At 40.4% G+C, this 230,390-nt stretch overlaps 2 protein-coding genes across 3 annotated transcripts; one reads left to right on the top strand and one right to left on the bottom strand.

Annotated features, from left to right (window-relative positions):
• Positions 1–9,663: 9,663 nt before the first annotated feature.
• On the bottom strand, positions 9,664–58,506 carry riok1 (RIO kinase 1 (yeast)). Of its 2 annotated transcripts, none has more exons than XM_072570803.1 (17): positions 58,357–58,506; positions 47,080–47,260; positions 45,628–45,715; positions 42,580–42,649; positions 40,796–40,838; positions 39,746–39,838; positions 32,623–32,735; positions 30,121–30,201; positions 28,045–28,131; positions 25,194–25,331; positions 23,153–23,256; positions 20,708–20,814; positions 16,570–16,635; positions 15,482–15,601; positions 13,920–13,973; positions 13,333–13,476; positions 9,664–12,236 (listed from the first exon to the last, which is right to left on the bottom strand). In XM_072570803.1, exons 1-17 carry the CDS (start codon positions 58,458–58,460, stop codon positions 12,123–12,125), a joined length of 1,707 nt encoding a protein of 568 aa, XP_072426904.1. In that variant the 5' UTR covers positions 58,461–58,506; the 3' UTR covers positions 9,664–12,122. The 2 variants fall into 2 exon arrangements, with proteins under 2 accessions (XP_072426904.1, XP_072426905.1); XM_072570804.1 differs by having other exon boundaries at positions 58,330–58,444.
• Positions 58,507–59,603: 1,097 nt separating this feature from the next.
• Positions 59,604–181,916, top strand: LOC140476759 (uncharacterized). Its single transcript, XM_072569565.1, has 24 exons — positions 59,604–59,706; positions 60,182–60,264; positions 65,710–65,912; positions 71,246–71,381; positions 79,467–79,546; positions 87,335–87,544; positions 92,515–93,327; positions 99,650–99,931; positions 113,819–113,941; positions 115,622–115,771; positions 120,289–120,408; positions 124,927–124,998; positions 125,752–125,856; positions 130,638–130,708; positions 134,496–134,567; positions 137,072–137,175; positions 145,057–145,253; positions 148,003–148,066; positions 149,362–149,435; positions 154,098–154,199; positions 157,021–157,125; positions 164,746–164,816; positions 165,787–165,858; positions 181,823–181,916. Exons 1-23 carry the CDS (start codon positions 59,636–59,638, stop codon positions 165,854–165,856), a joined length of 3,378 nt encoding a protein of 1,125 aa, XP_072425666.1. The 5' UTR covers positions 59,604–59,635; the 3' UTR covers positions 165,857–165,858; positions 181,823–181,916.
• The last annotated feature ends 48,474 nt before the right edge of the window (positions 181,917–230,390 follow it).

The raw sequence follows: 230,390 nt of genomic DNA, 5'->3' as shown, positions 1-230,390 counted from the left end.
AACGGATACAATAAATGATATTAGTGGATGTGCAAGTAAAACTTTGATGGATGTGGAAGGCTCCTTTAGGACCTTGGATAGAGGTGAGGGAGGAGGTGTGGGCACAGGTTTTACAGTTCCTGCGGTGGCAGGGGAAAGTGCCAGGATTGGAGGGTGGGTTGTTTGGGGGCGTGGACCTGACCAGGTAGTCGCGGAGGGAACAGTCTTTGCGGAAGGCGGAAAGGGGTGGGGAGGGAAATATATACCTGGTAGTGGGGTCTGTTTGGAGGTGGCGGAAATGTCAGCGGATGATTTGGTTTATGCGAAGGTTGGTAGGGTGGAAGGTGAACACCAGGGGCGTTCTGTCCTTGTTACAGTTGGAGGGGTGGGGTCTGAGGGCGGAGGTGCAGGATGTAGACGAGATGCGTTGGAGGGCATACTTAACCACATGGGAAGGGAAATTGTGGTCTCTAAAGAAGGAGGCCATCTGGTGTGTTCTGTGGTGGAACTGGTCCTCCTGGGAGCAGATCCAGCGGAGGCGGAGGAATTGGGAATACGGGATGGCATTTTTGCAAGAGGTAGGGTGGGAAGAGGTATAATCCAGGTAGCTGTGGGAGTCAGTGGGTTTGTAAAAAATGTCAGTGTCAAGTCGGTCGTCATTAATGGAGATGGAGAGGTCCAGGAAGGGGAGGGAGGTGTCAGAGATGGTCCAGATAAATTTAAGGTCAGGGTGGAATGTGTTGGTGAAGTTGATGAATTTCTCAACCTCCTCGTGGGAGCACGAGGTGGCGCCGATGCAGTCATCAATGTAGAAGAGGAAGAGGTGGGGAGTGGTGCCGGTGTAATTGCGGAAGATCAACTGTTCTACGTAGCCAACAAAGAGACAGGCATAGCTGGGGCCCATACGTGTGCCCATGGCTACCCATTTGGTCTGGAGGAAGTGGGAGGATTCAAAGGAGAAATTGTTAAGGGGGAGGATCAGTTCAGCCAAACAAATGAGAGTGTCGGTGGAAGGGTGCTGTTGGGGACGTCTGGAGAGGAAAAAACGGAGGGCTTGGAGGCCCTGGTCATGGCGGATGGAGGTGTAGAGGGATTGGATATCCATGGTGAAGATGAGGCGTTGGGGGCCAGGGAAACGGAAGTCTTGGAGGAGGTGGAGGGCGTGGGTGGTGTCTCGAACGTATGTGGGGAGTTCCTGGACTAGGGAGGATAGGACAGTGTTGAGGTAGGTAGAGATGAGTTCAGTGGGGCAGGAGCATGCTGAGACAATGGGTCGGCCAGGGTGGTCAGGCTTGTGGATCTTGGGAAGGAGGTAGAACCGGGCGGTGCAGAGTTCCCGGACTTTGAGGTTGGAAGCTGTGGGTGGGAGATTTCCTGAGGTGATGAGGTTCTGTATGGTCTGGGAGATGATGGTTTGGTAATGGGGGTGGGGGTCTAGGGGGCAGTAGGAAGAGGTGTCCTCGAGTTGATGTTTGGCTTCAGCGGTGTAGAGGTCAGTGCGCCAGACTTACCACTGCGCCCCCTTTATCCGCTAGCTTGATGGTGAGGTTGGGATTGGAGCAGAGGGATTGAAGGGCTACGCGTTGTGAGGGTGAGAGGTTGGAGTGGGGGATGGAGGTAGACAGGTTGAGGCGGTTAATGTCCCAGCGGCAGTTGGAAACAAAGAGGTCGAGGGCAGGTAATAGGCCAGCGCGGGGTGTCCATGTGGAAGCAGTGTGTTGGAGGTGGGTGAAGGGGTCCTCGGAAGGTGGGCGGAGTCCTGATTGTGAAAGTAAGCTCGGAGGTGGAGGCGACGGAAGAATTGTTTGACGTTACAGCGTGTATTAAATTCATTGATGCGTGGACAGAGGGGGATGAAGGTGAGTCCTTTGCTGAGGACTGCTCTTTCGTCCTCAGTGAGGGGGAGGTCTGGGGGGATGGTGAAAACTCGGCAGGGCTGGGAGCTGGGATCTGGTGTGGGTGTAGAGCTGGGAGTGGGGCGGAACCTGTAACTGGAGTGGGTGTGATGGTGGGGGGAATGGGGGTGGAGTCATGAGCAGGGGTAGTGTTCCCCTTGGGTTTCTGGGGGGTGGGGATAGTGACAGTGGGGTCTGTGGGAGGCATGTCAGCAGAATGCAGGTGAGTGACACTGGTGGGGGTGGAAGTGGTGGTGACCACGGCAGTAGGGAGGTCGGAAGTCGCTGAGCATGTGGCATCAGCGATGATGTGAAGGGCAGAAGTGATGTCAGGTGTGATGCATGAGGAATTGTGAGGGGTGGAAGTGGTTGTGGGAGTGGCCATGATGGGGGCAGAAGTGACATCATCAATCAGCGTGGGGGTGGTAGCTGCATCAGCTGCATGGCTAATGGTGGAATAGGTTCCAGGGCCAGGGGAATCTTCTGGAATGTTTGAGGAGCGCTGGTTATGGAGTTACCTCGTTTCGCTGTAGTAGTCATTGAGTCAATTTCAGAAGTGTGAGCCCCCAAAGCAAACTACTTTCCTGCATTAATTAATTAGGCAAGTTGCAAAATCCATTAAAAAAATCAATCAGTGCAGCACAAATAACTTGTCGGGTCTGTGGGTGTTCAATACCATTTACCTAATGACTGATCAGATTAGGAATACAGGGTTTGACTTATTCAACCAGGATCTCATGGAGGGAGAATGGGTAATCATTTCTTTTTTACTGTACTTTGGATTGAATCATGCTGAGCACTAGAACATGAATGCACAAGCATGCAATGTTAAGGCATGCAGTTTTCATGATCTCATTTGGCTGTGTTTGCATTCTGAACCGCACCTGCTTAGGGAGGGGCTGAGAAAGGATCAGATGTCACCTACTGAAGAGAAAAAGAAGTCCAGGGGTGTGTCACTGCCAGACTGACTCACAGAACAAATCAATCGCTTGCAATTGAGGGTATATTTGGTCCAAGATCAGATTGGATGATGAGTAAAGAAAGATGTTTATCTCATGCGCATCTTTCACAATTCGGTTGCCACCCTTTCAGTGAGTCAGATGAGAAATGAAAAAGACCGATTCTGTTCTATAACTTATTTACCGAACAAACCGGTTTCTTCCTTAGGGCAAAAGCTGAGGCTTTATAAGCAGCTTCCAGTCTACAAAACCTTTGCTCAGCAAACAAGCTGAAACTATTCTAAGTTATAAATCACACAACACCAGGTTATAGTCCAACAGGTTTATTTGGAAGCACTAGCTTTCGGAGCACTGTTCCTATTCTAGGTGATAGCTCCAGTTCACTGGCCGAATACTTGCCTCTATTGTTGGTTCAAGCCCTATTGCAGAGATCTAAGTATATAATCAATGTTATCATTCCCAGTGTAGTGTTGCAAAGTGTTGCACTGTTGGAGGGCTGTGATTAATTTGATGAGAGGTTAAACTGAGGTCTGATTTTTCTCTCAGTTGGACCTAAAAAAATCCCATTGCACTACACAAGTCAGAGCTAGGGAGTTCCCTGGCAGCTGTAATATTATGTATCAACCAATATTATTCAAAAAAAGACCCAGAAATTTGCTAGGTCAAAGTGAGGACTGCAGCTGCTGGAGAGTCAGAGTTGAATAGTGTGGTGCTGGAAAAGCACAGCAAGTCAGGCAGCATCCAAGGAGCAGGAGAGTCGATGTATCGGGCATAAGTCCTTCATCAGGAATATGGGGGGATGGATGGGAGCAGAGCGATAAATAGAGGGGTGGGAGCTGGAGGTTGGGCTGGGGGCGGGGAATTGTAGCTGGGAAGGCGTTAGGTGGATGCACGTGGGGAGTAATAGTGATAGGTTGGTGGGCAGGGTGGAGCAGATAGGTGAGAAGGAACAGGTCAGACAGTTCAAGAGGGAGGGTTGGATCTGGGCTGAGGTGGGGAGGAGGAGGAGATTTGGAAACTAGTGAAGTCGATGTTGATGCCGTGTGGTTGAAGGATCCCAGGATGGAAGATGAGGCGTTCTTCCTCCAGTTGTCGGATGACATTGATTTGCCTCTTGTTAGACCCATGGCCCACCAACCCACCCTCCACACCCGGCAACTTCCCTTGCTGCTGCAAAAGGTATAAAACCTGCACCCACAAACTCCCCACCCACCCACTTCCCACACCCCACCCCTCCCCCCACCTCCATCCAAGGCCCCAAAGGATCTTTTCATATCTGGCAGAGACTTTTCTGCACATCCAACCACCTCATCTATTGTGTCCTTTGCTCTCAATATGGTCTCCTCAACATCAGGGAGACAGGGCAGCAACTCATGGAGTGTTTCAGGGAACTTCTCTGGGACACATGCACCAACCAACCCCACCGTCCTGTGGCTGACCAGTTCAACTCACCCTCCCACTCCACCAAGAACATGCAATTCCTCGGCCTTCTCCACCACCAAATCCAAGCCACCTGACAACTGGAGAAAGAATGCCTCATCTTCTGCCTTGGGACCCTTCAACCACCTAACATCAATATTGACTTCACTAGTTTCTAAATTTCCCTTCCCCCACCTCATCCCAGATCCAACCCTCCAACTGGGCACCGTCCTCTTGACCTGAACTACCTGTCCATCTTTCTTCTCACTTATCTGCTCCATCCTCTCCACTGATTTATCACTATTACCCTCCGCCTACATCCACCTAACGCCTTCCCAGCTATCTTCGCCCCAGTTCCAACCCCCATCCCGTCATTTATCTCTCTGACCCCTTCCCCTTCCACACTCCTGATGAAGGGCTAATGCTCAACCATTGTCTCTCCTGCTCCTCCAATGCTGCCTGACCTGCTGTACTTTTCCAATGCCGCACTTTTCGACTCAGAAGTTTGCTTCCAAGCCAGATGTGCAGACTCATAAATTGTCCCAGTTTGATACACATGGTTAAAAAGAAACAGCTACAAATGGCTTGATTTTTATTCTGGAAGGTAGGTTTATGCTAGACAGCCCTTCCACACCCACGGCTCCACAAACCCTCCCCCCCACCACCACTTTTTACCTGCCCCACCCAAAAATAGGTCAGAGGCAGCCACATGGACTATTGAGTGCTGAGGCAGGTGGGTTAACAGGCTCACATCAATTCAGTTCAGTTGGAATGAGAAAACATTTGTCCCACTAGACCTTACCCCTTATATCACCTTACCGCCCCCCAAAGCCCTATGCCAGCTCATGACTCCATGCCCCTCTTTCCCTTCATGCCAAACTATGCCCTTGGATCTACCCTACTGTCCCTTATAGTCCCAATTGCAACAGTGTCAAATAATGCCAATGCATGACCCCCAACCCATACTCATAATACCTTGTGGCTGTATGCTACCTTAATGCTACCTTAATGCTACCTTAATGCAAACACAACACATAATCACAATCTTTTTCCATTCGGCTCTCCATGCCAACCTATTCAATATCCACCATGGATACACCTCTGAAATCATGTTGAGATATGATAATGTATGATAAGTATGATAAGTATTTACGATACTTATCTGTAGTAGCTGTAGATAGTTTCAAAAACTCTGATTTAAAAAAAAATTATTCCAGATACATAAGCTCTTATAAAAGCAGCTGTATTTATAACCCCACATCAAAGATAGCTATTTTTAAAATAATCTCTCAGAGGTGTCAACCCAACTTTGAACCCACAGATCCCTCTGTTAATGATCGGTCACAGAAGCAGCCACTTTGGTAAAAGGATGTGACAGCAGAGTGTTTCTCCAATGGAGAATGTTTTTGGAGTTCTGAGGTGTAGAGGGATCTAGGTGTTCTTGTGTAAGATGTTATCTGCAGGTTCAACACATAATCAAGAAGGCTAATGGGATACAATCCTTTATTACGAGAGGCATTACACCTGCAAGAAGCAGCAATAACGCTGTCTGGAATAACCTGTTAAGGGACAGAGACAAGCTATTATACAGGAATTGAAGGCCATTGGCCATGCCTAAGACAAGAAGCTACATAAACAAAATTGTTTTAACAATTGCTTGATAACTGGCTGCCTTATGCCACAAAGAGCAAAGAATTTATAGTCCCTCGCAGGACTGGAGGGTTTGATTTATAAGGAGAGGCTGGATAGTCTGTGGCTTATTCCGCTGGAGTGTAGGAAACCAAGGGGTGACCTTATAGAGGTTTATAAAATCATGAGGTGGATAAATAAGGTGAATACTCAAGGTCTTTCCCCAGGCAGGAGAGTCTGAAACTAGAGGGCATTGGTTCAAGCTGAGGGGGAAAGATTTAAAATGGATCTGAGGAGCAACCTTTTCACACAGAGGGTGGTGTGTCGAGAGGAAGTGGTAGAGGAGGATACAATTGCAGCATTTAAAAGAAATTTTGACAGCTACATGGATAAGGAAGATTTAGAGGGATACGGGTCAAAGGCAGGCAAATGGGACTAGTTCAGTTGAGGGAACCTGGTTGACATGGACGAGTTGGGCCGAAGGGCCTGTTTCAATGCTGTATGACTCTACGGCACTATAATTTCCCTGCAGAAGAATTTAAGGAGTTAATTGCAGGAAAGTTGTGTCTTCAGACAGTCAATATCAACTCTGACTAGGAACAGGGAAGCTAGTTCTGATAAGAAGGCAGGATGCAGACTTGATGGTTCCGAGGAGTAGTCACTATTGTGAATGAAAATATCTATGGGATCATCAATAATGTCAGACCACAAACTTGAAGGAAGAAAAATTGTTTAAAATTCAACTCCAGTTTTCTTCAGCAGCAGAACATTGAAGAACACCACTGCATAAGGATTGAACCCTGGACACATCCACAGACAGATACTGTTGGTTGGAATCATAGCTAAATTCCACCATTCATCACATAATAGCCAAGATCGGTTGTGAGGCTTTACTTGCTCACTTGAGAGGTCTTATTTTGGTTATTGCTACATGCAATAAAGTTAAATAATTGTTTCAGTATTTGACTGTCTGTGAAATTTCTTAATGAGAATTTGACTTCAAGTAGCTTGTGATAACTTACAACACAGGGTACAGGGGAGTCTACATTTCAAATAGAGTGTTTGGCCTCCTTATTTAAGGAAAGATGTAAATACGTTCTAGGCAATTCAGAGCACGTTTACTGCATTGATATCTTGAATAAATGGGTTGTCTTCTGAGGATAGGTTGGAAAGGCTGGGTGTGGTTCCACCGGAGTTTAAAAGAGTGAGAGAGAGGACAAGATACTGAATCATCTTAACAAAGTAGATGTGGTAAGGAGGTTTCCTCTCATGGATCAGTCTCGAACTAGGGGACACTGCTTCAACAATAGGGGTTGTCTGTTTAGGACAGAGATCATTTGGAAAAGATAAACCCTGCCCTTTGTGACTCCCCTTACTTCTAAACCAAGACCTAATCCAAGGTACCCAATTCTACCACACTTGAAAACATGTCTGTAAATCTAGGCTGTCATCTCATTCCTACTCTAAGCTCAATTTGTTCACCAAAGTCAATCACTGATCACTTGCAAAGCCCTTTACATTTTTTCTTTATGGTGTGGCCCTTCCTTCATTTGATCAATGTTAATTGTGATTTTAACCTTAGAGTCCCAGAGTCTGGTATTTGCCCAAACCACCAACTCCAAATCTCTTAACTTCTTCCAGACTTTCTTTAAAACTTACCTACTTTATCCAACTTTCACAAAAGGTGTAGATCTAGAAATATCTAACTCAACACTGCCACATTGTGGCCTCATATATTGTTGCAATCTACATCTACACACTATTCCCTTAATTATATCCTGAAATGTATAGCTATTTAGTTTCTTCCCAATACCTAATACATGGACAAGACACTTATAAAGGAATGAAAAAGCAATCTGTTCCAGATATGGAACCAGCTAATTTTTTTTGTCATAATCAGGAGTAGTACTTCCTTGGTGATTCAAAAGGCTGGTGCTGAGGTGGAAGGGTTGGAAGGAAAGTCATAGCAAGACTTTTTTCAAAATTGTCAAATTAAATGGAAAGTTGCTGAAAATATGAACATTGAGTTTAATCTGAAAGTGCTACAAAATAGGTGGCATTAATTCATAAAAAAAATGAAGAACTGCAGGTGCTGGAAATCTGAAACAAGTGTTGGAAAAACTCAATATGTCCGGCAGCATCTGTGGAGAGAAAAACAAATTTAACGTTTCAAGTCCAGTGGCACTTTGCTGTCCAGTAACCCTGTTCTGTAGGGTTGTCCCAGCTCAGCTAACCCATTCTCTATTGTTTACAGTTCCCTTAGCACCTAATCAGCATTTACTTGTTCCCTAGTTTACCACTAATCTTTTTGTCTGCTTCCTCTTTTTCTCTCTGGACAACCCCTCTATCTCTACGTCTTACTCCTATAGACTCAGCGAGACATACATTTGGAATTTCAGAGGTTTGGGCTAAGACAACTGAAGGTATAGCTACAACTAACAGGAGCAATGCATATTAGGTGTGCTCAACAGGACAGAATTAGAGGAGTGCAAATATTTTAAAAGTTTGTTGGGCTGGAGGAGATTACAGAGACATAATGGAGCAATTTAAAAAACAAGCATGGGAATTTTAAAATCATGACACTTCTTAAGCTCCAATATATGTCAGAGAACAGGACTTGGCTGAGTTAAGACATGGACTGCAGGATTTTAAATGACTTTATATTTAAGGGAGAATGTAGGACAGCAAAAGTAATAAACAAGGTTTTCAGCAAATTAGCTAATGTCGGGCAAAGTTTGGTCTTATGCTGATATAATAACCAGCCTTAGTGATGGCACAAATATGTAGTTGAGAGCCATTGCAGGTCAAAAAAAAAGTTGTTTTTTATTCATTCATTTGTGGGTGTCACTGGCTGGCCAGCATTTATTGCCTGTGCCTAGTTGTCCTTGAAGTGGTGGTGGTGATCTGCCTTCTTAAACCACTGCAGTCCTCCTTGCCTCTGTTGACCCACAATGCCGACTAGGGAGGGAATTGCAGGATATTGACCCAGTGACAGTGAAATATTTTCAAGTCAGGACGGCGAGTGGCTTGTAGGGAAACTTGAAGGTGGTGGTGTTCCCATATATCTGCTGCCCTTCTCCTCCTAGATGTAAGTGGTTGTGGGTTTGCAAGATGCTGTGAGGATCTTTGGTGAATTTCTGCAGTGCATCTTGTAGATAGTACACAATGCTGTTACTAAGCTTCAGTAGTGGAGGGAATGCTGTCAAGCTTCTTAAATTGCAAACAGTCTGATTTAATCTCAGCTGAAAAATGTGTTGCTGGAAAAGCGCAGGTCAGGCAGCATCCAAGGAGTGGGAGAATCAACATTTTGGACATAAGCCCTTCTTCAGGATTTAATCTCGGTTTCAGGGAAAGGGATGGAGTTGTCCATAGTTCAGTTGATTAATAGTGGCAACTTACCAATGGCTATCAATCTAACATCGACATTAAACCCATCCCACCCCAATTTACCTGCAGATCAGAGCTGCTGCCACAGACCACACTTTAGAGGCTTTCCCTCAATATGATAGATTGGAAACTGTGGATTAGAGAACACTTATATACTAACTCCACTCCTCTTGTGAAAGCTGGAATATGAATGAAAATACTGAATGCCAGATAAACAATCTGATTAATTTAGCAACAGTAGAGCTGAAAGAAATTAGAGTGAAATAGAGCAGAGTGCTTTTAGTGCACAAGTGAACCTTAACAACATCACTGAGGACTAGCCTTATTTGTTATAAGTGTTTGATAGCTTGCAGTGTTCAACTTAGCATTATTTTGGTTAAAACACATTCTATAAATAAGTTCTTCACAAATTTTATTTGATATTCACTGGCATGTTACAGTTGTCATAGTTACACTGTCTTCACAGAGACAAGTGTACAAACACTTTAGGTGCGAGCCAAACTAGTCCAATTGTAAGTAAAGAGGATGTCGTGAACTGTGAAAACAAAGTTTTTGGACACCATAGATCTGGAGAATTTATTATAATTTTGTACAATCACTTGTACAATCAGTACTTTTCACTATAAAACAATAAGACATAAGTCATTTCTAATAAATAAAGGAGACAGATACTTTGGTATTAAGTCTATATTTTGTGCAAGCATTTGTTCACTACTGTATACAAATAAGCACAATTGCAAATTCATTAATTGAGAATTAACATCCTATATTATACATAAACAGCAAACAGTCAACTCTGTTTATAAACATTTGAATTGCAGCTTGTACTTCAAAAGTCAAATAAATTTGTTGTTTCTACAAATACACAGAAGAACAAGATTTACCAAACCATATTGAAAACTCTTCCAGAGTTATAACTGGGAATTTTGCTGAGGAAGTGAACAATTATTCAACATTATTGAGATCAATGTGTTTTAAAAGTGCATGAAGCAAAAAGATGTGGAAAGAACATGCTTTTAATTTGGAGTAACATTAAAGCACTAGACATTCCAGGGGAAAGAATAACAGTCAAATGTAGCATAAATAAACTCTTCCCCCATTTCTAAAGAACATGCATTAATATCCAAATAGCAATTTCCCATTAGAATTTTTAATATTCCAACCATAATTTTTAATATTCCAACCATTATTCTTAAGGTCCCCTGAATGTAGGTGTCAATTTGTGTTGTACTTTAGAAAATTCAGTTCTCTTAACCAATTTCCTTCAAAAACTGAATTTAAACTTATTAAGTTAATTTGATTTTTTGAATGAGTCAGTAATTCCCTCAGTTTGGACTTAATTTGAACCCAACTCTCCCTACTACAGTGAAACTTCTAAATTCTGCTTCTTGCAATCTGCATTCCAGTTCTTTAAGTTTATTTTTGATCAAAGATGTTGTCTAATAAATATCCTTGATTTTTAATGTAACACAAGTTTTGGGGAAGTACATTCAACAGGCACCAATTGTTTAGGGTAATACTGTGCTACTTAAACATTACTATCAAAAAGATATTAAGTTCTGACAGCAGAGGCCTTTCATAATAATTCCAACAAGTCTGTTCAGTTTCATATTTATTTTATTTGTACATACATAATGAAAGGGCAGACTGCAAAGAAAGTATTAAGTCTGGATAAAATAAGTATTGCTCATTTGGTCACACATCAAGAAAATGTTTCTTTAAGTTGCTGATTAGGATAAGGTGGTAATGGTTCAAATTGGGAAAAGGTAAGGTTAGGACAGCTATTAGAATATTTTTTCTTAAATAAAGAATAATCAAATGTGGAGTTGACTTCAAAATACAGTTGTGGAGAAGGCAATTAGGCACTTCAGTACGGGGAGTTGGAGGATTTTCCTGAATGGATGAAACAAGGGAGTTGATTTTTTTTGTGGAGAATTTAGAGGATCGGAGGGCATTACCAGCCAACAAAGCGTTCTGCTACCAATGTACCACTTTTGAGTTATTTTGAAGAGGGCTGCATGAAGAGAGGTAACTGCCACGCATGCCAGCAGCAGGTAGCTAAGTAAACTGCCTACTGAGGGGAGTAATAAGAGCTTTCTCCGACTTTCCCTGATACATAGCATATGAGTCTCCAACTGAGGCCAAAGCCCAGACAATGAACAGAGCTGGCCTCTTGCCAGTTATCATTGCTGCATTGAATTTAAATTCACCCCACCCTGGTAACTGCTAGAGGGCCATAACTGCAGCTGCAGATCATGCTAGAGGGTTTTCCATTCTACAAATAATGTCTGACAGCTGTAGCCACTTATTATTTAATCTATAGGATGGCACCATCTACTAGATAATTTCATACCATTGTGGTCAATGTTTATGGCAGCTATTGCACAAACACTTGCATTTACATTGTGATCCAAACAAGGGTCAGACAGCAACCGAACAACCCTTCCATAAAACCAAGTCTGATGGTGGAGCTGCCAATCGTCAAATATTACACAGCTTTCTGTAGGTGCTGTCAGATCTGTTGAGTTTCTCCAGCGCTTTGTTCTTATTTCAGTAATAGCAGTATTTTACTTTTATATTACTTTCTGTGGACTTTCCTGACATCATTAATTGACTGGGCCTCCCAAAGATAGTGCCTTAGTTTGCATGCTCTCCAAAATCTCCTTATGGATCAAGCTGCTGGCATTTGTGTTCCCAAACAGCGTTTCATCCCAAAGGCACAATCGGTACTTGGCATTAACAATTCTGCTCAAGATGAATCAAATGGACTTCCTCATTTAATAAGTTGGTATTAAAGTTGTTGGTGACCAGAGTATTTTGATTGTTAACCATTTACAAAGCACAATTCAAATTTCTATGATTTCCCTTTCTTCATTTTGGCAACCTTCTCTTTCCTTTTTTTGACATGCTTGGGTACTTTGTTTCTTCGTTTTTCTCGCTGTGCTTCTTTAACCAGTCTTTTTCTGTCCTGTAAACAGATTATACATGTCTGAACAATGTTATATAAGTGCAGATGGAGTAAGTTTATTTTTTTCAATGTATTCTGTGTTACATAACTAAGTTGATTTTTTACAATGACTCATTTTGAGCAGTGATAACTACATTGACATAAGTTATAATTTCAGGAATAAAAGTTTACTGCCAAAAAAAATGCAATAACCATAAAAGTTAACACTTCAGTAGTTTCAGTATTCATTGAAACCAAGTAAACCTGTCATTGTTCACAGGTGATCAGGGACCTGGCTCCAGAATTTACTTTCGTTTGGCTCGAGAATGTGACTGACACGTGATTAGACGTAAAGGGAAAGGATAAAGTCTATTAAGCCTATTTCAATTATTCATTGGTGCAATGTCACATCACCCAGTCATTAATGCTAACAAACCCAGCCAACCACCCAAACCTTAGATTCTTTGGTCTCCATGACAGCAGCCACACTTTTCTCAATGGATACGGACGGAATTGGGATAGAATCCAATTATTCCAGGTAACGCTTTGCGTCTTCTCTATAAATTTCCATATAACACCATCTCGTCTACAGCCTTTGACAAAGGGTCAGTTAAACTTGAAATGTCAGCTCTTTTCTCTCCTTACAGATGCTGCCAGACCTGCTGAGATTTTCCAGCATTTTCTCTTTTGGCTTCAGATTCCAGCATCTGCAGTAATTTGCTTTTTTTTAAAAAAGTCTACAGCCTTGGTCAATCTAGGCTGAATTCCACCCTGTCTCTAATAATTAAAAAGTCTGGATTTCACCTTTACCTCCTAACAGTATCAGCTGGCATTAATGGTAAATAAAAGCAACAAATAACCAAGCAACAGTTATTCAAGGTACCTAAATTCTGGTCGGCAAAATTTTACTTTGCACACATACATACAGTGCACATCAGCTAAGAAATGTAATGTGTAGCACTTAACCAAACAAGCACAGCAAAACTCATCTTCAGTTTGAAACTTGAATAATAAAATTATTTTCTGTATCTTAAATGCTAGTTCATCGATAAAAATGCTAAACATTCTCTTTCACTGTATGATTTCTAAAGGAATCTGATTTCAAATGAAAACAAACCTTTTTGTTAGTTTCACTTTCCTGCACATGGTCTTTAGGATGAATCCTTTCTCCTTCTTCAGAGCCAAGCTCGGAGTCAGAGCTATCATTATCAGAATTAGATTTTCCATCACTTTCTTGCAAATTCTCAAGAAGGGCAGGTACCTGATATAAATAAAAATGGATTAATAGAAAATAACCTTCCAGCCAAAATCTATTAAATAAATTCACAGAAGAAGTCAATTAGCAGATACATTCATTAGTTGCTGCAGTTAAATGTACAATGATCATTCAATTTATCTGATGTGGTTTTCCTCGAAAACAGGGAAAGATCTTAACAAGATTAAATATCTTGTCTCAATCAATCTCAATCGATTTAATCAGCACAAATCCACTTGTATTATTTATTTAATGGCCTTTCTGAAATGTTGTCCTTCCATACAATAAATATTTTGCCCAAATCAAGTTTGGACAAACCCCTTTATAACCAGGACTTCCTTAACCTTCTCTACTAAGTTAAGCCAGATCCTAGATCTTTTAAAAAAACTGGTAGGCATACAAGGTTCTTTACTCTGAATATATTTGACATTATAGGTGACAAATCTTACCTGTTGCACACCACTCAAGTCTTTCTTCATTCCTGTCACTGTCTGATACAGAATCTACACAAAAATAAAAGTTCAGTTTTGTGATTTTAAGTCTATTAGTGTAACACAATTGTAAATATGATGGTTTTTTGATAATATAATAAAGATTGGGTATAGAGCTATGTATAAAGCATTTTTTCATTTTCAATATATTGGCATTTATAACAGGCATATTTGAAAACATTAAAATCTGTATAACTAGCACTGAAGAAAAATAGTGTGCACATTACACTATTAGCTTAGAATTACTTGACAACAATTCATAGGTGACAAAGCATGTTTCTACAGGACATAGGAATTTTACACTTGCATTTTCTTAGGTTAACGTGGAGAAAGATTCAGTTTGCAATGGACACTCTAATGCTTTGCTTGATGCTGATATAGGTAGCTGAAGTAGCATCACCATCCCTCAGTTAAGACTATTCAAAACATGCACATATGGATGTATATACACATAAAACCATACTTGCTACACAATGAAAAGGTAAATTGCTAGCTGTTGACTGTTTCTGAGGCTGGATGTAAAACTCGTTTTGTTGCATTCCTTATACATAATCTATTCATCTCCATACTCAAAATGCTGAGAGGCATTAAGTATTTTTTGCCTCAGTAGCAATGGAACTAATTCTTTTTACCATTCACCTAAATTACAGTTGCCCAAAATTGTGTTTGCAGGGTTATTAGTGAAGATTTCTATTAATCTATTGGCTGATTTGATGTAGCAGCTTTTATTCAGTATCTGTGGTATTCATGAAGAGAACAAGAAAAATGAGATTCTTCAACCAATTAAGCTGAATTGTCCCAAGTGAAAAGGAGATTGTAAAGAAGCAAATAAAGAAAGGAAACATATTGACCTAAATGATTGCACAGGAAGTGAAAAAGAAGATTGGACCGTACAGATAGAAAGCAGACATTTATAAAAAAGAATTTGCAACATTAAATTTTGAGGAAAAGTACCTCCAAGTGTAAAATTATTTTGTCAGTGCTGCAGAGATTGTTTAAGAAGTTTGATCCTTTATTACTCTGAACAATTCTATTGACGTGAGTACACTAATTCTATTTCTTTAATGTCTTTAGTATGGAAGTAGAGAATAAGTGACACAAGTTCATGCTAGGACAGTGATTTCAGAGCTAAGTCTATCAGCAAGTACTGCAAAAATTAATCGAGTGTATCGGAATCTGCGGAAATCTACATTTAACTATGCACATGTTAATATCAAAAACTGTTGAAATTAAACTTTCCTAAAAAACTAGGCCAGTGTATTAACACATAGCCAAGAGAAGCAAACACTTGCAGTGCTCCAGCTGAAAAAAACTGTAACAATAACAATCCATTAGAAGAATAGTTTCTTAGGGGTAGGAAATGGATTATCTTTTTCTTAAAAAATGCACGAATTCCTACAGGTACACACGAGGATAAGGCTAACATTTTCCCGGAGCACTCTTTTAATTAGCAGTTTAAAAAAAACTACAAAACTTTCATGCAAAACATCCCAAAAGCAAAGACGTAGGCGACTACTCACATTGTCATGCTGTAAATCTGCAGTCATAGCTTCTTCCTTGAGCTTCATCATTATGTCAACATCCCGTTCATAATGTTTCACTTCATTCAGTGTCCTGGGTATGTAGGCGTTTTTGAACACCTATGGAAACAGCAAAGAGCGTATTTACAAACCACTGATCAGAATGCACAGGAATTATCCAAATCAATATCAAATTAAGAGTTTGTTTTTGTCAGATTGCATTATTCTACTTCTCCCCATCCCACTACAGTATACAATAGCCAGAAAGAATGCTTAGCCTAGAAACCAAAATATTGAGAATTCGATTCAATGCTCCTTTTAAGAAAAAAATGCTTATTTTATTGATTGTGTATGCGCTTTTTTGCGTAAAATAATTCAGTTTAATCAAAAGATAGTACTTCCACCTTTGAATCTGAAAGTTGTACAAGGCCCACTTCATACACGGAGCATATAGTTCTAGTATTTTGGGACCGCTGTATTATTAGAAATCCCGTCTTTCAAATGAAATTCTATAATACAAAATCGGAGTTTTGATTGACACTGCAAGAAACTGGTATTTTGCAACACTTCAAATTTGAGGTATCTTACTATGTGCAAACTGGCTGATATGCTTCTCTATGTGAGAACGTTAATGAGACTTCAAATAGTAATTCATTAAACATGAAATTCTTTGAGATTTTCCAGAATGAAGATCTGACGTTTCTCTGAGGAAGAGTGAATTGAGGTGCCTTCCTCCATGAACTCTTACTCTACTTCATTTACAAGTTTAAAGCTGATTGTGATTGTACTTAACTACAACTGTAGTAATAGTGAAGTATGCTAAAATAGAAATGAGGAATAGTAGAATTTAAATACATTACCAATTAATCACAATGATTACCTTTTTTAATTGAAGCTAAAATATATGCTCATTTGTATGAAATCATCTTGTCTAGATACAGTAACATCTCAATCATTTGCGTTTGTCTAACTTATTCAACAATTTGTATGTCAGGAAGTGCTCAAAGATAAACTATAATTGTACTGGAGGTGCATTAGAAAAGATCTGCAAGAGAAAGCCAAACAACATCACAACAGGGGATTCTTACCTCTTCATCTACTTGGTCCTGGTTGGATCGTTCTTCTTCTGATCTTTCTGCAGCTATTTCCATTGCCTAATTATCAGAGGTATAACAGTGCTTTTGTTAAAATACATAATTTTTTTCCTGCTCAAAAGATTACATTTTTGTTCTTGAATGTTATTGTGCAGCACATCACTTTGCTCAGGAACATTATTCATGATTGAAGGATTTTGCATCAATAATGATTTAAATGTCAACTTCTGTGCTATAAAAAAGTTAACTGACTGATTAATCACTTCAGTAATCAATAATTAGAATATATAATGTATCTAATTCTCGACTTTTTCTGTAATTCATAGCAAATAGAGAAGCTGGTATTGTTTGTCTTGAATGGGGACATTTAATAGAACTGTTCAAAACAGAGGAACTTTGAAAGTATAGCTAGAGAGAAACTACTTTTACTGGTAAGAAGGTCAACAATGAGAAGACATAAATTTAAAATATGTGGCAAAACTGCCAGAGGGAAAAGGGGGGAGTTTTTTCTAAACTGTGAGCTATGAAAGTCTGGAATAGACTGCCAAAAAGGGTGGTAAGAATGGTAATTTTCAAAACAGAAATGTTAAAAAAAAATTACTGTACGTTTTCTTATGACCAAGTTATGGGACTAAATGAATAGCTTTATCAGAGAGCTGGCACAGGCAAGGTGACCCAGACTGCCTCTTTCTATGCTGTTTGAGTTTAACGTTAGAAACAAATGACACAGATATTAAATATGTATTTCTTGAAGTGTTCCATTTTACTTAATATTACAAAATGTTACAAAATGTGTATTTATAGCATAAGAAATTCTTCGTATTAATTCTCAACTCTTAATATTTGATAGGATTCATGTAGTCACTGAGCTCAATGCCTCCATGACGACACGTTCAACAGTTGCCACATATACATTAAATATTGAAAAGCTACTCAATGGGCAGTAAACAACAATTAAGTCATTACTGACTAGGTTTTACTGCCGATGGAAATTTCCATAAAGTTCTAAGCATTACAATACTTTTAGTCAATCAAATCTTTATTTTATTGATTATGGAACTCAAAGGGAAATAAAACTGAGCTAAATGTTCAAGCTGTACAAAATACAAATTGCTGTATTCTGATAACAGTGTAAAAATTCAACATGTGACAAGTATGCTCGACTGTGGTTAGTGTAGTGACTGACAGTAGCTTAGAGTATATTCCCAAAGAACAGGTTAGGTGATGTGAAGTGTGTCTACTTCAACGCTAGGAACATCTGGAATAAGGTGGGTGAACTTGCAGCATATGTTAGTACCTGCGACTTTGATGCTGTGGCCATTTTGGAGACATGGATAGAGCAGGGACAGGAATGGTTGTTGCAGGTTCTGGGGTTTAGATGTTTCACTAAGAATAGGGAAAGTGGTAAAAGAGGAGAAAGTGTGGCATTGTTAGTCAAGGAGCGTATTACAGTAGCAGAAAGGACGTTTGATGAGGACTCATCTACTGAGGTAGCATGGGCTGAGGTTAGAAGCAGGAAAGGAGGTCAGCCTGTTGGAAGTTTTCTGTAGGCCTCTGAAATGTTCCAGTGATGCAGAGGAAAGGATTGCAAAGATGATCCTGGATAGGAGCTAAAGTAACAGGGTAGTTGTTATGGGGGACTTTAACTCTCCAAATATTGACTGGAAATCCTACAGTTCGAGAACCTTAAATGGGTTAGTTTTTGTCCAATGTGTGCAGGAGGGTTTCCTGACACATTGCAGATAGGCCAACAAGAGGAGAGGCCACAATGGATTTGGTACTGGGTGATGAACCGGGCCAGTTGTTATATTTGGAGGTAGGTGAGCACTTTAATGATAACAATTCGGTTACGTTTACTTTAGCGATGGAAAGGGATAGGTATATACTGCAGGGCAAGAATTATAGCTGGGGAAAGGCAATTATGATGTTATTAGGCAAGATTTAAGATGCATAGGATGGGGAAGGAAACTGCAGGGGATGGGCACAATTAAAATGTGGAGCTTGTTCAAGGAACAGCTACTGCATGTCCTTGATAAGTATGTACCTGTTGGGCAGGGAGGAAGTGGTCGAGTGAAGGAACCGTCGTTTACTAAAGAAGCTGAATCTCTTGCTAAGAGGAAGAAGGAAGCTTATGTAAAGATGAGACGAGAAGGCTCAGTTAGGGCAGTTGAGTATTACAAGTTACCCGGAAAGGACCTAAAGAGAGAGCTAAAAAGAGCCAGGAGGGGACATCAGAAGTCTTTGGCAGGTAGGATCAAGGAAAACTCTAAAGTTTTCTACAGCTATGTCAGAAGTAAAAGAATGACTAGACTAAGACTGAGGCCTGTCAAGGACAGTAGTGGAAAGTTGTGCATGGAGTCCGAAGAGATAGGAGAGGTGCTAAATGAACATTTTTCGTCAGTATTCATACAGGAAAAAGACAATGTCATTGAGGAGAATACTGAGATACAGGCTATTAGACTAGATGGGATTGAGGTTCAGAAGGAGGTGGTGTTAGAAATTCTGGAAAGTGTGACAAGAGATAAGTCCACTGGGCTGGACGAGATTTATCCTAGGATTTTCTGGGAAGCTAGGAAGGAGATTGCAGAGCCTTTGGCTTTGATCATTATAGTGTCATTGTTTACAGAAATAGAGCCAGAAGACTGAAGGATAGCAAATTTTGTCCCTTATTCAAGGGAAGTAAAAACAACCCTGGTAATTATAGACTTGCGAGTCTTACTTTGGTTGTGGGTAAAGTGTCGGAAAGGATTATAAGAGATAGGATTTCTAATCATCTGGAAAGGAATAATTTGACTAGGGAAAGTCAACAGTTTTGTGAAGGGTAGATTGTGCCTCACAAACCTTATTGAGTTCTTTGTGAAGGCGATCAAACAGGTGAATGAGGGTAAAGCGGCTGATGTGGTATATATGGATTTCAGTAAAGCATTTGATAAGGTTCCCCACGGTAGGCTATTGCAGAAAATACTGAGTCATGGGATTGAGGGTGATTTAGTGGTTTGAACCTGAAATTGGCTAGCTGAAAGAAGACACAGGGTGGTGGTTGATGGTAAAAGTTCATCCTGGAGTTCAGTTAAGAGTGGTGTACCACAAGGATCTGGTTTGGAGCCACTGCTGTTTGTCATTTTTATAAATGACTTGGATGAGGGCATAGAGGAATGGGCTAAGTAAATTTGCAGACGACACTAAAGTTGGTGAAGTTGTGGACAGAAGGATGTTACAGGTTACAGAGGGACATAGATAAGTTACAGTGCTCCAGAGTTTTGGAGCCATGAGGTCATGTTGCAGTCGAGCAAAAGTCTGGTGCGGCCAAACTTGGAGGATTGCATACAGTTTGGATCACCCCATTATAGGAAAGATGTGGAAGCACTGGAAAGGGTTCAGATGAGATTTACCAGGATGTTGCCTGGTAAGGAGGGAAGGTCTTATGAGGAAAGGTTGAGGGTCTTGAGGATGTTTTTGTTCAGAGAAGAAGGTTAAGAGGTGACTTAATAGAGACATGCAGGATGATCAGAGGATTAGATAGGGTTAACAGTGAGAGCCTTTTTCTTCTGATGGTGATGGCTAGCATGAGGGGACATACCTTTAAAACTGAGGGGTGATAGATATAGGAGATGTCAAGGTAGTTTCTTTACTCAGGAGAATAGTAAGGGCATGGAATGCCCTGCCTGCAACAGTAGTAGACTTGCCAACTTTAAGGGCAGTTAAGTGGTCATTGGATAAATATACAGATGATAATGGAATAGTTTAGGTGAGATGGGCTTCAGATTGTTGCACCGACCTGTGAAACCATCGAAGGCCGAAGGGCCTGTATGAAGCTGGAATGTTCTATTTTCTAGGTGGATTGGCCATGCTAAATTGCTCATAGTGTCCAAGGATATGCACACTAGGTGCATTAGCCATGGGAAATTCAGGGATAGGGTAGAGGGGTGGGTCTGGGTGGGATGCTTTTGGAGGGTCAGTATGGTGTCAATAGGCTAAATGGCCTGCTTCCACACTATAGGGATTCTATGAGGTATGTACATGTCATATCACAACAATCAGCACTGATTAAAGATTAAACTTCTTTTCTGGATCTTATTGCTTAAAAAAATATCATTTCATTTCATGGAAGTACAAATGTATAAAACCCTACCTTCTGAAGATAAGCATCAAGATTATCTTCCATAATTGAAGGGTCAGTGACAAATTCAAAAAGTTCTCGCACAGTCATCACAGCAACACCATGTTTACGAAAAAATTCTATCAAAAAAGGAAGCAATGACGAACATCACAATAATTAGGGAAATCACACAAAATTCAGAACTCATCAAGAAATTTAAAGTTTCAACAAGTAATTCCAAACATCTAGGAAGTCGGCTTTAAATTTCACATAACTGCCATTTCCCTGCACATCTAACAAATAAAGTTGATTGTATTCAGTGAATTATTAGATGAAGATGTGTTAAAAAAAACACAAGGTTTAAGTGAAATAATGAATTATTTTAATTAAAATAATAATTAAAGATAATCATAGAGATGTACAGCATGGAAACAGACCCTTCGGTCCAACCTGTCCATGCCGACCAGATATCCCAACCCAATCTAGTCCCACGTGCCAGCACCCAGCCCATATCCCTCCAAACCCTTCCTATTCATATACTCATCCAATTGCTTCTTAAATGTGGGCGGCACGGTGGCACAGTGGTTAGCACTGCTGCCTCACAGCGCCAGAGACCCGGGTTCAATTCCCGCCTCAGGCGACTGACTGTGTGGAGTTTGCACGTTCTCCCCGTGTCTGCGTGGGTTTCCTCCGGGTGCTCCGGTTTCCTCCCACACTCCAAAGATGTGCAGGTCAGGTGAATTGGCCAGGCTAAATTGCCCGTAGTGTTAGGTAAGGGGTAGATGTAGATGTAGGGGTATGGGTGGGTTACGCTTCGGCGGGGCGGTGTGGACTTGTTGGGCCGAAGGGCCTGTTTCCACACTGTAAGTAATCTAATCTAATCTAATCTAATCTAATCTAATCTAATCTAAAAAATGTTGCAATTGTACCAGCCTCCACCACATCCTCTGGCAGCTCATTCCATACATGCACCACCCTCTGTGTGAAAAAGTTGCCCCTTAGGTCTCTTTCATATCTTTCCCTTCTCACCCTAAACCTATGCCCTCCAGTTCTGGACTCCCCGACCCCAGAAAAAAGACTTTGCCTATTTACCCTATCCATGCCCTTCATGATTTTATAAGGATGATAAGGTCATCCCTCAGCCTCCGATGCTCCAGGGAAAACAGCCCCAGCCTGTTCAGCCCCTCCCTATAGCTCAAATCCTCCAACCCGGCAACATTCTTGTAAATCTTTTCTGAACCCTTTCAAGTTTCACAACATAATTATTCACTTAGAAATTACTAAAGTAGCAACAATGTGAATGCGAACATATGGTAAATTTTAAATTTTCATTTAACTTTTGCAACAGACAGAGTTAAAAATGCAGAGACAAATTAATAAATAATGAAATAATATAACCATAAAAATTCTACAGATATCCCAACCCAATGTATGGAATGAGCTGCCAGAGGATGTGGTGGAGGCTGGTACAATTGCAACATTTAAGAAGCAATTGGATGAGTATATGAATAGGAAGGGTTTGGAGGGATATGGGCTGGGTGCTGGCACGTGGGACTAGATTGGGTTGGGATATCTGGTCGGCATGGACAGGTTGGACCGAAGGGTCTGTTTCCATGCTGTACATCTCTATGATTATCTTTAATTATTATTTTAATTAAAATAATTCATTATTTCACTTAAACCTTGTGTCTTATAAAAAAGATTAACCTGGTTATGAACATGAAAATAGCTAGTTAACTGGACAGACTTTGTTTAAAATCTTATTTCGAGTCAATATCAAAAACATTTTTGAGAAATAGACAACTTTAACATTAATTTTTGTGTCAACCTTTTCATGAGATGAGGGCATTGCAAGCATGTGTTTCCTATTATTGCCACTGCCCTTAAACTGAGTGGCTTGCTAGGCTACGTCAGAGGGTAACTACAAGTCAACTGCATTGCTGTGGGTATGGAATCATATGCAGGCCACACCAGATGGCAGGTTTATTTCCTGAGAAAGATATTAAAATGGGTGTTTACCACAATCAATGGTAGTTTCGTGGTCACCATTAGAGATCAGTTTTCAAATCCAGATTTATAAAAAAATTGCACATAAATTCCATCAGATGCTAATGCGATATTTGAATTCAGGTCCTCAGAGCATTAGCTTTGTCCTCTACATTATTAGCCTAATAATATTACCACTAATTCTCTGAATAACATCAATGAGCAATGTGGCAAATTTACACAAGTAAATCGCAAAAGAGTTAATGTGCGGCACTAGGGACAAGAAATCGGGGGCAATTTGCAGCGCATTCTTAATGTATACAACAGTAATTTACTTGTTCTTGCACACAATTCTAATGTAAGTTATGTCTTGGTTTACACATTTTAACTTGCTTAAATATGACAGATTTATTAAACAACTATTTATCATTTTCAATGACTTAGCAAGGAAGTATTTGAGCAAAACAAAAATAACTGCAACTTTTGACTCACCATTGACATTGAGACAGTCTTTTCGGAGAAACTCCAAGGCACATGGATGATCATGTTCCACTGACTGTGATACATCAATTATATAAACTCCCCCATCGTGGTACCTGAAGAATAGCAGAAAAATACAGCGTAAACAAATAATCTGCTTTCTCAAAGATTTAGCTTCATTTAGGACTATACCAAGACTTCCAGGTAAACGGGATCTTGATCAGGTGGGTCAATGGGCTGAAGAGTGGCAGATGGAGTGTAATTTAGATAAATGAGGTGCAGCATTTTGGAAAGGCAAGTCAGGGCAGGATTATACACTTAACGGGGAGTGTTATAGAAGAAAAAAAAAGAGACCTTGGAATGCAGGTTCAAGGTTCCTTGAAAGTGGAGTTGCAGGTAGATAGGATAGTGAAGGTGTTTGGTGTGCTTGCCTTTATTGGTCACAGCACTGAGTATAGGAATTGAGGGGCTGTACAGGAAACTGGTTAGGCCACTTTTGGAATATTGTGTGCAATTCTGGTCTCCCTCCTAAGGAAGGATGTCGTGAAAATTGAAAGGGCTCAAAAAAGATTTACAAGAATGTTGTGAGGATTGGACGGTTTGAGCTATACAGAAAAACCGAATAGCTGTTTTACTTGGAGCATCAGAGGTTAAGGGATAATCTTTCAGAGGTTTATAAAATCATAAGGGGCATGGATTGGGTAAATAAACAAGGTATTTTCCCTGGGGTGGAGGAGTCCAAAACCAGAGGGTATAGGTTTAGGGTGAAAGGGAAAAGATTTTAAAAAGGGACCTAAGGGGCATTTTTGTTTCCACACAGAGGGTGGTGCGTGTATGGAATTAGCTGCCAGACTAAGTGGTGAAGACTGGTACAATTACAACATTTAAAAGGCATTTGGAAGGGTATATGAATAGGAAGGATATGGGCCAAGTGCTGGCAAATGGGCCTAGATTAAGTTGGGATATCTGGTCGGCATGGACAAGTTGGAACGAAGGGTCCGTTTCTGTGCTGTACATCTCTATGACTCTAAAGTTGTGAAAAATTAGTAATTCTGAAATGAATTTTAGCATATATACAGCAAACAATGCAAAAATAGTTTCATCTGTCACTATGTGCATGATACTACAGTAAATTGCACTTGACTGCTTGTTTAATATTGATGTGAAACATATCGACATTTCACTTTTAGAGGATGGTGCAGTATCTAATAAGGTTTGGAAGCACTTGTGAAAATGCAGAAAAATGATTTACTAAAAGTTATAATTATCATGAAAGGCTGGACAGTTGGGGCTATGTCTTTGTGGCAGGGAGATAAATATTTTAATTTGTGGAAGTTCCAAAACTAAGGTTCATATACATAAGATAGTGATAAATATATTATTAAGTAAAACATTAAGTACCCAGAGTGATTGCCAGATACTGAAACAAAAACATACAATTAAAGGCCATAAGCAGGCTAAGGCAGGAAATAGATTTACATGGTTCATTGTGAATAATTTCCCCAAGTTTCACTACTTCAAGGTCTTCTATTTATACTATGCTTTTGTCCAATGACATTAAATATTTGATTACTACGTAAAAATCAACAGTCATACCTCACTCTCCAGCATCAACGGTACTTAAAATTACCTCTGAAAAAGCTTTAATTGTTCACATCTATATATTCTTCTTTATTTCTAAGTCAATTTTTAAAATTGATTAAACCCATTGAAATATCTGGCTATATTTTCCCTAAAACATAATAAAGTAATGGCTGTTCTAGTTGTTATATGTTTCAAAACATTTCTGCAACCATTGGTCCAAACCTTTAAACATTAAGTCTAACATTTACCAAATTACATGCTGGTCATGTCTATTACAGGATAGCTAACTGCTTTAGTAAACAGGTAACCTGATAACAATGCACTTTATAAAATGTTTTAAATGTGGGAAACAACGCTTTGCATGGTAGGGGCAGGGGTAAGTCAATACAAATCAACAGAAATCATAAAGGAACAAATGCATTAGAAACCTTCACCACTTTGAAAATTCAATAGAAAGACATTTATTTACAGCATATTAAATTCACTGAGATCAGCATGAACCAGTTTGGCATCTTTGTATATTCTTCGCATGTACTGAATAACAAACAGGTATAGTTCACGGGCCTTGGATTCTGACAAATGAGCATTCTTCAGCAAAGGTGCCGGCCTAAAGAATAAAAGGGAATACAGTTTAAGCATAGTCTTTCACAATTTCTTCATAAGCTGTGTGAAGAAACTTTGAAAATTCAAAGTGAAATCTGATGTACAGAAAATAATGAACCTACACTGGACACTGTTTACTCCAAAATCACTTAACTCCAGATAGATACCTGCAAAATATTTTTGAGAGCAGTTTCTAAGCAGACCCTCTTTAAAAGTAAGCTTCTTGTACGAAATGAAACAAAAGGCATATAATTTTCTTATACAAATAGAAAGTCTGATTGAGCATCCAACATATAGTGAGTCTGAATGTCATGATCAACAGGAAAACAAAAGACCAGTGCTCATAGATATTTAGACTCTGGGGTGTGTTCAAGCAAGTAATTTATGAAGAATGTTCAATGATTTGATTAGTCTTCATTTAGACATAATTTAATTAGGTTTTAGAATTGTCTTTCAATACTGCAAAGTTTTATTCTGCAATTCACAATGATTTTTCTTCCCTTTTTAAAGAAGGTTGTAATATGAGAGATTTTATGTCAATTAAAGTTTATCTTACAGAACATAGGTCATAAAAGAATATTCTCCTAAGGCATCGAATCCTTTCTGGATAAGTCAAAATATTGCAGATGCTTTAAATGTGAAGAAAAAAATGCTAGAGAAACTCAGCAGGGTTGGCAACATAAGCAGTGAGAGAAACAGTTAGTGCTTCTGTTCTTCACTTTAGAAGTAGTCATATTGGACTCAAAACATTAACTCTCATTTTACAGTCCACAGATGCTGCTAGAACTGCTCAGTGTCTCCAGCGCTTTTTGTTTGTAGACTTCACTGGAGTTGTTCCATTATGCTGGCCAATCTATGATTGAACAATGGGTGGAGGAAATTCTTCAACAAGTAGAGGCAGCATAAATGAGCTTAATCTAAATCTCATCTTGACCAACTATTACTAACGTTTAACAAGCACAAGTACACTGTATTGAAATGCCTCACAGACCGAAGCTAATAATAGCACACTGTTGCCACCGAGGCTGAAATATCTTGCCAAGATTGAAAGAAAAGCTTGAACTTTCTGGATTTGTGCATTTTAGGTCCTCACTGAATAAATTAACTTTGGAGGGGTTGAAGGTGAAATTGGAGTGCTGAATGACAAATAGATGAATTATTCTTATGTCAAATACTCAAATAAATTATTCACATTATTTATTCTTACAACTAATTTAAGGGTGGCTTATAAATAAGGATCTGGCAAATTACGAATAAAGGTTTTTACAAGAATTTTAGAACAGTACGAAAATGAGAAATAGTAAAGAAGAAACTGAGGGAGAAAATGTCTATCCAAGAATATAAATTTTGCTAAAAAAGGGGATGGCCCTTTAGCCACATAAATTAGTTCCTTTTTGAAAGATCAACATCTCATACTCTCTTTCACAAACTATTCCTAAACATCCACTGAATTTCCCTTTGAATCTACACATTTTGTTTCACACCACCAGTAGTGCGAAAATGTTCTGATCACATTTTAAATACTTAATTAATTTCATCATTGAGTGGGACTTTTTGCACCTTATTCACCAAACTATTAACTCAGTCAGATAATCTCCCAAAATGGTTACTCCTAATTACCTCTAGAATCCATCCTTAGCCTATTTCTGATTCTCACAAAAACCATCCAAAGACAAAAACAAGGTCAGGTTTCATGTATACACTGCAACATAAAGTTCTATCTCTCAACCTTTCTACTACCTTTACTGTCTTTTATCTTTGATACAATCTCCATTCTTTTGCAATCAATTCCATCATCATCCCCAAACACACTCAGGTTGAATAAGACCATTTTCAATCTCAGCATGTTTGACCCCAGCTGAGCTTGCAATCCCTCTGTTACACAAATAAAATTTATCACTCAGTAATATCACATTTCTCCACCCAAACCTCAACCTATTTGCTGCTAAATCCCTCATTCATGCCATTTTTATCTTCCAACTTATCTATTTCAAAAGTTTCTTGGCCTGATTCCAGGCTTCTGCCCTCAATACACCTCCAGTTCATCTAAACACAACATCCTAATGAACAGAGCCTTCAGCTCAAATCTGCTAGCTAACTGAAGCTGACTTTCAAATCACACCTTTTAAAACTTGCAATGTTCAAACTCCTCCATGACTTTGCTTCTACCTACCTCCCCAACATTCTTTGGCCCTATGATTCTCCAAGAACTCTGCCCACTTCCAAAATCTCATCATTGGTGACCCAGCAGTCTAGAATTCCTTGCATATATCCTCTGCTTCTTCACCCCTGCCTCCTCCTCAAAAACATTCTTTAAAGTCGATCTCTTGCACTAATCTTTAATTACCTGTATTGCTAGACGTCAATTTTTTTCTGACTATATTACTGCGAAGTGCCATTCTTGCAATGAACTTGTGACTGCAATTACTAAATCCTTTACCATGCCCTGTTTTGAATAATCTTGGTATTTCCTTTCAAATCAATGTAGATTCATTATGTTCAAAGTGCTTCTCATACATACTCGCATACACAAAAGGAGGCTGAAATGAACAACTTCTACACAAAATCAAGGCTTCAAGAGCATGAGCCAGGAAGCATACAATTGCCTCCAGATTATATAATTATATCGTGCAACTTCCAGGTCTTTTCGCCCTTTAACCACTTTAGCTTTCAGAATATTTATTAAGTATTATTTTGAATAACACAAAAAAACTTACATGTCATCTTTACCAATAAAACCCATAACAAGCACATGGCTCCTGAGCATGATCGGTTCTGGACATGGTATTGCTGCTGTTTGCAACCTATGTCCAAAATAAGCAAAATGATATTATCATTGTAAACTATATGAGCTGATAAATCTGTAATGCTATCAGACAGATATTTAGTAAGCTTTCATTTTAACAGATAATAAATCTATTGGTTTTAAGCAGGTTTTATGCAGATGCATTCAAGCGCTCTCATGCTAGATTATTAGTTAAGAAAATATGAAATTTTGACACTTGTGGCCCAGAGGTCTAGAATGTCAACATTCTTGTAATCTCTTCATTCGGATTTAAAATAATTCTTTCTGACATCCAACCAAGAATTGATTGTGTGACAAATAAGTAAGTCTTTCCTTTAGGACTAAGAATTATAGGTATTCTAATCAAGCTGTTCCAAGATGTTATGACACACCTCTGTAGCAGCTTGGACTTGAATCCAAGTCTTTTGGCCCAGAGATGGGGAGCCATTCAATATGTCACAACAGTCCCAGGTTGAGAAGTACCTAATTTCTTATTTTCCATCAACAAAATCACATGCCATTTTAGCAGCAAACAATTTTTTTAGCCAAAATTAGTTGATCTGACTGAAAGCGCTGTATAAAGAGGGAGTCAAATCATTCAATTCAACCACCTTTTCAATATTTTTTTCAAATATGTTATTTATTTGGCTCCAGTTACATGGAAAATATTTAACAGAATTCTTTGAAATCAAGAGAGCCTATAGCATGAGAAATTCAGTCAAACAAAAGGAGCTTCTTTAGTTGAAGGTAAAAGAACCTCTAAAGAGAAATAACTGAGATCAGTTTATCACAACAGTTGTTAACAGCTTGGGGAGCTACATAATCTTAATCAGCTGCTTAAAAGATAAATGTCATGTTACCATTTCATTCATTGGTTTGTTAAATTAGACTGTGACAAGGGCCAAATCAGTGTTTTCTGTCACAGTCTGAAGACACCAAAGATCACCAAAGGGAGATACCATAATAGTAGCCAAAATAAATTGGAACATTGTGTTTTTAATCATGGACTTGCTATAAATTCAGTGCATTGCCCAGGCAGTGAAAACACCAACAAACCAAATGCGATACAGAAACCAAAACTAAACCCAAGGTTGAAAACAAAACCGTTGTAAGTATTACTCAGTTTAAAAAAAGATTCATGAGAGCAAACAAAACTTTACAGGACTTAAATTGCGAGTCTTAAAAATGAATTGGAGGTAATCTACCTGCTAAATTGACCAATTCTATAACACAAATACCACTAAGACTTCTAAAAATGTTCTAGGTCACTACTCAAAAGTGCAGAAGTTCCACTCCTTAGCTAGACAATACTCACCCCTAAATCATATTTATCTTACTGCTGCCCGGGTCCATAATGTGTGCTGTTACATTGCTTAAATAGTAATGTAAATATGCTCTAAAATATTGAATAAGACAAACTTTTAGTGACCATCGAAATTTGCTCCAAAAATAGCGGTTGCTACTTTGAAAGAGTTTCTCAGATGAACTGCTGGTCTGACTGTTTTGGATTCTGCCCATCATATGGAGGCATAACTAGAACACATGAACAATGTGGAGTGCTGATCGCTTAAGCTACTGTGTTTGTAATAAATCAGTATATGTTAACATTCTTGCTGCTGATTGGTGAACTGGGCAGAACTGATGGTAGTGAGTTTCTTGAGTAAGAGTGGCCAGATGTCATAAATATCACTGTGTCTTGGGGATCAGTATGGTTTGGTACATTTCCAAGGCCTTCCTGTCATGACTTGTAGGTCAGTGTCTATCAGTATAATAGAGGAGATAAAGCTCAAACTAGACCATTGGACTTCATGGTTAACAATGGACCATGCAGATGCACCAACATTAGAAAAGAAGCAATATCATGAAGAAAACGTGTAAAACTGTTCTAACTTCAACATCTAACAACTTAGCCACAAAAAAGCATGACATCACTTATTATCTAATACATGACTAAGGTTCACTTCTATATTAATATAGCCAAGTAAACTAAAAAATACTAACAACATACCTGATTAAATTTCTCATCTCCTTTTCTGCCCATGTCCTCACCATTTTCCTTGGATTTCCTTTGCAATATCCATGGCGGAATCTGGAAAATAATTATTGTTCTGATCAATTTTTGCTGGTTTTAAAAGCATTCCAAATGAAACAAATCTGCTGATGGAAAAAATACATTGTTTTTAGAAAAATTGGTAAATCAATTTCTCTCGTTCGGCTATATTTTCATTTTATAATAAATGATGGCAATCATTTTGCGAATTTTAAAACAAGGACACTAGAATGAAATACATAAAGCGTATTATTATGAATAGTGAATATCAAGCTTAGAAATGGGGTTACTTTAAATAGCGAAAATGCATTGGATCTGTAGATTATTACAAGTAGTTCACAGAAATATTACATGTCTTACCACTTGGATTCAAAATGAACCGCGCAGTACAGGGAAGCATTTTACAAGGAGGACTGTAAAGTTAATTTATTTACTTATTTTTAAACCAATATTGCTGACAATTTTTATTACTTCATTCATAACTTTGTCACCACTAGACTCAACCAATCCAATACTGGAGGCCGACAAAAATTCTGCTTTCAACCTGCAGTAAATCCCATTCCACTATGCTCAATGATTTCTGTTGGCTGACTATGTTGGCTTCCACACAAGCAATGCAATTTGAAAAATTTCATTCTTTGCTTTCAAATTCCTCCAGTCATCTGACAACTTCTAAAATTTCCACCAATGACACGGTGATTCAATGGTTAGCATGCTGCATCACAGCACCAGGAATCTGGGTTCAATCCCACCCATGGGCAACTGCCTGTGTGAAGTTTGTACATTCTCCCCATGTCTGCATGGGTTTTCAGCAAAAGCTCTGGTTTCCTCCCACAGTTCAAAGATGTGTAGGTTAGGTGAATTAAATGGTCTGTTGGGTCCAGAGATACACAGACTAGGTGGATTAGCCATAGTAAATGTGGGGGGTCACAGGGACAAAGGTAGGTGGCTAGGTCTGGGTGGGATGCGCTTTGGAATGTCAGTGCAGATATAATGGGCCAAATAGCCCCTTTCTATACTGTAGGAATTCTATGAACTCCACGCCCTTCCCAGGTATTTGTTCTCCTTGGTCTTCTTGCGCTTTTTCAGTTATAATGACTTCACACCCTGGCTGTGGTTTTGTTGCCTCAGATCCAAGCTCTGAATTCTCTCTTTATACCACTTTGTTTCTCAAAGAGGTGGTTGTTGACTTCAGGAGGACACAGAGTGACCACTCTCCGCTGGACATCAACAGTTCTTCTGTGGAGATCAAGAAGAGCACAAAATCTCTTGGTGTACGCCTGGCAGACAATTTCACTTGGTCCCTCAACACCAGCTCCATAGCCAAGAAAGCCCAGCAGCGTCTCTACTTTCCGCATAAGTTGAGGAAAGCCCATCTCCCAGCCCCCATCCTCATCACATTCTACAGAGGGTTTATTGAGTACTCCGAGCTGCTGCATCACTGCCTGGTTCAGTAATTGCACCACCTCAGATCAAAAGACCCTACAACGGATAGCGAGGACAGCCGAGAAGATCATGAGGGTCTCTCTCTTCCCTCCATTACAGACATTTATTCCATACGCTGCATCCATAAGGCGAAAAGCATTGTGGAAGACCCTACACACCCCTCACTCAAACCCTTCTTCTTTCTGCCATCTGGAGCATTCCGTCTCTCACAGCCAGACTATGCAACAGTTTCTTCCCCTGGTCCATCAGGCTCCTTAATCCAGTATGATCAGACTCTATTCCATCTGAAAGTCTTTGCATGACTTCAAATTGCTGCTAGAACAATGTTTTATTTATTATTTATTTTTTTATTGCACTGTAATTTGTACACCACTGTGCCAGTTGTCTTGACGTATCAGGAATTACTATGCTGTCTTGCGTGTTTTGCACTTCACGCCACCCTGCGTATGATTGTGTAGTTTGTGTTATCCATGTAGCTTCTTGGTCCTGGAGGAACGTTGTCTCATTTTTACTAGATCTGTTGTATATGGTAGAAATGACAAATACAACTACTCTTGACTCTAATGAACTTTCCTCCTTTAGAATGCTTCATAAAACCAATTTGACTTAAGCTTTTGGTCACTAGTCCTAATATCTCATAATATGGCTTGGTTGTTTTGTTTTGCTCGATAATGTACATCTGAAGTATCATGTGATGTTTCACTACATTAAAATCACTTTCTGTCTTGGCTGTTGTTACATTCGGAAAGTCTATGACTAATTCATTCAATTAAAATCAGTTCCTCCAACTTTTTTTTGATGTTCCTTACCAGTAGTTTGTGTGCAACAACATTTTCTTTGGGAATTGTTCTATATATTTTTGTATATGCAGAAATGTCTGCAAATTATGAATTGTTACATATGACTGAGGGAACATGTACATTCTTCCTGCTTTCACTGTTGATAAATCATAGATGCTGTACCTAACAATTAAGAAATTTAATACAGAAATAGTTACATTTCTGAAAGCCTTACCTGAATTCACCACTAACATATTTGTCACGATCTTTAAAAATTAAGATTGAAGTTTTGTAGATCTTTATTGCTCTGCTTTCTCCAGTATTTGTTGTTGCATGATATACATTTGCCTGTTAGTAAGCAGAGATAAAATTGAACTGTTGAAGGAGGCTTGAAAGAACAATATAATGGGTTCTCTGATCAAGATTGGAAAACATATTTTTGACCAAATTTTTAAAAATCCACTTACCTTCCTCTGGTTTCTCTGAAAAATCAGTTAGAGGCTCCTTCCCAACCGATTTACTCTAGGAATTTTTGGGCAGAAATTCACACCCTCTTTTATACTGTCTTCTGTATTCTGATAAGTTATGCTTAAGCATTTCAAAGCTTCTCATTATGTTTGTTTGAGTGTCTGAATGATTGGGTAAATGTAGATAGTGGGTAGATGTGCCAGTTGATAGGGTGACAGAGGAACTGAATGTTTGGGTGACAGCTGGGTACAGTGTCAGAGGTTAGGGTGGCTAAGATGGTGAAGTGGGTATTTGAGAGTGGGAAGGAGTATTGTAGTTATTCAGGAGTTAAAACTGGTTTGGATCAGTTGGTTGGTTGGTCTGAATGAATGAGTAAATGTAGATAGTGTAGTCTAACATTTCCTGGGTTACTATCCAGATAAGTAAGTTGGAATCCTTGGAGCTCCCTGATTCTTTTTTCAGAATGGAGACATTTTCAGAGGAATTGGACTCCGGGTAATTAACCTGCAGTCACTAGGTTGTTACTTTCAAAGGGTCCCAAAACATATCAAGGATATAGCCAATCTCCAACTATCTGGAAACCAAAAGATCTGGACTAATAATATGGTTAAAAGATACATAAACATGCAATCTTTTCAGAAAAACTGGGACTATAATATCCCATATTTTAGTTAAATGCTAATACTGGAGGGAAAAGATCAGCCCTTTTCACCAGGGTGTTCATTTATAAAAGAGAATTAATTTATTCATATAAACATATTTAAAAATCATTAATTTTTGGCACAAATTTAAAATAGGAGGAGAAAGAGAGGACTGCAGATGCTGGAGATCAGAGCTGAAAATGTGTTGCTGGAAAAGTGCAGCAGGTCAGGCAGCATCCAAGGAACAGGAGAATCGACATTTCGGGCATAAGCCCTTCTTCAGGATTCCTGCCTGACCTGCTACGCTTTTCCAGCAACACATTTTCAGCACAAATTTAAAATAGGCATGCTAATATTCTATACTAAACGATGCAAATCGAAAGATTATCCTACTACAATGATCAGCCTTGTCATCCTTGCAAGGGCAAGGTGCAAGTAGGAAATGAATTGGAAGAATATATAGCTCTAATTGATGAGATTTTCAAAAAGAGCGGTCATGCTCCTTTGAGGATGAAAGAGGAAGATGGCAAGCTTCTGGAGCCTTGGAAAATGGAAGATGTTGTAAATTAAGTAAAAAAGAAAAAGGAAGCATATGTAAGGTTTAGGAAACAGATTTCAAACAAGGCCCTTGATGAACAGAAAGAAATTAGAAAGAAACTAGAGGGGGCACACAATGACTTGACTAGTAAGATTAAGGAGAATCCCAGGAATTTTATACATATATTAGGAGCAAGAGGGTAACTAGGGAAGGGTAGGTTTACTCAAGAACAAAGAAGGGAATTTATGTATGGAGTCAGAGAAAGTGGGTGAGGTCCTTAATGAGCACTTCGCATTTGTATTCACTGAGAAAGACATAGATAGTGATAGGTTTAGAGAGGAGCCTGTTGATATTCCAAGGCATGTTGATATTAAGGTGGTGGTGGTGTTGGGTGTCTTGAAAAACATTAAAGTAGTTGAGGCCCCAGGGCCTGATGGGATCTATCCCAGGATACCGAAGGAGGCAAGGAAGGAAATTGCTGGCACCTTGACAGAAATCTTTGTATCCTTTTTAGCCACAGGAAAAGTCCCAGAAAACTGAAGAATTGCCAATATTATTCCTTTGTTCAAGAATGGCAACAGAGATAATCTGGGAAATTATAGGCTGGTGAGCCTTACATCAGCTGTAGGGAAAATATTGGAGAAGACTCTTATGACAAGATTTACTTGCATTTGGAGAAGAATAGACTTATTGTGGAAGTCAGCATGGCTTAATGTGGGGGACGTCTTGTTTCGAGTTTTTGAAAAAGTGATGAAGATGATTGATGAGGATAAGGCAGTGGATGTTGTCTACATGAACTTTACTAAAGAATTTGACAAGGTCTCTCAAGGTAGATTGTCCAGAAGATCAAATCCCATGGAATCCATAGTGAGTTGCCAAATTGGATACAAAACTGGCTTGTGCATAGAAGATAGAGGGTAATTGTGAAAGGGTGTTTTTTCTGACTGGAAGTTAGTGACCAATGGTGTTCTACAAGGATCAGAGCTCGGACCTCTGTTGTTATATATAAATGATTTAGATGAAAAGGTCAGAGGTCTGATTAGTAAGTTTGCAGATGAATGAAAATTGAAGGTGTTTTGGACAGTGAAGAAGGATATCAAAGAATGTAGCAAGATATACATCAGCTGGAAAGTCGAGCAGATAAATGGCAGATAGCGTTTAATCCAGACGAGTGTGAGACGATGCATTTTGGAGGACAAATGCAAGAGGAATGTATACTATAAATGCAGGGTCCTTAGGAGCACTGATATACAGAGGGATCTTTGGGATTCAAGTCCATAACTCCAGAAAATGGCAACATAAGTGGATAAAGTGGTAAAGAAGGCATACAGCATGCTTTCCAATGTGTGGGACATTGAGCATAAAAGTTGAGATGTCATGTTGCAACTGTACAAGATTTTGGTCAGGCCACATTGGGAGTGTTGTGCGCAGTTCTGCTTGCTGCACTACAGGAAGGATGTGGAGGCTTTCAAGAGGGTGCAGAAGAGGTTTACCAACATGTTGTCTGGATTGGAGTGTGCTAACTATAAGGAGGCATTGGATAAACTTGAATTGTTTTCGCAAGAGAATTGGAAGATGAGGAGCAACCTGAAAGAAGTATATAAAATTGAGAGGTATGGATAAGATAAGATTCTGTTTCCCAGGGTGGAAATGTCAATACTAGGGGGTAGAGGTTTAAGGTGAGCAGGGGAAAGTTTGAAGGAGATGTGCAAGGAAAGTTTTTGTTTTACACAGAAGGGTAGTTGTTGTCTGGAACATGCTGCCAGGGGAGGTGGCAGAAGCAGATATGACAGCAAACTTTCAAAGTTATTCAAATAGACACACAAAGCAGGATATGGACATGTGCAGGCAGATAGGATTAGCTCAGAATAGCATCACGATCAGCACAGATGTGGTGGGCTGAAGAGCCTGTTTCTAAGCTGTACTGTTCTACATATAAAGGGGCAAAGGCAGAGAAAATGGGAAAAAGGCAAGTACAGAAAGAGAGTGATGACAGGAAGCTTTAGGAGAACTGAGGGATTTCTGTATGCAAATTCTACCTCAAAAAGATCTGTAACCTTACTTAAAATGAGGGTGAGGAAGTGTTTAGATTAGATAAAGGTTCCAATTTGAGAAATGGCCAATTTCATCTTGATGATGGAAACAAAATCACACTGTTATCCTGTAGGGTGAAGTATTCCAGTTATATTTCAATGTTCTGTTGAGGTTTCACTGCAGGTACACTAGCTTATTTCCTGTTCTATGGATAAGTTTTCATTTCCTCTACCCTGACCATAGAAATCTCATTAGCACATTACATTTTGTTTGTTGCCAATACTTTTAACTTGTCAACAAATAGTGAATTGAAAGACTTCACTATCACTTTAAGACCATGCTACTCAGTATTACTGTTGTGTTGTGTTGCGTTCTTTACATTTTTCTTGGAGTTGGCATTTGGCCATGGCAAACCATGATGCCTCATCATCCATTCTTAAAGTTAATTTCATCACTTCTTATCCAATTCCAACATCTTGCTTTATATTTTCTTATCCTTTGCAATTTGAAAAGTAGATATTTCAATTTCTGCTTATCCCATATCATTCCAAAGGTGTGAATAACCTTTTTCTTCAGGTGGCCCCATCCCATGACTATGATCATAATACCATCTAAAGGGAAGACTGGCTTAGGGGTGTTGGGAAAACTATCATATAGAGCAGGACACGGAAAATGCTGGGATCACTCAGGAGATCCGACAATGATGGTGAAGAGAAAAATAAAAGTTAAAATTTCAACCAATGACCCTTCAGCATAAATCGTGAAAGCTCACAAATTTAATTTCTCTCTCCACAGATGTTGCTTGATCAGCCAAGCATTGAAAATTTGTTTTTAACTTGAGATTTCTAGCATTTGCACTATTTTGATTTTACAGATAAATACATACACAGTAGATAGGACTAAATGTTATATGTTTTTGTAATTCTACCATGTACTTGTGATATTTAAATTCTGAAGTTTACACTAAGACTTGATGGATTGAAAGAATGAAACATAAACTATTACACATGGAAAGAAGCAGCAATAGCTCTGTATGTAATAAACTATTAAGGGATAATGAATATTTTGCATCAGTATTTACTGCGGAAAAGCATATGGAAGATATAGACTGTAGGGAAATGGATGGTGACATCTTGCAAAATGTCCAGATTACAGAGGAAGTGCTGGATGTCTTGAAATGGTTAAAAGGTGGATAAATCCCCAGGACCTGATCAGGTGGACCCGAGAACTCTGTGGGAAACCAGAGAAGTAATTGCTGGGCCTTTTGCTGAGATATTTGTATCATCGATAGTCACAGGTGAGGTGCCAGAAGACTGGAGGTTGGCAAACGTGGAGCCACTGTTTAAGATGTGTGGTAAAGACAAGCCAGACCGGTGAGCCTGACCTCAGTGGTGGGCAAGTTGTTGGAGGGAATCCTGAGGGACAGGATGTACATGTATTTGGAAAGGCAAGGACTGATTCGGGATAGTCAACATGGCTTTGTGCGTGGGAAATCATGTCTCACAAACTTGATTAGGTTTTTTGAAGAAGTAACAAAGAGGATTGATGAGGGCAGAGCAGTGGATATGATCTAGATGGACTTCAGTAAGGAGTTCGACAAGGTTCCCCATGGGAGACTGATTAGCAAGGTTAGATCTCAAGGAATACAGGGAGAACTAGCCATTTGGATACAGAACTGGCTTAAAGGTAGAAAACAGAGGGTGGTGGTGGAAGGTTTGTTTTTCAGACTAGAGGCCTGTGACCAGTGGAGTGCCACAAGGATTGGTGCTGGGTCATCTACTTTTTGTCATTTACATAAATGATTTGGATGCGCGCATAAGAGGTACAGTTAGTAAGTTTGCAGATGACACCAAAATTGGAGGTGTAAGTGGACAGCGAAGAGGATTAACTCAGATTACAACAGGATCTGGACCAGATGGGCCAATGGGCTGAGAAGTGGCAGATGGAGTTTAATTCAGATAAATGCGAGGTGCTGCATTTTGGGAAAGCAAATCTTAGCAGGACTTATACACTTAATGGTAAGGTCCTAGGGAGTGTTGCAGAACAAAGAGACTTTGGAGTGCAGGTTCAGAGCTCCTTGAAAGTGGAGTCGCAGGTAGATAGGATAGTGAAGAAGGCGTTTGGTATGCTTTCCTTCATTGGTCAGAGTATTGAGCACAGGAGTTGGGAGGTCATGTTGCATGGGACACTGGTTAGGCCACTGTTGGAATATTGTGTGCAATTCTGGTCTCCTTCCTATCAGAAAGATGTTGTGAAACTTGCAAAGGTTCAGAAAAGATTTACAAGGATGTTGCCAGGGTTGGAGGATTTGAGCTACAGGGAGAGGCTGAACAGGCTGAGGCTGTTTTCCCTGGAGTGTCAGAGGCTGAGGGGTGACCTTGTAGAGGTTTACAAAATTATGAGGGGCATGGATAGGATAAATAGACAAAGTCTTTTCCCTGGGGTCGGGGAGTCCAGAACTAGAGGGCATAGGTTTAGGGGGAGAGGGGAAAGATATAAAAGAGACCTAAGCGGCAACTTTTTCATGCAGAGGGTAATACGTATATGGAATGAGCTGTCAGAGGCTGTGGTGGAGGCTGGTATAATTGCAATATTTAAGAGGCATTTGGATGGGTATATAAATAGGAAGGGTTTGGAGGGAACTGGGCCAGGTGCTGGCAGGTGGGACTAGATTGGGTTGGGATATCTGGTCGGCATGGACCGATTGGACTGAAGGCTCTGTTTCCATGCTGGACATCTCTATGACTCTAAACATATGCAGGAATTGAGAGCAATTAGCTACATCTGGGAAAAAGAGGGAGGCGAAGCTACATGAACAAAATTGTTTTGACATGCGCTTGATAACTGGCTGCTCTATTGCCACAAGGATGATTGATTGCTCTGCACAAGAATTTAAGGAGTTAACTGCAGGAAAGCTGTGTTTTCAACCAGACAGACAGTCAATGCTAAATGTAACAAGGAAGCTACTTCTGTTAAGGCGGCAAGCTACAAACATGCAATAATTTGGAAGAAAGAAACATCAAATAATATCATATCATGGACCTGAAGAATGAAAAACTCTATTAGAATCCAACACCAGAACTCCCATTTCAGCAAAACCCTGGAGAACAACTCTGCGTAAGGATCAAACCCTGGACACATCCAGAGTTTCTTTCATCCAAATTATTGTTTGTAGCTTGCTTTATCATCAGGAGTAGCTTCCTTGTTCCTTGTTACACTTGGCATTGACAGCCTGGTTGAAGATGAAGGGCTTATGCCCGAAACATCGACTCTCTTGCTTCTCGGATGCTGCCTGACCTGCTGTGCTTTCCCAGCACCACACACTCGAGTCTGGTTAAAGACACAGCTTTCCTGCAGTTAACTCCTTCAATTCCACTATTAATCAGGTAATAGCTAAGTTTAGTTAAAAGGCTTGATTTGCTTACTTGAGTGTTCTTATTTTGATTGCTACATGTCAAAAAGTTTGAAAACATCATTTCAGTACTTGATTGTCTGTGAGATTTCTTAAGAAGTAGCCGAACTGAAGGTAACTTGTCATCATTTGCCTACAACATGCTTTTGGAATACTAGTTATAGTTTTAAAATCAAATAATCCAAGCCAGTGATCTATTGATAGACGACATAGTGACATATTTATCATTCTTAAGTGATTTTCATCACTCTCCTCAAAGGATTACCTCCTTGCCTGTACTGATACATCCATGGATTTGAGATATCACTCCTCTGCTCAGCATTTTAAACAAGATCATTCGGGTTCGTGGATCCAAAACCTAAGAATTAATAAAATCATAAGTGATGCACCAAGTACCTGTATACACTAAATGTAATCTCTCCAAAGATGCACACCTGTAACGTTCATCACAATGAATGAAGAGGGAAATGGAAACTTAAAAAATTATGATCTCTATAAAGATCAGAAAAATCTCTGCTGCCACAACAGACAAAATACTACAAATTAAATATTTTATCATACAGCTCATACTTTCAAACACATAATAACATCTCAAATTTCATATCTTCTAGCTCTTTCTTCAAGTATTTTACATTTATCAGGAATCTAATTCTAGCTACATAAACAATGTGTTTTATACCAATTGAAAAGAAAACCTGTCTTTTATTGCTACTGCTGCTTAAAAATGACCAGACATTTCTGTTTTAACAAAACAAAATTTGTATGTGGCAGATTAAGATAGTCAGAAAAATAATTGTGAAGCTAATTTTCTGCCACAATATTACTTAATAATATTCATGCATCTATACTGGAGCTCATAAGCTATATTATATGTGATACTAAACAAAGGAATACAAAAAAAATTATAAATACTCAATATGTGAAGTGTCTAAATTTGTTTAATATCTTAAAGGCGCTCTATAAAGTTATATTTATGAAAAATCTTTAGCATATATCTTTTTAAAGCATTGTTTTTAATTTACTGAAACTCCACTTACCAATACCACATACATACTGAATACCGAGGAACCTCAATTACCTGGCATTCAATTATCTGAATTTCGGATTATCCGGCAAGATCACAAGGTCCCAATGCTTGGCTAAACTCAGTTATCCAGCATTTGATTATCCGAATATTCAATTATCCAACAAAATACTCCCCGCCCGTGTCGTTCGGATAATCGAGGTTCCTGTACAAGCAATCATTGCTAATATACGTAATTTCCCTGATCCACTCAAACACATTTGCATCTTGAATTAATATACTAATCATTACCTGCTCCACAGTGGCTCGGTCAGATTTATCTTTAACCCGAAACCTAAAAAATAAATTGTCAAAAATAAAGGACTAGCGTAAACACACTCCATTTCAGAAGTGCTAAGTAACATTTGAAATAAAACCAGCAGCGGACACAACAAAAAAAAGCACACGGTCGACATTAAAGAAAAGGGAAATATTCTATTAACTGCCTTAACCAACTTACCATGTGAGGCTGCCTTCTGGGATCTGTGACATACATTCCAAGGATCCTCTACACTTTATTTTAAGTATCCTACCATTTATTCTATATTCTTTCCCCTCATCAGACTTTCAAATGCAATAGCACACATAGCTCCAGACTGAACTCCATTTGCTATTTTCCACCAGCTTCAGTGGACAGATATCCTCAGCTTTATTCTTCTCTCCTAGCTACATGGATAATCTTTGTGTCATGTTTGCTACGTTTAAGTCTAAATCTAGCTACATGCCACAAAATGCAAAGTGCTAAATGTAAAATCCCTCAAGATAGCTTTTCAATCACAAAAACATTTGTGAATCATAAATTACATATAGCTATTAAAACACTGAGCTAGATTCTGGTGGAAGGGAGCAACTGGTGGCCAGCCATACAGATTAAAAGTGCAAGTACACCTGCAAAATTAAAAATATTATGGTAGATTATGCTGCAAGTATAAACTTGTAATGGTATGGGAAGAGTAAAAGGACATTGAGAAGATGGTGGCCTAATAGGTGAGTAATCCACAGGCCTGTGCTAACATTCTGCCAAACTACATCAGAATTCCAGCTGGTGAAATTTGAATTCAATAAAAACTTGGAGTTAAAATGCTGGCCGAATAGTGACCACAGTTTATTGTCGTAAAAACCCATCTGGCACAAGGAAGAAAATTGCTGTCCTTACCCTGTCCAGCCTACATGTGACTCCAGACGCACAGCAATGTGGTTGACATTTAATTGAGTAATAAATGCTGGCCTAGACAGCGATGCCAACATTCCGTCGACAAAACAAAGTGAACAAAAGGATAAATAGCGTATTTCCTTAAATAGTTAGGTTAAAAGGGATTGAGAAATAAACAGGAAGATCCAAAAATGTTTAACTAAAGTGAACAAGTATCATTTCAAGATAGGCATCTCAGTAGAGGTCTTTTTTGGCATTACCTCGAAACAGAAAAAAGTGCTGGGAATCCTTGACTATAAAGATTACAGAAGTTCAATTGGAAAACTCACCCTAAGTTCTTGAGCAAGGACTAACAATATAGTTATATCTGCACTTCACAGAATCAGAGAGCAAATTAAAATTAAAAACCAAGTCCACTTAGTTGTCTATTTTTCTTGTTTTATTTCCCTCCCATATTATTTCTTGCTTTCCCAAGGTACTGGCTTACTTTTGCTGTTCAATGCAAAAACAGCATCACAGCCAACCCTAACATTGACATATTTGCTGTTCCAGCAGGAGTCAATGGACAGCAACCAGAAGTAGGAACCCTGGCTGATTCACCCATCCTAAATTATCTGGCTTTAAGATTAATTATAGCAAACAGATTGTTGCTCCATTTGACATTACCTAACTCATCACAAAGTCATGACTAAACCTGAAATCAGAGGAAATAGCTGCAGTACCCTTGGAATAAACCCAGTCACCATTGGAATGACCTTTCTTTCTCTATCAATAACTGCAGCTTAACGGGAATAGCTACTTAAAACACACAATATATTTGCATATGTAAAAATTGCACAATCTGAGAATTACCTTGAAATTTCAAATACTTATTTTTACTTACATGTCTGTATGCTTCTGTCTTGATTTTTCAGTTACTCTGTTTATCACAGAGTCATCAAAATTTAGTTTATCTAACAAAAAGTCAAAAGATCAGAAATGGGCCTGTATGCAAGATAACTTTGTACTCATTATAAAATATATGTTATTGTAATGATGGTAAAGTGCAGATGCACTATAGCTTTGAGGTACTTCTTGCTCACCTAACAACATGCACTATTATTAAAAACTGATTAGTCTTGAAAGTTTACTATTCCTTAAGATTTACAATATTATATATAAAGTCCTCAACTTAAGTCATTTTGTTTAACATGGGGCCTGTAACCTCATTAAACACCGCAGGATTCATTTTAACATAGTTTCCATTGTGGGATTTATTTTAATGCAGTTTCCCTGCACAAACCAATTGGTTTCTTTCTGCTTCCTACAGCAGCCTCTGCTCACTCCTCCACCTCCCAGTTGCGGTGCTTCCTGACCTCTTACCACTCAGCTGTGGCCTCTTTTCCATTCCTGACTTCCTAGTTGTGGCCTCTGTCCATGACCCAGGCTGAACCATGTACCGCTGGACTTGCGTTCCAGAATACAATACAAATTCAACATGCAGCTGGAACTCCAATGCAGTGGAGATAAGACTCCTGACTGTTTAAAAGTGCTGGACTTAGGTGTATAATCCACTTTTAAAAAAAAGATTTTCAAAGCTGCTTCTGCCCCACAGTGCTTCTTCTAAGTCTTTGTTCACAACAAGGGTTCAGGAGGGAGAAGTGGTGAGTGGAAGCATCGAAACAAAATGATTGTAAAAGCCCCAGCACTTCTGAACCATTGAGACCTGAACTTCCACAACTTCTGAACTCAAGCTACACACTGAATCTGGATGTTGAATGGGAAAGTAGCAAGACAGTGGGTTGAGAAGGGAAAGGGCAAAATTCAGTGGGTTGTTGGTGACTGAGGCATGCTGCTGGTGGTGGGATGAAAGTGATGAAGAGATGAGAGGATCAACAATTTAGTAGGTCAAGAGGCAAGGAGGATCTACAGCAACTAGATGGTTTGGAGCAGGATCACTGGTGAGAAGGAAGTACAGTTAACTTTGTTTTAACTGGGTCGTTATGCACTGGCAATCTTGATAAACCAGCAAAAATTATATATCTGAAATACTGGAAGTGTAACAGTGATGCATATACTCTTTATGTTAAAATTAGTGTGGGTTTTTACGCTGATTTTGTGGACCTCTTGATCAACCAACACACTCCTGGTTCCATAAGTAATGGCTAATAAATGGTTTGATGTAATTATACTTTAAGTAGCAAATTGCATTTTTCTTTCATATTTTGAAACTTATTTAAATATTACTTAATTTACCAATGTACGAATTTAGTAATACAAATCTTTCAATTTAGCGGATATTACACTTTCATTTTTTTGGGATGAGGAAGATCCTAAAGAACCCAACTACAATTTTAAAATGGGAACTGATATTTGCTTAAAGTTCATATTCTCAGGAACATGACCACAACTTTAAGTGAGGGCTTATCTTACTTTGCAATTGCTCATTCGGTGCATAATAATGAAATAGTTGAATCTTTTCAGCTATTCTCCCCTAGCTGGCCACACAAACTGCATTTCAACCACACTAATGCTAGGTTTAAAATGCAACTTTTCAAACAATCATAAGCATAGACTTGCATCCTATCAATCTTTAACACGTTGCAATAAGTTTGCAGATGACACAAAGATAGGTAGAGGGACAAGTAGTGTTCAGGAAGCAGACAGCTGTTAAAGGACTTGGACAGGCTATGAGAGTGGGCAAAGAAGTGGCAGATGGAATATAATGTGAGAAAGTGGGAGGTTATTGCCTTTGGTAGGAAGAGTAGAGGCATAGGTTATTTTTTAAATGGGGAAAGGCTTTAGAAATTTCAAGTACAAAGAGACTTGGGAGTCCTAATTCAGGATTCGCTCTAGGGTAACATGTATGTTCAATTAGCAGTTAGGAAGGCAAATTCAATGTTAGCATTTATTTCAAGTGGACTAGAATACAAGACGAGAGATATACTGCTGAGGCTGTATAAGGTTTTGGTCAGATCGTATTTAGAATATTGTGTGCAGTTTTGGGATCTGTTTTGAAAGAAGACTGTACTGGCCAACGAGGTGGTCCAAAGGTGGTTTAGGAGAATAATCTCAGGAATGAAGGGCTTGTCATTTGAGGAGCGGTTGAGGTCTCTGGGTCTGTACTCAATGGAGTTTAGAAGGATGGGGGTTGGGGGGGGGGGGGGGGGGGGGGGTGAAATCTGTACTGAGGGGCCTGATAGAGTGGGTGTAGGGAAGATGTTTCCACTAATAGGACAGACTAGGACCCAAAGGCATAGCCTCAAAGGAAAGTAAAGGGACTACCTTTTAGAACTGAGATGAGGATAAATTTCTTCAATCAATCAGAGAGTGATTAATCTGTGGAACTCATTGCCACAGAAGCTGTAGAGGCAAAGTCACTGAAGGTATTTAAGATAGAGACAGATAAGTTCTTGATTGGTAAGGGGATCAAGGGCTATGAGATGAGGTAAGAAGAATGGGGTTGAGAAACATATCAACCATAACTGAATGACAGGACAAATTCAATGGGCCAAATGGTTTACTTCTGCTTTAAAATCTTATGGTCTTATGGTAACGTATTGTGATATAATAACTGGAATGCTAAATAGTTTTAGTTAACACATAATGAAACAATAAAGTGTAAAAAAAAAACAAATTGAAACACTGGGCTCACATTATTGAATTTGAATGTAATTTGATTTCATTGTTCAAAAGTTCATTCTTATGTAAAATGAAGCAAAAAATGTCAGTAATATTACAAAATAACTTGCTATCTTCAGTATTAACATGATTTATTAGCCCTCTATATTTCTTTGGCAACTAATTTGCATTCTGAAAGTTATAAAGCTCTGCAAATCCTGCTCATTTAGGTATTTAATTGATGACTTAAAATATCAAACATAATATTATAATAATAGTTTTATCAGACTGTTTTCACAACTTGGAACTCGCCCTGCACCAATAAACCTACCAAGATTAATTTTATGTTCAAACTTTCTCAGAACCTTGTCCGTTGGAGTGGACATCTTTGCTGAATTACAAGAAATTTGTCGATTTGCCTGAAAGGACAAAATTGCAGAAGAAACTATGAAGCACATTCTGCCTCAGACTTAAAATTAAGCAAAAGAGCAGACCTTTATAATATGTTGATATTAAGCAAGTATAACAGAACATAAGAAAATGTCTATTAACAAAATTCAATCTATAAAATTAGTATGGGAAAAATAATTCACTATTGCTGGAGACTAAAATTAAACAAATGTCTGCTTGTTTTTTTTTACAAAGATGTAAATACATTTTGCATTGTTTAATTACCAAAAAAAATTATGATTTGCTTTCAGAACAAGGTTTATTTCAATTTATTGTTTTAATCTCTATGAAATTTATCACGGTCCCACATTTGGAGAATTCAATAACAAAACGTGCTCTTGGCAAAATCAGCCTGCTATTACATTCTGGATTAATGGCATCACTGAATATGGTGAGCACCCCAGAAAATAGAATTTACTCAGAATAGTTCAAATTTGATAGTTGTTATAAACTCTAAGTTTTGAAATAGGTGGAGTAGTCTATGCAGCCCTGTGAACCATCAAACGTTATTCTAGATCTCGGCTGATTCCCTAACTCAACGTCGTTTTCCTGTGCTATCCTTTTATCGTTGATGCCATTAATATCTAGAAACCTATTGTATCGACCTCTGTCTTGAAACTACTCAATGCTCAAATTTTGCACAACGCTCTGGGGTACAGAATTCCAAGAGTTCCCAAAACTAATCTCCAAATGAATAAATATTTCATCTCAGTCCTAAATTACTTGCCATCCAGAGACTGTTTCTTCCCACTCCTGACCAACTTCTGAAACTCAGCCAGGGAAACATTCTTTTTACATTTTCTGTCTATCTCCATTAAATTCTCTAAGTTTCTTGAGATCTCATCTCATTCTTTTAAATTCTAGAGGATAGCCTCTTTTCCTCAAACTCCCTGAAGTCCCACCATCACAAGTATCGGTCTGGCAAACTTATGCTCACTTCCACCTTGCCAAGTGAATTCTTCTTTCCTTAGGCAAGGGGACCAAAACTGTATACTATACACCAAATACAGTCTCACCAAGGTTTTATACAATTGAAGAAAAACATCTTTGCTTTTGTACACGATAAAAACAAATGAACAATTTGTAATTGCTAGCTGAAAGCACCTGCACGTTAGCTTTCAGTGAGTCACAAGCAAAGACATCCAGGTCCCTTTATACATCAAAATTCCCCAATCACTCACCATTTAAGAAAAACTTTGCACCTCTGATATCCCATCATGCAACCTCACACTTAGCCACTTCATATGCCCCATCTGCCTATGTGCCTTTCATTTTAACTGTAAGCAAAGAAATAAATTCAACACTGATTGAAATTGCAAAGCACTATATTTACCTGCTGGTTGTAACCCCTGGAAGCAGTGTAGCGCTTGGTGAGGTCTCCATCACAATCATTCCAGTCCCATTCTTCACCATCATCACTCGCAATATAATGTTCCTCTTCCTCCGAGTTACTCAGATATAAACTGTTGACTTTTCGTGCTGCCTGTTGTGTTTGCTCAGGACAGCCACAATCACTAAACAAGAGCTTGCATTTGTCACAATGCCTTTAACATAGTAAAACACCTCATGATGCTGAGAACAAACTTTTATCATCAACAAAATTTATCACTGTGCCACATAAGATGATATTAGGTAGATAAAGTGCCACAAGCTTGGTCAAAGATTTAAGGAACGCTTTAATGTGAAATAGAAAGGCACAGAGTCTAAGGAGGGAATTCCAGAGTTTATGGTCTAGACACAGTTGGGAACATTGGTGCTAGAGGTGGAAGGATAAAAAGAGAGATATACAAGACATCAAAATTGAGAGGAGTGCAGTGCTCTTGAATGGTTTTAATGTTTACTATTACAATGGCAAGAAGAGATGAGGGCACGAATGAATTTTAAAACAAGGTTGTGAATATAAAAAATTTTAATCTTGCCTAATGACTGCCTCCGGAGGACAAAAAACACATGCGTGATAGCTATACAGAACACAGAGTTGGGATGCATGTAGTATTAATTTCAGCAGCTAAAATGAGGCAATGGCAGCACTGGATGCTGTTACATAGGTGGAAGTAAATGTTCTTTATATATTTATTGAAAAATGTTTACTCTTTTACAAAAAACAAAAATTTGTAAAATTACAAAAATACAGAAAAGTAGAAATAATACATTATATTACATCAATGTTAACAATAAACTACCTATTCAAGATACAATTGTCTCATATTTATTTGATTTAACCAGTGAAAATAAACTTAAATGAAATAGCAAAATTAAATTACGTTACATTATACTACTTCCCTTGCTGCACCTCCACCGAAGCTCCTGTCCACGGGAGCAAACATTACTATACTCGTATTTACTAGGCCTCCTCCCCCTTGGGCCCCCGAACCTTCGCGGCTATATAAAGGCCCTAACCAGTACAGCTGATAGATCCATGTCTACGTAATTTAAAAACGGCCATCACGTCTTATAAAATTGCTCCGTTCCATGGTGCACCTACTTGTCAAATAATCTTGGGCACGTGCTCCATCACAAGTATGCGCCACCCCACAAGACTCTGAGGTTTTCTGATATCCAGTTCATGAGAATGTTCTTCCTCGCACAGTGTGTAAGAATGTTAAAAACCTCTTCCCTTGCTCACCCAGAGAGGGCAGGTCCAGTAGCCTCAAAAGAAGGGATACCAGATCTGCCTTAAGTTCAGTTCCTAGGATCTTCTCCAGCGCATTCACTATGGCACCCCAATATCCGCCAATCTTGTAGCAAGACAAAAAGCAATGCATGAGGGTGCCTTTGTTGATTTTACATTTGGGACATTCTGGAGAAGATGCTTTCTTAAACTTTGCTAAATTCTCTGGTGCCATATGGGCCCTGTGGAGGATCTTCAATCGCATAGCTTGTGCTTTATTGCATATTGAAATTTTCTTTACATTCCCTCATATATCCTCTCATGTTTCCGATGAAATTTCTTGCCCTAACTCCTTACTCCAGATCCCATGGCGTTCCCCATCTGCAGATAGTATATAGTACTAACCAAAAGAGCGCCCCCGACCAGAGCACTCTTCTCTATATCCCACTTGTAGGGCTGAGCCAAGAGTGTGGACTTCTTCTGTAAAGAATCCCTAACTTGGAAGTATCGAAAAAGGTCCCAGTCAGAAACCCCATATCTCTGGCTTAACTGGTTGAAAGACATCAAGACCGCTCTCTCAAATAAATCTCCCATACAGGAGATTCCTTTACCCTACCATGCTCTAAAGCCAGAGTCCATTGACCCCAGTCTAAATCCTGGGGCTCCCACTAATGAGGAGAAGGCAAAGTCTTATGCAAATTGCCCGGATCCTCCCTGATTATCCTCCATGCTTTCACCGTATTTAAGATAATCAGGCTCTCACAGTACCCAGCCACAGACCTCATCTTGTCCATAATCAGTAAGGTTATTCCCCCTCGGTACAAGTCTATTATTTCAGTGAGTTCACAAATTCTTTTGCTTTTTCCACCGAGTCGAAGTTATAGACAAATCCCCCATAATTAAAACACAGTACTGCCAGATACCTCAGAGAATACTGAATATTTAAGTCTCTTAATTTTTTTCTTATCATCAAAAGCTTCCCTCTTCTTAATTATGGCCCCAGCCTCTAGTATATAAAAGTTTGAGAATAATGTTTTTTCAAGACATTATTCTCAACCCTTTACATACTAGAGGCTGTGAGTCACTTCCCAGTCTTCTGGATGTTTTTTATTATTAACTGCTTTCCTTTATCGTGCTGGAATCGAACTAGGACCGGCCAGGGGGCACTGATCCGAGCCGGACCAGCGCATCGCGATCCGGTGGGCTGGCTCCACATTCACCCAGTTGGCCCTCGAAAGTTCAGATCTGCCTCTTTTAAGTTCTCCATCGTGGTCTCCGACGCTGCGGTCTTTTGCTTGACCGCTTCTACATGTCGATCCAATAACCGAATCTCCTTTTCATGCTTTTCAGAATGGCAGACTTTGGTTCCAGCACCGTTTCAATTTTTTTTTTTTTACAGAGTTTTGCAAACTCCAAGAGTAGATGGTGCTGCTTCCCTGAGCTTAAAGGCGCTGCAGGTGTACTCGAGATAGTAGGGACTACCCTGCCTGCAGTGCTCCTCTTGCTCCCTTTCCTTTATTTGCCTTCATTTTGACTCCAAAGTCTCCAAATCCAAATGAAAACGGTTCTCGGTGTTCTGCTTGCTTTACACTGACAATTTCTCTGAGGGGGTGATGCTAGAAGCCCACCTCACCTGGGGTATGGCACAGAGCCCAACCCAGAGAGTTTTCAGACTGCCAGCATCTTGAATCTCCATAAATGGGCTTTATAATGGTGTGTGTGTGTGTTTGGATCACAAATCAAACTGATTAAAAGTATTAACAATTTTCAAGATAAAAATCGGCTAAATATAATTCCATGAGACTGCAATGCAGTACTCAGGATCATAACACCAGATACAGGGAAACATGCACATATTAAATAAATACCTTAATTTTCTATAAGAAACCTCCCAGCCCAATCATATTGCTCTGACAGAACTAAACTACCAAAAATATAACAACTATTTTCTCAATTTTATTGATTAGAGGTAGATACATTCACTCGATTGTACATTGAATTATCTTGAAATTTGGTCTTTTGTTCAATAAGCTGTTTGCAAGAGCTTAAATAGCTTTCCTGTACTCAATATTTGAATTTAACACCTCAATAAGTTGTCCTGTTTATACTGGCAGACAACTCTGCTCATGGATGAACAGAGACACTAGAGGAGGAGCGTACATTTAAAAAAATGCATTAAAGCAGAAAGAGATGCCAAGGCAATTGTATATAGGTGGGTTAATCTAGCTAACTACAGTATTGTGAAATTCACATCAGAACCAAACCAGCTCTCACAAACAAATATGTCTTCTGACAAGATGATCTTTGTCTGCTTATGGAATTTGTACATTCAAAATTTATATTTCGTATTTTATTTTCACATAAAGGACACAATAATGTAAGAAATAAGTGAAAGAGTAGGGTATATGGCCCCTTGATTCTGCTTCACAATTTAATATGATCAAGGCTAATCTAATTGCAACCACAAATCTGCATTCCCACTTGCACTGACAATCTTTTACTCCTTTGTTGACCAAAAGTCTATCTACCTCTGACTTAAAATATTTAAGAACTGCTTCCACCAACTTTTTAAGAACAGTTCCAAAGACTCATGGCCATCAGGCTGTTCTTGACTCATCTGTTTTAAATGGGTAAGCTTTGACTTTCATACACTGACCCCCATAGTTCTCGATTCTCCCCTCAAAAGAAGCATCCTCCCAAATCTACTTTGTCAAGATCCGCCTCCTCCCTCACCAGGATCTGTTTCAAATAAGCGGATTGCTATTATTCTAAATGCAACAAATATAAGTTTAGTCTGTCCAACCTGAGAAACGCATTCATCTCAAACTGCACCCCCTCATCTCCAATATTAGTCTAGTTAATCATCATTGCCTGCCTCCAAAGCAAGATTCCTTAAATAAGGTGAAAATACTGTATCCAGATGTGGTCTCGTCACTATCCTGTATCATTGAAACATATTCTCTTTTTGTATTCAATTCTGTTCATGATAAATTGTATTACTTTTCTATCTGATTTGGTTTATTGCATGCTGTACGTGATTAATTAACAAGGATACCCAGATCCCTCTGCAATCTTTCAACATTTAGATAAATGCTTCTTTGTCATTCTTAGAATTGGTCTTCCAAGGAGCATCCCACCCAGATCCACTTCCACTATCCCCCCAAACACTATCCCTGTAACCCTGCATTTCCCATGGCTAATACTTGCACGTCCTGGACGCTATGAGGCAATTTATCATAGCCAATCCACCTAACCCATCTTTGGACTATGGGAGAAAACACAGGCAGTTACAGGAGAACATGTAAACTCCACATGAATAGTCACCAGAGGCTGGAATTGAACCCGCATCCACGGTGATTTGAGGCAGTCATGCTAACTGTGCCACGATGCCAAAATGAGCAATTTCACAGTTTCCCACGTTAGATTCCACTTACCTCATCTCTGCCCACGTCTTTTGTGTCATTATGTCTTCAGAAATTGTGTTTCTATGTATCTTTGTTGTCAGCAAATTTGGCAGCCAAATTCACTGTCCTTTCATCTAATCATTTATATAAATTGTAAACAGTTGAGGTCCCAGTATTGGACCCTCCGGCACACCACTGATGATTTTTGCTGATCCTAAAAAGACCCATTTATGCCTACTTGATTCTGGTTAATCAGTTAACCTTCAGTTCATGCCAATATTTTGTGTTGTACACCATGAACTTGCATTTTCTGCAATAACCTTTCTGGAATAACATTATCAAATGCCATCTGGAAAAGTAAAGTCCATCCTCCATTTCCCCATTATCTACACTAAAAGCTGCCTGCTCAAAAAACATCAATAAATAACTTAAACACGATTTCCTTTTCACAAAACCTTTTTGCTCTGTCTGGTTACCTTGAACTTGTCGAAGTGCCATAGAGTCATAGAGATGTACTGCATACAAACAGACCCTTCGGTCCAACCCGTCCATACCGACAAGATATCCCAACCCAATTTAGTCCCACCTGCGAACACCCGGCCCATGTCCCTCCAAACCCTCCATATTCATATACCCATCCAAATGCCTCTTAAATGTTGCAATTGTACCAGCCTCCACCACTTCCTCTGGCAGCTCATTCCATACACGTACCACCCTCTGTGTGAAAACGTTGCCCCTTAGATCTTTTTTATACCTTTCCCCTCTCACCATAAATCAGCCCCAGCCTGTTCAGCCTCTCCCCAAAGCTCAAATCCTCCAACCCTGGCAACATTCTAGTAAATCTTTTCTGAACCCTTTCAAGTTTCACAACATCTAGGAGACCAGAATAGCACCTAAAATTTCCTCATGACAGATATTAAGTGAATTGGTTCGTAATGTCTTGCTGTCTCTACGCCTTTTATATAAAAGAGCAAGAATCACTGTGTTACTCAAATTAACCAAATCAAGGAAAAATCAAAATCACTGCATTAACTACCTCACTAAGTGCTTCCTTAAATAACCTAAGATGAAGTCTGTCAGGATTAGGGCACTCATCAATTTTAACAATTTATTCAGTATCTCTTAATTTCCTTAGTATTCAAAAATCTATTGATCTACTTCTTTGAATATTTTAAATGACTGGCCTCTACAGTCGACTTCTATGAAAATTCCAAAGATTCAAAAACCTCTTAAGACATTTCTCTGGTTCTCATTTCAAATTTCTGACTCTTATTCTGAGATTACGCCAAATTCAACGCAAAGAAACATCATCACAAGAGGTTTGATAAAGTGTCTATTAAGAAATTTGTGTTTCAATTAGATCAACTCATTCTTATAAATTCCAGGCGATATAGGCTCAATCTAAACATTTTTTTTAAACAGATAAATCTCATCCTACGAACCAGACTGGTGTAAACTCTTCCCTAGTCAAAGGAAGTCAAAATGTACACAGCAATTCAAGTGCGATCTCACTGAGGCCCTCCCATAAATTGCTAAGTGCCTCTCATTGTGAGCAGCAATCACTCATTTTGATTTAAAAAATAAAGCTGCTTTTATGCATTTCATCTTTAGATTTCAACCCTTTGTATTTAGATTCTGTGCATTATGGTAATATTTCAGTTTAGAGATGTTCCTTGATGGCTTAGTCCAGAAATGTATTACACAGTGGAAACTTGATTCTTACTAGCCAATCAAGTCCTGATTTTTTCCAGAATTTACAGATCTTGGCAAATAGTTAATTAGAAGAATCGAGAAGACAAAACAAAATCAATGAAAAAAAAAACAAACAAAAATAGAATGCAAAATTCAAAATACAATATTGCAAATGCAACATTTCATTTCTTCAGAACTGAAGGAAAATAGAAATGCATGGGGTTTATGCCATTGAAATGGGGAAATGGAATGAAAAACAAACATATATAGCCACATAAATCACATATCAGATGTCTTCTTTAACCTCAACTAAAGATATCCACTACCAAAGTTGACAAAACCTTCAACTGTGTGCAGCCAATTCCTGCCTTTCTTTTAACACTTCTGCTCTCACCAACTCATCTCTCATAGAACAGCAATCGGATTCCCCTTGTCCTTCACTTTTCACCTCAACAGCATACACATTAAAAATATTCTCTTCAGCCATTAGGCTTTTTTCAGCCTTCTGAATATTGCTTAAAATGATTGAATAATCTGTTTCAATGTGCTGAATTGAATGTTGTTGGGCATTGCCCTCCACAACTCAATAACTACTCACGATTTTAGAGATCATTTGTAGCTCAGATTTTCGGTCAGGTTCTAAGTTTGCTCACTGAACTGGTAGATTTGTTCTTAGACATTTCATCACCATGCTAGGTAACATCAGTGAGCCACCGATGAAGCGCTGGTGTTCTGTCCTGCTTGTTATGTGTGTGTGTCTTGGTCTGTTGTGGTGGGTGATATCACTTCCAGACCCCATTTACCAACCTCTCAGAAAAAGAATTGGAAGAGGTATCACCCACCACAACTGACCAAGACACATAAATAGCAAGCAGGACAGAACACTAGAACTTCATTGGAGGCTCACTGATGATGTTACCTAGCATGGTGACGAAATTTCTGAGAATAAATCTATCAGCGCAGGAGTAAAAGTATAACCTTAGCTGCAAAAACCTTCTCTAAAATTGCAAAATCCTATGGGTGCAATACACTCAAATTAGCCCAAAGATGGGAAACCAATACCATCTGACTGAGCACCACCTGCCAACAACTGTACTTCCTACAGGAATACCTCAGGAAACAGGCATTACCACAATGTGTCAAATACAAACCAATCTCACCACCCCATAAGCCAGAAGAACAGCAGAACAGAAAGGCCGCAGGATTCTACGAGAAATGACAAATGATGCCCACAACCAGCTCCACAAATATGATCAAGACACTTCGCGCCAATAAACGCTGCACACTAATGCTGCTGACCAGAAATGGACAAGTACGTTAGAACGAGCCATCAACACTGAACAACAGCAGACCAAGACAAAGAAAAGACTAGCCCTACAAGAAAAACTGGCACAGCAATAACATGGACAATTCAGAGACTTGAATAAAGAACCGTTGGATTGACCACTCAAATACATGGAAAAAGCCGTCCTAGTACGAGGGATGAACTTCAATCACAGGAACGCAGACAAAAAGGACTTCCTAACAGCATTTGAACCCACCCTGAAAGATAACGGACTTACAAAAGAAATCCAGCAGGCCATCAGACAGACAGTAACACCAACACTAAGCAGAAAGGTAGAAGGGAACACCCTCAACCCACAGGAAAGGAATACCTTGGAAGGACTCAGAAAAGGCAGGAATATTGTAATCCTACTGGCAGACAAGGGGCACCTGACCGTCATCCTGAACAGAACACAATACATTGAAAAAGCAAACACACTTCTCACATTTACCAATACCTACTGACAGGTGGCGATGACCCAACTCCACAGCAAACTCTGAGGAAACTACACAAGACAGGTGAAATTAACAAGACAGACTTCCCAAAAGAATGAAATCTGATGGATCCAACATGCCCGTTTCTATGGATTATCAAACGTACCTAAACATGGGGATCCCCCCTCAGACCCATAGTCTCACTTCCTGGTACACTGACATACAGACTAGCAAAGGAACTACAACGCAAACTGAAACACCTAGGAGAATACTTAGGCCACTCCATCCACTCCATCCAAGAATTCCTTAACATCAAAGACACCAAGGTAGAGGACGATGAGGTCATGGTTTCCTTCGATGTGACAGCCCTATTCACATCAATATACATCACTCTAGCCAAAGAAAATCTGGCCTCACTGTTAGACAAACCAAGGACACAAACACCTGACAGCAACAACTCCTTCAGCAAGGACAGCATCCTCAAACTAGAAGATCTAAGCCTCACAACCCACATCATCTTCAAAGATACGATTTAAAAACAAATCAACGGGATACCCATGAGATTACAAATATCAGGATTCTTAGCAGAAGCAGTCATGCAGAGGTTAGAATGACCAGGCCTTCCCATGATCCCGCCCAAGCTTTTGGTCCGCTATGGGGATGACACCTTTGACATCATGAAACGCAACAAATTAGAAGAAACCCACAAACACATAAACAACGTCCTTACTGTTATAAAGTTCAGCAAAGAGGAAGAGAACAATAACAGTAGAATGAAAAACCCATGGAGAGTGGGAAGTCACACACTCTGATCAGATACTCAACTACAGGAGCAATCAGGAAAAAGTGAGGACTGCAGATGCTGGAGTACCAGAGTTGAAAAATGTAGTGCTGGAAAAACACAGCAGGCCAGGCAGCATTCGAGGAGGAGAATTGACATTTAGGGCATAAGCCCTTCTTCAGGAAGGGCTTATGCCCGAAATGTCGATTCTCCTGCTCCTCGGATGCTGCCTGGCCTGCTGTGTTTTTCCAGCACCACATTTTTCAAATACAGGAGCAATCAACCCAACACCCAGAAACAGAGCTGTATCAGGACATAACTTAAACTAGCCAAAAACAGTACAGCATCCAGTAATAAGAGAAGCCAAGGAAAAACATCCACACAGTGTATTCAGGAACAATGGGTACTCAGTAAGCACAGTCTGCTGATTCCTACACTGCAGACCTAAATAAAAGACACAATACGCCCAGAGACTCTAGCCACCCTGCCATACATTAAAGGTATCTCAGAGATGGTGATCAGACTACTCTGGCCCCTAGGCATCATGGGAGCCCACAAACCTCCCACAACACTGAAACAGGTCCTGATGAATCTAAAGAACCTCATACCAACAACCAGCAGAACAAATGCCATATACAAAATACCCTCCAAGGACTGCAACAAACATTACATTGGACAGACCAGCAGGAAGCTCGCCACCAGGATACATGAGCACCAACTAACCACCAAAAGACATGATCAACTATCACTAGTACCCATACACGTGGACAAAGAGGACACCAGTTCAACTGGGACAATACATCCATCCTGGGACAGGCTAAACAAAGACACACGTGGGAATTCCTGGAGACATGGCATTCAAAACGAAACTCTTAACCACCATATCGATTTGAACCCAACTTACCAACCTCTCAGAAAAAGAACCAGAAGTGATATCACCCACCACAACAGACCAAGACACATAAATAGAAAGCGGAACAGAACACCAGTACTTCGTCGGAGGCTCACCGATGATGTTATCTAGCATGGTAATGAACCGTCTGAGAACAAATCTACCAAGTCAATGAGCAAATGTACAACCTCAATAACTATTTAGCTAATGAATTTGAGGGCTCATGCAAACCTTTTACACTGTAAAGAATTAACACATTGTGCCTAGACAACACAGAATCTACAGGACTGCATTCAACAGAATAAACAACAAAGCTCCAGCAGGATAAGCAGAGAAACATGCAGAGTTGACCATCCATGTGACCATACTAGTGGAGTACCCTAGGACTGTAGCTAGATAATCACATACAGGGTCAACTTTAACAGAACACAAACTAGCCTCACTTTATGTGACAGCACACCATACTTGACATAAGCATTCACAGGAACCACACCTGGCAGGGCTCCTGAGGGATTGCATCAGAGAGGCACAACAGAGGGGGGGCAGAGAGCATGTGGAGGGCATACACAGGAGGGAAGGAGAGAAAGCAAAGAATGGCATCCACTGGGAAAGAGAAAGTGGAAGAGGGACACAGCACCCAGAGGTGGGGGCCTCTATAGGGAAAGGAGCACAGCACCCAGAGGTGGGGGCCGCTCGCTGGGAGAGGGGCAGACCACGCAGAGGTGGGGGCCTCCATAGGGAAAGGAGCACAGCACCCAGAGGTGGGGGCCTCCATAGGGAAAGGAGCACAGCACCCAGAGGTGGGGGCCTCCATAGGGAAAGGAGCACAGCACCCAGAGGTGGGGGCCTCCATAGGGAAAGGAGCACAGCACCCAGAGGTGGGGGCCTCCATAGGGAAAGGAGCACAGCACCCAGAGGTGGGGGCCTCCATAGGGAAAGGAGCACAGCACCCAGAGGTGGGGGCCTCCATAGGGAAAGGAGCACAGCACCCAGAGGTGGGGGCCTCCATAGGGAAAGGAGCACAGCACCCAGAGGTGGGGGCCTCCATAGGGAAAGGAGCACAGCACCCAGAGGTGGGGGCCGCTATAGGGAAAGGAGCACAGCACCCAGAGGTGGGGGCCGCTATAGGGAAAGGAGCACAGCACCCAGAGGTGGGGGCCGCTATAGGGAAAGGAGCACAGCACCCAGAGGTGGGGGCCTCCATAGGGAAAGGAGCACAGCACCCAGAGGTGGGGGCCTCCATAGGGAAAGGAGCACAGCACCCAGAGGTGGGGGCCGCTATAGGGAAAGGAGCACAGCACCCAGAGGTGGAGGCCGCTATAGGGAAAGGAGCACAGCACCCAGAGGTGGGGGCCGCTCGCTGGGAGAGGAACAGAGCACCCGGGACCTGGAGAAAGTGATCAATAAAAGATATTAATCCATGAACGGCGCGTCTCTGGTCTAACCTGTCCCGACAGCCGATTGCTGGTTACCTGGGCTCGGTATCCGCATCATCAAACTGCCCGGGGAGCGGGGAACTGTCCCTGGAGCAGCTCGAGCCCCTCAACAGGGAACCATCAGAGCACGAGGCGGCCATGTCTATGGCAGCTGCCCCGCTCCAAACTGCACCACATCACTAACCCGCAAACAAACGCGATTTCGAAACGCAGACCGCCACCCACCTGATCGTGACGGCAGGAGTTTAACCCCTGAACACGACCAGCTGTCCTTTTCCATCCCGATCAGCAATAATCGGAATTTTTGAAAGAATCTTTTCTTCTTTCTAACATAAAACATTTCTTGATTCAGTGTGAATTGACAGAGGAAAACGAATAAACGAAACTAATTTCGTAATTGGTACTGTATAGGAAACAGCGCCTAGTTTTAAATCTGGTAACATTTCCACTTCAAACAAAAATAGAAAATGCTGGAGAAACCTCGTTCCGAAGGGTCATTGGACTCGAAACAAGGTTATCAGAGTTTCTCCAGCATTTGTTTTTGTTTGTTTTCAGACTGCCAGCACGCGCAGTTGTTTTATATATTCCATTTTCTTTATTCTTATTTCAAACCCGACCAATATTTTAGATCTTCTACTTGTAAATCCTACAACTCAGCTCGAAGTAAAAACTTCACGTCTGCTTAACTTGCTAAAACGATTGATTAACTTTATTGACTACGGGTTGAAAAACAGTTTAAAATCTGAATTCCTGAGCGGTTGGGTGCAGGTACGCAGAAAGGAAAAACCAACTAGGCGAAAGTGAGGGCTGCAAATGCTGGAAAACAGAGTCGAGAGTGTGGTCAGGAACGATGAAGGACTGCCGATTCTCTTGCTCCTCGGGTGCTGCCTGACCTACTGTGCTTTTCCAACACCACACTCTCGTCGCAGAGGGAAGTTGTTCGCTTTCACTTTTCTAACAGGTCTCTTTTTGGATAGACTATGGAGATCCTTTTTATTTGGGTTACGTTTCCTACCAAAGAAAAGCTTGTTTCGGACAATGGTATGCGTTATGTTGTAAATAACGTTTAGGTAATACAGGTGAGGTTCTGGACACATAGGTAACCAAACATGACTCGCAACCCGCGCTCTTCACGCACAATGTTGCCAATCAGGTGACATCACGGAATACCGAGAGTGTAACAAGGATGCCTCCATTGTGGCGTCACAAACGTTAGGTGACGTCGCTGGGTCTGAGCCGCGTGCCGCGCGCAGGGCGGGGGATGATCGCAGTTGTGCATTGATCAGCTGTTGTTAGAGGTGCATGAATTGTGCAGATGGACAAAAATACTTGGTCCTCCTCCCTCTGTTCGACTGAATGCGGCAACATCAAGGTTAATAGCAAACGGTGAGCATTTTCCATTTGAAACGGGAGGGGCAAATGAGAAAAAAAAGATAGTCTTCCCCTCCCCGGTGCAGTGCGATTGGATGCGCCTCTTTGCTTCGCTAAGGGTACTCCGACTGTGCGTGCTGTGAGATCCTGGAAAGTCCTCCTGAGTGGCTTGGTTGGTCTGCCTTTTCTGAGATCTCACACCCCACCTCTGACAATGTGGCTTCCTTCCACATTGCAAAAGTCAGGCTGAATTGGAAGCAGACGGTGGGTGAAGATGCACAATTCCTGGTTTAGAGGACAATGTGATGCTGAAAATCTGCCTTTAAATGTGTTTTGAAATTTAATACTGGTTTGAATAAAACCACCACTATTAAATGGCAGTTTATACCTTCTTTACTTGCTTGATTTCATAAAACTTTGAAAAAAAAATCCCACGACCCTTGTCAACTTGCCTGTGCAACTGTTTTTGAAAATTACCTTTTTTCCTTAGTGCTAATGAAATGCTGAGTGGAGAGACCACCAATAACATTGCAGAACAAAAGTCACGTGAGATGTATATTGGCTTTGCCGAGGGTAAGTCTTTCTCATGATTCAACAGACAGGAGTAACTTATCTTGCTTTGCAGTTTGCTTGTAAAACACATCTCCATGTCAGTGGTGTTTGAGCAAATCTTTTACTCATTCTTTCTGTTGACAGTACATGCCATGGACAGAATGAGACTAAAACAGTGATAGCATAACTGATACCAAAATGTTGAGAGCCAGCTGTTAAAATCAGCATGAAAGTGGCCTGGTGGTGACTTGTACTCTTTCTGGAAACCATCCTTAGTTTCTAGTTTTCCTGCTGTGATATCGCTATGATGTGGAGGTACCCGTGTTGTACTGGGGTTAAGAATATTGCTTTTAAAATAAAACACTGCTCCAGGCTAACTTGATACCTATGGCTTATATTCTTAAAATTTACTTGAGACAAATCTCAATAAACCATAGTCAAGAAAGAACACACTGTACTCACTATTGTAGATTTATAGATTAGATTAGATTTTCTGCAGTGTGGAAACAGTGCTACACTTAAATAACTGCATTTACTTCAATACATCCAGGTTGGTTAAAGTGATGCCAGTATTTCAGAAAGGTGGTATGAGATGGGGGAGATACTAAATGAGTATTTTGCATGGAGAAGGACATGGAAGATATAGAATGTGGGGAAATAGATGGCAACATCTTGAAAAATATCCATATTACAGAGGAGGAGGAGAAGGTGCTGGATGTCTTGAAATGCATAAAAGTGGATAAATCCCCAGGACCTGATTAGGTGTACGCTAGAACTCTGTGGGAAGCTAAGGAAGTGATCGTTGGGCCCCTGTTGAGATATTTGTATCAACGACAGTCACAGGTGAGGTGCTGGAAGACTGGAGGTTGGCAAATGTGATGCCACTATTTACGCAAGGTGGTAAGGACAAGCCATGAAACTAGAGACTGGTCAGCCTGACGTCGGTGGTGAGCAGGTTGTTGGAGGGAATCCTGAGGGTCAGGATTTACATGTATTTGGAAAGGCAAAGACTGATTAGGGATAGTCAGCATGGCTTTGTGCATGGGAGATCATGTTTCACAAACTTGATTGAGTTTTTTGAAAAAGTGACAGAGGGTTGATGAGGGCAGAGCAGTGGACGTGATCTATATGGACTTCAATAAGGTGTTCGACAAGGTTCTCCATGAAACACTGATTAGCAAGGTTAGATCTCATAGAAGGTGGAGAAAGTGAGGACTGCAGATGCTGGAGATCAGAGCTAAAAATGTGTTGCTAGAAATGCGCAGGTCAGGCAGCATCCAAGGAACAGGAGAATTGACGTTTCGGGCCTGAGCCCTTCTTCGGGAATGAAGAAAGTGTGTCCAGCAGGCTAAGATAAAAGGTAGGGAGGAGGGACTTGGGGGAGGGGTGTTGGAAATGCGATAGGTGGAAGGAGGTCAAGGTGAGGGTGATAGGCCGGAGTGGGGGTGGGGGGCGGAGAGGTCAGGAAGAAGATTGCAGGTTAGGAAGGCGGTGCTGAGTTCGAGGGATTTGACTGAGACAAGTTGGGGGGAGGGGAAATGAGGAAACTGGAGAAACCTGAGTTCATCCCTTGTGGTTGGAGGGTTCCTAGGCGGAAGGTGAGGCGCTCTTCCTCCAACTGTCGTGTTGCTATGGTCTGGCGATTGAGGAGTCCGCAGGTCCTTGGTGGAGTGGGAGGGGGAGTTGAAGTGTTGAGCCACGAGGTGGTTGGGTTGGTTGGTCCAGGTGTCCCAGAGGTGTTCTCTGAAACTTTCCGCAAGTAGACGGCCTGTCTCCCCAATATAGAGGAGGCCACATCGGGTGCAGCGGATGCAATAAATGATGTGTGTGGAGGTGCAGGTGAATTTGTGGCGGATATGGAAGGATCCCTTGGGATCTTGGAGGGAAGTAAGGGGGGGCAGGGGGAGGTGTGGGCACAAATTTTACATTTCTTGCAGTTGCAGGGGAAGGTGCCGGGAGTGGAGGTTGGGTTGGTGGGGGGTGTGGACCTGACGAGGGAGTCACGGAGGGAGTGGTCTTTTCGGAACGCTGATAGGGGAGGGGAGGGGAGGGAAATATATCCCTGGTGGTGGTGTCCGTTTGGAGGTGGAATCTCATAGAATACAGGGAGAACTAGCTATTTGAATACAGGACTGGCTCAAAGGTAGAAGGGTGGTGGTGGAGGGTTGCTTTTCAGAGTGGAGGCATGTAAGCAGTGGAGTGCTACAAGGATCGATGCTGGATCCATTATAATTCTGGTCTCCCTCCTATCGGAAAAATGTTGTGAAAATTGAAAGGGTTCAGAAAAGATTTACAAGGATATTGCCAGGGTTGGAGGATTTGAGCTATAGGGAGAGGCTGAATAGGCTTGGGCTGTTTTCCCTGGAGTGTCTGAGGCTGAGGGGTGACCTTATAGAGGTTTATAAGATCATGAGCTGTCCCATTATAAACTCTTATTTTCTCTCATTTGCTATTTCTCCCTAACGGTTTCACGCCAATTGTACTGTCTTCAGATCACAGCAATAATGTTCCGGTGATTCCCTGGAGCACCACATATGCCATTAGAATTCCACTGGCAATCTGACAAAAAGGTTTATGCAAATTGGATTTCTGCTGCTCATAAAGTTATAGCAAAAGAGTGGTTACAGCTCAGAGGAAAATCTGAGGCTCATTTGCTTATGGAGTGATCCAAAGTAAATTTGTCAGGCATAAACCCCACTGGTGAGGCCACATGCAACCCCCTTGTGGAACCAGCATGCCTCGCTTTTGTCAGAACACCAACTGTTACTATACACTGAATCTCCGGAGTGAGAGTACTAATTTCGTGAATTGTCAGCACTGACTTTATCCAATTCTCTCCTTCACCTCGGCGCCTCCCCCCCCCCCCCCCCCCCCAACCCAGCTTTACCTGCTCCTAGTAAGGGTGCATTTATTTGAAAGGGAGGAAGGATTTGTGGTAGACAGTGGTTGTGTAACCATCTTGACATAGTTGTTGCAGTGGGAAATCAGAAGAAGCCTTCAGAAATTTGAAGTCATTGCAAATATAAAAGAAAAGGTGGGGGAGGAAGAGTGCCCAATGTCTTTTAAATTTGTTTGGAACAAAGAAAATAATGATGAAAGATAATGCAAAATCTTCTTGAGTCATGGCAAGGATTTTTATATACTTTAACACTGCCATCTGCCACTGGAGATAATAGGTCAAAAGAGCTCAAGGTCAAGATATACAGTTTAAACTACAGTTAATAGAAGCTGAGGTTATTAATGAAGCTACTTATACATGCACAAGATAACTGTTAATAAGTATGATTCATCATATTATTGTGAATGTATAATTTTTCATTTAACTGTGTTTAAAGCCTTATTTTAAATTTCTGGAATTTCTGCGTTTGAGAAAATACCAAATTTTAAAAATGCTTTTTTTGAGCTGTTAGAATTGCTTGGTTACTCTTCAGTTTTTCTAACTAATATAGGTACATACCTTGAAGATTTATTCTCTTGGATTCCATCAGCTAGAGGAAGCTTTGGATAGATTAAACTTTTATATCAGTCAGTCTCTTAAGCATAAGTAACATAACTTAATGTATTTCAGTAAATTTTACTGTGTTTACGAATGTGTAATGCAGAAGCATGATAAGAACATTGCATGCAATATCTTGACATGTTCAGGCACGCACTGCAAAAAAATTACTCAGCCACAGAGCAGACTCAATGGGCCGAATGGCTCATTGTGCTCCTATATCTTATCTTACAGCAGCGAAGTGCTTTGTTTGATTGTTATTTAACTTAACCTGATACTTGTTCTCAGCCTTTAGTAAAGTTCCCAACTGTATACTGATAATTGAACAGCAGGGTGCAGTGCACAATACACATAGGAATTTGAATGTCAGCAATAGAGCTATGTGCAGCAACCTTAAAATGGATCAAAGTGAATGCATTGAGTTCAGTCAGTATGTCACCAAGCGTGCCAGTATTTATTAACAAAGTAAAATTGATCATTGCTGAGTGTAGGCTAAAACGTTATTTGTTTCAGTGATAGAATATTTTTGCATTTTTAAATACTCAGCAGTGTCAAGCATTCCCAGATTAGAAATGGCACAGACCAGATGCAGAGTAAATTGCATCTATTCTATTTATTCCCTAGTTCAAATAAGCTCCCCCATCACACTATATAGTTTTCGATAGTAATTACAGCACAGTGACTTGCAATTTACAATTTACTGAATTTTGCAATTTACTGAAATCAGTCCATGCTGATGTTTAGGTTTTCACATAGTGTCCTCCCATCTTCCTTCAACTAGTCCCACCATCATTATTCCCTTGTTTTCTGCTTCATGTTTATCTAGATTCCTCTTAGATGTGTCTGTTCTGGGTGTCTCAACCCTTCCTTGTGGTGGCAGGTTTTACACTCCAAACACATTTGTTTAAAAAAAATCTTTCTGCGGAATTACCGATCAAATTTATCATTGACTGTCTTAAATTTGGTGGGGGCCAGTTGGCTCAATGGCTAAACGGATCAGGTTAACAGCTACAGCCTGGAATTTGATTCCTATTCAGTTAAAGTTCAGTCAGGGCCCGTGCCATTGGTCTGTCCATAGTTAAAATGAAACCAAGGCATCTTAGCTCTGGCTCAGTGAATAATTACAAAGAACCTGCCTGTGAGCAGAAAATGCAAGAAGAATTTTATATTTATGCCACTTGGTTCTGGTTCCATTCACTGATAGTTCTTGGTCTATCCTATCAAAACATCTGTATATACTGGAGCAGAAAATCAAACTGACAGCAACTTCTGCTTTAACCATGCATACATGAATGCCTGAACCCGCTGTCAGTTTCAGAGTTTTAAATGCTGCCAGTTGCACCATCGTTACAGCCACAAAATCAGTGCCTTCAGTTCTTTGTCTGTTTTACAATTGAAATAACCCCCTCTCCCAGCCATAACAATGCTGGAAGGCATGAAAATCCCAATTGGTGTTGCTATGGCAGCTTGACATAAAGTACAATAGGTCGCCTCAATCCATAATTTACACAGCATTCTAATTCAACTGTTCGTCCATTTTACCTAAAACAAGTATGTCGCAACTACTTCTGGTGTGAAATTCAATGTGATGGAGGAGATTTGGGAATTAGTAGTTCCTGAAAGTATTCCTGCCAAAGTCCATTTACGTAATAGCCAGAAACTGATGCAACTTGACTGGAAAATCAAGGCCATGGCATTTTAAATGAACCCATGCGTAAGAGAGAGGACGCAATAAATGTGGCACTCATAGGAATGAATGATAATTTAGGAAAAGATGTGATAAGGACTAAAGATTATGTATACAATGTAGACTTTCAGGAAGGTTTAGACTGGAAATTTTAAGGGAGCATCAAATCACTGTATACAATTTTTTTTTGTACGTATTGTTAGGCACATTTGGATTTAAAATATATTTTGAAGGAAAATGCTATGCGCAAACATGACCTATTGTGTGTATTATACTTTTCTAGAAATTTTCCTGCAATTGGGAATGAGTGATGAAAAAGTTCACAACTGGAGTCGTAATATGGATAACTTAGAAATAAAAGGAACTGGTCACAGCCAATATCAGTTTGACAGCATTTCACCATTGGATACCAGTTCAATAAGCAACACAAAAGATGAACTTTCATTTGTAACTGAAATTATCAGTGGATCATCAGATTTATCACAGGTGAGAAAAGTTACCTCAGATAGAGGTAACCTAAATGAAGGAGCCACAACTGATACGTAATATTTATTAGTTATTTTCCACGGGTCAGGTTGACTGGATTCATGAATGCAAATGTGTAAACATTATGGGCAGAATTTTAAGTGAGAATAAGGGAAGTTGATTGAATGGTGGTGTGCCTGAACCCTGCCATCTCTCACCTTTGCCTAAGTTAAGTTCTGTGGAGGAAGACCACGTTCCACCTTCCCACACAGCTGCTAATTGAGGCCCTTAAGTCAATTATTGACAGCTGCAATTATTTTGACTCCAGACAAGATGAGAAAGCATTGTTGGAGTGAATGATTAATCAGTGGAGGCAGACTCTGATTGGTGGTCTGTATTGAGTGGGAACTCCATCAGCATTAACTTCACTATGATTGAGGTATTGGACATAGGGCAAGAGAGGTGACCATTTGAAGACATTCCACTCCCGAATGACCTCCCAACTCCTAGACTCTGCTCTAACCAATAAATGAAAGCATAACAAATGCCTTCTTCACTGTACATTTTACCTGCGACTCCATTTTCAAGGAACAATAAGCCTGCTCTCCAAGGTCTCTTTGTTCAGCAACACTCCCCAGGACCTTACCATTAAGTGTATAAGTCCTGACCTGATTGGCCTTTCCAAAATGCAGCACCTTGCATTTATCTAGATTAAACTCCATCTGCCATTCCTCAGCCCATTGGCCCATCTGATCAAGGTCCCATTGTATTCTGAGGTAACTTTCTTCTCTGTCCCCCATACCTCCAATTTACGAACTATGTCTCCTACGTCCAAATCATTTATATCAATGACAAAAAGTCACGTTGCTATACACGACATTCATTAGGCCACTTTTGGAATAGTGTATGGAGTTCTGGTCTCCATCCTATAGGAAGGATGTTGTGAAACTTGAAAGGGTTTGAGCTATAGGGAGGTGCTGAACAGACTGGGGCAATCTTTCCAGGAGCATCGGAGGCTGAAGGATAGACAAGTTCTTAAGATTTAAATGGGACTTAAGAGGCAACTTTTTCATAAAGAGGTTGGTGAGTGTATGGAATAAGCTGCCAGATGAAGTGGTGGAGGCTGGTACAATTACAACATTTAAGAGACATGTGGATGGGTAAGTGAATAGGAAGGATTTAGAGGAATATGGGGCAAGTGTTGACAAATGGGATTAGATTAATTTAGGATATTTGATCGGCATGGACGAGTTGGACCAGAGGGTCTGTTTCCATGCTTTACATCTCTATGACTGTGCTGGCAGGTGGGACTAGATTGGGTTGGGATATCCGGTCGGCATGGACGGGTTGGACTGAAGGATCTGTTTCAGTGCTGTACATCTCTATGACTCATTGACTGCATCTTAAGAGACCTCATGTAAAAACTTTTTTCTTTTCAATGTGATCCAACATCCTAGCAATCATGGTGGGAGGGTGGGGTTGGGGGGGGGGTGGGAAGTGGGGGTGGGAATGTTATACCAGCAGAAGCTAAGACTGTAGTCTCACTATTGAGTTCTGGGTCTGTTGACCTCTGATTGGCCAGCAGCTCTTTATTTCTGGGATCTCCTTGTCCTGATCTTGGTAGAAAGCTCACCAACAGCCAATAAGGTGCTAGATTGCCAGAAGCTTTACCACTCTGGCTAAGTCCAGGTTTCCCTCCTTCAATCTCCTGTTTCCTGACATGGTCCAAAAATTTGAAGATCCATCTGCATTGCAAATGGTGTATGGATTTTATTGCACAGTTCCTTGAGTAAGACACATTGATATCACTGGCTGGACTTTCATATGGTTCTGGAACCCAACGTCCAAATGCATCTTAACTGAAGGTATCCTAATGGGTATGTGAGCTTGACATAATTAGGGATGCTGATGGCCTGGCACCAGCAGCAGAGAGAGACACTCAGCCACTGGGGACTATTGCTACCTTGCTGAAGACAACAGGCAGCTCCTGAAAGAGCTATCAGCATCAAGGCCTGTGGCAGAACATGAATAGGAAATGCTATAGTAAAAAGCAATAATCCAGTATAGGACACATGAAGGCACAAAGAGGATTCTAAACTTTCAAATAAACCTATTTTACAGCAAGCTGGACAGTTGCTACTGTCCCAACCTTCCCAGCCCATTAGCAGGCTTCTAAAGGAACTAATGGGCTGTTAATTAAATTAATTCATTTAATTAAATCAGTTCGATTCAGCGTCGACTTTGTACAGCCCTTACTTTCAAAATTGCAGACATCAAGTCACCAAAATCAAAGAACTAATTCTGGGATTATGATTTTCAAACGACCACATGCATTGTGTCATGACTGCATTGATAATTCAGCCATACCTCCTTTGCATTATGTCTTTAAAATATTGTTTTTTTAAAAAATGATTATCCCTAGTCTGTTTTTAAGGAGAGTGTAACGAAGTTTTCCTTTTGGAAAATATGTAATCCAGTTTAAGTTCATGAACCTGTTGGCCATTTCTCTGTGATCTGATAGGTCCTTAATAGAAGCCAACACGGAGGCCATATTTTCTGTGATATTATAATACTTCTACAAAAATGAAAACTGCTGGCAAAAATCAGCAGGTCTGGCAGCATCTGTGGGAAGAAAGCAAAATTAATGTTTTGAGTTCAGTGATTGACAGATCTCTTCATCTTGAAGACCATAAAATAGTACAATATAAAATAGCTGTCTATAAATATGAGCAAACATTTGCATATTGGATTTTAAAAATTATTACTCATGCCTCCTTTTATGAGATCTCATTTGTAAGTGTGGGTGTTCATATGTCAGATCATTGTAAATCAGGGATTTGCTGTATTATCTTTTAATTATGTAACTTAAGCAGTAGTTATGTAATGAACTAACCTTTTCTTTTTAAACCAAAAACCTGTGCTGCTTATTTTTTTGTTATGACCAGGTGAGAATGGGTGAATCAGCTCCTTTCTTTTCAACATCTCTGGCTGGCTACAACAAAGATTATCGCCCTTTTTAGCATGAAGCTATAAGTTATGTCAATTAAAATAATTTCTAACATAACAGCAAGAAGACAATCAAAAGGTTGTCTTGCATTAAGTAAGAAAACTAGTAAAGATAAACATCAAGCATATGATCTTCGGGCAGTAACGCACACGCATGCGCACAATACAAAAAGGAAAATGATCTGAGACCATTGTTGTTTTGTTGGTTTCTAGACCATTAGGAAGGAATATTGCAGTTCTTGGTGTGCTGATGTTTAATTTTAATTTGTACTTGTGCTGGTTATGTTTTTGTTTTGAGAGGCAGAGGATTCACTGCCTGTGTTCAGCACAGCACCCTTAATTTCATCTCCTCTGCCAAAACATCTTGAAACACAAGATTAGTTATACATTTCAATATCTTGAGTTCATTGTCTCCGAACTTGATAGTTGCAGTTGATATTTTTATTCCGAAGTTTGGATGTTCTCAGAGATGTCAATCGATGTAGTGTCTGTTCATGCCTCCCTGGAAAAGATTGATTGGCTTACTTATCTCTGGATAAAACACTACTTTCAAACCAGACTGCCTTTTGTATATTCCATGTTGCTTTCATGAAACTGGCAAAATCTACGTGATGAAGTGGTTGCTAAGTTATTTCAAGTCAGTGTTGTGGTCCTTTTTTTAAAATTTTTTTCATTCCGTGAAACTCTCAGATTAAATTGGGTGATAGCATTCAAAGCTCAGTGGTTTGAAATGGGTGAATTATAATGTGATGAATGACAGTAAATAACGTCAGGACCATATGCCAGAAATATCCTCAAAAGTTTCTGTGAACTAGGAATTTACATAAACTCAAACTGTCCCTTTTTAATTCTAGCGTTTTGTCATATATATATATATATATATTAAAAATATCATGACAAAATTGAAACACTAGAATTAAAAGGGGATTAAATTAGTTCACAGAAACTTTGAGGACATTTCTGGCTTGTGATTCTGACATTATTTACTGTCATTCATCGCATTCTGATTAACCCATTTTCTTTCCAATATATAGTGGCTATCAGTATATCATAGTGAAAATTAATAATTTTCAGATTCAGTATGTGCTATGGTGATTTATTTAATACTGAGATGTACAGCTATTTTAGTGCCTAAATGTACATGTAGAATAACATTGAATCTGGAATGAATTTTCTGACTATGTAGTTCAAGTACAAATCGTTTTAAAGATTTTGTGGACTTTAGGCGTGGAAGCATTTCATTTTATTGCAGAGGAATGAGGCCAATTTATTCCATTTCAACAAAGATTCAGTTGACACGAATTCAAGAAGTTAGAAACCTCTGCTACATGATTTGTTTAATGTTTGCTTGTTTATTTCCTTCCCTCCTCCTCCCGAGGGTATTGGAATTGAATTTGGTCTATGCAGCACATATTCTTCAGCGGTGATTGGATTGCCAAGATCCCATTGTGACAAGCTGAAACCATGCACAATTTCTGGCTAAAGGTTCACAGCTGCCTTATAGTGTAAAGACATCATAATGCATTCTTCACCCATGCTTGAAATTGATTTGACCGTTCACCTCCCCAACAGTTATCAGCACTGTCGTGTGAATAGACTTCAGATTTTGAGCTGCTTTTTGCTTGACATGTATAATGTGACTATTGTGTGTTTGAGGTCAATAATGGAAACCATGAGCTTCTTCATTCATGCACAGACAATGCACTGGGTGTTTACTGGCCCAGAAATAGGCATGTCTTAATTTCCAGGTGGTTAGGTCTTCTGATTCCTGCCAGACAGCCACTGAATCTTTTGGCTGATGACCCTTTCTGTGTATGCCCTTAGTTAGTGTTGATCAATAAAATATTTGTCAACAATGCTGGTTTACGACCTTCTAATCCATAGCACTTTGAGGTCAACTATTACACCAATCCTACTGTAGGTCTGAAATCATTTTACCGTAGGCTGGGAATTCAGCAAAGACCATGTATTGGTTTGCTTGAGTTATTTGCTAAATAACCACAGTTAACAGCTAAAATTCTTTTCAATTAACAAAAATATGTAAAAATATTAAATGTCCTTGTGGGTATCTAAGCAACATACAAATGTTAATTTAAATGTACCAGATGTTTAGCGAGGTAAGTAATTTCATGCATGTTTAACAAAACTATCAACATCATGGTATGCTTTCTGACAGGTCTTTTCACAATATTGTTTATTTCAACTTTAGTGAATGAAATAATATGAAGCAAAATTTCATTGTCAATGAAGTGTGTAGGAATGTTTGTTGATTACTGGCTGTCCTTGTACTTAATCTATGATTTGCAATACTGGTGCACATACTACCTTCTGTTTGGGTTTCAAACCAGGATGAAATGAATAGTAATAGCTACCCAGAGGAAAAGAGGAAAGCAGAATGTGGTAGTAGTCTTCTCTGTTTGGATGCTTTGGAAGAATTTTCGCAAAATCTGGATTTATCATCTCTTTCTGAGACCTTTTCCTGTGGTAAGTTTTCTTAGCATCCAGATTCTCATTGCATGAAAGAACACCTTAGTTTTTCAATAAATGTAGAATCCCTACAATGCTGACCAAAAGTGTGGCATGGAATTGAGCCATGTGAACTACACAGCCCTCATATTTGATCCCTAGAGTGTTAAGTAGTCACCACCTTGTAGAGTTGAGGGAATACTGGTCCCTGCATTAGGAGGTAAGATGGAAAATATTGCCTGGGGCTTCCTACTGTTGATCAGCTCCTGAGCAAAGTACATGTAAAGCAAATGATCAGGTTCAATGGTGATGTTGAGTATTGCCACGTTGCCCACCAGCATTTACTTTCCAGAAAATGTTACTTCAGCAAGAGTCTATAGGGAGGGAAGAATGGGAGAAAATTGGTATTTTTGTTAAAACTCCCTGTCGAAATCAATGGAACTGACAGCTCGTGAACCCCCTGGGCCTAATAAGCTATGTCCCAGGAGAAGAACTTCTTAAGGTAATGAGTTGGTTGTCATCTTCTGTAGATTCTGGATCAATCTTGGCACATTGAAGAATCGAAAATGTAGGTGCGCTATTTTTAAAAAAAACATGGGAAGAGAGAGGACCATGACTTGTTCTGGATGTAAGTTTGATTGCTGAGCTGGAAGGTTTGCTTTCAGACGTTTCATCACCATACTAGGGAGCATCAACAGTGAACTTCCAGATGAAGCACTGGCGGTATGGCCCACTTTCTATTTATGTGTTTAGGTTTTCTTGAGTTGGTTATGTCATTTCCTGTGGTGATGTCATTTCCTGTTTTTTTTACTCTGGTGGTAAATGGGATCCAAGTCGATGTTTGTTGATAGTGTTCTGATTGGCATGCCATGCTTCTAGAAACTTGTGTCTCTCTGTTTGGCTTGTCCTAGGATGGATGTGTTGCCTCAGTCAAAGTGGTGTCCTTTCTCATCTGTATATAAGGGTACCAGTGAGAATGGGTCATGTCTTTTTGTGGCTAGTTGATGTTCATGTATCCTGGTGGCTAGTTTCCTGCCTGTTTGTCCAATGTAGTGTTCATGTACAAAATACCTTGCAAGAACTGAAATTACAATTGTTTTGCTTGTCTGCATAGGGTCTTTCAAGTTTATTAGCTGCTATTTTAATGTGTTGGTGGGTTTGTGGGCTACCATGATACCAAGAGGCCTGAGCAGTCTGGTAGTCATTTCCAAGATGTCTTTGATGTAGGTGAGAGTGGCTAGGGTTTCTGGACGTGTTCTGGACAACACGCAGACAAGATGTCTAGAAACCCTAGCCACTCTCCCCTACATCAAAGACATCTTGGAAATGACTACCAAACTGCTCAGACCTTGTGACCACAAACCCACCAACACACTAAAAAAGAGCTCATGAACTTGAAAGACCCTATACAGACAGCAAGCAAAACTAATATCACTTACAAAATACCTTGCAAGAACTGTAACAAACACTACATTGGACAAACTGGCAGGAAACTAGCTACTAGGATACATGAACATCAACTAGCCACAAAAAGACATGACCCACTCTCACTAGTATCCTTACATACAGATGAGGAAGGATACCATTTCGACTGGGACAACACCTCCATCCTAGGACAAGCCAAACAGAGACTAACACACGAGAATTCCTAGAAGCATGGCATTCCAACCGAAACTCTGTCAACAGACTTGGATCCCATTTACCACCCCTGAGAAAAAGAACAAGAAGTGATGTCTCTGCAGGAAAAGACGTCATCACCGGAAATGACATCACCAACCAAGGAAACCTAAATACATAAATAGAAAGCAGGCCGTGCCACCAGTGCTTCATCTGGAGGCTCACTGATGATGTTACCTAGTATGGTGATGAAATGTCTAAAAACGAACCTTCCAGCTCAGTGAGGAAACCTGCATCCAGAACCTCAACCTGAGCTACAAATCTTCGCAAAACTCACTACCCATGACTTGTAGACCGATTTTAGCCTGCTATCTGTAGTCAGGAAAATGGAGCCTATTGTAAAGGATGTTATATCAGGACACTGAGAAACTATCTGTGGGATTACACACCGTCAGCATGGATTTTTAAAAGGGAAGTAGTCTTTGACAAAACATACTGGAGTTTTCTTTTTTGTGGATGTCACTGTTAAAAACAGATCAGGAAGAACCAGAGGATGTATTATATTTGGATTTCCGAATGCTTTGGATGATAAGTTCCACAAGAGGTTATTGTGCAAAATCCAAGCACGTGGGATTGGTGGTAATATACTGCCACTGATTGAGAACTGATTAGCAACTAGGAAACACAGTAGGGATAAATTGGTTGCTTTCAAAGTGGAAAGCAGTGACAAGTCAAGTACTGCAGGAATCAGTGGTTAGGCTCTTGTTTGCTGCTACAAAGCTAGTTGTGATTGAGGAGGATGCAAAGAGACTTCAAGGCAATTTAGACAAGTTGAATGAATGGTAGACACAGCAGAATGAGAATAAATGTGAGGTTGCCTCCTTCGTAGGAAAAAAATGGCAGAGTATTATTTAAATGGTGATAGATTGTGAAATGTTATGCATAAAGGGACTTGGTTGTCCTTGATATTGAAAGCAAGCAGTTAAGATTGTAAATGGTGTATTGGCCTTCATTACAAGAGGATACAAAGTAAGGAAGTTTTACTGTGGCTGTACAAAGCAATGATAGGACTACACCTCAAGTGCTGTGCACAATTTTAATTTCTTTAAGGAAATAATATATTTGCTATGGAGAGAGTGCAGTGAAGGCTCACCAGCGAGATTCCTGTTATAGGAGGTTTGTCCTGTGTGGAGAGACTGGTTGACTAGACCTGCATTTAAATGAGCTGAGAGGGATCTCATTGACATGCATGAAATTCTGACAGGACTGGATATGCTAGACACAGGGATGATTTCCCTTGGCCAGAGACCCTCCGGATTTGTGATAAGCCATTTTGTACTGAGATGAGGAGGCAGTTCTTCTGAAAGTGTGAACCTGTGGAATTTTGTACCACAGAAAACTCGGGAGGTCAAGTCATTAAATATATTTAAGAAAGTGGTAGACTTTCTAGAAGCTAAAGGTGTCAGAGGGTATGTGAAGAGAGTGAGAGTAATGTGTTGCAATAGAGGATCATCGCAATCATGTTGGATGGCAGTGTGGGCTCAAAAGGTTGGTAGGCCTATTCCTGCTTCGATGTTTTATGTTTCCCAACTCATGAATATTGGTAACTTGGCAAAGGTACTGTGTGTGTTGATCATGTCCCAAAATAAACTAATCACACTTGCCTGTGTTTGGCCCAGATCCCTCCAAACCTTTCCTATTCCAACTTTTAAATGTTGTAACTGTATTTGCAGCCACTACTTCCTCTGGCAGTTCATTCCACACATGAACCATTTTTATTTTTAAAAAAGTTGTCTGTCATGTCTTTTTAAAATCTTTTTCTCCTCTCACCTTAAAAGTATGCCCTCTAGTTTTGAATTCCCCCACCCTGGGAAAAGAGTATTGTCACTTACCTTATCTATGCCACTTATGATTTTATAAAGTTCAGTAAGATCACCCCTCAACCTCCTTCACTCCAGTCCAGAAAAGTCCCAGCTTATTTTTATAACACAAACCCTCCATTCCTTTGAACATCCTGGTAAATCTTTTCTGGACCCTCTCGAGTTTTGAAAGATTCTCCCTCTAACATGACGACCAGAACAGCACACAGCATTCCAGAAGAGGCCTCACCCATGTCCTTTATAACCACAACATGATGTTCCAATCCCTATAAATGTGAAGTGCTGCATTGTGAAAAAGCAAATCAGGGCAGGACTTATAGGATCCTGGGGAGACCTGCTGAACAGCAATCTTGGAGTGCAGTCTCATAACTCCTTGAAAGTGGAGTCATCTAGATAGGATAGTGGAGAAGGAGTTTGATATACTTGCCTTTATTGGTCAGTGCATTGAGTATAGGAGTTGGGAGGTCATTTGAGGCCATATTGAACAGTGGTTAGGCCACTTTTGGAATACTGTGTAGTTCTGGTCTCCCTAATCTAGGAAGGATGTTGTGAAACTTGAAAGGGTTCAGAAAGGTTTACAAAGGTTGCCAGGGTTGGAGGGTTTGAGCTATAAGCAGAGGCTGAACAGGCTTGGGCTACTTTACCTGGAGCTTCGGAGGTTGAAGGATGACCTATAGTGGTTTATAAACTCATGAAGGGCATGGATAGGTTAAATAGACAAGGCCTTTTCCCTAGGGAAGTCTGAAACTAGAGGGCGTAGGTTTAAGGTAAGAAGGGAAAGATTTAAAAGGGATCTTAAAGAGCAACTTTAAATGCAGTGGGTGATGGCTGTATTGACAGAGTTGTCAGGGGAAATGGTAGAGGCTGGTACAATTACGTTTAAAAGGCTTCTGGATGTAAACATGAATAGGAATGGTTTAGAGGGATATAGGCCAAATGCTGGCAAATGGGACTAGATTTATTTAGGATATCTGGTCGGCATGGACGAGTTGGACCGAAGAGTCTGTTTCTGTGCTGGACATCTCCTTGATTCTACACTTGATGCACTGACCGACGAAGGCAAACATGCCAAATGCTGCCTTCACCACCCTACCTCCCTAGGACTCTCCTTTCAAAGGAGCTATGCCCCAGCACCCTTATGTTTCATTGTTTGCCAACACTCCCCATGGGCTCTGCATTAACTGTAGGCAAACTAGTCGAGCCTTGGTTTGCCTTCCAAAATGCAGCACCTCGCATTTAACTCCATTTAGCACTCCTCAGCCCACTGGCCCCATATATTTAAGTTCCTGTTGTACAGAGAGTTAATCTTCTCTATCCATTATACCACCTATTTTGGTGTCATCTGCAAACTTGCTAACCATACCTCCCATATTCAAATCCAAATTATATAAGTGACAAAGCAGTGGACCCAGCACTGATTCTTGTGGCACACTGCTGGTCAAGCCTTCAGTTCAAAATGCAATCCTGTACTACCGCTCTCGGTCTCCTAGTTGTTATTAATTCCAAAGTGCAGAAATCTGCACGTGCAAAGTAATTGTATTAATGTGCTTTACATAATGGTGAAATTATTAGACATAAAATATGTCTTGCATCACATACATCTTTGTGGATAAAGAAATACTGTCAAACCTTTATGTCTTACTCTCATCAGGACAGCCAAAAAGAGAAAGTCTTATAGGGATCGGAATGAAACGGGTTATGGAAGCCTAGGAGAAACTCACGAGAAGTTTAATGAGGCCAATCTCTATTTCAGGAACAACTCTGCATTTTTCATTCTTCTCCATTCATACAACTGTCTGAAGCTATGTGTGCATAAGTTCAGCTGTGTGTAAAGCAGTGGTCACCTATGACTTGTTTAAATTCGCCCAAGATGGTTCACTGCAAATTACTTGAATAATACCCTTGGCACAGGTTACCAGCAACTGACTAGCACTTGTATTGCACAGCTGACTGCTCAATATTATTCATGAGCTGCATCTCTTTTTTTTTAAAAAAAAATGCATTCTTTCCACACATTGGGCCTAGTCCTAGATGGCAAGTTCCAATGAGTCAAACTTGCCAAACAAAGGCATGATGTGAGAAATGCTTACCCCCAACTCATGGTTTACTCTCATCACCGCTGAAATAACTCCACAGAGGCCAGTATCCCATCATTAGCTCACCCTTTATTTACATATGAATAATCCTTGACTGTAGTATTGCTTCATTCAGAGTCTGGTACCAGAGTGTCAGTATCTCTGACACTCTAACCTTTTTTTATATGTCAGCCAAGCCTCCCTGAATGTCCAGATTAACAGCCTTACTCGGGAAACTCTTATTATGTCCAGCTGGCTGACCTCACTACAATCACCATATCATGTTCTTCCACTTTATCATTAGAATTTTGTTGTTCACCCAGGGCATATTCATAGAGATCCTGGTGTAAATGCCATGAGGTGACTTTGTTTTTGCTCAGTATGAATGATGATGCCTAGTGTACTATTAACTTTTCCTCAACTGCTGATGTCCTCCTGCCTGGGTTGTCTAACATGCAGCCGCTGGGCCAGAATCCAACCTGCTATGTGTCTCTATCTGACTCATGGGCTTGCTGTTAAAAATACAAGTAAATGGAAGTGAGGGATCTATGAAGAATTGCCCTTGCAATCACAGGCCATTTCTCTCCCATATTTGCTGTTGATAAAGCTCACCAGTAAGTAAGAGGTATAGAATATGTCATTGGAGGAGCAGCAAGCACAGGGTGAATAGCTTTTCTTTTGCTTTTCATAGCCATGGTGCATTCTGTCTCAATGTTTGGCAGTACTGTCCCTCGCCTCAACCCCTAAAGGAACATGAGTGAGCTGGGGAGGCTTCAAGGAATCAGTCAGAACAACTGCAGCGCCCGCCCAGGCAGTTTAAATTTAAATAAGGTGCATCTTGCCACCTTCAATTCCTCCCCTGTTGTAAAATGTCCAATCTTAATGGATCCAGGGACCATGAGCAAGATTTAAGTTCTTGCAACTGCTTCAATAACAATGAGCTAACTTGGGTAATAGTCAGTTGTTTTTCCTTTCTGCTTAACATTGCAACTTTTTATTTTAATGGCTAAAAAAAGGAGAAACACAGATTTAAAGATGGATTACATTCACGTTTTTTTCAAACAAACAAAAACCAAATGGGGAGAAAAGAATATCACCAACTTTGAGCTTTTCATATGCGAAGCTTTCATTGTTATTATTAGTAAGCAGAATGCAAAGCATAATCCCATTCACAGCAGACAAGAAATTTATGTTATCAAGATGGGCAGCACAGTGGCACATTAGTTAGCACAGCTGCTTCACAGCGCCAAGGACCCAGGTTCAATTCCAGCCTCGTGTGACTGTGTGGAGTTTGCATATTCTCGCCGTGTCTGTGTGGGTTTTCTCTGGATGCTCCACAATCCAAACCTGTGCAGGTTAGGTGGATTGGCTATGCTAAGTTGCCCATAGTGTTCAAGGATGTGTAGGTTGGGTGCATTTGTTAGAGGTAAATATAGGGTACAGGAATGGATCTGGGAGGGTTAGTCTTTGGAGGGCCGGTGTGGACTTGTTAGGCTGAAGGCCCTGTTTCCACAGTGGAGGAATTCTAATTCTAATTCCAAAGATATGCCAATATATTAGTGCATAGGTATCCAAGAAAACCATTTTGTCACCATTTCTTGCATTGCACCTCATTATTAGTGAGAACATTCTTCTGATTGAAAACTTTTGCTTTCAATCTGTTACTTGTTGCATCATAACATCTATCAGCACCTTCATATACAGCATAGTAAATTAGGCTTTCAAAACTGCAGGCAGAGCTATAATTCTTCTTTTGGTCTGGTGCTCAGCTGACAACTTCCATGACTTCATAAATGTTTTGAAAATTGTGAAAGCAATATCAAAGGTAAGATTGTGATAAGGGTGAAGGGAAGATGGCAGCTGGGAAATTTAGCATGATTTGCACCCTCATTGAATTTCCTGAGGGTAAGTGATGCTGCACATTTACCTGCATTTGATGCGGTTAAGGAACATCATGGGGAAGACACCGTGCCCATGGCACTGCTTGCTCCAATAAACTGACATTTACCTTGGGGGACAGTGAGGTCTGCAGCTGCAGGAGATCAAAGTTGAGCGTGTTGCTGGAAAAGCACAGCAGGTCGGGCAGCATCCGAGGAGCAGGAGAATCAACGTTTCAGGCTGGTGTCCTTTATCAGGAAAGTTATTTGCTGATTCCTGATGAAGTGCTCCTTCCCAAAACGTCGATTCTCCTGCTCCTCCGATACTGCCTGACCTGCTGTGCTTTTCCAGCAACACATGCTCAACATTTATTTATCTTAGACCAGCATATTTCTCCCCTTACCCTTTTTTTGTCACAAATGTGTTTTTTACAAGTTGACTGCAGGAAGTGGTATTCCACACAGCTTTAATTGCTGGCTATTATACCTAACCAGAAATAAGTTTATTATTTTTTTTTAAAATGAAAGTTATTTGTCTGCTGAAGAACGACTGATGATGGAGCTTTAAAGTCAGGCTCCATAATGAACTTCTGTACCTTTTGAAGGTTATGTGAAGAGTATGCCATGTTGGCTTATTTTTGTTTTTATTCTTAGAAAGTGATACTGAAGAATCCATAATAAAGGAGGAAGACTTTAGCTCAGAAAAGAAGACTGGTAATGCTGCTGGCGAGGAGGTCAGTTGAAGATGTTGCATAGGTTTGACCTGTTATTAAAATAAAATCGCTATTATAGACTGTTGGTACATTGCTAAACACAAGACTGTAAAATCTACATGACTCCTGTAAATCATCAACCGATCGATGGTTGTTGGTGAGAGACATACAATGTTTAAAGTGTACCTTCACCTTCCATCTCACTCAAATCAGAGCTAAATTCAAATTTTGTGATCATCACCCTTTGGTCGGTTTCCCTGGAATTTCTCAATTTTACTTACATGATTTAAGGATGCTACAGGATCTGACCAGCTACTTTGTAGCAATCCGTGGCTGATTGTGTCTAATAAGAATGTACAAATCCCTAGAAAGTGCAACAATACAGTTTCTAGAAAGGCAGTGAATGTACCTGGGCTGACACTTGATTCAGTGTAGAAATGGAGAGAAAAATCTCTAAAAATTGTGACTTCGTGTGACCTTTTCTGGTTTTTCAGCCGCATCTTGTTAGTTTTCTCTTGCAGCTTTGCTATCAGATAGGTTTCCTGTCACCTACATTGTACAAATGATGCTATAAAAATAGCCTTGCGTTGGGCTAAAATTGTTATCAGGCCCCAGCTTCTACATTTCTGTTAGTTCTTCCTTTGGTTTGTTTGGAAGTTGACAAAGATAAATTGCTGTTGGATGGAAGCAAGGCAAGCTGGAGATGGTAAATCACCATGTGTGATTTTTAAAATCTGCTTTTCAGTACTGGATGGGTTTAAGCTCCACCCCAGTGCTCAAAATTCTTAGATTGATTTGTTACTGGTGCCAGGTGATTAAGCACTTGCTATAGTGAGTTGAAATTGTGCTGTTGTTCGCTCTTATCAATGCTCTGTCAGTCTGTCCTCAATTTAACTTGTCGCAGATGTGCTAAATTTCCTTTATCAGCTGACAATGAAGAGAGTTCAGTGTTTCACTGCAGTCTCTCCCAAAATGACTCCTAATATGGTGAGGGGAGATTCACCTTTTTTTTAACATCAAAGAAAAGCTGTAGAATTTTAGTTGAAGTAAAAGAGGTAATTTCATTACTCTCCTGTCTGCTTTTCTGTTAAGGTTGCAGTAGAAAGAAAAATGCATCACTTGGAGGCAGAAAAAGAATTGTCCTTTTTGTTTCCCTTTGATTTCCATGGTTATATTATGTGTGTTTCAATAGCTAACATGATTTAGGGTAAAGCAAGGCCAAAAACACTAATTCCTACTTTCTGTGTTTACTGCTCAGTTAAGAGGTTTACCAGAGTTTGTATGTTATGTTGTTCCAACAATTAGAAAGAGTCAAGAGTCCATTGTCTTTACTCCCTTTCCCCCTCCCAAACCAATCCTTTCTGACAAGCCAACAATTTTGGCTTCAATTTGGAGAACTTTTTCCCAGCTGTTCTATCAGTTTTACAGTAGTAGAAACGCGCAGACTAACTTGAAAGAGTTACCTATTAATGTCTAGTAAAACTCTGGAGTTAAAAACTGGTCTTGAGTTGACCATGGAAACACTGTTGTCTGTTGTAAAAACCCATTTGGTCCACTTATATCCTTTTAGGGAAAGAAATTTGTCATTGTTATCTGGTCTGTCCTGGCCTACATATGACTCCAGACCCACAGCAATGCGATTGACTCTGACTCTGACTCTGAATTGCCCACCTGGGATAGGCAATAAATGCTGGTGTAGTTAGTGACATCCCATGAATGATTAAAAAAAAAGTACAGCACAGGAATAGGCCCTTTGGCCTGGCATTACTGTGCTGACCAAGATGCCGTTCTAATCTAATCCTATTAGCTTGCACATGGTCCATATCCCTCTATTCCCTGCCTGTTCATGTGTCTGTCTAAATGTCTGTGAAACATTGCTATCATATCTGTTTTTACCACCTCCCCTGGCAGCGCGTTCCAGGAACCTACCACCCTCTGTGTAAAAGAAGTTGCATCGCATATCCCCTTTAAACTTTCTCCTTCTTAGCTCAAACCTGTGCCCCTGAGTATTTGTCATTTCACCCTGGGACAAAAAGATTCTGATTATCCACCCTATCCGTGCTGCTCACAATTTTATCAGGTGACCCTTGAGCCTCTGCCGCTCTTGAGAAAGTAGTCCAAGTTTGTCCAACCATTCAATCTAGCTAATATACTCTCATCTATGTAACTTTCTGGCAAGGCCCCCTCCCCCCTCTGCTAAGCCCTTTGCACCCTCTCAAAAGCTTCCATATCTTCCTTATAGTGTGGCGAACAGAACTTCACACAGCACCTCAAATGTGGCCTAACTGAAGTTTTATACTGCTGCAACATGACTTTCCAATTTTTTACACTCCGTTCCCCAATCATTGAAGGCAAGCATGTCATCTGCCTTTCTGTACCACTTATGTTGCCATTTTTACGGACCTATGGACTTGCACCCCAAGTGTATATCACCTCTGTATATCAGTGCCTACAAAGTTCCTACCATTTTCTGTATACTTTGCTCTTGCATTTGACCTCCAAAGTGCATCACCTCACACTCGTCTGGATTAAATTTGTCTGCTATTTCTCCACCCAACTTTCCAATTGATCTATATCCTGCTGTATCCTTTGACAACATTCCTCACTATCCACAACCTCTACAATTTTCATGTTGTCTGGGAACTTACTAATAAGACCACTGACATTTTCATCTAAATCATTTACAATATATATTTATATATCAGAGATCCCAGGATCGATCCTTGCGGAACAGCATTGGTCACAGACCTCCAGTCAGCAAAATGTCCTTCAGCAATTACCACCTATCTTTTGTAACCAAGCCAATTTTTGTTAACCAAATTACCAACTCACCATGGATTCCATTATGAATGAATATCTTCTGGAGTAGCCTATGATGAGGAACATTGTTGAATTTAGTAAAGTCCATGTAGACATTTTCCATCAATGTACCTTCCTCAGTAATCTTAGTCACTTCCTCAAAAGACTCAATCAGATTTATGAGACAAGACCTCCCTGAGTTCAATGCCATGCTGACTATCCCTAATAAGCCCATTCTTTTCCAATTATAATATTTGGAGCCATAACTACTGGTTGAAATTGTTATTTAGGATGAATGAAACTGAATAAACAATGGCTGTGTACATCACCCTTGATAATTTAAGAGTACAGGATAGAGCCTTTCAGATTTAGATTAGTTTTGTTTAATCCATTATTTTCCTTTAGTGATTTACTATTTAAACCACTGAAATTGTATTTCATCATAGCTAAGATCAACAGTGAGTGTAAGAAACGCAGATTATAATCCCACATCAGGGAGTGCAGTGATAATGTGTCTACTTCTGGACAAGTAGGCCTGAGTTCAAGTGGGGTGGCATGGTGACTCAATGGTTAACACTACTGCCTCACGGTGCCAGGGACCCAGGTTCGATTCCAGCCTCAGGCAACTGTCTGTGTGGAGTTTGTACATACTTCCCTGTGTTTGTGTGGGTTTCCTCTGGGTGCTCTGATTTCCTCCCACAGTCTAAAGACATGCAGGTTAGGTGAATCAGCCATACTAAATTGTCTGTAGTGTTCAGGGATGTACAGGTTAGGTTAGATGCATGAGTCAAGGGAAATGTCGGGTCATGGGCCTTGGTGGGGTATTCTTGGAAGGGGTGATGTGGACTTGTTGGGCTGAAGTGCCTGTTTCCACACTAGGAATTCTAATTCTAAAAAAGTCTCACTTTCTCTGGAGGTGTGCTGATATTTCTGAACAAGTTGTTTAGGAAATATCTGCAATCCCATGTTTGTGGGTTTATTCTTCAAACTATGAATGATCAACATTCATTAATTACTAATCAAAATTAATTAATTAATTGAAATGGGAGGGGAGGGTGAGGAACTGTTGACAGCTTACGTAGGGAAATGAGGTCTGGAATCAAAGCTATTGCCGATATTCTTAATTATTCCTAATGTGATTTTCAGTAATGCAAATACATTAGTTCCTGAGCTTTCATTAATTAGAATCCCTCAGGGTCCTATAGCTTGGTAGGTTTTGTCCATATGGAGCAATTCCAAATTTTGAAATTAATTTTAAAAATAGCTAATGTGTGAGATTATAATTTAGTTGACAATTTAGTGCTGAATGAAGAACAGTTTTGTGCTTGTGACTTCTGTCTCTATAGGATATAGGGTTGTCTGCGTCCCCACATAGGGGAGAAAACAACTCCAAAGGGCCCAACAGATATAGTCTTGCGCCAAGGATTAAAGGGCTTTTGGGGGGGCTAAAATCTATAGTGATGTGGCAATTGTGAAGTGCCATTAACTCCTGTTTGTTTAAGAAGATATAGAACATGGCATCTTTGTACTGTCTGCTCATTGACTACCTGAAGAAGTCATGTAAATCAGCTTAGACATTGCTAATGTGATTGTTTCAGGGGAGTTTTCATCTGATGAGCTACCAGGTAGCCAGGTGCACTGAGGGCAAGGGAACATGTGAGATCTGCAGATATCTTCTGCGGTTAGCTTGACTGAGGACTTGGGGATGCTTAGAGTATTGCTGCTGGGTCTATGCAACAAAATGTTTGGTGCATTGGGAAGCCTTCTGGGAATGCCTGTGGACAGGGTCAGGGAACATGGAGGTATCTGGTTTCAACACAGTACAGGACTTGCACGCAATTTATTGGATTAGTGGTATTAGGTTTGTGCTAAATTGAAGGACTGAAGGGCTTCTTCTGTCTTTATGACTCTATAATTTTGTGCTTATCTTTCCCGACAGGGAGATGGTAACTATCTCCATTTTCACACTGTGGATCCAGCTGTCGGTCATTGTTGGCTAATGCTCCAGTTTTCATTGCAACACAAGCAACAGCCACCCAAAATCTGTCTGTCTGCTCTGGTGGAAATTTATACAGCAGTTGGTTTGTTGTCTTGCAGTGAAACCCCTTGCTGCTGTCAGTATGGCTATGGATAAGTATGCAAACTGGTTGGCTGTGTGCCTCTGCAATTTACCAATCTCTGCCCTACAGCGGTGGCAGTGAGTGCATGGAACAGGAGCCTACTAGGATGACAGTATTCATCTTGCCCACTGCCCATGCTGTTGCCTGGAGCCAGCCATAGAATCTTAAAGCATGGAGACAGACCATTCGGCCAACTAGTCCACGCCAATCCTGTTCCCAAACTAAACTCGTCCTATCTGCCTGCTTTCAGCCCACAATCCTCCAAACCTTTCATATACTTGATACAACACATCATCCTCCACCACCTACAGTCAGATTCTACCACCAGAGATATATTTCCCTCCCCACCCCATCTGCATTCTGCAGAGACCACTCCCTCCATAACTCCCTCATTAGGTCCACACCCCCACCAGAACACCCTCCACTCCCGGCATCTTCCCTTGCCACTTCAAAAGGTGTAAAACTTGTGCCCACATCTCCCGCCTCACCTCCATCCAAGGCCCCAAAAGATCTAGCAGAGTTTTTCCTGCACATCCAAACACCATCTCTAATGTGTCCGTTGCTCTCGATGTGGTCTCATCTACATTGGGGAGACAGGATGCCAACTCGCAGAATGTTTCAGCGAACATCTCTGGGACACTTGCACCAACAACCTCACTAGGTAAAAACAATGACTGCAGATGCTGGAAACCAGATTTTGGATTAGTGGTACTGGAAGTGCACAGCAGTTCAGGCAGCATCCGAGGAGCAGTAAAATCGACGTTTCGGGCAAAAGCCCTTCATCAGGCTTTTGCCCGAAACGTCAATTTTGCTGCTCCTCGATTGCTGCCTGAACTGCCGTGCTCTTCCAGCACCACTAATCCAACAACCTCGCTGCCCTGTGGCTGACCAGTTCAACTCCCTCGCCAACTCTACCAAGAACCGGCCCCGCCGGTGTCGGACAAGGCCCTGGTGGAGCGCCGAGAAGACGATCAAACTTGACTATCTACAGGAAGTAAAAGTCATAACAAGGTTTCCGTAGGTGAACCTGCGGAAGGATAATTATCGGCTGGGGGTACGCCCGTTTCCGGTTCACCTTGTCTCGCGGGGGTGGTTTCGGGGCCAGCAGGAGAGCTCGTCAGGGTAACAAGCCCTGCAGCCGTGGTCACCGCCAAACCCCCCCCAACTGTTGGGCACCTACCTGCGCGGGCAGGAGGACACTTTCCGATTGCAAATCTCCGTTTTGCCGAGTCCACCCCGAACACTTGCGGGCGGGCGGGTGCGCATTGACCTTCGTCACAAGGGCCAAAACCCATTCCACTGTCTCGTCAGCAGTGCCGACCAGTCTGTGATCGACAAAGGGAGGGTTGCCTCCACTGCCAAATCCTAGTCACCTGACGCCTGGAGGGAGAATGCCTCATCTTCTACCTTGGGACCCTCCAACCATGGCATCAGTGTTGATTTTCACCAGTTTTCTCATTTCCCCTCTCTTCACGTCATCCCAGATCCAACTCAGCACCACCCTCTTGAACTGTCTTACTTGTCATTCTCCCCTCCAACCTATCCACTCCACCCTCTATTCCGACCTATCACTATCATACCCCACTACATCTGCCTGTTGCCTTCCCAGCTACCTTCCCCCCCCCCCCCGCCAAGAGCCTCAAACCCCCTCCTTATTTATCTCTCAGTGCATACACATGCACATACACGCACACTGAAGAGGTTATCCCCAAAATGCCGACTCTCCTGCTCCTCAGATGCTGCTTGACTTGCTGTGCTTTTACAGAACTGCACTTTGCAACACTATCGATGTACTTACCTAAATGTCTTTTAAACCGAAACTGCATCCACCATCTCCTCTGGTGGTTCATTCCACACACTAGCCACTGTCTGTGTCAAAACAAAGTTGGCCTTCATCCTTTTTAAATCTTCCTCCTCTCACCTCAGAAATATGACCCCTAATTTTTAACTCCTCCACAAGGAATAGTATAATTAGTTAACATTTGTAAAAATTGTGAAATTACAGTTATAGATTTGGTTTATAATGGCTGTTTTCTAACTTTTGTTTTATTTCTCTATTGTGTCCAAGTGGATGTAGTGGTCATGAGTGAATAGGACTGCATTGATGAAAGGGGATTTGGGTTGTGCCTATAGGTGTCTCACTGGAACTATAGCCAGGCTAGAAATGGACACTTACATTGCTGCCTTTGTTCTTCTGTCCTCTCCCCTCCCCTTCCAAAACTACTTTTTCCTCCTCCCTCTTCGAACAGGCTGGTCACACTTTGTTCATTCTCCTGGTCATGCTCTACACTATGAGAAGGTGTACTTCATGCATTTGTGTCTGGAAACAACTACTTGTTGCAGAAGCTTTGAGATCAGCAAAAAAAGTACTTTATCACCTTCCCTCTAATGCCCTTTCACTTTTCAAATTTGAAACAACTAAGGGAAACACCAGAAAATGTAAAACTTTAACAAACTCCAGAAGAGCTCAACCAACAACAGACCGAAGTAGCAGATGATCCATTTAAATCATGCTGTTGGAGAGGTGGAGTCCTTCCTGCTTTTCTGAAGCAAGTTCTCTTCAGCCATGCCAGCTTAAGGGAAAGCATTAGTTGAACCTTTTGAGCTGCACTGTAGCAGTGCTGACGTCAATTGGCATTGCCCACTAATCGACATCATGACCTAATACCCACTACCAGGACTATGCTCAGCATACATCATATTGTGTTGTGTGTATTGTGTGTGCCTTGGGTGTCACTGGGAACTCTAGAGGACAGTCACCATATCGAAAAATTGAACACTACAGATTTTGCTCTTTGTAATCTCTGGTTCCCAAATAAGCAGCACTCTGTGTAATTATATGCTAATGCCAGTATTGATTTTATTTTTTGAAATGTGGTTTTGCTTTTAGAAGACCAGTGCTGTCAGAGACGATGAGCCAAATAAAGGATCACAAGAACTTATTCCAGCAGGCACTGTAAATTCACAGATGCAGCAGCAACATGATAATGTGACAAAACAGCTCAATCATGTCAAAGCTTTAATGCAAGCAAATCAATTATTGACAGAGGGACTTCGAAATAAGTTGCTTCAGATCTGGTGCCATGTGCCTAAAAATGAAGTAAGATGTTCATTTATAGTTGCTTTTCCTTATTTTCATTTTATCGAAGCAATTTTTAAAAAATTCATGTGATATAGGTTTGTTAGCTGGTCCAGAATTTATTGCCTATTGAGGCAAAGTGAACAAACAGGTGTGAATATTCAATTCACAATCGACTATCCCAATGTATTGAGAATACTACAGTAAATGTAACATAAAATAATGTCTACATTACATACACAATTACTGCTGGTAGGACTTGTATCATAGTAATAGCCCATCTATTCAACCCATCTGATCAGTCCTGGTATTTATGCTTCTGGGCATGATCATGGACCTCCTCCTATCTACTTAGACATCAACTTATCACCAATCTTTAAATTTGTTTCTCCCTTACAGACTTAACCTAGCTTCCTCTAAGAGATTCCTTTTGTTCTCCTCAATCGCTCCTTGTAGTGACAATTTCCAAACTGTCACCACTGTGAGTGAAGAAACCTCTGCTGAATGCCCTATTCGATTGATTGATTTGATGTGTCTTGTATTAGTGGGTCTTAGTTTTAAACTCCCCCACTAATGGTAAGATTGTACAAAATTTAATCCAAGTTGACCGGGACCTGTCCTGCCAGTTGTGGAACCAGACCCCTATCACCTTCACTGGATAAAGCCTACTGTATCACATACTTATCAGACACTCAGATCCCAAAGGAGAGATTTTTCTGGTGTCAAGGGCCTTGAGGGAACATGTCTTGGTTACATCATCTGCTGTTAGTTAGAGATTAGGTTATAGTCCAACAGGTTTGTTTGGAAATACAAGCTTTTGGAGCATTGCTCCTTCATCAGGTAGCTAGTGGTGTAGGGTCATAGGACACAGAATTTATAGCAAAAGATAATAGTGTCATACTCAAATGTGATATATTGAATAAACCTGGATTGCTGTGAAGTGTTTAGTCTTTTAGAATGAGTTGCAGGTTTTGATTCATTAGTACGTAAATCCCAGAAAGACTTAACAGCACTCTAGGCTTGTTCAATATATCGCATCAGTGTATGACACTATGATCTTTTGCTATAAGTTCTGTATCCTTTGATCCTGCCTCACTTACTACCTGACGAAGGAGCTGTGCTCCAAAAGCTTGTACTTCAAAATAAACCTGTTGGACTGTAACCTGGTGTTGTGTGATTTTTAACTTTGTCCACCCCAGTCCAACACCAGCACCTTCACATTATAGTCAGAGATTGGGAGCTCTCCTTTGTAGAAAGTGCTGACAGCTGCCAGAACCCCAGGATCAGTGAGTGCCCTCAGGCCAGAAGTAAATGAGTGTAGATTTGTAACTGCAGATTCGAGGGTGTCTCTGACTCACAGTAACCAGAGATAAGAACAGGGGCTGATTCTGATTGACCTCCCCATTTTGAGGTACTGAATGAAGAAGCCCCTTTCTCTCAAAGAGCACTCAAAGAAACCCAATGAGGGCTTGATTTCGAGCCTGCTGTTGGAGGTTTCTGTTGGAGAGGTTTGGAAGGTGCTGTCGAAGGAGCCTTGGTGTTTTGCTGCACTGCATCTTGTGGATTGTATACATTGTCACTGTATGTTGATAGTAAAGGGAGTGGATGTCGAGGGTGGCACATGGGGTGCATGAATCTCTAAATGTTAGTATGCAAATACAACCAATAACTCGGAAAGCTCATTGAACATCATTGTTTATTGGAAGGGGATTGAACACAAAGGGAGTTTATGTTTCAATCATATAAAGTATTTGGGAGAGCACAGCTGGAGTACTGTGCACAATAATAGTCTTTTTACTCAAAGAATAATGTGAATGCATTCAGAGTAGTTCATTGAAGACTTAGAGTAGTACCAGGTATGGGCGAATCATTTTATGAAGAAAGGTTCAACAGACTAGGCTTATATTAGGTACGAGGTGATTTGATCGTGAGGGGTCTTAATGGGGTAGATGTGGAAAGATTTTTTTTCTTCTTTTGGGAGAGTCTAGAACTTGTTACAGTTTTAAAAAGAAAAATACACATAGAGTCATAGAGATGTACAGCATGGAAACAGACCCTTTGGTCCAACCTGTCCATGATGACCAGATATCCCAACCCAATCTAGTCCCACCTGCCAGCACCCGGCCCATATCCCACCAAACCCTTCCTATTCATATACCCATCCAAATGCCTCTTAAATGTTGCAATTGTACCAGCCTCCACCACATCCTCAGGCAGCTCATTCCATATATGTACCACCCTCTGCGTGAAAAAGTTGCCCCTTAGGTCTCTTTTATATCTTTCCCCTCTAGTTCTGGACTCCCCAATCCCGGGGAAAAGACTTTGCCTATTTATCCTATCCATGCCCCTCATAATTTTGTAAACCTCTATAAGGTCACCCCTCAGCCTCCGATGCTCCAGAGAAAACAGCCCCAGCCTGTTTGCCTCTCCCTGTAGCTCAGATCCTCCAACCCTGGCAACATCCTTGTAAATCTTTTCTGAACCCTTTCAAGTTTCACAACATCTTTCTGATAGGAAGGAGACCAGAATTGCACGTAATATTCCAACAGTGGCCTAACCAATGTCCTGTACAGCCGCAACATGACCTCCCAACTCCTGTACTCAGTACTCTGACCAATAAAGGAAAGCATACCAAACTCCTCCTCCACTATCCTATCTACCTGCGACTCTACTTTCAAGGAGCTATGAACTTGCACTCCAAGGTCTCTTTGTTCAGCAACACTCCCTAGGACCTTACCATGAAGTGTATAAGTCCTGTTAAGATTTGCTTTCCCAAAATGCAGCACCTCGCATTTATCTGAATTAAACTCCATCTGCCACTTCTCAGCCCATTGGCCCATCTGGTCCAGATCCTGTTTTAATCTGAGTTAACCCTCTTCGCTATCCACTGCACCTCCAATTTTAGTGTCTTCTGCAAACTTACTAACTGTACCTCTTATGCTTGCATCCAGATCATTTATGTAAATGACAAAAAGTAGAGGACCCAGCACCGATCCTTGTGGCACACCACTGGTCACAGGCCTCCAGTCTGAAAAACAACCCTCCACCACCACCCTCTGTCTTCTACCTTTGAGCCAGTTCTGTATCCAAATGGCTAGTTCTCCCTGTATTCCATGAGATCTAACCTTGCTAATCAGTCTGCCATGGGGAACCTTGTCGAACGCCTTACTGAAGTCCATATAGATCACATCTACTGCTCAGCCTTATCAATCTTCTTTGTTACTTCATCGAAAACCTCAATCAAGTTTGTGAGACATGATTTTCCACGCACAAAGCCATGTTGACTATCCCTAATCAGTCCTTGCCTTTCCCCATGCATGTACATCCTGTCTCTCAGGATTCCCTCCAGTTGCCTACCACTGACATCAAGCTCACCGGTCTATAGTTCCTTGGCTTGTCCTTACCACCCTTCTTAAACAATGGCACCTCGTTTGCCAACCTCCAGTCTTCTGGCACCTCACCTGTGACTATCGATGATACAAATATCTCCGTAAGAGGCCCAGCAATCACTTCTCTAGCTTCCCACAGAGTTCTCGGGTACACCTGATCAGATGGTGGGGATTTATCCACCTTTTACCGTTTCAAGACATCTAGCACTTCCTCCTCTGTAATCTGGACATTTTGCAAGATGTCACCATCTATTTCCCTGCTGTCTATATCTTCCATATCCTTTTCCACAGTAAATACTGATGCAAAATATTCATTTAGTATCTCCCCCATTTTCTGTGGCTCCACACAAAGTCTGCCTTGCTGATCTTTGAGGGGCCCTATTCTCTCCCTAGTTACCCTTTTGTCCTTAATATATTTGTAAAACCCTTTGGATTCTCCTTAATTCTATTTGCCAAAGTCCATTTAAGACAGAGATAAATTTTTCACAGATGGTTATGAGTCTTCAAAACTCTCGTTAAAAGGTGTTGAATATTTTTAAATCAGAGGTACATAGGTTCTTGATAAGCAAGGTGTGAAAGTTTGTCAGGGGTAGGTGGGAGAATCTGGAATGACCAGATGAGCCATTATTTGTTGAACGGCAGAGCAAGCTTGGGGGGCCAAGTGGCTTGCTCCCTGTTATTAATTTGTGTGATCTCTTCATCTGCCCTTTTGAAGTCCTTGATAATGTTAAAGACTAGGCAAGTACATAAATTGGTTAAAAAGTTGAAAGTTGTAGGGGACTTGTCATTTCGTATATGAAATTGGGAGACAAGTTGATAAAATTCCAAATAAATCGCTGGAGGTGCTGGGTTCAATTCCCACCTGTCTGTGTGGAGTTTGCACATTCTCCCTGTGTCTGTGTGGGTTTCCTCCGGGTGCTTCGGTTTCCTCCCACAATCCAAAGATGTGCAGGTCAGGTGAATTGGCCATGCTAAATTGCCCACAGTGTTAGGTGTGTTAGTCAGGGGTAAATATAGGGTAGGGGAATTGGTTTGGGTGGGTTTCTGTTTGGAGGGGCAGTGTGGAATTGTTGGGCCGAAGGGCCTGTTTCCACACTGTAGAGAATCTAATCTAATCTAATCATATTATGAACAGACATGTTGAGTTTCAAGGCAAAAGGGTAGCACCAGTTTGTTAAAACTGAATGATTTGTTGGTTAGACGGTAATTTGAATATTGTTATATTCTTGGTATTTTACTTTAAATAAGTTCTATTGATCTTGGAGGTATCGAAGACATTAAGACACTCCTTTTGAGAGTGATGAAGAAAGATGAAGGATAGTGTGCCTGTGTTAGAACATAAAGGACAAAGATATTGGATAGAAGTATTCACAATTATAAAGATCTTTGACAAAATCAAAAAGGGAGAATTATCTTTCGAGTGGAAGGTAATTCACTGTGCGGAGGGTATGAATTTAAAATCAACGTGAAAGGGAGAATGTTCCATCAGAAATCATGATGGTAATAGAATTTATGAAGAGTTATAAAAGAAAAATGTTAGTTTATTAAAAATAAAAGGCAGAGTAAACTTCTCTTAAATTTTTTTTGTTTGGTTTGTAAAAGGTAGGAAGTTTCCAGGATGATGAAATTAGTGAAGTTGACACTGAGAGCCTCCTTGTTTTACCTGGGGAGGAATCATCCGTGGCTAGTGTTTATGAAGATGATCAGAATGTTCAGCAGCAAAGTAATCTGTTAAAAGCAGCTGTGGAGAATGCACAGCGTGAAGGAACCAGTGGATGTACTGAAATACACCACTCAACAAGTGACGTAAGTCGCCTTCATGACTTTGTGGAGAATGTAAAAGGGAGCACGTGTCTGGGTGAGAGACTACCAGATCGAACAGAGAACTCCAAGAAACAAAATGAGGCTCTTCGGGACCAGGCCACAAGTCCCACATATGACTGTTCTGAACTAGAACTGGTGGGCACAAGTGCATTGCAAAAAGTACAGCTGACTATTAGCTTGAAGAACTTGGAAAATGCCACAAAAGAGATGCAAGAGTATAATCAGAAGATCATGCTAGCAAAGAATGTAATTGAAGATACTGCGGAGACAGTTAAAAGTCGATTGCAGAAAATTCAGTGTCAGCTTATGGAACTGGAGGCAGCCAACCAGAACCTTCACTCACAAATTGGAAAGCTGAATGCTGATTACAGTCAAATGCAGGAACATCATCGATGTGTGGTTTGTGAGAACAAAAACTTAGAAAAACAGTGTGTTGATCTTCAGACAAATCTAAATAGTACAACAGAAGAAAATGAACATATGCTGACTGTAATAGACAAACTGGAGAAAAAGATAGAGGCCGCGCTTATGGATTTAACTGAGATCAAAATGGAAAAAGATAAATTGGAACAACAAGTCCAGTCCTTAAAAGTAAGATTTAAATCATATGAGCTTAAGTTTATGAATTTTTCTTAGTATTCCATTTGAAAAGTATGTATAATCATGCAATCAGAATATGCTGTCTCACAGTGCCAGGGATTTGGATTCAATTCCAGTCTTGGGCAATGTCTGTCTGGAGTTTGCACATTCTCCATGTGTCTATGTGGGTTGCCTTTGGGTGCTCAGGTTTCCTCCCACAGTCCAAAGATGTGCAGTTTGTGGATTGGTCATGCTAAATTGCCCATAGTGTTCTCGGGTCATGCAGAATAGGTGGATTAGCCACTGGAAATGCAGGGCAACAAGGACAGAATGTGGGAGGGGAGTTTAGGGGCATTAGTGGGATTTGAGTCTGATGGGATGCTCTTCAGAGGGTCGGTGTGGACCCAATGTGCCAAATGGCCTGATTCCACACGGTAGGGATTCAATGATTTTATGTTAACAGAATAACCTTACCTTTGATCAGAAACTCTTATCATTAGCCACTAGAGTTGTGCTTCATTTCTGCTTGTAGTTGGATAGCATTAGTAATACTAGTTAGGTATTAATGTGCAAAAATGAGTTGGATGTGCCCAAAGCTCTTCATGTAAATGCTGCTTGTCAGCACAGTTTTGTGGCTGAAACTTAATGTTGATGCCATAAGATATACTGTTTAAAAACTACAAAATAACAACTATTCAGTTGATAACAGAAAGCTTCTCGAGCTAGTATGTTATTAGTGGAAAGTAATGTGGTGGTCCTTTAAAGAACTGTAGTAATATATTTTACCCACATTCTAAATTTGTGCAAATTTTAGGAGTTGGATAATCACTTGAAGTGTGTATAGATCTGTATATGGACAAATGTCATCTGGAGATTGTTTGATCCCGAGCACTTCGCAATTTAGTTTGTGAAAGGTTGTCTCACTAATGAGCAACATATAGAAGTTATACACGCTTAACATTTGGCTATTTTGCAGCACTGTTTCATTACTGATTGGTATTGAAAGTTTCAAAATAACCAGAGTATAACTTGAGGATTATTTTTTAAAATGTGAAACTATTGGGGGATCAGATCTATTGATAGGAAGCAGTTGTCACCAAAGTATAGATTGGAGTTGTGTTGGGAAGTTCTGATACAGGAGAATCGACGTTTCGGGCATAAGCCCTTCTTCAGGAAGGGCTTCAGGATTCCTGAAGAAGGGCTTATGCCTGAAACATCGATTCTCCTGCTCCTTGGATGCTGCCTGACCTGCTGCGCTTTTCCAGGAACACCATTTTCAGCTCTGATCTCCAGCATTTGCAGTCCTCACTTTCTGTTAGTTCTGATACAGGTGATTACATGGAAATTTGCCTGGGAAGTTTAAACTTCCAATGATATTTATTATGTGTGTCTGAAAGTGTCCCAAATCCTAAGTTAAAATCAGAGATTTGAGCAATTCTGGCTGATGTAGCTGTGTAGTTAGCCAAAAAGTGTTAGGTGAATTATAGCCAACCAGTTATAAAACTGACCTCTCCACCCCAATGTCCATATCATCCATGGATACCAGACAACCTTTGCATTCATACTACCCCTACCCCGTCCCCGATTTCCACACTTTGCATCTCCCCCTGCCACCATGGACGTCAAAAGACCTGAATGCCTGTCCCCTGCCTTGATCTGCCATAATCTTGTACCTTCCCAATCCCAAACTGACCTGACCCATCTATCGCCTCCCATCTCTGATTTTTCATGACCCTATTCCAGCCTATCCCAAGGCCTCACCCACCCACCTGGCACCCTCACAACCTAGCACCATATCCCTACACCAACCTGGCACTTTACCGCCATTCACCTGGCACCTACCCTTCACACACCAGGCATTCTACTCCCCTATCCACCTGTTACCATACCTCATGCTGTAGCTCACCTGACACCCTAACCAACCCCACCCATGGAATCTTCATTCCTCAATTAGTTTATACCTTCCTTTCTACCTACCTACCTTACTTTACACATTTTGGCAGCTAATGAGAGATGGTTTTGTAACCAATAAACTATGGATACTTTGGTCACTGCTGTAAAAAGAGAGCATGTTTTCACTGATCCATGATAGCGCTGCAAATGTGGATAACTGGACTGAGCTGGGAATGCTCCTGCTTGAAGTTCAGTCAGAAAACTCCTGTAAACATAAGTGAATAAGTTTTAATTTGATCTGGGTTGGAAGTGGGGAATCAAACAGATCAAAAGTTTGAGGCCCATGCCTGAATGTATACAGGCTTAATTGGTTTGCACTGTGTTTGTAAGGCTCTTAAATGGCATGCAGAATATTCTTACACGTCTCCCACTTGAAATGTGATGCTTACCATATTGGATGAGGTCAAGTTAAAGGCATCCTTCACCTACACTTGAAACAGTGAAATTCAAAATGAAATTGAGGCAAAACCTAACAACTGATTAAGGCACCTCTTCCGAACTTGCATTGTCATGAGGCAACCACTCCTAGATATTGTTAACATAACGTCTGAAAGACATTGTTATCAGCGTCATTGCCATCATTTTGATTGTTGCCATTCCCTGTCCCAAGATTCCTGAACTTCGAAGCTCCCGATTGTTCCCATCTGATCAGGAAGATTTTCCTCCTGAGGAACTATTCTCTTTCCAGATCTATCCTGCAGACCCCTTATACACCCTCACTCCAACTCTGATCACTCCCTGAACCCCACAATTCCATTTCTGAGGACCATCTTAACTCATAGAGATGTACAGCATGGAAACAGACCCTTCGGTCCAACCCGTCCATGCCAACCAGATGTCCCAACCCAATCTAGTCCCACCTGCCAGCACCCGACCCATATCCCTCCAAACCCTTCCTATTCATATACCCTCATATCGGGCTTTGTATACCCATCCAAATGCCTCTTAAATGTTGCAATTGTACCAGCCTCCACCACATCATCTGGCAGCTCATTCCATACACGTACCACCCTCTGGTTGAAAAAGTAGCCCCTTAGGTCTCTTTTATATCTTTCCCCTCTCACCCTAAACCTATGCCCTCTATTTCTGGACTCCCCAACCCCAGGGAAAAGACTTTGTCTATTTAACCTATCCATGCCCCTCATAATTTTGTAAACCTCTATAAGGTCACCCCTCAGCCTCCGACGCTTCAGGGAAAACAGCCCCAGCCTGTTCAACCTCTCCCTATAGCTCAGATCCTCCAATACTGGCAACATCCTTGTAAATCTTTTCTGAACCCTTTCAAGTTTCACAACATCTTTCCGATAGGAAGGAGACCAGAATTGCACGTAATATTCCAACAGTGGCCTAACCAATGTCCTGTACAGCCGCAACATGACCTCCCAACTCCTGAACTCAATACTCTGGCCAATAAAGGAAAGCATACCAAATGCCTTCTTCACTATCCTATCTACCTGCGAATCCACTTTCAAGGAGCTATGAACCTGCACTTCAAGGTCTCTTTGTTCAGCAACACTCCCTAGGACCTTACCATGAAGTGTATAAGTCCTGCTAAGATTTGCTTTCCCAAAATGCAGCACCTCGCATTTATCTGAATTAAACTCCATCTGCCACTTCTCAGCCCATTGGCCCATCTGTTCCAGGTCCTGTTTTAATCTGAGTTAACCCTCTTCGCTGTCCACTACACCTCCAATTTTGGTGTCATCTGCAAACTTACTAACTGTACCTCTGATGCTCTGCATGCTTCTACACCACACCATCTTCACTGGGTTTTACCTCACTGATCTATGGACAGTCTACTTACTAAAGAAATGGAGAAGCATGATGAGTGCATGTCTGAAAGACAGGCTGTCCAGTTTCTATGTCAGTAGAGAAATATTACATCACCTAGATTATAGCAACATACAAGTAGATATTGTCAATGTGAGTCAATTCTGGGACTAAGAAATGGGAGTAATGCCACTAAACTCTTGAGGATTTATAAGGTATGTTCCATAGGACTGTTCTTCAGTACAGGACCTTCTACTCAATGATTAACACAGAAATACTAGAGAAACCCAGCTGGTCAAGCAGCATCTGTGGAGAGAGAAACCAAGTTAGTGTTTCGAGTCTAGTATGTCTCTTCAGAACTCATCCATCACTTCTTCTGGAAACCATTGAGGTCCAAAATACTGATATATTTTTAAGTTTAATCTTTAACAATAGACAATAGTCCACTATTGTGAATTGTGTTCTCCTGGTACACATGGCAAGGACTTGAAATACTGATGAAGTGAGATTGGTCCTTGGTCTCACAGCAGCAGATCTGCTGTAGAGTCTAGTGGTGGTGCAGACCTTACACATTCTGTTGGGAAACCATCCTTCTAATTGTTTGGCTTTGGACCCACAGACAAGAAGGCAACTAGGTAATCAGCTATCAGCATTAACTCATCAATTCTCCTCCGAGGCAGTTGTTAGAAGTTAGAACAAATTAATTGGAATCACAACATATTAATTTTCCAGTGGACACTATTACCATGTCGTCCAGAATTTGGAGCAAAAATGCAATGACTGCTTTTAGCTTAATGTGTATCAAAGTGAACATAGAATGTGACCAGTAGTTGAAAACAGATGTGCAGGATTTGCTGCAAATTAGGACACAGACAGAGATTTGGATGAACTCCAATTTACAGAAGGGTGTGAATTCTATTCTATACATTTATTCTGGACTAAATTGTTTGCAACGTTGAAGTGCTACTCGATCCTTCAGCTTTGCTTTCAACCCTATAATCTTACCATCACCAAAGCTATCTACTTTCATCGTGTGCACCCTGGCCTCAAGACATCAGTTGAAACCCTCATCTTGGGCTTTGTTACCACCCAGTTTGACTATTCTAATGCTCTCCTGGACAGTCTCCTGTGTAACACCCTCAGTAAATTTGAGCTCATCTCCAAATCTCTGTCTGTGTCCTAACTTACAGCAAATTCTGTTTACCTCTGTGCATACTGATCTATGTTGACTCCCAGATTTGAAATTTCCTTTGATTATAAGTTTCTTTGTTTAAGTTCTTTCAGCCTGTCCCAATCTCTGTAACTTCCTCCAGCCACACGACCCTCTGAGCTCTTATTTTCTAGCTTTTACTGCAGCCTGTAATTTTCATCACTCCACCATTGTTGGCTTTACATTCAACAGCCTAGGCATAAGGCTGTAAATTTTGGAATTCCCTTTCTAAACGTCCCATTAGATTCTCCTTAAATCCAAACCTGTACAGATTAGGTGAATTAGCTATGCTAAATTGCCCACAGTGTTCAGGGATGTGTAGGTTGGGTGCATTAGTCAGGGATAAATATAGGGTACGGGAATGGATCTGGGTGGGTTAGTCTTTGGAGGGCCAGTGTGGACTTGTTAGGCTGAAGGGCCTGTTTCCACAGTAGAGGAATTCAAATGGTTCCATTTCCTGATATCTCTATCTGAATCACTATCAGGTTTTGTTTGAAAATCCCTTCGGCAATGCCTTGGAAATTTAAATTCATATGTGAGGTGCTATGGAAAAAGTGATTTGACGTACCATGAGAAAGGTCACACATTAGCAATCAAGTTCAATCGTTCAGTGGATCAGGCACAAAGTGTTCTCCATCCAATTCATTTCAACGCCTGAGAAAAGAATTTGAACTTGGTTTTCCTTAATTTCCTCTTCCTGCAGTTACAAAGATACAGACCAGTGCAGTATATATTTAGTCATGCAGCTTACATTAAATTAATATGACCTAGCCCAAATCATGTAAAGACCTCAAAAATGATATTTAACTATTCCATGAGTTTCACTTTCTATTCAGGATGGACCCTGAATTCAAAACAGCTTACAGAAGATGCGAGTTTAATCAACTGTTATGTATAGCTAAGTTTCTGTGGCATACAGTAAGCACAGTTTGGCCCCTCAGTGTGTCGTGGCAGCCACAATAAATTTAAGTAAAAAGTTCTATATTAATGTGAATGGCAAGTAACATTGATTAATTATTATTTCTAATTCTATAGATCAATGTTAGTTTTCCTTTTAACTGGTATCTGAAGTATGGGTTTTGTTAGGTCCTTCAATCTGTCTTATACAAGGGGTGTTAGATGTTTGGAACTCTCTTCCACAAACAGCAGTGGCTGCAGGTTCAGTTGTTTTAAAATCTTGAGTTGGATACATTTTTGTTAAGCGCAGGTATATGGAGTCAGGCCACAAATCAGTCATGATCCTATTGAATGGTGCAACAATCTCAAGGACTGCATAGCCTACTCTTGTTCCTATGTTCCTGTACAATCTTTCAAACTTAACTGCATTTAGATTTTCAAAAGATTTCTCCGGTGCTTTTAAAATCAAATGTATGAACAAAAACTATTTTCCTTTATTGCAAGGATGATTATAACAGTCGGGAGGAAGCAAGAATTGTGGAAAGAGAACAGATAAACAGAAATTATAGCCAGCTGGTTGATGAGATTGAACTCCTTCGAGTACAGTCTGAAAAGGAGCATCTAGACACGCAAAACCTTCAGCAAGAAATTTCTGCAGTCAGAAATGAGAACCACCGCCTTCAGCAGATAGCAGAGGAAGAGATCAAAAAAAAGAAATTAGTAGAGCTGGATGCCAGGAGGTGGAAAAAAGCGTATCACAAACTCACTGTGGAGCAGCAGGAGAAAGTACGTTCTCACTAAATGACCATGAGCTAAAAAAAGCAGATTTTCTAATTTGCATGAAAAATTATTAATAAGGAAGATGCTATAGTTCATTTATTGCTAGTCACTGCTGAGTTTAATCTTTGAAAAAGTGGGCTAAGGAAGTGTGATTAAAATTTGCAATAATTGTACCAGGCCGTGAAGAAATAATTCAGATCCCACTTTAAAGTGTTTTTTTTTTGTTTTTACATTTACATTGTTATCGAATTTAGATTGGCAACTTCTGTACAAAATTCTCAGTGCTATACTTTAAACCTTCCTGTCACCACTTCTACTGTTGAGAGTTGTGTGTGTACTTGTCTTTAGGAAACTTCACCTTGAAGGACACTATGTGCTGTGGGTGTACAATATGCAAGTTAATCTGCCAGTCAATGTGGCTGTGGTTACAAGCTGCACACGTAGAAACTAGTTGCTCTGCCAGTTTTTAGCTTCTGTGTTTTGCTGTTTTAATTAAACTAAGCCACAGACTTTATCCGTCTTGATTGATTATTAGACTGGTATTATTAATCTGATAGGAAGATGTAATTTTGCCATTACAGGTTCACAGGCGATTTTTATAAACATTGTGGCATTATAATTTATGAGGGAGGTGCAAAAAATTGGCAAGCACGTATGAAGCCCTAATTTTCATTTATGTTGCGAATTGGGAAAGGAGGAGTCAAACTGACCTCATGTTATCAGGTTGAAACCTGAACAATTTGAGATCTCTACCTTGTTTCTGTAAACCCATTCAGTTGTGCACCTGAAGCTGGGAAACATGGTGGGATTAATTAATCTTGTAGTAAAGGGTCCTCTAGGGAAGATTGATCATAGTATGATAGAATTTCAAGTGAGAAACTGGTGTGCCTCAACAATAATCTGCGTTAAATAAAAATAATTGCATAAGCCATGAGGACAGATCTGACCCTAATGTATTGAGTAGGAAGACTAAAAGGTAGGACAGTTAGTGAGGAGTGGCAGATGTTTAAGGAGATACTCAAGTTCTCCCAACTAAAATATATTCGAAAAAGGAAGACAGATTGTAAGGGGGGAGAAAATGCCCATGGCTGAACAAGGAATTTAGTTTTAATATAAAGCCAAAAGCTAAGGCATGCCATGTTGTAAGGATGAATGGCAGGCTAGAAGACTGGAAAACATTTAAACATCAATAAGTAGTTAATAAAAATGTCACTTAAAAAGAGGAAAAGTTAATTATGAAAGCAAACTAGTGCAAAACATAAAAATTGATAGCAGTAGTTTTAATACATATATAGAACAGAAGGCAGTTGCTAAAGTGAATGGAGGATGAGACTGAAGAGTTAATCGTGGGTACTAGAAATGGCGGAGTCACTAAATTAATATTTTGTTTCTGTTTCAGTGGAGAATACTAATACATTCACAGTAGTAACAGGAAATGCAAAGGTTATAGAAAGGGAGGAACTTGGAAGAATCATCATCAGTTGGGAAGAAGTACTGAACAAACTATTGAGATTAAAGGCAGACAAACCCCCAGGGCCTGATGGCCTACATCCTAGGATCTTAAAGGAAATGGCAGCAGAGATAGTGGATCCATTGATTATAATATTTCAAAATTCCCTGAATGCTGGAAAAAATGCTATGTAACACCGTTATTCATAAAGGGAGGGAGGTTGGAAGCAGGACACTACAGACCAGTTAGTTTAACATTCATTGTTGGGAAATTGTTAGCATCCATCATTAAGGAAGTAATAACAGGATGTTTGGAAAGTCAAAATAAAATCCATCAGAATCAACATGGTTTTGTGAAAGCGAAGTAATAGTTTGATAAATTTGCTCAAGTTCTTTGAAGATTTGATTTATTGTCATGTATACCTAAGTACAGTCAAAAGCTTTGTTTCCAAGCAGTACAGGCAGATCATAGTAAGCAAGGGCATAGAGATCGTAGAATGAAAAAAAATTGGATAGAGGCATACAGGTTACTTTGCACAGGTCGTGCGCTAGGCAAGATTAACATTAACAAGATCAGTAATATTTGAAGTTAGAAAGTCCATTCATCAGTCTAATAACAGCAGAGAACAGCTGTTCTTGAATATGCTTGTGTGTGTGTGTGTGTGTGTGTTCAAGATTCTGTATCTTCGGCCTAATTAAAGAGGTTGTAGAGGGCATTGCCAGGGTGGGATGGGTCTTTGATGTTGGCAGCCTTTCGGTGCAGTGAGCCATGTAAATGGAGTCTATGGATGGAAGGTTGGCTTCCGTGATGGTCTGGGCTGTGCACAAAATCTCCTGTAGTTCCTTATGTTCCTGGGCAGAGTAGTTGCCACATCAGTATGCTGTCAACAGTGCATCTATAAAAATTGGTGAGGGTCCTTATGGACATGCCAAATTTCTTGAGCTGCCTGAGGAACAAGAGGCATGTTATGCCTTCTTGACTGACACATCTTTGTGGGTCAGGTTGTTGGTTATCATCATTCCTTGGAACTTGGTGTTCCCAACCGTCTCCATCTCAGCTCCAGTGACATAGATGGGGGCTCCTCCTTTCTTTTTGAAGTCCGTGATCAGTTCTTTAGTTTCGCCAATGTTGAGAGAGGTTGTTATTGCACCACGTCACCAAGCCCTTTACTTCCTTCCTGTATTCTGCCTTATTGTTTAATATCTGTCCTACCATTATAACAAACAATGTGGATAATGGGGATCCTGTAAATGTAGGGTATCAAAACTTCCAGAAGGTATATGATAACATGCTACACAAAAAGTTAATCCACAAATTATGACTGCGTAGGATTAGGGTAATTTATTTGCTTGTGTAGAGAACTGAACAACCAAAAGAAAGCAGAGAATCAGGATTAACAGGTCTTTTTCTGGAAAAATATAATTGGTGGGGTAGCACAGGCTTTGGTGTTTGCTTCCCAACTGTTTACAATCCATATTAATGACTTGGATGTGGGGATAGAAAGTACTACTGTAGCTAAATTTGCAGATGACACAAAACAGGTGGGAAAGTAAGTTGCAGTTAAGAAATTTATAATGGATACAGAGAGATTAGGTCAATGGGCCAAAATTTGGCAGATGAAATTTAATGTGGAGAAGTGTGGGGTTATCCATCTTGTTTAGAGGAATAGAAAGGAAACCTAGTATCTAGATGGAGAGAAACTTCAGCATGTCTCAGTGCAGTGGAATCTGACTGTTGTTGTGAGAAAGCAGAAAACTGGTATGCGGGTATAGCGTAGAAGTGAAATTGAATAATTAGACCTGTACTTTACTTGGAGCTCAGAAGGATGAGGGGAGATCTAATTGAAGTATGTAAGATAATAAATGGATCGATAAAGTAGATTTAGAAAGGATGTTTCCTCATGTGGGGCAATCTAGAATGGGAGGTCATAGTTTCAGGATAAAACAGATAGCATATTTAAAGCAGATGAGGAGAAATTACTTCTTTCAAATGATCGTAAATCTGTGGAATTCACAACCCGAGTGTGTGGTGGATGCTGGAATATTGAATAAATTTGAGGAGATTTGTAATGGGTTGGAGGGCTATTGAGAGTGGGCAGGAAATTGGAGTTGAGGCCAAGATGAAATCCATCATGATGATATGAAATGGTGGAGCAAGCTCTATGTTCTTGTGTTTCTTTTCTAAGAAGCTGCAAATGCCAGTGAGTGAGATCAGAATACTGGCTGGGAGGACGCTGATGCACATTTGCTGCTCACAGAAATAGTGATAGTTGGCAATCATCAAACAGATGAAATTAAGTCCATAGAAAATAGTTAATAGTTTTAATCTGCTCTGAGCGATTGTTGTCGCAAAGCCAACTGGCTGGAAAAGTTTGATTGAATTTTTCAATTAATGGAGCAGTTGCAACAATGACTTTGTACCAAGACTGTGCACGAAGGCCTCAAAGACATCTGTAAAGCTTGAGGCTTTTACCAGTCCCATTGTAATGTCACTATTCCATGCAAGTTTCCAACTGGAAGGCAACTTTGGAAATCTCAGAATGCTGTGTTAACAGTGTGTTTAAACTGATAACTGACCAAAGGACAGATTCACTAACTCAGAATGAAACCGTGATCTCGCAGTATTCCAATACAATAATGTGACTACATTTTCAAAGGGTTAAGGGGGATGAAAAGGCAGCATGTGATCCTCTGACCATCTGTTTCTCTGTCGGCTTCTGGCTACATTACTTGATGCTCCTCATCAGTGTACTCTTTGTCAGATACCGCAGAGATTTACTGCTTGTAAATGTGTTAGAGGGTAAAGTCAGTTCAGTGCTGTACTGGCTTGTTCAGGGCTTCAGGTGCTAGTGAGGCATTGGACTTGCAGGCGACAGTGACAGAAGACACGCAATATAATCTGGGCTGAAACACTTGCACTGCACGAACAAAGTTGGCGCCATTTGGATAAGGATTAAATTGACACCCAGTTTGCTCTCTGAGACTAACATGCCAGATTCAGTGGCACTTTTCATGGAAGAGCAGGGGAGGTTTTCTAGTGTTCCAGAAAGATATCCCTCAACAAAAATTAGCAGAAATTATTAACATGCCATTTATCTCATGCTGTTCATTGATGTATACAAATTTGTTGCAACGTTATTCAACCTGAGAGCAGTGAGTCTACTTCAAGCTTAAGCACCTTGGCATGTCCCAAGGTTATGAAAGTCATAGAACATAGAACAGTACAGCACAGAACAGGCCCTTCAGCCCACGAAGTTGTGCCGACCATTGATCCTCATGTAAGGTAAACCTAATGTACAAACCCTCAAATTTCTGTGACCATATGCATGTCCAGCAGTCTCTTCAATATCCCCAATATTCCATGCTCCCACAAATCTCTGCATAAAGAAACCGCCTCTGACATCCACCTCTATACTTTCCGCCAAACAGCTTAGAACTATGACCCCTCATGTTAACAATTTTTGCCCAGGGAAAAAGTCTCTGGCTATTGACTCTATCTATGCCTCTCATTATCTTGTACACTTCAATTAGGTCCCCTCTGTTCCTTTTTTTTCCAATGAAAAAAGTCCGAGCTCAAGTCAACTTCTCTTCGTAAGATAAGTCCTCCATTCCAGGCAGCATCCTGGTAAATCTCCTCTGAACCCTCTCAAAAGCATCCACATCTTTCCTATAACAGGGCGAAACACATGTATGAACATATGGTTGTTATTGGACAGCAAGACTATTATGAGAACTTAGCATGAGCATGCAAGATGTTTGCATTACAGAGCTTTCAATTGTTTGCCCAACTTGAACACTGTGTTATGACCAAGGCTGGTTCCTTTCTAGACCCAGTCTTTCATTGGTCATTTTAAAAAAAAATAAATTTAGTCAGAGTGGTAAAATGTACAAGGTTAGGTTTTATACTGAATCTGATTTAACATTAGAAGCAATTCAGCCAGGTTTCACTCATCAACAGAGTAACTAGTTTACAATAAGCACACAGAATGCGAGAGAAATTCTACAGCAGCGTCTGTAAAGAGAGAATCCGAGTTAACATTTTGAGTCCGGTATAACACTTGTTTAAAACTAAGTCATACTGGACTTGAAATATTAACTTTGTTTCTCTCTTCACAGGTGCAGCCAAACCAGTTGAGTTTCTCTAGCATGGACTGTTTGTTTCAGATTTCTTGTATTTGCAGCATTTTGCTCTTGTTATAAATAATCTTTGCACGTTTGTTGCAGTAAGTGTTATTAACAAAAATAGGCTTAGGCTATGAAAATATTGCTATGGATTGTATTCTAACATCCTAAACTTAATATGAGGCAAAAATAAGTAACAGATCAACAGTGGTCAAACACCCAGCAGAACACATCAGTGGCAATGTGAATAGACACATCCTGTTGCTTTCTGCGCAAACTCCTCTCGGATGTTAGTGGTGCTCTGAGTCAGCAAATCTTGTTAAAGATTCATGAGGGATTATGATTATGCACTTGCATTGTTTTAGCCTTGGGACTTCTTCAAAAGCCTCTCCATGGACTGCCTCGATGACTGCGAGCTCATGTACCAATGGTGACCTTCCTTTTCTGAGACTACATTTTGCAGGATCTTTGGAAACCACCCATCTTCTACCAGTAATGCCTCTTGATTTTTCCTGAGTGTTAATGTGATTCAGTAGTATGAATGCTGCTTTAGGGGATTTAAACCCCATTGTCTGCTGCATTGAACAGTTAATTGTGTACAGGCGACTTTAGAATCATAGAGTCATAGAGATGTACAGCATGAAAACAGACCCTCCAGTCCAACCTGTCCATGCCGACCAGATATCCCAACCCAATCTAGTCCTACCTGCCAGCACCCGGCCCATATCCCTCCAAACCTTTCCTATTCATATACCCATCCAAATGCCTCTTAAATGTTGCAATTGTACTATCCTCTGGCAGCTAATTCCATGCACGTACCACCCTCTGCGTGAAAATGTTGCCCCTTAGGTCTCTTTTATATCTTTCCCCTCTCACCCTAAACCTATGCCCTCTAGTTCTGGACTCCCCAACCCCAGGGAAAAGACTTTGCCTATCCTATCCATGCCCCTCAAAATTTTGTAAACCTCTATAAGGTCACCCCTCAGCCTCTGACGCTCCAGGGAAAACAGCCCCAGCCTGTTCAGCCTTTCCCTGTAGCTCAAATCCTCCAACCCTGGCAACATCCTTGCAAATCTTTTCTGAACCAACATTTTTCAGATAGGAAGGAGACCAGAATTGCACGCAATATTCCGACAGTGGCCTAAGCAATGTCCTGAACAGCCGCAACATGACCTCCCAACTCCTGTACTCAATACTCTGACCAATAAAAGAAAGCATACCAAACTCCTCCTACGCTATCGTATCCACCTGCGACTCCACTTTCAAGGTGCTATGAACCTGCACTCCAAGGTCTCTTTATTCAGCAACACTCCCTAGGACCTTACCATGAAGTGTAGAAGTCCTGCTAAGATTTGCTTTCCCAAAATGCAGCACCTCACATTTTTCTGAATTAAACTCCATCTGCCACTTCTCAGCCCATTGGCCCATCTGGTCCAGATCCTATTGTAATCTGAGATAACCCTCTTTGCTGTCCACTACACCTCCAATTTTGGTGTCATCTGCAAACTTACTAACTATACCACTTATGCTCGCATCCAAATCATTTATGTAAATGACAAAAAGTAGAGGACCCAGCACCAATCCTTGTGGCACTCCACTGGTCACAGGCCTCCAGTCTGAAAAACAAACCTCCCACCACCACCCTCTGTCTTCTACCTTTGAGCCAGTTCTGTATCCAAATGGCTAGTTCTCCCTGTATTTTATGTGATCTAACCTTGCTAATCAGTCTCCCCTGGGGAACCTTGTCGAACGCCTTACTGAAGTCCATATAGATCACATCTACCGCTCTGCCCTCATCAATCTTCTTCGTTACTTCTTCAAAAGACTCAATCAAGTTTGTGAGACATGATTTCCCACGCACAAAGCCATGTTGACTATCCCGAATCAGTCCTTGCCTTTCCCCATACATGTACATCCTGTCCCTCAGGATTCTCTCCAGTTGCCTACCACTGACATCAAGCTCACTGGTCTATAGTTCCCTGGCTTGTCCTTACCACCCTTCTTAAACAGTGGCACCTCGTTTGCCAACCTCCAGTCTTCTGGCACCTCACCTGTGACTATCGATGATACAAATATCTCAGCAAGAGGCCCAGCAATCACTTCTCTTGCTTCCCACGTGTTCTCGGGTACACCTGATCAGGTGGTGGGGATATATCCACCTTTAACCGTTTCAAGACATCCAGCACTTCCTCCTCTGTAATCTGGACATTTTGCAAGATGTCACCATCCATTTCCCTACAGTCTATCTCTTCCATATTCTTTTCCACAGTAAATACTGATGCAAAATATTCATTTAGTATCTCCCCCATTTTCTGTGGCTCCACACAAAGGCCGCCTTGCTGATCTTTGAAGGGCCCTATTCTCTCCCTAGTTACCCTTTTGTCCTTAATATATTTGTAAAACCCCTTTGGATTCTCCTTAATTCTATTTGTCAAAGCTATCTCATGTCCCCGTTTTGCCCTCCTGATTTCCCTCTTAAGTATACTCCTACTTTCTTTATACTCTTTTAAGGATTCACTCGATCTATCCTGTCCATTCCTGACATGCTTCCTTCTTTTTCTTAACCAAACCCTCAATTTCTTTACTCATCCAGCATTCCCTATACCTAACAGCCTTCCCTTTCACCCTGACAGGGATATACTTTCTCTGGATTCTTGTTATCTCATTTCTGAAGGCTTCCCATTTTCCAGCCGTCCCTATACCTGCGAACATCTGCCTCCAATCAGCTTTCGAAAGTTCTTGCCTAATACCTTCAAAATTGGCCTTTCTCCATTTTAGAACTTCAATTTTTAGATCTGGTCTATCCTTTTCCATCACTATTTTAAAACGAATAGAATTATGGTTGCTGGCCCCAAAGTGCTCCTCCCCTGACACCTCAGTCACCTGCCCTGCCTTATTTCCCAAGAGTAGGTCAAGTTTTGCACCTTCTCTAGTAGGTACATCCACATACTGAATCAGAAAATTGTCTTGTACACACTTCAGAAATTCCTCTCCATCTAAACCTTTAACACTATGGTAGTCCCAGTCGATGTTTGGAAAGTTAAAATCCCTTACCATAACTACCCTATTATTCTTACAGATAGCTGAGATCTCTTTACAAGCTTGTTTCTCAATTCTCCTCTGACTATCCGGGGGCTCTATAATACAATCCCAATAAGGTGATCATCCCTTTCTTATTTCTCAGTTCCACCCAAATAACTTCCCTGAATGTATTTCCAGGAATATCCTCCCTCAGCACAGCTGTAATGCTCTCCCTTATCAAAAATGCCACTCCCCTCCTCTCTTGCCTCCCTTTCTATCCCTCCTGTGGCATTTGTATCCTGGAACATTAAGCTGCCAGTCCTGCCCATCCCTGAGCCATGTTTCTGTAATTGCAACAATATCCCAGTCCCATGTTCCTAAGCATGCCCTGAGTTCATCTGCCTTCCCTGTTAGGCCCCTTGCATTGAAATAAATGCAGTTTAATTTATTAGTCCTACCTTGTCCCTGCCTGCCCTGACTGTTTTGACTCACTTCTGTTCTCAACTGAACCTGTCTCAGATTGATCTCTTTCCTCACTATCTCCCTGGGTCGCGTGCGCACCCCCGCCCCCCCCCCCCCCCACTTACTAGTTTAAATCATCCCGAGCAGCTCTAGCAAATTTCCCTGCCAGTATATTAGCCCCCTTCCAATTCAGGTGCAATCCGTCCTTCTTGTACAGGTCACTTCTACCCCAAAAGAGATTCCAAAAATGTGAATCCTTCTCCCATATACCAGCTCCTCAGCCATGCATTCATCTGCTCTATCCTCCAATTCCTGCCCTCACTAGCTTGTTGCACTGGAAGTAATCCAGATATTATTACCCTTGAGGACCTCCTTTTTAAAATTTCTGCCTAACTCTCTGTAATCTCCCTTCAGAATCTCAACCTTTTCCCTCTCTATGTTGTTGGTTCCAATGTGGACAATGACCTCCTGCTGGCCCCTCTCCCCCGTGAGAACATTCTGCACCCTCTCTGAGACATCATGATCCTGGCACCAGGGAAACAATGCACCATTCTGCTTTTTCTCTGCTGGCCACAGAAACATCTGTCTGTACCTCTGACTATAGAATCCCCTAACACAATTGATCTCATGGAAGCCGACGTACCCCTCGTTGCATTAGAGCCAGTCTCAACACCAAAAACTTGGCTGTTCGTGCTACATTCCCCTGAGAATCCATCACCCCCTTCATTTTCCAAAACAGCATACCTGTTTGAAATGGCAATATCCATAAAAGACTCCTGCACTAGCTGCCTACCTCTCTTATCCTTCCTGGAGTTAACCCATCTATGTGACTGTATCTGAGATTCTTTCCCCCCTCCCCCACCTCCCTATAACTGCCATCCATCACATACTGTTGCAAATTGTTGTTGCAAATTCCTCATCGCTTCTATCTGTCTCTCCAACCGATCCATTTGATCTAATAAGATTCGCATCCAACAGCATTTATGGCAGATATAATCTGCAGTAACCTTTAAACTCCCACATCTGACAAGAAGTATATATCACTGCAAAGGCCATTTTTGCTCCTTCACAATCTACAGACCCGGAAAATAACACCATCTTATTCCTCTACAAACACAGCCCTAGATCAAATTAATAGCTACGGCTTATACTTAAAGTTTAATCAAGAGACTTAACTCCAAAAATATATAGTCAAGAAAGAACCCACTGTACTCACTAATACAGCCTTTCTCTTGGGCAGACTTAAAAAACAATGAACTTATCTGATTCTGTGCTGTGAACTTCACCCAACAGTTCCTCCAAGATTAATTGTGAATTTCACTGTTTGTTAATTTTCCCAGATGCACTCCTATGTCCAGCGATACATGAATTCCAAAACAGAAAAGGCAGTAACTGTGCAGGTTTTCTTTCTCTCTCTCTCTCTCTCTCTCTCTCTCTCCCCCCACTCCTGCACTGACCTCACCATGTGCTTCCTTTGTCTGCTCTTCTCCTTTTTCAAACTGCTGTTGTTCTGACTTTTTTTTCCAAAGTTCCAAAACAATGCAACAGCATATAAAACAGTAATTGCTGCTCCTGGAATTCGAGAAAATCACCTCCAACACCTAAAATACCTCAAAAAAAGGAGCAGCTCTTACAACCAGAAAATCCCATCCTCCATCTTGGATTACCCAGAATCCAAACCTTAACCATTTCGTGGACTTAGCAGAGCTTTCACTGCACAGAGCTATTCGATTGTTCCAAGACTTCTCTGACTCCCAACTACAGACTTGTATAGTTCAGTTGCTGTTAATAGAATGGCTAAAACTGCCCTGCATTACATGAAATCTGCTTCTCTCTCTGTCCTTCATATAGCCTGGCTTCTTGTCTCACTGTCACCTTTGTCTCTTCAGTTACACCAAGACTTTTCTGAATGGCCTATTGTTACCCTTGGAACAGACCTCTCCTTTATAACTTTGCATAATTGAATATAATGCATGTTCTAGAACAATCAAATGTAGCAAACTTTTAGAAATCTTGTTTTCACAGGGTGGCATATAACATACAATAATTAAAAATAGTCATTCATCACAACAGGCTCCATGAGGAAGAAAAAGTAAGGGAGCTTTAATTAATGAGTTGTGTCATAAAATCATAATTTCAAATGTCCCTCCAGGAACTGAACATGTGATCCAGCTTGATATTTCAATGCTGTAGTGTGGAAGCACAACACTGTTGGGGGATGCTAAATCAAGGTTTTTTTTTATTCACTCATGGGATGAGAGCCTTGCTGGCTTGGCCAGCGTTTATTCCCTAATTGCCCAGGGGTAGTTAAGAGTCAACTACATGACTGTGTGTTTGGAGTCACAAGTAGGCCAGACCAGGTAAGGATGGCAGATTTCCCTCCCTAAAGGATATTAGGGAGTCAAGTGGGGGTTTTTTCTGACAATCATTAGACTCTCTCTTCCAGTTTTTTTAAATGGTTTCAAATTTCACCCTCTGCCATGGCAGAATCAAACATAATCTGGGTCTCTGGATTAATAGTCCAGTGATATTGCCATTAGGCCATCACCTCCCCTCTGGGTTAAGTCATGATGTTATCTGCCTGCTATGGCACTATTCAGATATGAGTCCAGAAGTGCTGGGATCCTAACAAAGGTTTCCTCTATCATTGTTGTTAAGCCAAATCTTAATTGGCTATTAGTCTTGTTGTCATTTGTGAGAGCTTGCTGTGAACAAGCTGGCTGCTGTGTTTATCTCCCAAACCATGGCTGAATTTTAAAGTGTAATGTTTATTGTCTGAGAAATGCTTTGAAATGTCATGAAATGTAAAAGGTCAATATTTTCATTATTTTTAACTAGGGTTATCAAAGTCTAAGGCAGAAGTAAATGTGTAACAGTCTGATAGAAATGACTTTGTGACATGCATACTTAAGCCAGCTACCGAGCATCTGCAACTTTCATAAGAAGTACTGTCATCTTTTGCATCCAGTCAGACTTCCTGTGAGCAATGTATGTGCAGTCTTCTCTTTTATTGTCCTTTTGAGGAAAATGAGTGAAATACCAAATGATTTGTAGATGCTGGTGTTGGACAACACCCAACACCAGGTTAAAGTCCAACAAGCTTAATTGGAAGTACGAGCTTTCAGAGCACTGCTCCTTCATTAAGTGGTTGTGAAGTATAAGAACTTTGGAATACCAAAGAAAGCTTCACCTTATCATTGCCTCTCACAACACATGGTTCATGTACTGCACGCCTTCCAGAATCCACGTTCTGTCTCCTAATCCTCTTTGCGATTTACTGTTTTTAACTCCCCAATATCCTTGCATGAAGAAATATTGTTTGGCTCCATGGAACATGGCTACATCCCTCCAAAACGCAAACTGCGGTCCTTTCAAAGTTATTACTGTGGCAGATGTTCTGCTTGTCTGCCCAGCTAGGATGTCAGTTATGAGCCCCCATGTTTTAACTGCAAATTACTTGATGTGCGCATTAAATTAAAATCAGTTTGGGAAGATCCATCTGGCTTGGTTGTCGACAGTTTCAGTAGGAACATAGCCTGCAGAAAACTTACCTCACAGAGAAATTGTGGAGGAATGCAGCAAAATTTAAATCAAGGATTAGCATGAAACTTTGAAATTTGAAGCATAAATACAAGCAGGAGTTGCTTGTATTTCAATTAGACTGACATACAGGTCTGTATAACGCCTGTTTTGTCAACGAATTAGCTGTAATGTGATTGAGGAATTGTGGACTCTATTTGAATAACATGAACTTTCTACTAAAGGGCATAGCAGTTTTCTGTAGCAATCTTCCACGCTGTTTTCCCTGGTGGTTTTACGTAGTGTGATTTCCTATAATATGAAGTTGTAGAGGAATGCAACTATCGCATTACAGCAGAACAACCTGTACCTCAAATCCACTTCCCTGCACTATCCTGTACGTTTTAATTCTGTTGGTATCCATCATGAATATATTCAATGACTACGCAGTTCTCTGCGATAGAGAATTTCTAAAGAGTCAGAAGCTGCTAAGTGAAGACATTTTTCTCCATCTTGGTTCTAATGTTGACATCCTCTTATTCTAAGACTGGTCCTATTTATAAGCTCTTCAACCATAGCAAATATCCCTCCAGCATCTTCCCCACTAAACACCTTCAAGCTTCTGTGTTGCTTCAGACAAATTTTCTTTGCCTTCCTGACATGAAGTGGTTGTTAATGACTCTGCTTCTTTGTTAATGAATTCCATTTGGATGAACAAGAAAGTGGCAGGAGGCTAGAATATAACATAAAACTCAGCATGAGCAAGTTGGGCTAAATAGCCTTGATCTGTACCATTTATCTTACATACGCAGTGAGGCAGAACAGGAACTTTTTTTAAAAAAAATTTAAGTTAGAATTTTTTGTGCCTGTCGTTAATGAGGAAATTATCATCTGGACAGTGGTATTTTATACCAATTAGTCATGTTAAGTTGTTAGTAAGCTGTATACTGAATAGAAATGAACTGTAAGGAATACTTCTTTCCTTAAAGATATTGAAGAGCTTTTAAGATGGGGGAATATATTGGGATTTGGCACATAGACAATTATTAACATGAAACCCTATAGAATTTTGAAATATGTTACACTTTTAAACTACAGTGAAAGAGTCTGACTCCAAATACCTCTGGATGTTTACAGGACTCCTAAGCTATTTTGTTTTATCTTGCAGATTCACAGAAATGTTTTGAACATAAATGCTCTGTTTGCAGAGGGAATCCAAGAAGTATAGTAAATTCAAGAAGGAAAGCAAAGTTATGTGGAAAATGTAAACAAATTTTACATTTTTTTCCTCTTTTTTTTAATACCTTGTGTTTTGGTTAGGAAAGGCAAACCAATATTGTGATGCAGACGTTGAAAACAGAAATGAATGCATTGAAAGACACTTCCAAAAAGAGAGAAAAAGAAATCAAACAAAGCATGAAAATGCTGGCTAACATTATTCTGGTGAGATGTTAAATATATTTCTTTTAAGGAAGTACAACTGGTGGTTTTAGACAGTTGATGTTTAGTGTACTCCTTCCTTACACTTTATTCAAAATGTTTGTTTTTCTAATGTTAGAAGAAATCAACCATAACAACCGATATTGTATGTTCACTGTAGCAAGCTGTCCTGTTGTATTTTACGTATGGGAAATCTGAAAAGGAGCAGACTTCAAACTAATTAATGTGGGAGAGGCGGCCAAAAGATTGATGGAATGAAACTGGGCTTATTGAGATGTTTGAAAAGGTGAATGAAGTATTTTCAGTGAGTAGGATGGGGAAGCTGAAAGATCCATTAGTGATGGAGGAGGTGGAAGGGGTTTTTCTTTTGGGGTTGAGGGGGGTGGTGGGGTTGGAGAATAACAGTGGTGTGATATAGACACATGCCACATTTGGAGGACTCTGCATTTTTGGCAAAATTATTTTAAGGTTTTAATGAAGTTTACTAACAAGCAGTGCTGTGGAAAGATTTGAAAACCACAATAACAACTTGAAATCTAATGTGTCTGAAGCCAGGACCCAACGCCCGACAGAGCAGCAGGACCTAAGATAGGATAAAATACAGCCATTTGAATTTTGAATCTATCAGCAGAGGAAGCTGGAAGGGTCTGCATTTTAAAAATCAGATACACTGTTTTCAGAATAATATGGACGAGAGTATTAAAAGGCTAATAAAATGCCAAAGGTGATGCCTAGGATAAAACAAGATGCAGATCCTTCTCCACTTGATGATTTCGGTAATGAAGTTCCCATCCATACCATGTGCTATGTGGAACTCAGTGTTATTTTCTAACACGGGAAGGTTCAAAGTTATAGTTTTATACAAATTAACTAGCAAAAAATGTCCTTAAAAATGTGTTTTCATTTTGGCGTTTTAACTTTCTAATGGTAGCTGATTCACTTTACAGTGGTATCATTCTGGTTGGGTGGAACTATGCACAATTATCATGTTACTTTACTCACTCCTATTGAAATGATATAATTATGACCTTAGTTTAAATGGATTCACAGTATTTTAGTATTTGTATACTAGACTAGCAACTTGCAAATCATGAATTCAAAGTTATCCATGGCAAGCTATGAAGTTGAATTCACTAGGTTAGGTAATTTGTGAATTAGCACTGGGTGAGAGGAAAATAAATTATGTAATTCACTAATGCCTTCACCAATGGGATTTTTTTAACAAACCATGAATGGGATGTGAGCATCAATGGCTGGGCAGGTATATATTGCCCATAGTTTCCCAGATGGCAGTTAAGAGCCAATAATATTGCTGTTGGTCTGGAGTTACACGTAGGTCAGACTGGATTCTACCCTTCCCTAGAGGATGTGAGTGAATCAGATGGGTTTTTCCCTACAACCAGTAATGGTTTCATGGCCATTGTGTGCCACTTTTATCCAGTCTGGCATGTATACAACTCCGTTTTTTCACTGATTGACCAATTCTTAAGTGTAATTGCAAGTAATTCAATTGCACAGCATCTGCTTTCATAAAAAGAGTTGAGATTGATTTCTCAGTCATTAAATGCTGCCTCAGACGTGTAATGAGAATTTCTTTAAAAAATTGCTTTCACTGCTATCATTTGGCTCTCCATTTGCTTTGAAGTTCAACTGAGATTGTTTAATTGCTATATTTTCACCTAGGATATGAAGTTGGTGCACTCTGACTTATCTACCAAAGGACCTTCTGACAAGGGAGATTGTGCCAATTCTGTCTGCGTCAGGCGAACTAGTCAAATACTCTCCAAAATAGATGTCATTCTCTCATCGATGGAAGGAATAATTATTTCCCGGGTAATTAAAAACAGAATTTGAAATTTTGATCATCATACCAACCCAGTAGTCAAAGTTGTATTTTCAAGTGAAAAAACATGCAGTTGGCATCTTGTTTTAATAGAACATATAGCACACAACAGGCCCTTCGGCCCACGATGTTGTGCCGAACATTTGTCCTAGCTTAAGCACCTATCCATGTACCTATCCAATTGCCGCTAAAAGGTCACCAATGATTCTGACTCTGCCACTCCCACAGGCAGCGCATTCATGCCCTCACCATTCTCTGGGTAAAGAATCTACCCATGACATCTCTCCCCCCCCCCCCCCCCCCCATACCTTCCACCCTTCACCTTAAATTTATGTCCTCTTGTTGTACCCAGGGAAAAAGTCTCTGACTGTCTACTCTATCTATTCCCCTGATCATCTTATAAACCTCTATCAAGTCACCCCTCATCCTTCGCCGTTCCAATGAGAAAAGGCCTAGCACTCTCAACCTATCCTCGTACGACCTATTATCCATTCCAGGCAACATCCTGGTAAATCTCCTCTGCACCCTCTCCAAAGCTTCCACATCTTTCCTAAAATGAGGTGACCAGAACTGCACACAGTACTCCAAATGTGGCCTTACCAAGGTCCTATACCGCTGCAATATCACCTCATGACTCTTGAATTCAATCCCTCTGCTAATGAACACTAATACACCATAGGCCTTCTTACAAGCTCTATCGACCTGAGTGGCAACTTTCAAAGATGAATGAACATAGACCCCAAGATCCCGCTGCTCCTCCACCTTACTAAGAACCCTACCGTTAACCCTGTATTCCGCATTCTTATTTGTCCTTCCAAAATGGACAACCTCACACTTGAACTCCATCTGCCACTCCTCAGCCCAGCTCTGCATCATATCTAAGTCCCTTTGCAGCCGACAACAGGTCTCCTCACTATCCACAACTCCACCTATCTTCGTATCGTCTGCAAATTTACTGACCTACCTTTCGACTCCCTCTTCCAAGTCATTAATAAAAATTACAAACAGCAGAGGAACCAGAACTGATCCCTGCGGAACTCCACTTGTAACTGGGCTCCAGGCTGAATATTTATCATCTACCACCACTCTCTGACTTCGACCGGTTAGCCAGTTCTCTATCCAACTGGCCAAACTTCCCACTATCCCATGCCTCCTGACTTTCCGCATAAGCCTACCATGGGGAACCTTATCAAATGCTTTGCTAAAATACATGTACACTGCATCCACTGCTCTACCCTCATCCACATGCTTGGTCACTTCCTCAAAGAATTCAATAAGACTTGTAAGGCAAGACCTACCCCTCACAAATCCATGCTGGTTGTCCCTAATCAAGCAGTGTCTTTCTACATACTCATAAATCCTATCCCTCAGTACCCTTTCCATTACTTTGCCTACCACCGAAGTAAGACTAACTGGCCTGTAATTCCCGGGGTTATCCCTATTCCCTTTTTTGAACAGGGGCACAACATTCGCCACTCTCCAGTCCCCTGGCACCACCCCCATCGACAGTGAAGACGAAAAGATCATTGCCAACGGTTCTGCAATTTCCTCTCGTGCTTCCTACGTAATCCTAGGATATATCCTGTCAGGCCCGGGGGACTTGTCTATCCTCAAGTTTTTCAAAATGCCCAACACATCTTCCTTCCTAATAAGTATCTCCTCTAGCTTACCAGTCCATTTCATATGACAGAGTAAATGTGATTAAAAGGAAAGCAAGAGCATTGGCTTGACAGAGGGTGGGTGGTGGAAGATTACTTATTGGACTCTTGGCTGGCGACCAGTGGTGTTCCACAGGGATTGGTGCTGAGTCCACTGTTGTTGTCATTTATGTAAATGATTTGGATGAGAATTTAGGAAGCATGGTTAATAAGCTTGCGGATGACACCAAAATTGATGTTATAGTGGACACTGAAGGAGATTATCCAAAATTACAAAGAGATCTTGATCAATTGGGCTAATGGGCTGAGGAGTGGCAGATGGAGTTTAATTTGGATAAATGTGAGATGTTAAATTTTGGTAAGATGAACAAGGGTAGGGGAGTTCAGAACTGGAGGGCATATTTTTAAGGGGAGAGGAGAAAGATTTAAAGGTATCTGAGGCACAACGTTTTCGCATACAGGATGGTTCATATGTAGAATGAGCTGCCAGAGGAAATGGTAGATGCAGGTATAGTTGCAATAACCAAAAGACATTTGGATGAGTACATGAATAGGGTAGGTTTAGAGGGATATGGACCAAATGCAGGCAGGTGGGACTGGTTTAGTTTAGGAAACTTGGTTGGCATGGATGAGTTGGACAGAAGGGTCTTTTCCTATGCTGTTTGACTCTATGACTCTTAAGTACAAACAAACATTGTTTTTCCATTTTATGGCAGTTCCACAGTCATGCTCCCAGGGAGCATTTTTTGCTTATTAAGGTATGCTAAACCTTGCAAGCCAATCAATTTCTATAATATCATGTAGCAAAAGATAAAATTAAAACTAATTTATGTTTTTATTCAGTCTTTGGATGCTAGTTTTAAATGAAGGAGGGGGAAGATTACAGCAGATCACTGATGGAAGTGAATATGTGTGCAGAGCTCTCACCCCTATGGCATGGGTCAATCACCTTTATAGTGTAGTAAGATTTCTAGCAATGGGAGGCCCAGAAGTGCACCCTTTACAGAGCAAAGTACCCCCATAACAGAGGCAGACACCGGGTCTTAACTGGAAAGATTATAATGAAATCTAGAAAAGCTTTGAACTGCAGGTATCAATCATTCAACCTTTGATCTGCACTGACCTGATCAGAGATGTAGGTTTGTTCAGCTGGAAAAGAAGGCAAGAAGGCTCTGTTTTGGACCTCAGAGAAGTTTAGGCAGCACCAGCTCAGTGAAACTAGTTTTTCAGTCAACTGCTGAAGTTGAGCACAAATTCGGTACTTGCAGGCAGTCTCCGAATACTGGAGAATGCAGTCTTGGGAGAAGAGTTTGAACAAATGGGAGGTGAGCAGTCCTTAACTCAGGGTAGGTTAGTGTTGTATGAAGAAATTCAGTGACTATGTCTTCAGAAATTACATTTTGTTGTCACCTGTGAAAGAGGCAATGTTTTATTAGAATTTAGAAACTTGCAATGTTACTAACATGTCAGTGGATTGCTGAGGAATCAGTGGGATCTGTCTTAATTGCACCTCCTATTTGATGCATTCTGTGGGGAGTTTGAACGGTTTGTCTTTGATCTTGTATTTACCTCACGTTAATTATAGATGTTAGAGTATAAGCTAGGTAGCACCTTAGAATAGTGTTGTATCAACAACTGCACACACTATTCCAGCTGATATCTAACAAGTGTTTAATACAGGTTCAGCAAAATTTCCTGCTCTGAAATATTAAACTAAAATGTTATTGCTCCTAATCAAATTGTAACATAAATTTATCAGTATTGTTAGAGATTGTGTCTTAAATTTAGTGGTCTCACCTAAGATAACTTGAATGAGGTGGACTTGTCAAGTATTTAGCACTGTTAGTAGTGTAGTTACCAGAGTATTTTGATTTGGATTCTGTAAATTACAATAAGCGATCTCCTGATGGAGTATGTCCCCATCTAAAATGCAGTCATTTCTGCTCCTACTCTTGTGTCTTATCCATTCTATGAAACATCTATCTATCCTGCCATGATTTAAACCAAAAGTATATTGGAGTTTAATGGGTAGTTGAGCCTGACCCATTTTCATGTTTGAGCCTTATTAGAATGAACAGCGTCATCAGGTTGAAACATCTTCCATTACAGACAGCTGCCCGATCTGTGGCATAAATAGTGATGAGACTGATGAACCTTTAAAGGGAAAGACGGCTGAAAATATCAGTAGGGAAAGTCAGCAGGAGTTTATAGTGGGAGCAAATGTTAATGCGTCACTCATTGAGGTTAAACATTAGGAACTGTTTGTAGTCTAAACCTTCAACAATTGCAGTAAAAGTGAGTGCTTCCAGCTAAATGGAGCGAAGGACCCATTTTAAATTTCAATCAAATACCTGCTTCCAAAGTTCTTATTGCTCGTATGTGGGCAGGTGCAAGAATCAGTTGTAACAGAGATGTCAGTGATAAATGACACTAGACTCTGAATTTCTTCATACAACACTAACCTAACCTGTTGTCAGTTGACTTTAATTTACGTTATTCACAAAACTCATCTGTCTTTAGCAGAAGCTTCAGCAGTCAGAATCATAGTTTGCCCAGAAATGTCAATGGCTGGATAAAAGGGTCTAGAAGGTAGTAAGGCCTCTGCTCCCATTTTGATCCTGTTATGACCCTGCTTTGAGGCACAAACAACACAGTTAGGATCCAAAGTTGGCCCTTGAAATGAGGGAAAAGTCATGTGAAATAAGCAAAGCAGTCATGAAAGGAAGTATACAAGATATGTACAGCAGCGTATTTTTTTGAAAAACTTTAAAATTGTGGTATCACCTAGGGTAATTTATCCACAGTGTCAGGTCAAGGAGTGTTAAGGTGTAAATATAATTCTGTTCTAGGAATCCAACAGCTGTTCTCATGGAGTGCCACCAGATGGGATCATTGACGATAAAGCACTCATAGATTTGAAGGAAAAATTACCTGCAGCGAGCAATAAAAGCAAACATTCGAAACAAGAGGTGAATTGATCTTTAGCACATGCTTATTACAGACTGTTTTAGTATATGGGCTTGCCAAACTGAGCATAGAATCTCTATAGTGTGGAAGTAGGCCAATTGGCCCAATGAATCCAAACTGATCCTCCGAAGAACATCCCATCCAGATTACACCCCTACCAAAACTATCTCTGTAACCCTGCATTTCCCATGGCTAACTCACCTCGCCCGCACATCCCTGGACACGATGGGCAATTTACCATGGCCAGTCCACCTGATCTGTACATCTTGGGAGGAAACCCATACACATTATGTGGAAGCTCCACACAGGCAGTCGCTCATGAAATCAAACCTAAGTTCGTGGTGCTGTGAGGCAGCAGTGCTAACCACTAAGGCACTGTGCCACCAAGATTACCAATCTCAAAAAAAGCAAAGCCTATTTCTTTGAATGGAGAATATATTGCAAGAACTTAAACAAGGACCAATTTTTATTTCTAATTATTGTTTTTGAGTGATTGATCATTCAATTCCCTATTTGACCTTGTACTATGCAGATGCCATAATTGTGTAGTAAACTGCAAAACGTCAAAACAGTGGTCAAGCCTGACTAGTTTTGGCTGGAGCAATAACACGTACTGTACAACTGCTTACTCATATGGAATTCTTTCTCTGGTATTTTAACAAAGATTATTATCCTTTTGAAAGTATGATGTGGAGGTGCTGGTGTTGGACTGGGGTGGACAACATTAAAAATCATGGAACACCAGGTTATAGTCCAACGGGTTTATCAGAGTACTGCTCCTTCATCAGGTAACTAGTGGGGCAGGATCATAAGACACAGACTTTATTGCAAAAGATTACAGTGTCATGCATTAAAATGATTATTGAACATGATTAGATTACTGAATTAGTGGTGCTGGAAGAGCACGGCAGTTCAGGCAGCATCCAAGTAGCTTCGAAATCGACGTTTCGGGCAAAAGCCCTTCATCAGGAATAAAGGCAGTGAGCCTGAAGCGTGGAGAGATAAGCTAGAGGAGGGTGGGGGTGGGGAGAAAGTAGCATAGAGTACAATGGGTGAGTGGGGGAGGGGATGAAGGTGATAGGTCAAGGAGGAGAGGGTGGAGTGGATAGGTGGAAAAGGAGATAGACAGGTAGGACAAGTCCGGACAAGTCATGGGGACAGTTACTGAGCTGGAAGTTTAGAACTAGGGTGAGGTGGGGGAAGGGGAAATGAGGAAACTGTTGAAGTCCACATTGATGCCTTGGGGTTGAAGTGTTCCAAGGCGGAAGATGAGGCGTTCTTCCTCCAGGCGTCTGGTGGTGAGGGAGCGGCGGTGAAGAAGACCCAGGACCTCCATGTCCTCGGCAGAGTGGGAGGGGGAGTTGAAATGTTGGGCCACGGGGTGGTGTGGCTGTTTGGTGCGGGTGTCCCGGAGATGTTCCCTAAAGCGCTCTGCTAGGAGGCGCCTAGTCTCCCCAACGTAGAGGAGACCGCATCGGGAGCAACGGATACAATAAATTATATTAGTGGATGTGGAAGGCTCCTTTAGGGCCTTGGATAGAGGTGAGGGAGGAGGTGTGGCCGCAGGTTTTACAGTTCCTGCGATGTCAGGGGAAAGTGCCAGGATTAGAGGGTGGGTTGTTTGGGGGCGTGGACTTGACCAGGTAGTCGCGGAGGGAACAGTCTTTGCGGAAGGTGGAAAGTGGTGGGGCGGGAAATATATCCCTGGTAGTGGGGTCTGTTTGGAGGTGGCAGAAATGTCGGCGGATATTTTGGTTTATGCGAAGGTTGGTAGGGTGGAAGGTGAGCACCAGGGGCGTTCTGTCCTTGTTACGGTTGGAGGGGTGGGGTCTGAGGGCGGAGGTGTGGGATGTAGACGAGATGCATTGGAGGGCATCTTTAACCACGTGGGAAGGGAAATTGCGGTCTCTAAAGAAGGAGGCCATCTGGTGTGTTCTGTGGTGGAACTGGTCCTCCTGGGAGCAGATCCGGCGGAGGCGGAGGAATTGGGAATATGGGATGGCATTTTTGCAAGAGGTAGGGTGGGAAGAGGTGTAATCCAGGTAGCTTTGGGAGTCGGGTTTGTGAAAAATGTCAGTGTCAAGTCGGCCGTCATTAATGGAGATGGAAAGGTCCAGGAAGGGGAGGGAGGTATCAGAGATGGTCCAGGTAAATTTAAGGTCAGGGTAGAATGTGTTGGTGAAGTTGATGAATTGCTCAACCTCCTCTCGGGAGCACGAGGTGGCGCCAATGCAGTCATCAATGTCGCGGAGGAAGAGGTGGGGGGTGGTGCCGGTGTAATTACGGAAGATCAACTGTTCTACATAGCCAACAAATGTTAACTCTTTCATGTTTTAGAAAGGGTTGCAGGTTTCAGTTCATTAATATGTAAATCCGAACTTCTTTGAAGTCAAATTCTGGAGATAACTTGAGGTTTTGTGAACAAAGGTGACATCTCAGCTCAGACAATGTATTAAAAGTGTGAGGTTAGCACCCTTTCGGTTAGTGCCCTCTATCGCCTGCTGGGTGGCAGGGCCTGGCAGGATATTAACTGGTTATGTCAGGTCTGGGAGCAAGAGCTAGGAGCGGAGATCTCTTCTGAAACATGGGAGAACATATGGGCGAATACGCGAAAGATCTCAATCTGTAATAGGACATGCACTACGTGGTTAAAAGTTCTGCACAGGGCTGGTCTGGTGAAGTTTAAAAAAGGGGCATCTTCAGTGTGCCCCAAATGTAAAATAAGTGTAGGTACTTTTACCCATTGCTTCTGGACATGCCACAGGCTCCGTGTTTATTGGAGCGCCGTGGCAGGAGAGATAGAAAGGGTATTAGGACTGAAGTCAAAGTAGACCCGATATCTCTCCTCTTAGGTCTACCGAATTTACCAACTTTAGACAGGCATGGGAAGAAACTATTTAATATTCTTGCATACTGTGCACGGAAGAATATTCTGATGAAGTGGGTGTATGTGAACATGCCGGGCTTGCTGGGGTGACAAATTAATTTTGGAGCACATTCCCTTGGACCTTTTTACAAACATGGTGCACCACTCAACAGACCATTTTTATAAGACATGGCAGACCTACTTGAGTTATTTGGAAACAGATTTGTCAGTTGTCTTAACTATGGTGTTTGTTTAACCAGGATGGTTAAATTTGTCAAGCCCTGGAGGGGGTCTCCTGAGTTAATACAGGTATATATACAATGCTCCCGTTCCTCTGTTTGGGAGCTTTGTGCCGAGCATAGCTGTACTGTATTTTGTGTTTATTTTGGGTTTTTTTGCTTTTATTTTCGGTGTTGTTTTGCATAGTGTTAGGGTTTGTTTTGTATTAGAGGGTAAGTTAATAGTTAGGAGACAGTAGTTGTATTGTTTTTGTGTTTGTTTTCTTTTTATTATACTGAGATTTGTAATTGATTGTATTTTTCAATAATTTCATATTTTTGTAAAGTTAAAAAAATTTGCTAATAAATATATTTACAAGAAAAAAGGTGTGAGGTTAGGGTCTGTCTCTATCTGTATTCTAGTCTTGAGTCAGACGGGTTCTAATTCCAAAGTCGGAATTTATAAAATGTTGTATGGATTGATTGCCTGCATTGATCTCAACTGGGACCTTGGGTTCATGTCATACTACACTATACTCTCTCTCTCTCTCTCTCTCTCTCTCTCTCTCTCTCTCTCTCTCTCTCACACACTCACACTCATGCCGACCCCCTCTCATGCACACACTCCCTCTCTCTCTCTCTCTCAGACACACACACAGATGCCCTCTCACTCACACCCATGCTCTCTCACACGCTTATACTCCGTCATACTCACACACACACTCTACCAAGCATACACACACGCAAACACACACTGTCTCCTGCGCACTCACACTCACGCACACACTCACATGTTGTCTCTCGCTCTCTCCCTCCCTCTCTCTTTCTCACATGCACACGCATGGGGTGAATTTGCATTTGCAGAATTGTGTTTGCAGATACATTCTATTTTTGTTCAAAAAGCACACAACCTGCAGGCAGTCAATCCATATAACATTTTATAAATTACTCCTTTCGAAATAGAGCCAGTCTGACTCAAGCTTGGGATACAGACAGACTCGTAACCTCACCTTTAATGCATTGTCTGAGCTGAGATGTCACTTTTTTTTAATATAAAATTTAAGTTATCTCGAGAATGTGATTAAAAGAAGTTCTGGGATTTACATATTAATGAACCGAAACCTGCCATCTAAAAGATGAAAGACTTAACAGCAATCTAGGTTTGTTCAATGTATCGTTTTAATTGCATGACACTGTAATCATTTGCTATAAATTCTGTATGTTATGGTCTTTTCTCCATAACCACCTGGTGAAGGAGTAGTGCTCTGAAAGCTGGTGCTTCCAAATAAATCTATTGGACTATAATCAGGTGTTGTGTGATTTTTAACTTTGTCCACCTCAGTCCGACACTGGCTCCTCCACATCTGATCTATTGACATGCACTACACATTAAAAAGGGAGAAGCATTTGACAAAGAAAGATTTGTTTCCTTCCAGGAATGTACAGCAATTGACCCAAAAGTGAGAGAATCTTCAGGCAATTCTACATCCTATCTCAAAAATAGCAAGGTTAGTGATGTATTAGAATAAATTTCCCTCCTTGGCATTCTTAGTAGGGGTTTAAATTAATTAATTTTACATCAATTAGTTTTATGTATGGAAAAAAAGGCTGTATATGCATAATTTTCCAATCTGTACTTTCTGTGAACATGATTCTTTGTCAGGAACACACAAGCAAAATGTTTAATTTGAAATTTCTCAAAATACACTTTGGCACCCCTTTTTGTGAAAGTATTTAATTATTCCCATTCTTATAATTTTTCACACCACTCCAAGAGCGTGACAAAGCTCCATGTTCCCAATCTTCTACACTTCAACCCACAGAAGCGAAAAAGACCAGGTCTCCAGAACAATGGGTGGTTTCATAATTTCCCTTCATTCCTGATTGGAAATTGTTTTAACTTCTGCTATAAAGTTCTCTCTGTTTGCATATAGCAGTTTTAAAATAATCTTTAGTATCTGATTAGCCCATTCTGAATGGATCTTCCTCAACTGAGATCGAAAAACATTGATAGTTTTTGTTCATCTCCTGTCCACAAATCCCATATATATATTCCACTTAAAAGTTTTAACCTTTTAATATTTAATCTTCTATTTTGTCTCATTTCTAATTTCTATAGTTTCTGTTTATTTTTCTAGATGAACATGTTGTTTCTGTTCATTTATTGTTAAAGTGCTTCTACCTGGAATATTTGCGTGAGGCATTATAAGGATCATGGTGATCATTTACAGTTCACTTATTTAATTGCAATTACATTTTAGAATGAAACGGTGCAGAAACGCATTGTGAAGAAGAACGAAGAATGCAAGATGCTTGCAGCAGAAAATGTAAAACTTCACAAATGTGTTAAAGAACTGACATGCAAGGTATGAAATGTTTAGATGCGTTTGTTAACCAAACCTATGTTTGTGTGTATGTGTGTCTGATATATATATAAGTTATTCAGTTCATATAACAAGTGCTCTCCCGTGTCCAATGGGTACCACAACTGCTTAATTGCGTTGTCTTTTCCCAAAATGACTTTTTAAAAATTTTATATGATAAGTTTTTGCAGAGCTTTTGAATTGTGTTGCAGTGTCTCTTTTAAGGGCTGGTCCTTTAGTTAATTTGGTAAGTAGCTGTATATTGTCTTTATATATTAAATACTTAATGCATTACATGATTAAAAAAATGAGGTGGGAGAAATCTTATTTGCATGCTTATGTTGAATTCCTTGCAGAGTATTTTCCATATCCTGCCCAATGCACTGTAACCCAGAAAATACATCAAGGTTCTAAATTAATGCTGCAGACCTAATTTAGTTGATATTTATGCCATTGCTATGTTCATGCAATTGCTTTACAACAACAACCTAGGAAAGAGGTAGTGTCTCTGCATTTCTTGGTTGAAGACATCCTTCCTGCACTAAATTTGCCAATGAAGATGATTTTGGAGTTTGCTTTTAACCAAATTACAAATAAGGAACACCAGTACCTCCATGACAATGTCAGAAGTGGGGATGTTTGCTGATGATTGCACAACGTTAAGCACTATCTGCAATTCCTCAGATATTGAAGCAACAACATCCAGACAATATCCAGGTTTGGGCTCACATATGGCAAGTAAATTTCATGCCATTTAAATGCCAAGCAATAAGAGACAGTTTAACCACTACCTCTTGACATTCAGTGGGGATACCATCTCTGAATCCCACACTATCAACATCCTGGGGGTTACCATTGACCAAAAACTCAAGTGGACTCCCCACCCGCCATACAAACCCAGTGGCGCTGAGCAGGTCACAAGCTAGGAATACTGTGGCAAATAACTCACCTCCTGACTACCCAAAGCCTGTCCATCATCTACAAAGTACAAGTCAGGAATACTCCTCACTAGGAGCAAATTACTGCGATGTTGGAATCATGCAGATGTTGAAAACAACCAATGCTGAAGATCACAGTGGGTCAGGCAGCATCCATGGAGAGAGAGCAAGCTAACATTCAGAGTCTAGGTGACTCCTCTTCAGAGCTGAAGTGTGGAGGTGACAGCATTTATGTTATAGTTTGGGGTGAGGGATAGTGTGGAGGTAGTGGATGTAGGGTGCTGGTGGAGAAAAGATGTTGATAGTTCAGATTAAGTGATCAGAATGTGAGAATGGCAGAACAATGGTATGTCTCCTGCCAGACTTGAAATGACAGACAGTCCCCCTGGGGTGGGGGGAGGGGAGAGAGGACATGATAACAGAATGCAACAAGCTAAAAGATAAGAGAAGAAATGGGTCACAATTTGAAGGTGTTGAACTCCGTATTGAATCCAGAAGGCCATAAGGTGCCTAGTCTGAAGATGAGATGTTGTTCCTCCAGTTTGTGTTGTGATTCACTAGAATACTGCAGTATGCTGAGGACAGATAAGTGGGCATGCGAGCAGGATGCTGTGTTAAAATGACCGGCTACAGGATGATCATGATCTTGCTTGTGTGTAGACTGGAGGTGTTCTGCAGAGCGGTCACCTGGTTTACATTTGGTTTCTCCAATGTAGAGCAGGCCACATTGGGTGCAGTGGATACGATATGCAAGATTTGGAGGTGGTACAGGTCAAATGCTGATTCACCTGGAAAGAGTAAGCTCTTGGATGGTGAGCAGGGAGGTGATGAAGAGGCAGGTGTTGTATCTTCTGCAGTTACGTGGGTAGGTGCAGTTAGAAGGGGTGGTTGAGGAATGGACTAGGATGTCCCAGAGGGAGGGGTCCCTGCAAAATGCAGTCAAGGGCATGGGAGGAGGTGTATTTGGTGGTGGCGTTCTGCTGAAGTTGTCTGAAGTGGTGGAGAATGATTCTTTTGAATGCAGAGACTGATGGGATGAAAATTGAGGACAAGGGGAGCCCGGTCACACCGTTGTGAGTGATGGGAAGGGGCAAAGGCGGAAGCAAATGTGATAGGTCAGATATGGTTGTGGGCCCTGTCAACCACATTGGGTATTGGATTAGTGGTGCTGGAAAAGCATAGCAGTTCAGGCAGCGTCCGAGGAGCAGTAAAATCGATGTTTCAGGCAAAAGCCCTTCATCAGGAATACGTCGATCTTACTGCTCCTCGGATGCTGCCTGAACTGTTGTGCTTTTCCAGCACCACTAATCCAGAATCTGGTCTCCAGTATCTGCAGTCATTGTTTTTACCTAACCACATTGGGTGGGAAACCAATGGTCATGGAAGAAGAAAGCCAAGTTAGCAGCGCTGCTTTGGAAGATGGCATGATCCGAGCAGGTGCAACCTAGGCGAAGAAACTGGGAGAATGAGATGGAGTCCTTGCATGACATGGGCTGTGACAAGCTGTAGTGAAGGTAGCTATGGGAGTCGATGGCTTTGTAGTGAATGGCAGTGGACAGTTTATTCCCAGAAATGGAGACCGAGAGGTGAAGGAAAGGAAGGCAAGTATCAGAAATGGATGATGTGAAAGTTATGGGGGGGTGGAAATAAGAGGCAAAATGAATGAAGATTTCAAGGTCCTGGTTGAAGCTTGAAGCAGCACTGAAACAACCGTCAATGTATCGTAAAAAGAGCTGTGGGAGGGGGCCAGTGTACAACTGGAACAAGGATCATTCTGCATATCCCATAAAGAGTCAGGCATAACTGGGATCCATGTGAATGCCCATTACCTCTCCTTGGATTTAGCAGGTGAGATGAATTAGAGGAGAAATCGTCCAGTGAGAGAACAATTTCAGCCAAGTGGAGGATGGTGGTTGATGGGGGATTTTTCAGGTCTCTGTTTGAGGAAGAAGTCGAGAGCTCTCAGTCCAACTTGGTGGGGAATGGAGGTATAGAAGGATTGGGCATCCATAGTGAATGGGAGGCAGCTAGGGCCAGGGAGCTGGAAATTGTAATATGGCGGAGGGCATCAGCGAATTCACGGATGTAGTTGGGCAGGATCTGGACAAGTGGAGTGAGAAAGGAGTCAAGGTAGGAGGAAATGAGCTCGGAGGGGCAGGAACAGGCTGATATGATGGTTCTACCAGGACAGTCTGGTTTGTGGATTTTGGTAAGGAGGTAGAAGTGGGCTGTCTGGGTTGGGTGATCGCCATGTTGGAGGCAATGGGAGGAAACTCTCTGGATGAAATAAGCATGGTGACAGTTCTGGCAACAGTTGATATTCTGATATGGAGTCATGGTCCAGAGGCAGTATGAAGAAGTATCCAAGAGTTGGCACCAAGCCTTTGCAAGGTAAAGATCAGTGCACCAAACTACAACAGCGTGACATTTGTCGGCCGAGTTGGTGACAAAGTCAGGTTTAGACCTAAGAAAGTGAAGTGTGACGATTTCAGAAGGGGACAGGTTAAAGTGGGTGAGAGGAGCAGAGAAATTGAGACAGCCAATGTCCCAAGCCTGGATAGTTGCAGATCCACCAATAACACAAGAAGCTTGACATTATCTAAGACAAAACAGCCTTCTTGTTTGGCACCACTTCCACAAGCATCCACCCCCTCCACCACTATCGCTTAGTTGCAGTAGTCTGTACTATCTGCAAGATACATTGCAGAAAATTGCCAAACATCCTGAGACAGCACTTTCCATTTGCATGGGATCTTGTGTTATAAGAAAATCACGCAATAGCATGCTGTTTGAACTAATGGTGTCCGAATTGCGTTACAGCCAATACATGTAATGAAAATTCACGTTGTACAAATGTTATAAATTCTTCAATTGCATAAAGGCCAATTTGTGTTGAAGAAACATGTTATAGCAGAACCAACTGTAAATCTTATTTCAGTCACATTAAGTGTTTTGTAGCATGTCTTCAGTTCCCACATATTGTGCACTGCAACATGCTCGCATTTATAGTGACAGTATATAGCACAAAGCGGGCTGAATTTTTCAGATGAGGTAGGACTGAAGTGTAGAGGCCCTAAAGTTTGGTCATTGGTGAGCGTTGTACTCTTCTGCCATGGTGTCAGTCAAGCACCATTCTCACTCTAGGACTATTGGTGAGGTGAGTGGTGATGGCTACCTGCTTGTAAATAAACCCAACCCACCATCTCTGCACTACCACTACCAACCCACCCATTCATCCATTTGCACACCAAATGAAGTGAGAACACAGCCAAGGTTTGGAGGTGTTGGCGGTGACTTTCTGGCTGCAGATCGAAATGGATGGGAAATGGGAGCCAACTTTATCCACTTAAGGCAAGCACCATTTGTATGGCAGCTATCATTGCGCAGCTACCACCATCGGCCATCCAGTGGCAGAGTTGCCTCTCTTTGCTGACAACCTAGTAACCATGACCTTTCTGCTGTTATTTACAAAAAAAACCTTGAGATTTGGAGGTACCTACTCATTCTCCCCCACCCACCCTCAAATTGCCAGTGCCCACCTATATTGGTGATATCATCACTTGAGAACCTCCAATTTACCCTTTTGTCTTTGAGGCCATTGAACCGTTTGTTTTTAGTAATTAATTATAATTGTGTTGTCTTGTGTTAGATGGAGGAGTTACAGGAAAACAACAATTAAGTCCAAAACTTAGGAACACACTGAGCTCTAACCATTGGACTGTTCAGGACTGATTAGATCCCTTTAATCACTGCTTGAATGATTATAATACCAGTAGTAGTTTTCCACCACTTGGGCTTGAGTACATTATTAATTCAGCTGACTTCATTGTTGTTAATTTTCAACAGGTTAATGGGTTCAACAAAATCATCCAATTTGCTGACCAAAGACTTCAGATGAATAATTTGCATATTTTGAGGTAAAGCATATTATATGGTAGCAAATCTACATGCAATATTAGTAGCAACCAGAAATCTGCTTAAACCATGACAATCAAAGAAAGGAGACAGATGGATCATGTGCTTATTTTCATTGGGACAAATGTAATCATTAACATACTTAATACTTATGCAAGTCTGATTTGCAGTTTCATAATTTTTTCAGCACTTGGATCTCTACTGGTCTAAATTTGGAGTATATGAGCTAGACCTTCATGCTCAAAGGGCATCACAGAAATTGAGGAAAGTTCATAGCCTTGAGCTGGCACCTAATTTCTGGGGGTCAGGTGCTGCCTGAAATTGGGACAGCTGACACCAAAAAAATGGTCCAAGGTCGTCATGGGGCAGCTGTCTATGAAGGTGGGCTCCTTGCTTAAAAAAAAACCAAAAAACTGGTTTGGTGCTGTGAGACTTTGTGTCAGCAGCAATAATTAACTGAACTCCCTTTAGAACTCACCCCTCATATACCCTCACCAAGTTCCCCATGCCCCATTCATGCCCTCTCATACAAACAAAAAACAAGAATAGGCCACTCAGCTTTTAGGACCTGCTCTGCCATTTAAATAGATCATGGCTGGTATGATTTTAACTTCAAATCTACATGTCTTCCCTACTCTGATAATCTTTCATCCCCTTGTCTACGTCGAACTTAAAAATATGTAACGATTTTGTATCCACTACATTTTGAGGAAGGGAATTGCAAACACCCTCAACCCTCTCAGAGAAAAAAAATTGCTTCCTCATCTGTGTTAAACTGACATCCCTTATTTTTAAGAGAATTTTATGCTTTCAGCATCCACCCAGAAAAGTCACCTCAGGATCTTTTATGTTTCAATTAGGTCACCTCTAATTCTTCTGAACTCCAGAGGATGCAGGTTCATATTGTCTAGCCTTTCCTCATAAAGCTATCCACTCGTTCCAATATTAGTCTAGTAGACCTTCTCTGAACTGCTTCCAACAAATTAACATCCTCCTGTGGGTCTGTGTACAGGACTCCAAGTGCAGTTTCATCAATGCCCGAAGTAACTGAAGCATAAACTCCCTGCTCTTTATTCAATTCCCTTCACAATAAACTGTAACATTCTTGATTCGGAGATGCCGGTGTTGGACTGGGGTGTACAAAGTTAAAAATCAAACACCAGGTTATAGTCCACCTGATCACAATCACCTGATGAAGGAGCGTCGCTCCGAAAGCTAGTGTGCTTCCAATTAGACCTGTTGGACTATAACCTGGTGTTGTGTGATTTTTAACTCTGTAGCAACATTCTGTTAGCTTTCCTGATTGTACCTACATACTACAGTCATTTCTTCTATAACGCAATAGTCTCATTCCTGTGTGACCTCGCACTACACAAATCACGCACTGCAAGTAACACTTCGAATGTTGGCCATCTAATCACGTTTTTACCAACACAGGTTTTATAAGTTTGCATTTTATAAACAGCGTTCCCTATTCACCAATTGCATTACAGCCACTTCATATTAATGAAAGACATGTTACAGCAGAACTGACTGTATCTATCTGTGATGCATGCACTAGAATGCTTAGCATCTCTCTGCATCTTAGAGCTCTGCGACCTCTCATCATTTAGATAACATAATTTGTTCTTTCTGCCTAAACTGATAATTTCACACTTTTTCATATTAGGTCTGCCCCCTCACTTAACTTATCTATGTCCCTTTGAAGGCATCATAAGGCTTCACAACTCCCTTTCCTATCTCTCTTTGTGTCATCAGCCTATTTAGCAGTCAATCTTCAATGCATGCAAATATGTTAGCCCCCACACAATGATCTTTAATTTTCCACAGCAACCTTTGCGGCATCTTATCAAATGCTTTCTGGAAATGTAGATACATCAACTGGTTTCTCTTTACCTGCAGCAGAAGTTACTACTTCAAAGGACTTCAATAAATTAGTTAAACATGATTTCATTTTGATAAAATCACGTTTGTTCTACCTGATGAACTGGTCCAAGTGGTTTATCATAATGATTCTATGAATAGGTTCTAACATTGTCCCTATGATAGACTGTTGTATCCCCCTGCCCAACTGCCCCATGGGGAGTTTTACAAGTTTTACAAAGAGATCTTAGGCTATGTAAGTGACAAAACGTGACATGGACTATAATGTGGAAAAATGTGAAGTTGTTCATTTTGGAAGGGAGAACAAAAGAACAGACTATTATTTAAATGGAGCGAAATTGCAGAAAGCTGCAATAGGTAGGGACTCTGAGATACTTGTGCTTAAAATCCAGAAAGCTAGCACCCAGGTGCAGCAGGTAATCAGGGAAGCGAATGGAATGTTAATCCTTATTTCAAGGGAATTGGAGTGTAAAGAGTAGGAAAGTCTTGCTGTAATTGTACAAGGTGCAGGTGAGACCACATCTGGAGTGGTGTGAGCAGTTTTGACCCCCTTTAAGGAAAAACATGGATTTAGGAGGCAATTCGGAGAAGGTTTATTAGGTTGTAGGGATTGTGTAATGAACAAAGGTTACACAGGCTGTGACTCAACTCACTGAGTTGAGAGGTGATCTCATTGAAACATATAGGATTCTTAAGGGGCTTGACAGGGTAAATGCTGAGAGAATGATTCCTCTCATGGAGAGTCTAGAATCAGAGGGCATTGTCTCAGAATTAAGGGGTGTCCATTTAAGACTGATGAGGCAGAATTTCTTCTCTCAGAGAGTACTGAGTCTTTGAAACTCCTTGCTCCAGAAAGCTTTGGGGCAGAGTTCTTGTGACTATTTTTAAGGCTGAGCTTGATTCTTCATTAATAGGGGAATCAGGGTTCCAGGCAAAGTGGATGTGTGGAATGTCGAATCAGCCACAATCCTATTGAATGGCAGAGTATGTCTCTGGAGCTGAGCAGTCTCCTCATGCTCCTTCTGTGTATGGTATTTTGAGACACATGAATGAGGTCATATTCACAAAAATAAAAGATAAAGATAATCCCAAACAGTTGATCTTAACTGTAATAGTCAATATTTTAATTGAAGACACAAGAGGACAGTGTCATTGGATAGCGAGATCCAGGCAAGTGCCCTGAAACTGATAGTGTTTGAATTCAGTTAATTAACTGGAATTGCAAGCTAATCTCAGTAATGGTGAGCATAAAGCAATTATCCTAAAATCCCACTGGGTTTACTTTAGGAAGGGAAACCTGCCATGCTTACATGGCCTGGCTCTAGGTCAGCAATGTGGTTGACTCATTTTGACCCTAATCTGTACAGACATCTGTTCTGAAAATGAACCATTTACTGAGAAGGGGAAATTGGGCAGAAAGGCTTGTGTGTTAATAATGAAACCTGATTTTCATTGATTCACCGTGGCTGACAGTTAGTGAAGGGAAGGTAAAGGAAAAATATTGCCACATCAGAAATAGTGGGACAGGCAATTTTTTAAACTAATGGACAGTTTGTCTAGGTTCAGTTTTCAATACATTGATGAAGACTGGATGGGTAAAATTACTTGTTGACAATAGCATTTCTGTTATATTCGGCCTATTTGTTCAAATGGCTATAAAATCTCACAAGCCGTTATTTGTACGTACCTATGATCACTTCATTTTTCACAATGATATTCTTTTACTTCCTTGTGCCTTAAGAGAGAAATCTACCATTTTATCTCTGAATTTTGTATTTTAGATTTAAAAATACTAGGCAAGAGTGAATTATTTCCTTTGTTGATGAAAGAATAAGTATCTAGAGGATTGGGAAATACACCTCAGGCACCAACTGAAAAAACTAAAAGGACTGCCTTTATTTCTAGGTTAGAAAAGAAGAACTCCATTTTGTTAGCTGCTTTAAACAAAAGACCCAGAAAAAATGAGTCAAGAGGAAGGTATTGCACTTTTCAATTGAAGTGTATTGGCGAATGAATATAGCACTTTTCATGATATTGGTACATACCAAAGCATTTTACAGTCAACATAATACTTATCTATACTTCTGTGTAGTCATTGCTTTAATTTCATGTTTGCAGTCAAGTACATTTTAAAATTGTGTTAAATCCACAAATACTTGCTTGATGAACAGAATTCTGAGATCCTGGAGATTTCCATGATTGCAGAGGAAGGAAGTACAGGTTGTTCTACTATAACATGACAGTCGTGTTTCTCTGCAACCAGATGCTATAGAAAATCGCGCTGTGGAAACCCGTTATAGAAAATCACATGATAGAAGACCGCTCATAGAAAATCGCTATATCCCTTCAGTAGAAATTTTGTGCTGTCCAAACAACGTCCACAATTCGTCAATCGTGTTATACCCAATTTACACCAACGAAACGTGCTTTGTAGCAGAACAACCTGTATGTGCTCTAGTTGTGAATTCTGTCAATGAGCAGAAATATTTTTTAAGTGTCCACCTGATCGAGACCACTCACGACCTTTTATGTTTAAGTTAAGTCACCTCTTCTAAACTCCAGAGGATACAAGCCTAGCCTGTCTAGCCTTTACCCACAAGGCAAACTGTTCATTCAAGGCATTAGCGTGGTACATGTTCTTTAGCTGAAACTAAGGTAAAAGGTGACCATCATGACCAATTACACTAAAAGCAATCTGTCATTTCGGAAGATGTTAGTATTACGTTGAAACTTTTCTTCAAGAAAAGCTGTGGTAAGGAGGGAATGTGTCATAGGAGGGCTTTATACAAGAGCCAAATGGCAAAACCCCCCGAATTATCAAACAGCTTCTGGAATAAGATAAAGACTTTAATCTAGAAAGCCAACAAATTTATGAGTTTTCCATTAGTATTTTAGGTGCGTTTCACCTTTGCCGTAGTTACTCTTAAAACCACCTCATAGATTGTAGGATTTGCCACTGAAATCCTCCCAGCGCTCTAACAATAATTCCAAATCCATTTACTCAAGAGATACCGTTGGTTTGATCACTGAATTTTGTGGTCATTCAATATTTTGCTCGTCTCACTTTCATGAGATGTAAGGAGGAATATCAGCAACATGTCCACAGTCATCTTCTGATCTTTTTATTCTGATGAAATGGAATTCATAAGTGGAGGTAGCAAAGAGTGAGCATGAACACCAGTATGGATCATTTTGGTTGAATGGCCTTTTTTCTCTGCTGGGCATTTGTGGAAATATACCCAAAACCTGGCTTAGTACTAATACTCTGTATTGACCAATTTTAAAGTAATAGTGAAAAGCTTATTTTAAATTCTATTTCATTTCTACCCCAGCAGGAATCTCACTCTTACTGGTTGGTGACTTAATTTCAACTTAATTTCTGGTGATGTGACTGGGGAGAAAACAAGCAAAATGCAAGCCTCATTGATGCACAGTTGAACTGTATTAAAATGCTGTGGTTCATTGTACTAATAATGTGTGTATTAAGGGATAATTGTGGAACTGTGATGGATAAATAAGAGTTAAGATCCACATGCTTATATTTGATGTCCAGCCGTTGCTGGAGTGCGTGAGCGCTCATCAGAATTGCAACTCGCACCAGTGGGACTCGAAAGGCAGCATGGATAATGTAGTCCTCACTGTATGCTGGAGGAAGTGAGCAAATCAGGGGAAAGTTGTGTGGAGAGAAACAGTTAATGTCTAGAGTTTGAGCTAACTATTGTTCAGAACTGAAAGGGGCTGAAAAATGCTTGTTTCTGTTGTAGACAGAGGGGGAGGGGGTGTGAGAGTGAAAGGAACAGATGGTGATGGTGCCTGGAATGTAAACCAGAGTGTAGCAGGTTTAAGGTGAGATGGGGCAAGATTTAAAAGGAAACTAAGGGGTAACTTTTTCATGCAGAAGGTGATGCATGCGTGAAATGAGCTGTCAGAGGAAGTGGTGGAGGTGGGTATAATTACAACATTTAAAAAACATCTGGATGGGTACATGACTAGGAATGGTTTAGAGGGATATGGAGAAAGTGAGGACTGCAGATGCTGGAGATCAGAGCTGAAAATGTGTTGCTGGAAAAGTGCAGTAAGTCAGGCAGCATCCAAGGAACAGGAGAATCGACGTTTCGGGCATAAGCCCTTCTTCAGGAATCCTGAAGAAGGGTTTATGCCCGAAACGTCGATTCTCCTGTTCCTTGGATGCTGCCTGACCTGCTGTGCTTTTCCAGCAACACATTTTCAGCTTGGAGGGATATGGGCCAAATGCTGATAAATGGGACTAGATTAGTTTGGGATGTCTGGTCGGTATGGATAAGTTTGACTGAAGGGTCAGCTTCCGTGCTGTACTCTAAAAGGTACTGAGTGTGCATGATCTAATTCAATAGTGAAACAGGCTCAAAGGACTGAGTAGCCCACTCCTGTTCCTCTTTTGGTCTAAGGTTGGTTCCAAACCTTGTTGTCATTATTAAAATATTCCCCTCTACCAAAAACAGTTCTCCAGATTCCACAAGTGGCAGCAGTAATGCAAGTGGAAGGGCTTGTCATTCTAAGGCAAAACAGTTCAACCACGATGAAGCTGACCTTTGTTTTGCTAAAGGTAAGTCTTTCTTACTTAGTTTGCACACTTTGTATTAATGTAAGAATCGTTCCCAAACTCTAGGCTTAACCATGTGGACAGGAATTACATTTTACAGCCCAGTCACATACAGAATCAGTTTTAATGTGAGTTGTGCTGCATTTAATATAATAGCCTGCGTCCCTTTCTATACTTCTGTCTTAAGATCCAAATCCCATCAGATTACCTGGGATCAGTGGTATGCTTCCCTGAGGGTGCATTTACCAACTTCCAATTGATCATCAAGCACTAGAAGTAAAGCAATGTCATTGTTACAGATACTCAATTTCCTTAGCAACTTATATCTGTAGGACATCTTTGAGCGAAAGTAGTGTTCTAAAGTGCTTCACTAGAACATTATAAGACAAATTAAGACACTGAGCCACATAAGGAAATAATTAGAAAGATGTCCAAAGAAATTCATTCAAAGTTAGGTTTTGAGGTGTGACTTAAATGTGGAAAGCAGAATAGATTTAAGGAGGATATCCCAGAGTTAGAATTTAAGCAACTGAAGGCATGTTCACCAATAAGGTGGGGGAGCAGAAGCAGGCCATTCAACCCATTGAGTCTTTTCTGCCATTCAGTGAGATCATGGCTGATCTGATAATCTGCAATTCTACCTTCCTGCCTTTTCCATGTAACCCTAGACTGAAACTAGACCTAGACTAATAGACGGATTTTCAATCCGTCTCCGCCTTGAATACATTTGATGACTCAGCCTCAACAGCCTTCTGGGGTAAAGAATTCCATACACAAAAACTAAAATTGCTGGAGAAACTCAGCAAGTCTGGCAGCATCTGTGGAGAGAAAGAGAAAGGAAAGTCAAAGTTTCATGTTCGATGACCCTCCTTCATCAGAGTTTCACTGATTCACTGCCCTCTGAGAAAAGAAGTTCCTTCTCAGCGGTGGAGCAATTAAGGTTGGAGAAGTCTAAGGGGCTAGAATAAAAAGAGCCCAGATGTTTTGGGGGGTTAGGAGGCTGGAGGAAACTACAAAGATAAGGAGTGGCAAGACCATGGAGGGATTCAAAAATAAGGATGAAATCTTTAGATCAGGATGTTGTTTTGACTCTGTGCCAATACAAGTCAGTCAGCACAGGATTAATGGGTGAGCAGGACTTGCTGTGAGTAAAGACAAAGAAGGGCAGCAGAGGTTTGAATGACCTAAAGTTTATGGAGGGTACAGTTTAATGATGAGCCAGGAGCAGTGCAGCCTCCTGAGGTCCATGTGCAGCAATGACTTCCAGAATCAGCACTGATTGCCATGCATGGAACCCTGGAGCTGAAGTGCATTGAAATAGTTGAGTGTAGAGACAACAGAACCCTGAACAGGGATTTCAGCAGTAGAGGAACTGAGATAAGGACAAAGTCAGGGGATGTTACAGAGATAGAAATGAATTAGTCATGACATGAATAAGAGGTCAGAAGCTCACCTGACACCAAGGCTGCAAGCTATCTATCTTGATCTCTGACTATTGACAGGTTGCGAGATAGAATGGATAGTTAGAGAACTGAGTTTGGGACCTGAGCAGTGATCCAAAACAATAGCCTTTCTGCTCTGTACTACTGAATGTTGAATAAGCAATCTGATGGTTTAGCAACGGTGGAGGATTCAAGAGAGGCGATGGTAAGGTTGAGCTGGCTGTCTTCAGTGTACACGTAGCAATTAACATTATATGGAGGAGTGATGAGGCAGGAGCAGGGTAAGGGGGCGATTTTAGAGTTGTCCCATAAGTGGGGGGGGGGGGGTTGAGAGAGGTGACAGTTAGATTGTCAGGGATGTGTGGAGGGTGAGAGAGACGGGAAATGGGGTGGTCACAGCTGATGAGCTTTTCTTTCCCAAGATTCTTTCTACCATCCCTAAATACTTTTGCATTGAGTGGGTTTTCATAACCCTGCCTAGTTCACCTTGCAGTGCCCCTAATTGGCCATTCAATCAAGACTCTCCAAATGGTGGATTCCACGGAGGTGCTGCCTGGCATCACAAAGCAAACCTCCCAGGAATGGGGGAATGATTGCAGGAATGGGTTAATATTAGTTAAACACAACTCCTTAGCTTGGCATTGGTCCCCACTCCCTTCCCTAATGATCAAGACTCTGAGGCTAATCTGGTGCTCTCGAGCCCTGTTCTTAAATAAAAAGGGAAAATAAATGCATTAGCCTGGCATTTACCTGCTCAAGTTGGACAGCATGCGATGACTTTATAGCATATTCCACCTGTCTTGCACGATTCCAATCCGAAACAATACAAATAACAGAACCCTCTCTTGAGGAAGCCTATTGTCTCTTCCATGAATCTAGATTAGAGTGGTGCTGGAAAAGCACAGCAGTTCAGGCAGCATCCGAGGAGCAGGAAAATCGGTGTTTCAGGCAAAAGCCCTTCATCAGGAATCCTGATGAAGGCTTTTGCCTGAAACGTCGATTTTCCTGCTCCTCTGATGCTGCCTGAACTGCTGTGCTTTTCCAGCACCACTCTAATCTAGACTCTGGTTTCCAGCATCTGCAGTCACTGTTTTTACCTATTGTCTCTTCCATGTTGTCCCTGATGGAAGAATGGGCTGCATCGCATCTTCACTTGGCCTTAGTCAGGAGGTTGTGTAATGGAGTCGTCATCTATAATAACAGAGGGTAGCCCTTGTCTCCCATTAACCTTCTTTGTGAGGCATTCAGCCCTTTAAATGAAGTAAGACATGAGAGTTCCCAGGGTTAGAGGCACCATTGCAACAGCGAAGATACCTGGTGCGGATTTCTGGGGTGTGCTGCAAATGACTTGTACATTGATGGACTGGAATAATTTTCTGTTCATGAAGTCAACCAGATTATGACGTGACCTTGCAAATCTGATGTGTATACTGTACGCCATACCCTGCACCTGGGAGAAGCCAACTAAATTGGCAAAGTCTACTGCCTGGGATGCGGGATTGAATTTGTAACTAGGAAACAAAGTGAAGTGGTGTGACTTGTCACAAACTGCAGTAACATCTTGATATAGTTTGTGGTTTAAAGATTAAGAGATCCTCCAAAGGGACCTCGTGGTTCCTGCAAAGCAGCCAGTTTTATTAAAATTTTCTCACAGTTGTCACTGTGATGGCTTCAGGCTATTCTTTCAGCTGCAGCAATTGGCATGGTTCTGTGATAGTGACCCAGGGCATCCTGTGTCTGTGCTGACACTGCACCTCAGCTGGAGACAATGGTATAGAGAAAGATAGATTCTGGGCCTTGAGTACTTTCTCTCCATCGCAGGGGTACATTCAGCTGCAACTTCATGTGTAGCTGTATGGCATCCTCCAGAGGTTGCAGCTGGTCCTGTGCATACTGGTGCATCCGCAATTTTTTAGTGCCTTCATTGCACTGTAGCAACAGTGACGATAGCCCCTGATAGAGCTGGATCCACAGGTCCTCAGTGGATCCATAGAAACAGAGCGTGGCATTATAGAAAGCACAGCTGTCATCTTGATAGCCACTGGGTTTCATCCTTTCAGGTTTCAATTCCTGCTCTAGTAGATGACACAGTATTGTGATGGTGGGGCCATCCTTAGCCTAGAGACAATACACCTCACTTCTCTAGAGGAAATTACATCAAGGATATTGGACTTCTGGCCTCCTGTTGCTCCTCTACATCCTGAGGGCCCTTTCAAGTGTGATCTTTTCTCATGTGGAGGCTATTCCACATCTGTTGGAGATCTCTGGTGACGCCTTTGTTTCTCCTCCATTTCTCCATGCTTTCAAAGCACCAAGGCCACAGAGACACAACCTTTGCTGCGGCCAGATCTATTGGTTATAGCTCCAATGAACCTACTTGGGGAATTTCTGAAGCCGAACAGTTTGTATTAATATAAGCAATCTGTATTCACATCATACACAAGTATCACATTTCAGCACAATTCTCCGAACAGTGGGGCGTGTAGGAAATCCACTGCATGCCATCGCAATTGTCTTTGTGAGTTATGTGATCATTTTAGACAATAGACAATAGATGCAGGAGTAGGCCATTCAGCCCTTCGAGCCTGCACCGCCATTCAATATGATCATGGCTGATCATTCCCAATCAGAAAATGTGAATGATCTCCAGATGAGGCATGTGTTGACCGTTAGCGTTATTAGATTACTTACAGTGTGGAAACAGGCCCTTCGGCCCAACAAGTCCCCACTGCCACGCACCCACCCAGACCCATTCCCCTACGTTTATACTTGCACCTAACACTGCGGGCAATTTAGCACGGCCAATTCACCTAACCTGCACATTTTTGGATTGTGGAAGGAAACCGGAGCACCCGGAGGAAACCCAAACAGACACAGGGAGAATGTGCAAACTCCACACAGACAGTCACCTGAGGTGGGAATTGAACCCGAGTCTCAGGTACTGTGAGGCAGCAGTGCTAACCACTGTGCCACCGTGCCACCCTAAGGTCATCTGTGATTATTTGTATTTCACAGATGACTGTGATCAAGCTATAATGACTAATTACAAGGTGATGATTGCTTGTGACCAGGATTTACAGATATTTTCTAATCGGCCTGTTTAGAGATGTTATGTTATACCTGGAACAGTTGGGGCTTGAACCTTGGCCTCTGAGCTCAGATGTAAGGGCACTACCACTCTGCCACAAGACTCGGCAGAGCTGATTACTGCATTCAATTCATAGGTGGGATACAATGTTTACAGATGACTTCAACCTTTACTATGTGCCTGATTAATCCAATGGGGGGCCTCTCATTGCTTACCAGTAGATTCCACATGTTTAGACAGAAAAACAGAAATTACTCATGTCCACCCCTGGTGTTATTGCAGCCATTTTTTTTAATTTCCATTGTGCATTAATGATTCAAATGAGAATGGAAGACAGAATAGATTGCTTTTCACAAAGTGAGTTTGCAGGCTCAACCTAGTAGTCAAGGGGACACCCACCACTAATTCTTTCATGTGTCATTCATCTTTGCCCTCCCTGTGACACCCTCCATTCTGACCTTGCACAGATTCCCATCCTACTATTTCTTTTACATTGTCATCTGCCAGCATTATCCTCCGAGACCAGCTACAGATAAGCCATGCCAGCCATCGTATGATGCAGGCCAATGTCAGTGTATGCTAGTGGGACTCTCACCATTATTAGCAATCACTATCTTGACATTCAAGTATTGGATAGAAAATTTTCTCAACATCAAGATTTTTCTGTTGTCACCACATATTTCCCAGCTGACTCTCATTTACCCATCTTGTTCAGGGGCTGGGAAAATTCAGTCCAAACGCCAGTTTTTAATTCTTAACAATTGACATGGAATATCTTATGATTAGAAAACCATCAAACCCACCACATTCTGATGCTGGTGAGAGTTTAACCTCTGGTCTTATCTGCACGGTTTTTGTTAGTCTCACACTGGGAACCATGAACAGTGTACTATTCTGTCAATGATGTGATTGATATCATGTATTAGAAGCTTGAGTTCACATTGCGTTCTGTTTACAATATCAAAAACAAAGGCCAAGATCCCCAAAGTTGTTTTTTTTTGTCATGAGTTGTTTGGGTTTGTGAGTTTGATTAATAGGAGTCTAAATGCCATGGAGTAGAATTTAAAAGCAGTATGGGATGATACTGTGTCAGCAATTGAGAATTGTATTGAGCAGTATTCTGAGGTAGGCTCCCAAAGTAGAACTGAGATATGTAGGATTGAGCAAAAATTCCTATCACCTGAAATACTGAACAAGATCATGATCATTTCTAATAGCAAAATACTGGACAAAAGCCTCAGCTCAGGCTGCAACAACTACATACAGAGCCAGTCTGGGACTATTGTTCAACCTTGAGTTCACATACTTCCACTGAAGAGAACAATCAATTAGACCTAACACTCTAGACTGAAACTAACCTACAAAAACCCAGACATTTTGAAACCTATACAGATACCGGACATTTGACTCCAATCAAAAATGTTCACATTTAATCTTGACAGTCGGGAAGCCAATTGATCTCAAAATGAACACCAGTAACAGAATGGCAAGTGAAGATAAGAAGCCCTGATCTCACCTGAAAGCTATTCCCCACAGCTGTCTCCAGAGGAAGGATCCCAAACAGTTGTCCCCAGAAGAGGAATCCTAAACAGCTATCTCCCCGAGAACAATTCCTCGGCAGCTATTCTCCAGGATGCATTCCAAACAGCAATCCCCAGAAGAAGAATTTCAATAGCTATTTCCAAGAGTTACCTTCAGAAGGGGGACCCAACAGCAATTCTGAAACCTACTGACACAGTCCTGTTCCGTACGAGGGGAGCTGACCACGACCAGCAGATCTAAGAACCGACAATCTCTAAAAACCACCGACCCGACTGCCACTACAAGGCGCCAGACACATCCTAGGGTGAAAACCAGCTCGTAAAACCAAAATAAGGAAATCCAGAACACATTCGACCGCATCAGTGGACTCCACCCAGACTGAAGGCCTACATCGTCCAAAGTCTTCATCAAGGCATCAGGTACAGTTAGCTGGAACAGCCACCAGTACTTCAAAATTGTGTTTATCCCCAGTGGTGAGCTTAAACTCCTGAGACCCCAAAGTATCCAACCTAGCTAGCAGGGAGGGGAAGGTGGGTAGTGACAGAGCAGAGAACCCCAGGGTAGCAAATGTAATGAAAGTGCCTGTGATTAAAACTACTGTTTAGCTTCTAATAGTGTTAACCCATGCTTAATTTGGAAGTGTGTTTAATGACTGCATAGTTGTGTTAATTTCAGTTCTATTGCATTTGCCTTTATTTCTTGTATTATACATTTTTTATATTTAATAAATGCAGAGGTTCTTTTGCCCTGAAACACCCGCCTACTGCCTCCATTATTTTACTTTCCTAACTAAGTCAGTATCAGAACCAGGATCTGGGAGTGATTTGAACCTCCTAAAAATCAATAAATTATTGATAGCAAACCAGAACCCAACAGATAAGAGCCTACATTTCTGAGACCACTGGAGATAGACCCTTTTGGAAGATTATTTCTGGGTTGTTGATTTTTGGGGAGTGGGATCTTGGGATCAGGGGCATTGGGTAAACTATTCTTGCCTTTGGATGTTGGGGTGAGTATTGAGGAATATTGTGTAATCAGGAGAGTACTGGGAATGTAGTCATCTGTTTGCAAGATCGAAGAATGGCAAAGAGAGGAGAGAAATCATGGAAGACACAAGGCCTTGGAAGGTTGATCTGCAGGACTGAATATTGTTGGGAATTTGTACTATAGGTGAAAAATTCAGGAGAGAGGAGAATGTCAAATCTTGTAATGGGACCAGGAGCTTGAACCTTTTGCTGATGCCTTATTTGGTACTAACGTTTCCAGATGCTTCTGAATGAAGAAACTTTGCTGTGACAGAACCAACTCTCAATAGGATAATAAAGTGGAAAAAGCATGTGTAGATTCAAATTTTTATTCCTGCAGCTCCACCTGAGACTTGGCTCCTACCCACAGATGTTGTCAGCACTCAGAATCCTAGAGTCATAAAGATGTACAGCACGGAAACAGGCCCTTCGATCCAAGTCATCCATGCTGACCAGATATCCCAACCCAATTTAGTCCCACCTGCCAGCACCCAGCCCATATCCCTCCAAACCCATCTTATTCATATACCCATCCAAATGCCTCTTTAATGTTGCAATTGTACTCGCGCAATCCTCTATAAGGTCATCCCTCAGCCTCCGACGCTCCAGGGAAAACAACCCCAGCCTATTCAACCTCTCCCTATAGCTCAAATCCTCCAACCCTGGCAACATCCTTTCTGTCCATGTGTGCCAGCTCATGCCTTCCCTTCCCACGTGGTTGGTGGTATTCTTGCAACAGATCAGCATGACAACCTGCACTTTTTAAAATCATTTAATTTTTTTTCAGGTACTCTGCAACATTTAAAAATGGGAAACAAACGTAATCAGAAACCAGAAGTAGATCACTTAGAATCTAAGGAATATGTCAGCAGCCAGTATCAAATTGGCAGCAGTTCTCAACTAGACATTTATTCGGTTTGCAACAAGAAAGATGAACACCACTTAGAAACTGAAACAGTTGGCACAGCTTCAGAGATATCCCAGGTTGGCACTCCATTGCCTTCATGAAAAGATTACCTTTTGTTTACTAAAAGCTGATGTTTTTGTTTATTTCTGTAAATAATTTGCAGAACAAAATGGTAGATGGCTTAATGCTGTGATCTCGCTTTGATAGAATATGTACTGGTCACCAATTATATTCTGCACTTTACAGGAGATGGATGGGTTATGATGGAGTTGGGTAGTGAGTGTTGAATGTGACAAGGGGAGAAACATGATTGCCTTGCTGATCCAATGTCTAGGTTGATTCCAGAATTCTAATGATGCACATGAATTGTCTCCTTCCTACTTGGTCCATTTTTTTTTAACCAGAACCAAAGCTGGTTTCACATAAAGTCACCAACTTCTTTTTACAGAGTGAAAACTAAAAATGTCTTTTTCACCCTTTCTGTAATGAGGTAAATTAGACAAAGGAGAGCTAGTGGATGTGATTTGTTTGAATTTCCAGAGGCCTTTCACATGGTGCTGACCGGGGGCTGCTAATTTATATAAGAGTCCATAGTGTTGGGGCAAGGTACTGGCATGGAAAAAGGATTGGCTGACTGGCAGAAGGCAGAGAGTATGTGTACAGGGGTCTTTTCTGGGTGACAGCTGGTGACTAATGGAGTACCACAGCAGCCAATGCTGTGACCACAACAATTCATGTTATACATTAAGTTTCTGGATGAAGGAACTGAGGACATTGTTGCTAGTTCTACAAATGGCAGAAAGATCAGTGGAGGGACAGGTAGTGCTGAGGAAGTGGGGCAGTTGCAGAATGACCTGGACATGCTAGGCAAGCATGCAAAAAGTGACAGATGGAATACAATGTGACAAAGTGTGAGGTTTTACATTTTGATAGCAAGAATAGAGGCTTGGACTGTTTTCTAAACTGGGAAAGGCTTTGGAAAGCTGAAGTGCAAAGGGACTTGGGCATCCTAGTTCGGTTGGTGGTTAGAAAAGCAAATGTTTTCTAACCTTTTTGAAATTAATACAAAAGCAGAGATATACTGCTGAGGCTGTGTAAGGCTCTGGTCAGACTGTATTTCGAATATTGTGAGTAGTTTTGGGCTCCGTGACTAAGGAACGATGTGCTGTCATTGACTGGACTCCAGAGGAGGTTTACAAGAATGATTTCGGGGATGAAGGGATTATCATATGTGGAGCTATTGAGGACTTTGGTTCTGTACTCAATAGAGTTTAGAAGGAACTTGCAGGATACAGAGAAGCCTGGATAGAATGGATGTGGAAATGATATTTCCACTAGTGGGAGTGACTAGGAGCCCAGGGGTACAGGTCAGTGACGGGACAACACTTTTGAACTGAAATGCAGAGGAATTTCTTCAGCTAGAGGGTTATGTCTTTGTGGAACTCATTGCCACAGAGGGCCATGGATGTCAAGTCATTCAGCATATTTCAGACAGAGATAGGTTCTGATTAGTGAGGGGATCAAGGGTTATGAGATTGAGAAACCTATCAGCTATGATTGAGTCTGCTCCGCCATTCAATGTGCTGATTGGCTTAATTCTGCTCCTATATCTTATGTAACTATCAAGGGACTTGGCCCTTTGAGAAGTTGATGTGTAAACTCAAGGTCAGGTCTTGCTTGGAAAGTAAAGATATGTTAACAATGAATACCAGAATGCAAATCAACGAACAACTTCAGAAAATTTAAGTGACATGTGAACTGCAAATTTCCAGAGTTTGCTAGTTGATTTACATGTCTCACAAATGACGTTTAGTTTTAGCATCTTTCTTAATTTCAAGAAGTTGCTGCATTTGCACATCAATTGTCCATTAAACTCACCACAATGTAAACAAACATTGATTTGATCATTATTAGTGGGTGCTAATCAGTGTCTCCAGCTCAGAAACTGAACAGTTTTTGCTGTGGATTCTCACTCATTCAGGATCTGAATTAACCTCAGAGATTTTAAAAATGTCAGCTTTAAAAAAAAGTTTTTCCCTTCTATTTATTTTCTTTTTAATTCCAATCTTTGTTAACTCTGTATATTTCTCTTTCTGTATCTGATCTGACTTTAATCCTCCAGCTAACAATTTTTTCTCGATCCTTAAATCTTATCAGTCAAAGAAGAACACTGAAGGTCCCACCATTCACTCTGTTCCCAAAGCCATGTCACCCTCAATATACCATCCTAAGCTCTCACTCCCTGCGCATCTCAGAGAATAAACAATTGAGTTAAAAATTGAGGCAAGAAGCTTAATTTATGGGGATAATGTGAGATGTGCCATTCCATTTTTCTTTCCATCTGCAACCTTAGTATTCTGAGTCCTTTTGTATTCTACTCTGGATCTCTTTGAAAATAACTTTTCTGTGATTTGCCAGTACCTTTCAATCTTTCTTTTTACTTAGTTTTTGGGGATGGTTTTCTGTTGACACCCTACACATCGACTTACTAAGATATTTTCACAAAAGACAACACTACCCACAGTTCAGTACATTAATGAAACTCCTCCATTTTGGTCTGGGGCTTCATCTTCAACATGGACTGAAACCACACAAGCTAAATAATTGTCTGACCACAAATAAAATTAAGCAGTAATCACCAAACATACTGCCCTGTGTCACTCTGTTTACACCTATCTTGGGAAATAAAGTAAAAATTATTCCCATTAATTTTAATCGTGTGTAAGTTTATTTCTAGGACTTTGACTGCGGTGGATTGGATATTTTGAAGCTCTACTGAGTTGTCTTTTGGCATATTGATATCAATCTGTTTTACTTTGGATTCAGGATGATGTGGATGTGACCTATGATGGTGAAAAGGATGGAACAAATTGCAATGCCAGTTATTATGGTAAGGACAAATTAGTGGAATCTGATGAAACTAAGCTAGCTTTTTCTGAGATTTATATAAGCAAACGCTGTGAAGATTATTAAGAGATTTCATAGAGTGGACATGGAGAAACTTAAGAGACCCAAACAGGCAGTCTTTAATGTATGATAGTCATCAACAGGCCAATTGAAGAATTTAGGAGCAATTTTTCTATAAAACTGTCGTGTAAATGCATATAAAATTGAATCAGATTGCACTACTGTAAATATTCAAAAATATTATTTTATATTTTGAGTTATACTTGCATAATAGGTGTTTAATTGAGCTTTCAGATGGTGAAACCAGAACTGTGGTGAATTGTTTCAGAGTATTACAGAAAGTTAAGTATTTATGGCAGTCGGGATGTACTGTTCATAAAGGTGAGAAATGCAGAGGTTCAGCTAAATTTAATGCCAGAACTTCATTTGAACTTTATTTATCTGTTTCTAATGCAGTAAGACAGGCTGGAGATCTGATGGAAGGGGAGGGGGTTGGATGGCAGAGAAGAGGGGAGGAGTGATTGTTTTGAGAGGTGGGGATGGCGATGATGGTAGTGAAATAGTTTTGAAGAGATTGTGGGTCAGTGAGGGGAAAATGTGGCGTGGGGAATTTTTAAATTGCAGGAAGGTCAGATTGTGGAGGTAGGCAGTGGGCTTCAGGAGAGGAGCTGGTTTACTTGGAGAGCTGCAGTGGGAATCACTCCCACACCAGTTGATCCATTAGCAGTGCTGGAAAAGCACTTAATTGTGTTTCCTCATTATTCTTGTCTCCCTTCAACTTCCAGATTTCCTGAACCCTCAAAAACTCACAACTACCATGTCTAAAAATATTGAGCCATACAGCCTTGTTGGATTACTTAAATAACTGAGCCACTTCTCAACCAGTTAGTCCAACCCCAATCTTTCTCTGTTAAATTTGAAAGGGGGTTCATTTTAAGCTGGGTTGGGTTCAGAGTTTTCAAACTGTCTTATCCTGCTCATGTCTAGGCTGTCAGACCTTTACAAGGCTGAGTTAGATGTTGATTAAAAAAGGAGTCGAAGATTGTGAGGGAGTCAGAGAGGAACATGGAGTTGGGGTTACAATCAGATAAACCATAATCCTATCAAATATCGAGCCTTACTCACAGTGCTGAATGGCCTGCATGTACTGCTAAGTTCAGTGTTTCTCTTTTGCCTGTTATGGGAAGCTGGAATCCACTAAATGTAGTTTAAAAAGAAGCCAATACTAATAGAAAACATGGAATATCCAATATCATTGTTTTCTGTATTGATTCGTAGATAGCAGCATCGCCAAATCTGTCCCCAAGGAAGATATCTTGGATAAAGAGGCAGCGATTGGCATTGAAGACGAGGTCAGCTAAAAGTACTGAATGAACAGTACAAGTTTTTTTTTCCGATGGATTTGTTTTAACTGTAGTTGCTTATTTTAATGATGAGGTTATCGCTTGGCATTATTTACCAAAGAATTTGAAAAATTACATAAGAAAGGTTACTCCTATAGGCGTACGTAAACCTTCTCTCTACTGTATAAAGTAAATGTTCTCTTTAGTGAAAGAAACTAGCCTTCAAGCAAGTCCATACCATAATTTAAAATTTCTCTAGTGCTTGCAAACTGCCCAGATTATCCATGACAAGGGTAGAGCTAGAGGAAAACAAATTGTTGTTGCCCTGTGCCTGGCAAAGTTTTACATTCCTGAGCCTGAATAACCTGTCTCAATCAGGTCTGTTATACTATACATAGTAAGCTTACAATATTTAATATATCTCACAGCATTTAAAGGGAATGTATTTGGTAGAAAGAAGTGGCATTTCAAATCATTGTCACAATTAAGCAGCAGCTTTGGTGAAACTTCAGTTTGTTGGTGCATCTTTAGGGATATTGTTTGAAGGTAGAAGGTTGCCAATATTAACATTGCACATTGGGCCATATAAAATACAAGGTATAATGAATGTCAGATGGTTATGTTTAAAACTGTTTTCTTTAATTCAAGGTGAAATGGAATAACAATGTGTAAAATTTGATGTCCTGCTAGTTCTGCCTAGAGATAAGTCCATATGTGACCTGATTGTTATGTGAATGGGGTTCAGCTCAAAGCCTATTAATTTAATACCTAGGGACAAGATAAAGCAGCTGTCCTTACTGCTTGCAGATGTTCAAATTATCAGAGACAGACTGAAAGCAGATTCTGCAATCCCAGGCAGAAGAAAGTATTGCTTTTAACTTAATCACCAAATGGAGTGCTGGTGAGGACAGAACCCCTGTATGAGGAATTGAAGCTTGTTGTGGAGAATTGAAGACCCAAGAATCAGGAGTGGATGTCTTGTTGGCAGTCCATTCACTTCTGTTCAGAATATTGAGCTAAGGGGACTGTGCTTAAATGGACACTGAATGTTTCACCCTGCTTGGGTGGCAGAATAGAGTCTGTTAGATGAGTGGGAAACATTTGGGGTTTTAAATACAAGGCTGCATATCTGCTGAGAATTTGCTGTAATCTACAATCATGGCATTGGGTTTTCAGTTGTGTGAAGAGATTACTGGGGAATACCATCTATATAGTTTAGTGTATTAGTTCTCTATTAAGTAATGTTTAACCAACTTTGATTTTAATTTTTTGCAGTAAAAGTCTTAACTTGAAATCTCCTGTCATTCGTTACATTGTTCACTAGAAAATTAATATCTCTATAACTTATCAGTATTTTTGAGGATTGAACAAAGGTATGAGGAAGAAATATGTTGCTGTTCACAGGCCTTCGAATTCTTATCATGCAAATCCATTTTGCAGTGAACGCACTTCGCAGCAAAAGCTTATTCACTTTGTGCAACTCCTTACCATGAAGATTGATATTGAAACATTTGATTTGGACAATTGTCCTAAGTAAGGAAAGCACCAGAAGCAGTTTCCAAATAGGTCATGCAAGTCTGGAGTAGGGACTTGTATTCTGCAGTGAGGAACAGGCAGTATGGTTTGATTTGGCAATCAAAAGTGCAGAGGTATTGACTGAAGAGCAGCAAACATAGACAGAAATTAAACCTAGTATTTTGCTGTAGACCCAGTAGAAGATTGGAACTCTGTAATTACTGTTGCTGAAATTTTCTGTTTTTATGTTTTAATGTTGAAACGTTATGACGTTAATCATCATTTAATTTTCTCTTTGGGGTGTGGAAGGTTGGTAAAGTGAAACTAACAGCAGAATAATAGATCAATAAATGCACAAATGAGACATTTTAGGTATGAATTACTATCACAGTGTAATGTACAAGTTAGCTCTCTTTGCACTAAAGATTGGAAAGAGAAAGGAAGGTGAAGAGAAATTGCCAAGCTACTGATTTACTGTCTATACTCGTGTAAAAGTATAATTTTTTTAGATTATTTTTCAAGGTTAAGTTTATGGGGTTGACCATTACTTGGATATTGCTTTCTAGGAGCTGAAATTCATGCTATAGTTCAAATTACCATATCATTAGCAGAAGCCCAACTGATCTCCAAACGAATAAAGGAAAAAAACCACAACGAATTACAGTAATATGACTGTATTCCGCAAGTGCTACAGGGGAGCTTAGCTGAGCTGCATACAAGGGGTTGTTTGTCACTTGACTCTGACCTGATGCGTCTTAAATTTTCACGCCAAATTGGTGTGAATTGTACACCAAAAACACATAATAGACAAAAAAAAATTCATTTCCTCATTGTAACATGACTCTCAAATGTTGATCTGTTATCTGTGAAGAACTAGGGTTGACCTTTACATGAGATATATGGAAAATTCCAGTACTAGGGTCGACTCTTACATGAGATCAACTTTTACCCGAGTATATACGGTAGTTGTTACTGAGCTGAAGAATTTTGCTTATAAAATCCAAGGCCCAGGATATTTCACATTATCCAGCATTTGTTGCCCATTTCTAATGGACTTTGAAGCTGCTAAAGATGGCTGGACCTGAGGACCTTCTGGAATTTGTCCATTCTAGTTGGTTAGAATAATTCAGCCTGTCTAAGGCCTCTGGTTCCAACTTGTGGAACTGAGAACATAATATTCTACCCAGGCCTATTGTCCTCCAATTCCAACCTAAAACTATTTGTCAAAGGACCCTAATTCCCATATTGAAAGGGGCTGATCAAGAAAACAGGTGTATATTTTATACCTGATAGTTGACCTCTCTAAATATACCCAGCCCAGGGAAATGAGATCATTCCAATGCAGTTACTGTCCACTAAACCTTAGGTAATTGAATGGAAGGCTTCTCCCTTTCCCCAATTAACAGCATTCTGATCTGGAGGGCGGGCTAGAGTTTCATTCAGGGGCCTTATTAAGATTGCATGAATTCTCCCTGAAACCAGTGCAAAATGTGCTTTTGGGTGGCTGCATAATTCAGCTAGTCTGTACAATTTAAAGCTAGCTTTGCATCTCTGAGGGAAGGCACCTTTTGGCTAATTCAGGTGCTACAACAATTGAGGCTGTGCTGTGCAGGATGAAGAATGAGTTACAGTGCAACAGGTTAGCTTGTGCTCGAAGCTACTCCTGTGCCAGTCCTGGGTGTGTTGGTGGAGGGGAGGGGAACAGTGATGTGATCTGTGCACAGGAGACTAGAGGTAGCCTCCAGCCAAACTGTACAGAAGCAATGGGACCAGATAGTTATGGTGGTTAATGTCAAAACTCAAACCCGAGGATTACAATGCAGTTTCACAAAACTTTAATGATCTTGTGGCTGATCAAGAATAGTAAATTTGTCTTAAAATACCAGATGCTACCAGATACAAGTCTGCACCGACCCTCTGAAGAGCATCCCATTCAGATGCAGCCTCCCCACATTTACCACAGCTAATCCATTTAACCTGCATATCCCTATGCAGTATACCAAAGCCAATCCACCTATTCTGCACATCTTTGGACTGTGGGAGGATACCAGAGCACCCGATGGAAACCATGCAGACAGGGAGAGAACACAAAATTGCAAATTAATTGCATGAGTTTAAAAAGAACTGAACCACCAGTCTCAGTTACTGCTGAATGCATGAGATGGAATTACTAACAGTCTTTATTAATTGTGAATTATATGTTACATTAACCATTCATATCACTGTCTCATTTTGGCATTGGTGGAAACCTGACACCCACTTCTGTCATCATACAGAGAATGGCAGCTACTCGACCATCAAAGCCATAGGTTGAACTGACACATCTCCACTTCCCTTGCAGTACAAGTTGACGCATTACTGAGCACAGCAGTATGTGATGAGCACAGTCATGGAGGAACCTATGGCTACTATTAAATAGCCATGAAGCCACAGCTGGAGGCTGGTCTGAAGTCGTTGGGGATGATGGTATCTTCAAACATAATCCTCCTGATCTCATTTCACTTTCCCTTCATTCCTACAACTCTGAGTGAAGGGCACCTTTCATCCGAGAAAGCTAGTAACATTTTGCAGTGGCTGTCTATATCTCATAGCCCATGCAGGCCCTTAACTGATAAGACAAGTGATGTAAAGCTGGTGTAGTCTATGGGTTGTGTTTAATAGGGGGAATAAAACATGTTTCTTTGCAAAGAGTTGCAATACATCTTTGGATTGTGTGATACGAGGATTTTTAAAATTCACTTCTAAGATGTGGGCATTGCTGGCTGGGCATCTGTTACCTATCTCTCGTTACCAATGAGAAGGTGATAGAGAGTTACCACCTTGAGCCACTGCGATCCATTTGGTGTAAGTAAACCTGCTGTGCCATTAAGAAAGAATGATTAGTGTTTGCCCATTCCACATTGCCATATAATCAAGCCAAAATTTAGGATTAGGGAGTGGTGGTCAGCTGCTGGAAACAAGAAACTTAAGACTGTACAAAATATGGTGAGAGGAGATTAGTTAAGAGTTCCAAAAAATACAAATTTAGCAGTGAAGATATACTAAATAAGCCTACTTCTCAGTTGTCCAGTAACTCTTATATCTACTTCCAAACAATCATTATCGGTCACGGTTTATTTCCTCAATTAACTTGGGTGCATAATTAATGTTTTACAGGATGTGAATGCACACAAACCTAACCCAGGAGAGGACAATAAATATACTGAAGATTACCGCCAGACAAAAGCTGTTACATTGTGTAATCAAAAGCAGGACAAGGTAAAAAAACAGATTAATATTGGCTTTCTGAAAGGAAACATTTACACAAAGTAATTTATGCTGTACTGAAAATTTGTGACCAATTTGAACATATGGCTGTAATATGTTAAAAATGCTCTTCATTAGCTACAAATTTAACATTATGCAGCACCTTCTGTAACTTTGAGTATATAAATCATCCTATTGTATAAATATCTTTTATTTGAGAATTTAGATAAAGTAATTTTGTGCATGAGTCAATCTTATAAAACCTTCCATTTATAATACTTTACTTCCAGCCATATCAAATGTGCAGTCCTGTTTTCATTTCAGTGCTGAAATTTATTTCCTTACTCCTTATGGTTGCATCCTACTTTACTTTTGCTCCTGAAGCAGATGTGTGTGGATAGTGCAGTAGAGTGTTCACAATAACAAATTTATCCAACAGCATATATCCATGAGCTCTGTTGTGCCCAACGCCTTATCTTCATGGACATCCAGTCCCTGTACACCTCCATCCCCCATCATGAAGGACTCAAAGCCCTCCGCTTCTTCCTTTCCCGCCGACCCAACCAGTACCCTTCCACTGACACCCTCCTTTGACTGAATGAATTGGTCCTCACCCTGAACAACTTCTCTTTCCAATCCGCCCACTTCCTTCAAACCAAAGGAGTAGCCATGGGCACCCGCATGGGCCCCAGCTATGTCTGCCTCTTCGTAGGATATGTGGAACAGTCCATCTTCCGCAGCTACACTGGCACCACCCCCCACCTTTTCCTCCGCTACATCGATGACTGTATCGGCGCTGCCTCGTGTTCCCACGAGGAGGTTGAACAGTTCATCCACTTTACCAACACCTTCCACCCTGACCTCAAATTCACCTGGACCGTCTCAGACTCCTCTCTCCCCTCCCTAGACCTTTCCATTTCTATCTCTGGCGACCGAATCAACACGGACATTTACTATAAACCGACCGACTCCCACAGCTACCTAGACTACACCTCCTCCCACCCTGCCCTTGTAAAAACGCCATCCCATATTCCCAATTCCTTCGTCTCCGCCGCATCTGCTCCCAGGAGGACCAGTTCCAAATCCGTACAACCCAGATGGCCTCCTTCTTCAAGGACCGCAATTTTCCCCCCCAGACGTGGTCGACGATGCCCTCCACCGCATCTCTTCCACTTCCCGCTCCTCCGCCCTTGAGTCCCGCCCCTCGAACCGCCACCAGGACAGAACCCCACTGGTCCTCACCTACCACCCCACCAACCTCCATGTACAGCATATCATCTGCCATCATTTCCGCCACCACCAGGGATATATTTCCCTTCCCTCCCCTATCAGCGTTCCGAAAAGACCACTCCCTCCATGACTCCCTCGTCGGGTCCACACCCCCCCACCAACCCAACCTCTACTCCCGGCACCTTCCCCTGCAACCCGCAAGAAATGCAAAACTTGCGCCCACTCCTCCCCCCTCACTTCCCTCCAAGGCCCCACCTGCACCTCCACACACATCATCTATTGCGTCCGATGTGGCCTCCTCTATATTGGGGAGACAGGCCGCCTACTTGCGGAACGTTTCAGAGAACACCTCTGGGACACCCGGACCAACCAACCCAACCACCCCGTAGCTCAACACTTCAACTCCCCCTCCCACTCCACCAAGGACATGCAGGTCCTTGGACTCCTCCATCGCCAGAGCATAGCAACATGACGGTTGGAGGAAGAGCGCCTCACCTTCCGCCTAGGAACCCTTCAAGCACAAGGGATGAACTCAGATTTCTCCAGTTTCCTCATTTCCCCTCCCCCCCCCAACTTGTCTCAGTCAAATCCCTCGAACTCAGCACCGCCTTCCTAACCTGCAATCTTCTTCCTGACCTCTCCGCCCCCACCCCACTCCGGCCTATCACCCTCACCTTGACCTCCTTCCACTTATCGCATTTCCAACGCCCCTCCCCCAAGTCCCTCCTCCCTACCTTTTATCTTAGCCTGCTGGACACACTTTCCTCATTCCTGAAGAAGGGCTTATGCCCGAAACGTCGATTCTCCTGTTCCTTGGATGCTGCCTGACCTGCTGCGCTTTTCCAGCAATACATTTTCAGCCACAAATTATTCAGCCACAAAACTTGCAGTGCCACCGGGCGGCACGGTGGCACAATGGTTAGCACTGCTGCCTCACAGCGCCAGAGACCCGGGTTCAATTCCCGCCTCAGGCTGTGTGGAGTTTGCACATTCTCCCCGTGTCTGCGTGGGTTTCCTCCGGGTGCTCCGGCTTCCTCCCACAGTCCAAAGATGTATAGGTCAGGTGAATTGGCCATGCTAAATTGCCCGTAGTGTTAGGTAAGGGGTAAATGTAGGGGTATGGGTGGGTTGCGCTTCGGCGGGTCGGTGTGGACTTGTTGGGCCGAAGGGCCTGTTTCCACACTGTAAGTAATCTACTCTAATCTAATCTAATCTAAACCCAACATACAGTTGTTCCCCAAATTCAACTTGAAAATAGCACGGAATGAACCGCATTGAACCGCATTGTTCATAAAACTACGGAAGAAACAAAGTAATATTTTGTCTTTATTCATGTTAGCACAAAGGGTATAAAGTGAAGTATTTTATATTCATTTCTATTTCTATTTTGTTAAGACTAGCAGAGGAAAATGCATCCCAAGGTTTTTCATCTTTCTGATAAATTTGAAAATTCTAGATCTTCAACAGAGTTAATGAATTATTGAGTTTTCATAGTTCCTGGAATATTATATGATTGCATTATTACCTCTCATAGTAAATGATCATAACACATTTTCACTTACTGTCAATATTCTATAAATTTAATAATGGAAATCATTTTCAGGCAGTGAAGTTGAAATATAATCAAGGGAAATCGTCTGATGAGTTCAATTTGCTTGCAACCGAAAATATAAGGCTCCACACTTCTGTGAACGACCTCCAATACAAGGTATTCTGTATCATGAAGGTTATGTTAATATTTAATTCTGTGCTGATAACTGGTGTTTCTTCCGGCAGTAGGACAGTGTTAGGTGTACTTCAGCTTGTGTCAAGATGCACCTCCTAGATAACAGTGCTGAATTTATTTCTCTGAGAAATGTTTTTTTAGCATTCTGATAAAACTTCACAGGTTAAAAACACGTGAGAAATTTGGAGGAACACTTGGACTCCTGATTTGTCCTCTTAGCATCTTGGGTTTTGAACTGGGAGTGTTGAAGCAAATGCAAACACCATGGCATATTATTTTTGTGGTTTTAAATTTAAGAACTGTTTTAAAAACTGAGAATTGCTGTGTGGTTTGAAAGAAAGTAATCTGTAACTACTGTGAACACTTCTCGTACAGTTGTGATTTATTACAGTTTTTGCAGAACTGGAGGCAAGAGGTTGTGTACAGATGGAGCTTTAGTTGGCAACAAGAAGCTGATTGTCATTGATAAATGGTCACTAGTCTACAAACAGAAGGCCTTTGGCTACTAACAATCTCTGATTAGTACTCAAGTAATTGAACTGCTGTGGGGTGGGGGTGTGATGTGGGGTGCAGGTGTGCGGGATCAAGGTAGTGAGGAGCTACCAGGCCTTTACCAATGAGAAACTCAATCTCTCCATTCTCTGCCGTAAGCTACTTTTAAAACTGAAAAAAAACAGTTTATTTTTCTTTCAGGAGCTCCAATTTTTAAATTAAGAAGCATACTTAGAAGCATAATTGTATAACTGAACCACCATCTTCTTGCAAACAAGTGGAAGCATCCGAAGAAGGATGACTAAGAAGTAGCATTCTGACCAGCACAAGAATCATAAGAATTATCTTTGGCAAGTTTTGAACAGGACCCACAGGACTGCTTTGTTTAGTTCTTCTCTCCATATATTGGATAACTTGGTTACGGGTGTAACCTCCTGTAACACAAATCTTCAGGATGTGCAACATTTAAAAGGCATTTGGATGGGTATATGAATAGGAAGGGTTTGGAGGGATAAGGGCCAAGTGCTGGCAGGTGGGAATAGATTGGTCTGGAATATCTGGTCGGCATGGACGGGTTGGACCAAAGGGTCTGTTTCCATGCTGTATATCTCTATGACTAATACCACGATAATGTCAGGGCTTATACTTTGCAGTATTAGTATGTTCAGCCATTACTTGATATCACGAAATGCATTGAATTGGTTGAAAACTGGCTACTGTGTTGCTGAGGTCCTTTGGAGAAAGTTGGGATGGTTTGTCCACTTGGAGTTTTTGGCTAAAGATGGATGTAAGTGCATCAGCCTTATCTTGCAAAGAACACGTATGTAGGTCATATTTCCAAAGAGCGGCGGATTGTATCACACAGCATATATCATTTTGGCTCTTTGAATAAGTAAAGTACCAACCAGTCCAAACCAGTCCGTATTTGCAAAACTCACAACGCAGTGTCTAACATTAGACACTGATTCTGCAGTGAGATGTTTCCTGGATAATCTTGAATGTGCAGGAATTACACTGAGAACCAATTTAAGATTTTTGACTGGGCTTGTAATGTGACACACTTGCATCTACTGGGATCTATGTACAAAGGGCCATGTCTTTGCAAATGGACAGAAAATGTTACAGGCACTGCACATGTTTTAACTTTACAAAGTAGGTGCCAGTCATTTGGTGTTTCAAAATCAGTCAACTTGTGTAGTTTCAAATTTAAACAAGCCTGGCTCTCAACAATAAATCAGCATTAATGTGTGTGTTCACCACTGAACGCTTCTATGGTTGGCAAGTGGACTTTAAGTCAGTTGTACAGTATAAATATTGCATATCCCCTTAATTTGTATTCTTGCAAATTGTCTCAATAAATGCATTACAAAAAAGCTTTAAAATAAAATTGTCTTTTGTTCAACAATACTGATGGAAGTAAAATTTCTGAAACTTGAGTTTCGCTGTCATTTATAGATGTATTAGCGAGTTTTGAGAAGATTTGTAGCTCAGGTTGAGGTTCTGGATGTAGGTTTGCTTGCTGAGCTCAATGAACAAACCTACATCTATTTATAAATATATGTTGCTTTGGGACGGTGCTTCTGTTCCATTTTTAACAGAATTTGATATATTTTAGAAGCAGGTTAGGTTTGATATTAATATCCATCCAAAATTCCAATTCCCTGTGGTAAACCCTGACAACTCTGCTCACGTGACTTCAATACCAAGGGCAATCAACCGTAAAAGAGAAACCAGAAAAATTGCGCCTTTGCTTTGAAAGCTAGTTGTAACGTACTTGAATCTCCTAACTTCCCAAAGCATTTGTTTTAGGTAAACAATATATAAAGCATTTACACAATTGGTTTTGTCAAAATGGTGCCTACCTAAGATTCACTCAGATTACTAGACGCATCAGAAAAGAAAGGTCAGATTCCATTGGTTTAAGAAGAACAAGATTTTAGATTAGGTGCTAATCTCCAGTGTGAATTTAGCAAAGCCAAGCCACCCAATTTGCACATGTTTGGACTGTAGGAGGAAACCTACACAGACACTGGGTGAATGTGTAAACTCCACACAATTGCCTGAGGGTGAAATCAAACTCCTGTCCCTGGCATTGTGAAGTAGCAGTGCTAACCACTGAGCCACCGTTTCTCCCTTTGTGATTGTATGATTAAAAAGAGCATATTGTTTTATTCTGTATTTTTGATTGTGGACTGAAATGGGACAAGGGCTGTTCTTAAAAACAAAGGATGACGTGAACGATAGGCCTTCTATAACTACAGCCATCTTGCTGTGGCTTAGATATGACTTCAGTTATGCTTGGTTTACTTAATTGTCATTGCTTCCTTCATGTCAAGGGCAATCAGTATCACTTCACCTCTAGATTTCAGCATTTTCTTTGTCCGTTTTTAGGCTATGGCTGTAATGAGGCCAAGAGCTGAGTGATCCTGGAAGACTCAAGCTGAGCATCAGTAAGCAGGTTATTTCAAGTATATGCTGCTTGATTGGCACCGTTAGTGACACCTTTCACAACTTTACTCACGATTGCGAGTATGCAAAGAGTGAAAATTGGCCAGATTGGATATTTTTTTATGGACAGAGTGCACCTGAGCAATTGTCCTCAATATTGAATATATCCATTATTGTACTGTAACAGTATGGATGTGAGGCTGGTTCTTGAGCACAAACCTTCAGCACTGTAGCTGGACGTTGGGTGGTCTGTGACTTCTCTGCATTCTGGTGTACTGAACCACTTTTTGCTAACACATGGATTGAATTGAATTGAATTGATCTATTTCAGTTGAAGGAGGGTCATGAGCCCGCTTGAAGTTTGGAAGAGGATTTTCAGGACTACTCTTTTCCAATTGTGTTGCTAACTCTAGTAGATTTATCCTGCTGTTTGGATTGGACATATCCTACGGATATGAAAGTGTCTTGGATATTGTTTGAAAGATGGTCACATTCACAGAATATGTCACTTAACTAGTCTTTCAATTTTGGCAAGTTTGCATATTTTAAAATGTACATAAATGTAATATTTTATGGGATGTGGTATTGCTGGTTGGAACGGCACTTATTGCCTATTGAGAAGGTGGTGGTTGTGAGCCACCTTCGTGAACTGCTGCAGTCCAAGTAGAATAAACACACCACAATGCAATTCGACAAGGAAGAGATTTTGCATTGTCAACTGTGTTGATGGCATCTTGCCATCTTTGGTTCATTGCTGAATACTGGAAGGTCTGTTCACTTTTAAGATTTCTTTTGGAGTAATTTGATACCACTACATCTTGCTCGGTCATTTTAGAGAGTATTTAAGAACCAACCACAACATATAGGTCAGAAGTGACAATAGACCAGATTGGATTTGGCTAGCCAATTTCCTTCTCTAAAAGTGGCTTTTCATAGTCACCATTTTTGATGCCAAAGTTTTACCTAGATTTATTTAGTTTGTGAAGATCCTCAACTGCTTTGGTGGAGTTTGCACTCCTGTCTCCAGATCATTAGTCCACACCTTTAGATTACTGGCACAGTTCCTTAATTAAAAACATCTGATGCTTCAAATCTATAAACCTTTGTCAGGTTCAAGTCTCATCTATTTCAGAGATATGTAATAACATCTCTGAACAGATTGATTTAGAAAATACCTAAACTATTTGTCAGTATTGCTTCCAGCTCCTTTTGTCAGAAATTCTGGAATTTAACTATTAGATCAACCAAGAATTGAGTAGTGGTTTAGCAGGACCATTTTCCCTACAACTGAAATTCAAGTGCCAGCATCTGGACAAAATGAAGACTATATCAAAGCAGTTCAAAAATTGTTTAAACAATTTACTTGATACGTTTAATGATCTTGTTCAAATTGTGTAAATTTTCTAAATACATTTTATTTATTCATATTTGAGCAAAGAAATAAAATAGCAAATTAGCTATTTGATTAGTCTCTGGCAGTATAAGCTAGCTAGTAAATGGTACTTTTGGAAATTTAAGAGATTTGGTGTGAAGTGGACTTATCCACTTTTTAAATAAGCTACTTTTGATTCATTCACATGATATAATGTTTTGAATTGATAATGAACTTATTTGAGACAAGCATTTTTGCTATTTGGACATGTGACACATTGGAGAAGTGATACTGGTGAGGCCACGTTTTTCTTTCAACAGCTTGAAAGTACACACTCAGTGTAGACTATACCTCAACCATTGACCTTTTAGTGGATTAAAGATGCAGTGAAGTTTTTTTTTCCATTCATGGAAATGAGGGCATTGCTGGCTGGGCCAGCATTTATTGTCCATCCCTAATTGTCCAAAAGGCAGGTAAGAGTCAACCACATGCTGTGTGTCACATTGAGGTCAGATAAGGTAAGGATGACTGTTTGCTTCCTTAAAACATATTAGTAAACCAGATGGGTTATTCTGACAATCAACAATGAGTTCACAGTCATCATTAAACTCTTAATTCCAGATTTTTAAAAAAATCAAATCAAATTCCACCATCTGTTGTGGCAGGATTCACACCTGGTTTCCCAGAACATTACTTTGATCTCTGAATTAACAGTCCAGCGATAATATCATTAGACCATTGCCTCCCCTGAAGTTCCTTAGGACTTTCTCCAAATTTAAAACTATGGAAGGAAAGCTAAAAAAAAACACTGTTCTGATTGAACAGGAACACTCAAAGGAATTCAACCCACATTTCACATCGGTTCTAGAGAAACATAGGTCATATGTTTTAATATATTACAATCAAGAGGGCCGACATTGCTTTACCCTATTCAAATATTTAGGGAGTGGGCAAGTTTCCTGTTAAGGAAAAGGATGTGGGCCTAACATTTTTAGACTCACTGTGAGCCTTTTTTGTAACTGTGTTGAATTGATTTTGAATGAGTTAAAATCTTGTCCATAGTGTCAGAGGCCTCTGTTTCTGACTCCTATCTAGAATATTTAGGACACGGCAAGGTGTCCTCATTAATATCTTCTTAATTTAGATACTTAGCCACATTGGGGTGGGAGATACAGTGCAATATTTTAAGAATGCTGCTTCTCGCCCCAAGATCTCCTCAAGACTATTTTGTTGGAGAGCTGATGGCAACAATGAAAGGTCTCAATTTTCGTATTTTCAAGTTTGTCTTCACAGCAGACATCTATTTCAACTCTGTAAAGGTCCAATATCAGTTTCTTCCAGATCATTGCCACAGGAAGTTTGTTACTGAAAGAAAATTCTGGGGTGTGGGGATACATCACTCAATGTTTTGGGTGTACAGCCAATTTCAGACCCCATCCAATTTTCTTCCCACTCCTGACATGTTTCAGTCATTTTCAGTCACTGTCCAACACACTCCTACCCTCATGGTTTCTCCAAGCAAATTCCTTAGTTTTGCAATTATTGCTGTTTGTACTGCCAAAAGGATCTCATCAGATGTATAACATTCCAAATGAGTGTCTTTGATCCCTCCCTTTCTTTAAGTACCCCAAAACCAGGTTATAGTCCAACAGGTTTATTTGGAATCACAAGCTTTGTCAGGTGTAGTGAGAGAGAAGAGCACACATTCAGAAAGATAGAGGGCAGAGAGATCAAAGGATCATACAACTGGTGTGAGTGGGTGTTGAATAATAAGTGTCTGCAGGTTACCAAAAGTGTTAGACAGTGTGAGTCAAGTCTAACATTTGAATAACAAGCAAAGTGGTTTGTCTCTGCCGCTTCCGGTTGTCAGTTCCAGCTGGAACTGACAACCGGAAGCGGCAGAGACAAACCACTATAAATGCCAGAGGAAACATCACAGAAGCGCTTCACAGGAGGCTCCCAAGCACTGAGGATGTCACCTAGACAGGGGACGAAACATCTGCAACACAAATTCCCAGCTCGGCGAACAGAACCACAACAACGTTTTGTAATCTGCAGAAACTTATTATTCAACACTCTCTACTCATGTCAGTCGTATGATCTTTTGATCTCTCTGCCTATAAATTCTGTGTCTGTGTGCTCGCCTCTCTCACTACAACTGACAAAGGGGCTGCGCTCCGAAAGCTTGTGATTCCAAATAAACCTGTTGACTATAACCTGATGTTGTGTGATTTCTGACTTTGTCCACCCCAGTTGAACACCGACAGCTCCACATCATTTAGAATCATAGAGATGTTCAGCATGGAAACAGACCCTTCGGTCCAACCTGTCCATGCCGACCAGATATCCCAACCCAATCTAGTCCCACCTGCCAGCACCCGACCCATATCCCTCCAAACCCTTCCTATTCATATATTAAGTTCAACTCAAAATAATTCCATTCCACTTGGAAGTAAGCATTATTTAGGCGACTGTGAGGACTGCAATGTTAGAGATTAAAATCGAGAGTGTGGTTCTAGAAAAGCACAGCAGGTCAGGCAGCATCCGAGGAGCAGGAGAGTTGGCATTTTGGGCACATTGGGTAGATAGGACGCATATTTGCAGAGCTCTTCAGAGAACATCTCCGGGACACCTGCACCAACCAATCCCATCACCCCGTGGCTAAACACTTTAACTCCCTGTCCCACTCTGCCAATGACGTGCAGGTCCTGGGCCTCTTCCATCACCACTCCCTAACCACCCGACGCCTGGAAGAAGAATGCCTCATCTTCCACCTTGGAACCCTCCAACTCCATGTTATCAATGTGGATTTCACCAATTTCCTGATTTCCCCTCCCCCCCCCCCCCCCCACCTTATCCCAGATCAAACCTTCCAACTCGGCACCATCCTCATGACCTGTCCTACCTGTTCATCTTCCTTCCCACCTACCTGCTACACCCTCCCCTCTGACCTATCACCATTACCCCCACCTGCATCTACCTATCGCACTCTCAGCTATCTTCCTCCCAGCCCCACCCCCCTCCCATTTATCTCACCACCCCCTCGGCTCACAGCCTCATTCCTGATGAAGGACTTATGCCCGATACATCGACTCTCCTGCTCCTTGGATGCTGCCTGACCTGCTGTGCTTTTCTAGCACCACACTCTCGACAGCAAGAATTATTTCTCAATTAGGATACACAATTGATCATCCACATTATTTCAACTGTTATTTCAATTTTACATTTATTAGTCTTGAGTTTTATTGTGTACTAACATCTTCTCCTCGGTGAATTTGCTATTTTCTTAGGTTGATGGATTGAACAAAATAGTCCAATTTGCAGACCAGAGACTCCGAATGTTTAATTTGCAGATTCTGAGGTAACACATCTTATGTATAACTGAGCCCAAAGCAGCATTAAAGTAAAATGAGACTGAAACCTCTCAGATTTTAGATTTTATATTATTGATGAAAAAAATTGGATCTTGAGATTTGATTTAATAATTAATTAATAGTTACAGGTCAAAATTGTGATTTTAAGTAAATCAAAATTATTATCCCTTTTTTCTTTCAAATCAGTAAATCGTTAATATTTAATCTGCTTCATTAGAATTTTGGGCCGCATATTTCTGCCTTTAAATTTGGGTTAATGTTTTACACCAAAGGAGCAGTCTTCTGGTACTATGTAAAACTCCAAAAACATGAGTGTTTGTTTCTCTTTTTTGCAACAAAGAGAACTAGCACAATGCACCAATGTGGTCTAACTAGGGAACTGCATAGGTTGATCATGGTTTCTTGATAGTTGCATTCTATTGTTTCCGATGTGTAGTTTAACCTTAAACCAGCTTTGCTGATTGCTCGTTTGCACTGGTTGTTTAATCTTGAGTCTGTAAAAGCTCTTGTGTTTCTTTGAATTTCGTCCTTAGCAATTTCCACATAATCTACATTCTTCCTTCCCCTCTATAGTACTTTAATTGCCTGCACTGAATGTCATCTAATTTCCTGACTAAATTATGTAACTAATATGTGCTTCATTTGTCAATTCCACTGTCTCTTCCAGTTTGATCATTATATTAAATTAATATAAATTAAATGTTAATCTCTTCCAACTGTTCAATCCACTTCTTTAAGAAAGATATCATTGCTTTTGATCTCTGAGGTGTAAATTAGATTAGTGAAAACTATATATGAAACATACATTCTGATTGTGTAAAAATTTTATATGGCTGCTAAAGCTGAACAGTGTAGTGAATTATTTTTGCGAAGGGAACTGTAGATTAATTCAATCAAATTCAAGTTGTAACAAATCACATGCGATAAGCCTATTTATTTATTTATTTTAATTCCTAGGTTAGAGAAGAAGAACTCTGCTTTACTCGCTGCCTTAAATAAGAAATCCAAAAAGAATATTGAGTTATAGAGGTACGATGTTAACACATTTAGTTTGAGCAGAATCTTAAACATTTTGTTAAAAATGCTAATTAAAAGACAATGATTTTTACATTGTAATGTAGTGTTTTAATCCATCATAAAACAAAATGTTACTTTACCTATATTCCATAACTCATGAGTATCTATTTTTGACAAGAGGTACATGAGCCAAAAAGCAACCAGAGTTTGTCCCATTTATTCTTTTAGTTCAGCTTTTAGTTGCTTAATCACTTCCACTGATACTCAAGATGGCTAATACCTTATTTTGCCTTATGCCGAACATGAAATTAGGGAGTTTTTTTTTCAAATCCACTGATGAAGCATTGACAAATAAGGATGTGTACCACTTGAAAGGAATATCAGCAGTTCAACAGGGAATTTTGGTTTTAAGAAAGCTTAAGCTGCCAGAATATTATCAAAGGTAGATTCACATTGCTATTAACAAATTTCATTAAGCTGTAATTCCCTAATAGATAGTAGCAACCCTTCCTTATTGGCATGAAAAGTCCACAAGATTCATTCTATTTTAAGTGAAAATTAATAACTGACGTGAGATTTCAGCCTAGTAAAGCAAACTTAAAAACAAGGCCCTCAACTTTTAACCCAAATTGCCTGATGGGAATGAGGTGAATAAGCAGATAGATCTTGAAAATTCAGTAATTGTCCAATTCATGATATGTCAAAATAAGTTGACATATGAACTTCAGAGCTGTTATATGAACTCCAAAGCTGTTTCAAGCAATAAACACATCAACAAAAGGGAATAAAGTCAAAATTGCTAAAAAAAGAAACTGGGCTGAATCCTATGATATAAGTTTATTTCATTGAATTTCATGGAGGGTTTCTCTTCAAGGCTAAGCAAATTTTCTCACTCTATTGTCCCAAACTTACCTCATTGACGACCTACCATACCCTATTGTCCGGCTAGCCTGATTCTCCTCCTCACCATGGCCAGAAGAACTTGCCATTGGCTGAATGCTCCAGGAGAGACAGCTACATCTTGCACTAAGATGCTGTTGCATCATTGACGAGCATTGGCATTCTGAACACTTTCCAGAAGGGCTTGGCAGGTCAGGGAAAATTGGAGCTTTGATTTTTTTTGCTGACGGGGCCTAAGTGGATAGAATGTTGCATAGAAGAGCTGTCATCTACCCCCAAAACTGCCAGAGGAGATCGCACCACCAGATCTTACCAGCCTAGATCAAGGTTGATACCTGGATCAGCACAGTCTCAACCATCCTGTGGAATGACCAGCAATGCAGGAAGAAAGTAAATGACCTTTTGCACTCCTTCAGAGAAAGTACTGCCATCTTTCCTCTTCTATTTCTCACTCACTAAATCTCTGCTGTTACATCCACCTCTGACCAAGGCTCATGTGCTGCCTATCACTCACTTCACCAGCTTTCCTCCACCTCCACCAGCTCTATCAGTTGTACCATGTAATTTTCTCTCATTGGTGCCCCTCTCATTCGGGACGGGGGGGTGGGGGGGGGGGGGGGGTGCGGGTGGGGGGTGGGGGAGTAGACTAGTGATAAGGCCGAAAGTGCCAGAACAATGGTTGGGTGACCAATGCCCATTTCCTTATCTGTGAGAATCAGGTCCTGACACTGGCCAGTGAGCATCAGGACTGCTCCTGTGAAGACATCAAAACACCCATGTTCCGCTAAAGAATATTAAGCCACAATTCTTGCAGTGCTCACATTAACCATTGTGTCAATTTCTCACCTGCCACAATGAAAATCGTTGACTGCAACAACTTTATCTTTATGTCCACACCATCAGCAGACAGGAGAGTATCACCACCACATCTCCTCTGAAAAAGAAACCACCGATTCCTTGAGTATGCATCAGCAAGGCTTCCTTCTGCACTCATCAGCAACGGGGATGCTGGTACCCTTTATTGCGCTCTTCAGCTAAACTCCAATCAGGGGTACCTGCTGGTGAGCATTTCAATGGCACCTGGTCAAGAAAAATGCACCTCAAGTTGCTGATGCTCAATGACTGCCAGAGACCAGGTATTCACTGAACCTCCAGCAAGAGAGGACTGCATTCATGACTTCAATCAAATGTATATGCAAGCACAGGAGCTGCCGGCAGGTTCATGGGGGCAATGGTGACCATAGCAAGTTGATTGTAGGAATGTAGTAATTCCATGGGAGCCCTGCTGCCACTGGCATATGATTGTCTGGCTGTCTTCATGGACAGGTTGGCGGCTGCTGTGGAGAGCCAGCCCAGCAATCTTAAGTCTGCTGGATATGAGAAGATCTGCACTTCATTGCTGTAGCCATTAATTCCCCAACACCAAATTACGAGGTGGCCAGGGAACTTTGACCTCACAATAGGTGCCTCTTCTTGAAAGAGGCAAAAACAGAGCTGGGCAAATAACTGTAGATGAACAATAGGCTACTTTCAAACCAGAGGCAGTTCAGATATAAACATAATATATTCCCTCAAAAGGCAAAAGTCAGCCATATAAATTCAGTGCTCCCTGGGCAAAAGTATGAAATAGGATGTAGAATTTAAGATAGAAAAGGTGTGCTCAGGACAGGTGTGAGGTAGAAAATACATTTGAGAAGCATGGAGAATATAAAGTGTTTGAAAGGGAAGTGAAAAAGCAAATAGAATGAAAGAGGGGAAATGAGAAAAGACTGGCAGCTACCATAAGTGTTGGCATCCAGGAAACAAGTTCAAAGTTTGCAGATGATACAAAATTTTGGAAGCTTTGTTGAGTGTGATAACAGTGCAGAACCAAAAGGATGTTCACAGAGTAGTTGGATAAGTGATAGGTGAGTTATGTTGCAGAGAAATATGAAGTGATGCATTTTGGTAGAAAGAACGTGGATCTAACATTAGGAATGAAACTTTAAAGGATGTGTAAGAGCAGAGTGACCTGGATGGATAGGTACAGGTCATTAAAGGGTGGCAAGACAGGAAGAAGAGTGAAGGTAAAACATGCAGCATCTCAGAATTTATTAGTAGTGGCATAGAACACAAACAGCAAAGTATCACTGATAATTTATAAGACAGTTGTCATACTTCAGCTAGAGAAATGTCTGTTTCTGGGTACCACACTTTAGAAAGGATATAAAGCTAATGGAGATAGTGCAGAAGAGGTTTAGAAAAATGACTTCAGGCATTAGAAACTTCAGTTGTGAAGATATATTGGAGAAGTTGGGACTGTTATGCTTGAAGTGATGATAATATGAGGAGGTTTGAATTATTTTTAATCTTGAAAGATTTTTGACAATAAGCAGAGAGAAACTGTTCCTGGTCTTAAACAGATCAAGAATGAAAGGGTTCAGATTTAAAGTGATTTGATTTATTTTTGTCAGATGTACTGAGATACAGTGAAACATATTGTATTGTGTGCTAACCGAATAAATCATACCTTACATAAGTATATCAGGTTAAAACATGTGAGGGGATGATCTGCTGAGGAGAGCTCACAAGGAGTTGCCATTCTCTGGTGCCTTCTTGGAGGTGATTTGAAGATGTAATTATAAAGTGAGAAGAAAGGTTTTAGCATGCAGCCAAGTGATTCAGGTCTGGAATGCACTACGTACAAATGCGGTGAAAGCAGTTTCAATCAAATCATTTCAAGCAGGCATTAGAATAATTATTTAAATATGAATAATGTGCAGAGTTATGGGGAAAGGGAGGGAGTGGGAATGGCACTGAGGCATGATGTTGTTTCAGAGAGCTGGGGGAGATATGATGGGTCTTCTGCTTCCAGCACACGCAAGTGAGTCATTGCAAACTCAACCAATAAATTTTAATTGGTTTCTGGTACACTGCTTAGCAACGTCAGGGTTATTTAGTAATCATAGAATTCCTACAGGGTGGAAGCAGGCCATTTGGCCCATGAGTCCACACTGATCCTCCGCAGAGCATCCCACACAGATGTATACCCACCCAGATCTACGTCTCCCCACTCGCTACCTGTAAACTCTGTATTTCCCATGGCCAATCCAGCTAGTCTACACATCCCTAGGTAGTATGGGTAATTTAGCATGGCTAGTCTATCTAATGTGCACATCTTTGGACTGTGAGAGGAAACTGGAGCACCAAGGGGAAACCCACACAGATATAGGGAGAATGTGCTGTGAGGCAGCAGTGCCAACCACTGAGCCACCATGTTGTAAGTGCTATTCTGAGGTTTACAACCAAAGGCTGGCCATTTCCACCATTACAAACATATCTTACCATCCCTTTCTTTGTGAGCATTCACTCTGTCATTCACCTCTACCCCCACCAATGACACCTTCTCATACAATAGCAGAAGAAAACTTGTCTCACTGTTCAAGGCATTCTTTCATTCTAGTTTACTAGTGTGCTGACAGTGTGGTCTCATCTACATTGGTGAGACTAAATGTAGAATATCTCAACTCTGTCCACAAGAACGACACAATTCTTCCCATTACATGTCATTTCAATGTGCCATCATGCTCTCGTGCTATAATTTCTGTCCTAGGCCTTTTGCAATGTTCCACCAAAACATGGTGCAAGGTGAACTGACAGCACCTCATTTTGCACTCATGCACATTGTAGCCTTTACAACATGGAGTTCAAAAACTTTAGAACATGAACACTGTCCTTCAGTTCAACCACACCCCTCTCTCTTTTCCATTCTTACACAACCACCATACAAGTGTCTAATCTACATGGTTTGGTATCACCTATTTTGAAGTATTCAGACCTATAATTAACATCTATATTGCATTTAGATCTCTCCTTTTCTAGCATCCAAATCCCCTTTTGTTTTTTTGATTTCTGAACCAACATCGTTTGTTCTACTCACTCCTCTTCCCCCACTGTCAACTGTATGACAATCATTTCTAGCCCCTTTCAGTTCCAAAGAAACATAATTGGACTCAACGTTACCTATGGTTCTCCCTCCACAGATGCTGCCAGACCTGCTGAGTTGCTTCAGCACTTTCTATTATTTTAGGCCTCCAGCATCAGCAGTATTTTGCTTTAATGAGCAAAAGACTAGAATCCTATTCATAACATTGCCAATAAGGTACTGGCTATCTATTGTGCAAATCTATGAAATATAGTTGCCAATTTTGGCTTTGTTAGGGACTAAATGGCCCATTCCTGTCCTTAATGCACATATCGTCATTTGCGAGCCATTTCTGATGACATTTATGAGTCAGGTCTAGAATCTGTATAAAGGAAGGACAATTTCCTAAACTGGAAAGAGTGCAGAAGGAATTTACAAGGATATTGCCAGAACTCAACAGTCTGAGTTATGGAGAGAGGTTGGACAGGCCGGGACTTTTTTTTATTTTGAGCGTGGGAGGCTGAAGGGGTTTCTTATGAAAATGTATAAGATCATGACAGGCACGGATTGGATGAATGCACTCCATCTTTTTTCCACATTGGGGAATCAAGAACTGGAGGGCATTGGTTGGAGGTAAGGGGGGAAGGAATAGAAAGGGCTGATATAGCTGTCCTATAGGAGACACACTTATTGGAGAAAGAACACTTGAAATTACGACAGGGTGGATTTGACCAGGCCTTTTTTCTTCTTTCAGCTCAAAAAGCAGGGGAGTTGTTATTCTTATTCGGAAGAATTTCCCTTTCAAAATCCTAAATCAGATAAAAGACGAATCTGGACGATATATTTTGATTAAAGCCCTTATAAATGGAGAGGAATATGGGATCTTAAATTTGTATTGCTCCCCGGCACATCCTTTTAAATTTATAACAGAAGCCTTCTCAAAATTGATGGCTCTTGGTGCTCGTCATACAATTAAAATCTCTCCCTATAATTGTATTATGGATCCGGAAATAGATAGGATTCCCAAGAGTACTGCAGGTGTATCTCCCAGATCTAGTCAATTGGTGGATTTGAACAAAGAATTAGGACTAGTAGATGTATGGAGATGCCTTCATCCACAGGGCAGAAAGTTTTCTTTTTACTCCAATCCACATAAATGTCATACCAGAATCGATATGTTTTCGCCCCCTCGATTTTTAAAAAATTCCATATCATCCTGTAAAATAGGCAGTATAGCAATTTCCGATCACGCTGCTGTGTATATGGAAATCAAAACGAGGAACAGTGAGACATCCCCCCGGCATTGGCACATGGACCCCTTTCTGATGAAAGATAGTAAATTTGTGAAGTACTTCTCTCAAGAATTTAAAACTTTTTTTAGAAATTAATTTCTGGTACGGCTAGCAACTCATCAATGTGGGAGACCATCAAAGCTTACGTGCGAGGTTTGACCATCTCATACTCAGCAACCCAGAAAAAAATTAAAGGGAGAACAACAGCATCTGCTTGAAGCTCGCTTAAAAGCAGCTGAAACAGCACATGTTGACAGACCTTCTATTATCAAACTACAAAGGATTACGGCCCTTAGGGCAGCTCTAAACACCACGCTTATGCAAATGGCTAAGAGGGAAATATTATTTGCAAAACAAAGGTTGTATGAATTTGCCGATAAACCAGGTAGATACTTAGCATTTCTCGCAAAGAAAAAGAAGGCCCCTCAAACTATCATGTCTATCAAGGAAAGTACGGGTATTCTGACTCATGATCATAAAAGGATTAATGCAATCTTCAGAAAATTTTATTCTGATTTATATAAATCGCAGGATTGCAAAGACAAGGCTAGGAGAATGCAGTCATTTTTTAAAAACCTGACCTTTCCGGACCCAACTCCGGAACAGGTATCAGTCTTGAATGTTCCCCTAACAATCCAAGAAATACTTGACACAATCAGGCAACTTCAGAGCGGTAAGGAACCTGGCCCAGATGGTTTTCAAGCTGAATTCTATAAAGAATTTACAGGAATATTGGCTGGTCCATTTATGGACATGTATAACTACTCATACAGTCAGGGCTGTCTCCCGCCTTCGCTGAAAGAGGGTATTGCCACATATCATAAAAGAGGATCAGACGGGGTTTATTAAGGGCTGTAGATCATCCAATAATGTTAGAAGGGTTTTGAATGTGATTCAAGCCTGCCATCAGGGAAAGATACCAGGAGTAGTTTCATTAGACGCGGAAAAGGCATTCGACAGGGTTCAATGGTCATATTTGTTTTACACATTTGGAAAGGTTTGGCGTTGGAAAGATGTTTACCAAATGGATCTCAACACTGTATAGTGATCAGAAAGCAGTTGTGATTACTAATGGATTAGGTTCGGATAGCTTCAGTGTGGATAAGGGCTGCCGTCAGGGATGGCCTCTCTCGCCATTGTTATTTACGCTAATAATTGAACCACTAGCAGAAGCTATATGGGCTGACCCTAATATGACGGCCCCGAGGATTGGTACAGGTAAACATAAAATTACCCTTTATGCAGATGATGTTCTTCTATTCCTCAGTAAACCCCTGATGTCCGTACCTCGCTTAATCCAAGTTATTAATACATTTAGTGTATTTTCAGGCTAGAAAATTAATTTCTCAAAATCGGAGGCTATGCCAATGGGTGGCCTGCTAGTATATCCCACTTATTGGACGGATCCCACTTTCCCTTTCGGTGGTCCCTGGAGGGTTTCTTATATTTAGGCATTTTTATTACCCAATATTTGGTCAGTTATACAAGGCTAACTTTGTGCATTTACTGGAGAGGATAAGGCAGGACCTCCAGTGATGGGGAGACCTTCCAATTTCCTGGTTGGGTAGAATAGCACTAATTAAAATGAATGTCCTGCCCCGTCTCCTATACCCTATGAGAATGCCCCGGTGATGCTGCCGAGGCTGGCACTACGTAAATTATATGGCTGGTTGGGTTCCTTTATCTAGAATCATAGACGGCCCCTCATTAAGCTGAAGAAGCTATAGCTTCCACAGGCAAGGGGAGGGATTGGACTTCCCAGATTTTAGGAATATCAGTTGAGTTCCCTATTAAGTTACATAGCCGATTGGGTCTTGTCTGACCCACAATCAATCTGGCTGGACATCGAGGCTTCTCAAGTAAAATGCCCACTTATTAACCTTTTATTTTCAGTCAAGAGGAAAATCATTACAGATCATTGTAAAAACCCTATAATGCTAAACACAATTAAAGCTTGGAATATAATGTGGCAAAATGAGGGCAACTCACATAAAACAGCCCCCTATACTCCGATAGTGGGAGCATGGGGGTTTCAACTGGGGCTTACAGATGTCACTTTCAAACTCTGGAGATCCAGGGGTATCTCATGTCTAGGGGACCTATTTAAAGATGGGGTCCTGATGTCTTTTGAACAGCTGCGTCAGAAATTTGGATTACCTAATGGAGACCTCTTTCGATACTTCCAAATTCGAGACTACGCTAATAGATAGTCTTTATAAATCAGATAGCGAACGTACAGTGCTATGGCTAATGGGGATTTCTTCCGTCAGCACTATTTATCATTTATTACATGATGAAGTATCGAAAGATATGGACAATCTGCTTAAAACATGGGATCAGGATTTGGGACTGGAAATCTCTATCGAAACGTGGAATGACATTTGGGAAAACGCCAGAAGAATCACCATCTGCAACAGAACTCAGACCATACAGTTGAAGATACTTCATAGGGCCCAAATAGCACCGGACCGATTGGCAAAATTTAAGGCAGGAGCATCTCCAATGTGTCCCAAATGTAAAATAGAGGTGGGCGCTCTTGTACATTGCCTATGACCTGTCATAAGATCCGTAGATATTGGACTAAAGTAGCAAGTGCTCTGACAGAAATCTTAGGAACGGAAATTAGAGTGGACCCTATATCTCTCCTTTTGGGCTTTTCGAACTTACCCTCCCTGGATATGCATGGGAAGGGAGTATTTTCTATTCTCTCTTTCTGTGCAAGGAAAAATATCTTGGTAAACTGGGTGGTTGAGGACCCCCCTGGACTTTCGAATTGGCACAGAATAATCTTAAAATGTATTCCCCTTGACTTCCTTACAAATATGGTGCACCAAAAGACCGCATTATTCCATAAAATATGGCAGCCCTTCTTGAATTACACAAATACAGATATTTCGGCCATCCTAACAAGGGCTTTTATTTAATTGAGATGGCGAACCTGGCTGCTCCGGGGCCCCTTGGTAGAGGAATCCCGCACGATTACAGGTTTTGTTACGATTTTATGTTAATACATTCTGAGCATGTATCTCACTACCCAATTTCTGTGTTATCCGTCGTTTTTTTTCTCTTTGAATAATGTAAGAGACTTAATTATATACTCTGGTTAGTTGTAGGTTAGATTAGTAGTTAGTTGAGTTTTGTTTTTTTTCTCTCGGTATCTTTTATTTTGTTTGATAAATTTTGGTTATTTATTTAAGATTTAATTGTATATCAGTGTTTATATTTGGGTTTTTTTATCTGTAAACTTCTAAAAATGTTAAATTTTCAATTAAAATATCTATAAAAAAGGGGGGAGGGAATAAAGGGCAGCTTGTTTTATGCAGAGGGTGGTATACATATGGAATATTTAAAAGCTATTTGGGCAAATACATGGATAGGAAGGGTTTAGAGACCCAAGAGGGCCAGGTGCAGGGAAATGGGGTTAGTGTGGATGGACATTTTGGTCAGTATGGACCAGTTTGGGCAAAGGGCCTATCTCCATGCTGTAGGACTCTATGACTCTATTAGTATAACCTGAATTTGTGCAAAATTTAAAATTGTACTGATAGGCTATCAAAATGATCACCTGTGAAGGGTGACCTTATAGGTTTACAAAATCATGAGGGCCATGGATAGGCAAGGTCTTTTTCCTCGGGTGGGTAGTCTAGAACTGGAGGACATAGGTTTAAGGTGAGAGGGGGAAGATATGAAAGAGACCTAAGAGGCAACTTTTTCATGTAGAGGGTGGTGTATGTGTGGAATGGGCTTCCAGAGGAAGTGGTGGAGGCTGGTACAATTGCAACATTTAAAAGGCATGTGGATGGGTATATGAATAGGAAGGGTTTGGAGGGATATGGGTCAGGTGATGGCAGGTGAGACTAGGTTGGGTTGGGATATCTGGTCGGCATGAATGAGTTGGACAGAAGGGTCTGTTTCTGTGCTGTACACAATCTATGACGCTTTGAAGGGCATACATGAGCCAGATGGGTTTTTGTAACATTTGACAGTGGTTTCATAGGGGTATAACTTTCCTTCCCTGATGTGTTAAGCATCATGTTAAGTGCGATGACTAAATAGGGTAAGAGTGAAAAAACTCAGATTCTCCATGTCAAAGATAAACATGTCCACTTTCGTCCTCAAATCTTAAATGGCGAGTTTAGAATGGCACCCTCCAGTGACTAGAAGCTTACCTATCTCCATGCATTTACATTCCATTAATACCCCAAATTGCCATATTAACATCTTGCTTCTAATCTTTCTCTTCACAATCAGATACTCAGTGCAAAAACAGACTGCATTGCTGCTTTTTGGGACAGAGGGGAGGCAATTGTTCAGTGGTTTTGTTGCTGAACTGTTAATCCAGAGATCCAAGTAAAATACTGCTGACTGGGTTCAAATCTTGCTACGGGAGGCAATGGAATTTGAATTCAATAAATAACTGGAATTAAGAATCTAATGATAACCATGAATTCATTGTTGATTGTCAGGAAGAAGCCATCTGGTTCACTAATGTCCTTCAGGGAAGGAAACTGCCATCCTTACCTGGTCTGGCCTACATGTGACTTCACACCCACAGAAGTCTGGTTGACTCTTAACTGTCCACTGGGCAATTAAGGATAGGCAAGAAATGCTGCCTAGCCAGCAACACCCTCATCTTGTGAATGAATTTTAAAATAAGCTGTGTTAGCCATCTAGTTTCTGTTTACATGGAACCGCTTCTGAACAAGGACCCTCCATGTTCCTGATGAAGGGCTTATGCCTGAAATGTCGACTCTCCTGCTCCTCAGATGCTGCCTGACCTGCTGTAATTTTCGACTCTAACTTCTCCATCATTTCTCCAAAGACCTTCCATGGTCAATGACTACACTTTTCCTGGACACTTTACTCCACTTGGTTCAAGCAAAGCACCAGCCTCACAACAATATTATGCTTGCTCTTGGACTAACGTCAGGACTTCAAGCATCTACTTTGGATCTGAGGGACAGCTAGGATTTGTCTGCATCTTCCGGATCACTTTGTACTGAGGGACAGCCAATACCTTATTTATGAAGATTGTTTTAGCGTTGACATGGAGCCAGACAAATGGTAAATCTGAGCAGAAACACACAATTGACAATGTGCACATCTCCACAGCCCATTCTAGACTGGACCCAAGCTCTGTCTGGCTGTTTGTCACGTGGTGAGATGGAGTCAATCTTCAACAAGTCTGACTCTATGATTTTCCATGTATTCTTTGAACTCTTGTGCCACAAATTGTGGACCACTGTCACTCACTACTTTTTTGCGTTGCCAAACCTGGGAAATATTTCATCCAATTCGGAGGAAGGGTCACTCAACCCAAAACATTAACTCTGATTTCTCACCATAGATGCTGCCAGATTTGTTGACCTTTTCCAGCAATTTCTGTTGTTGTAAATGTTTCATCCAGTTGGGCTATTGTTGCATCCACTGATACCGACTTCATGTCCGCCACCTCAGGTCATTTGGAGGGATGCCCTTGGTGCATTTGTTCCACTTGTGCACCTCCCATCTTATAGGGGAGAAATTACATTCCCTACATTAAACACCCATTTGATATGGACAACATCTGTAAGGGTATAATTCTGGACTGTCTCTATGACAAGTCCTTCCCTTCTGGATTAAGCCTGCCAATAGGCTCAAGGCTGGGTTATTCCAGGTTGTGTTCTGTACCTGATTCACTGACACTGGTACCTTGTCTCCCTGGGAAAAGTACCTAATTTTAAGGTTCCAATCAGGAGCATCTTTACTTCAAGATAATGGTAACCTTGACAAAGCATCTGCATTGTTGTATTTCTCCGCCTGTTACTATTTGATATTATGAGTAGACTGACAGAGCCAGTGCCCATCTCAGCAGTCGTGCTGCTACCATTGATGGATTCCTGTGTGCAGGCAAATAATGAATGTTAGAAGTCTGTGGTCAGTCAGTAGTGTGAATGGCCTGCCATAAAAGAACTTCTTAATGCCTTCTTTTTCAATTTGAGCATAATTCTCCTTTGGCTTCATTAGTGATCTTGATGCAAACACTATCGTTCTTCTCCATTTGGTAAAAATCCCATAAGGCAAGGCTTCACACAATAACTATGGCGGCAACTTCAGGTCGAAATGTGTGAACAAGTCTGACATTTTTAAGGCTTGCTTCATCTCTTGGTGTGCCATTTCTCATTCCTGGGTCCATTTCCATGACCTCCATTTTACCAGCAACAGATGCAGGAGTTTTAGCAAGGTCGTCAGATGAGACATGAACTTGCCATAATAATTTACAAGTCCCAAGAACAATCTCAGTTGATCACATTCTCTCGTCTAGGGGCCTTCATGATACTCTCCATCTTGGGCACCTTGTGCAGCCCCTCACCATTAATTACATGTTCCAGGTACTCTATGGGGTCTTTTAAAAACTTGCATTTCTCTCTTTGCAGTCTTTTTAGGATTCCTTCCAAATTGTTGAAATCCTCTTTGGAGGATCCAGTTATCAAAATATTGTCCAAATAACTCTGGGCTCCTAGCAACCCACTTAATATTTGATCCTTGGTCCTCTGGAATAGATGTGACGTGCCAAAAGGAAGTTGCTTGTTATGGAAAAGACCCCTATGTGTCACTATTGTCAGTGGCGGCTGAGACTCAATTGCGACAAATCCATTTTTTGGAATTCTCTTCCCCACCCCGCTCTTCCCTGGTCCATTGAATGAGTGGAAGAGGTATTGATCAGCACTCAGGGCTGGGTTGGATATGACCTTAAGGTCACTACAAATCCTCACCATGTCATCTGTTTTTTAAGACCAGAGTAATGGGAGTGGCCCATTCATGAGACTGCTTCCAAGTCTCTCATTCACCCAGTTCAGCCTCCACTTTAGATCAGATGGCATATGGTACTGAACATGCTTCAGACTCCTAGGCCTCTGGCTTCAGTTGTTATTTAATTTTGACTCCTTTCGTTTCCATCTTCGATGACATCTTTGTACTTGTCCAGGATCTCTTACAAACTCATATTTGAATCTGCCAGCTTATTAACTATGCTCCAGTTCACCTTAATTTTTGCAACCTAGAGTGTCCGAATAATGCAAGGTATTTGCCTTTTACTGCATAAAATGGTAATTCTGCACACTGATCCCTTAACTGTACTTTCACTCTGAAAAGAATATAGCTTTTCAGAGGCATCACTTGTTCCTAGTAAATGTCGTAGTATAATCTTGGCAGGCTTCATTGGTAGTGCCCTCAACTTCTCCCTATAGACAGAATGAGGGGCTTTGATGTGCCCATATCTCTTCTATTTTTACAGTCTTCCCCTGTACTTTGGGAAGAACCCAGAAATGATCAGTTTCACCACATACCGACAGTGCATTTAATCAAAAATCTGCTGACTTTGGGCCTTCTGCTTCTTCCACAGACCCACTTGATTCTCTGTCTACTCCCCAGCTGGCAACATGTACCAGAATTGGTAATCACTTCTTTCATTTGGGTTCCAACTGGCAATTTTGGACAATATGACCCACTCGCTTACACCTGCAGCACTGGGCCTCTCAGGTCTAATACATGGACTCCTTGTGGGCAGTCTTGCTACATTAGCAGCATTCTACAGTTGATACTGCCCTTTACAAATTTCCAGTACTTTATATACCCAGGTGCCATCAGCCAACTGGGTTGCTTCGCTGATGGCGAACTCCATTGAGGTAACAACTTCGAAAGCTGCTTTGAAATCCAGGTCTCCTTGTTAGTAGCTTTAGTTGGATGGCTACATATTGGAGGGCACAAACCAAACGGGCCCTCAAGGCATCTTTGAAGAAAGCTTCCAAATTTGCAATGTTCCACTAACCTCTTTAAGAGTTAAGCTATGGACACATTAGGCTATGGGCTTTTCTTCATGCTGTAAAAACAGAAAAGTTCCACCGTCATCAGCAGCTCAGGTTTGAAATAATTTTCAAAAATGTGGAATATCTTCTCAGCGGGTTTCTGATATTGTACCAGACCCCTTAGAATTGCAAAAGTCTTCTTCCAGATGGTACTTTTGGAGTACCATGATGTCCTCAGTCACCTCGTTCACCTTTAAGAACAAATTAAAGCATTCCATGCATAAAGTCAGATTTTCTGATCTTCTTCAAGCTATCTGATTGCCCAAATTGGCCAACAGTTTTGTTTATCCTGCTGCTGGAAATTTTTCTCAATACTTGAGTCTGGTAGCCATTTACAGCCCAAATCCCCTGAGTGAACACTCTCCGTGTTGACTGCTCCGGTTTGGCTATGCTAGCATACCGTTCCTCCCTGGCATCACCCATAGCCCGAGTACCCTCATGACCACGCTGTATGACAGCTTTGGTAGCTCTGAGTGCATACTTTCTTCAGCAATCAGCCTGAGTCCATGACCACCACTCTTGGCCCGCTTCCCGGTGAGTACCTTCTTTCCTGGTGGGGACTTCAGTCCAAGTCCCCTCGCAACCACTTTCCTCAACATTGCTTCACAACTTTTCTGAAATCTGAGAATGTTTCCTCCAGATGAAAGGTGTTTGAACACAAGTTTGCGCAATTCCACTCTTATTACCCGCTATGTTGGTGCTTCATTTGGAACCAGCAATTATTTACCAGGTAGACAAATGACAAATCTAAACAGTAACACTTTATTGACGTTGCTCATGCCTCCACAGCTGGATATAAACCGGAGACGAGCTCTGGGTCACCTGACCAGCTCTTTTAAAGAGGCAGCATCCCTCAACTACCTATATAACAAACATGTCCAATTACAATCCAGGGAATTGGCCACAGTTGGTCAAACATTTGGTCCTGCATAAGTTTATGGATCCATGCTCTTGCAGTCTGATGTGGAGGTGCCATGTTAGACTGGGGTGGACAAAGTCAGAAGTCGCATGAGACCAGGTTATTGTCCAGTAGGTTTATTTGAAATCACAAGCTTTCGGAGTACTTCTCCTTCGTGAGGTGAAGTGACTTGGACAATATGACTTTTAATTTGTCTCCAGTCGGAGAAATACCCATCTATATCTACCCTCTGTTTCCTATCTTTTAGCCAACATCTAATTTATTTTGCCAAGGCGTCATCAATCTCAAACACTTCTAATCTGCGAGCCAATCTGCCATGTGGTACCGTAATAAATGCTTTCTGAAACTCCAAATATGCAACATCCACAGCAGTACCCTCATCCGCTGCCAAAGAACTTTGTCAAAGAACTCAAATGTGTTATACGTGACCTTCCCTTGACAAAGCCATGTTGACTATCTAGTATGAACTTACTTTTCTTTGTGTATATTTATCTATCCCAAATTATGGCTTCCATCAGTTTCCCACTTATTGATATCAAACTGACAGGTCTGCAATTTTCTGTGTTATTCTTTGCCCTTTTTATGGCATCACACTTGCAGTTCTCCAGTCCCCTGGGACTAATTGTGTGTTCAGAGAGGCATGGGAACTTTCTGTAAGTTACTCCACAATTTGCCCCCTTACCCCTCTCAGCAATCTAGGATGTATCCCATTTGGCTTAGCGACTTCTCTACCTGGAGTTCTGCCAGTCTTTTTCCCACGTCTTCATTATCTTTCACAACACTGCTCACTTGTTCAGCACCCACATTTTCAATTGAGATGTTGTCGACATTTTCACCTTATCTTCTGAAAATCTAAGCACAGTACACCTACCAGTTCTATTTTATCTTCCAGCTTACCCTGCCAGAGTACTAATATCAATGCTGATGTTTAGAAGTTATGACAGTTATGACATTATGATAGTGTCATCTCTGTATCTTCTGCAACAGAGATACTTCTGCAAACTGAGAAGTGATCTATATTTATTAAATAGTGTGTATAATAATTTGAATAAGTTCACATTTTGAACTGTACTTTTCAAATTTTAACTCCCGAAAATTATATTTTTTTTTGCAGGCAAGATAAATACTACAAGACTACAGATGCACTTTCTGCATGAGTGAAAATGAAAAGCTGTTGTTGATCATAGTGATTCAGCATACAATTATTTATACAAACTGTTAAGATAAATACTTTTTACAAGAATGAAATGTATCAGTGTATACTTTAAAAGATATATTAATTTAGTGAAATAGTCTAGAAATAAAATTGTATACAGAATTTAAAATGTATTTCTTGGTGCTTTAATAACAATTTTAAGAATATCTTCTGCATCAAATTATTTAATTCCCCTTAAAATATGTTCTCTGTGATGAAGGATACCATGAATATCCAAATTCAACTATATATTTTGCAACATAAACATTGATTCAACGTACAAGTTAGAGTGGATAGAATTTAAAGGTTTTTATTGTTTTGAAATCTGAACCGTAAGAATGATTTTGTAACCTTACACAATATTTTGAGTATGTTCTAATTCTACTTTTAACAAATCTGATTCATAATTTGCAGAGTAAAATACATGGTTTGTCAAATATTTGCTCTTCAGTTAGAGATATCAGGAGGGTTGGAGTCACTTTCTACTGTATTAGTGAGTTTAAAAGCACATAATTGTTAGATATTTTGTTATTAAAGGTTATACTTTTGTTCATTTTATGTTAAAGTAAGAAGAGACTGAACATACACGGCTTCAGCTAGTGTGTTTATGTGATACTTCTAGCTTTTGGCTAGCTAAGAGATCATTATTTCAGCATAATAGTCTAGATTCATAGAACCTTTACAAGGTGGAAGCAAGCCATTCAGCCCATTGAGTCTGTACTGACTATCTGAAGAGCATCCCCTTACCCTATCCCTTTAACCTTGCATTTCCCATGGCTGATCCAACTAACCTGCTGTCTTCAATGATAAAAGTCTCTCACTATAAATAAACTTACATTATCCCACAAGGAGGGCACCATCCCCCACTCCTTATCACATGCTGGTTTAAAATCATGGCTCCAGAAAGACTAAAAGTTAACTAGTAAACCACTTCATTGACTGAAATTAGTACTGTAAAGACTGTGGTGATGTTCACTGCTGTAAGAAATATTGTGGGAAGATCAGTTGATTTCAGTTTTTCATGAAGCAGGTCACAAAGAAGCGCTGTTGCAGTTTAAGAGGAGGACACTTCTCTAATGCAGAGTTCCTTCATACTTTACAGGAGGAGGGTCACAGTTGGCAGGATGCATCTTGGAATAATGGCTCAGGTCTTCCAGTCATTATCAATTCTTCACACATTGATGCTACCCATTGTTTCTGCATCCTAACCATTATTATGCACTTTCATCCAGAACATATAAGCCCAACTGCAGCTGCAATAGGTTAGCACAGCCATCCTCACAGCAAATTGGCAAGCGTAACATAGACCAAGAGAGAAAATGCCCAAAAGCTAGGTACAATTATTGCAAATCTTGATTGGACTTAATTAGAATATTGTTGCTCTCTTCTGCTGCCATTAGTAATCTCATAGGTAGTCAGAATGGTAATAGCAGTACAAGTTGGTCATCCTGCCAATGATGGTCTGCTAATATCTACCAGGTAAGATATATGTGCTTTATTTGTTTTTTCTTACTGCTGTACAGCAGTTGTACTTATATTTCCAGCACCCATGTGTGTGTGCGTATAGGTGCAAGACACAGTAAAAACACTAATAAATAACTTTATTACTATTCCACCACTGGGAAGATCTCCCATGTAGCCAAGGAAATAGTGACAAGCAAATCCCAGAGCAAGCAATGCTAACGTAAATTTAAGGTGAAGGGGAAGGCAGGGATTAACTCAAGATAGAATTGAAGGGGGAAATAAAGCACTCCATCCCTTGCAGTGTCCACCTCTGGTTTATATACGAAACTGCATTGTTAAGGTACCAATGCACCTATTGTATGCAGTTAATTTTGAAGCTGTCACTTGTACCATTGAATTCTAATGATTTTGGTACATACTTTGGAATTTTGACTAGTTAGTTGACTTTGTCCACACAATGCATTACATTCATAATGTGGGAAGCCTGTTGTCCATCCTGTTTGTAATTGCTCCACTCTAGAGCTGCCTTTGCTATCAACTTTTGTGTCCCAAAAGGAAATCTATTGTTCTCACCCAGGCTGGCCTATATGTGATTACAGTCCACAGCACTGTGGGTGATTCCTTACCACCCTCGGCAATGGCCTAAAAAGTCACTCATTTCAAGGGAAATAATGGATGGGGAACAAACATGATGCCGACATCCCATGAAAGAATAAAGGAAGAAAAAAAAATTGCTACACCTGTGTTCTCTTAGGCTGTGCCCTGTGGTAGCCTGACAGCATCTTCAGAGCCAGATTCCTTGCATAAGTGGGCCCTTTCATACTGAATGCCTTGCACAGTTATTGGAATGTGGCACAGCTTCTGTAAGTGAAACAGACCTCACTTGCAATACAGCCTACTTGTTTTGCTTGTCCTGCCTACAGTGTCAATAATATTTGCTTCAGCTAATGCTTCCAGTTAGTTTTCGATATTTTGGCTTCATTCCATCATAGTGGCTTCAGATTTGCTGTAATCTGCTAGCACTAAATCAAAGTGATGACATTTTAGTTTTCCTAAGAGGTCTTTTTGAAATGGTTCATTAGATATTGAGGTAATTACCAACTCCCTTATCCAGCACAGTCTCTGAAAAGTCACATTCATTGCCCTTGTTACCGCATCTATTGATGAGTTCATCTATTGATTCTTATGCCTTTTGCCTGTAGGATATAAAGTCTACGTGGCGAATTCTTAAGTTGTGACTTAAATGCAACTGATTTTCTGACACTTTCCATATCTTGGCAGAATCTTTATGGTTCTCTTCAGATAAACCAGATGTATTGACCCTCTGAAATCTCTTATAACCAACAGCTATCTATATCTCCACAGATTGCATGCTCAGTGCTGCAACTGCTTGGTCTGCAAGTTATAGCTGCATTGTGTGTTTAAAAAGTTTGGATTCAATTGAGAGATTCTTGGCTTTCAACTACACGCAAGCGAATTGGTATCCATCCTTCTTTGTTCTCTCCATTATACTTAGTGTTCCTTTTCTACTTTTTAGCTTTAAATGTTATTTTAGAGTTTATTCTGTTGACTCTGTGCTGTTCCTGAATGAAGCCTGTGCTTTTCCTATGTTTGAATTTAGGCGTTTCCTTAATTTATCTGATCCCAATAGCCATTCAGATTTGAAATAGTCTTCACATAATGTGGGTTTAAATCTGTGTAAGTGAACCTAGATAACTTGGAGAAAAGTAGTCTGTGAAGAAATCTTTCTTCTATTTTCTGTATCGTGGGAACATTTGGATTCCTGTAATCATTTGTTGCTACTACTCCCCTTGGCCTATTTGCTTGTAAGGCTGGTTTCTTCTTGGTTTTGTTTTCTAAATGCACACCAAATAATAATATTTTTGTGCTTTCTAAATGTAACACAAATGAGGTATATGGATTCCACTCACTTGGAGATGGTTATTTCTAATGTTTATCTACAACTAAATTGAGTTATATAGTACAAAGTGCCCTTTGAAAATAGATAATACCTACAGTGCTATAGGTCAGTGAGTCTGTAGCCTTATGAAAAAGGACTTGGGTCATTTACATGTTCAGCTCTTAGTGGGAGATCTCTCTAAAGTTGTTACAATAAGTTGATTGAATGAGTGAGATTTTCCTTTCTTTAAACATGGATGGGAAGTTCTAGAAAAAGTCAATAATAGAATCAGTTGTTACAGGTGAGCTAGTCATCCCCATTTGCTATTTCAATAATCAAGTCTGGACAGGAACATCCTCTACAAACCACCACCAATTAAGGCCCTTAGAATGGTAAGAGGGCTGAAAATATTTGTTAAGAATATAATATTGCAAAGTACTCACAATTAGATATAGGTCTCAGTGGGGGGGGGGGGGGGGGGGGAACGCACAAGTATGTTTTCCATTAATACAGCAGTAAGTGGAATTGAAGGGTGGAGGAGACCTCCAATGTCATCAATATTATGCTGGCTCCAGCATGCATGTATTTGGCTGTCTGCATGGACAGTTTGGTGACTATCTTAGAAACCCAGGTTCAGCATTTTTAGTGGTTGCAGGATAAGCTCATTAACCTGTATTCTATCACATTAGTCATAAGTTCTCAGCAAGAAAGACTCAGTAAGAGGTGGAGGTGAGTCCTCAATATCACTCTAAGTGTCCCTTCCTCTCAGAGCAACATGATTGTGCCATTAGACACCCATAAAGATGACAAAGAACTCATAGGGCCCATGGAATCTTCTTCCCAGGACACTCTTGTGTTGTCAGGCCCCTCCACCTCTTCCTGCCTCTGACTCCAGTGCCTTCAGTGGTTGAAGCCAAGGATTGTGAGGCTACAACCCAGAGTGATTGACCAAGAGCCTACAACAGAGGAGAGGATATGGAATATATGGAAGTTAATTTGGCAGTTATTGAGTTAACTTAGTGCAGTAATGCATGTTACGGATGAGCAATAGGTGGACTCATAACAGGTAATGGTGGCATACTACTATTAGGCTTGTTAAATCACATGTTAGATGCTAAAGACGGTAGTGGTGTAATGTGATAGGTTAAGTATAAAATAGCAAAGCAGCGTGGCAGATGATTAGTTTAGAAAGACAAAGCAAGCTAGTATGATCGGTTATGCTAATGACACCAGAAAAGTATAAACTGGAGAGGCCCTGAGAATGTATGGGCAGACAGGGAAGACATTTTCTGACTGCCTCAGCTTTTGTTTGCAAATAAGAGCTTAACTTCGTGAAGGATTTTCTGCATCTCCTGGTAATTTTCTCAGAATATCGGGTGATCTTTTCACAACAAGGAGAGATAGAAACTTACTGAGAGCACATATGTGACACACAATTGTAAATTACCTTGCACTTTCATTAACATATCTTCATTCACATGCTTAACATGTCTATTCTATTATTGAACCCAGTTGATTTACACCAGTGAAAGATAGGCAACCTCTTCGGACATCCAAATGATGAAACTAGTTCTAATGGCAAAGAATTGTCCATCTCTCACAAGCTACCAACTCCATTATTGTAGATAGCCTCAGGTTGAAAGATTTGTTCACTGACTAACTTTGTCATAGCCATTTAGGTATTTTGGATGTCTTCTCTCAACACTCTTACAACACTGTCATCCAGGCTAGGACTTTTTTCACTGGAGCATAGGAGGTTGAGAAGATATCTTATAGAAGTTTATAAAATCATGAGGAGTACAGATAGTGTTAATGGTAGTTGTCTTTTCCCGAGGATGGGGGATTTCAAGATTAGGGTTCACATTTTTAAGGTGAGAGGAGAGAGATTTTAAAAAAGACAAGAGGGACAAATGTTTTACACAGCATGGTTCATACATGGAATGAACTTCCTGAGGAAGTGGTGGGTGTGGGTACAATTACAACATTTAAAGACATTTGAGTAAATACATGAATAGGAAAGGTTTGGATACAGTGGACACTTTAAGACTAGTGGGTCTAGTTCAGTTTGGGATCAATGTCAGCATAGCATGGAAACAGACCCTTTGATCCAACCAATCTATGTGACTCTGTGTTCAGAGATCCTTGAACTGTAACATTCAGGACTACAGGTACTCCATGAGAGATGTATGAGTAGATCATCTATGGGGAATGTCAGACACAAGTTTACAGAAGGCACTCATTAGCCCTTACATCGATCATAATGAAGCCTCATATCATGTCTTCACAGAGTGTAAAGCTTAGTTACATTGTACAACTAAAGCTTTAATGTTACATTAGATGTAACATATTGCCAATAAGCTACCATTAAACCCTTTCCCCCACAAAAAAGTTCCCTTCCTCATCATTGACCATGAGGTGGTACAAAACTGAAGATTTGGGGAAAATAATTCAGAAATAAATTTGATATTGCTGCATACAGATTCCATGATAGAAACAAGATAAGGATGTAATAGGTGTAGTGTCTCAGTAACTTGTGAATCATGAGTTTGTACTTAGGGATTGTTCACAATATAAACAGAATAATAAATGCTTTGTCACATTAATGTATATTTAGATTAGATTACTTACAGTGTGGAAACAGGCCCCTCAGCCCAACAAGTCCACACCGACCCTCCGAAGAGCAACCCACCCAGACCCATTCCCCTACATTTACCCCTTGACCTAACACTACGGGCAATTTAGCATAGCCAATTCACCTAACCTGCACATTTTTGGATTGTAGAAGGAAACCGGAGCACCCAGAGGAAACCCACGCAGACACGGGGAGAATGTGCAAACTCCACACAGACAGTTGCCTGAGAGTTACATAGATCATCTTAAAGATATTCACTCAATCACAAACTGCTAATAGAGCTATTATGCAAAACAATTACCAAGACTCTAATTAATTTTTAAAAAGTTCTCTCATGGGAGTTGGGAATCACTGACTGAGCCAGCATTTATTGCCCATCTCCAGAAAGTGGTGATGAGCTGTCTTCTTGAATCATGCAGCCATGTCTTCAACAGCAGCAGCTCCATAAAAACCCAAAATCATTAATGGTATAATGATGAAAATCAAGCATCAAAGCCACCTAAATGTTATACTGTCATTACCACCAGTACAATTATATTAATCAAAAATATCAGCTTTCATAAATATACTTTAATATTTACATGCAAAAGTACAATTTTACAGGTCCATAAATAACAAACTACTCGTTAAATATTTTGGTTCTCCGCTTGGTCTATTTTGAAATATCAACCACTATTGATATTAGGAAGCAAACTATTTATGTACTCATGTTGCCCTGTAGCTACTTGGCCTAAGCCTTACCCTTTTTAGGCTGAAGAACCCGTGTGAAAATAATGAAGCACTTTATGGAAAACATTACATACCTTTAAACAGATCATGTGGAAAGCTACATACGTTAGGGTTAACTGTTATCTATAATTATGTAGCCACACATTTAATACCACAGAAGTGATAATATTTGAAAAATTATCAAATCAATTATTGTTCCATTCCTTTGATCATATTGTATAATGGTCCACATCTTCTTCATGTGATTGGGTGAATCTGAAGATAAATGACACAAAGTACAAATTTAATGAAAATAAGCAATTGTACCATATTGCACATTATACTACTTTGGGCTTGGCATTATTAAGCTCAGACTGTTGACTTGTTTTCACACAAATGAGGTTACAGAATGATAAATTCTGAGATCAACAAAAACCCAGCAGCTTTAAGTTGCTTTGTATCACACTCTGCTCAGGCAAGCCAAGTGTTTTTGCATCTAAATTATCAGTTAAACACAATATACAATTTTAAAAGTTGGATTATCATCAAGTTGAGAAAGTGCTTATCAAAATGTGATGTGTTCACTTTATACCTTACTAATCATTTTTATGACAGAGGAACATAAAATTACAATTCACCAATATAAAAGATAATCCAACTTGTTGGGTCTTGCTCACTGTTACAGTAATTTATCTACAACATACTGAAGACTGAATAAATACTGATTAGGTTTTTTGAAAATCAATAAGTAATCATTTTTAAGATGGACAGTGATGCGTGGGCACTATCCCATTTCTGTCAAAGTCTGTGCATCAGTTTGTTTTTGTTCAAACCTTATTTGAAAGAAAATAGGTTAAGTGATTATCCACTCAGCAAAAGGGTAGAAGATTAGAGGTGTATTATATAAAGAATGTTCACTTCTAAGCAGAAAGAATAGCTATAAGGTTCAAAAGTTTTTGTTTTAATTTCATTTGATGTTCTTCAAAAGAGCAAGAAACTGATCAAATGGGATTCTGAGCTGAAGAAGAAAAAGATACATATGGGATGATAAAGACTGTTACGTTCTGAGAAATAAGGTAGCAGCTATAGCTGTTTAGTCCTTTGTGTTTAGTGAAAAGGTGTGATAACTATCAAATAAATATTATCAATGGGTATCTACCTTATTGCACCCTTGTATAAAAGTGAAAATTCCCAAACACATTAAGACAGCCACCATTCCCAATGTCTCACATTGTACTACATTTATTATGATCCTTGTTAACTCAGTGGGTGTCAGGGAAGGAAGTCGGGACGTCAGTAGCAGAGTGTCATGGGGTGTGGGGAGTAGAGGGTCAGCTTCAGGTCAAACTGAGCTCTTAGTGAGCAAGGCAGAAATTTGGAAATCATCTAGAATTAATAAAATAAATAAATAACCTTGATGCCATGGATCTAGACATCCACCGTGCGCTGGACAGGAACTCGTACTGGGAGAATGAGGATCCAGATATTGTGGTTAATGTAGATAGCAACAACAGAAGTAGGACAAAGCAACAGATTCTGATTAAATGGTAGAAGTAGCTAAATTAAAAAGTGCAACTAAAAGGTAATCTCTGGAATTTACCCAAGGCATTAGCAAATTGGAGTTGGGGTAAATATAATTAAAGAGTTAAATACATGGCTTAAAGATCAGTATGGGAGAAATGACTTTCAATTCATAGGACACTGACATCAGTACTGGCTTAAGTTGAAGCTCTACCTTTCATGTGGTCTTTACTAGAACTAGGCTGGAACCAATATTACAATGAACTATGGGGCGGCTCAGTGGTTAGCGCTGCTGCCTCACAGCACGAGGGACCCGGGTTCAATTCCAGCCTCAGGCAACTGCCTGTGTGGAGTTTGCACATCTCCCCGTGTCTGTGGGTTTTCTCTGGGTGCTCCGGTTTCCTTCCACAGTCCAAGATGTGCAGGTCAGGTGAATTGGCCATGTTAAATTGTCCATAGTGTTAGGTGCATTAGTCAGGGGTAAACGTAGGGAAATGGGTCTGGGTGGGTTGCTCTTCGGAGGGTCGGTGTGGACTTGTTGGGCCAAAGGGCCTGTTTCCACACTGTAGGGAATCTAATCTAAAGAGCAATAAAGAGTACTTTAAACTAAGTATTAGAGATCATGTGATGGAAGATGATATAAATGAAAGAGAACAGGTAAGGTAAGTAAACAAGTTATCAATAAAATAAATGACAATCAGGGTGTGGCAGGAAAGGTCTAAGCTTACAAACTTAAAAAAACCAACAAATAAGACGAAAGGATGTAAAAAGTACAGAATTAAAACACATTTCATCTGATGCACATATTTGATGAATTGCAAGGTGGATTAATTGATGGCACAAATAAAAGTAAACAGTTATGATTTAGTAGTATTACTAGGCCATGGCTGCAGTGTAACCAAGGCTGGGATTGAATGTTTAAGGCGATTAGCCATTTGTGAAAGATAGGCAAAAAAGAAACAGGTATGTAACTAGGGTAAAATCCTAATCAATCTACATGTAAACTGGGTAAACTTAATAAAAATGAATGTTTGGAAGACCAGTACCTTGAACATACATGGGATGGTTTCTCAAACAGCATATTAGGGAGCAGGCCTTTTTAGGCTTAGTATTGCACAATGAGAAAGAGCTAATCAATAATCTTGTTATTATGGAGATTCTAGGGAAAAATGAATATGATAGCATTTACATCAAGTTTGAAAGCATTGTTTAATCCAAAACTGGGATCTTAAATCTAAACAAAAGAAACTATGAAGGGATAAGGGGAAAATAGTCTATGACAAATTGCAAAACCAAATTAAAGGGTATGGTGCTAGTCAGGCAATAGGTGGAAGTTAAATAACTAATATATGGTTTACAACAAATTTTCATTCCTTTGAGGTTCAAAAACCCACCAGGACAACTGATTTAATGGTAGCTAACAAAATAAGTTAATGATTGTATTAGATCATAGGAAGAAGCTTGTTAAATTGTCAAAAAAGTAATAAATTTGATGAGGAGGAGGATTTTTAGAAAACAGCAAAGGAGGTGCAAGAAACTGACAAAGAAAGAGAAAATAAAATTTGAAAGTAAACTACGGAGAAACATAGAAGCTTTTAGAAGCAATTTATATGGATTGTAAAAATAAAGAGATCAGCAAAGAAAATTCTTGGCCCACTGCAGGTAGAGGCAGAGAATTTATAATGGGAATGAAGAAATAGCAGAGTAATGAAAGGAAAATACAAATAAGGTCCCAGGGATACTAGAGAACTGAGGAGCTAGTGAGAATGAAGAACTGAAATGAATTTACACTAGTAAAAATGGAGAACTGGGTTAATTAATCAGACTGAAAATTTTAAAAATCCCTGAAACTGATAATTTGCGTTCCACAGAATCATGAGAGTTGTAGAGATAATAGATGCATTGGTGGTCATCTTTGAAAATTCTTTTGATTCAGGAATAATTCCTGTAGATTGGAGGGTAGTAAATGTAAAATGTAAGGAGGATGAGAGAAACTGGAGAACTACAGCCTTGTTTGCCTGACAATAGTAGTAGAAAATGCACTAGAAACTATCATAAGGGTCTGACCTGGATACTTTAAAAAGTAATGGCAGCATTGACCAAATCGCCAAGGGGTTATGCAAGGGAAATATGTTTGACAAACCTGTTAGGAATATTTTGAGGAAAGTAATATGACCCAGGTAATAAACAACGTTTGTTATTTCGTGGCTCAGGCCAATATAAATATTTCTAATCAACCTATACAGACATGTCACGACACACCTCTGGAGCTGGTGTATGGGAGAAGGATTCACATTTTTGGATCATTGAAATCTCATCTGGGGTAGAAGTGACCTGTACAAGAATGATGGATTGCACCTGAATTGGAAGGAGACTAAGATAATTTTCTTAGATTATCTGGAGCTGCTCAGGAGGATTGAAACTTGTAAATTGGGGGGGGTGGGGGGGGGGGGGGTGGGACACAGGGAGATATTGAGAAATGAGATCAATCTGAGACTGGTACAGTTGAGAGTAGAAGCAGTCAAACAGTCAGGACAGGCAAGGACAAAGCAGAGAACAAGATAGGACTGATAAATTAAACTGCATTTATTTCAATGCAAGAGGCCTAACAGGGAAGGCAGATGAACCCATGGTATGGTTAGGAACATGGGTCTGGGATATCAAAGCTATTACAGAAACATGGCTCAGGGATGGACAGGACTGGCAGCTTAATGTTCCAGGAAACAAATGCTACAGGAAGGACAGAAAGGGAGGCAAGAAAGGAGGGGGAATGGCATTTTTGATAAGGGATAGCATTACAGCTGTACTGATGGCGGATATTCCCGGGAATACATCCAGGGAAGTTATTTGTGTGGAACTGAGAAATAAAAAAGGAAAGATCATGTTATTGGGATTATATTATAGACCCCCTAATAGAGGGAAATTGAGAAACAAACTTGTAAGGAGATCTCAACTATCTGTCAGAATAATAGGGTGGTTATAGCATGGGATTTTAACTTTCCAACATACACTGGGACTACCATAGTGTTAGGGGTTTAGATGGAGAGAAATTTGTTAAGTGTGTACAAGAAAATTTTCAGAATCAGTATGTGGATATACCTACTGGAGAAGATACAAAAATTGACCTTCTCTTGGGAAATTAGGCAGGGCATGTGATTGAGGTGTCAGAGTGCGGAAGTTCTAAATTGGAGGAAGGCTAATTTTGATAGTATTAGGCAAGAACTTTCAAAAGCTGACTGGGGACAGATGTTTGCAAGTAAAGGGATGACTGGAAAATGGGAAGCCTTCAGAAATGAGATAACGAAACAGTATATTCCTGTTAGGGTGAAAGGAAAGGCTGGTAAGTGTAGGGAATGCTGGATGACTAAAGAAGTTGAGGGTTTTGTTTAGAAAAAGAAGGAAGTATATGTCATGTATAGTTAAGATAGATCAAATGAATCCTTAGAAGGGTATAAAGGCAGTAGGAGTATACTTAAGAGGAAAATCAGGAGGGCAAAAAGTGGACATGAGATAGCTTTGGCAAAAAGAGTTAAGGAGAATCCAAAGGGTTTTTACAAATACATTAAGGACAAAAGGGTAACCAGGGAGAGAATAGGGCCCCTCAAAGATCAGCAAGGCAGCTTTTATGTGGAGCTACAGGAGATGGGGGAGATACTAAATGAGTATTTTGCATCAGTGTTCACTGTGGAAAAGGACGTGGAAGATATAGAATGTAGGGAAATAGATGGTGACATCTTGAAAAATGTCCATATTACAGAGGAGGAAGTGCTGGCTGTCTTGAAACACATAAAAGTGGATAAATCCCCAGGACTTGATCAGGTGTACCCTAAAACTGTGTGGAAAGCTAGGGAAGTGTTTGCGTGGCCCCTTGCTGAGATATTTGTATCATCAATAGTCGCAGGTGAGGTGCCGGAAGACTGGAGCTTGGCTAAAGTGGTGCCACTGTTTAAGAACAGTAGTAAGGACAAGCCAGGGAACTATAGACCAGTGAGCCTGACATCAGTGGTAGGCAACTTGTTGGAGGGAATCCTGAGGGATAGGATGTACACATGTATTTGGAAAGGCAAGGACTGATAGGGATAGTCAACATGGCTTGGTGCATAGAAAATCATGTCTCGCAAACTTCATTGAGTTTTCTGAAGAAGTAACAAAGAGGATTGATGAGGGCAGAGCAGAGTACATGATCTGTATGGACTTCAGTAAGGCGTTCAACAAGGTTCCCCATGGGAGACTGGTTAGTAAGGTTAGATCTCATGGAATACAAGGAAAACTTGCCATTTGGTTACAGAACTGGCTCAAAGGTAGAAGACAGCTGGTGGTGGTGAAGGGTTGTTTTTCAGACTGGAGGCCTGTTACCAGTGAAGTGCCACAAGGATCAGTTCTAGTTCCACTATTTTCATCATTTATATAAATGATTTGGATGTGACCATAAGAAGTGTCCATAAGTTTGCAGATGACACCAAAATTGGAGGCATAGTGGTCAGCGAAGAAGGTTACCTCAGATTACAATGGGATCTTGGTCAGATTGGCCAATGGGCTGAGGAGTAGCAGATGGAATTTAATTTAGATAAATACGAGGTGCTGCATTTTGGGAAAACAAATCTTAGCAGGACTTATACACTTAATGGTAAGGTCCTAGGGAGTGTTGCTGAACAAAGAGACATTGGAGTGCAGGTTCATAACTCCTTGAAAGTGGAGTCGCAGGTAGATAAGATAGTGAAGAAGGCATTTGGTATGCTTTCCTTTGTTGGTCAGACTATTGAGAACAGGAGTTGGGAGGTCATGTTGTGGATGTACAGGACATTGGTTCGGTCACTTTTGGAATATTTCATGCAGTTCTGGTCTCCTTCCTATTAGAAAGATGCTATGAAACTTGAAAAGGTTCAGAAAAGATTTCCAAGGATGTTGCCAGGGTTGGAAGATCTGTTTTCCCTGAAGTGTCTGAGAGGTGACCTTATAGAAGTTTATAAAATCATGAGGAGCATGGATAGCATAAATAGACAAAGTCTCTTACCTGAGGTGGGGGACTCCAGAACTAGAGGGCATAGGTTTATGGTGAGAAGAACAAGATATAAAAAAGATGTAAGGGGCAACTTTTTCACATAGAGGGTGGTACGTGTATGGAATGAGCTGCCAGAGGAAGTGGTGGAGGTTAGTACAATTGCAAAATTTAAAAGGCATCTGGATGGGTATGTGAATAGGAAGGGTTTGGAGGGTGCTGGCAGGTGGGACTAGATTGGATTGGGATATCTAGTCGGCATGGACAAGTTGGACCGAAGGGTCTGTTTCCGTGCTGTACATCTCTATGACTCTATGATTCTAAGGCTTTCAGTAAGATCTCCTAGAAGTGGTTAATAATCAAAATTAGAATCTGTGAAATTAATGGTACGATATGAGCATACGATCTATAGCAATGGTTAGGATCAGGTGATCAAATGTAATTTTCCAAGGTAACCAAAGACACAAAACTAGCTGGAAATGTGAGTAGTGAGGAGAATGGAAAAACGCTTCAATGGGAATTGGAGCAAGGAACATGGGAGATAGAATATATTATGGAAAAATGTCAAGTTATGCAGTTTGGCAGGAAGATCAGAAACGCAGAGAACTTCTTCAATCTCTAGAGGTTGGGAAGTGATAATATCTAAATGGGTATCCTCGTACAAAAGTCATTAAAGGCCAATATGCAGGTGTAACAAGCAATTAGGAAGGCAAATAGTTTGTTTTGGCTTTTATTGCAAAAGGATGTCAGTACGTGCTGCAATGGTCTTTAATTTTGGTGAACCACACCTGTGTTTTGGATCCCTTTCCTAAGCAAGGGTATACTTGCTGTAGAATGAGCGTAACAAAGTTTCACCTGCCTGATCCCTTGGATGTGGGATTTTCTGATGAGTACAGATTGTGGAGACCAGACCTATATTCTCTCGTGTTTAGAGAAATGAAAAGTGATTGTGTTACAGGGTTCCATAAGCTAAAACCACTTTGGGTTCAGGGAACTCAGTCTCAGAAAAGAATTAAATTACTTTAGGACTGATATGAGGACAAATTGCTTCACTCAGAACTGAGAGTCACTGAAGTGTTCTAGCAGAGAAGATGTGGAGGCTCAGACATTGATTGCAATTAAGACAAAGATCAGCAACCTTCTAGATATTTAAACTATCAAGGGATATGGGGATAGTACAGAAAAATAAATTTTAGGTTGAGAGATCAGGATATCAGAATCTTTTAATCTGAATGTAAGTTCATTGGAACTTCTGGAAGAAATCGTGCTCGAATCAGGAAAATCTAATTGATTCTTTGAATCCGTTAATGTTAAATGTTCACATTGCACTTTTTATAAATTAATCATGGGATGTGTGTGCTGCTGTCTGGGCCAACATTTATTGCCTGTGCCGAGTTGCCCCTGAGAAGGTGATGACGAGACACCTTCTTGAGGGGTGGCACGGTGGCTCAGTGGTTAGCGCTGCTGCCTCACAGTGCCAGGGACCCAGGTTCGATTCCAGGTTTGGGCCACTGTCTGTGTGGAGTTTGCACATTCTCCCTGTGTCTGCATGGGTTTCCTCCCACAGTCCAAAGATATGCAGGTTAGGTAAATTGGCTGTGCTAAATTGCCGATAGTGTTAGGTGCATTAGAGAGAAATGGGTCTGGGTGGGTACTCTTCAGAGGGTCGGTGTGGACTTGTTGGGCCAAAGGGCCTGTTTCTACACTGTAAAGAATCTAATCTAATCTAAATCTTGAATCACTGCAGCTCATTGTTGTAGGTAGACCTACAAAGCCATTAGGTAGGGAATTCCAAGATTCTGACACAATGACACTGAAAGAATGATATATTTCCAGGTCAGGTAGGTGAGTGTCTTGGAGAGGAACTTGCAGGTGGTGGTTTTACTTTTTCTGCTGCCCCTGTTCTTCAGGGTAGAAGTACTTGTGGATATGGAAGGTGCTATCTAAGGAACTTTGATGAATTTCTGCAGCGAACCTTGTTGATGGTACACACTACTACTGCTGAGTGTTGGTGGTGCAGGGAGTTGATTTTTTTAGGAACAATTGATGAGGAAACTTAGAAGAGTGTATGTCAATCTGCACAAGACCAACTTGATGTTTCAATGGAGCATGGTGATATACAGTTAATTTGGTTTCAGTTTCCATGGTGTTTTCATAAACTGTAAAAAATTCTCTTAATTAAACTGATGCAATATGATTATGAACGATACAAGTAGCATTTACATTTAAAATAGATTTCCTATATGCTTGTTGCCATGCTGCTTTAGCACTCACCCATAGTGTGTGGATTATGCAGTGCATAGTTTATTTATTCAAGCAAATTCAGAGGAAAATTCTCATCTTTGTGTTTGTATTTTTAATTACTTTATATCACATACCCATGAGCCAATCTTCTCTTTATTAACTTCAATAATGGCATTGATCGATCTTCAACATCAGAGAAATTGCTCGGGGTATCATAAACTGAAACAAATTGTATTTATATTTAGTACTTTGCAGCATTTATCATCCACCTTATGCATATTTTTCTTATTTGGTTTGCTAGAACATATGTTATTCCCCATCCAATTGGACAGACATCATCCCGCATGTTGTCATATTCTGGGGTTTCTGTCAGTCCTGCTGTGCAAGTGGCCATAAGAGAAGCATGAGAAAAGACTGGGCAAGCTTCTTTTCTGCTTTCACTCTATTACTTTCAGGAACTAACTCCCCAAATTAGATGTATATCTTTGACAGTGCAGGCAAGATTACAATTTCAATTTGATGAGTGATATTGGTATGAAGATGTAGCCCAAAAGAGCAATTCCATAACTCTTGAAATTTAGGGACCAATTTTACGAATTTGCAGTTTTGGCGTACAGCTTTATCCATGATCATGGATAGATCAAACAGTTAAATTGATTTTCACAGATGCAAAAAAAATGGGCTGTGCACCATCAATATGCTGATATATATTTATGTGTTCCTCAATATATATGCTGGTTTACAGAATCATTAACCAGAGAATTTGAGTGCTTGTTTTGATGATTTTCCAAAATGTCACAGAAGTACATGACAACTAAGTTGCACACTAGGTGCTGGGATACAATAAAATTATCTCTTGCTGGGTATATGAATACGATAGCTCTACAAATTTAATTAATTAAGTAAGTGTGAAAGCACTTATTAAAATACTTCATATACCTTTCTTGGGTTTGTACTTCAACTCCTTTTCGAATCGTTCACAGAGATCCTCAATGCTATTCTTTAGGCGATTGTAAGTTTCGTCTTGCTGTTGATGGAGTATTGTGACAGCTTTCTGCAAGTTTATTATGTTTTTCAGGATCATTGAAACCCTTTCTTCACTGAAAAGAAAGAGCATACACCAATCCCAGTATATTTACGTAATAAATACTGAATGGAATTAATAACTTCCATCACATAGTATGGCCTTTACTGGTATTATTAAATTGTTAGCTTGATCACCTAATTTTCCTTGACAAATTATCTTTTTTTCTGTTATGTAATATTAAAACTGTTAACATTTATTACAATAGATAAAATGAGATGATTGTATTTCATGAGCAATAGCTAACTGTTGCATGTATAAATATCATGACTGAGTTATAGATGCTTTGACAGAAACCACTCATACAAATTAATATGCATTTATTAGCTATTTACAATACTTATAGAGCCATAGTTTAACTGGACTTCATTACAACCTTCTTCCTGCAAGTCCCAGTTCCATGTGCTCTGAAATCACTGATGAGGCACTCCAGCTATTAGCATATAAATGATTAACCTCTTATACTAACCTTTCATTTTATCCTGTTTCCACTCACTGCCACCTCATAACAAAATAATTGCTGAGTTCGAAGTCAAAGGAAAAGATGCTGCAGAACTGTGGTTCTAACTGAGGATGACAGAATTTATTCTCTCACCATTACCACTCTGCCAGTACCCTTGCTGATTCCTCTCAGCCAATTAATACAAACTGCTGGCAACCTGGTTGAGATGCCATCCAACTCCCACAGCTGCTTGAGGATTTGTTGCAAGATCATCTGCAATCTTGTCCAGTGAATTCAGCAGCCTTTTACAAGCAGTGCTGCAGCCTTTGGGCTAGCAATGTACAGGAGTGCTCGGCTAGGCAAGAGCATCTTCAAGACAGGAAACAGAGGTATGCAAATAGGCACAAAAACAAAATTTTTTGCAAAAACTAAGCAGGTCTGGCAGCATCTGTGAAGCAATATCAGAGTTAATGTTTTGGGTCCAGTGACCTTTCTTCACAACCCAGCAGTTCAGAGTAGATCAACAGTTTAAAACACAACTGTTTATAACCTGGCAACTTCAAGACCTCTCTGGGAAACTTTGGACTGGATCTAATGGAATCTTACCTGCTGGCTGGCCAGTTGAATGCTGCATCAATTTGGAGTGTTTTGGGAAGACTATGTCAAGTGGGTCATCTCCTTCAACATCAAGGACCCTAGTGTTGGAAATCCAACCCACTGACAGCTTTTGCCCGAACAATTGAAAGGCACCATCTCCAGTGAAGCAGTAATATGAAAGCTGGCCAAGTTCTAAAATCATTCCTGGATTCTACACCACAAATGAATGGTAGCAGGAGGGAGTCATGGTATGCGAGGTAAGGGGTGGGGATGAGATAAAGGGGGGGGGGGGGGGGGCGGAGCAAGTTCAAGATGAGTCTCAATGGGCTCCTACTTCCTGATGTTGATCAAGTAATGAAGGAAGGAGGCAGCCTTTCCTCAGGCTGTTGCATGCAAACCCACATGTTTTTTTCTTGCCATGAGTCCACCTGCCTGCTGTTTAGTGAGACAAAATCCTTAAGTGGGCATTAACCCACCCATTTGATTAAAAAGCACTGACAACAAATTGAAATTTGCATTAAATTTTGGTCTCAGAGTATTCTCATTACAAACTCAGAGACTGCCACCACTGTCTGCAAGCATAACAAACTTGCATCTTCCTCTCACTAAAATAATCAAAGCTTTCCTTTGATTTACCAAGCCACCAAGCTTACTGTTAACAAAGCATAAGAATAGGCCATAAGACCAGTTTGCCTACTCAAATTTTAAAGCTTCAGTCTCAAAATATAATAATCTGATCAAACTCATAATTGTAACCCAGAGAAATATTGCTTAAATATTTGTGCACTAGTATTGTCAACAGTACTGCCTAAGGTTTCATATTACATATTTCCTGATTAATTGGTGTTCTGAGAAAAATAGAAACTATGTAAAATGAAAAAGTGGAAACATTTACTATGCTGCTTTATCAATACTGGACATGTAAGGTCCAGTTCCAAACAAATGTTCCCATCATACCTGGTTCTACATTGGGAGCCAACAATCAGCAAGTTACTCCTGTACTATATAATACCTGAATCTTGTTGACATATTGCCCATTACTTCTTTCTCTCCATACATTTTTAACAATTGTTGCAGAAAGATATTGTGTTCATCTTTTTCAATTTTCTGTATGAGTTCTTCTAAATCTCTCTGCAGTAGAAAACATAATGAAATACTTTCTGAAAATTGCTGTTTATCAGCTGGATCCAAAGTATTAATACCCAAAACAATGCAGGAAGAACTTCACCAGAGCCATATGAAGACCACATGGAAAAGGAAAAATATAGGTTCAAAGACAGATCGGCTGTGTATTGATTAGGCATACAGAAAGATGTTCGTAATATTCCAGAGGTATAAAAACACAGTCATACTGAAATCAGTGGAAAATGAATGTACTATGATAACTGAACACCATAATGCAATCCACAAATACTACAGGACAAGACACCAATAATGTTAGCCTTGCTGCCAGTAAAACTGGTCATGGTTTAGTAATAGTGGTCGTGGCTTCAGAATTGACAGAAGTATATCAGAATTATCAAGACACACAATAAAAAGAGATGCTAGATATTTAAATATCACCTAGATTATATGGCATACTGTAGAATCTAATTTTTCCACAAAAGAAAATCATATCCAGACAATGAAAAGAACCTTTGTGAAATGCTGAAAGAAAATAAGAAGAAAACCTTGCTTTATTTCCATTATGATCCACAATTGTCAAGACTGACATGAAATGATTTGCAGAATTGTTGAATGTAAGAGAATATAAGACTAGTCTGCTAAGAAAAATTCATCCTCCAAGTGAACAGTTGGAAATAAGACAACAGCTCACTGAAGCACAAGAAAGAAAATGTCAGCGCTTTAACGAACATGCTAAATTTCTATCTGAGCTGTTGAGAAGACAAACTGTACATTACAAGATCCAATCATGAAAATCTGGAGCCCATTTGACAAAAGTTTTGTGTAAACTGAGACCGCAAGTTCATGCATAATTGAGATTGAGACAGAAGGCAAATGAAAAGAAACAGAATCCATTCTGAACCTACAGCCAAGCAGGAAACCAGAAAAACTGATCAAAAATAAGGCTGTAACTGCTGATCCAATAACATAACATGATCAATAGAAAGTATCACTCTTTAAACACAAGAAGCAACATGCAAAACTTAACCTGTGCAGCATGTCAACTCACTACAGAGAACAATGAATACCAAATCTACAAAATGGAAGAACAGTACCTTACCACTTAAGCAATATTGGTAATAATATTTTTAGAAAATACTGCACTCTAGAAAAGACACTTAAACTAAGCTTTGCCTATTTCTAATCGTTAATTTAGTAATGTGTATGATTGAAACAGTCATCATGATAGGGGCATTATATTTTAAAGGAAGAGGGATTTGTTCCAAATTAATGGCCAGGATTATCTACTTGCTTTAAAAAATGGTGGTAAGCTTCTTAGATGATGTAATATCTGCTATGGCCCATGGTGAGTTTCCTGGTCTGACCATCTGCTCTTCAGTTAATTTGTACACAAGCAAGTTCTTTGATGACTTAAAGGGTGAATGATGTGTGGAAGTCAGGCAGAAATTTACATCCCACCAGCACCTGAAGTTAGCTGGCTGCTTCATGAATACTGAACTAAATATTCTGTCCTAGGCTGTCAGGGTAAGAAACAAAATCTTCTTCTTTTCTAACAGACATGAAAGCCCTCCTGACAGGCACAAACACCCTGAGCCCAGGTTGCACATGAGGTCTCTAACAGACATAAGCAAAGCAGACATTGCAAGAAATGGACAAATGATCTGTCACCATATTCTCTCTACAACTTCATACTTAAAGGGTTATCATTTAGTTTAACTCTGCCATTGTATGGACATGTCACATGTGGAAGCCCAACTCACCAATACATGCATAAGGTGCACAGAAGGGCTCAAATTCACTTTATGATGACAATTTACCCTGTGCTTCCTACTCACTTACTGGAAAGGGATCACCACTGGTCAGGACTATGCATGCTCATCAAACCCATTCCCATCATACTCAATCTTTCTGCTTCCCTCATTGCAGGATGAACTAGCACACAATAAAAAAAGAGAGCCTTGACTGGTGGAGAGATTCCTGATCTCTGCATCCTCACTGTCTTTGAAGAAGACACAGTTCAAATGGCTGGTTAGTTCCAGGATGTGTCCTGCACTGATGGACAGATCAAACTAACAGAGGGACATTTCTATAAAAATAAAAGCAAATTACTGCGGCTGCTGGAATTTGAAACCAAAAGAGGAAATGCTGGAAAATCTCAACAGGTCTGGCAGCATCTGTAAGGAGAGAAAAGAGCTGATGTTTCCAGACTAACTGACCCTTTGTCAAAGCTAAAAAAAAGGGAGAAAAAGGGAGGTATTTATACTAGGCTGAGTCATGGTTCCAGAAGCAAAGGTAGCAATAAAGAGGTGATAATGACAGTGTATAGAGAGAATATAGAGAGCTTAGGAGCTGTGGGTGACCAAGGCTGAAGCGAGTGCTCTGTGACAAAATATGTGGGGGATGGGTGAAGCAGAGGCAAAATGGAAAACAGGGGAGAAGGGTAGCAAAGGGGGAAGAGGAGAGGATGAGAGAGCGAGAGAAAAAGAGACAATCAAGAAATAAGAGTTCCATTACAGTGAAAAAAATTTTTTAAAAAGGATAAATAAAATAAATGAAATAAAATTATGGAGGAGAATGAAAACAGAGGGGTCGAGATGGGATAATCATCTGAAGTTGTTGAATTCAATGTTGAGACCGGCAGGCTCTAACGTGCCTAGTCGGAAGATGCTGTTCCTCCAGTTTGCGTTGAGCTTCACTGGAACATTGCAGCAGGCCAAGGACAGACATGTGGGCATGGGATCAGGATTGTGTGTTGAAGTGGCAAGCCACGGGAAGGTCCGGGACCTGATTGCATGTAGACTGAAGGTGCTCAGCGAAGTGATCACCCAGTCGGCGTTTTGTCTCTCCGATATAGAGGAGACCACATTGGGAGCAACGAATGCAATAGGCCAAATTGAAAGAGGTACAAGTGAAATGCTGCTTAATCTGAAATGAGTGTTTGGGGCCTAGGATGGTGAGCATGGAAGAGATAAAGGGGCAGCTGTTGCACCTTCTGCGATTGCATGGGAAGGTGCCATGTGTGATGAGAGAGGTGTTAGGGGTGATGGAGGAGTGGACTAGGTTGTCCCGGAGGGAGGGAATGATCTCTGCGGAATGCAGTGAGTAGGAATTACTTGAAAGGCATCTGGAAGCTTCACCTCAAGAATGTCCAGAGTCATCTTATTGTTTCACCTTACTGGTGTACCTAACTCTAGACACCAACTTACAACTCTCACCAACAGGAAGCAACCAGACTTTTGCCAAAGTCTTCACAGTCACCAACATATACCAGTATACTTTAGATCCATGTCTTTAGGATATCTCATCAGAATTTGATTTCCTGAATTGTGTTGACAAAATGGAAATATTTAATTGACAACAGATGAATCTGATTTCTCATCCACTGGACTCCAAATTAATACTTATAACTCTTGAGTTGGCCAAGACTTAAATATGGCCAATATTTAAATATGGCTCACCTATACCTCCCCCCGCCAAACCCCCACTTCCAACCGCAAACTCCTTCCACTTTGATTGCAACGATTTATTCTTTTTGTGTTATGTGGTTAGTTTGAGAGACTTTCATCATGGTAAGATTCAGCTTGCTCTTTGCGCCATTTGAATACTCGTCTCATCCACCCCATGTTCTGTTCCATCCTCGCCAATTTGCCATCTATGCAGCCTTGTGGCCATCCAGCCTCCATTCCGTAATGTCCTGTCAATCACTGTCACCACTGAGGCACCCACCCATCCCCTGCACTGTTCAACATTGAGTGCCTATTGCCTCGGTTGAACTTTATCCCGAACAAAGCGATTTGCACTATGATCCCAATCGCACACAAGACCACATACCTCTCCATGCTTCCAAAACACTAATTACATCATAAAACTGGTCATAGTTTCATAGAAATAGAAGCAGAATTAGACCATTTAGCCCATCAAGCCTGGTCAGCCATTCATTAAGATCATAGCTGATCTATCTGATGACACCATCCATCGTGCCAGCTCCTCCTACTTGCATTATCCCCATAACCCTTAAATCCTCTTAAGGGTTACTATGCAAAACCAATTCAACCATGTCTTGAATATATTTAATGAAGGTGCCTCTACCGATTCCTTGGGCAGAGAATTCCATAGATTCACTACTCTGGGAAAAGCAGTTCTTCTTCATCTCTGTCCTAAATCTACTCCCCCTAATTTTGAGGCAATGTCTCCTAGCTCTAGTCTCCCCACAGTGGAAACAACTTACCTGCCTCTATCTTATCTGTCCCTTTCATAATTTTATATGTTTCTGTAAGATCCCCTCTCATTCTTCTAAATTCTAGTGATTACTGTCCCAGGCAGCAGAACCTCTCCTCATAGGGTGATCCCCCTCATCCCTGGGGTCAACCTGGTGAACCTCCTCTGCACCACCTCCAAAGCCTCAAGTAAGGAGACCAGAACTGTGCACAATACTTAAGGTGTGACCTCACCAACACCTGGTACAATTGTAGCAGAACCTCCCAGCTCTTAAATTCAATCCCTCTAGCAATGAAAGCCAATATTCTGTTTGCCTTCCTGATTAGCTGTTGCACCTGCAAATCTACTTTTAGTGATTCATGTACGAGTACTCCTAAGTCCCTCTACACAACAGCATGCTGCAATCTTTCACCATTTAAATAATACTCTAACCTACTATTTTTACTTCCAAAGTGGGTAACCTCACATTTACCAACATTGTGCTCCATCTGCCAGACTTTTGCCCTCACACTTAACCTATCTAAATCTCTCCGCAGACCCTCCACATCCTCTCCAGTCAATTTAGTGTCATCAGCAAACTTGGATACATTACACTCGGTCTCCCCTTCCAAATCATTTACATATATCATGCACAGTTGTGAGCACAACACTGACCCCTGTGGCATCCGACTCACCAATGATCTCCCAACTAGACAAACATCCACTTATACCAACCTTCTGCTTTCTATTGGTTAACCATTCCTCTATCCCTGCTTGTACCTTCCCGCAACTCCATGCTTTCTTATCTTATAAATGAGTCTTTTATACAGCACCTTATCGAATGCCTACTGGAAATCCAAGTATACAACATCCATCTGTTCTCCTCCATCCACCACGCTTGTTACATCCTCAAAGAACTATATGTTTGTCAAACACATCCTTCCTTTCCTGAATCCATGCTGAGTCTGCCTCATGCAACTCTTTCCATCCAGATGTCTCACTATTCCTTCTTTAATGATAGCCTCCAGCATTTTCCTAACTACAGATGCTAAGCTACCTAGCCTATAGTTACCTGCCTTTTGCCTACCTTTTTTTAAACAGTGGTGTGACATTCACTGTCTTTCAGTCTGCCGGGACCTGCCCTGAGTCCAGTGAATTTTGGTAAATTATCACTAATGCATCTACTATAACTTCTGCCATTTCCTTCAGCACCCTGGGATGCGTTCCATCACGACAAGGGGACCAATCTATCTTTAGACCTTCAAGTTTGCTCAACACTAGCCCTTTAGTGATAACAACTGAATTGAGGTCCTCACCTCCCATCGTATCCTTAACAATGTTCTTTGGCATTTTAGACACACCTTCCACTGTGATGACTTACCCAAAATAGTTATTCAAGGCCTTGGCTGTTTCAGCATTACCCAACATTAATTCCCCTTTCTCATCCTGCAAGAGACTAAGACCAACATCCACTTTAGCCACCCTTTTCTGTTTTAGAAATTTGTAAAAACTTTTCTGACCTGTTTTTATATTCTGTGCTAGTTTGCATTCATAAACTATCTTTCCTTCCTTTTTTGCTTGTTTCATGGTTTTTTGTTGCTTTTTAAAGTTTTCCCAATTTTCCTGTTTCCTACTACTCTTGGCTATTTTGTAAGCCCGAGCTTTTAATTGGATGCCTTCCTTCATTTCCTTGGTTATCCAAGGCTGGCTCTTCCTACCCTTGCTATCTTTGTTTTTGACCGGTATACGTTTCTTGAGCACTGTGAAAAATCTCTCTGAAAGTCCTCCACGGTGCCTCAACTGTTCCACCTAATAACTTGTGTTCCCAGTCTAATTTAGCCAATTAATTACTCATCTCATTATGGTCTCCCTTGTTTAAGCATAACATCCTGGCTTTAGATAAAACTATTTCACCCTCCATTTGCATTCAAAATTCGATCATATTGTGATCCCTCTTTCCGACAGGATCCTTAACTACGAGATCATTAATTTTACCTGTCTCATTACACAGGACCAGATCTAAGATTGCATGCTTCCTTTTTGGTGCCCCCCCTGCCATTCCTGTCATCACTCCCTATGCTTCATCAGACACCAAGAGCAAGCCCTAGGCATGAGCTGGCCTCAGTAGCTGTGTTGCACTTGGTAGACCTTTCACTCAGATTGAATGCAGGCCAACAACACTCATAGACAATGGAATCCAGGCCCTGGACTGACTGGAGAACAGCCTCTGACTGACTGGAGCATAACTCGGAATAACTGGGCTCATCCCTCACTGGACTGTCAGGGGAACACTTCTGTCTTAGCTTATCCTTCTTCCCCTTTAACTGCTTTTGCAGTTCCATACCATTCAACGATACTACGCAATAATGCTTTTCATGTTTCCATGCTGTTCAGACAATGCCACTTTCAGTTTTCTGCTTTCATGGCTTTATATTGTTCAGCCATATTCAACTCTCTATTTGCTGTGTGCCAGCTGAGCTTGAAGATGGACCAGGTAGACTGGCTGCATTGTTCCAATTCTACATACAAACTGTACTTGGAAAGTGACAGCATGAGAAACTGTAAGCATTCGACGTTGCAAGTTGTTTGAAGATATGGAGAAAATTAAGAATTTTTATGGAATTGGAGAAGTGGAATAAAACTTTTTTAATCAAAACATGTCAAAGGAACAAATTGTATGGGAAGACCTCTGAAGCAGACAACTGTGGATGCAACAGACAAGTATAAGTGATTCCCAAAAGAATATAGATCATTAGGTTTGATGAGAATGCAAATTGGTTGGACTTGTGTGTATCTTTAATTTTCAATTGTGGATCCATTATCTATTATGAATCATAATTGGGGAAGGAAATCAGATTTATTTGATAGTATTGCTTGTCATAAACTAATTAGAAAACTTACTTTTATTTCAAATACAGCAACCTTTATGTTATGCTCCTCCTCAAGTGTATTTTCCTCAATGTAAAAAGGTTCTACAATTGGGTCAGCTATGAACTTGATATAATGGTACAACTCATCACTCTTTGTAGAAAAATATGGGTACTTTTCTACGTACAGAAGGATACTTGCTCTTGCCATATATAGTTTCTCCTGCAAGACAGTATTATCTCTGCATAAATCAAAAAGAATCCACATTAAGTTTACACTGAGAATTTAAGGAAATTATGGAAGGATAGAAAAACACAATATTTCTACAAAGTTATATCGTGCATTTAAATAGCAACAATTTCATTCACCCTGAACTGAATGTTATGCTCATTTCTGACATACTAAATTCAAGTACACTTCAGCCAGCCATTTTTCTAATTTTCTTTGGATAAAATTAAACCTAAACCATGAATTTGCTGAACAATTTTTGAAAGATATTTTCAGACTAATTTCAAACTCAAGATAGGTCTATTAAAACATTAATCTCATGATCTAGTTCATTTTCATGACAACTACGTTTTCTTCTTTTCCGCTTGCTATCAGGGGCATATGAAGTAGAACAAGTTGAAAAATGGGAGTGTGATCTGATATACGAGATGGCTACTGCGGTGTTGAAATAATGCCATTTAGACCAATTGCTGTAAACACATTGCATAATAAACGATCCATTTCTAAGAACAAGTACAAAATCAATATATTTCTCAACATATGACATTAAATTCATGAATTATTTAGCATTTTTCATGGATGAGACGTTGTAAACAAGGACACCACTGATGAAAGAAGTTTCAGAATGAAGCAAACTCAATTAGTTTCTGTTTAAAATACACACATTACACAGTTCAAATTTAAGTCATGCTAAATTGCCCATAGTGTCAGGTGCATTAGTCAGAGAGAAATGGGTCTGGGGGTTACTTTTCAAAGGATTGATGTGAACTTGCTGGGCCGAAGGGCCTGTTTCCGCACTGGAGAGAATCTAATCTAATCTAATCAGAAACCCAAGATGCAAAATTTCTATGTATAATCATTAGAAAGATAGAACTGGCTGAACATACATGTTTAAAACTATTACATAATTTCATCTGTCCAGCTACAACAGGAACATCTGTCAAATACAATGCAACACTATTTCCAGTACAAGGTGTATAGAGCAGGAGACAGCAGCAAAGGACCAGTGAGAGGTTGGGGAGAGGGGATGGGGGTGAAGAAGAGGGGAGCAAACTTGTTGCATTGTCTTCACTCCCTTGCAAAGGCTGGTGCTCAGTCACATTGATATAGTTACTAATGGAACTGTGGCATTCAACCTTGCTGAAGCCATCCAGATCCACAGTCTGTTTCTATATTATACACTTTGTCAAATTACACTTCACTCTCAACTAACAATTTGACATGATGCACAAGCTTCATTTGGTGCAACTATACACATTTTACCCTCTACAACACACCTCATTCCCTCACTCCAACTCTCCCCTTGTCCATTAATGCTTTCAAAAACTTAAGAACTGGTGCCTGGTAAACTAGCAGTGTCTGAGGATGCTGTCATTGACTGTCCCATGATTTGTGGCTTATATCTACTTAGAGTTGTGAGTCTCTGCTCTGGTTCTTTGCATGACTAAACACATATTCATGCTGCAGATTTTTGACCACATGGAAAAGGATATCTCATGAGATAGTTAGAGTGGAGAAGGCCTCAGCTAGAAGCACAGCTATTGGTCCAGCACCTATGATATGAATATTCTTTGAAGGTCAAAGTTCTCAGGTAATTTTTTTCAACAACTTTGAAGTAGATGTAAATCAGGTCATAAATAATAATTATACATTCTCCAATAAGCAAGTTGCAATGTTAATATAACTTACCTGTTAAAAGCGCAATTTAACATAGCTATAAGAAGATTCACAGCTAGAATTGCTTCTAATGCAATGAAGGATCCCACAAGTATAAATGTCATAAGTGCATCTCGTCCATACATTGCATCATAATTGTAGCTGTCAACAATACTAATGCGGAACATAGTGAATAGACAGTTTGAGATGGTATTAAATTCTGGTAGTTGATTGAGACCTTAAAAGTAACAGAAGAAATAAAATGAATCTAGGAATTTTAGTAACAAAATTACAAATTGCATTAAAATCCAGTAATGCAATATCATGAAAGCAGTAAATGAACTAAAATTTATTTTGGAAATGCAATCAAATTCTTAAGCTCTGTTTATAAGTCACACCAAATCCGTCTGTCACCTTTTGCTCACTCAACTACAATGGTTTTGAGTTAAGCAATTGAGGAATTGGCTCCAAGTTAAGCAAGGCTTTGATTTCAAAGGTCTCATCACTGTTAGCCTCATTAATCCTATCTCTGTAACTTCTTCTAGCCCTGTGACACTTGGAAATATCTGGTCTCTTGCAAGTCTAATATCTAGTCCAAGTTCAACTATAATTTTTAAATTATTTGTGATTGTGCCTTCAGCTACCTAAGCCCCATACTCTGGGATTCACTCCTTAAACCTCACTATCTCTCCATACCTCTTTGTCGTTTAAGATTCCTCTTGAAAATTCATCCTAATACCTTCTAGTGTCGCTCAAATTTTATTTGATATTGCCTTTGTGATACGCCTTGAGACATTTTACTATATTAAACAAACTATGTCAATAAAAGTATTGCTGTTGTGGTTGTTATAATGGACCAAGGTGATCAAATAGGCTTATAAGATAATGGTCACTGTACTACTGGGACAATGAAATTATGGTAGTCATCTAGATATGATACAGCTAAAGGTTCACTGGATGGATGATAACTGTATATCCAAAATTATTTTGTATGATGAACGAACTGGTCCAAGGCATCTGCATCACTACTACAAGGACACCCTGCAAGCAAGATATGAAACGAAAGGTATTGACATTGACAACTGAGAGATTGTCTCTGATGACCATGACCTTTGGAGGTTGACCGGAAGGACATAGAGTCATAGAGTCATAAGTTACAGGCAGAAATGAAGAGTTCAATTAGTCAAGAAGAGGATGTAGGGCAAACAGAAGCCAAAGAATCATGTACATTCTCAGCTGATTGCCTTCGTCTCCAGCAAATGTGGGAGACAATAATGCCATAGTGAGGCTGTTGAGTCACACTATGCAATGCTTGATGGAGTTCACTACTGTATACAAAGTATCTTCTTAAGAGAGAGTTAAGTGTTACAGACCAGACCAAACCCCCTTCAAATATATCAAGGAGGCAGCCTAGACCCTAACTTCTATCTTATTTAAAGGCACATATAAGGTGCTGAGTTCCAGATGTAATTTGATTGATTACATTACTTGGCTTTAAGCAAAACACCCTTCATTCTTACACTACAGTTAAAATACAAACAAAAGAAAAAGGACCTAAGGTGCAATATTTTCACACAGAGGGTGATGCGTGTATGGAATGAGCTGCCAGAGGAAGTGGTGGAAACTGGTACAATTACAACATTTAAAAGGCATCCAGATGGGTCTATGATTAGGATGGGTTTAGAGGGATATGGGCCAAGTGCTGCCAAATGGAACTAGATTAGGTTAGGATACTGGTTGGCATGGATGGGTTGGACCAAAGTGTCTGTTTCCATGCTGTACAGCTCTATGACTTTATAAGAATGGGTATTACTTTAACTCTATTGGAAAACGCAACAGAATAATGATTATTTAACTGCTCAGTGACACTGTTCCAATTTAGTAACATTCCATAAATATCCCATTGGCAGAGGCAAATTAACTAAAATAGATTGTTTCACATGTGATGTTTCTCCAGTCCAGGAGAAAAGAACACCAACAAAAATCCTGGCAAGGAGAGAAAACTCCAGGTTTTTGTTGTAGCTGAGAAAAATGAAACAGCTTCCACAGACAACTTCTAAACTGAAAGCTAAATTAAAACTTGGTTCTCTAGGAGCCTGACTATGTCCTACAATGCTGCTTGCGTTGTTCTAACTTTAAAAAAAAACTCAGTGCTTCACAAGCTGTTTACTTTATTGGCTTCAGAGGCAGCTTTGCACTTATGTCTCAAAAACTATCGTTTTTAAAAAAGGACAAAGTTAACCTCTTGGAGTCACAGTATCCTTACAGCAGCACATCCCAGATATTTTAACAACAAAAGAAATAGGAGCAGGAGTTAGTCATTCAGCTTAAATCTGCTTACACAGTAAATAAAGAGAGTTGCTTACCATATTCCCTATTCAGCATCCCTTTGAATCAACTCTGGCCAGCTCCTCCCTCTTCTCTTTGTAATTAGTTACTCAACCATAATACTATTATACCTAATTCAAGTTTCTCCCTCTTAAACTGCAGGGTGATTTCAATCATATCCTGGTTACTGCCCCCTAAGATACCTTAAGCTCTCTCATCAAGTCTTCCTCATTACACATCATCAAATCCACAATTCCCTGATCCCTACTCAGCTCTACCACAAGCTGCCCAAAAAAAACATATCATAGACATTCCACAAAGTCCTTTTCTTAGGATCCACTACCAGACACCATGATTATTGCAATGTTGCCTTTCTTACAAGCCTTTTCTATGTCCTGGTTTATTTTCTTCCTAAAATCCTGACTAATACTTGAGACCAATACACAACTCCCATCAGGGTCTTTTTTCCTTCGCAGTTCCTCAACTCTTACCCATCCAGATTCTATGCCTTTAGACTCTATATCACTCTTACTATCAATTTAATTTCATTTCTTGCTAACAAAGCAACCCCACCCCCACTTCCCAAATGTCTGTCCTTTCAATATATTGATATATTTTGATAACAGTCTTCAGTATCAGCACCAGCCCAGTAACATCACTCTTCATTCAGGGAAGTCATCTTTTCCATTGCTTGATCATGAACTATTGCTAATAATACATGAGGCTGTTGAGAAGGATAAGTTGTTTCACCTCTTACTTCTTATAATGAACCAATTGATAGAGGATTTCATCTTCCTCCCTGATTGTTTTCCAGCACCTTTTCAGCTTCCATACTTGTTTGGACTTCCTTATTGGCTAACACTAGGTTAATGGAGGTTAGGCCAGTCAATAATGGTACAATCTATTGATGCCTTCATTAGTCATCTGAAGCTGTCTGAGATCTTTGCAGATGACACCAAAATTGGAGGTGTAGTGGACAGCAAAGAGCATTACCTCAGATTACAGGATCTCGACCAGATGGGCCAATGGGCTGAGAAGTGGCAGATGGAGTTTAATTCAGATAAATGTGAGGTGTTGCATTTTGGGAAAGCAAATCTTAGCAGGACTCATACACTCAATGGTAAGGTCCTAGGGAGTGTTGCTGAACAAAGAAACCTTGGAGTGCAGGTTCATAGCTCCTTGAAAGTGGAGTTGCAGTTAGATAGGGTAGTGAAGAAGGCATTTGGTGTGCTTTCCTTTATTGTTCAGAGTATTGAGTACAGGAGTTGGGAGGTCATGTTGCAGCTGTGCAGGACATTGTGTTGGAATATTGCATGCGATTCTGGTCTCCTTCCTATTAGAAAGATGTTATGAAACTTGAAAAGATTCAGAAAAGATTTACAAGGATGTTGCCAGGGTTGGAGGATCTTAGCTATAGGGAGAGACTGAATAGGCTAGGGCTGTTTTCCCTGGAGCATCGGAGGCTGAGGGGTGACCATATAGAGGTTTATAAAATCACGAGGGGCATGAATAAATAGACAAAGTCTTTTCCCTGAGGTGCGGGAGCCAGAACTAGAGGGCATAGGTTTGGGTTGGAGGGGAAAGACATAAAAGAGATGTTAGGGGCAACTTTTTCACGCAGAGAGTGGTATGTGTATGGAATGAGCTGCCAGAGGAAGTGGTGGAGGCTAGTCACAATTGCAACATTTAAAAGGCATCTGGATGGGTACATGAATAGGAAGGGTTTGGAGGGATATGGGCCAGGTGCTGGCAGGTGGGACTAGATTGGGTTGGGATATCTGGTCAGCATGGATGAGTTGGAGCAAAGGATCTATTTCCGTGCTGTACATCTCTATGACTCTGACTAACGATGGAGGAGCCGGTGTTGGATTATGTCAAAAATCACACAACACTGGGTTGGTGTGGACTCCAAAAGCTTGCGGTTTTAAATAAACCTGTTGGACTATCACCTGGTGTTGTGTGACATTTGACTTGATGGACCAAATTAGACAAACAGGAGGCTGGAAGAGCACAGCAAGCCCGGCAACATCAGGAGGTGGAGCAGTCAAAGTTTCAGGTATAACCCTTCTTCAGGACTAAATGGCCTACTTCTGCTCCTACATATTACGGTCTTATGGTCTAATTGCAGAATGCCACCATGGTCATTGAAGCCATGAACAGAAAACCTGCCTGAATAATAGCTGACAGTGAAGGGAGAATACCATGTACGATTAACTGAAAAAGTCCAAATAGGTTCATTTTCTGATATTTGGGTGTCACTTTGCTGTGTAATTGTCTGAAATTAAATTTGATGTTTGCACCATCCAAAGAATCATTTGGTTCTTTACAAGCTACTAGTCTGAAAACAATTTGTATATTCTTAAAGTGTGTGATGGGCAGGAATACTCCAAGTGAGGCCATGTATTTCCAATGCTGTAGGTGTAGGAAAGTGTGAAGAAAACAGGACTGTAGAGACTGTAGCTTTACTGGATTAAATGAATCTAGTGATGAGGTTCATGTGAAGTGAACCTGTATTAGTGATGTGCAGGCTGCCCTATTGCATTTGTCAACAGGCCTTGCCTTGAGGAAGTAGCAGGCAATATAGATAAAGGGAAATCAGTGGGTATTAAATATCTAGATTTTCAGGAGTTTGACCACACATTAGGCTACTTAACAAAATAACAATACTACCTGTTGCTCCTGGTTATCAGGCTCTTTCATAAATCAGTTTCGGATGAGGCATTGCGACAGGTTGTTGCAGAGCTGAGATAAATTGAAGTGCCTATAAGATCTATCCTGTCTTGAAATGAGGCAATTCATCTTCAGAAGATCCACAGTTTGCACAATAATCGTTCAAATTGTCCAATGGAAGATTATTTCCCCTGCATTAATGCTTTGGGCTCCTCATCTGTGTCAGAAAACATCTCTTCATTCGGTAGTCTTTATCTCTTAGCATCATTTTTTAAAGTTTGTGAGGGTCTAAGAAGGTTAGGTTTCTGAGATTGTCCTAGTGTGCTGATATCAAAGCAGCATCTTAAGAAACCTGCATAGATTTAAGAATGTTTTCAGCAGTTGCAGACCAGTTGTACATTGAGGAAATGGAAGCCCTTACTATTGATGAAGGTTCCTCTTGTCTGAGGGGAACTTGATGACCAAAATCAATGACACCCTGAACCCGGGAAACTCATCAAACCCCAAATCCTTGAATCTGCACAGGCTGACTGTCCAGATTGGTGAGAAAGTGCACCTATGAGCTAGCCCTTTTAAATATGGTATTGGTGGCCATCTTGATGCAGCGTTGAGTCACTAGCTGGGAAATCCCATGCATATCCTCAGAAAATATCTGGAATAATCACCTGTAAAGAGTCTTTGTGTATATCATGAATATAACTCTACCTGATACAAGCGACTGGGCTTGTATACCCTTGAGTTTAGAAGACTGAGAGGGGATCTGATTGAAACGTATAGGATTATGAAAGGACTGGACACTCTGGCAGGAGGGAACATATTTCCGTTGATGGGGGAGTGCCGAACCAGAGGACACAACTTAAAAATACGGGGTAGACCATTTAGGACAGAGATGAAGAGAAACTACTTCACCCAGAGAGTGGTGGCTGTGTGGAATGCTCTGCCCCAGAGGACAGTGGAGGCCCAGTCTCTGGATTCATTTAAGAAAGAATTGGATAGAGCTCTTAAAGATAGTGGAGTCAAGGGGTATGGAGATAAGGCTGGAACAGGATACTGATTAGGAATGATCAGCCATGATCATATTGAATGGCGGTGCAGGCTCGAAGGGCAGAATGGCCTACTCCTGCATCTATTGTCTATTTCACACAGCTAACCAATGGTCTCACTAGAGGTGCAGTCTTTGTAATCTCTATAAGAACATTTATAGTAACTTCTGACCTGACCACTGCCTCTGACCATATATCTCTCCTGGTGAACACACAAGTATATCTCAGTGTTCTTCTTCACTGGCTCCCACTCTCAAGGATTCTGATCCTGTGTCTCTTGCTGCTGCTCTGCTGTTGTTGGTCTCTCTCACTGTTTGTCCTCACTGCACTGTGAAGAAGGCATCTCTGCTTTGTCAACTGAAGTCAGAATGAGGTAATCTGCCAGACCTCTTCTCCATTGTCTCACAAACAGCTATAAATTGTAATAAATTGATAAGTAATCTTTAATTCACTTAGAAGCCTCGACTGGCGCAAGGCTAGCTGGGCCACCTTCGGCCTGCCCGCTACCCGTAAAATTGTGGTGATGTTAGAGGGGTAGTTAGGCAGAGAAGTCACCCCCAGAATTTAGTAGTCTCCACCTGAAAACCTGCTTGGGGTAGACTGTAAAACTCTGCCCATGATGTCTCTGCCCAAATGGTGTATGATGTACATCTGATGACACACTTACTGTGGTGATTTTTCAGTCATCTCTGATATTCACATTAACTAGGCATTTGATAAATTGCTGCATAAATTGACCATAGCACAGACATCTACTTGAGGCCCTACTTGGTCAAAAGCTGCGTAAATTCATAGCTCTCCTTTCTCAGGCTCAAGTGGCTTAGCAGCTAGAGGTTATTGAATACAATCTTTTTTTCTATTACCACAGCAATACTACAGTCGTCAGGATTCATCCGCTTCTTTTTACCCGATGCCCCCTTTCAAGGTCTATGTTAGGATGATTCCAAGCTTCTGGGCCAATTTCAGTCAATCCTCTGGATGAACATTTTCAGGGGTCTGTTGCACTCAAAGCATATGTTTAGTGTATATTTCATGAATGGTAACCTAGTTTTTGCCTTGATTTCTTATTGGCACAATATAAAAGTGGCAATATTTGCAAAATATCTCATGCATAAGAATATTTTATAAAACTGCAGCAGATCAAAATGAAACAGATTGCTAATAATTAAATAAAAATTTTCTACAATTAATTAATTAATGCCAATTGATTTAAAATCTGCTACCATACACATCATGGATGGAAATATTTACTAAAAGAACAATAAAGATATAAACAGATTGAATATTTGACTTACCTCCAAAGATCAGGTAATAGGCAAATCCATATGGTATAAAAAATTGAATGTAGATGAACATGAATTTGAGGATGATTGGGATAATGCTGCCAATCATAGCTACAAATGGTCCAATAAACCTTTGAGAGAAGAGATGTATACCATTTCAAAAGTGAATGAACAGACTGAATTGTAAGGTATCACATGAACACTCTTTGCAGAGTGTTTTGTTATTTGTTTTGATCATTGATAATTAATTATCACAACATAAATTGAATTCCTAAAATTATTGCAGTAAAATATATTCTGTATGAATACATGAATGAATGAAGCATAAATTAGTCCAAATACCAAGATTAATTTTAATTGTATCGTCTATCTGCTCTTGCAGTTGAGAAGAGAACACTACCCATTCACTCTTCACCACACTATAACAAAATTACAGAATTAAAGGCTTAAAGAGTAACAACACCATGATATGAGCCACTTGTCTTAGTCTGTTATACCAAGGTAATGATATCTTAAAAGCACACAAACTTTCATTGCCTCCACTCCATATAGCAGAATCCCAACTGAATCAGATTCTACACTATGTTCCAGGCATCCCTCCAAATAGAGATTCAAATAAAATGTCTGCATCATATTATCGATTTAGTTACTCTCTGTGCTGTTACAGATCTCTCACACACTGCATTCCATCTCATCTTTTGTGCTGTTCCTCCACTCTCTCCTTCTTTGTCTTTTCCTCTTTTGGCTTTATTCCTGTTACAGGAATGGTGTGTGGTAAGGTGGGGCAGAAATTGGGCGTATAATATGTCATAGGGGTATGGGAGGTAATTAATGACGTATGGTGGTACGTGTATGGAATGAGCTGCTAGAGGAAGTGGTGGAGGCTGGTACAATTGTAACATTTAAAAGGCATCTGGATAGGTATGTAAATAGGAAGGGTTTGGAGAGATATTGGCCAAGTGCTGGCAGGTGGGACTAGGTTGGGTTGGGATATCTGGTCGGCATGAATGAGTTGGACAGAAGGGTCTGTTTCTGTGCTGTACATCTCTATGACTCTGTGTTATTAGTGAGAGAACTTGTTAGTTATTATGGCTTATGCAGGGGCAGGTTTTGTCTCAGAAACTTGACTGAGTTTTTTGAATAAGTGATTAAGATAATTGATGAGATAGGGAGTGGACGTTGTCTATGTGGACTTTATAAAAAACATTTGACAAGGTCTCTCATGGCAGGCTGATCCATACGATTAAGCTGTTTAGAATCCATGGTAATTGGCAAGTTGAATACAAAATTGGCTTGGCCATAGAACATAGATAGTAGTTGAGGAGGGGTATTTTTCTGAATGGAGGTTATGACCAGTGGAGCTCTGCAAGATTCACTGCTGAGACCACTGTTGCTGTAATATGATTTTGATGAAACTGTAGGAGATCTGATTACAAAGTTTGCAGATGATGGAGTTGTAGATAGTGAGGAAGTTCATCAAAAAATAGTAGAATATAGATCTGTTCGAAAGTTGGGTGGAGAAATGCCAGATGGAAATTAATTCGGACAAGTACATTGGGAAGTCAAATACAACATGAAAGTATACAGTAAATAGCAGGACCCTTAAGACCACAGCTCCCCAAAAGTTACAACAATAGCAGATAAGGTAGTAAAGAAAGCATACAGCTTGCTTACCTTCATTGGTTTATGCACTGAGTATAAAGTTGGTAAGTCATGTTGCAGCTGTATAAAACTTTAGTTAGACCACATTTGGAATATTATGTGCTGTCCTGGTCACCAGACTATCAGAAAAATGTGGAAACTTTTGAGAGGGTGAAAAAAAATTGTGCCATGATGTTGCCTAGATTGGAGTGTATTAGGAGGGGTTGTACAACCTGGATTATTTTTGCTCATGTTGGAATCTGAGGGGCAATCTAACAGCAGTATTTAATTAAATGGCAGAGCAGGCTCAATAGTCTACTTCTGTTCCTAACTTTTATGGACTTGTATAGCTTTATATCACTCCTTATTTGAGAGTGCCTTATTTAAACATTGATGAATTTGCACTGGAGGTAGAGAAGGCTCACTTGGCTGATTCTTGGAATGAAGGGATTGTTGGAGGAAAAGTTGAGCAGTTGCAATCATTGGAGTTCGGTGATCTTATTAGAACATACTTTTTGGACAGGGGAGACACTGACAGAATGTTTCTCTTTGCAGAATCACAGCAGCCCCTTGACTGATAGTAGGAGTAATCCCTGACTGACTGGAGTCTATCCTCACTCCTTTAAACCTTTGTCTCTTTTGACTTTGACACACTGCTATTTTTTTCAACCAAATGCAGTGTGCCACGTAAGTTTCTGGTGCATGCTGCAGGTCTGCTGTTGACTAGGACTGTGCAGCACAGACAATCCCATCTCTGATTGATATATTTATTCTTCACTGCTTCCGATCATCACAATCTGTCTACCTCTTTATCTGCACTAAAAAGCAAGCTAAACCACAGAGCTTGCCTGCTTTGATGTAAATGCTTCTGCATTAAAAAGCAAGCTAAGCCACAAACTACATGTCAACATGCAAATACATAAGATACCTGGCTGTCCCTCAGAACAAAATATCCTGTCACAAACATGCAAATTCTGGCTCTCAATCAGTTCTAAAGTATATGCTTGAAGTCTTCAAGTTATGATTGGGTTATAGAGTCGTATAATCATAGAGTCATACAGCACAGAAACAGACCCTTTGATCCAACTTGTCCACACCAACCTGACATCCTAATCTGACCTAGTCCCACTTGCCAGCATTTGACCATTATTCCTCTACACATCTTATTCATTTACCTATCCACATGCCTTTTAAATGCTGTAATTGTACCTGCCTCCACCACTTCCTCTAGCAACTGGTTCCATACCTGCATCACCCTCTGTATGAAGAAATTGCCCCTTGGTCCATGTTAAATCTTTCCCCAATCACCTTAAACCTATGCCCTCCAGTTTTGGACTCCCCCACCCTAGGAAAAATATCTTGGCTATTCATTCAATCCATGGTCCATGTGATTTTATAAATCTCTATAATGTCATCCCTCAGCCTCTGATTTTTCAGGGAAAGAATTTCCCAGCTTATTCAGCCTCTCTCTGTGTAACTCAAACCCTGTAGTTCCAACAACATTCTTATCAATCTTTTCTGAACGTTTTCAAGTTTAACAACATCCTTCCTATAGAAGGGCAACCAGAATTGTATGCAATATTTTAAAAGTGGCCTCACCAGTGCCCTATACAGCCATAACATGATGTCCCAACTCCTGTACTCAAACGTTCTGACCAATGTCGGCAATCGTGCTGAACAAAGTTGGCCAAGATCAAACATGATGATGTTGTAAGGCTGATGCTTTTTCACTACTTAGTTACAGAGATGAAGAGTCTTTGACTATGGAAGCATTTTGTGCAGAAGTGCTTACATGTAAAGAGAAGGCATGCCTTGCACAGTCAATATATAAGCTGCAACGAGCATTGGTGAAACAAATTTCCAGGTACCTGCTCTGTGTTACCAATCAAGTTTTTACACCATTGAGTTCCTTGATTGTGGGGAGCAAGATTGGGTATGCAAGGTTAACACAATGAGTTGCTGTTAATGGGACGTAAATGCGTGAAAATAAGCTACTCATCACCTGACCCTGAGATTCTGTAATTGCTATCTAAGAAACCTAATGCCATCTGAATTGGGAGAACTTTTCTCATATCAAAAATCTGGTTTTCCGACTCTTGTCCAATTATGTCATCTTACTTGCCATCATTCTCACCACACAAACAAGAGACAATTCTGTCCATTATCTTACTTGTTCAGTATTCCTATTTAGTCAATATTATTTGAGTTTATTGTGGCAAAAATTCTTCTCATTTTTAATTCTGCAAACCTGCGAAGGTTTCTCTTACACTCTGGTCTTTCATGCATGATATTTTTAAAAATAATTATGGACTATCAAGTGTTCTTACAAACTGGGATCATAATAATAATCAGATGATTAAAGTAGAAATTTTCTAACTGTTTTGTTTTAAGTTGGGTTACTGTACTCAAACACATCATCTTTGAATTCCAAAAATGACCTACTTGAAAGGTTTGAAGTGTTTCATGTTCCAAAGCCACAAAGGAGGAAGTGTAACTGCTACAGTTTGCAGATGAAGCCACGATAACTTGTAGTTGAGATAATATTTAATGTCGACCACATGTATAAATATGACAACCAGAAGCAAAGCAATGACAAAGCAGTCATAAAGGCACCTAAACAAAATTGAAACTGAAATATCACATTTTATAATTCAATATATTTAAAAGTCACTGTCTTTTCTACTTTTAGTTACTCTGATTTGTTTTCCTTTCCCATAGTTTTCTCCAAAGTTGCTTCCCTATTATGTAACAGACATTGGACTAAAAATCAGGATTGTCTCTATTTTTGGGCACAGTAGTCACAATTTGTGGCTTGTCTGCACCTGTTCAGGTTGATATAACCACCTCATCTGCATAATTTTAGGATCTTGTTACATGAGAAGTTTCCATGTTATTTCCCTCTTAAATCTTCCAACTGATTACTGATGCAGGAAAGGGAAGCCCATAATTTTGTTCAGAACTGCAGCAAGATTGAAGGTGAAGGAGAATGGCACAGGAGAACGGGAGAGATGCTCCAATTTAGTGACCAATTTGTAGCCTCTGCAGACCAAGCTGGAGTCAAGGAGGGATTGCATGTTCACTCACCAGTAGTCCTGGTAGACCAAGCTTAAGGAAGTGGAAGCATGTTGCTGAGGAGGACAATGCTTAGAAACTGAGCCCAGAGCACAGCAGCAGAATGCTATCACCTTATATGATCAAACAGAGCATTACTTTCCGACCCACCACACAATAAGCTCCATCTGGCAGTTAGGATATAGGGCTAACATTCACACAATGATCCCTATTTAAACATGCTTCGCAATGTTGCAAGCAACATTTTTTGCATTGTGCATAGTTGTCAAACCAATCAGTTGTACACAAGTAACTGACGTACAATGACATAAAGGCTCTGACAATTTGTCCTCTTTCCTGTAAGAGAATGTTTCATACATTGTGAACATCCAGAAAACTAGAGGAGGCCTGAATAATTCCATCACTTGAGCTCCTGGAAGATATCTGGATATCTGGATAAATAATAAAGGGCAATTTAAGATCAAAAGACAATGAGAAGTAGGAACAGAAGCAGGCTGTTCAGCTTCCTCAAGCCTTCTTCACCTATCAGTAGCATCACAACTGATCTGACGCTTCTCATTTTCTCTTTCCTATCCTTTCTTCATAATCATTGATTTCCCTACTGATCAATCATCTATCCATCCCAGCCTTAAATATACAGAAGGACTCTGTCCTCACTATTCTCTGTGGCAAGGAGTTCCAAAGATTCACTACCCTCTGAGAGAAGAAATTCTGCTTCATCTCCGTCTTAAAATTGGCACCCCATAATTCTGAGACTCTGCCCTCCATACCTAGATTCTACCCTGAGAGGAAACATCCTCTCAGCATTTACCCTATCAAGCCCCTTGAGATCATTGCTCATTCTTCAAAATTCCAATGAGTCCCAACCTTCTTAACCTTTGCTCATAAGTCAGTCTCTCCATAAAAGAAATCATCCTAGTGAACCTTCTCTGAACTGCTTCCATTGAAATAACATTTTTTTCTTAAGTAAGGGGATCAAAACTGTTCAAAGCACTCCAGATGTGGTCTTACCGTACATTGTACAGTTACGAAATACTTCCCTAATCTTATACTCCAACCACCCTGAAATAAGAGCTAACATTACTGATTGCTTTCTGTATTTCATGCACAAGTACCCCCCAAGACCCTTTGTGTTGCAGCTTTCTACAGTTTTCTCCACTTAAACAATACCTATTGTTTTGTTCTCCCTTTCAAAATAAACAACTTCTTGTTTTATATTTCATTTACCAACTTTTTGGCCACTTAAGCTATCAATCCCTCTCTGTAAATTGTTTGTATCCCTCTCACATCTCTTTTTGTGTCATCTGCAAATTTGATTTGCTTTCTTCCTCCAGGTCATTAAAGCAAGTGGTCCCAGCATTGATGCTTGTGGAACCCCACTAGTCACAGGTCACCAACTGGATAAAGAACACCTTATTTCCCACTCACTATTTCCTGCTCATTAACCAATGCTCTACTCATGTCAATATAGTATATCCAGCATCTTCAACTTGATGAAGTGCAACTTAAATGGAGTTCTGAACTAGGGCATTTAGATGAGTAAGAAAATTCTAAGTGTTATAGAGTCATAGATTATAAAGTTTAATCCCACCCTCTCTTTCTAAAATTTAATCAATAATTAACTCGTAGTTTATTTCAGTCTTGGACAGAAGTAAATAAGCTGCCTACTAGTGTTGAGAAGTGTGTTGCTGGAAAAGCACAGCCGGTCAGATAGTGTACGAGGAGCAGGAGAATCGACATTTCGGGCATAAGCCTTTAGTCAGGAATGCCTGATTCTCATTCCTGATGAAGGGGTTATGCCTGAAAAGTCAATTCTGCTCTTCGGATGCTGCCTGGCCTGCTGTGCTTTTTCAGCGCCACACCTTTTAACTCTGATCTCCATCATCTGCAGTCCTCACTTTCTCCCTGCCTGCTAGTGTTGACTTAGCTAAAAAGTTCATACAATCCAGGTGATGTTGTAAGCTTTTGTCCTCTTAGCGACTGGTCATAAAATTGTGGTGAACTAGTGATTTGCGATGTCAGTAAAACAAAGTATCCATTTAAATAAAATTGAAACAATATAGCCTCTAGAAATAGGATCTCTCAATTAATGATAGGTAGGAAAGCAAGTTGTGAGGAGGACAAAAATAGTTTGCAAAGTTGTTAAAAGGTTAAATATGTGAACAAATGCTTAGTACAGAAGCCTGAACACACGCACCAACCAGTTTAGAGACAGTTTCTATCCTACTGTTGTTAGAATACTGAATGGACTCACAAACTCTTAACATTCGCGTATACTTGTTTTTTTGTTTTTGCCACTGTTTACCTATTAGTTACTATCTATGCGACCTAACTACGTGATCTGCCTGTATTGCTTGCAAGATAAAGCTTTTCACTGTGCCTCATACACGTGACAATAAATTCAACTTAGTTCAATAAATGGTGTACAATGTGGAAAGGTGTGAGGTTGCCCACCTTGGTGGGAGTAAAAAAATAACAGAACATTATTTAAATGGAGAGAGTATGGAATAAGCTGCTAAAGGAAGTAGGGAGGATGATACAATTACAACATTTATGAAGCATCTGGATGGTTCTATGAATAGGAAGGCTTTAGAGGGATATGGGGCAAATGGGATGAAATTTATTTAGGATATGTGACCGTCATGGACTAGTTGGACCAAAGTTCCTGTTTCCGTGCTGTACATCTATGACTCGATGATTATGACTCTAAACTTTTCTTTGGAGGCAGTTCAAAGAATACTTAAATGGATTCTTGGGATGTTGAGGCTGGAAAATGTTATGCAGGCTAGACCTGTATTCAGTGGAACTCAAGAGAATGAGAGGTGATCATACTGGAACATATCTGAGTTCAGGATAGATACTGACAAAATGCTTTGCTTTGTGGTGGAATCTAGAATTAGGGGCATAATTTCAAAATAAGATGGAAAGTGGAAGAATCTCTTCTCTCTGAAGGTAATCAACATTTTGAATTTTCAAATTTAGGCTGGGTCGTTGAATATGTTTACATTGAGTTAGGTGGATTTTTTGATCTACATCAGTGTCAAGGGTTAAGGGTCCAGGCAGGGAAAAGGAATTAAGATCACAATCATATTGGGCATGACCTTATTGAATGCTGCAGCAGTCTTAATGGACCAAATGTACCACCCCGGTTATTTTTTATGTTGCAAAAGCACTGTCATAGCAAGACAAAGATGTAGTGACTAGCTTGTGTCTCTTCTCAACTCCACCTCCCCCCAAACCTAACATGTAGAAGCTGCAAATGTTCTAATCACAGGCCTCTGCTTTCTTCTTATCCAATGATTTCTTACCATAATCCTCTCCTTCTATTTTTATTTAATTTCAGTTACTGAAGAACTGCTCCCTGGACAACACTGACACATATGGTGGGGAGGGGGAGCAGCAACAGAACAACAGTAAAGAGATGACATCATCACTCATTACTTGATCTTGCTCTTGCAGCCACCACTTCAGATATTGGTACTTCTCAACCTTTAGAGGTTGATATAAAGCTGTGATCAGTATATGGAAAGTGAACCAGTACAACTGGGCTGCAGTCATGATGGGGGAAAGGTAGCTCTCAATAGAAGAGTTCTATGTTAAAACATGTATGATGTATAATTATTATTTGGGATTTGGATTTTAAAATAGACTAACATGAATTTTAATCACTTCTGTGAAGTTTTTTAAAATTCTGAACAGTGACTTAAAAAGATCATTTGTTGAAAAGTGTGGTGCTGGAAAAGCACAGCATGTCAGGCAGCATCCAATGAGCAGGAGAGTCGATGTTTCAGGCATAAGCCCTTAATCAGGAATGTGGAGGGAGGAAGGGGGTTGAAAAATAAGTAGGAGGGTGGGTTATTTCCCAAGCATGTGATCCAGTCAAGAGGCTTGCAGGAAATCTTTAATGTTGTGGATGAAATGTTTATACCGCTGTGTAATAGAACAGGTACTGGTGGTTTAGCTTTTCACTTCAGTTCAGTAGAGTCAGGAATTTAGTTCCAAAGGGAGAATAGAAGGTATAAGATTTCAAATCAGGGGAACCAGTCATACTGGCAGAAGCAGTTTTATGCTGTGAAGCATCCACGTTGTGAGAGTGTATTAAGTTTTTTAACTATCCAAACTGAAGAAAGATTTAGATCACTATGAAAAAGGTTCATGCCAGCAGATTTGGAAAGGAATCATAAAACTGTCAGCCATCAAGGAAAATAAATTGGAAAGGGTTAATTGAATATTAAAGGGGTGAGATAAGTGATTTGTTTCAGGGATATCTCTAGGCGAGTATCTATAAAATGATAGTGTTGGGAAACTTGTTGCAATTTTGATTTGCTGTTTAAGATTTTTCTGTCATATGTGTATATAATTTTGTTTGTTTTCTTTATCTTGTGTAATAAACAAATGCTCTTTTGTTCAAGAGCAATTGCAGGCTTGTGTGAATATGTCCCCATGTTCCACCATTGTCAATTGCAAAAGTTAAACATATGATCAATCAGGCTAGATTGAATTTTGGGATCTGATATGGCCAATAGTACTACCAGCTGTATGGTAACAGAATACAAGTGTATTTTGCAGCAGGGCACTAAAAAGACAAATTTGAACAGGGAATGTACAAGGGAACACTACTGCATGCTTAGAAATTTGGTGTGTTGACAACAGGTAATATGCAAAACATCTTTTCTAACATGTAAATAATAGCCAACTTCATGGTAGCTCTGATGGGTTGACCAATGATGGAATGTCTGATGTCTCATGCAGCTTCTGGATCTCAGTGCAACAATGTAAGCTCAGAAGAATACCATGGGATCCATTTAGGCTCACTGCTGCCAGAGAGTCTAGGTCAGTTGTCATCATAGAACTGAACCTTAGTGATCAAAGATCCTATCAGGTTTTCATAGCTGTCCAGCAATTTAGGTTCCAGCATTTATACTACGATTGTTAAGTTGACACTCTAGAGAACAATCAAGCTGTCCTCTCCCAGGTGTCAGCATTCATTCTTCTAAAATGTGATCCCTTTTTGATACAACACAGTCCAGGCTATTGCTTCCCAACTGAAGTTCAAAGCTGAGCACTCAAAATCCAATCCTGCTTGAGAACAGTCTGCAAGGCCTTCTGTTGTCTCTCCATTAAACGACAACAGCCACCTACCAGTCATAATGCAGTCACTTAGAAGCTACCACAGCACTAATAACACAGATATGAAGACATAGCAGAAGCATTAGTAGCTCACCACTGTAGAGACAATTGAGTGTGTTTTTGTATAAAGATATTTTGTGAAAATTTTTGTTGTTGGTTTTTATTTCTGGATATTGGCCAAGGGAACATTATAATATTGAGTCAGGAATGGGAATAGTGTTAGGGAATGGTTGATTTGGTTTAAGATGAGGAAATTGTTCAAATTAAATTTATTTACCCATATTGCATCATTTATCTGAGGGCCAGGATGCTTTCTGGCTACCTTCACCTTTTCCTCTTCCTCTTCACAGAGCTTCTCCACTCTGCAATTTCCTGATCAAGGGATACTACATCAATGGTCTCCATAATAGAACCAAACATTCTTCGCTCGTCTATGAAGTTGGCAAAAAGCACCTTCAAGAACTCTATGCAGTGTTTCTACTGTTTCTGCCAAAGGAAATGTCACTCAAAAGGCCTTCATGAAAAATATAGAATGACCATACAATTAGCATAGATTCAGGTCCTATTTTGTGGCACAATCTTTAGATATTGCTGAATGAAGTCATTGATACTGACACAGGCAACGATCTGTGAAGCTTGTATGGATAATTGCCTCATGTGTTATCATTGTCACAGTGCTAAGAGAAAGTGAGGACTGCAAATGCTGGAGAGTCAGACTCAAAAAGGGTGGTGCTGAAAAAGCATAGCAGGCCAGGGAGCATCCAAGGAGCAGGAGAGTCAATGTTTTATGCCCGAAACGTCAACTCTCCCATTCCTCAGATGCTGCCTGACCTGCTGTGCTTTTCTGGAGCCACATTTTTCAACATTGCCATAGTACACCAGATTCTTGTTTCTGTAAATTCCCATAATTCCATTCTATATTTTATAGCACATTACTACTTCATGCTTCGCATAAATCATGGTTCTAGTATCAGCAAAGGTGTGAAGATCTGCTGATGATTTGACTGTGGAAAACATCAGTCAAATATAATCCTATTCTCATTTGACATTCATGCATGCATGATTTTCAACATGAATTATAACCAGCAGCAGAAATATCAATACATTTCTATCTTCCTAATCAATTCAAGTTAATAGTAACATAGCATCGAACTGCAACCTAGACTAAGGTTCATTAATCTGACACATACTAAATATCTAATCCAAGATCTTTTGGCCTGTATGACAAATTGTTGCACTTTGGAATGCTTTTAATAAACTATGACATCATGGAGGATCCCTAAATTGATGTAGTTGGAAAGGCATTATTAGATAGACTGACGCCTGCGCGAGGAATTAGATCTTTCAACTTTAGGATTTACATTTCTTGATTTGCTTCATGTATGGCAAAGTATTAAATAAAGCAAAATTTAAACTATCAAACTCACCCGATATCTAAGTGAAATGATTTTATTGTTGCAAGATTATTCAGTTCTTTCTGTATAAATGGTGCCTCCTAATGTTAGAAAAAAAATTAATTTATGCAAATCAGTTTTGCTAACTTTTAAGCACTCAAAAGGTATGAAATTTTATTGACCAGCTAAGTGTTTGATATTCACAACAAACTTGCAACCATGTTTAAGAATTTTGAAAACCAACATATGGAGTAATTGATATAAATATGGAATAACTATGGCTCAAGAGTTAGCTGCCCTGCTTTTGCATGAAGTCTGGTTTCATGTCCCATTCTGGGACTTGTTAGTCATGCAAGAACCCAACCATTGGTGCAGAAAATCTAGAATGCATTGATTTCAGTCATCAACCTGGATAAAGGGAGAGGGTCAATGCCTGGCAGTAAAACCAACTAGGAGAACTGCCAAATCTGAATATGATGGTTGATATGAAGAGTGAATAACAAATTTTGTGGCAAAGCCATATAAAATGGGGAAGAGAAAAGCTAAAAGAAAGTTAAAATAGAATTTCTTGTTGTCTGAGCCAGAATACACACACAAAGCCAGGTGAGTAACATTTCGCATATCAAGATTGGACAATGGATACTGCTGGAATTTAGCCTACCAAATTGACTCAAATTAAAAGTATAGTACATTAATAATCTTCTTACTTTTGTCCAACCATGATTTCCATATATGCACATTGCTTTAACTACTCATCTGAAGGAATAGGTAGCCCAAAATAACAGAAGTTTTTCCAGATGAAATACACTAGCTGTCAATCATCAATGGTACATTGAAGCATTATGAAATTATGTATTGGATTATTTGTTTTGATTTGATTTATTATTGTCACATATACCTAGGTACATGGGTACTTTGCAAAGTTTTGTTTTGTGTGCAGAACAGGTAGATCATATGATACAAAGTGCCTGAGGGTAATAGAACAGATTGAAGAATACAATGTTAAGGCTGCAGTGAGGGGGCACAAAGCGTGAGATCAATACTAAATTTAAAATTTGAGAGGTCAATTTAGATGTCTAATAATAGTGTGGAAGAAGTTGTTCTTGAATCTGTTAATATGTGCGCTTAAGCGTTTGCATCTTCTGCCCAATGGAAGAGGTTAGAAGAGATTATAACTGGGGTGGGAGGAGAATTTGATTATGTTGGCTGCCTTCATAAGACAACAAGAAACACAGATGGAGGCAATGGATGGAACATTGACTTGCACTATGGACGGGGTTATGTTCACAACTGTCTTTAGTTTCTTACAGTCCTGGGCAGAGTAGTGGTCATACCAAGCCATGATCCATCTGGATAGACTGCTTTCTATGGTGCATCTATTAAAATTGGTAAGAGTCATTCTGGACATGCCGCATATCCTTAGCGTTCTGAGGAAGTAGAGATAATGTTGCACTTTCTTGACCGTGGCATCAATGTGGATGGACCAGGACAGATTGCTGACAATCATCAATCCTAGGAACTTGACACTCTCAACCATCACCCCCTCAGCACCATTAATGTCGACGAGACCGAGCCTTCCACCTTACTTCCCAAAGTCAATGACCAGCTCTTTCATTTGCCGACATTAAGGAAGAGATTGTTACCTTTACACATGCCATCAAGCACTCTATCTCTTTTCTGTATTCTGTCTTGTCATTGTTTGAGATCCTACAACAGTAATGTCTTAGCATCCTCACAGTGTGGAAACAGGCTATTCATCCCAACAAGTCCACACCAACCCTCTGAAGAGCATCTTATCTAGACCCTTCCCCTTATCCCATCCCTGTAATCCTGCATTTCCTATGGCTATTGCACCTCATCAACACATTCCCTGAACACTATGGGCAGTTTAGCTTGGCCAATCCACCTAACTTGCACATCTTTGGACTGTGGGAGGAAACTGGAGTACCCAGCAGAAACCCATGCAGACATGGGGAGGATATGCAAACTCCAAGCAGACGGTCGCCCGAGGGTGGAATCAAACCGGGGTCCCTCGCACTGTGAGGCAGCAGTGCTCACCACTGTGCCACTGTGTCGTCAGTGAACTTGTAGATAGAATTAGGAAGGAAATTAGCTGCAGTCATGAGTGTGCAGAGAGTCTAGTAAGGGGCTGAGTATGCAGACTTGTGGGGTGCCAGCATTGAGGATCATTGTGGAGGAAGTATTGTTGGCTGTTCTCACTGATTGCAGTCTGTGGGTCATGAAGTCAAGGAGCCAGGAGC

The sequence above is a fragment of the Chiloscyllium punctatum genome, chromosome 5, assembly GCF_047496795.1.
Source record: "Chiloscyllium punctatum isolate Juve2018m chromosome 5, sChiPun1.3, whole genome shotgun sequence".
Classification (NCBI taxonomy): Eukaryota; Metazoa; Chordata; class Chondrichthyes; order Orectolobiformes; family Hemiscylliidae; genus Chiloscyllium; species Chiloscyllium punctatum.
Note: the sequence above shows the minus strand (reverse complement) of the source record. Positions and strands in the feature narration are given on the sequence as shown.

Coding starts and splice junctions, on each gene's coding strand:
- riok1 (XM_072570803.1), bottom strand. CDS start 58,460: ATGGCCGCCTCGTGCTCTGATGGTTCCCTGTTGAGGGGCTCGAGCTGC. Junction 45,716..47,079: donor CCAGGGGTTACAACCAGCAG/GTAAATATAGTG, acceptor TTGTCCTTTCAG/GCAAATCGACAAATTTCTTG. Junction 20,815..23,152: donor AGACTGTCTCAATGTCAATG/GTGAGTCAAAAG, acceptor CTTTTTTGATAG/AATTTTTTCGTAAACATGGT.
- LOC140476759 (XM_072569565.1), top strand. CDS start 59,636: ATGGACAAAAATACTTGGTCCTCCTCCCTCTGTTCGACTGAATGCGGC. Junction 87,545..92,514: donor GCCATGTGCCTAAAAATGAA/GTAAGATGTTCA, acceptor GGTTTGTAAAAG/GTAGGAAGTTTCCAGGATGA. Junction 148,067..149,361: donor TTGCAATGCCAGTTATTATG/GTAAGGACAAAT, acceptor ATTGATTCGTAG/ATAGCAGCATCGCCAAATCT.